Here is a 288,358-nt window from a genome sequence, read left to right on the forward strand (position 1 = left end):
GGGTAACTCGGGTTCAAGCAGGTTTTTATTTTCTGTTCTCCTTCTGTTCTCAGATACTTTCAGAGAAGTGTGACACTGAATATAATTAAAAAGAAACCTTTACAGAAGACCTAGTAAAATTGTAAAACTCTGAAAAATCTGTGAATAAACTGTTGCCATTTAGTTTCTTAGTTTGTTAATAGAGATAAATGAAGACATCTTTTGCATGTGCAAGAAGTAAATTTAAAAAAAAAAAAGCAAGAAAAATGACACCGTGTATGTTCAGACATTAGAATATGGTCCATTTTTACCATAGCTGCTAGATGTTAATCACTTCCCACCCGTCAATGAATTCCAAGTGACTATTTTTATTGTTCATTAAATAGTTACTGATGAATGCAAGAGCTGAATGTTTTCCTTCAAATGAAAGTATGTGAGAATGTTATTCTGTTGTCTTTCAGTTATACTAGGGTTTGCTATTTTACATGCCAGATCAGTTCAGTCCACACCAAACAGATCAGCCAGTCAGCTTGCTTCCTTCAGTAAATCCACTTTATGCCTGGATTCCCCTTTTTGAAATGGGAAGAATATCTAAGTGAAAAACACCAGCAGGCCTGCATGGATGTACAAGGAGCTCCTGGACAAAGTCAAACACAAAAAGGAATCCTACAGAGGGTGGAAGCAAGGACAGGTAGCCTGGGAGGAATACAGAGAAATTGTCGGAGCAGCCAGGGATCAGTTAGGAAAGCTAAAGCCCTGATAGACTTAAATCTGGCCAGGGATGTCAAGAGCAGCAAGAAAAAGCTTCTATAAGTATAATGGTGATAAAAGGAAGACTAGGGAAAATGTGGTCCCTCTCCAGAAGGAAATGGAGACTTGGTAACCTGGGATATTGAGGAGGCTGAGGTACTCAATAACTTTTTTGCCTTGGTCTTTACTGGAAAGTGCTCCAGTCACACTGCCCAAGTTGCAGAAGGCAAAGGCAGGGACTGGCAGAATGAAGATCTGCCTGCTGCAGAAAAAGGTCAGGTTTGAGAACATCTAAGGAACCTGAAGGTGCATGAGTCCATGGGATGTGATGAGATGCACCCGTGGGTCCTGAGGGAACTGGCGGATGAAGTGGCTAAGTTGCTATCCATCATATCTGAGAAGTCATGGCAGTCTGGTGAAGTTCCTACTGACTGGAAAAGGGGAAACATAAGACCTTTTTTAAAAAGTAAAATAAGGAAGACCCAGGAAACTACAGGCCAGTCAGTCTCACCTCTGTGCCTGGTAATATCATGGAGCAGATCCTCCTGGAAACTATGCTAAGGCACATGGAAAATAAGGTGATTGGTGACAGCAATTCACTAAGAGCAAATGATGACTGACAGATTTGGTGGCCTGCTATGGTGGGATTACAGTGTTGGTGGATGAGGAAAGAGTGACTGACATAACCTGGCTGGACTTGTGCAAAGAATTTGACACTGTCCTGCATGTCACCCTTGTCTCTAAACTGGAGAGATTTAATGGATGGACCACTTGGTGGATAAGGAATCAGCTGGATGGTCACACTCAAAAAGTTGCAGTCAAGGGCTCAATGTTCAGGTGGATGCCAGTGACAAGTGACATTCCTCAGGGGTTGGTATTGAAACCGGTACTGTGTAACATCTTTGTAGATGACACGGCCACTGAGATTGAGTGCACCCTCAGCAAATTTGCTGACGACACCAAGCTGTGTGATGAAGTCCACGTGCTGGAGGGAAGGGATGCCATCCAGAGGGACCCTGCCAGGCTTGAAAGGTGGGTGCAAGTGAACCTCATGAAGTTCAACAAGGCCAAGTGCAAGGTCCTGCACATGGGTTGGGGCAATCCCAAGCATAAACACAGGCTAGGCAGAGAACAGATTGAGAACAGCCCTGAGGAGAAAGACTTAGGGGTGTTGGTTGAAGAGAAGCTCAACATGACCCAGCAATCTGTGCTTGCTGCCCAGAAATCCAACTGTATCCTGGACTACATCAAAAGTAGTGTGACCAGCAGGTCAAGGGAGGTGATTCTCCCCCTCTACTCTGTTTTTTTGACACCCCCCCTGGAGTACTGTGTTGAGCTCTGGTACCCCCAACATAACAACATGGACCTGTTGGAGTGAGTCCAGAGAAGGACCATGAAGATCAGAGAGCTGGAGCACCTCTGCTATGAAATCAGGCTGAGAGAGTTGGGGTTGCTCAGCCTGGAGAAGAGAAGGCTCCAAGGAGACTTCATAGCAGCCTTCCAGTACCTAAAAAGGGCCTACAAGAAAGCTGGAGCAGGACTTTTTACAAGGGTATGTAGTGATAGCTTAAGGGATAATAGCTTTAACCTGAAAGAGGGCAGATTTAGATTAGATGTTAGGAATAAATTCTGTACTGTGAGGGTGGTGAGGCACTGGAACAGATTGTCCAGAGAGGCTGTGGGTGCCCCATCCCTGGAAGTGTTCAAGGCCAGGTTGGATGGGGCTTTGAGCAACCTGGTCTAGTGGAAGATGCCCCTGCTTGTGGTGGGGAGGGGTGGAACTAGGTGATCTCTAAGGTGCCTTCCAACCCAAACGATTCTATGATTAAGATTGATTTTTTTCCCAAAAAATTACTCAGAGAGAAATAAAAGCCCTTCTCTGCAGCTAAGCATACAAATATGTCAGGTTGCTGATCACCCAGCCAGAAGCCAATTTCACATTTAGGCTGCACAAATCTCCCCAGGTAAGCACAGTTCATCTGCTTGCAGCTCTGCAAACATTCAGATCCATTGCTGGAGCAACTCAGCTTCCTAGTCCCTTATCAGGCTGTCTCACAGGGCATGCACGAGTCGGCACATGCAGCATGGTTTGGCAGCGCTCACAGAGCATCAGTGCTGCCAGGGCATCCACCACCATTGCTCCCACTGCTGCTGCACTTCAGATCAGGAGATGCCTTGTACTGTGCTGGAGCCATTCCGGTGACACACTGATTTCCATACAAGCCACCTGCAGCTGACCACTTCAAAGCCACTTTTACTCAATCTTGGTGGCTGAGCTTTTTCTCAGCAGGAAAATCTGATAAAAATTGTTTTTCCTGTTACAGTGTAACATCTTTAAATACTTGTAATAATTACTCACATTCAAATAATAATAACAAATTTTGAGTTGGAATGCAAATGAATTTAATCATTCAAATGCACATACAATGCCTGGTACTTTACTCTCTATTTAGAGCAGATATACTAATCTAAAGACACACTTTAAAGTAGGTATACCCTAAATATCCCTGTTTCTTGTAAAAGAGTATTTTGATCTTATAATCACTCCTAATAGGAGTGTCAGAGTGTAAATTTGTCATAAAAGGTGGGTACAGGAAGAGCTGCAAAGTGATACAAGTGTGTTGCTCTCGTACACAGACAGTTGGACGAAAGGGACCACCTGTCCGGAGGGGACATCTACACTGTCTGCTTCTGGCATTCAGCCTGGGTGCTCTAACGGTGCCTCTTTTCCCTCTCCAGTGACCACAGAAGGAATGGGACTCCTAACTGAGCTCCTCTGGGTCACATGGAAGTTAAAAGTTTGAAATAGTTGTAACATAGGTGGGCGTGTGCATATGCGTGTGTGCGTGTGTGTGTATGTGAATTAGAGCTAGCCACCTTGATTGTGACAGATGAGGGCAAGAAGCTCTGCACCACTTGGGTGCCGTGGATGCCCCATCAGCACAGACCTCCCAGGCAAGTGGCACACCCCCTGCTCATCACGGGTGCCAGGCAAAGCAGATTTTGCTATTTCCTGAACTGCTGCTGCCCCATTGCAAGATTATCTCTTCTGTCATCAGCAAAAGCAGTGTTATCTGCTGGGAACTTGGAAGTAAAAGGCAATTAATAAAATATCCAGAATTATAAGTTATTCAAACTGTTATTCTCATACTTTGAAATGTTTTTATTAAATATTTTAAACATCTGCATGAGACAAATAATATTGGTGACTTTGTGCAACACAGTGGCATGTAAAGTAAAAACAATTTAATGTGCAAGAGAAGTCAGTATTCAGTTACCCTTCATGTTGGCCACCCAACCAGAATGATTGCACATGGAAGAGTCACTTATGGCCTGTCAAGTGCAGTGCATCTCCAAACAGAACTGCAAGCCAGTTTCAGACAAGCTGGCCTCAAAAACAGGAGGATGAATGATTTGGCCTGGTGCCCTAATCACTTGCAAATGTGGCTGTTTTGCTTCCAGAATCCAAGCCATTAACTCTTTACAGTGCATTGCACTATTACGTAAACATATGTTTACCTGGAAACAACACATAGTTATCCTTTTATGAAAATAAAATTAACTCTGGATTCTTAAAAAAAATATTTTTACTTGTCTCACTGACAAAGCATTCTTCCACATTTTTTAAAGTGGTTTATGTTGAACACTTTAAGTTTCCATTAACAGAAGTCTCAGATGTGGAGGTCATAAGGCCTGTACGATCATGTTTTTTCTGCCAGCAATTTCTGATGGCTTTATAGATGGCAAAGGCAGGGATGGCCAAACTAGGCACTCCGGAGAGGATTACAATAATAACATACACCCAACCGGGATATTCAGTCTTCTGTGTTTTGGGGAAGTTCTCCTGAAAGAGCAAACAATCAAGTTGCAGAAAGTCATGAGGAGCAAATACCTGGGAACATGCACACATTTGATAATTCAACAGATCAAAACCAGAGGCACAGCTAGCCACAATGGCACTATAATTTGCCTGCTCCGCAGCAGTTTCCAGTCCCAGCTGTTTTGGACTTATTTTTACTCAAAAGCGATGGGAAGAAGATGGTGTGAAAGAAGCAAAAGGCAGGAAGGGAGGCTGGTGGTGTTCCTGGCATGCTTCCCAGGCACAAAGGCGTGGGGGGTGGGGGGGGCTCACAGGCCACCAGGGCTTGGTGGCCAAACAGCCTTTGGGCAGGAGGGCTGAAGTCAAAGGGTGCAGGAGGGCTGAAACATTATTAAGAAGGAAGAGAGGTTGCCAAGGAAGAGAGAAGAAAGCAGTCCCATTTCCCTGCCTTCCTTTCCCTCCCTTTCTGCCTCTGTCTCATGAAAATAAAAAGCCATCTTTAGAAATTAAATGTGCTTGCAGGACTGTTTCTGCTTTAAGGGTGGCAGCTAGTATAAGGCAACAAACAAAAAGCAGAGCTAGACTGTCAGGGAAGAGATGGGGTGATGGAGAAAATTATGGGACCCACATTTTTTCTAACATGCCCTTCTCTGTACCACATACAGCTGTCTATTCTGCAAGGGGAGGAAAGGAAAAGTAGGTAACTCATTGCTGCAATTATAATTTAAATCATGCTAATACATTTGGAAGAGGAAACAAGAAATCTGACTATCAATATTAATTATTATCAATTTCTTCTGTTAGTGAAGCTCTCCAGCACTACTGCAGTTCTGTGATTTAAAATGCACACAGAAACAAGTGCAATATCAAAATGGCTTCACAGATTTGGTCCTTTGTCAACACAGAAAGGTTGCGACACTTCCAGCTCTTCTATAATTCCTGCTGGGGAACTGACATCTGTTTCAGTCTTGCCTGACAACTGGAATATGCTTTGGTTTTGTTCCAGTTCAGAAAAGTTACTCAGGTGTTGCTATATACCAGCTGCAGGCATCACAGCTGAATTTAGGACTTATTTTTTAAGTGTTTTGGTTTTTTTTATTACTTTATGTCTTGTAGTAAGCTTTCTACCAGAAAACTTTCAGGTGGGAGATGAATATGACTGGCTATGACTCTTAGATTAAAGAAGAATACATAAAATAAATCTAAATAAATATTTTGGTTCCATATACTTACATAGCTAGGATCCCAAATGCTGTAGAGCAGTTCTTCATTGACTTTCACCACAAAATAAAAGAAGAAGATAACTAACATAATGAGAGGACTGATAACTCTCCAGGTAACCTGCCAGAAAATATTGGGCTTGTGTCCAATCATGAATTCAATATCCTTGTTAAACCTAGAAACAAACCCAGGAAGTTAAGGACAGTAAAAACTCATCAAGATCAAAGGGTGCCTGCTCAAAGGGTGCTCTATCCCTAGCTGTGCTTCCCAGGACTGTGCTAATGTCAACGTGAGATGAGGGTTGATAGCAACATCAAACTACTAAAAGTAGTTCAAATTAAGGCAGCTATTGTAGCAAGACAGAAGAATTTTTTTTGGAAATGAACTTTCTTCAAGCAGTTTGTGAAGCGTATACAAAATAGTTTTGCCACAAAAGAGTCAGTGCTGGTGGACTTTCTCTATAACGAATTGCAGTATCGTTTCACAATTTTTTGGTAAGCAACTTAGAGTTGCATAAATTAAAAGGAATGAGACAGTATTAAAAAAGAGCAATAGCAAATGGAAGTAATTTAAAAAATTAGATTCTATGCATGTTGTTTGCTTCATTTGGATTTCTACCATTTTCCTCAGGTTGAGTACTGAAACAATATTTAACTTTACACATTATTAAGAACACCTAAAAAGGCGTTATTTGGGTTATTCATGGAACATGCCGTGGACAATGGGGCAAAAATGTCTCGGTAAGAAGAAACAATCCCCGCATTCAGAGTGATACTCTCTGCATCAGTCATGAACTAATTTATGACCTCTACATATGATGCAGCACCATGTACATACACTTCTTAAAAAATACTTATTTTTTGGAAGGTTGGGGCCTCTGTTGTTAGTCCTCTTGTCTGCCTTTCCTGCATATCCTATGGGGGTAGGTCTAAGGGGACTATTCAGTTGGTCCTACAGCTATGAACAACACACAGGATTAAGTTGAGTCTCAATTACTATGTAAATTTATTTTATTTTCACTCCTACATTCTAAGATCTAGGTATCATTCTTAAAATTATATGGAGCCTCATGTCCCAGCTGCAGAGCATGTCCAGGTGTAGTTCATGTGAGTGTCATGAATAACATGTGGGTTCTCCTTCAAGCAGGAGCACCATCTTTTTACAAATGACCCTTTCTCAGAAAAAGGTCACAGAGACTCATCTGGAGCAGATACCACCACCTTTGGGCAGGGGCTACAGCGATGTGTACTGGCCAGAAGCATGAAAGTTCAGTGTGAAGCTCTTTTCTGAATCAATTCCCACCCCTCTGTGGCCTCAGCCCATGTTTGTGTCCTGGGAATAATTTCAATTTGACTTTGTAAAGTGTTCTGAGATTTTAAAGGGAAGCAAAAGTGATCAACACAGACTTTTCTGTTCTTAACACATTAAAATAAGCTGCCTTTCTCTAGGGCACTCCCTCTGCTCATCTAATTTACCTAAATTGATTTGTGCCTCCTCAGGTAATATCAAACTTTAAGTATGGGAAGATGGGCCACAAGGGCATTCACCCCCTGTCCAGGAGCAGCACAGCTGGAGGGTCTGTAGGTTCAAGCAAAACCTATGGGTAATTGAAGTCCCCGTGCTTTTTTCATAGTCTTCATGTATTAATTATGAAGAGAAAGATGGCAAAATTTGATTTATTACATCCCTAGAAAGGTGCTAGGATAATTACTCACTGCTACAACTGATAAAGTCCTGAATCTATCAGATAAGAACGTATCTCGGTAGCCTTGGATTTGCATCCTGCTGTAAAACAGTATCTGCAGCCTGCCTGGAGATCCCTGCTTGGGACAATATCATTTAGCATTAACTTCAAACACTCCTGGGATATACCTCTGTTTTGAAGATTTATTGTAAATCTCACCGTATTTAAAATGTAAATGAGTTCTAGTGGCACTATGTAACTGCTGCAAATACGTATGTTCTGATGACTACTTTAAAAATAAATTATTTGCACTCATGTTATTATAGTCTAGGGCACTTGCTAATGCTTAATATTTTCTTGCAGTATCTTAGGGATGTGTTTATTTTAGCTGGTTGTTACAGAGCATTATCTACTATAATGTATTACTAAAGTGAAAACCTTTCATGTACAAATAAAAATCCCCACTGCACTCTTAGCAAGTATTTTCTCTTTTTGTTGAGAATCATTTTAGAAACCTAAGTCATATAAGCAACCCTAAACTACAGTTGCATAATTTCAGAGATTTCTGTAACAGAAATTCTATGCACTGATATGTAGCAAGATTGCAGCTATATAACTGATCAATTTATGCACTAGTTTCTAGTAATGTTTAACTTGTATTTCATACCTGTCTATTCCATAAATGTAGACGACTGAAAACATCTCAAAAAATGCAATTATTAACAAGGGAATAGAGCCAGCAAAACCGTCAAATAGAGCCAGCCAGTAATTACCAGACTTCAGCACAAAGATAAAAGCTAACAAGTAAGACCCCATACAAATGAGACCTGTGAAAAAAACAAAACAACAGCACATTTAGGCAAAGAAAGCAAAACAAAAATAAGTAAGATATTTTCCCAGTAGCTAGAAAGCTTTATAAGTAACTACTATATTTTTTGATGATATTCTGAGAAGGCCTGTTTTCATGCAGGTAAAATGTCAAAACTCTCCTAACATTGCACAGGTGGGAGATGTTGCAAACAAAATGGGAGAAGGCTGAGGAGACAGAACAGGTCTTCTTCCTCCTTGTCTGTGGGACAGTATTGCACCGAGGGAAATCCTGCCTGAGTGAAGGGCTTAGGTCCTTCAGCTTCCCAACAGAGGGGGTGATAATCATTGTGAGCAGGCTGACAGGCAAGTCATGGGTGAGCAGCTGTCTGCAGGCTCAGAGGGTACCTCACAGGAGCTGCTCTGTTGGGGGACATGAGAAAACCTTCAGTAGGTTATCTAGGAGCCTTAGGACCATGACAGATCTGAAAGTAGATGGGTGGTGCATTGATTTTTCAGCATACGAGTTATTCCCTGGGGAGGGGGAAGGTCACTTGTCTCTAAAAGAGCACTTACCAGTTACAAGTTCCTTAGGCACTTTAGGGGGTATAATTTTGAGATCTTGTAAAGGTACAAGCACACCTTCCATATTTCCAAACATAGATGACAAACCCAAGCAGAAGAGCATGATGAAGAAGAGAATGGACCACAAAGGTGAGACAGGCATTTTGGTGATAGCTTCAGTGAAGACAATAAAAGCTAGGCCAGTTCCTTCAACTCCCTGTGGAGGATTTCAGAAGCTCCAAAATTAGGCTCGGTAACATCATACAGCACCTAAATTTACATTTGTATTCACTAGACTTGGTGTATGCTACACCATACCACAATACTTGGGCTTTTTGCTTCCACAAAGACCTCCTAATGCAACAACATATTTACTGCAATTATAATACAAATTCTATTTCATGGAATTTCATGGACACACATTTTCATCTGTAATTCACCACCCTTTTAACCAAAAAAACCCAAGGTGCACCCATTTAATTCTTCTTTTAACTTTATTTCACCCCAGGGTCAAGGTCCATTCTTTCTGTGCTGTGACGCACTCATGCTGATCAGGACAGGACTTCCTGCTGCTTCCTCACACTGGGAGTCTCTCCCTGGTCACCTTGTCCTACCACAGCTGCAGCCAGTGAGTTCCAGAGAAATACCTGCTGCTATTTTGCCAGCTATGTGAGGCCAGCCTAGAACACTTGTGTGTTTTGTTGCTAGTCTGATAGATTGCCAATACTTTTCAGAGGAATTAAACAGTTTCTCTCTTCAATATCAAAGTAATTCTTCAGTCCAAGAGCATTCTAAGCCAAGTGTAACATCAGTGGAAATATATAAAAAAAAACAACAACCTTAGAAGAAAAAGCATTAAGAAATTAAAAAGTTGCCATACATTCCTACCATAATTATGGTATCAATATGAGTCAGGGTGTTAAACTCACATCATTCAGGAAGGTTTCCAGATTACAGGATTCAAACTTCAGGCTTGCAAAAATCATTGGATCAGTAATGTTACATAGCTGCTGCATTTGTTCAAAGTTATCTTGGGTTACATTACCTTCCGGCAAATCAAATGCATTCATCAGAGTAAGAATATTTCTGAAAAAATGAAATGCAAGTAATCTGAAATTATTTATTTGTAAGCATCCTCAAGATTCATTTTCATCGTCAAGTTATTAAGAGCACAATGTCAAGATCAGATTTTGAAACTGGGAAGTCCAGCAGTTTTGTGCATGTACAAATCTTCCTTTCTTCTTCCAAGATGGGACCAATACTGTCTTCCATAGCACAGACGACAGCTAAATGGGTGGACAGACAGCCTCGGGACCTGTGCAAAAGTTGGGTGCCCATCTTTGCACTACAGACCCGGCATCAGTTCCCAGACTGGGCAGCTTCTGGGAATGTGTAAGGTGTCTGCAAGTTATGTATCATGCATTTTTACAGCTGAATGTGGAGGAACTTGACTGGAACCCACAGGGTCTGGCAGCCCTGGTTAGGATGGAATCTGAATTTCTCTGGTGAAATTAGGTACCTCTGATGAGACCTAAGCATTTAAGTTCTCCAGGAGGCAACCTAAATACAGAGCTGACACAGGGACCAGGGAATATACATTCATTCCACATATCAGCTGAGTAGGCATTGATTATTGTGAATTCTGCATTGGGTATTTTTTGCAAAGTTTCTAAACAATTTTTCAGTGGTTGGTAGAGCTTCATCCAATGAATGAAAATGGGAAGAATTTAATGAATTAATTCAGGAGATTTCCCAACATAGCATGCAGAGTCACTAGCAGTACCTGAGATACCTACACTGTGATCCAGCTGTGGCCAGGACTCTCAGAACCCCCTGGTCATGGGGAGCTTTCTTAAAATGGGCAGTGCTTTCAGTGGCTCATTGCAAGTGATCTCCAAGGCAGAACTACATAGTTTGGCCAAGAACATCAGGAGACCTTTGAGGATTTGACATCAGCCATAGTAGACGTAGCAGCAGCCGCCTAATATCCTTTTCTGTTTTTTTAGAGTATGTGATGCAAGATCCAATTTTTCACAGAACTAGTTTTATTGAAACTTTTTCCCTATGCAGTGAAATAAATACATTTTTCAGAACATGGTGTTTCATACCCATTGTTGCAAATTAATTTTTCACATTTACCTCTAAAACTATATTCTAGCATATTTTAGTGAAACAAGATACCACAGACTGAATAAACCTTTGTGTAAATAGAAATTGTTACAACAAAAGCAGTTATATTCCAAATAACTGTTTCAAAAACCATTAAAATATGGAATATACTTTTCCTTATTACTTTTCAGAAAGATCGGGGAATAATGTAAAATACGGTTGCTTATGCAACATATATGTAGGAAATCAATTGGCTTAAACAATTATTACTTCCTAAGCAATTGACACCATGTGATTAGAATATTTTGAAGTAATGACTAGTCCAATACCATGTGGGTCAAGAGCTACAATTATTCAAATATGATAAATTTATTATCATCAGGCTAACAGAGCTGCCCCAGCCAAACACACCTGCATATTTTGTGGTTTTTTTCCCCAATAACTTACTTGTCAAAACAGTCATCATATCTTTCTGTGGCTCTGAATCCGATGATGGAATATATGACAGTTGCTGCATAGATGGATGTGAAACCATTGATCACTGAGATAATCAGAGCATCTTTTTCACAGTTATTGCTGTAATTCAAAGAAAAGAAACAACAGATTTCAAACACATTCCCAAAGTAAGTACTAAACACTAGCTACAAAGACTAACAAAAAACTAGTCTACAGATGCATAGGTACATCAGTATACTCTCTAAGAGCATACAAGTACAGCTATTAAAGATGGTTTTAGTGAATTAAAACTTGGTGCCTTAAGCAATTTAACATCTATGGTCTTGGTTTGGGTTGAGTTTTTCCCTTCAAACAACCCTATTCATAAGGAATAACCACCTGAGTTGTTTCCACATCTGGATCATGGAAAGTAGAACATGAGGGGCAGAAAAATATGTCTCCTCCTTATTGTTCCTGGCATATGTGTGTGCAGACACACATTGCCATAGGCTGTATTTTAGCTGCTGGGGTATTCTGCTACAAGGTGAAAGTTTTAGGTCTGGATTCAGACAGTCGGAAAGGAAAAGTGAATAAAAGTTTCCATAGCACTTCTGTATGGTGAAATTGCAGGAGCCAAGAGCACTTGGGAACAGATTTGTTTGACTATTGGCCAAAAGATAGTTCAAAATGTCCTCAAGTTTTGGAAATTTGATGGACCATTTTGCTAATAAGGCCAGACAGAGAAGCTGTCCCTTGTGAAAGGTACAGTGCTTTGTAGAGAATTCTCTGCTATGGGCACTTCTTGCCAGCATACCTGCGCTAAGATGAAAAAATTGCAGAGCCTGAAAGAGACATTCATCTGAGGGAGAAGATAAAGAATCAATATTAAATTAGTTAATGGTTTTATGAGAAGGCTGTAAAGCTGTTGATATCACAGTTCTCTTGAGCAAGAGAGGGCTATTGAGATTAAATGATGTTGTTATATTCAATTTTCTGACCTCTTTTGAGAGGGGAAGAAAGACAAACCTGCCCAGCCAAGACCTGTGACGCTGTGACCTTTCCTCATTTATAGCATTGCAAATAGGTCCCTGCTGGGCAGAGGGCACTGAATGGAAATTCCTTGCCATACTCTTGTGTATATGATTGTGTAAGATTCTCAATGATAGGCTTGATAAAAATACTCCTTCCTTTCAGAGAGCGTAAGATGCTCAAGCTCCTCCTTGTTACGAATGACTGAATCCCTGATGGCATTGAAGCCTCATGATATTTCCTGAGATATTTATACTTCAGATTAAACCATCTGAAAGCAGAGTGACTCACACCTGGTCCAGCTGGTGCTGGACTGCAGGTGGCCCAACATCAGTGTAACTGTGGAATTTCACACACAGACACACTTTTTTTTTTTCTTTTTATATCTCCATGGGAATTCCATGACTTTCTGCAGTTTCCTCCTGAAGTCATGAATGACTGAGCATTGAAGGAACATGGTCTGGTGCCACAGGCCTGTGTGTTGGAAAAGCAGGAGGACAATGCTCTTTTTCTTTATGTCTTTTGGAAAGATGCAGAACACTCTCATCCCTGCCCCCCCATGGTTATGGGACATTGACTTGGACCTGAAGCAGGGCTTTGTCACCTCACACCAAGACTCGCAGGCACCAAAAGTTACAGATGATCTTTTAAAAAACATCTGAAATCAGGAGTGGTGGCAAGGAACTACATCGGTGACTGAAATGTTGGTGTGGTGTGGCTGAATCTGAGCCATAACCGAAACACAGATTTCTGAATGCACAACCAAGCCAGATATCCAAAACTTAATTGGGAGACATTTATTGAAAATACTAGGTTCAGAGAATGACACACAGTTTGTCTTTCAAGAGGGCAGTGCTGAAGGGATGGCCAGCACCAAAGGCATTGGTGGTTGCTCCAGTATTTTGTGAGGGAGAGCATAGAATATAGCACTGCGCTGTAATTTGCAGACCAGGTCAGCCCCTGGGTGACAGGAGTTCACGCTCCATCTCTTCCCTGGCCCCAGTGCATATATAGAGAAAGGAACTGAATCTGAATTTCAAAACTCCTAGTTATATCTTCTCATCTCTAAGCTAAAGATTTAAACTGTGGTCTGCAAAATGTGTGTACCATCACCCAGCTCCAACAGTGCAAGAGATAAAGGGCATCACTGTGCATCAAGAGTTCCCACAAAGGAGGCTCCTGCTCATCAGCCGGTGGTGGGAGCTTGTCCCTTTCTTTCCAGCCTGCAACACATCTTTGTGCAGGAGGTCAGCCAGTGCTGGGACCTGAAATCTTGGCTCAGGAGAGCTAGGATCAGTCAGAGGAGATGTGCCTTACGTGGCTGAGGGGTTGGTGTCCCAATCCCAAGTAACATAGCAATAGGGAGAAAGTGGACATGTTTCATTTGAAAGAATGAAATATTCATATAAATTTGGCTTTTGACTGGCTACTCACTGAACAGAGTTGTAACTGGAGAATGAAATGAGGCCTCCAAAAGCCAGGGAGAAAGAGTAAAACACCTGAGCACCCGCATCCAGCCACGTCACTGGGTTAGCCAGCTCGGTAACCTGAGGCATCAGACATACAGCTTTCAGCATATGCAACATCGCTATTTAGACTGAATATAAGGGATTTAAAACAATAATTAAACCAAGAACACTAACCATGTAGAACTCACTATTTTTGAAGAATGTCAACAAATAGGTCAATACTTTTGTCAAACTTAGCAGTTCCCCCCCCCAAAAAAAACCCCCACCTAAAAAACCCTATATGCAGGTTTTATGCAAATAGTTTGAAAATTGATAAACCAGTTACTTTCCATAGCTGACAGCTGCCATGCCGGTTTCCAGAAAAGGAGGTTATTATTTAGCGTTAATAATGAACATTCTGAGAGCTTCTCATGGAAAATGAAACCCCTTTTTATTTTGTTTAAAAATTGTTGTATAGTTAAACTACTTGCTTAGGTCTTTTGTCCATATAGCTGTGCTGATTAGATGGGTTCTACTCCCAACTGCACAACTTGTGCTTTAAAGTCAGACTTGTCCTTAACTAGAATACAGGAAAAGAAAGCAAGTCCCCTTATGGCAACCCCATTGTATTGCTCTGTGATGATCTTTCCATTTTCTGTAACAGATTTTGGTGTGGTGCAGGGAGAGAGACAGAGAATGTCTGTGTACATGTCTACTTTTACACTGATGCAAAGGATTCACCTCCCAGAATCAAGATTTTAAAGGTGCCTGAGGGACAGTTAGAAAAGCACCAATGGAGGGCACTAATTTTCAGTCGGTTGTTAATTACAGAGTGTGCTACATTGTGTTTCACTAAGGGACAAACCATGCAGTGACTTACGTTAGGGGTGAAGAGATACACAATTCCATTGGTTGATCCCTTCAGTGTCAAGCCACGGATGAGAAAAATGGTAAGCACAAGGTACGGAAGAGTTGATGTTACATACACGGCCTGCACAAGAAACATGCAAATAAACCACTTAAGTAAAACAGAACACTTGAATAAAAACAGCACCACAGGGAAGAAAAGGGGGGAATAAACAAGGTACTGTGACTAACAATAATGACAGGTTTCAAGTGAGTCACAATTAACAGACTACAGAAAAACTATGTTCAAGAGGAACAGTATGTGCCGTTTGATAATAACCACTTTTACAGTTACAGTGCTCTATTTAAGACAAATTGTCATGGTTGAAATTTTACTCAGATAATTCAAAAGCAGCATAAAAGATAATGTACACCCTGAGATCAGGCTGATGCAAGGATGGGCTTTTAGGGCTTCGCTGGGCAGCCAAACATTGGTCACTCTTTCAGAGAGATGAGGGCTAGCACAAACCCTCTTAAATCTGTACATGTATGTTTTGAAGAGAATGACCATAGGAAAAAGACAGAGTCCCTTGATCCTGCATTAAAGATCAATATTAATGTTAAGGTGGTAATACCTAAGGAATGCTTTACTAGGACCTATAAGGACAAGGAAGCCAAATTGCTCACAATAATCTCCACATAAATCAAATCAAATTCCATTCATTCGGTTTCCATCTTCAAAAAGCAGGCCCCGTGATGACACACCAAGCTTTAGACGTGCTTTTTTACTCAAGAAACCGGCAGTTTCTACAGTAAGATTAAGTCTGTATCAATAAGGAATCACAACGTCATAATTTATATAATCTCATAAAACTCCCAAATAGAGTACCTTTCCTGTTGTTTCGATGCCTCTGATTGTGCACACGTACAGTACACCCCATGCGCATGTCAGACATAACAAAAGCCACCACTGTATAGTGCCTGATTCATCAATGGAAGTGGAGATGTTTAATGTTTCTCTGTACCAGAAATAGTCTACAGGAGAGCTCTTGGCACACTCTTCTATGTAACCTGTAACCACAAAATGTTTGTCACTTGGTATTTTAATTTAGTTGAAAAAAAGGAAGTTAAATAATAAAATCCAGTGTTCTAAATTATACCCCCTAATGCCAATGAATTTCTTGTTGGCTTATTTCAGATTCTTGGAGGCTGGTTTCATGCAGAAACAAGAGATTTGAAAGACAATTTTTTACCAGGGGTTTTAATACAGAATTTTTATTTATTTCTATGAATTCAACCATGCATATAAAATCTTTGAAGCTCACTCAGAGACCTTTCTGTCTCTATAATTTTTCTTTTTTTTTCCTCCAAAAATGTGAGATTAGAAGCTTCTTGTGCCAGAGAAAGTGCAGAGGGATTTCTGAGCATAAATGTATGTATATTGCATGGAACACTTTTTCTTTTTAGTAGAAGAAAAAATGGTAAGGCAGATGTTTTTCAATAATTGTACACTTCCTACCTCATCTTAAAAAAAAACAACCCAAACTCAAACAACATTGGGTTTTCCGCGTGCATCCTGCTCTTTCTTGCCTGATAGAGCCTGCAGCCAAGCAACTCTTTTCCTCCCACAATCAGCAATACTTTGTCTTCCTCTGTTGTGGGGCATCGTTCAAGGTCTTGCCAGCTGAGGTTGGATTCTCAGCTCCCTGCAATGTGCTGACCTGTGCAGTATTCTGCCCTGTCCTGCCCTTATATGGGGCTTTTAATACTTCTTCTGGGAGGTGAGGTGCAAAGCTCTCTGAAGAGCTGTTCACTGACCCATCAGAAAAACCTGCTTCATACAGTTTCACGCAGGACTGACTACGAAAAACAAAGCTGCTGTCACCAAGCAGTATCCAAGGAGCTATAGACTGTTGTCATATTGAAAGATACAGGTGTTTCCTATGGATTATGCTTTTCTCTTTTTTTTTCTTCCCCCCCCCCCCCCCCCCCCTTCCTTTTCAATATGCTAACAGAAGGCTGTTGGTGATGAGATGGATGAAACACATTGTCTAAATCTGGAAAATGTTAATGTTTATGCTAGATTTTCACTACAAAGTGCAGAGAATATTCTGTATGTGAACACATCTATCAAAATCAGCCCTGAAGTTTCATATAAAAGGTCAAAGTTTGTCTCAAAGATTAAGTGTTGATCACATTTTATATAATGTGAATTTTTACAAAACACAAGTATCAAAATAGCATAAAGTTCCTGAAAGGACTGCCATGCCTTACTGTTGTTTTACAGAAAGAGGCTCAATTAGGCCAATTGCTAGAAACAGAAGAATGTGCTGTGGAACAAAATACAATATTTCATAACGTATACCTGTTCTGTTGTCATTGAGAGGACAGCTGCTCCAAGGCAGGGGCTCTTGGAAAGAGTTGAAGAAATACCACATTACCCAGGCAATAATAGTATTATAATATAAACCCACCAGGAAGGATACAAACATTGCTGCTATGCCTGAAAAAAATAAAATCAGAACAATTCAATGTAAGTTTCAATACTTTCATCTTCAAGACATATCAAAATATATAAGTATGAGCCTCAACCTTTCCCCACTCTCCTCCTCACCTTAATTACAGGGATTATAGCCTTTCCCCTCTCCTCTATTTTGGATGTAGGTTAAATCACTGTAAATTTGTTACCTAAAGGTTGGCCAGCTGAGTCCTACATAGACTTACAGCCTAAAATTACTCTGGGACTGAAACTGAGACTCACATAGTAGACAACATTATGGGGGGACTAACTCCTTACAGACACCACACAATCCTGTTCACAGTCTTGCCAGATGATATCTGGGGAGTTTGGGATGCTGGGTACATGTAAATCTCAACTGACTTGGGATTTTGCCTAAATGAGACCCAGACTGTCTTCCTCTTCCACAATATCACTGCAGAGGTCAGCAGAGGTGGTGGTGTATAGGATGGATGGGTGCCAGGAGGCACAATCTGTGAAAAGGTGCAGGATTCAAGGTGGTATCTCTCCTTTGCTTGCTCCCAAGCAATCAACCTCTGGTGACTTCTCTGGTAGACAGTAAATGCTAATGATTAGCTCCTGAGGGCTCTTAGGTTCTGAAGAAGTTTGAAAAATACCAGATGCAATGAACAAGTATCTTCTGTAACTGATTTACAGACGCAGTGGATGTCAACAATAGTCCTAACTGGCTGCATTTATTCCCTTTCAAGTCTTTGGTTATCATAGAATCACAGCATAGCTGAGATTGGAAAGGTCCTCTGAAGGTCATCTGGGCAAACCCCCTGCTCAAAGAAGGCCACCTAAAGCCAGTTGCCCAAGACCATGTCCAGGCAGATTTTGAATATCTCTATGAATGGAGACTCCACAACCTCTCTGGGCAACCTGTGCCAGAGTTTCTTCACCCTCACAGTGTTTCCTCATGTTCGGATGGCACCTCCTGTCTTTCCAGTGTGGTATCTGTGGAGTTTTTCATGCTGTGTGCATAATGCTGCTTTTACTACATTGTTAGATGGAGTGTTTGGATGCTTGGAAGTCTAGTCCAGATGTGAAGAAGTATTCACTGCAAAATACTGCCTCCATGGCTTTTGGCATGGTAGCTCTCTCAGATGTAAGGAAGTAACATTACATGAAGCTGAAGTCTGGTAGACCAGCTTAGGGAAAGATTCAGCTATTTATCCACAGAACAGTCACAGAACAAATTTTTGGCACACTTAAACATTCAACTTAATGGTAAAACCAGCCAATATTGATAATACAGAAAATACCTCTGAAGCCCCAAACTGGTCTCAAATTAGAGGAAGGTTTTAGCTAGACCTACATGGGAATGTGGACACGATATTGTTGTAGTGCCTCATCATGATTAGTTTGACCTATCAATGGAGTGTTAGTGAGAAGGGAAAAGTAATATATCCTGGAATTTCTTATGGCACATCGGAATAAAATCCTGAAGATTTGCTCTTCAGATTATCAGTTCAGAAACTTGTGCTTTCTCAGGTGGCTTTTTGCATCCTCTTCAGACTTACCAACCCCTTTCAGGGTAGGGTGGATAGAGCTCCAGACACCCACGCTGCCTTTCCTCAGCCTTTGGCCAATGGCAAACTCAAGATGAAGCAGGGGGATACCCTCCAGGACTAGCAAAATCAGGAAAGGGATCATGAAGGCTCCTGAAATGGATAAGGAAAAAGACCATTTCCCATCAGTGAAGTACTACAATAAAGCATAAACATTAGATTTGTGGGCTTTTAACATAGTGAGTGACTTGTAGGCCTGCTTGTGGAAACCGTTCTCCGGTTTCTGATCAGTGTTTCTGCCTAATTGCCCAAGTATGTAACTTCATTACATATGTGGTTTCAGGCAGGGATTCTTATTCTTTCCAAGTGACAAACAAAAATACTCCCAAGGTTAAATTTTGAAGAAGCCACCTTGGTATTACAAGAGGAGGTAAGGTGAAGGAAAGTTAATTACTTTCCTGGAATGACTTCCTTTGCTTTTTCTGCAAAAGATTATGGCTTTATTATAATCGGGAATCATGCAAATTATATGAAGGAGTTGAATGAACTAAGCAACATGCCTTGAAACATCAGGCAGGAGCCTGGGGCTGTCTGCATAAAGTAACCAATAACTTCCTGGCAGCTGTGTTCAACAGCTTTTATGTTTGAGTAGATGAGATCTGAAGTTCAGGGTTCAAACCTTGTTAATTATGACAAAGCCGGTTAGTATAGGACAAGTTTTTAAAATTAATTTCTTCCTGAACAAAGTGTACCTGGGACGTGAGAGATAAGAGAGCACCACACTGGAATATCAAAGTGCAGAGTCAAATGCTTGAATATTGCTACATGTTATACATAATAACAATTATGGTTGTTGTTACAAAAAGTCTTTAACTTCCTAATGATAGGCAGTAAATAATCTTAGTGCATTAAAAAAGTGAAAAACAGTATGTGAATGGTTCAAGTTTGGGCATTTGCTGACTTTTTCCTCATGTACACAATGAAAATCAGATTGTGAGTGAAAGAAGAAATTTGAAGAATGGAAACTATAGTTTTGAAACCAAGGCAGTCAAATGTTTTTTCAAAAAGCTGAACTGCATGCTTGTCTGCTTCATGGGTATCTTCTTGATGTTGTCTACACCAGTTGTAGAAACTACCATTACTGCAAAATTTTCACTTTCTGTGCACTTCAATAAAGTCTGCTAAAAACAATATTGTTGTATCAAGTGGCCACTATTATAATGAAGTTAGCAAACTATACTTTTTGCTTTCCACTCCTATGGAATTTGTGTAATGCTAGTTACTCACCTGTCTTTCACTGACATTTTTAACATTTGCTAATCAAAATCAGTCATTTTGAATACATGAGATACTATTCAAAATGCTAAGCACTTTGAAAATGCACATGCCACACAGCAGGTTGAATGACTAATCACTGGTGCACCAGTAAATATATTTTTTGTTGACTGGCTGCTGAAATACAGCTACACCAGGAATGGTGATGTAATTCTCAGCTGCCTGTGCCCTGGCATCATTGTTGATGATGCAGAAGTCTTACCCAGCACTGGCAGAGGTTCTGGGCTTCATTGAAACTGCCTCACACTCAGTCACTGCAAGAAACTGACTCCCTCTGTCCTTTCAGTTCCTGGCATTTTTAAAGGTGTCTCCCATGTTGTCTGTATGGACTTGCTTAACTGTGCTGGAACATGGAGCGATGTGCACATAACGGCCCCTCTTCATCTGATTAGACATGCAGTGCATGCAGATTTGGCATCAAAGAATTTGTTCTTTACTGATATGACATCCTCTGTGAATAACACTTCTTTTAACTGTTTTATTCTTGCTTTCATAGAAAACAGGATTTTTGCAGTGTACATGATGCATGCCCCCTCGCTGTCGAGAGCTGTCCCCCTACTTCTGATGGCTTCCTCCCTACATGGGAGGGTCAGTGGGACAAGCTCCACACACAGGGCCTCTGGCCGTTCACAGAGACAGCTATGTGTCACTGCATGGAGCTGCAAGCAGACAGGAATATGTTGTGTGCTCCAACCTCGTGCCAGGCTGGCACAATTTCCCCCCTCGCACTCTGTCCAGGAGCTCTCATGAGGGTAAGATGAGATAAGGACAGGATAGTTGCGTTTATGCTAAAAAGTTTCAGTTCCAGAGCATTCTCTCTGTTTTAAGCCCAAGACAGCTCCTGAGTCTGAAACCTGGCCCTACGGAGTTTGTACAGCTGCTCTATCTGGAGCTTTTCTTTTTACCACCCCTTTGGGATGCCAGATAGGTCTCTTCTGTACCACAAACTCGTTTCTCTGTGGTAAAGCCCTTCCTCAGCAACGGTAGTAATTAAGTCCAGAAGATGAATCTGTACAGCTACGTGATCCAAATACTCTTAATTTTTGTGCTCAGGGTAAGTCCTTGTCACCCTTTGAAACTCAACTTGCAGTGATTTTAAATCATCTCTTGAAATTTAAGAATGGACTGGCAGTTAGTTATGCTAAGGTGCATTGCTTAACCGTCTTTGCTGCTAATGGAGACATGTAACTTTTTTTTTCATCAGGTCACAGTAAGATCACTTAGGGACATGATTAGGAATTCCTTCTCCCCCACCCCCCCCCGGTCAAAGATCTTGTTGCATAAAAAAATACACAGTCTTTATAGTCCTTTTGATCTATGACCACCTGTTTCTTAACATACCTGTCAAAGAAAATATTTTTTTTTTGGTAATTACCATCTCTGTTAGCAGAAGGGAGGGAAGATCAGGCTGTTTCCTATGAAGCATTAAAAGCATTTCCTTTAGAAAGCATTCAAAGGTAGTCTCAGCTTTTTGCCTTCAGTAGAAAGGAGTCTGATTGATATTCTGATTTGACTCCATTTTTTCTATACTTGAAACATCCTTGTAAACCTTAAATGTGCACCTCCACTCACACAGCTCTAGCAGCCTGGGTAGACATCATGCCTCAACCTCCAAAGACAGCGAGATTCAGCAACAGCACTGTCCCTACACCATAAGCCTTCCTGTTGCCAGCACAGTGCACCAAATTTTGCACCAAAGTGCAAAAAAGACTCTCAGAATTGAACCATCTTCTGTGGGGGACATGCCATGAGTGCTCTATCAACCTCAGAGTATTTCCTGAGGTTTCAAGATACTTTACAGAAGTCCCCTTATTAAGATGTCGCAAAAGAAGTCTTTCAGCACGCCACATCTTTGACAGAGCAGTCAGGTAAGGGGACTCCATGACCTTGTGCAGCCACAAAAAGGGGAAAGGATGATCTTCGTGGAGCCATCTATCACATGAAAATGGTGTGCTGCCCAACTGTGTGCTCACAGCTCCCTGGCTTCCTTGCTACCTTGGAATTACTGGGAAATAAATTTCAGGTTCTGGGATGGACACAAATGGGGAAGGTGGGTATCTGTTCACCCCTTTTGTCATCCCAGACATAAGTACATGGTGCGTGTACACACCTGCAGTACAGAATTTATATCCCTAAGCAAACAGATAAAACTAAAATCTCTAGTTTGAAGGGCTAGGTGTTATGGTAGCTCTGATGAGTTAAAAATGCAGGGTGTGCCATGTCAGAACTGGACAAATAAATAAAGCTACCAATATTTAGTTGTAGGAATATTTGTATATTTTCAAGAGAAATAAAACTGCAGTTCTCAAGTATGTATGTCACTTTTTGCTCTTTCTTGGGTTCTTCTCTTTCCAGGGTTCAATTGTAACAGCCAGCTCAGAAGTCTGACTCTGCTTTATTTTCCATTTCTCTCAATATCTCCCCAACCTTTCTGAAAGAAGCTACAAGTGATAACAACTCTGAAAAGCTGCTATATGGGACATTAAAAAAAATAAATCAATGCTTTTTAAGCTGTCACTATTTTATAAACCTAGCAAATAAGTCAATAATCTGAAAATAAATGCTGTATAGATGTATATAAACAACGAGTAATCTTCCAGTCTGAAAACCTTACAGCTGAGATACTAGATTCTTATCCCGTTTTGGTACTGTATTTCAAAACACGTAATTGATTTGGACACCTGTAGATATTACTCTCTCTTTAATCTAAGAGTTTCAAATGTGAAAATGAAAAAAAAAAAAAAAAAAAGGCTTTCAAATAACTCCTCATAAAGGGAAGACAGGTAGACTTCAGATGGAGATGTTTTTCTATACTGTCATATCCTTAGACCTCTACTGTAGTGAGGGTACCAGTACCAGCGAGGAACTGCTGATGTTTTACTGTCACTTCATTCAGTGTGGCACACACAGAAATAAAAAAGCTTTCTCTCACGCAGTGGCAAGGTTTACTGCAGACATACGCGAGCTGTAGACTTAGACTTTTTTTTTTAATCAGTGGTTTAAACATTAAATATATGTCCTCTTTTTTATAATACTCAACAGGGACGAAACAAAAATGTTTAACCATTGATTAAATGGGATATTGCTCAATAAAGATTAAACAAAATCTATGTGTAATGTCAGAGATAGCTATCAAATGAAAGGAAATTTCAATCTCATTAAACTGTTGAAAGCATGGAGGCAAACACCGTAGCTTTTACACTGTGTGTATATTGAAATCTTGTTCACCTGTGGTAATGATGTATTTTACAACTTCTAAGACATTAAAAAGGTAAAATGTGTTTTACTCCATTAAATTTTACTGGGGTAAATATTCAATTTTTAAAAATATAAAGTCACAGTCTATGACAACAAAATAAGTAAATTATGCAACCACCCATTTCTTTTTGTATATCACAATGTTAAAACACTATTGTCATGTTGTGTGTAGGAAGAAGCAGCTCTCATATAATTTTAGATTTAGGTTCAAAGATCTGAAAATCAGAGTTATCTATATACTCAGTATTCCTGACTACCTTCACCACAGTCTATTTGCAGAGGAAAAATCCACCTTCCTTGAAGTCCAAGTACTACAAGGGTAAATTTTATACTTCACAGTAGTCTGTTTATGTTTCATGAGGGATATAAAATGTGCAAGCACTGATTCACAAAGTAGGTGAACATCCAGCCTCATTTGGGAGCGCCCTTGCTGAAATACCTACACCCTTGCTACCAGACCTCACTCGTACTAAATGACTCCAAATGTTCATCCATATAATTCATATTTCAAAAAGAAAGAAGTTAAGATAGCAAGTCAGCCCTCAGAAATTAGAAATTATTTTCATAAGGTAGTCTATACAACCTTGATTCTGCATGCACCTTATGAGACAACCTCTAATTATATGATCACATAGGACTTTTTCTTATCCCCTGCAGATACCTGCTGTGTGGTAAATAGCTGCATTTTTGTCTATCTTTTAATGCATGGCCATAATCCACCACCTTATCCAAAGTGAGCTTTATGGGTCTATAAAATAATCATGCCAGGGACAGACTTAGGAGCAGCATAATCCCCATCTCCAATGAAAAAGAGCAGCAGCAGGGATTCCTGCTGCTCTGCATCCAGGATTCAGTGAAGACGTACCTTGAAGACACAAAGGGTGAAGGCATACATATTCCAGAGTAAAGGCACTGGACAGACCAAGCGAAAATGGAGCTTTGTCAGTGCACTCATGATTGTGGTGTATGCTTTGTGTTAGTTAACTTGGAAGAAGGTGCATGATGTTGCAGTTTGCCCCTACTCTGTTACAGAGGCACATCTGTGTCCCTGACCTGGTCACACAAAAGCAAAGATAAATGAATCATATTGGCCATCATGCTGAGTGGCAAAGAGTAAGGCAAAATGTGTCCAAAATATCTAGTAAATACGCATTTCCAACAGGAGGTAGCTCAAGCCAGACTTAAAAGCATTTGTGCAATCCAAAGCGATGCAGATTGCTGCATCTATTGGGCGTTTGCTGTGCTGTGAGCATGGCTGAATGGGAAACAGGGAAGCAGAAGCCAGAAAATTGCATGAGGTAGAAAATGTCTCGGCACCAAAATATCTTCAGAAATAGAACTTCAAGATCTGTTTTTACAATACAGATAGTCACATGTTCAAATTCAAAGCCATCCATCCAAACAACAGCCAGAGCCGTTTTTGTTTTCTAACTGAAGGGAGAAGCTGGAGAATAGGCACTGCATTGAGAGGATGGCAGTCGTGGCAGGAGATGGATTAAGCCCTACCAGAAGAGGCTGAGGTGCATGGTACAGCAGGGAAGGGAGAAGGATCAGACAACAGCTCTCCACCTTCACATGTGATGAAGTTGAGAAGTCTTTTCTAAGAAGCCATGGGAAGGCATTGCTGCCCACTTTTATGTATTGCCTCACAGCATTGCATAGGAACTGACAGAGAAAGTAGCAAGCCTGGCTACAGGGACACATATCTGTACAGTAGCTCTGAGCCCAGAGCCAGCCACCTAATTTCTTTACTATGTGCTGCCTTTCACCTTCTGCCTAAAATTTGACTGAGAGAGATTCTTGGGGAAGCATGGGGAAGCAAGAAGCCGGGGATAACTGGTGTTAGTGTTCCTGAGCAAGGACAAGCCACAAGCTGATAAGAAAGAAAAATAACTGCTGCCACAGGATAAATTAAAACAGTACTGACGAACACACAAAAGCAATTGATAATTCTTCACTGACATCAGTCAAAAAACCATGATCCATACTGAGTTCTTTGGATCTGTTGGATGTTTATTTTTCAGCTGCATTTCATATGGTTAGAACATGAGGGAAAGGAAAGATAGACAGAAAAGCAGGAAAGTGCCAATGAAACAACCCTGGGAAAGAAGGCATGTCCACTTTCTAAGTAGAAGAACCTGAAAAGCCAATGAGTACCATGAATTCTGGAGATATCCATCCACTTTTTCAAATTAAAATTGTTACACATGGAAAGGGGGTTAGTGCCTTGTAACTTTTTTTGTTGCAAGAGTTGGCTGTGCTGCAAATGACCTTCAATTTGAGCTGCAAACTCTAAACACCAGCCCATGTTAGAAAAATCTTAATGTTAAAGGTGTCTCTTCTTGTAACTGAGTCATCTGTTGTTCAACACCCCTGAGTTTGTACCAGCAGCTCCCCAGAGAGCCTTCCTTGGTCCCTACTCTAACTAGGTAGAGGAGTTTTTAACATCTTACTGTGTACATTTAATAAAAATTACTTTGAAATACTGTTTCTTAAGCCAAAAATTTTCTTTCAAGATCAAACATCACAAAGGAACAAACACTTTTTACACATATGGCAGAGTGAAATGCAGATAAAAAGTAGGCAGTGAGCAGAAAAGACTGTCAGAAAATGAGGAATGTATGTTGTCATATAATATTTAAACATTGGATCAGCTCAAGATCTTTAAAAACAAAATGCAAAACAATGAAAAATTTTTAGTGTGGTCCTGCAGTCCTAACCTGAACCCTAAGGAGTCACAGGAAATCATATGCTAAATAGCATACATTTGGATTTTAAATGACATAATAACACTAGCTTCTAAAAACATATTCTTAACATTAACTACTTTCACGTTATTACTCCTATTAATAATTACACATGCATGGATCCTACAGCTGATGCACAGTTTAGTCCAAAACCAATGAAAACCCTATAATGAAAAGATCATTTGGGATTGTGATCAGAATCACACTCCCAAGAAGTTTACGAATATTTTAAAATATACATTATATATATGTATGCATGCAAAGTAACATCAGTTTTAGATTGAGAAAATATGCTATGTACATGACAGTGCAAGACTGATTTGATCAGTCCCACATCCCGAAATGAAAACAGTCCCTTCCTTTTCTTCCATCACTAACATGACTTCAGTGGGTGCTCATAACCTGTGAAAAAACCTTCTCCGTTAAGACGGTCTTCTAGAGATGAACATCGCTATTCTTATAGGAACTGACCAGTTCTAAGCATATGCTATTATTTGTTTCCCAAAAGAGAGATTAAACTTAGTTTATAGCCAAAGTTAGTTAAGATATATTAAAGACATACCTCCTCCATGGCTCTGACAGAGATACGGAAACCGCCACACATTTCCTAAACCCACACAAAACCCTACACACGTCAGCATATACTGAGCCTTGTTATCCCATTTTGGTCTGGAGTCTGCCTCTTCTTTCTCAAGGACCTCAAGTTCTGCATGGGAAGGTATCCTGTCCTCCAGGCCAGGATTGGGCAACTGTAGCTTCACCATATTTTAGTTCCCGAGTGAAAACGCTGCCCCAGTGAGGAGATAACGAAACAGGCAGCTAGTTAGAAATCTGTGCAAAAAGAGATCATTTATTTGCTGTCTTCAGCTATATATAGTGAACCTTTGGCACTAAACTTGAAAGTGCAGGCTTGTGGTAAAAAGAAGTGTCAGCAAATCATTCGATTGACCAAGTCAGCTCTGACACTTATTAATGCTTTATCTGTCAAGGTTTTATGGAACAGTCTGTTCATCTAGTAGAAGACATTGATTTCAGCTAATGTAATTCAGGAGATAATTTGGCTATAAACTGTAATCGCCTATAAGGTTATGAAACACCCCTTGCCACTCCCCTGTTTAAACTCACTTAAATACATATATAGCCCTAGCAAATATGGAGTAAAAAGATTCCACTGGCCACAGACTGAATACAGAGGTTTCATACTATTTATCAGGAAGATAAACTGCTTGTGAATCACCATCACATTCAGTTTCCCATAGTGTATGCTTACAGAATTGCATGTTCCCTGTTAATTGCCAAAACATGTTCTTCCGTCTCTGTAAGAGATCCTACCCTACTAAATGCTCTGACAAAAAAGATGAAGAATGAAAGGGATTATAAAATCTGACCTTTAAAATCATAAGCATAATCTGCTTACCCTAACACCTCTAATCATTATAGAACAAGGTCTGAAGACTATAACAACTTTCTTGTAAACGGGCTTGAAATCAAAGGTCCCTTCATCTTTTCTATGACCCTATGATGCACTGGTCAAAAATAAAAAAGATACACTGGTTAACAAATATCACAGATACTACTCACATCCTCATTCTTTCAGTACAAATCATAACAAGACTGTGCCATCTGTATCTCAGTGTTATCAAAAGATAAGTACTCGCCACTGAAAACTAGAAATAAAATCTAACACAGTGTGTGTTGTAGGAAAGAATTTTGTCAGCTCATTGCATGCAATGATACAGGGTGGTCAAAACAAAGAATTAGAAGGGATCTTGTAAGTCTAGCCCCTGCAAAAGGTGAACCTATCACAGCATCCCTTTGCAACCTTATTGTGTCAATTCAAAATTGGGGTTTAGGTACTCCCTATTTCTAAAAGGCTAGTCTAGATTTTCAGTCCTCTTATACCCTGAGAAGGCTGTTCATTATCTTTTGAGTTGAAAAGTTGCAGAAGAAGTCTTCATCCTTGATGTGGACAACTGTATATTGTAGCCCAGGTGGATTTTCCCTGTGCCTTGTAATCAGGTATTAGTATTTCTCTAATTTGACTTGAAATATCTCTATCAGTTTGCCTAGTGATAGCACTTGCCTTTTTCATGTCCCTGTCAGTTCTATTGACGAGCTGTCTCCTAATTAACCACTGGATCAACACCTTTCCCCTCTTTTAGTGGTTACAACTAAGGATTTCCTGGCTTGCAGCAGAACTTCTTTCTGTAAGTTACCAAAAGCATGTTTTAAACTTCACCCAGTTTCTGATACTCCAGTATATTGAGCTACTCAGTTCTTCCAGGATGATACATGTTCAGCATTCACAGTACTTCGGAGATTGCATCATGAGTATTTCGCTAACATGCTACTACTTTTTGTCCTTGGTCATTAGTAGAAGAATGGCAAAAGACTGTTCCTAAACTGATCCTTGAGGAACTGCATTAGTAACCTCACCTTAGACATCATTTCTACTGTCAGCACAGCTTATCATCACCATCAGATCTTTACTTAGATTTTGTTCATGTTATATCTCCTATTTAGCTTGGCTAATACATCCAGTGGTGGACAAGCGGCCGCTGGTCTATGAGGGTCCAAAAAGACTATATTTACTGTACTTTCCTTATCTAGAAAAATCAGTTTTCACTTTTAAGTGGCAATAGAGAACTTCCAAATTGCGGCTCTTCGACTTCTAATTTAACAGAAAGACTTTGACCTATTGGTCAATAGCAAGAAACTGTACGGTCCAGGAGCTCACAACTAATCTGAGTTATTATTCTGCCTCCTGAACTGTAGGAAGATAATCCCAGTATTCATGCTGTAGGGAATATGAGGCAGTAGTAAAGACCAGACAGAAGACACAGAAGAAAACCCAACATCCTCCCCATAATATTTCTACATTCCCTGACTTGTAGGCTTTAGTTCTAAATCTTTGCGAAGTCATACGTACAACCTCTTTCAATAACTGAATCAGATTGTGATTACATACTGTCCACACAACATATCTTACAGCTACAATCTAATGTCTGTGTAGTCAGAAATCTTTGACAATCCAGATTCTGTGTAGAATTTATTGAACCTAAAATAGCATCTTTTTCTTTAAGCATAGTGCAAGCTGACATGGAAGGAATGAATGTAGCTTCCTTTAGGAATCAGATTGTATGAAGGCAAAATGAGAGGATATGAAATAAATTCACACTTGTATTAGGGTGATCTGAAAAATTCCAAGTTTCATGTGCAAGCAGTTTCTATCAAGATCCAAAAATACATTCCAGATAGCTTTCTACTGAATAAATCCGAAATGTCTTTCTGGAGAAGTTTCTCTTACTTCAGTAATGCCAGGTTCCAGTGGTTGTTATCTGTCAGTTGTTAAATATTTGCAGAAGCAAATATGCTGGTATAGCATCTAGCTCAAATTTCCTTATCGGTGTAATTGCATGGCTAATGATCTTGGGAGGCGTAGCGTCTTTTTCTGAAGGACCTGCGGTAGCCATGGCACCAGCTTGACCATGACCCACAGTCGCACGCAGGGGTTGTCTACATTGCCACCCTGTGGATTTGAACGCACAGGCTGGGGCTGCTCTGCGGTGGCCACAGTCACTTGCTTGTCCAACAGAGCCCCTTTCCTTCGCTCCGACGAGGTGAACTTCCCCTTCAAGTAACACAAGGCTTAGGTTTGGCACATCCCACAGGGTTTGGTAAAATTCATAAATCTGGATGAAATCAATCCTTTCACAATATAGGCTGCCAAACAAGACATGTTTTGCAAACCGCTAATTATAAATCACGGAGAAAATTGATCTTACATTTAGATTGCATTACTTGTGTTAAAGCATTTCGAATGACAAATCTGTCTTTTTGTCTGCTACCCCCATATTTTTAATGTATTGTTTTTTCAAAAAGTTAAAAGAGACCATACAAAAAAAGTAAGCCATCTTGTCCATATGCAACTCACAATTTTACAAAAACTTTATTCAAAAGGAAAAATATGCCTTTTAGAATGCATATATTTCACTGGAATACACACCTACACATTTGTGAAAGAATATGGGCATATTCCTTTTCTTATATGAGAATGTCTTTCATCTTGCAGGACAATGAAGATGTTAGGAAAGAGTATGAGAGGGGGTAGCAGTTAAGAAAAGACATGGCAGTAGGAGAATACTGGGGATGTAGATCAAGACAACAGCAAGGACGGAGCTGCTCGCTTCCCTCTGGGTGGCCAGGTCTGGCCCATGATGTGGTACCACCTGGGTGGAGGGGCTCCCGGCTACAGGCAGCCCCCAACATGTCTGTGGTAGCCTGGGCTCCACAGGGACTGTCCCTGGCTCGGAGACAAGCCATCCTTCCCTGAAGTGCAGGTGGGGCCTGACAACCTCTCCCAAAATGACCACCTAGCAGCTGCTCCTGCTTCTGACCCCTCAGGGGTCTCCCTTCACACCGGCACAGGCACTCCTGAGCCAGCACAGCTGACTTGCTTTGCAGGGAGCCACCCCTGTATGGAGGAGGACAGGTTCTTCTCTCCTGTGAACAAGCTGAGTTGACTGACCTGGCTGAAGCACCTGTTGTCTTCTGCCCTCCACCATGGGCTGGAGGGCACTGCACTCTTCTGGCTGCATCCTGTGAAGAGGAGGACAAAGACCAACCAGCAGGACAGCGGCCTGTTCTTCAAGAAACCCAGTTCCTTTCATTTGAAGCCATTAAGAAAAGCAGAGAGCAGTGTCAATATATGTGTTTCACCTCCAGTCATAGTTTCAGGAATGAGATACAGTATGGCCCTTTCCTTGTGATCCCATCATCCCTGGTATGACATAGGACAAGTCTGTAATTCTCCAAATATTTTCAGAATGACATTTACAGAGGATTGCAGCTAAAGGCAACTAACCGTGAACACCAAATTTGTTCTCAAATCTTGCCTTACAATATACCATGCTATTAGGATTAACTACATTATTTTCTGACTCTTTTTAGTACTGAAGAAAACACTGGTGTGAAAACTCTTACTCTAGTGATTCTAAGGCAATATCGCACCAGCATTAATCATACTTATTTTTTCAGTCAGCTTCTACTTTGTAGTCAAAGCAAAATATACAGTGATCACAATTACTCTCGGTTGTGTGACAAGCCTAAAACAAAAAAAGATGGAAATGTAAAGACAGTGGTAACTATACAGCCAAATGCCTAAAGCACAGGATCCTCTTTTGGAAAAGTAAAGTGGTAAGGATGTTTTAAAAGCAAAGACGAAGAAAAAGAAGAAAATTCAGAGGTTAAATGAAATGCTCTCGCTGGTGGCTTGTCCCTGGCAAAATCTGCTTGGACCATCTTTTAAAATATGTGGAGAAAAACCAAAATCCTTTTACAAGGTCCCAATGGGTAAAATCCTTGATGAGCTATGCAAAGAGGAAGCACTGAACCCCAGGCTCAGGATGAGACTCAAAATCCTCAGCCCAGGCAACGCTAATTATCATATTAGAACAGGAGATATGCAGGCAAAACGTTTCAGAGTTGCTTAGTTTTAAGGCCAATAATCAACGGCTGGTGGTTATGGTTTACATTGCCAAGAAATCTTCTTTAGATCTTTAACTTGATCTAAGTTTTATGCTCTGTTGTTCACAAACTCTCCCTGATAAGTAACCACAGCAGTTTAAGCAGGGAAGGCTTTGGAGAAGTCCAATAATCTTTGGGGGCTAAATCTCTTCCCATGCAACTAAACTTCAGCAGGTGGGAGAGAAGTCCTCTTGTACCAGCAAGTATCACTGCAGAGGAGAAACAGGACGTCACTGAACTGTCATTGAAACTGTCTCAGGCTACTGGGAACACAATAGAGGTAGGATGTCATATGCAGTAACTTCCCCACACATCCCATTCTGGAGTGTTTTTATGGTGTCAGGGAGTTTCCTTCAGCAATCTGACACACCTAGAAATTTCCAGTCTGTGTTTATTGGGGAAGTAGTAGTGTCCTTAGCCACAGACTAATTAAAGGGCACAAACTATGAATATCATGTCTGCTACAGTTCATCCACAACTGAGCTGACACTGATGCTCACAGCACTTTTCTCCCTTTTTATCCTCCAGAAATAGGCACAATCTTTATTTTTGTATATACTGGTAGTTTGCATAATACTTACCTCAGCTTTGTATATAAATATTTCACTGAAGTAATATCAGCTCCAGCAGCTTCATCCTTCTCTATTTTGTTGTTCTTGTTGACACCAGGGAGGGAGGATGTGCTGTCCTTAATATTGCACTGCATACTTTCAGAAGATCCCCAAAATACTGCTTTCATCTTTGAAGAAAACATTCAATCTTCAGAATCACTCTGGGGAGAATTACAGGCAAGGTGCATAGGTGCAGAAATGTTTCTGTGGACCACACCAAATTATCTGATCTCATGATGGCCAGGGTCACGCTAAATTTCTTAGCCAATAAAGTACTATTGCTTGGATCTTTCTCACCACACGCATCTCTTCTCTAGCAGGCAGCATAACATTGACAGTTGTAGGTTACTGCTTGCCATGTTCATTAAGCAACAAACAGGGCTCTTTAATCAAGGTTGTTACTGTTTCCGCTGCCTGTGCTGCAGTAGGCATGAGATGCTGACAGGCTGCTGAACTACATCCAACTCCTGCATGTCACCTTGGCATAGAGGTCTACTGCAATACCCACTTCGGTGGAGGCAAGTTCGTTCTGTCTTCATCTCTGAACACCACGGGTTTTCCTCATCTTTCTTGTTATTATGCTCTAGTTGTGTTTGGACCAGAGAGCTCTAACTGTGGAACATCAGAGATGCGCCCCAGAGGAGCTCATGGTCTTTTCTAACCTAAACGATGCTATGATTCTATGGGAACAGAGGGTGCTGCTGAGGCTGCTGGCTAGAAGAGCCGTTAGCCAGAAGGGGGAGGTAGCATTTAGCAAGAGGAAGCAGCTGAGGATTTCATTCTGACTGTGCAAGGGAAGTTTAGAGGTGAGGCGTCTCAGTAATGCAATCTTACAGGAGCAGTTATAAAGAGAAGGTTGAAAAAGCATTTTTCCAGCAGCTGGAGGGCTTGGGCTGGGATCAGCCTGGAGCACGGGGCTGTTGGGGGAACACAACAGTGAATGGCCTTCATGGCAGGTCGCAATTCCTCTTCAGACTCTTTCACAGATTGTTTCCAGAGGCATCATTTACTCTTAGTTGTTTGGTTGTTGCCATTAACATTATACACAGTAGCTAGCCAGTATTTTGTCAGTAATGTTCCACCTTTTCACTTTTTCCAGTGGCTATCTATAGCCTGTTTGCAATTAGTCTTTTTGCACAACTCCTTCCACAGTAATTTCTCAGACCGTGGTACCCTGCAAGCAGGATTATATGCTATGACTGCACTTGTCCATTTGAAATAAAGCTTGCCACACTGTGACTTGTCAGCCACCACCCTTAGTGTTGTTGTACTGTAAGCATGTACAAGCTGAAAGGGGTGGCTGTTTTCTGACAGTCCTTCTGATCTTAAGGTCCAAAATGCTCCCTTTGCGCCTACATGGTTTGCCAAGGATGTGAGTCTTGGTACCGCGTATGTCTCCAAAGTCTGCTGTAAAGGTTTTGACAGAGCTTTTCCCATGCTAGAAAACCAAGAATCAAATTTCAATATTCAGATTTAGATGTCTCTAACCAGAGGTAAATTTTCAACCTGGGGTATTTTTCAGAGACTCCTGAAGCAACTGTGTTCAGCTTATATTCAACACCTTCCAGTGGCTGCAGTTGATTGTGTCAGTGTCATGGCTGGAGCTGATGACAAAGCCATGACATTTCTCCCTCCTGCATTTTAGGTCAGTGCACATGCAAAAAGGTCACTAAAGGGGAGACAGTGATTTCCATCCCTTCCCACATGTTGCTTGGCAGGACCAAACCATCAACAAAGGCTGAGGTGACAATCTGGTTTGGCCACATTGTTGCATTTTCTCTGGTGGAATCCATAGCCATCTTTTTCTAGGCTGCAGAGTAATGGAATGATTTGGTGACACTGGAACCCCTTGTTTGACACTGACCTTGATGGCAATTGGCTCAGCATGATCCTTTTTCAGTTTCAGAAAAGTGATGGTATTTCCAGAACAAGCTTCATCTGTCCATGTTCTCAGATAGTTCTTTTAACTTCAGAACCAGAAGGTACATTCATGTACCACTGAGCCGGGGGCCCCAGCCGTTCTGAGAATACTGCCCACAAGGGCTGTGGGTTTTTCCTGGCATATCAAATGATTACTTGGAGTGACTGTACACTCTCAGAGAATCCAGGTTCAGCTATAAGGCCTATTTGCCACCCGTTGGCCATTAATAGGCCAAGCTTGTTATCCTGGTTGTCAGAATCCATGGTAGGAGTATTAAGATGGTTGATTAGATTGCGATAGGTCTCTCAGTTCTGCCAGAGAATTTGATTCCCATATCAAAATAGTTTGTGTTCCTTGAAACTACTCAGTATGCATGTTACCATCCATTGTCGCAGCACTATCAAAACTAGCCGGCTGCAACAAGGCTTTTACCATCCCATACCAGGTCAGCTTCAACAAGTAGCTCCCACACCTTGCCCCAGCACAGCCACCAAACCCCACAAGGTTTCAAAAGTCCATCTACTGTTTGTGCTATTTCTTCATCCTCTTTAAGCCAGTCCATCCTACTTCTTGCCTCTGCTACATCCAGAGTCTTCCCTCTTCTTGCTCCTCCCTCTCCTCTCTCAGTTTCTTCCAGGTCTCTCTTCATCCAGTGCTCCTCTTCCATACCTCTTAGAGCTATTTAACTGCTTAGCTGGAACCAGCCACAGCTGCACATTATCCAGGTCAGCCAACCCACTGCCCCTGAGGCAAGCCCACAGCTGTATATGATCAATGTTAATTAACCTGCCTTCATTACTCTATAATTCTTCTACAATTCCTGTACAATCCCTAAGTCAAAGTTCTACTAATACCAGTCCTTTGGGGGTCTGTCTGCATGAGGTCTTTTAAACTTACTTCATCTAGGTCAGGTGCTGAGGTTTTTCTTGTTTCTTTTTTCTCCTTCAAAATGTATTTAGGTGTTATCAGTTTAAAAGGCCAATTTGTCTGCTTTCTAAGACTTTGAATCTTTTCTGTGCTGGGAAATGGTTTCTCACTCTCCCACTTGGACTTTACTGACTGAACACATGGCTGCACACATTCACAGACAGAATGTTTATTATTTCTGTTGAGATATTTTGCATAGGGTAATGCTCACAGGGAGAAGCGAATCTCTTGACCAAGACAGCTGCGTGGATGCTGATGTTGCAAATATCTCTCCATGGTGTCTTCAGCTAGATGGACTGAGACTCCCCAAACTGTTGTTCCGGTGAATTCTAGCTGACCACTACAGTGGTCATTTGATGATTGATGATTTAAGATCAATTGATGATCTTAAACTATGTTAGAAACACATCTTAACTATGGACAAAAGACAGCCACACCTGCCCATCCTTTCATAGGCAGGAATGGTTTCCACTGACTATATAAAATTACACGTGGTTTGGTCAATTCCGTAATCAACAACAGAAACTCCTTGGGGAAATCCCTGGCTGTGCACTGGGTCCTTCACCCCAAGTAGTTAAGCAATATATCTAAACATTCCGATAGCATCTATCAGCTCGAGGAGCAGAACTCCCATCTATCAGCAGGAGCTCCCTGGGAAACTTCTGGCATGGCCCCAGCTGCTGGGAGAGCTCCTGCAGTGATCAGTTGATTTTGTTTTGAAGTGGCTAGCAGATCAGTTGATCTCCTCATTGCCAAGCTACCCTAAATTCAGTGTGTTACTTCTTTGCCGATCCATCTGTCTTCCCAGCTATGTAGTGACTAGCTGGAGACCTCCTGGAGTAGTCAGTCAATTAATGACTAATTGGCCTCAGCATGCACACAGGCACAGCCTTCATCCAGCTGCACCACGGTAACGATAGAGTAAACCTGAATTTCATCCTTTTATCACAGCAGTAACTCAAATTCCTTTGATATAGCCACAAAACCTGAACTGCTGACCACTGTTTTGACCTTGTATCCTCGCAAAGGAACACTCACTATTTTCTCATCCTCATATAGGAGTGCTCAAAAGCATGATTTAGAGCAAGAGGCAAAGGGTGGCTTCCTAAGACCCTTCTCTCCAGAGGGACTTGAAAAGAGCTGTCACTTCCAGAGCACAGCATCCCTTTGAGCAAGACATGTCATGTCAGTGTTCTTCTGACAGATCCTATTCAGGCAAAAGGAGTGAGAGAAGGCCAGATCCTCTGGGCTGCTCCTCTTTACCTGCCCCGCTTCAGGAGCATTTTCTAAGGAAGATTTCCCTTTTCTAGCACTCAGTTTAGTACTGAGTTTCTAGTTTCTGTGACGTCCAGAGTGTGTTTTGTGTTTCTCTTTGTGTTGCACGCACCCAGGACAGCAGCTGTGCTGCACAACAGACCAGGGAGAACATAGGGATTTCTGCTTTTATTGAAAGCACAAGACATCTCAGGGTGTTTCCTTACCCATGTCTAAATGTATAAAGTCATATGAACACAGCTACTGCCCTGAGGGGTATGGACTGGTGATAACTTGGCTGTGATAATGAGGGATGGGTAAACGCAAAGGATTGTGTCAAATACAGAGGTTAAGGATCTTTTATGAAGGGAAAACGGACTTCCAGAGCATCTGAGCACTGTCCCAGAGTGGCTGGATTGCAGTTCTTCACAGAGCAGGAAGACGAGAAAATCCACACAGGGAAACAAAAAGGAGCTGACATGCAGAATGAGATATCCAAGGGATTCTGGAGGAAGACAATACCCTACATAACAGACAGAATGAATTACCCCAGTCTTTCAGTGGGATGGTCATCTTTAATCACTCATCTTCAGTTGAAGTTGGTGTGCTCATCTGTTTAACGATGTTGTTCTTTCCTATGAAAGAACAAAACTTTCCAACATACTCTCTTCTCAGCACCAAAACTTTTTACATGCCAAATTAAAAATTGTCCAATTTGTAAAACCTTAAAATTGTGTGCTTGGAAAGCTGAAATAAAATAGCAAATTCCACTTCTCCTACACACCTTGCTCAAGTTACAAAACTGCAGAAATATGTAAGGGTTTTTATTAGTTCTTATTGTTTAACAGGTAAGTGACAATTATCATAACAAAAAAATTCATTAGGTCTTTTGAAAACAAATTATTCTTGCGTTCTACATATATTTGAACTTTCAACATAACAGCCTACAAAGGGGGAATATTTAAAAAACATGTAACAGACTGATAAACATGAGTTTTGGTAGAAACTAATAGGACCAGTGCTTCTAAAGCAGTTGCTTCTAAAAATTGTCCTCAGATAACTCTTCAGTCTTAATAGAATAATCTGCAAAGTGTCCATGAACAATAATTCAACAATTAGTTGTACAAATAATTGACACTTCTAAATAAGTGAAACTGAGTATCAAACCATTGCAATCCAACTCTATACAATTGAGCGTACGATGCCTCAACTTAATGCATTTATACCGAAAAAAGTATTTTACCCTCGATTACATTTTCTTTAAGCATTCCGAGTGGTGACAAACTATGAAAAAAATGAAAAAGCATAAAATGTTTGATCTTTTAATACTAGTAACTAATGAATATGTACAAATTCAAGGCATGAATCTCAAATGCACTGGCATTGATTCACTAGCTGCTGTTTGTCAGCTGCGTTGCTTAACTGCCTACACCTACATATCAAATACACCACAGCGGTGTGGTCACACACTTTTCACATCCTGAAGGAATTACACACAGATTAAGTTATTCAAACTAGTCTGTTCTACTGGGCAATTAGGGCATGTGCATATAGGTAGCTACAGCAGCTTGGCTCAGGCTGTCACACAAAGTAGTAACTCAGTTGCGTTCTCATCTCCCAGCCCACATATGCTTGGCATGCAGACAAATTTTGGCCTCTCAGGCATTTGTGATGGTTCCTCTTCCCCCCTCTCCCCCCTTCCCTGGTCTATCTACTACGACTTTATTTAAAAATAACACAACAAAACACAAAAGAAAATCAATGCATTAGAGACTAATAAATCAATTCAAAGTGAGCAAAATCACAACTGGAAAACAGAGTAGTTGGGAAACACATATTCTATTTAAGAATTTCTTTTCATGTTAAGATATTTTTGTTGAGTAACTGGATTAGGTCGCACACGTTGCTTCAAAAGATTTATCTGCTGTCTTCTGTGTCCAGACTGAAGTGAAACCAGGAGGAAATAAGAGAAAACCCTGCATCTGCTGGAGTCTCTTTTAAACTTGGATGGTCATTCACTTAGCTGAACTGCTTCTGAGCCATGCAGTAGCTCATAGCCTAAAGCAAACCTGTTTGTAATGTCCAGCCCTCAGTAAAGAACTTCTAATTAAGGAACTGACAAGCTACCAACACTAACCAAAGTCAAGTGACAAAGGCCAGATTTTATAAACAAAAGTGTGAACACTGCCCCTTTGTGGTCTAAGGCTGGATTAGAAAGAAGAAAAAGGTTAGTATCCCAGCTACCTGGCATATTTGAAAATGAAGGTGGTTCTTACTGCTACAAGGACCCGAAGACTACTCAGAGTTTTAAAGGATTTAAGCATGGAAATGCACTGGGGTTTTGTTTTGTTTTTTTCTGCTTGTTGGGTGTTGTGTGGGTTTGTTGGTTTTTTTTTAATATATGTAGATCTGTTTATTTTACCGTGCTAACTTTAAAGCTAATTTAAAAGCCCCCTTTCTTAAAAGTTTGCAAAGCCTGTGTATCTGTAGGCTTTCATGGTCATGTATACAAGAAGGGGTGAACCATAAGCTCAAAATTTAAGCTGTGGAAAAGTATACTTCCATTTTGGGAGAACTGAGACAATTGGAGAGGGAGGTAGGGGCTACCAGTGCATGTTGCATTTAGGTTCCTATCTGCAAATTACAAACAGGACCTGTCCAAGGAACGGATGCAGATGCAATGGCTGTAACCCACGGAGGTTCCTGCAGGCTAACCAGGTAGCAGCCAGTGCATTGCGATGTAGAGGCAGCAGCACGGTGACATCTATAATGGATGCAGACTGTTGGGTTACAACTGAAACCTTGACTGAGAAAAAAGCCTAAGTATTCTTAACATATCTCTAGTATGATGAGAATACAACTTTGAGTTTATACGCTCTCTAGTACTCAAGCATGGATCTCTAGCTCCAATGAGAATTTCATCAATCTGTTTCCTCTGTTATTTTAATTAGCATCTTTTGGATGTTTCATTCATAAAGTACTATTTGTGTATTAAATTGGAAGACAGCGCAACACTGATTAATTTGAAACATGATACTATTCTCCCCTCAGAATAATAATACATACACTTATACGCACATGCATATTTATACACATGTATATTTATATAAATGTATGTATATACATGTAGGATATATGTGGCAAGCAGCTTGCTCAAACACGGTGTCTTCCAAATATCTGCCTCAAAATCAGTCTTGTTTAAACAAAACCCCCTAACTTTAAAATAATAATAATTAAAAAAAAGGATAGCATTAGACACCATATAAAACATCAGGGATAAGGAACACAATGTGCTATGGCAGTTGTCACACTTCTCTGTTGATGGAGCATGACCACCAACTAGGTAAATCACTCTAAATAGAGTTCTGTCTTGCTGCTTCTTTTACCTATGGAAGCTGGCCTATCTCTATACTACGCTGCAGTCTGCAATACAAACACATTCACAGAGTTTAAGAGCATGCATAGCTCACTAGGGCATCTGTTGGTAGTGAAAGGAAAGGCACCAACACTGCACACGTCCCATGCAAACACAAGTGCAACAAAGAAGAGAAACTGAAACACAGTAGGAGAATTTAACAGCTTCAGACTACAACTGTGATTGTCCCTACTATGCACAGTGGATGACATGAAATCCCGATACTTCCTCTGCTTATCGTTTTCCTAACATGGCCTTTTCTGCCCTCTTGAACTTCTGTAGTTCAATAGCTAGTTCCCAGTATCTGAGATACAGCCACATAAGTCTTCCATTCTGACTTTTACTTCTGTTGAGTAGATTGCCACAGTAGTTATCATGTTTGAAAATATCTTTTAAGCCACTTTCCATATGTAGAGCCACAGCAACAGGATCAGTTGCTGCTTTAACTAGCAGATTTTTCTCTATTTCTAGTCTCTGGCTTCTGGGTACAACAAGACTGCAGTAGATGTCCTGTCTTTCTTTAAGTCCCTCTTCAAATTCTTTTAGTAAAATATTGGCTCTCTTTTGCCACTCTTCTTCCTTTGCCAGACAGCTTTGGTACAAGTTACCTTCTGCTCCTGAGTGCAAAAGGACTTGTTTTTCTCGCTCTAACTTCTGCTCCTGCTCTAGGATCCTTCTTTCTTCTACTAGTTTGCGAGACTGGGACACGAGGGCTTCACGGTAACTCAGGGTTCTGTTGCGTTCCTTTTCAAGCTCCAACTCCAAATGAGCAACCGTGCGGCGATTTTCTGTGATTATATCCCGATATTTGGCTTCCAGATTTTTTTGTAAAGATGAATGTTTTTTATAATATTCTTTTTTTTCTCTTTCTATTTCTTTTTGACATTCTCTGGTCCAGATCCAACCTGTCATATATGAAGGAGACTTCAGATATAACACATATAACATTGATGGGAATGATTAATTAACTATGCTTCTAAAGAAGCTATTAAGTGGTAAAAAACTTTCTTTCCTGCCCTCCCCAGTGATACTCACTTCTAGTCACATCCCACAAAATCTATTTCTGTGGGTCCATGTTCACAGTAAGTCACTTTAAATGGTCGTATTTCTTTTGAAGTAAAATCTCCCCGTGTCTTTTACTGCTAATACATACACTTCTTAGATTAAAGAGGAAAATAAAATTATGGGGAAACAAACTGGAGGCTTCTAATGCAGGAACTGCAGAGAACTTTCCAGGCCCAGGAAATAAACATACCTCTGCATCTCCTTGGGCTGTCACCAAGGTTAGGCTCTGTAGCACACCGTATGTCCGCTCTTCCGAGACAGGTTTGTAAATCAGAGGTTATTAAACATGGATTCGATTCCATGTGTGAAAAATGGCCGTTGCCTTAGTGCTGTGAACAGTGCTCCCTGGTTATAGCATTACAATCCGACCAGAGGAACCCTCCCCGGTGGGGTCCGGCGTTAGCCCCGCACCACCTCAGCTCGCCCTGTGGCTGGCGGGCGAGTGCCCGGGAGCGGCCACAAGCCCCGGCGCCCGCGGAGAGGCCCAGGCGCTACTTACGGAAGGCGGCCAGGCCCAGCATGGGCACCAGCAAGGCGTAGTTCCACCTGCTGCCTTCATCGCCGGGCTCCCGCCGGTTCGGCAGGATGTTCCAGTTGGGAGGGTCATTTAAATTATTCATGAAGGCACCTGAGATTTACAGCAGAGAAACACGGCGTGAGCAGCCGCCCTCCTGCGCGGCCCGCCGCCAGCTGCGGGACTGCCGTTTCTGCCCCAGGCCCTCACACGGCGGCCCCGCCAGCCGGGAGCTCACCGCGGGCGGGCCTCCGAGCAGCGCGACGCCGCCGGGCCGGCTCCCTGCCGGTCAGCCTCGCCGCCCCGGGGCTCGCCGCTGCTACCGCCCTCCCCTCCCCCGGCCGGCGGCACGGTAGCTGATGCTGCCGCCGTCCCGACGACCTCCAGGATCCTCCGCGCCGCAGGCCCCGGCCCCGCCGCTAGGCCAGCGCCGGCCCGAGGAGGGGCGCGGCCCCGACCGCCGCCCGCGGAGCGGGACCGCCACCTACCAGCCCGGGAGCGCGGGGCCGCGCCGGAGCCTTGTCGCTGTCACTTACCTGTGGGTCCCGCCCCCTCCCGGGGCGGCCCATTAGCCTCGAGAAGGAGGGGGGAAGCCGAGGGGGGCAAACCGACGGGCTTGCCCGGGTGCTGAGCGCTCCCGGCCGCCCGCTCGGGCGGCAGGGACGAGGGGAAGGTTGAGGAGGGGGGAGGACTCCGCACGCACGCGCTCAGGCCGTGGCTCCCCCCTTCCGACACACTTGGTCTCTCCCGCCGAGCCTCGGGGTAGTGGTGCTGGTAGCGGCGCTCTCGCGCGTGCGCCCTTGTCTGCGCCTCGGGCTCCGTGCGAAATGGCGGTGGCGGTAGCGGCTTCGCGGAGCTTGGCGAAGCGCTGGCTGCGGCCGGCGGTGCGGGCGGTGAGTGGCTGCTCTCGGCCCGCTCCGCGCTGCCCTGCCCGGCCGCCGGCGCCCCGGCGGAGGGGAAAGGGCCAGGCCGCGGGGCTGGTGCGGAGACGCCCGTTGGGGAGGGAGAGGGGCCTGGGGCCCCCGCGCGTCTCCTGCCCCCCCGGGGCCGCGGCGGGGTAACGCGCCTGGCCCCCTCCCGGCCCGCCCTCCCCCGCGGCGCGGCGTGCTGCGGCCCGTACTCGCTGTCTCCCCGGTGACCTTGGTGGCGAGCACCCGCCTGGCGCAGGGAGCCGCGGCTGGGCAGCGGCAGCGGCGCCGTGTGGGGCCGAGAGCCCCCTCGGCAGGCTCGGTGCCTCCGGTTCTTTTTTGGAAACGGGGCCGGCCCTGCTGCTGGGCCCCGGGGCAGGCAGCTGGGCGGTAACGGGCTGTGGGCACGGCCGGGCCGCGGGAAGCCAGCGCCGTAGCCTCAGGCCGTGAGCGGGCTCCCTGAGGGGCGGAGGGCGGCAGCGGGTGGCGGCGGTGCTGGGGCCAGGCAGGTGGAGCGCCTTGCAGCCCCGGCGTCGGGGCAGAAAGTTGGCTCCTTGTGGACCTGCGTGTGAAGCTGGTGTTACGTCTGCATGTGGCTCACATCTGGCTAGCAGCTGCTTCCAGCATGTGCGTCTTAAATGTGTGAAAGTGTTGTTTTAGCTGATCTGTAAGCAGTCCTTACTGAAGGCTTGGATTTTTCGCTGGTGAAGTGGGAGTTTCAGTTTCTTTCCACTGTTCTCGCGGTTTGTGTCCATAATGAGTTTGGGATTACAAACGATAAACGTGTGGAAAAAGGACCCTGTAAAATGCAGCTGTAGTTGTCCCTGTCTTACAAAGCAAGCACAGAAGAGATGAACTATTGAGAGGGAGAAAGGCTTAAAGTGTCATCATGTTGTAGATGGCAGTGAACAAGCCCTGACTGGACCTTAAATTTCTTGAGGGCTGTGATGTTCCTGGTAGCACAACAGTTCCGGATTAGTGTGATCGGTGTTTTCTCAAATCTAGTGTAACATTTTTTCTGCTTTGTGGACTTTTGTTCAGACTCATTCTGAACAAAATTTAGTGGCAGCAGAAATTCTTCCACATAGCTTTAACAAAAAAGCCTGTGTGGATGGGAATAGCTGTTCTGGAAACTGTTATGTGGAAGCTTAGATATTAAAAGAAAAACAATCTGCTAAACAGTGAGGTGGTGTGGGTTTGGGGTTTTTTTAGATTATTTCCAGAGTCCTGTGATGCAAAATATATTTGATAACTTTTTATAGCACCTTTGGAAAATAAGTTTTTTTAGACTGAAATTAGTTGCAGGGCATTGTGGTAGAATTGTGACTGGAGATTGCAGCAGCAGATTGACCTACTTTTTTCCTCCCCTCAGATTAAACAATTTCTTTTGGGGCTTTAGGGCATAACCACAGTTTATAGCTCTTGGGTTTTGGTCTTTTTGGTAGTGTTTTTTCCCCTCAGTCATTTACACTTTCTTTGAGCAATACTAAGTAGATACAAACCTGCTTGTTGTGTGCTGTCTTTACATACAGTAAAGATTTTCTTTGAATTGCTTTATGTAATAACCAAATGTATTGTTGCTCACCTACAAGAAAGAATTTGTTGCAGTAAAAAAGTGTATTGTTGCTGGAACATTTTGGAAATGAGCAGTGGCAGGTATGTGCTAGAGAATGCATGGCCACTATGTTTAAAGTGTGTAGTGTCGCCTGCCATGTCAATTAGAGTTCTGCTAGCCTAACTTCAGTTGCACTCAGGCCTGTGGAAGCAATTTGGGTAGAGGGGACACTATTTTAGCTTGAGCTGTGATTGTTGGAGTGCTGTTTTGCAGATAAATTGCATGTGGTACCTAGATTTCATCTGGCTGTCAGTGAGGTATCTGAGCTGATTCTGTATGTGAAATCCTAATGAACGGTGGTTAATACGGGAGTGAAGATGGGTGTGGAACTGCCCCAAAGTGTGGTAACACTGTAGGGTGGAAGGGGGAGAGTAATGCCTAGAGGAGGGTACTGGTGGAACTCCTTTATGAATAGGTGTTAAGACTGATCTTTATTTAAGGATGGCTGTAAAACCCAGAAGTGTGTTAGCAAATACGATGACGCATTAGGTTCACTGTTATGCAAGAAGATAATTTGGAGAAACTAGTATGAGAAATTACAAAGATAGGTTGAGGAAAGTGTACTGTAGTTCACTTCAGGGATGGGGCAAGAGATAGGAGGCATTTAGAAGTGGTAGGGAGGGAACACCTGTTTGTTAGCATATTATAGGATGATCAAAGCATGGATATAACAGTTGCTGGAAAAGGCAAGTATCTCTCCAGCGCATTTCAGGATATATTTCAAGTCAGGCACTGCTGATGTCACTGCATGTGTCACTAGGATGACTTTGTGTTGCTGCTCTCAGCAATCATACATGTGGAATTAGGTGTATTTTTCTGATTGGGGTGAAGAAGGAATACCAGGTTCTAAGACATTGGAGATTTATATGGCGGAGACTAAAATTCTGATTGTTTTAACCTGCCAGAGCAAGGACTGGATACTGGGTAGTTTTGGGTGCTGGGTTTTTTTGGTTTTGTTTTGAACATGCCAGGGAAGAGGAAATAACTTTACAGAACAGGAAAACTGTGCCATTGTGCTTCATTTAGGGATTAATAAATGGTTCTAAGTTGGTCACTAATTAATAGAGAATGAGAACAAGAGAAATATCTCTTGACTTGCAAAGCAATGATGAGCTGGAACAGATTTCCCTACCACCTAATTTTATCTTCATAATTCTTGACCACCTGAAGTAATTCAGTTTCTGAGGATTGCTTGACATGAGAGGCATTTTTCATTAATTCCTGTGGTTCCCATAAAGCTGTCTTCATCTTTGTTTACTTATGAAAAAAATATGCAAGACTACTACAGCATTAATTGCAAACATATTCTTCTGTCAGTGCAGCCTCAGATAGGTCTGAGAGACTAGTTAGTGCTAGTGAAGTAAATAATAGTCTGTTAGGCCATTCTCTCATCCAGTCAAAATTTTTTTGTCTTTTTTTTTTTAATATTATTTATTTTTATTCCCCTGGGTATGAATATAGGAAAGCCAGAACATCATTGCATGTAGCTCTGAAATATGTTGATAAAATATTCTTATATATCTGGTATCAGTGGGAATTAAAGGTTTGTTATAATTGTGGGGTAGCTGAGAATGCTGAGTCTCCTTTGTGGAAATATTTGTTCTACAGTAGTTGTCTTGACCTCTTTCCGTAGTGGCCAGCGGCATGCCAGACTCTTGCACGTAATTTACACTTCACAGTCTATGGAAAGAAAAATGCTTCTACGAAGGTTTCTGATTCGGTATGTTTGTACTTTTTTGTATCTTAAGTAACGCTAGATAATATACTTCATGCTTGAGAGACATGAAAGAACCAGGCTTTTAGTGCAATGTTGTATTCAAGTATGTAGGAGATTAAGTTGCTTGACTGCATGGGGGTTTTTAATCATAGAATCATTTAGATTAGAAAGGACCTTCAAGATCATGGAGTCCAGCTGTAATGAGAGATCATGGAGTCCAACTGTAATGATAGTTTCTACATAAGAGAGTAGGTAACAGACGCAGCCTTTGCTGCAAGAGTCTCTTAAGAATGTTAAACCTATGCTGCTTATGTCTCCATGAAAATTAAGTTTGACCTAGCTTGAAATGTTTGTGATCATAACCAACAGATTTATTTCTCCAGATTTCTACACAATATCCAGTAGTGGACCATGAATTTGATGCAGTTGTTGTGGGTGCAGGAGGAGCAGGTCTGCGGGCTGCATTTGGTTTGTCAGAAGCTGGATTTAATACAGCATGTGTTACAAAGCTGTTTCCCACCAGATCTCATACTGTTGCTGCACAGGTGAGAAATGAGGTAGAACAAATGTTTAAAAAATGCATGCTGTTCAAAAGCTGGTTTGGATATGCACATGATCATCATGTTTCAAGGCCAGTCTTCCTTTATAAATATTGCATATCTAGTCAAAACTATTTTGGAGGGCACTATATGTTTAGATTCTATTCAGTGCTTTTTCACTGCATTCAGTGTAACTTTGGAATTCATTGTGTTACACAAAACAGAAGAGCCATTGTGAAACTGATAAATTGCATGGGTTTTTCATAGCCATGTTAAATCTGACTTTACTGTATTTCTTGCACAGAGGCATAAAATAAATGGTATGTGATTTTTCAACAGAAATGAGGAAAACCTATTAAAACTGTACTTTAGTAGTATAATTCCAGGAAAATGGATTTTCACTTTCAGGGAGGGATCAACGCTGCTTTGGGAAACATGGAGGATGATAACTGGAGGTGGCATTTCTATGACACAGTGAAAGGGTCTGATTGGCTGGGTGACCAGGATGCCATACACTACATGACTGAGCAAGCCCCAGCTGCGGTGATAGAGGTGAGGCTCACTGGAATTGATGTCAGATGTTAAGTATTTATAACACGGGCTAGCTTCCAAAGAGATCTTCTTACTGGGAAGATAGTAAAATAACTTGTTGGATTGTTATGCACAAGAATTTCTAATGCTTGTATTTGGGGTCAACAGCTGGAAAATTATGGGATGCCGTTCAGCAGAACTGAAGAAGGAAAAATCTATCAGCGTGCATTTGGTGGACAGAGTCTTCAGTTTGGAAAAGGAGGACAGGCTCACAGATGCTGTTGTGTTGCAGACAGGACAGGACACTCACTGTTACATACTCTGTATGGCAGGGTAAGTAGCTGTGAGGTAAATTTGGTTTGGATTTGTATTTGCAACTAATGACGATTTTTTTTCTTCCCCCCCCTGGAGTTTGAGGGAGGGGGGAGAGGAAAACCACCACCCCACAGAAAAAAACCCCAAACACTCAACCAAACAAAACGCCAAAATACAAAATGTGTACCTGTTAACATATGAATGAGGAGTCCAGGGGAATGACTAATAACAGTTCTGGATTTCCTTCCTTCCTTCCTGAGGTATTGTACAAGGGTGTAGTCTAGGTGGTGCTTGTTTTTTATCAGGAGTACACAGAAACAGAATAAAGTGAAAGATTGTAAATATAATGGCTCTTGGGAAGACAATGGGTGTTTATTAGTATGCACTGTTAGCTTTGTGCTCTGGAGTAGTTTTTCACTGTTAATATCTTTGTGTCTGTTAACTAGACACAAAAAGAATTTATGTAAACCTCCCCCCACCCCCCCACCTTTTTTCAAAAAATCTGAGACAGCAGCATTGGGAAACTCTGAAAAGAGGAACAAGGCAGTTTTCTTTCACTCATCTTTGAACAGGGAGAAACTAGAGTTGTAAATGCGAGAAGGCCTACTGTGCATTTCTGAGCTTGCTGTATGGCAAGTAAGTGACTACTGCTTTAGCATCTTTCCTACCAATTCTACAAACGATAATTGAAGAAAGAATGGATTCTTTTAAATTGGTAGTAAGCTACTTGAAACCTGAAATGAAGTACCTAGTAGCTAATGGTTTTTTTATTTACATAGTAGCTAGCTAATTGCTCTCCTTCAGGTTCACATATATATGCTGTTGCAATGCAAATGCTTAGTGCTGCCAAACATTGGTCTGATCCTTGAGGGCATGAAAGAATGTTTGACTTGATGCCTGCTGTTTCTGCTGTATACTAGGCTCCTGGAGATGTATTCTGCTTCTCTGTGAGAGGTTAAGTAAAACATGCTTGTACATGTATCAAGTACCGTAGCTGACTAAAGTGTTGACAAGTGTATAAAAAAAAAACAAACAGGTCTTGCTGACTAGCTATGACTCCCCAGAATTAAGTGTAAGGTAACTTGTGTCTCTTTAAGCTAGAATGGATTTATTAGTGAATTTTAATGATCTGTGAGGAAACTGGCTTCCCTGAAAGTTGATGGGGGTGGTTTTTATCTTGATACAGTCCATCTCCTTTGACAGTTTTGAAGAGAGTTTACTTTGGTTTCCGGATTTTTCTTAAAAGTTCTTTCTTCTGTTTTTCTCCAGTCCCTAAGATACGATACAAGCTACTTTGTTGAATATTTTGCCTTGGACCTCCTTATGGAGAATGGAGAATGTCGTGGTGTTATTGCCCTTTGCATAGAAGATGGCACTATACATCGTTTCAGAGCAAAGAACACTGTCATTGCCACGGGGTAATGTAATGCTTGTGATGGACAGAAACTTGAGCATGCTACTAGTTGGAAGTCTATGGGGATGACATGTTGACATGAGAAACACAATTTATATGTTCACCCCCCTCCTTTGATCAAAAGCAACATAACTAAAATCAGTCTTTCCCTCTGAAAGAAGGCACATACTAATTTTGTGATGAAGTATAAATTTAGTATGAGGTTTAACTTTGTCATTGTTCTAGAATTCAAAGTTGGAATATGTAAGAATATATCCAAATGGTCTTAGATTTTTAAAATGTCCTGCGTAAAGCAGACATTGTTGCAATGCTACCAACGTGTGTATATCTGTAAGGTTCTGAGTGTCCTGTAGGAAACAGCCATTTTCAAAATTCTGGAGAATCTGTTACAATAAGATACCAACATTGTAGTCTAATTGTTGCAGGATGAAATTACCAAAAGATGAGTCTAACTTAGCATTACTTGGTTGCAAAAGTTTGTATATGTTAGAATACTACATGCATTAGTCTTTTGCTGCTCATGGCTGTCTTCTATCTGTTTCAGTATGCAAAATATCTGTAACATATCTGTCAAAGAAAAAATACTTTGTTTGGTTGCCTTGATGATTTGGCTTGATTAAAGCCAGGGCTGTTTTCATACTTGCATATTTTGAGGTGTATACAATATGTAAATTGATATTTCTTCTGAGAGTTTTTCCTGAAATTGGGAGTATTGGCGGTTCTCAATAACATTCAAAGTGAATCTAGTTGTTTTAGGCCTAAGAATTCATGTTTAATACCTGATTTTAGACAACTAAGTTTTGAAACCTAAGAATATAAAATTGGGGCCATACTGAGGATATAAATCACTGTTATAAGCTATTTTTGATAAAACTGTTGGTAATAGTTTGAAAGAAGTCTTAAGGTATTGAATTGAGAGAACTTTCTGGAGTAATTTTTTCAGGCAAAAAGGCTTCTCATACTAACTTAACTATGCTGCTTTGGAATTGTTACTCTCTTTCTTGCATCCTCTGTCACCAGCTGTTTTTCAAATGTGGTTGAGCATAAAAGGGGCAATACCTATTTTGTTTTATTTTGGTTTGACTTGGTACAGGACATGGCAAAACTTATGCATTTTGCTTATTAATGCTCTGGTCTATTTCCACTGTTGTGGAAACAGCATAGTTGAGTGGTATGTGACAGCGATGTGTTTATCATCATCATCATCATCATCCCTTCCTTGCTAATTCTGTTAACTTTTGTGTTCCATAGTGGGTACGGCCGCACTTACTTCAGTTGTACATCTGCTCATACTAGTACAGGTGATGGCACTGCTATGGTTACACGAGCTGGTCTTCCATGCCAGGACTTGGAATTTGTACAGTTTCACCCTACAGGTACAGAATATTAAATAATACAACATTATTTTTAATGAGTTGAACTGATTTTTTTTATTGTTTTAAAATCCACTCAAGTCAGTTTGCACTTTTCTGCAGCACTTCATTAGTTGCCTGTGACAGATGTTCAGACTTGTCTGCAACTGCAGGTGAATATAAATCTGAGAGTAGTACTTATAATTTGAGAAATCTCAGCTGTTCTAATTTAAAGACCATTAGTTAACTGTTTTGAGGTGCTGTCTTTACAATACTAACAGGTTTTATGAATTCCAAGCTGAAACCATTTCGCCTCTTAAAACTTATGTTTCCTTTTGTCTTTAAAACATTAAAGAGTTTGACATTAGATACAGGAGCAATGGGATAGTTGGAAATGTTAGGGAATGACTTCTGTGGAAGTGGGGTAGTTGAACTAAAGCTACATATTTAGGACTCTGGTTTTATAGCACAGGATCAGTATCTAAGCTGTGAACAATGGTCACAAACTAAAAAACTTCTTTAATTTAGGTAATTAAACCCTTAGTATTAACTTGTGATGAGCGATGAAAATTTTTCAATTGTTCACTTAATTTTACGATGTTATCACAGAGATCCAATGTTCATTTGACTTAACTAAGGTTTTTCCAGTCAAAGAAGCTTCACTGCTTGTGTGATAAATCTGTAGCTTTTAACATAAGGATCAAGTGCATGAGTTGGTTAGCATTTTTGTTTTCTATGATGACCAGTGCTTAAAGGCTAATAGGTAGGCCTTCATTCTCTAAAGGAAAAGAAAACTGAGTAAGCTTGGACATTCCACACAACTTGAAGCCATCCCGTACTGCCTTAACATAGCAGAAGAGGGAACAAAAATGAGCAAACTAGCTTTGAGATAATCAACTTCTGGTTTACTTCAAAATCTTGAACAAAGTAATTGCTGAAGGTCCACATAGTCTTTGTAAAATTCTCCTGACTTATTGATGGGTGCAGATCTCTTCCAGTTCTAATATCTTTAGATATTCTGGGTGTTCCAAATCAACTTGCTTACCTTTTGGAAAGAGTGAAAGGAATAACAGGACTTGTTTCTAAGCAGTCCTGGAGGGCAGTTCCTAGTGGTACGATTAAGGTGGAATAAAATCCACCTCTGTGACTGATTTGCATTATTTTAAGATGACCTTGTTTGTTTAATCCTGATCATTCTGAAGCTGTCTAGATAATTATCTCATTTGATGGTATTTTCTTTCTTGACAGGTATCTATGGGGCTGGCTGCCTTATAACGGAAGGATGTCGTGGAGAGGGAGGTATTCTAATTAACAGTCAAGGGGAAAGATTTATGGAGAGATACGCACCTGTTGCTAAGGATCTGGCTTCCAGGGATGTAGTGTCTCGTTCTATGACCATAGAAATCCGTGAAGGAAGGTTAGTTAAATACTCTTAATGAAGCTGCAGAATAAATAATTTATACTAGACTGTGTACAGTGCAATAGTTCATTTGATAAACACCTGACAATTCGTGGGAGTGAGCTTTAATAACTGTTAGCTGAATTCAGCATGCACGGCAGGGCAGAAATTTTCCTTGTAAATTTCTAATGATACTGAGGGAACACAAGATGTTAGGAGCCTCCTGTCTGAATTTGGTGCATTTAGACAGTTGCTCAAAGAAGCTTTAATGTATAAGCTCATACTGCAAACAATGGAGGTAACTTAGTGCTCTGTTCTCTTGACTAACTCTTTGATTTTTACATATTTCTGCAGAGATAGTGGGGTTTAAATACTGTGAATTATTGTGAAAAGAAAGGTGGGAGGTGAAAAATAAGCTTAAATGCTGCCAGCTTCAGCAGTCTTTTCAATATACTAGATGGTCATTTTTGTCAGATAACTTTTGAAAAAAATAGGGGTGTTTTCCTGACAAATGAAATAAATTGGATCAGAAATATTACTAGTGTTTGCAGAATTCCAGTTACGTATTTCAATTGGTGGATTGCTTTTTTTTTTTTTTTTTTTGGTAGGGGTTGTGGTCCTGAAAAAGACCATGTATACTTGCAGTTGCACCACCTACCACCACAGCAGCTAGCAACCCGTCTCCCAGGAATTTCGGAAACAGCTATGATATTTGCTGGAGTTGATGTCACTAAAGAGCCTATTCCTGTTCTGCCTACTGTGCATTATAATATGGGAGGTATTCCTACTAACTACAAAGGACAGGTAAGTAATATACGTAACTTCTCCTATTTCTTTATCATAATAATAGGAAAACATTTTCCAGATATAAAAGCATTAATGATGATTTTTATAAATGTGAGGATGATGAATAACAATAATAATATTAAATTAATGATTTCAGAGTACTTAAAGCACACAGTCTGATTTGTTTTTTTTAATAACTTGAAAACCATGTTCCAGTCCATCTGGAGATGGGAGTTCCAAGAAAATTCTAAAATGAAGTCACTATTGTGTCTGACAACAATTCTGTTATATCAAGTTTAGGATGATATAGTTGAACAAAGACTCTACTAAGTCTATAACTCAATGTATATTAACTCTCTGTGCCTCGTAATCTCTACACTGAAGCAGATTCCTCTAACTTATAATAGTTAAAGTCAATGTAATGGTGTCAGCTGTATTTTTCAGTATATCATACTTGTTATTTTTCTTAACGTAAAATTTTGCCTTAAAAATGCGCCCAGTTCAGACTTTCTCCCTGTGCTTTTTTGACTTGGTGCAAGTTGTGATAAAACAGAGCCATGTACTCCTCATAAGCATAGCTAAAGAAATCTTATGTTTTAAGGCCATCTGTATTTATGCAGTATTACTACTTACCCTTATAGAAGTAATGTATTCATGGGTTTAGAGTTGGAGAAAACTTTAAATTGCTTTGTGTCATCCTTACATGCACATGGTCTTGGCAGATAGAGGTTTGCAATATTATAAACTGTTTAAGAAATGAGTATTAATTGACTGTCTGAAATTATAGGTCATTACACATGTGAATGGTGAGGATAAAGTCGTACCTGGTTTATATGCTTGTGGGGAAGCAGCCTCTGCATCTGTCCATGGCGCAAATCGACTTGGAGCAAACTCACTTCTGGATTTAGTGGTTTTTGGTCGTGCTTGTGCCCTTACTATTGCAGAGACATGCAAGCCTGGTAAGTCTCGCTTTTTCAGAGACACTTGCCTTTATGATTTCATTTCCACTCAACAAAGAGTTGCTACCCGATTCAAATTCAGAATGCTAGACATAGACTCTTATTCATTAGAAAAGGCAGAAATCTGTGTTTATGCTTTTTATAGGCATGTTCTTTGCTATGCAAATGTTTGATATTAACATTTGCTTTGTGAGTTTAAAACTTTTTAAAACTAGAATTAGGTCAATGCTATTGACAAAAACAGTTGAGACTTTTCACAAACTAACAAAACAGAATATTGAATATGGAGACTTACTTCTCTACATCCTGCATGCATTTTCTACATTCAAAAGGTACTCTGTCTTACACTTCACATGTGTGTATGGTGGAATTTGCTGCCACCTTGTTGATTTATAAGGTAAACTGCAAATGTGAGTGATAAGTGATAGATATTAAAATCCTAACGTCTCATTCTATATATGTAGATTATCACTGCTGAATATTATTTTTAAATAATCTGGTTCAGAACAGTTACTGAGCTGAGAAAACAAAACAACCCCACCCAACCCCCTGACAAAATACTGTAAGGGGCAGTTATATTGCCAGAGCAGCTGAAGTCTATAGTAGTAATCTATTTTCTCATTGCTTAATGTCCAAATTAATAAGACTGTTTTATCAGTCTGCCTACACAAAGTGCACAGAGTGATGGTTCCTGATGGAATCAGTTTAGATCTAGCAGTTGCCTGTTGGCTCTGGCTTTGTGCAAACATATATTTGGATCTTTCTGTGGCTTCTTTGAGTTTGAAGTTGCAGGAGGGTTTTCATTAGTCTGAATGTGAAGTTACAAGTGAGATGCGGTGTGCTGGTAAGATGTTGTGTTTGATTTGTTATCCGTTAACAGATGGGTTCCAGTATTAGAGGTAAGATGCAGAGCTCGCATGTAACTGCCAAGCTTATCAACTGGTCCCTTAACAGATCCAAGAAAGGGCGGGAGGTTTGGAGCTGAGGAAGCAACGAAAGTACAGGAGAAAGTGGTAGGAAGGCACAGGCTTATTCCGTAGTTTAGAAGAATTTGCATCAAGTACTGTTTTTAAGGAATTAACAGTAGAATTTAGCCAGACTATTAAGTTTCCTGTGAACTGTCACAGGAAAGAATGCAAGTCATATATTCCATTAAGAACTCTATAACATTTAAGTGTATGGATACTATCGGTGGGAGTTCAGGGAAGTTTTATAGTTAACCTGTAAGTCAGAGGAAGAAAACTGATTGTTTTAGTCAAGTCTGACTTTTACTAGTTGCTAGTCTATGAACGTGCCAGAAACCAAACCCAAACCCAACCTACTAAACTTACTGAAACTTTCTTACTAGGAGAGCCAGTTCCCTCCATTAAACCAAATGCTGGTGAAGAGTCAGTTGCTAATCTTGACAAATTAAGATTTGCTAATGGAACCATAAGAACTTCAGAAGTGCGACTTAACATGCAGAAGGTAAGCCTGGTGAAGCTCTCAAGTGTGAGGTGAGAGAAGCTGAAAGCAACAGGGGTTTTGGTCACTTTGTGAAGTACACTTCAAGATTTGCCTTGCAGAAGTAAAAGCAGCGTGAGAAGACTGCTCAGCAAAGGCTGTACCAGTTTCATTAGTTTCTTTTTCCTGTCGTGGTTATTCCTCTTGGGTAGTTTACCTACTGTATAATAGAGTGGGATTTTCTCTGTTTGAGGTGAGCAGGAGGTTTTTTCCTCAGGCTGCAAACTTATTTGAAGTCAAAACAGCTCTACATCAAGCTCTGCTGGAACTAATGAAGTTACATTGGATGTTACGCATGTGCAGTACATGAAACTGATTTTGTTTTACTGTCTTGCAGGCAATGCAAAACCATGCTGCTGTATTTCGTACTGGTTCTGTACTCCAAGAAGGCTGTGAAAAACTTAGCCAAATTTATAGTGATCTGGCTCATCTAAAGACATTTGACAGAGGTAATTTGATAGCAAAGAATACATCTTGGCCAGAGTACTTGCTGAGAAAAAGTGTTGTGGTTTGGGGTTTTTTTTCTTTCTTTTTTCTTCTGTAAACCTTTTTAAACTTTGGCTAAAGACTGACCATTTTGAATCTCTCAAAATATTTTTTAGAGCCCGACTAAACATTGTAATTTGCAAAGTACTTGGTCTTACCGGTCACTTTTTGCTAGCATACTCTTTAAAGACGCAGAGACTGAAATCGGATTTAACTGTATAAGGTACTAACTGCTGTTCTCTCAGAACATAATCCAAAGTTGTTCCTATACCAAGATAAACTTTGTTAGTATCTTCTGAAAAGGCCAGGGAGTTGCAAAAAGGCAGCCAGACTATTCATAGGCTGAGCACTCAGTTCTTGTTCTTTAGCTGAGCAGATAGCACTGCACACAGATATTGCCATGCTTTGCAGTGTATCTTAGGAGAACTTGGTTAATTAAGTACAGCTGATTATGTACCTTTTTTCTACTTGCATTGTTTATTTCTCTCCAACTACTGCTATTGGATGTATCCTAATGCTGAAGGTAGAGCTGGCTTTCTGGGACAGCTGTCACCAAGCATCAAGAAAAGTGTTACAGTAGCTTAAGAGTGTAGGGAATCAAAAAGAAGATACATTCATGCAGGTGAACTTGGGTCCACCTTAGAGATACTTAAATGAAGAACTACCTTGTATAACTAGCAGGTTTGGTTTTCTCTCTCAGGGTGGGTTGGAAAGGATCTGCTAAGGATCTACTTAAAAGAGCTACCATCTAGCCCAGATCTTGTAATCTGAAACAAGGTATGGTGACTGAATTGTAGCTATAATATAAAGCAGGTGAGAATCTATGGTGTAATTTTATCTCAGTAGTACACATGCAACATCTGGTAGACATGGTAGACAACACAGAGACATCTGGTAGAACTACTGAATTTGTCTAAGATTCGTTATGATTTTTGGGGTATAGGAATTGTTACTGAGCGTTGCAGGCAATAGTAATTCAGTATTGCAGAGTACTGTGACTGCGGTAGGGTAGAGTATTGGCTAGTTCGAATCTTAAGTTTCAGCAATAGGACAGAAGTAAATTGAGGAATAATTTGTTTGTAGAACAACTTCCATAGTGTTTTAATATTTTACTAGGTATTGTGTGGAACACTGACTTGGTGGAGACCCTTGAACTGCAAAACCTGATGCTTTGTGCTCTACAAACCATTTATGGTGCGGAGGCTCGCAAAGAATCCCGGGGTGCTCATGCCAGAGAGGACTATAAGGTATAAATATTTTCTGTGACATGGATGTAGGATTGAATTTCCTTGTTATGTGTCCTCAGATGGATTACTTAAAAAGTTTTAATTTCTTCAGAGTATAGCCTTCAGAATCTTGAGTTAAGATTAGTGTAGTATTTGTTTGGGGTCCCATCTGCTCTGTCCTCGTTTGTTATATATAAAATGATCAATACATACAACATTGCATAACAGTCTTGAGAGAAGAGTTCCATGTGTGTATCTGATTAAAGAGGTCTAAACTAGGACTATAGTAATAATAAGGTCGTGAATACGTAAACAGGACTTCAAGCGGAATGGTTGTCCTATGCAGGGAGCAATACCTTAAAGTCCTTGCTAAGCCTCAGTATTTAAAATTTGACTTAGGTAGTGTTAAGATAAAACTTGCTGGCTATTAGGAAACGCATTGTGTTACAGCTGTAATTGGAACACAACTAATAATGTGGTTGTAAAGTGAGTTGCAGATGTAATTTTTGGTCTATACTAACCTAATTTTTCCTTAGTTACGGATAGATGAGTTTGACTATTCTAAGCCACTCCAAGGCCAACAGCGGAAGCCATTTGAAGAGCACTGGAGAAAGCACACCCTTTCATATGTGGATATACAATCTGGGAAGGTACGTTGAGCCTGATGCTTGTGAGTCTTTCTCACTGTCAACAGACAGCTGGTGTCATAGACTGCTCTTGATACTATGACAATAGTGCAAATGATTGTCGCTGTCTGAGGTACTTCATATAGTTCAGTGTACCTAGAGCAAAAAATTGAATGTTTATTCTGTTGTTGAGCAGCAGGCATAACTGGGAGAAGTTGCTGCTGATCTTTGGGAAGTGACTGATTTGAGTTGGAATTGTTTTTCCCCTTGTTATCAGGCTAGTTCAAAGCTTTTTCTTCTCCTCTGATGATTGTAGAACCTGTTGTTGGTGTTTAGCACAAAGTTTTTATGGTATTTCAAAGATAGAACTGAAGTCAGACCCTATAAAAATCTTGAGTGTTGTGTATTTTATCCCATTCTTTGAATCCTTTTTGTTTCCTCTTCTCCATTCTCCAGCTTCCTTGAATCTAGTTTGGGGACAAGTGAGAACACTTCTTCGTGAATAGCTGCTGAGGACAGGAAGATAGGGTGACTCAGTTCAGTCTCCTGACTGATACATTGGGTTCTCTATCTCCAAGACTTTCCTAACTTAAAGAACTAGGAGCTAGCAACCTTAGCCATAACTTTATTTTTGTCAAAAAGGCCTTTTTCAAGTACTGGTCTTCTGATACTACTTCTGGTCAGGCTTTGCATTTAAGGAACTCAGTCAGTGGTAACTTGGTGGAACTTAAATGTTTCTTGTGTTGTGGGGTTTTTTTTTTCCATTTTTCTATGGAAGGAGAAGAATAATGGAGAAATTAATGTAACATCAATGAAGTCATTCAGTTGTTTGATCATTCTGGTTAGCTAGGCTGTCTTGTTTAGATACAAAAGTTTTGTTTGTATTAAAGTTCTTTGTTACCTTTTACTTTAGGTTACCCTGAAATACAGACCTGTGATCGACAGAACGTTGAATGAAGAAGACTGCTCAACTGTCCCACCTGCTATTCGCTCATACTAGTGTTTTATGTTTAACTAGCAGCCCTCTCCGGGAGGGGGTTAGTGTACATAAGCATAGCACAAGCAAATCACAATAATGTTGTCACTATCAGTTAATGGAATATGTTGACTAAATGCTTCTCTAGCTTGTATTCTGCGCTGGTTTACTGTACAATTATGAAAATGGAATGCAAGACAGCTTATGCTCTTTCACCCATCTGTCAAAACTGACAGGGAAAACACAAAATGTGTCTAAATAAAGTGATCAGAAGTCTTGTATTTGTAATTGAATATGCTGTTATGTATATAATCAGTGCCTTTATTTTGAATGTATAGTTCCATATTTAAGAACTAGAAATGCAGTAGCTTTAGACAAGACTGAGATGCTGAATTTTACGAAAATGTGCTAGTAACTTTTTTCCTAAAGCTAAAATTGTAAAAATGTCATACTGTTGTTTTATTGGAGGAAACAAGATAATTCTACTCCAGCTACTTCCTCCAAAATATACCATAAACAGTATATAATCTTAATAGCTAATATCGCTGGAACTTCTGCAGCCTTTTTTGTGGCATGTTCTGTGTTTAATTCCTAGACTGTCTTTTCTCTCAGAGGAACCAAGGGGCAGTTTTGCAGAAAACTTTGAAAACTTGAACTTGGTGTGCTTTAGTGCCAAGATGTAACTTGCAAGGCATCAGCTGAGCGGTTTCTAGCAGCATTTCTGTGAACAGCTCCCAGTTCTTGGGCGACTGAAGTGTACCTGCAGATTGCAATTGCATGAAGCACTTTGTAATTTTTGGTAATTCTTGTTTTCTAACCTGCTGAATGTTGGCTGTTGCTGGAAAAACGGAGAAGATGGAATGTTGCCAGTGAAGGCTGGAAGGATTGAATACACCATATTTACTCTTGCAGTATTTCTTTACCTTACAGTAGGGTGTTGGGATGGGTCTGGGGGAAAGTAGCACATCGAAGCGCTACTCTTGCACGTGCAGAAAGGGGAAAAAGGGATTGTATCTTGACTTTGCCTTTTTATGGGAAAAGCCGCGAGTAATGTTTCATACGCCTTTAAAAAGAGTACAGTAATAAGCTAACACCATCTTTCCCTTGCCTGGCAGCAGCCGTTTCCGTGCCTTCCCCGCAGCCGTTCGCGCAGAGGCGCCGGTTCTCCTCAGGCGGGCGCGGGAAGGGCGTCCCGCTGCGCAGGCCCCGCCCCCTGGGCCTGGCAGGCCCCGCCCCGCAGCAGCGCCGGGCGCAGCCTCTGCGACGGCGGGTGCCTCTGCCACCTCGACGCTGGTCCGGGGCGGTCCCGCCGGCTCTCCCCTCCCCGCGGCCGGCCCCCGGCGCTGCTCCCCGCCGCCGTCACCATGCACCGCTCACTCCGCGCCTGCCGCCGCCTCGGCTGCTCCGCCGGCCTCCTCGCGCGCCCGCCGCCCCCGCGCGCCGCCGCCGCCCGCTGGGCCCCGCCGCCGCGCGCCGCCATGGTGAGCACGGGCCGGGGGGGGCGGGGGCGCGGTGACCTCTAACTGCCGCTGGCGGCCCCCGCCGCCGTGACTCCTCCCCCGGCGCCCGCCGGCGCGCGCGACCCTCCGGCGGCCCCGTCGCCCGTCGCCGCCCGGGAGGGGGGAGCGGGCGCGCGCGCCGCCCGAGGGAACGGCGGCAAGGCCGGTCCCGGCAGCGGGGCTTCAATCCGGCGGGGAAGATGTTGCCGCCGCGCCCTGCCAGGCTCGTCCCTCTTCCGCCGGGGGGGCCTGCGGGGCCCGTCCGCGTCCGGCGCCGTGCCGGGGCCCGGCTCGCCAGCCCCGAGGCGGGAGTTACCCCGGGGGGCCGGTCCGTGCGGCGCGCAGCCGTTCGGGTGCGCTGCCCGGGGCAGGTCCGTGCCGTGAGCCGTCCTGGCCGTCGGCGGGCCGGGCGGTGCGGCAGGGCCCGCGGCGGCAGAGCGGCGGCGTGCAGCGGCTTCTTCCGCAGGGATTTCTGGCCTGTTCTGGGAGCTGTGGAGGTGCAAGTGAGAAAAGGCCGTGTCCTTCCACACACGGGCTGCTCGGGGAAAGCGTCGCGGTGGGGCTGCCTGAAAACGGGCGCTTTCAGCCGAGCCTGCCCGAGGCCTCGAGCAGGGATCCCCAGTTACGGGGCAGGTACGGTCAGGCCACTGCCGGGCCGAAAGGCGACTGGGGCTGGTTTACTGCACCTGGTTCAATGTAGACACAAAAGTGTAAATCCGGCTGCGGAACTTCAAATCTCAGTACAGCAGCTAGGGTGGCACGCGGACACCTGAGGCTCAGGTGCATCTCTGTAAGTTTAGTCCCTAAAGCAAAGAGGTAACTTAGACTGTCAGAAGAATAAGTGGGGTGTTTAGGTTTTTATTAATTAATTGGTTTATTAAATTAGTTAATAAATTTCGACTAGAACGTTAATTTCCAATCTGTGATGTTGATTAAGGTGTAGAAAATGGCATTTAAAAGAACAAGCTTCCCAATGAGCAAATGAGCTGCATGGTGAATGAAACGTATACTGGTATAAGAAAACTATATATAAAAAGATATATAAAAAAACCTCAGAGCAGACTAACTCAAACTATTGGCCTGTCACATGGTTCCATTTTTTATTTTTCTGTTTAGATCATGTCCTTCATTTACTCGTTGAAGATCTAGTACTTATGAAAGGCTGCAATCTTACAAGGAACATGTGGTTTGATCTTTGCCGGTTAGAAATATGACCTGTCCTGTAAACATGTATTATTTATTGCTTGGGTTTAAATAACGGCAGTAGTTAGAGCAAAATGTCCCTCAAGTGAATTTGGAACTCGAGCAGCTGTTGAATTCTTACAGGAAAACTTTGTATGTTTTTATTTCCAATAGGAACACCAAAAAATATACCAACTGGTATTTAAATCTGAAAATAAACAAAAAAACCCACCACATTTTTATGTTTGTAGAGATTTTTCGGCAGCAAGAGTTGTTTCGGAATATTTTGTGTAGACACAACCAAACGTACGTGCTGTCCTGCGGTGTGACTATTCTGTTGCCTTAGCTTGGCGCTAAATTGCACAAGATGTTTTAAATGCAGTTGTGGTCGCAATGGTCCTTATTCAGCTGAATGTTTTAAAATACTTGATTTTGGTTTCTAAAGAGTAAATTTCAGAATTTGTGACTATTCCAGAGGAGAAATGACATTTAAAGATGGAAACATTCTTCATCTACTTAAGGAGAGCAGTTGAGCACAAATTCTGTTTTCTGCTGGCCTTGAAAGGTTGGTTTTGACATGCTAGAAATGATGATTCTTTTGCACTGAAATATCCAGAATTGCTGCATCTATAAATCAGAATGTAATTTTCCACAGGAAGCGTTACTGCTGCAGCTCTGCCATCTGAGTATCTCCAGTGCAATCTATGGTGCAATCGTTTCTAGCTGATTAGTTCCCTGCGACAAGGCAAAAGTGCAGTAATATTTGCTTAACTGTGTAAGCTTTGCTGTATGGCAACTTGTGATTTTGGAGGGCAGAGCACACCTTGTCGGGGCTCTTAAAAAAAAAATAAAAAATGCTTGTTTTGTAAAGGTGAGGAAGAGTAGTTCTGAGCTGAGACTTGCTGTAGCTTTGACAGAGATTAAGTAGTCATAGGAGTTTGCCTTGGCTTGTGGCAGGGTTGCTGGGTCTCCTGGGTTCCCCTGCGGCGCAGTGGTGGGGGAAGAGAGGGCTCTCACCAGTGTGCTGCCATTGCACCATTTTACAGCAGGTTCCCTAGGTCAGGGAGTGACTACGGAAACTGCTTCAGATACGGGAACTGGGACCTTCAGCTCATAAAGCCAGTCAAGAGGGTGAATTCTAAGGAGTGAGGGAAGCAGGCTTTTAACATAAAATTTCAGACAGTGATTTCTGCAGGCTGCTATGTTAGTCTGAAGGTAATGCTGAAGTTTAGTTACTTTAGTGTGTATGAAAAATACCACTTTTCTATTTTACCTAATGTCACCTGTTACTTTATTAATCAGCAAATGACATTCAGCTTAAAGTACCTTACCCTGTTAACTTCCTTGGAGTTTGTGAATGTGTATAACATAGAACTGGCTAGGGAAGTAATTTTTTTAATAACGGGATTTCGTTGTTAAAAGGTACTTGTACGAGGAGGTTATAAGAACATAGGAATGGCTGATCCTTTTTATCTTTGTTTCATCATTGTTGACGGAATTACATAAGTTTGAGGAATCAATGGTGCAGCTGCTAGCTTTTTTGTCTAAAAGGTTGCAGGTAGTTTAACTATTATATCTTGTTTGAGTATGGATACTTTCGGTGATTGAACCACTGATGACATCAAGAGCAGGGCTTGGAGCCAAATTGGTTCTGCTTATTCAGCTCTAGGGAAAGCCTGACATTGTCTGCTTACACAAGGTGTGCAAATATCAAAAGTAGGGATTTTGGAGACCGTGTGTTAGTGGTCCCTGCTGTTGGAATATTCGTTTATGCATGTGTACAGTAAGACCCACAAGCATCCCTATTAAAAATTTTTGGTAGTGAGATACTAAAGAAGTATCGACTGTGTTCTGTTTCTTGTTAGCATGTAAATGAATGCTAAGTGACTAAAATAGGATAAAGAGGATTAAAGAACATGGGAATGGCATACTGGTCCACACTAAGCTTTGTATTCTTCTGGGGTCAGCATCTGGGAGAGCATGAGCTGAAACACAAGGTGTGGGGAACAAGACGGCAATTCTAGAGCTAACCTTTACTGTTTGTGGGCTTGGTCGCAGTTTCTTTTGGGTCACGTGCACCACCTGCCCTGCAAGAGTGCTCCAAGCAAGTGTCTGGTGCCTCTGGTATGTGACTGTTGGAGTACCTGATGGCAGATCATCTCCATCTGGTTGGAACGCTGCTTAGGACAGTAAAAAGGCTGATACACCCCCCTGCATTGCTACTGCCTGCAGCTTGTTGTGCGTGGTGATGCGGGCCTGGGTAGGCTGCTGCAAAGTCAGTGCTGCTGGACAGGGTGCTCTGACCAATACCCAGATGTGCTTCTGTCCAAGAAGACTGAGACCCACCAAGCAAGGAGCAAGTAAAACAGACCAAGAAAAGAGGGGTACAGACTGACTTCAGAAGTGGACACCTAGGGAACAGTAAGAACTGTGCAAATGTATACAATGCTTTCCTCGTGTTCTGACCCAGTCTTCACTTTCACATCAGGGCATTTCCTGAGTCTGGGGTTTGTCTGTATAATGACCCAATTTATATCTTTCTTCTGAGTATTTATCTTCCCTAAACTTGTGCGGAGTTCTTGCATCCATAGCCTCAGCTGGCAAGGAGTTTTGTCTGTCTGCTACTTGTGTGAAGAGCTGCTTCCCTTTCCTTGCTTTGAACCTGGTTCTTACTAGCCTAATGTTACGGCTCCCTTTCTTGTATTGGAAGAGACAGTGAGCAGCTAATGCCCATCACCATTCTACCAATGCTTTTATTGACCTCAGTTTTCCTTCAATCCTCAAGATGTCTCTTTTCTGAACAGAAAAGTCAGTTGTTTTAAGAAAGTTCTGTTCCCTGCCTTTCATCAACTTTATTGCCTTTCTTTGAACTATTTCCACTTTTTGGAGATGGAAGAACCAAATCTGCACAAAGACTTCAGAGTATAAATGAGTGATGGTGGCACAACAATGTTTCTTTCTGTATCCTCTGCTTTTTCTCATAGTTCTTAACATCTGATTTTCTTCTTTCTCTGCACTGCAACTGTGACTTGATGCTGTGATAGAGCTTTCCCAAGGACTCACCCTTGAGGGTCATGGTTAGGTATATGTATATACCCTACCTATGGAGTTGGGATTGTTTTATCTATGATTAAGATTTAAAAAAATACTTATTTCCCTTCCTGAACACTTTGCAAGAAGGTAGTCTGTTCTCGGGAAGGATGAACACCTTCCTCACAGAAATGTGGGACTTTACTGACCAAGGCCTGGGGAGAGGAAGAGTAAACTGCTCTTTCCTGTCCAGCCTGGTAATCTTTGTAGAGCTGCATCTGAATGTGATCACATCATCACAAATGAATTAATTGTTTCAACAAAAAGTAAAAAATTACTTTTTAGTTGGTGTATGTCAATGAAAATTAATTTACCTCTTGCTGTGTTAGATAATAATTCATGTATATACCAATGCAGGTTATACCTGATACAGAAATATTGCCTTACATAAATATTGCACAAAAAATACCTAGATGCAGTTTCTTTGTGTTGCACATCTAGGACAACTGTGTTACTGGATTGTTAGGCTTAAGAAGGTGATTGTCAGTAACTTGTTACTGAATTAGTCAGTTCCTCCCTTTCAGTATATTTCTTAAGTCTAATGGGCAGTGTGGATTTCAAATAGGGATTGTGTTACGTGTATGTTGACGGGTGGATGCTACCCGAAGTCTTAAGTCTTGCAGTGCTGCCTGTCAGCAGTGGGTCTGCTAGATTACACAATGTTAGTAGTTGTGACTTTTACTGAGACAGGTGCTCAAACTAGAAAAATGTCTTAACTTTGAAAATACAATTAGAAGAATACCTATGACTAGCTAAGTGTCTTTGTTTTGTGTTTTTCACCCTTGAACGCTTTTTCTTACCTGTACCTGCTTTCAAAAAGGATGTGCTGTTTGCCAGTGTTTGAAATGTTTTTGTTTTTCCTTTGCCACAGTCCACTCAAGAGGCTTTTAGGATAGAATATGATACCTTTGGTGAACTGAAGGTCCCAAGTGACAAATATTATGGTGCCCAGACTGTAAGATCTACAATGAACTTCAAGATTGGAGGTGTTTCAGAAAGGATGCCAGTAAGTAATTCAAATCTATGTTGATTTCTTTTCTTTAAGTTACATTTGGGTTGTGATAGTGAATACCTTCTTCTTAGACTTTTGCTGGGAATATGAGCAACTTTGAATTTTAATTAAAATTAGAAATTCCATGGCAAGATAACTGTTCTGTGGTAGAAATATTTTTTGTTGCATTTAAATAAATTGAATGTTGCTTTTGAATAATTATGCTATTGCGTTGCTTAATTTTTTTGATAACCAGGATTAACAGAAATCTTTTCTCTAATTTTTCTGAAAACAAACTGAATGGAATGATTTGTTTGCTGTAGTGTTATATAGCTTGTTACTGAAGATGTTTAGTGTAGCATGAGTTGATATGAAGTTACTTTTTCATGTGTAATTTTTCCATACAGCATTAGTGTGCATGTGCTTTGTCATATACTGGACTTCCATGTGTTGAAACATCAGGTCAGTTTGCCCTTGAAAAGGTTATTTTAGAAATTAAATCAGTTCTCCTTTTCTGTTCATTTTAATGCATGTAATCTTTTTTGATATGCAAAGCATACCTGGACTTAAGCTGTGTACTGGTATCTGGACTGCTTGGATAAATGTTACTGTTAATAGAAGCATAGGTCATGTGACCTGATGGCTCTTTGGTTTGGTTGAGGACTACTGCTGGATTTAAGTCCAGAAGGAGTTTGGTTTAGAGCTAGACCTTCACTATAAGTTCCTGAAATGTCCTTTTGGGGAAAAAAAAAACATGTTTAAACTTACTCTTGTGTCTCAGGTTCAAGTTATAAGGGCTTTTGGCATCCTGAAGAGAGCCGCTGCTGAAGTAAATCAAGATTACGGTCTTGACCCAAAGATTGCTAATGCTATTATAAAGGCGGCAAATGAGGTAGGAACAAACTGTTCACAATACTAGATCTGTCATTGTATTTTTGTTAAGCTTTTCACGGAAGATTTGAAGGCTAGGGGAAGACCTCTTGGATTTCTCAAATTGTTAGAGGAAGGCATTTAGTGTTAGTAAATTTTGTGTTTCATGTTGAGGTATCATTTACTTAATGTTTTACTATTTTAATTCTGACATTTATAGAAATGGAAATGACTGATTAAATGCTTTTTGATACTTACGGTATAAAGATAATTTCCCCCATCTATTACGACTGCTCATTACTTGCACAGTGTTGACTCTTATCAGACGAACAGTATAAAAAAAAAAAACAGGAGAGGAATAGAATCTAGTTTCATTCCGCTAACGTGGTCTGACATGCCAAGGAAAGCTTTTTTGTTTTTGTTAAGCAATTGGATCTTAGAAATGTGAGAACCACCTGCAGTCTCAATAGTGTCTCTGTTACTAGTCTATTCCTTCTTCAGACTTAAGTTTATTAATAAATCTGTGCTTTTTAAGTATCACTTTTATAGCTAAAGAGGACATGATGTGACAAACAGAGGCATCTCCTCTTTCTCAGGATATAAGTGCCACCCAAGTGCAGAGTTGTGGAGGTATGGTAATACCAGGTGTGTTGCTTTCTGTAAAGCAACAGATACATTTATTTAGAAGCATTGTTTTACAGAGCTCGCTTGTTTGACTAGCTTAAAATATTTAAGTACTTGCAGAAGCCTTATCCTCTTTCTATCAGCTGTAGCACCGTAAGCCCCAAGACTCAAGAGCTTTGGAGAACTCCAGAATAGTCCAGGCTGTTTTTGTGGTTTCTAGGGTTCTTCTAGTTAAAGGTGGATCAGAAGTTTTGGTAGCTAAAGGCTACTTACAGATTCATGAGTTCTGAAAGTTGTTCGGGGCTGCTTTGTTGTGTTTTAAAAACACTCCTGCAGTGATACCCTTTCCCTTACCTCCAAAATAATAGAACTGAAAAAGAAAGAGATACAGTGATAAATCAAGTTACTCTTGGAGATGGGAACTTTGCCCCTGTATAAGATGGGAAATGCATAAGATCCTTTCCTGAAAAGCATGATTCCAGGAGGATTAATGTGTCCTGATAATCTGGAGATAGTTATCTAGCCTTAGAGTTCTGACAACAGGTCCATTGCTTTGCATTTTCAACTTTTCTGAAGCTACTATGTACAGGGGTGATAATTCTCAGCACAGATGTTGATACTATCACAAACACACATTTAGAAAAATCTCTAAATGCTTATCAGGTTCAACAGCCTCCAAAAAATGGAGATTGAACAGGAGAGTGTACCTGTTCCGTTTTGATTTGAGATGGTAGTTGTTACAGCCTACCTACTGAAGATGTCAGTTGGTATAGCCATCTTTGGCCGATCAGGACCTTGTTCCCATGGGTAATCAGCAAGTCAATACATAGGAATCTTTTTACGTCCATGTGGTTCTCTCACTTGTTTATATGTGCAACATTTTCAGTTACAGTTGAGGTACAGTAAAGACAGTCATGAGTCTCTTTTAGGTACCTCTCAATTTACAGCCATGTAGGTCCAGGGCAGTACTAGGGAAAGCATGCCTTACAGGAAGAAGGTGTTTGATACCAGCATCCATCTGCTGGCTCATTTTATTGATGCAAAATCTAATGTCTGTAGGTGTAAGAGGTCTGGAACTTCCCTGTATGAAATTTATTTCTGAAGAAATTTCAGAGTCCAGTTATACAAATAATTACTGTGTGTGCATGACAGATGATCTTTGGCAAAAGCACATCTTCTAGATTTCTGAATGCCTCTAATTCAAATGGTTGTGTAGCTGTGATCAGTGTTCATGATGAAACTGCGCAGCTGTTGAGCTTGATTTCCTAGGAGAAAGCAGTGCACCTATGATGATGAGAAATTTGTAAACAGGTAAGCACCATCTGAAAACTGATTTCTGACACTCAGAGGATGGTCTTAAGGAGGCACAACACTGAATCAGTACCCTGAAGCACGTTACATGCTCTGATTGAGAAACTACTTAAGTAATTTCCCTTGCCTGAGAGACCGAACTAACCTGAGCAAATAACTCCGGAATGGAGAACCAGCATGTACTACTTCTAGTTCCAGGAGGATTAGAATCCAGATTTCTTTAAAGATTGGGAAGGGGACGATGTTTTTGGACTTAAAAAAATTATCTGCATTGTTTGGGAAAGAGAAGTTGTAAGCTAAATGAACTTTTAAAAAGCTTTTCTTTCTGTGACTGTAGAACATGAAATCAAATTATCTGTTTCTCTGTTTCAGCACTCAGCATCTTCAGAAAGCATGGCACAAGTTTTTTGCTCCTTTAGTATCTGGTATTACATCACACTTAATTATTCTGGTATCAATTCACAATTGCTACATGTAGATTTACAAATATAATGGAGAACATTATTTCAGTTATAGCTAGAAAATTCCCAGGTTTATGCTTTTTAACTTTTTTTGTTCCAGTAGAACAACTTTTCTCTCTTTTTCCATTATAGGTAGCTGAAGGAAAATTAAATGATCACTTTCCATTGGTGGTGTGGCAGACTGGGTCTGGAACTCAAACCAATATGAATGTCAATGAAGTCATCAGCAACAGAGCCATTGAGATAATGGGGGGTAAACTGGGGAGCAAAACCCCAGTACATCCAAATGATCATGTTAACAAAAGCCAGGTCCTTATACTTGTATTATACTTCTTTTAATGTCAAAAGCTTTTTTTTAATTGTCAATTTTGAATTCTCTTGTTATTTATAGATTTTTAAAAAAGAAGTTTTGTGTACAGCTTTGTCAACAATTTTCCAAGTTTTTCAGTTTAAATGAACTTTAAAATGTTTGTCAGTGACAGTATGACGTTTTAGATTAAAAACTTTGAACTCACTCATGACAGATAAATTCACACATAATGTAGTGGCCAGAGGTGCCTTGTGACAACCACTTCTAGTCTTGAAAGAAGTTAAATATGGATCCAGTTTCTCAAAGTTGGGTACTTGTGACTGTTAATCTCCATAATAGTTGTATAAAGCACATAGAAAGAATGATAAAAATGGCTGAAGTCCTGTAATTAGTAAATGAAATAACTTTTTTTTTTTTTCCTTCTTCTTCCCAGGGACCATGGTAGACATTTTTAGTGTATTTCACTCTTGATACTTCAGATTAGCTGAAGTTTTAAGCTACTGACTTGCTTATATCACTTCCTGGTCTTTTGTGCCTACTCAATATCCTGTGAGCTATGAGTTTAACATTATCAAAGCAACATGTAATAGATGTTCTAGTCACCTACAATTCCTTTAAAACCATTCATCCATTTGTTCCTCTTCTCTCATAACTACTACAGTGATTCTTTTTCTGGGTTTTTTTTGTCCCAATGTTGTTTTGAACAATCTACTCAATTTAGCTTTCTGTGGGCATAATCATTAAAAGTTGATTTTATTAATAAGGTGCTGGACTGGAATTTGAAAGATTTGGTTATTTCTGCAGATTGACTTGTGGAACACTCCTAAATTGCTTACTCTTAGTTTAGTTTCTTCTTGTTTGTAAAGTAAAGAGAATAAACCTGTACACATACATCTTACAACAATAATGGTGAGAAAAGCTTGTAAATACATTTCTTGAATTTCCTTCACAGAGTTCAAATGACACTTTCCCAACAGCAATGCATATTGCTGCTGCCCAGGAGGTTAATGAGGTATTGTTACCTGGACTAAAGAAGCTACAGAATGCTCTTGAAGGAAAATCCAAAGAGTTTTCCCAAATCATAAAAATAGGACGCACTCATACACAAGATGCTGTTCCACTTACGCTTGGACAGGTAAAAACCCCAAATTATGCATTTGTTTGGAAAATTCTTGTAAATGCATAGGAGGAAACCCAGATAAATTTGAGGACACCTACATTAAGTTGATTGTTTAAGAGAAATTATAGGAAATTAGCTAATTCTCAGTCTGAGTATTTTCATCTTTATTGGAGTTCGTTGGATGCTGTACTCTAATAACTGCATCACAGATTTTCTTGATTTTTTTCATATGTGTTATACTTATAACAGTAGTAAGATATAAATAATTTTTAAATTTTCTTCCATTACCAAATAACACAACATGGTATTTCTGTTACACTGACATTGCAAGGAAGAAGATAGTTTGTAATCTGTAAACTTATATGAACAAGGTTTTGCCAACACATAAACCTACTATTTGGAATGAAAATCTTTGATACGTGACTTATTTTTATATATATATATGTATTACAAAGATAGCAAATCTTTGTTATCATAAACTGAATTGATAAAAATCCATGTAAGGTTTGTGGATTTTTTCCAAGAATGTACGGGTGGGGTTTTTTAGTGACTAGAAGTAAGGTAACAAAGCCCAAGATCCATTTCTCTGTTTGTACCTTGAGAACATTAGTTTAGTCCGAGAGGTGATTTACCGTGGATTCAGATCTTACTTAAGTACACAACTGAGATAAAAGGCAAGAGAAGGATGGGTCGTGTATACATTTTTATGTATGCAGATTGGTTTTATGTGTAATTGTTTCTGGTGTGAGAGCAGTCTTCTAATATATGTAAACTTTCCCTCTTAATGAGAACATGCTATGTTTTAGCATCTGGGTGAAGTTCAATGCCTTCATGATTTTAAAGAAATTAGTCTAATCTTGTTAAAAATGTAAATGTTTGTTCTTGATCGTTGTTGTTGCTTCCCCCTCTCCTTTCTTTCAAAGGAATTTAGTGGCTATGTGCAACAAATTAAATATGGCGTGGCTAGGATTGAGTCAACCATGCCAAGAGTGTATCAGCTGGCAGCTGGTGGGACTGCAGTTGGTACGGGATTGAACACAAGAATTGGCTTTGCTGAGAAAGTTGCTGCTAAAGTGGCAGAGCTGACAGGTGAGGAATGATATTGAAATGAGTTATCAATAAAGCAGTATATGTAACATACAGTCAAATTAAAACTAAATCTTTCAGTTTCCATACTTGTCATAAGCTCAGATTGTATTTATATTTTAACATGAAATTTTCTGTTAATGCTGTATGTTACATGCCTTATACTTCTAATGTAATGTATTTTTATAATTATACTCAGTGCATTGAAAGTGACTGCAATTACCATGTTTTTCTGAGCAAGGCTTATTGGAGACGGATACAGTTTCAGGCTTCTGTTATTAGCTCAGCTGTAATGCTTCTGTCTTGATCTTTGCTCCTCTGGCTCTTAATCACTAACCTGGCACAAAAGAAGGAAAAACACCCCCCCCAAAGTGTTTTTTCATGTGAAGGAGTAAAAGTTAGCTGTCTGATTTTTTTGGTGCTGTCATTATAGATCCTAAAGCTTAATTTACAGAGCCATTGAGTTTTTGGATCTGTAAACCAGATCTTCTGTGTCACAGTATCAGGTTTTAAAATACCCTCAAATAAATGTGTACATCTGTCAAATTTGCTGTAAAATCTGAAACTGCTTATCAACAGTATTTTTGTTTTATTGCATCTGTTATTCACTGCCTTGTAGAGGGTCAAGACTTTCTTGTACCCAGAGAGGGAAGAAGTAACTTGTCATAAACAACTGCTGAGAAGCAGTACAGGGCTTGTTTTGGTGCTTGAAGAAGCCATCGGTGGTGTCAGGGAGCTCTCCCATCTTAATGCTTGTTAGGTGTACTATATGGACAGGTTGTACAAATTTAAAACAAGTAGGGCAGGCTCTTGGAAGTTCCACATGTTCTTATAGGGGAAGTTTGGAATGAACTCTGCATCTGAGAAAGCAGCTATGCAATTCAGAAGCCCATGCAAACTGGGTAGGATTTGGTATTTGGTGGGAACTGGAAAACACAAGGAATAATGGTGGTTATGCTGCTCTTTGAACTGGTAATGTAAACTCAGACCAGTAGTTTTGCAGGGCAGAAGTTCAGCTCACATTTGGTCCTTAGTCATGTCCTTTACCACTAATAACATACTGCTGAGAGTTTTCTTTTAGGGCAAAGCTCTGAAGAAAAGTTTTTTCATTACGGACCCTAGCCTTAAATCTCAGGCATTTAATTAATGTAAACAGAGCTGTTACTTCCATTGCTCCTGTGCCCTTGGTGTTGGCAGCAGTTTCAAGCATCCTCCTAACTCTGAATCAGCTTTCAGATGTTCTGTCTGGTTTGCGGTTCTCTCCCAGTGCTGATAACAATGTGGCTGCATCTTTTCTTCTTTAATTAGCTAATTCCATCGTGATTACTTTTTATTTCTCCTAATGTCTGCACTGTACTGCAAAACCCTCTATTTTCATAACTGAAAGAAGGCATCACAGCAATTGATAATCTAAGGAATCTTAACAATTTAATGTAAGAAATACGTAAGTTTGGGCTAAGCTGTAGGAGATCATTGACATTCACGAAATATTGTGGTGCAAAAGCAGTAATTAGTATGCAACACAGTATGAAAGCTTGAAATGTGTACCTTTGTTATGGGTAAATGCTCAAATTTCATGTTTCTTCTGTGTTTTAGTGACTTCTATTGTGTCTTGAATTTAATCTGTTTAAGAAATACATTTGTGAGAAAAGGTCTAGAGAAGAGAGGGGATCTTCATATTACTAGGTGTTGGGGTTTTTTTATTGAGCTAATTATGTGTTTGATTGTCTGTTTTATGTCTGCAAGGAAGTGCCTCACTGGTTTAATATTTCACCCACCTCCCTGTAGGTTTGCCTTTTGTCACTGCTCCAAATAAGTTTGAAGCTCTTGCTGCTCATGATGCTCTAGTTGAACTCAGTGGAGCTATGAACACAGTGGCATGTAGCCTGATGAAAATAGCTAATGATATTCGTTTCCTGGGTTCTGGGCCACGGTCTGGACTAGGAGAACTCATTCTGCCTGAAAATGAACCAGGAAGCAGCATCATGCCAGGTACAGAGAAAACATACAGCAAGAAATTGCCTGTTTCTTTTGTTTCAGACCGCTAATTCTTAACAGATACTTGCCAAACACCACCACAAATGTCAGTAAGTCCATGATTCAACACTTCTGTCAGTTTTTATGTTCTGCCACTTTTTGCCAAACTTGGTGGCCATAAAAATACTTTCTTGTACAGCTGTGTTGGCAAATAATGTGGGGGAGAGTAGAATCTGTAAATGTATGACTTATTAATGAAGTATACTTCTCAAAACTTTCTTTTAGAATTGCAAGACCTCTAAAATTTTTAGGTAAAGGCTTTTCTGAAACAAGCTTTAAATGATCTAATCTATGACATTGTAGCAATATCATGATGTAAATTGACTTCTGTCTTTACTTCCTAGCATGGTTAGTGTTACGTACTCACATTTTCCCTTCTGCAATGATCCTATTGCTATTGTATGGGAGGATACGAAAGGAAGGAATAATATTAGTAATATTCCTTGCCTCTCTCCTAAAAATTTATGTATATATTAATGGTGTACATCCAAAAATATTCTAGGCATGTTCTTCCTGTATGATAAATTGTAAAAGAAACAGGCCGTGAGCATATGGCTTTAAAAAAAGCAGATAATTAATGTTAATAGGATTATTTCTAGGAATGAAATTAACCATGAAACTTCCTTTCTAATACCTTTTTTTCCCTAGCAAAGTAAGCATAGTGTACTAATTTTATTACAAGTAAATCTTAACAAATTTGGTCAACTTTTTAAAAGTACTACTAGATTTGGTAATGATTTACCAGAAATGCCTACTTGCATGAGTAAAGACAGGTTATAATCTCCTGACTATTAAAAACAGTGGTAATTAACAGCTGTTTGGCTCACGCACATTTGATCCAGCTCTCAAAGGCTTGGTAGATTGCTGAAGCAGCCATAGCTGTTTTAAAAATCCTAGCTGAATTACTGGACTAGTACAGTCAATATCATTTATGAAAATTATTTTTTTTGTGTTGCACAGATGCAGGTAAGACATGTTACCTCCTACAAAACATCTTCTGTTGGATATAATTTGGTAGATGAAATTAGTGATTTTTGGTTGGTGTTTTTTGGGTTTGGGGTGGTGTGGATTTTTTTTTTCCTTCCTCTTCCTTCTTCGGTAACCTTTTTCCCTTCCTTCTGCAACCAGGGAAAGTGAACCCTACCCAGTGTGAAGCTGTAACCATGGTGGCAGCCCAAGTTATGGGAAACCATGTTGCGGTTACTGTAGGAGGTAGCAATGGACATTTTGAACTGAATGTATTTAAACCCATGATGGTAAGTTCATAAAGTTTTGAATATTTAGGACTTTTTAGATTGTTGTTTGTACAATCAGTTAACTCATTGGAAGAATACTCAGTGAATATTTGCTCAATACAAGCACTAGAGAAGCTAATAAATTGTAAGAACTAATTTTATTCTTTTGTATGTTAAGTGCTTGTTATTTTGACAGGGAAATGGCAATCTTTTTTACGTGAAACTATCTTATGTAGAAAAGCTTTTATCTTAACGGTGTATGCTTATCATCAGTCTAAGGAAGCAGGGAGAGAGGAACAACTGAGGCAAAATATTGTCAATGTCAAAGCAAATTTGGCATTTTAGCTAAAAATAAGATATTTTTTTTCTTTAGCAGCTATCTGTTACTAATTTCTGTTACTGCTGAATACCAAAGGTTTGCATGCTTTTGGCAAGTGAGTCATGCAAAATTGCAAATGATTAGTCATAGACTTCAGTTTTTTAAATTTTAGCTCCCTTTGACAGTGTGAGCAGGATACACCGAGATAGATACAGCTGCTTCTGTCTATTTAATCAAAAAAGTCAAATGGAGTGTTATAAATCACCTTGTACTGAAATTTGGATGTTTGACACCAAGTCGTAATTCTCATTTTCTTCTTTGGGCTGTCTACTTTTTATTTTTCCCCATAAAACCAAGAAGGAAAAAAAGAGGAAAAGAATATTAACAACAGCATCAAATCAGAAGATGGAGAACCGTGTGTAAGATGTTGAAGGAATAGCATAGAGGTTAGGGCAGGAATGATAGTTTAAGAAGAATTGAGGTGACTCGCAGAAAAGATCCTAATACTAATAGAAATTAAAGGAAAGTTTTTGAGTTTTTGTTGTCTTGTTAGAAATAAGAAGCACAAAGGAAGCAGCATGTAATATGCTGTTTTTCTGCACAGCCTATACTGACTGATACTGCTTTTTATTATGCTAGTTAGAAATGACTGAACGAACACTGAAATTTTACAATAAAATCTGTGTTTGTCTCTTCCTTACTGTGTCTGCTTTGGTAATGTATTTTTCCTGTGGATTTGAACATATTTCTTCTAAGAAGAAAAAGTTTTGAAGAGGGGAAAACCCCCAGTAATCCTATTGAACAGCCAGGCGATGTACCTAGCAGAAGATAAATTTGATAGAAACAGACACCTCTCCAAATAAGAGAGTGGCATGTTATGGATTGTCGAAGTACATGACTAATGCCAGACATTATTGTATTTTATATTTTTAGATGTCTTCTCTTGATTGGTACCTGAGGGGGAAAATGACAATGAATCAGATGCCTCCATGTATTTTTTACTTGGTTATTTGTGAATTATTACAACAAAATTATTATGCATACTTTGGTTGTCTTTATGCAAGAGTTCTGCTGTTGAATGCTTCTCACAAATTCCATTAAATAGGAGTGGCTGAGCTTACCTTGCAAAAGGAGGAGGGTGTACTATTTACTGTACTCCTTTTCTGCAAATTTTCTGTAATTTCTGCAAATACACTGTTAAAGAAGTGGATATTGCAGGGGGTGCACTGGTTATGAACAACGGTGCCAGACTGTGCAGCTATTAATATCTGAATGTAGTAGTTGGTATTTCGTTTCTTTTTTTTGTTAGATTAAAAACGTTTTAAACTCTGCAAGACTTCTTGGAGATGTTTGTGTTTCTTTCACTGACAACTGTGTGGTTGGAATCCAAGCCAATACAGACAGGATTAACAAACTAATGAGTGAATCGCTGATGTTGGTAACAGCACTGAACCCGCATATAGGTAGGTTTAAGGCTCAGAAATTTCTCAAAACAGTATACCAAAATATTTTGTGCTAATGTTGTTTTGCATACATTATTCATGTTGTCACAGTGTTTAGGAAACCAAGTCATGGCTCAGGCCAAAAGTTAATTTACTTTAACATAAATAACTGCCTTTGCTGTTGAAAAAGATGTGTCCTCCTTGCCATGGCCATACCGGTGCATTATAAAAGTAATGCTGACTGGAGTAGAAAAAAGGAGATGGGGCGAATTTGTGTACCTGTCATCCTGATTTGACTGCCAATAATAATGAAAAGTGAAAGACTGTAACATGAGATTCTATTTTTAAAGGAGAAGGTCATATAAAACTTTGATCTAAATCCATGAAGACCAGAATAACATAATTGGGAGTTGGTGTAAATACTTTGTGCACATTTACTGCAAACTGAGTTAAGTGGTTACAGCAGTATCTAGCAAATTAATTCTCCAAAGGCAAAGTGTCCCATTTTTTCCTCACCTCTGAGAAACCGTCTGAAACTGCAAATGGCTCTCGTTTGCTTATTTTGTTACAGGGTACGATAAAGCAGCCAAGATTGCCAAAACGGCGCACAAAGAAGGGACGACGTTAAAAGAAGCTGCTTTGAAGCTCGGATTCCTTACATCAGACCAGTTTGATCAGTGGGTGAAGCCCAAAGATATGTTGGGTCCTCAGTAACTTCGGTAAAAAAAATAAAAGCATTCTTAACATAAAAAATAAATAAAATAAAACAAACAGCTTATGCTTTTGTTTCACAGGTTTTCATGGTATTGCTTTTTTAACACATCAGATGAACTGATCTGATGGGGAAGGTTCTACAGAGATATATTTTTTTATTAAAAAAAAAAACCACACAACAGAATGTCAGTGCAGATATAACTTGAAAGGTATTTTTTTAGGAGGCGACAGCAGTTCCGGACGGGTGCTGCCCGCCCCGCAGCGTACGCGTAGGTGGCACCCTACGTGCGGAGGGAGGAAACGTCTTCGGCTGCGGCGCAGCTGTCTGTCATGCCGGCCGCCCCACACGGCCAATCACAGCCGCCGCCGTCGGCAGGAGGGCGGGAGTTCCGGGGTGCGCCGCCGTGGGAGCGCTTCCGCCTTCGCGGCTCCGCCCTGGGGGCGGGGCGGGCCCGTCGGTGGGTTTCCGGGTCGGCGGGGAGCGCCGCTGCTGTTGCCGGGACCGGGACCGAGGCACCGCCGCCGCCATGAACCGCTTCTTCGGCAAAGCGAAGCCAAAGGCGCCTCCGCCCAGCCTCACCGACTGCATCGGGACGGTCAGTACCCTCCCCGGCGGGCCCTGCCGCCGCCTCGGGAGGGGCAGGGCAGCGGCGGGGTGGCCGCAGGGCCGGCAGGGCCAGCCGGGCTGTGGGCGGGCCCGGGGCTGAGGGGTGCCTCGCCGGCCGTGCCTCCGCTGGCGTGCTGCAGGTGAGAGTGTCGGTGGCCCGCCCGTGGGCGGGATGCGGGTGCCCGCACCGGCCCGGAGGCGCGGGGCTTGGAGCCGTGCGTCCGTGTGCGCCCGCGTACCTGAGCGCGGGTGCGTAGCTGTGTGTGGGCACAGTGTGCGTCTGTCTACATAGACACATGCCCGTGCTTTGGTGGAGCGTGTTTGTACATATGTATACATATACTTGTGTGTTTTAGTGTGCAGCTGTGCAGGAGCGTACATGTGCGCTGGTACCGGCATTTGAACGAGTATTTGTTTGCTGTGCCTGGGAACTCATCCCGTGTGTGGATGCACGTCATGTGCACGTAAGGCCTGGCTCTCCTTACATCCTCATGGATATTTGCAGTATTTCTATCTGAGGACTGCACAACTGCTGCTGATTGCAGTAGTGAACTCCTGCCACACCAGTTTGTGGTAAGGCAGGGACGGGAGCAAGGAAACCAGTGCCTCTGTCCAGTAGAGAAGGTGGGAGGGCAAATGTCTACTACCAGGGGCTTGCCGTAGGGACGGTGGTGAAGATGTGTACCTATGGACAGTTATGAAGCCCAGAGCAAGTAAGGAACGCTGAGGGGACACATGGTAGAACACTTTATAGCTGTTTTAAGGTTGGCCTGCCTGAAAAGAAGGTTGAGGAAGAGCTTTAAAATGGTTAATCTTGTGATTCCATAGTATTTTTTTGGCTTTTAAGTTTGTGAAGAAAACTGTGGTGTGTTTTTATAGCTCCTTCTGTCGTAAACTAATTTTAGAAGGTGGAGAAAGCATACAGAGGTCTTGAGTATTTGTCTTAGCGGTTAACGAAGTCAGTGAAAGGTCATTAATGGCTGTGGTGTAAGTGGAGGTTTACTAAGGCTAAGTAAATGTTGTCTCAGGAATCTGACAACAAAAAATTTCTGTGGAAAATCATGATTTTCCTCCCAGAAAATTTATTTTGCTATCTGGTGAAGAGACTCCCTGAGTTAAATGCCTGATATTTGGTATGTGCTACCTACATATAGCCATGCACATCAGTCTCTGGCATACGTCAGTGGCTGGGGCAGGGAGAAGTGGTGATAGTGTTTTTCCCAGTAGGTTATTTTATTGGTGAAGAACCTGTATTGGTTTTTAGCTGTATTAAGCCCAAACATAGCTCTAAGTATGTTTAGTTAGAACAGTGAATAAAGCATGTGCTCAAAAATTAGGGGTACCTTTCCCATTGTTACCAGTAAATGCTTCAGTGGATGACTAGAACTCTAAAATCTGATATACTGTTATAAACTTAAATTTTATAAATTATAACTTAAGTATTATAAATACTTAAATCTTAAATTGCCGTTTTGGCAGCGTAAGCTGAAGGCCAGGAAACGTTTCCCTTATAACACTAATTCTTTATTAGTCTGTTAGATTTTTCAGGGGTGATTTTGCCATTTCCAAGTTAATGTCTGTTTTCTAATGTTGAAGCAAACGAAGACAAAATTTAGATATGCCAGCAGTCTTTATTCTACTAAGAGCTTGTTCAATTCCAGTGTTTTTGTGGGGTACATAAAAGTGTAATTTAAACAGCTGCTTTGATTGGCAACACGAGGAATTTAGGATGTTTTCCAAAAAAAGAGAGTCATCAGTACCGCCCACAGGAGCTGCATGCAGTTTTGATTCTCTGTTAGTTGTTTGTAATTACATTCTCTGAAAATTTGGCAATACATGACAGCAGGTTAACTGAAAAGTAGTTGTGCCGGTCAGCTGTTGGGAGATGAAGGGCTGGCTCCAAGCACTGCTCTTTGGTATGAGGAAGTGTACAAACTGCTGTTACTGTTACTGAGCTCCATGTTAGCTTTTGCCGTTTTGACATCTTGCAATTCCAACTAAAATTTAAGACAATTCTGGTTTACTAGTAAGTGTGGGGAGAAACCTAGTTCCTTTTACAAGTTTGAAGTTTATGAATTAACTTTTTGTGCCGATTTACACAAAGTAATCTATATGGTTTGTGAAAGACTTGCTGTATTTTTCAGTTAATTTCCGATAGTTAAGTCTCTAGTATAGATCCTGCTAAAAGACTAGAGATATCATTAGATTTTCTTCTTAAATTGCATGTGAATTATTATTAAAGAGAGTTGTGTGAGATACTAAAAAAGCTTGCCCTGTTTCTTTACCGGGTTAAAATCAGGAGTTTGGAGACTTAAGTAATGTCACTTCTGTGTTGTTTTCAATCTTAGGCACATTTCATTGTATTTCTTGAAAGAGTCAAACTGCTTTGTAAAATATCTTACCATGTTAATTCAGTGGTAATTACCCATTAAATGCAGTTAGGAATTACTATATTTGGCAAGCAATGCTTAATGTTCATTATGCCTGTGTTTTGGATGTTCTTTCCTGTGTATGCAGAAGTAGTATGACTGAACCCAGTAAGATCAGCATACAACATGCTTTTTTTTTTTTTTTTTTTTCGTGTTGCAAGATAACAAGCATCACCTTAAGTATCTAAACAATTCAAGATTTTTGCTGTTAAAGACCTGGTTCTGTGGGATCACTAATCTGAAGTGTTTACTGAAGGCCAGGAAACACTTTTCCCTACTTTTCTGTGATGGCTGGTTACTAATGAGCTTGCTGGCTGGCTGTGTGATGTCCTCCTGTCTCCTCACTTACCACCCCATGGGTATGTTCCCACTCTTTCTTGCAGTTTCTGCTTGCTTTTTTGCCGTGCTTGCCTTGACATTGCACTGTGTGGCAGGTTTTTTTAATCCTTTCTGGCTGAGCGCAGTCAGATGACTCAAAGCTGTCATGAGGTTGGTAGGAGGAAGGATGCATCAGGAACTGAGGCACTGGTATTGTTTTTACTTTTTCTTCTTTGAAAAAACACTCCAAATCTGTGTTTTTTTTCAGAGTAGTAAGTAGGAAACATAGGAACAAAAGGCTAATTAATAATTGTGACAACAACGTTAAAATTCAGTCTTATACTTGATGTTCTTATTATTTTTTTTAAATTGAAATAAGCTGCAGTTTTGCTTAATAGGGATTTGGGATACCATGATCACTTTCTTTTGTTTAGATGGGGCCCTTCTGTAGCAATGAAACGTATCTTGGTATGCCTTATTTGTGAATAGAAAACAGCTCTTCAAGTCCTAATACAGTCTAGTTTTCTTTTGGATAAATTAGATCTGTTGTCGCTTCTGTCCATTCTTATTTTTAAAAGCTGAGGTCTTGTGTAGTGTAATGTCTGTGTGACATTTTTATGTAGTTAATCAATGTAGGAGGATCTTTCTCCATTTCCTGCTAGTACTGCTTAAAGATTAATTATATAACTAAACCAAATAACTGATTCTCCCTTGTGAAGGCAGCTCACCTCAAACATGCATTTAGCTGATGAAGATCTTGAGGAGGTGCTACCTTTGAACCTCCAAGAGTTTTAAAATATCTATTTTTCTTGCTGTTAGTAAAATATTTGGCATAACAGAAAGCTTAATACAATTTTTCCAATGCCAGCTGTGTCCAGGCACTTTAGTGTCTTGTGTGGAGTGTTCATATCAAATTTTTAGCTCAGGATGCCTCTGGCAAATGTATGTTGATGTCATAAAGCAAAGATTTAAAAGGGTCACTGAGACACCAGAATAAAAATCTGCATAATTATACACGTTTAGCCACACTGTTAACAAGTCAGAATTGTAAATTTTCACTGATTGGTATCACACTATAATTGGAATGTCATTGTATTCTAATCCCTAGAGAGGCACTTTGGAATGAGAAGTTAATAAGCTTTATTTTGTTGTTTCCAGAGAAGTGCTGTCATAGTCGGTTCATGTTAAGGAGTCTTTCTTTGGGCTTTTAATGAGTTTGTATAAGCTGTTAGCATGATCTGTACCCATGCTTGGTTGCCTAATTTTCGTCTTTAACCCTCTTATGAGGAAGGGTTAAAATATTTCCGTAATGACAGCTCTGTGATATGCTTTGCACTAGGGCTGTTGCAGTTGACTGCTGAAGGCCTCTTCCTGAGCTATGCAGCTGCTATTGGGATTTGGAGCAAAAGTACAGTAAGAATTCAGACTAGCTACCAGGTGGAACTGCTGTGTCCTGGTTCCCTTTGTGGAAAGTGATGGGAAAAGTGTCTCTCTGACAAAGAAGTCAGGCACCTTTGAAAAAATGGTTAAGTCTGGGCTTCTTAAACATAACCAGTATTCCAGGTATTATTGTGAAGGATTAATGTTCTCTGGCCACCATAAATAAACCTCTAGCCCTGCTGAACACATCCCTGTCCCTTTTGCATTGCCCCCTTATCTGCCAGCATGGTGTACTTCTGTTTTTCTTTGTCTGTTCCAGTTTAGTCCCTGGCACTGTATGTTATCAGGAAATCCTGAATAGACACCATGACTTGAGTGGGTGTACAAGGGAGCATCTCAAAATGATGAAAACGTTACAATGGCAGAGCTTCCTGCAACCTCAGAAAGTTTCTTGTGCTCCTTGTAGAAGTTGTTTCATTTGATTCTGATTTTAGATTCTCTACAAACTTTAAACTGTTTGTAAAACCACTGAGTGAAGAAACAATGCACTTAGAAGCATAATAAAACTGAGGCTGTTCATTTTAAAGTCCAATACCTGAATAAAATCTTAATGAATTTTTTTTGTTTGTTTTCCCTTTTGTGTATTAAAGGTGGATAGCAGAGCTGAGTCAATTGACAAGAAAATCGCTAGGCTTGATGCAGAACTAGTGAAGTATAAGGATCAAATGAAGAAGATGAGGGAGGGACCTGCAAAGGTAAGAATCTTCTGTGGGATTTAAGCATGAGAGGATGTGACTTATGCTTCTTGTCATGTAGGGGTGATTTAGCCAGTTCGTCAGGTTCTTAGGATTGTATCTTGCCCCACTGATGACACACAAGATACTGCCAGGATTATTTTTATTCTGAAGCATCTCTTAGACATGCATCTTTGAACAGTGTTTGCATTGGGTTTTTATTGTTTCCAAAGTGTAATGTAATTCCTCAGAAGTAACTTGCTTTCCTTCTTCCTTCTGTTACCTGAATTAAGTCTGGAGGAGAGGCTGTTTTGTTCATCAGCCAAAATAAAAAGTCTGCACTATGCAGAAAGGGAGTAAGAAACCCCATTTTTGAAAGGGAATGAACACATAATATCTAATAATAAATACGTATAAACAGTATTATTAACATACCTTTTGCAGTATTATTTGATGCCTACCATTAAAATATGTTGATGAAAGATGGTTCTGATGGAGTAAGTTTGACTTTGTGTTCTGCTTATAAAAAGAAATAAAAAAATTAAAAGTCAGAAATTTTGGAAGTATTTTCTACTAGAAGCTTTACATACAGGCTTAATTGGTTAATCGTTAGGGCAGAACAAACACTGAAAGTGACTATTGTTAAACTCTTTGTAGTAGTAACTGAGGAAAATATTGGAAAATACAGTTCTATTCATTAGGTTTAAACAGTATAATCAAGTATAAAGTAAAATACTTTTCCTAATGTAACAATATTGTGTCTTTCAGAATACAGTAAAGCAGAAAGCACTGAGAGTGTTAAAGCAGAAGCGAATGTAAGTTTACACCTTTCTCAGTTTGGGATTAATGAAAGCCTGTTTTTAAGGGGAGTGGCACACTTCTCATTTTGCTTTCCAGTACTCTTGCTTCTGAACATTCTTTAAAGAAAAATGCTGACCAAGCTAGCCAGCTTTTCAGAAGCATCTTGTTACAGAGTCAGCATATTTGTGCCTTATTTGTATGTGAGTATATGAATTTGGATTGGGACAAGCTGACCTAAATCTGCTCATTATTAAAGCTGTGCTTGGCTCCTAAACTTTCTGAGGGAGTGCCTCATTTTATATTATTAATTGATTACTATAACTATTGTACTTGATGATCTTGGTGTGGTTTACTACACGTTTACCTGTTCTCTGTGGACACCCCTTAGGACTTGTGCACACGTACTGCAGGTAATTGTGTCTCTACAAAAAACCCAGAATGGACAGGATAGATGATCCTGTGTCTGGTCTAGTCTAGTATACTCTCTTGAAAAGTGTCCAGCAACAAATACAAAGGAAAGAATGTCAGAACATGCTAAGTGTTCGGTGGAGTAGCTTAGTCCCTGAACTGCAATTTTCTTAGATGCTATCTGAGCCAAAGCTCATATTATCTTGTATTTTATATCTCTCAGATGAATTATACTTCTGCAGACTTGCTCAATTACTTGTTAAGTATTTGTGATCTCTTGCCATCCAAAATACCCTATGGTAAGGAATACAGTAGTTAGATGTTGTGAGGAAGACTGCTTGGTTTTGTTTTTTCTTCTGGTTTTTGACTATGCTGCTTGCTAATCTTACTTGATAGTTGTTCCCTGTTGACAGTCACTGGGCCCCTCATAAAAGGGGAGCATAAAAGATGTGATGTCATAAAAGACATCATACCCCTCAGTCATCTCGTTTCCATTTTGCTGAACAGTAACACATTTAGTCGTTCATTCCTTGTCCAGAATTTTGTATTTGGATCATCCTTGTCTTGCAGACCTCTGCCTTGGATGTGTGAAGAAGAACTCATAGTTTGGTTTTATGCCTTTGTTTTTACGATTAACTTGACATAATTTACATTCTTGATTGGCTACAAGTTTATCTTTGAGAAGGATGATTTCTTGATTTTTTTTAAAGTCATCTTTTTCTTTTTGGTTAGCCTCGATGGTTTCTTTTTGCTACCCTATCCTCTCCCCCTCTTCCCTGCTCTGCAAAGCTCCAGTGCAGAATCATTGAGGTTTGGATAACCTGCATCTCTTCCATTCTGCTTACAGCATTAGTGAGCAATGGCATGTATCTCTAGCTGATAGTAATTAAAACTCTTGCTATATCCTCACCTACAGTGTATGCCTATGCAAATACGATATTGGTAGTTAAAACAGAAGCTTAGTTCAGGAATAGCTTTGTCAGTTTTAAATACACAGAAATGTATAACAGCCACATTTTTATGAAGCTGTTTATTCTGCAATTGTTCGTAATAAATTTTTAAACCCCATATCTGTTCCTGTCTTTAGGCTACTGCTGATGACTTTCCAATTCTTTAAAAAGTTAAGAATGTTTGTGGCAATAAATAGTGTGGTGTGTTAAAACCATTATTTGCATTGTTTCTAACAGGTATGAACAACAGAGGGATAATCTGTCACAGCAGTCTTTTAATATGGAACAAGCGAATTACACTATTCAGGCACTGAAGGATACAAAGACAACGGTACCAGTATATTAATCTCACATTTGCTTAATTTGTGTATGCTACATCAGCTGCAAGCATGTTGTTTGACTCTATTCTAGGTGGATGCAATGAAACTGGGGGTGAAAGAAATGAAGAAAGCCTACAAGCAAGTCAAAATTGATCAAATTGAGGTGAGCTATAGTTCAAATTATTAAAGAACAGAAACAATATGCTGAAGTAGTGATGAGTGGACTGTGTAACTCAAAGGTAAGCTGATTGTTTTAGTTCATGTGAGTTTGCCTGCCTTTTTTATGGGACCACCATCGTAATTCCTTCCTGGTTTCTCTGGTACTACACAATCAGTTGTTGGCCTTACTGCACTGATTATTGTTTCCTTGCTGAGCTAATCTTTAATCTCTCCCTTCCTTCCCTCTGCACTTCAGCATAAATGTTGGTGAATACTTCCTGCTATGGCTTTTTTGTCTCTCTTCTGTTTGGTTTTCCCCCCCATGTTAGCAACTTGCAGATTAGTGCTTTGCTTCCCTAGTTCAAGGAAAACAAAATCCAAAACAAAAAAAGAAACTGCCCCCTCCCTGCCCCTGCCAAAAAAAACCCAAGCCACAAAGGAACACCAAAAACCAAACAAAAAAAAATAATTTCAAGAGGTCTGTAAGGCCTGGCCCTCTCTTCATAAAATGCCTAAAAAGGACCCTGCAAGTTCTGTAAATATAAAGTATGCTGCACTTCAGCACTGGCATTTGGTAAGAGTTTGATTCCTTTACATTCTCTTTCCTATGCTGTTTTTTTACATGGCCTACATTGTAAACCTTCAGGTAAGTGTCTCCTTACTTGTACCCAAGCACAGTGCCAGTAGGTGTGCTGAAGTATCTTCTAAATTTTGCTCAGGCATAACTCAGGTTCGTGCTTATTCTTCAGATGGTAGATAGAATTTCTCTAGATTTCATACTTCCCTGCTTTTCAAGGTAATGCTGGACTCTGTAATTTATTAGAGCTTTTCAATTTACTCTGAAGAATACTTAAAAGGATTTTGCAGAGATGTTGTTTCAAGGTTCCTCTTTTTCTACCTCATACATTTACTACAATTTTAATAATAAAGGCCATAATATAGTACTGAATGCATGTGTCTTGATTTGTATTAATGCTGCTTCAAAACATGGGTTATGCATCAAAAAATGTGAGTGTCGTGTACGTTGGAATTATTAAACTGAATTTGATTAAGCTCTGATAAATGTAACTAAAACTATTTAAATATAGACCAGTTGAAATTGTTTCGTGCTGCAGGACATACAAGACCAGTTAGAGGATATGATGGAAGAAGCCAATGAAGTCCAGGAGGCACTGAGTCGTAGCTATGGAACACCAGAGATTGATGAAGATGACTTGGAAGCAGGTTAGGAAGGCGGAGGATGATTTTTACATTACTGAATGTAAAAATCATCATACAGTCATACAGTGATTTTAAATTTCATTAGTCAAATATTTTAAGTGTGTTCAAAAAAAAAAAAAGTTTTAACACTTTTTAAACCATAAAAGCTGGTTTAACACTTTCCTTTAAGACTAGCAACAAGAGCGTGAGACAAACATGAGATACATGCTAACAGAATGCTACAGATGAAGGAAGAAAGGTTCTCTCTCTTTTGTGTGTGTGTGTGTGTGCTTATTCCCAACTGATAACTCAAGTAATGCTAAATGAGTATGAATGTAAGCATTCAGTATGAATCCTGTTTCTCTGTAAGAGGACCTTTTCTTATGCAAAAGGAGTTCGTTGCATAGTTTTTTAACCAGTGTAATTCAATTTCAGAACTGGATGCGTTAGGTGATGAGCTTTTAGCTGATGAAGACAATTCCTACTTGGATGAAGCCGCATCTGCTCCAGCAATCCCAGAGGTCACTCCTACCGATACGAAAAACAAAGTGAGTCCTTTCCTCTTTAAAAGCAAAATACTTTTTTGTTTTGTTTTGTTTTGGACTGATCACATTTGTGTTTGTTGCTTCATATTTGGAATCCTTAATATTTTGGATAAAAAAATGCTTAACATTTTTATGTGTTTTGGATGCTATATATGAGAATACAGTGTACTAAATGCTCTTTATTATATTCTAAGGACGTAAAATGGCTTTTTGCAACTCCTGTCTAACGTTGTCAGACTGCATGTACCATTACAGCTCCTAGAATAGTTATTCTTAAAAATGTAAATCTCATCTGCATGTTTGCTTTTGGGGCTTTAATATAGCTTCATATAACGCTGATGCTCTTGTTTTCTTATTAAATTACTATATATAATATATTATTCTTTCTTATTTTGTCCCCACAGTGACAAGTACACATATATTGCTTTATAGAAATCGTAAGGGAACGTCTGTGAAATGTTCGGGTTGGTGGAGAGTTGTTAACCTGTTGCTGCTTCTTCTTTCTTATAGGATGGCGTATTGGTGGATGAATTTGGATTGCCAAAGATCCCTGCAACATAAATGTTTCAAAAGCACAATGAATATAATGAACTGTACTTTATAAATCAAATTAAGTATTTTTTTTTTTAATTCTGGAAAACTTGTTCTTCCAGTGTAACCTTAATATCACTACATCCAGGAATGCAATATGAATGGCTAGTGGTGTTCTTTCTTTGAAGGAAGTTCTTCTACTACTGACTTTTCTGTTAATGGAAGATTTGGCACAATTCTCTTCGGTGGAAGCAGTCAGTCCAATAGGTTTTGATTTCTGTGCGTTATGGACAAAGTAATACATGAAGAGTAGTGGTGGCTGTTGATAGCTAAGGTTTATTTTGACTTCGTATTACGTTTCTCTTTCTTGGAACTAAGACTGTACGTTGCTGCTTACTCTGTAAAATAGCTCCCTTATTACTATACTTATTTGATAAAATAATTGAAAGCAATTTTTAAACTACTGCAGTCTTGAGACTTTTATGCTGTTGTACTTGTAACCTCCTTGAAAGCTGTAACAAATAGGGTTATTGTTAACTTTGTGTTCTATGGAGACATAAAATAACGTAGATTAGCAAATCCTTTTGTGTGGTTTCTGGTAATTAATTTGGCCTTAGCCTGCCCCCAGTTCTTACCAGCGCTCTGTGCTGCTGGAGCACAGGCTTTGCAGAGGTGGAGCCCGGCTCTGATCCCAAAGGCAGGCACACACCGGGCGTGCCCCGGCCCGGTCCCCTGCCCCTGGTTTGCCCGGAGCAGCAGTACAGGCCAGGGGACAGAAGGGCCCCACAACAACCGGCCGGAGGAACCTGCGAGATACACCTGACCAGCCGGCCGGGGGCGGAGGGTAACGGGGGAAGCGGCCGTCTCTGCTCCTGGGTCTGAGGCGCTTAATTGTTTCCTCTCGTTAATTACAAAGAGGGCGGCTGTCGCCGCCGGTGAGGCCGGCAAACGGCCCCGCCCCGCCCGCGGGCGTCACGCTCCCCTTGCCCCACCCCTTCCCGTCTGGCGGGGCGGGGCCTAAGGCGGAAGTGATGCGCTACCGGCGCGCCCCGGGAAGCGCCGGCAGAACCGTTTCCTTGTGGCGGGGTGAGATGGCGGCGCCAGGAGCCCCGGTTACCGTCACCGTCACTTACAGTAAGAGCCGCCTGGGGGAGGGCACCTCCAGCCGCTGCCGAGGCGAGCGCGGCCCGCTACATCTCACCAGGTGTCTCGGCCGCCGGCGGGGCTGTGCGGGTTTGGCCCCGGGGCTCGCCCGTCCCTGCCGGCCGCGCTCCCCGTGAGCCTGGGTCCGGCCGTTGGCGGTAGCTCGGCGCTGCAGGGCGGGCGGGCCCGTGGCTGCCGCTGGTGCCGGGGTAAGCGGGAAACGCGCGGACGGCGGCGGCCCGAAGTGGTGGGGCAGGTGGGCGTGTGGCGGCCTTTGGTGCCGGGGCGCCCGCGGCTGCAGCTCCGCAAGGCCTCGAGGAGACAGCAAATGGCGGGGCCGGGGCTGTCGGTTGGGTGGCGGCAGCGTCCCGGGCCTTGCTGGGCCAGCGGCCCGGCCTGCCTCGGCCTCAGCGGGTCACGGCTCGTCCTCCGCTTTGCCTGGTCTCGATCCCGGCTGCTACCGTAACGTTACACGTGTTCTGGCCACGTGTCGCCGCCTCCCTCAAGCTGGATCACTTAAGCGGTTCCAACAGAAGGAAAAAAGAAAAAAAAGCTTTTTCTGTATCAACAAGATGATTAAACGGGGGTAGATCTGCTGTAAGGAGATGATGGGAACAGTTAACAAGGCTGTCCATGCCAGAGAGCATGGAGCAGAAGTCACTCTTTTGGTAGTAATCCTCATTTAGATGAAATATATCACTAAAGTCGGCACTGTAGGCTAAAAGCATGTGCTACCCAGTGGGCTGCCTTCTTGCTTGTTGAATAAGCTTGAATGTTTGTCGCTGGTGAGATGCCAGCTTGCAAGGGGTACTGGTGGTTTCTTCAGTATGACAGTTGAATGCTGACCTGATGAAACTGGTTATTCAAAGGCCAGCTGGTATGGTTGATCTTTTTTTCCTCGGGAAGAGAAATAGGAGGAGGGAGAAGAAGGTGGAAGGGAAGATGTGGTTAAATCTGCAAATAAATAGAAGAAGTTACTGCAAAGAGGTAAGAATAGCCTGGACTCCGTAGTTTTTAAAAATAAGATGGGAAATAACGTTATTAAATTTTGATGAAGTGGATCTAGGTGAGGTAGTAGGAGTAATGAGGATAGTAAGGTATTAAATCGGGAAGATATTAATCAGCTGATTTTTGTTAACAAAGCTTGTTAATTTTTAACGATTATTTTTAAAATTATTCAATAATAAATTCTGCTCCTCTTCCTTTTGCACTATGTTGGTGACATTCTTTCCATCTTTAGAGCTTGTTTATTTCTGCTTGCTCGTTTGTGCTTTCAAACTGTTATATTATTTTGTGAAAATGTTTCCTTTATCACCTGGCAGCTTTATCTAAGAGTATTTGGTAGGAACTTTATGGAATAATCTGTTTGTATCTTCATGACTTGTGCTCATTGATGCCCTCAGAAAGCTCTATTTGATTTGAGGGGTTTTCGTTTGCAAAGATGACAATAGCTTAACGATACTAAAATATTTATAATTCCAACATCTTGCTGTTTGCCAAGAGTCTTCTTATGTGAGAATATTTTTATCTTTCCAGTTATTTTCTTGTCTGGTAATTACTTTGACATCAATAAATAGCGAATAAAAGGCATTGCTCATCTTGGACTTAAGCTGTCCAATTTTTATCTGTTGTCAGATGCTAGTTGACTACTTAGCGCAAACATTTTATTAAAATTTTGCATGCATGAGTGAAAGTGGGGAAAGATGCTAATAAGGGTTAAGAAAGAGAATAGTAGCAGACCCACATATATTACCTGACAATCTGCAAGAAATTGTATAGACCTGTTTTTTATAAGTGTTTAGGCTTTTTGTTTTTTTAAATATTTTGGAATTTCGTACTGGTGGTTGCTTTAAATTAGTATTGTTATTTACTGAAGCAAACTGATAATACCAGTTCTAATCCATGAGATATATTTCATGGTGATTTCACTCTGCTGTGAATTTACACTAATATTTTATTACAGTCTGCCCAAAGTGGTACTCTTAATTTGGAATTAAAACTGTTTCTATTGCTAGGCAAACTTCAGCTGTTCTCTTTCTCATTAGCTGTTCGTTTCTTTTTTCTTTCTAACTGCTGACAGGCACAGCCTTTACACAAAGCAGTTATATATATCAAAACAGCCTTTTGAAATATATTGAGGTTAGGACTTAACACCCCAGCCCCAAAACAAACAAACAAACAGAGAAACCACAGATTGGGAAGAAAGTCCGTTTATGGAAATTGCTTGGGGGAGAGTTTGTATGATGTGATTTTGAGCATAAAATAATTTTGGAATTAAGAAATATTGTTGGAGCTTGCAAGTTTGTCATGTGACTCTAGGCAGCTGGAACATTTTAAAATTTATATTTCTAGTGCTCTTCTTCGTAAAAGATACACACACTTAATGATAATAGTTTTATTTCTGGTGTTTGTTAAGGACTTCTCTCTTCTTGCACAGTAAAAATGCCTGTCTTGATTTCCCTTGAGCCAGTGGTGGCTGGTTCCTGTGGGTGCTTTCAGATTGACAAGCCTTAAGTGTGTGGGAGCAGAAGGTTATAGAAAAGGGTCTATTGTAAAGCAGTTTCACAGACATACTCCTTTTTTCTAAAAACTTCCTGCTGTTTGAATGCAAGTATTCACAGGGACTTTGAATAGGATGTCCCATAAGTGAAAGGTGTCATAGAGGCTGAGGCTTCTTAAAGTGGTTCAGGCTGCATATGTATTATGGGGAGAAATAATAATTTTTGGATTGTGAGAATTCTCTTGGGTGGCTGGTGGAGGGGAGAGAGGTTAGGCATTGATACCTTGCTTCTCATTTATGAGGAGTAGGAAGCAAAGGAAGTGATAAATTGTCTCAGATTCCCCAAGACTTGTGCCATTTAAAGTTCCTTCAAGTGGGAAATGGAATACATCAGAAAGGTGTGACTTTCATGCTTTAGCTCGTGGGATGTCGACACCATCTACACTCTTAAAAGGTGGGGAATAATACTTAGCAGGAGCATTATGCCAGTAGAATTCACCTGATTAAACATTTCGGGTTATTAGAATGTAAATTTTTAGCTGAGGTAAGTCACTTCAAGAGGAAAGACATGCAATAGAATCCTTTGATTGGTAATTATTATTGTATGTGAGAATCAGTGATTTGAGAACTTCTGCAGAAATAAATATTAAAAACAGATTCCCTGTAATATTTTCTAGGTAAAAATAAGTATTACTGTTACTCTGTTTCTTCTTAGGTAATGAAAAACACAGTATTCGGGTTGCTTCTCAACAGGAAGATAGTGAACCTACACTACAAGACATGGCTGTACTTATTGAACAAGTCACTGGGGTTCCAGTTCCTTTTCAGAAACTGATATACAAAGGTAATGTATAAATCTATCAATGATTGATGATGATACCTTTACTTTTAGTCACTTTCATGTGTCCATGCTTTCAATGTCTTCAAAAAGACACTTAGGCTGCTAACTATATTTTAACTGTTTTTTTTCCTCTTCCATTTAGGGAAGTCTCTGAAAGAACTGGAACAACCATTGTCGGCACTTGGTATTAAAAATGGTTGCAAAGTCATGTTGATTGGGAAAAGGGTAAGTGTTGCCTTTGACCGTTTTTTTCCCCCCCCTTAAATTATTGTAATTTCTGTCAGTGCTTCAGCTACTGAACACAGAAACAAGTTACAGCATAAATCTAATCTTGTATACCTACCCACAGAGTTGAGTTCAGTCTCATGTTGTGGTGTGAATAACTTGGCAGCTTGTACATTTCTGAAATTCCATTATTGACTGACTTCTGCCTTACATTATTGACAAATTTCTGCCTAATCTGTTGCTTGTCAGTACTCATGAACCTTCTGTGCACTGATGACCTTATCTGCTCATCTTATTTTTCTAGTTTAAAAGAAAAATAAAAATATCTGTAGCTACTGAGTCTGCTGGGTAATTTCTGGTGAAATGACTTGTGGCTGCTTTTGCCAAGTAGAGGACAAGGTAGTATCTCATGATATAAATTGTTACCCTTACTTTAAAGGTGATAAGTTAACAAAAAGAAGTTCGCACTTTTCCTTTTTCCTTTCAAATTTGTATCATTTAATGTGTTTATATATGTTGCTGCTTTGATTATATTTGTAATTAAACTTTGGAAGAAGCTTATTTGATAGGTATTAAAATATGGAAAGAAAACAAGGTTAATACATATTTTTAATCAGCAGAAGCTTTATGACTATTAGCACTGTTGCTGCTTTTTAGCTGCATAGTGTCTCTGTTTGTTCCATAGTTGTGAATGTTGTAATTTTGAATACACAGAATAGTCCAGAAGAAGAGGCTGAAGTAAAGAAGTTAAAAGATTTGGAGAAGTCAGTGGAGCAAATAGCTAATAAGTTAGAGGAAGTTAATAAAGAGTTCACAAGTATCCAGAAGGTATGCTGGTTTTGTATCATTTTATATCTTTGTGAAACAATTTTGTAGGTATAAGTATTTTTAAAAAGTACTGTGTAAAGCTTTTGAGCAGTCCATAATAGGCTGCCCCTCCTAACTGTCCAAAGGTCCTGTAAAATTCTTACTGAATTTCAAATGCTGCTTGTGAGTTTGCTAGATAGAGACATGGCACTGTTTGGAAAAAGATAAATATTGTTGCATATTGGATAAATTAACATTTAGATCTGGAAAAGCATAAAGAGTTCTCTCAAAGTCTAATGTCTGTTTAATCTTTTAAGTAAACCTAGCAGAGCTTATATTTAGCATTTCAAGGAATGATAGATTACAGATTGAGACTAGTCCCTATCATATTTGAAACTACAGAAATAGTAGAAGGTGTTTCCTGCTGTGGTGCATTGATGCATTTTCTTAGCTGGATATTCTATAAGTTATGGAATAATTTTGATTTTCCTTCCCTCTGTTTTTCCTCCTCAGGGATTTTTAGCAAAGGATCTCCAAGTAGAAGCACTAAAACAGCTGGACAAGAGGATAAAAGGAACTGCAGAGCAGTTCATGAAGATCCTGGAACAGATTGATGCTATGGTAAGTAAATAACCTCAGAAGACTGTCAAATTGCAATAGAGACCAAACCTACTGTTAAGAATGTACTTGCTTGTAATTTATTTGATATTTTAAAATACTAAAAAAATTGTTTTAGCTTTGAAAATTAGTTAATTGGTTTGCTCATTTTTTCTTTAATATCCAGCTCTTGCCCCTGTATGTCTCCAAAAGACTACTTGGCAGCATCTATTTCTAAATGGTGACATTAATGCCTGTGTATGCTTCCCCATTCCACAGAAGAGCTTCATTTTGGGGCAGCAGCTTGTTAAGACTACATGAAATGGGTATCCTTTACTCAAGTTTTACCCTTTTAGTTTGTCTTGGCAAACTTTCATGTTAAACTTCATGGTAACAATAAAGGTCTGAAAAAAACACCCCAAAACAACAGATACACTTTGTATTCTATATCACGTAGGAACAAGGAGGTCCCGAAGACTGAAGAATTTTCTGGTCAGTCGTATGTGGACTGACAGTACTTTTACTTGAGATGCTTGCAGATTGAGGACTGGATTCTTTCATTGGAATGTACTGGGGTATATCCAAGTGCTTCACAGTCATTAATGGATCATAACCTTGCAGCGTATTTCCAGAGTGCAATATATATCTTCCTATATCATGTAGTAGCTGAAAGCTAGGTGAGGATAAGGGACTTTGTGTAGAGATAGAAGATTGTGGCAACTAGGGTATGTCCTTATTCTGTTTCTCTGCTGGTTATTCTCTGTAAACTTTTGTTATGTAATTAGGTCATAATATCCTGCTCTGAAGGAAAAATGCTGCTTTTCTGTGGTAGTGATGTCTTTGGGTCTACTCCTTTGTACAGTGACCCTTTGTGGGATTGTTTCAGAAATATTTCATGCAAATGCCTGTAATTGGTAAACCAAATGTAGTTTACTTGATGGACACTTTGAAGTTCAGCTGCAGACTAAATCAAAGAGGAATAATTTGAATTGGCCATCGTCAGATGCTATATGATACGGATGTGTTCCTAAGAATGGTGGAAGCTCATTAACTTATTTTTCCTCCTTTCATATTGTACACCTTTAATGGTAAACTAGCCTTTGCTGTTTGTTATAGCCAACAGTTCTTAAAATACTATTTTTAATTGTAATATGCTAAGTATTTTGAAGTCTCAAAAATTCTCTTTCCTTTTCTGCCTCACATAGAGGAAAATACTTTGCTGACAGTTCTTGAATCCTGTTAGACATACAGACTTTGTATAACTGATTTCCTGTTTGAAGTGGCAGATTTACAATCTGTTGCCATGAAAATAGCAGAGGTGACAACTGTTTAAATTGGATGGGATTAAAGCTTATTTCTGATCCCTTCAATTTCTGAATCTGTCCTATTGAGAAAAAAGTCAGTACTTGAAAAACCCTTTCACTGCTTCCTAATTAATCCAAACTGAATTTCCCAAGTTAACTTGATTCTGGTACTTTTTGCATGGCTTAAACAGAAAATGTGCTATTATCTACCTCCTTATCCAAAATACTCTAAATAGTACTGGACAAAGGACTTTCAGATTTAGTACAAGATTTTAGAAGGCTTATAGCCTAGTGACTTCACGTTTAGATTTAGGAAATAATGGATTCCCTGTGTCTCAGTTTTGTCTCTTCTGGAACTGGAGCTGCCAAAGCTAAAAGTAATTATAATTAGTATATTTTAATATTTTTAATAGTTTTTTACTTTGTTGTATAAGAGCCTATGACATGGACAAGCCTCAGTTCATTTTTTTTTTAGCAAGAAATAAGTGAGGATTTGTATTACGAATGATTGAAATTGTTACACATACCAAAGTCCATATTTATTTGTGTTAATATACAAAGGTGGCTGTGGATTTTGTCATAAAAACTGAACTTCTGTGAGATTTCTGTGAAATCTTGCAGATGAAATACATGTAGTTGAGTGGAATCTAGCTGTTCAGTGTCTTGGTATTACACCAGATCAGATGAACAGGCCACCAACTTCCTGAGGTACTACATAGCTGTACTGTAGTTGTGCAATACATAGAGGTAGCAACACAGAAGAGTAATGAGGTATGTATATGCACATTAAATGGGTTCCACTGAAGTAAAAAAAGGTAAATAGAAATGCAAAGCAGGAAAGCATAAAGCTTCCAGAGAGTATTTTATCTGTATCTCAGAACTGTTTTATACAGTATTTAGTATTCTTTTTTGTTAGCCAAGTAAAAGGCAAGTTCTGACAAATCTCTTAAACGCTGTTAACCATATAGATATGCTGTTGATTCAACCAAAAGAATGTTAAAAAGAGATAAGGGGGGGGGGGGGGGGGGCGCGGAACTGAGCGAGCCAGAGACAGAATGGATGCACTGTAAAAGTGAAACTGGCAAACTCACACTATAAATGTTCCAGTTTGTTTCTTTGGCGGAATGGTTGTGAAAACTCTTTAAGGTGTCTTGGCTGTCATACATTGTTTGGTTCAATCAAAAACATCTGGCTTGATCCAAAATGAGATTTGTATGGTTATAGAGAGCTAAGGGTGACGAAGCCTGCATGTTGTTTTCTATCTGTTCTAGGGGTGTCACCCTCTTACTGTTACCAGACAAGCTCGTTAATTAGAGGAGCTGAGTTTGGAACTAATACTCATTTTTACTAGACTGTGTTCAACAACTGTGTATTTAAAAGAAGTCATTTGGGAAATGGAGAAGTAGCTTGGTAGTCATGCAGTGTTGGGGTGGGAGAAAAAAATGCAGTGTTGTCACTGCCAGAGGTGTGAAAGGAATGTCTTGAAGGGATGAGTTTGGGTAGAGTTAACTGTAACTTAAACATTTTAACGTTAAATGTGTTTAAGTAGCTACTGCTTCCACAGCAGGAAGGGTGGAGGGATCTTACGAGCATCTTACAGATTTTTGAATGCTATGACGCAGCTGGACATTCCCATAAGCCACAGACCTTTGAAGTTTCCTTCAGGAGAGATACAGATTTGGTCTTGTTGAGCATTCGAAGATTTGTCTGTGTGCATCACCAGAAATGCCATTTATTTCAGCAATTAAACCATTTGGTCCAGGAGTCAAAGTACATTATTTGTTACAAATCTCAGTGAGCAGAACAGAGAAGATCCTTGACTTGATCAACTGGCATAATTTTGTAAATAACTGAAGGGTTTTTCAAGAAAAAAGAAGTAAAGCTTTTCTGAGATCAGTAGGAAATTTAAATTCACAGTCATGACACTACTTATTGTGAGCCTGCTTTAATTTACATGAAGTCTGTCACCAGTATTGCAGTCTGAGAGGTTACTTTGTTCTCATAATGATTTCTTATTAAACGGCATGCTTGTAATCTAGGAAGACAATATTGCGGAGAACAGATTGTACGAACAACTGAAAGAAACCCTTTGTCTTCTGAGATACCAGTCATTGATTTTGTTTATATAGACTCATGAAAAAAACATCTGTCAAATTGCATGTATCAGTACTGAGGACACTGATAACATGACTGACTCATAATTAAGTTCTGATGGCCCATCTTCCTTTCTTGTGGGGTTTTTTTTTGGTTATAATTCTCTGTAAAAGTTATTTAAATTACTATACTGTTCGGATGAAGCTTTTTTCACTGTCTCCTTGCCCCTGCTATACTTGTCATCTGGTAAGTCCATACCAAATTAACATTTCAAGGATTACAGTAATTATTATGGAAAAAAAACACCTTACTGTGTCTGTAACAAACATTTCCCAGGCTTCTGGGAAGTTTTGCTACTTAGAATAACATGAGAACTTACTACTAAACCTTTTGAATTTACCTGGATAAATAAGCATTCGATAAGCATTTGTTAATTGTGATTCTTACATCACATCTTAAATATGAATCATAACCATGAAGTCAAAGTTTTGGGGGAAAATTTTTCTAAAGCACATGGAGCACAAAAATGCTGTCATACCTCAGTGAGAGTAGAATGCTTAGTTACAGCTTCTGCATTCAGAAAAGCCGTTGACAAATGCTGCTGTTTAATAGCTGCTTTTAAAGAAACTGCTCAGTTGTCTACTTAGGTGAAGAAGACTCAGTGTCAATGTAATGTGCTTACCTAATTTACCAATTTATTTAACAATAAGTTTAAAAAAAGTGAAGGGCTGATAGTCAGTAAAACTGCACACAAAAATACTATATTTTCTTGATTTATAAAAGAAAATAATGAAAAATTGTCTTGTTAGATGGATGGAGTACCACCAAAAAATACTTTTTTCAACCCATTAGCATTGGTGGCATGTGTGTAGCAGAGTCATTTTTATTTTAAGTAATTTGATAACAAACTACGAATTTTTCTAGCTATTATTGCTAGTGACTGCTAGTATAGGAGATTGTCTCTTTTAAATATGATGTCCCTTTGGTTCTGATAAAATAGTCATAATTAATTTGGCTAGCATTTGTTTTGTTTATTAACTAACTACACTGCTATAAAGTGGATTCAGGCATCAGATACTACCTATTGGGGTCTATGGTTTAGGAAATAACCAGAGGAGAACAAAGATGTGGTGGGAACCCTAAGCTTAAAAATTGTTATTGGAACCACTTCCAAAACACATGAAGCTTGAGAAGAGCTGGAGGTGATGTTCTATGGCAGAGGGAGGCGGGTTTATTAGGAGATCAGCTGGGAGATGGGAAGAAATGCAAGAGAGTCTGTATTTCATAAGCAGTGATCAGGAGAGAGGGGTGCTGGGTTTGTAGTTGAAAGAACACTCAAGAATAGAGAGGATCTAGAGGCAGGAAAATACACAAATTTATCACTGTGTAAACAGCGATTGCTTTTAAGGAATTCTTGTATAAAGTATGAGTGTTGTGGATACAAAAGAACATCTGTGTATCTGCAGGGTGAGAACTCTTCAAGAGATACGGTTAAGCAACTCTGAGTTTGGGGTTGTGGGGTGGGATATAGCCACTGGTAACAGGAAGACTTGGGCTCTGTTTCTGGGTGGATGGCGGGAGGATAAGGAACCTGTGCCCAGGAGTTCTACAGGAGTTGCTGGGGTGAAGCCAGCACTGCAGTCATTTCTGACAGTTTAAGACCATATAGACCAATGACTGTGAGACTTGAGCAGGGGTTGGTCACAGAGGAAGTGCAATGCAAAGAGGAGACCTGCTATAAATGTAAGAATATGCTGTGCAGTAGAAAGCCATATACTAATCCAAATACTGCTCTGCAAGCAGTGCTAGCACCAAAATGTAGATTTGGCAAGAATTTTGCATAAGCACTGCTTAGGCTTAAGCTACTCCTTCTTTAATTACCTGTGATTTTCATTAAATTTGGAAATGTTATTGTGACTTAAGGTTTATTGCCAGCTTCACCTGTTAAACCCTGAATAGTTGGACAACGTATTCCTGGAGAGGAGACGTAAGCTGACTAAGGTAAAACAGAGACTGTGAGATTTAATTTTATGTTAAGATTTGTGAACATTACTAATTTGATTGCAAAACATCTTTTAAGCAGCTTGGTAAGTTAGTATATTTAGGCCTTCCAACTCTATGTCTCTGTCAAGGGGATTACAAGGTGTGATTTAAAAAAACCCGCAGTTACGAGGGTGTGCAAGCAAACAGGAGTTTTTATGCACAGATGTAATTATAAAGAACAGTTTTGAAAAATGTTGTCAAAATTAGAAATAGTCTGAACTCAGATTTCAAAGTTTAGTCCAGTTACCAATATCTGTTTTAGAAGCAGACTGTGTATGGTAAGCCTAGCTGGAGTTCCCAGTCTGCTATTGAAAGTTAATTTAGGCCTATTCTGACAATAAAAAACTGTTAATTTGCTGTTTCGGATTGGTAGGAATACTTGTGTAGGTGAGAATGTCTTTCAGAAAATACAGTGTGAAATAAGCAAAGGGAGATGCGCAGTGTAACTGAGCTAGTACATAATTTCATTTTTAATTTGATTATTAAGAAATTCCAAGTCATGGAAAACTTCAAGGCATAGAAGAATTTCCTTGACAGTGAGATAACATTTTCATTTTCTGGTGAGAATCAGCCATTAATAATTAGACCTAACTGATCTTTGTTCGTTCAGGCTATTACATATGTGGAGTCAAAATAGTATGCATCAAATACTCTTTATGTTAAACATTTCTTGTCATATTTTGTTCATTTTAAAAAGTGAATTGTGTTGTTAAAAATCCAAGGGAAAACCGGGAATGTTTTCTGATGTGGTTACAGGGTCCTATGTCTAAGCTCTCTTACAGCAGTTCATATAACTTTATAATATTTTTTAAACTTTTTCCCTGTGAAAACTAAATACTTTCAAGACTGCCATTTTTATTTGTGGACTAGAGCTGGTGTTTGAAGAGAATTCACCCACAGCTTTAAACTAGCTTCTCAATTGTTTTGTTATATATTTGGACAGAAAAACACACAACAACGTTTTCAGTGTCCTACTTCCTGGGAGGAGACAGGCATGCTACCGTGAGCAAGAGCTTATTGCAGTCCATGGTACTGTAAAATACGCTTCATAAAGAGCAAAGTAGCTTCCAAATGGACAGTTTTAAAAAGCTGTGCTTTGGAAAATGGACACCTAGGTTTTTAGGCAGACCATCGCTGAAAAAGTAGTAACAGCTTCTGAACCTGTCCTGTGCTGTAAATCCATGGAAGTAAGGTGACGTTACATAAATGAATGAAGTGACTAGTGTAGAACAGGCTCCTGTAGGAGAATTTGCATTGTGCCTGACGGATTCCTGGCATTAACCTGGTAACTTCCTTTCAGAGCTCCTCCTCTTTTTCACAAAATAAGAGAATTTGGAAAGGATAGTTAGGTGGTGGAGTGCATCTTAGTACCAACTGAAGAGTTCCTTAATCTGCGTACTGACCTCTCTTGTGTCCCTCATGGTGATGGTGATTTTTCCACCTGAAAGAAATACGTCCAGTTTCTGGTTCTGTTTCAGGAGGTGCAGTCTGACATAAAAGTGCTCTGCAAGGGAAATACCTTTTCTGGTCTGGAAGAGAAGGGATAAAAGTTTATATGAGTTTTATCCAGCTTAACAATGCTGGCCTTTGGGAATACTGGTACTGGAGCAACAGAAATGGAATCTGGAACTACAGGAACAGAAGTTTCTTTCTCTTAACCCATCTTCCAAAGCAAACTAACAAACTGAAAAACCTGACTCTGGGAAGAGGTTAGTGTGGTAGTAGTTACTCCCACTTCCAGCTTCCATACAGTCCTAGGAGACGAGAAGCAGCGTTGTACATTCCTTCTTCCAGCTGAGTCTAAGAGTGAGAGGGATTTAAAATCTGAAACAGCCTGTAGCCATCAATAGCTGCATGTCAGTCATAGAATTTGTCCCACCAAGTTTCAGTAATGACAACTAGGTCATAGCTTTCTAGCAGCATGGTGGCTTCCAACTCCTGCTGTTGCCCGTGCTGTGTGCATTGGTGCAGAGGCACTTCAGCTGGGCTGTTGGCTGTGTCACGTGTTTAGAGGAACACACCTTAATTCCTTTGAGGTATTTCACTGGTGTTCCCTTTTGGCTCCTCTTTCGTCAGGAGCCCCTCGCTCATCTCCATAAGACTTGAGGTGTGCTCCAGTGTATCCAGCATGTCTCAGAGCAGCAGGGTGAGGGCCCTTGCTAGCATCCATCCCTCTGACCTTGGCATGCTGTCCCACAGCTTGTCAGGCACAAGCTTGATATTATCTCCCTCCTGCTTCAAGTCTAGTTTAAAGCTCTGTCAATGAGCCCCACTAGCTGCAGATTCCCTTGCCAACCATCCCCAGGCCCTGAAGCCTCTTTTGATTGCCTTTAGAAATGTAAGAATGTGTTCTAGCTGACTCTGGAATGTGCTCATTTTCTCCTCACCCATGGTTCTGGAAAAGCATGCTAAGCCTGGTGATTATTTTTTTGTTATCACTTACAGTGTGCTGATTACTGCACAAATACTGGAGCTGTGTGATCCCTGAACTTACTGGGATCTTGATCTCAGTGATGCCTATAGTTTCACTTTCCATGATGGGCTGCTGCTTTGGTGTGAAGGCTTATATATTTCTGTCTCCTGTATTAGGTTATATACAAAACCTGTGTTTGGCTGGACACTAAAAGAAAAGAGCACCTTTATTTTTCAATTGTTGTAAGAGATTATATATCTAAATCTCCCAGTGAGGCTTTGCATTTTAGTTGAAACAGAGTATTATAGGGAAACCACTATTCTTGATATGGAGTTAGGGTGGAAAATAAAAGCTATACCAGTGAGAAACTCCCAAGATTTTTCTGCATCTTCAGCAGTGAGAGCACAGTGTTTCTAAGAATACTTGCATAAACTTTATATAATAATAGTCATCTGTACAGGTGTTTTACCTGTTTCAAAAAAACATCATAAACCTGAGCACTATTCCCCACCGACACCTGGATTTCACATAGCTCACAAAGGACAAAGCATATAACGTTTGCTGAGATAACTTACATGAATATGTTGGGTTGTAGGAGTACAGAAAATGATGCAGTTTGAATTAAATGAAAAGCTGTCAGCATGTGACACTTAACACGTGTTGTATTCCATGAGTAGATTGCAGAGAAGATGAGATGTACAGCTCAGACTGGCAATGCCTGCATTACTGATGATACATCCTAATGATGGCAGGTGATTGAGTTAATGTGTTCATGTAAAATATTTAATCTTACAGTTGCTGAAAAAAACCCTAAAGTGCAGCAGAACAATTGATGTACACCACAGCAGACAAAAGCAGTGTATGTAGTCTATTGCTGTATGTTACCTAAAGACCATGGTAAATTTGCTAGCTCAGTTCTTTGCAATCAGCATGCCGCATCCCTGACTTTGTGAATTTATGACTTTTTCTTTTAAATTCTTTCTCATGTAATCATCCTTACTGAGAAGGCATGGCATTTTCATGATGCCTGTTCAGAGGATTCTTTGATACATTCAGTTTTTGCTGTAATTTAATATAATTTCAACATTAAGCTGCATCAACTTGTTTGTTTATTTTACTGCAGAATCTGCCAGAGAATTTCAGTGATTGCAAACTGAAAAAGAAAGGGTTGGTGAAAAGAGTTCAGGTGAGTTTGGGGTTATTTTTGTTTCCCGTTGACGCTGAGCGCTTGTGTAGCAAGGGTTTGTGAAAATGAGGATATTTGGAGCTTAGATTTTGCTAGTGTTTGCTCTTACATTGGTATATCTTATGACCTCTCTTTGGGAGGTATTTGATAGCTTTATAAAACAGCATACAAAAATACAGATTTTTGTGGTTCATGCTATTTTCAGATGTTTGTAATTTATACTAGCATTTGGCCTTATGGCTGCCTGAAGTTGTAATTCTGCTCACTTGCAAAGAAAACAGGATCATTCCTCTTTTCCTGTATCTTGGAGGACTGGGATAAAGAATGAGGTCTGGGCACAAGGATGCATTCAACTGACTCCTGCTGGATCTTGCTAGAGGTGTTCTTTGGGAAATTTTAGCTTCCATTGCAATGTACCAATTTTCTACAGAGAGTAAGTCTCTGAAGTAAAATCTGTACAGGAGAGCAGTTGTACTGAGGGGTAGGTTTTTTAATTGCTTTGCTATTGTATGATGCTTCTAAATTCCTAGGCATTGTTTCCTTAGAGACCTTGAGCTGAAGGTTTGTTAATAAATATTGGAACTCATCCTGTGTTGGCATTGTCCCCCCCCACGTCAAACTTCCATAAATGAATGGTAATGCTACTCATATTACTGGGTTTATTTGTATTATGCTAGCTTCAGTCGCAGGTTAGACTCTATCTGAAAATTGTTTGTGAAAGTACGTTGCATTCATGTTTAGAGTTGAAAGGTTTTGTCTTTTACTGTGACCCTATTAAAAACTTTCTGTTACCATTACCCAAATTTTTTGAAATAGCCATCTATTTTAGAGGAAGCCCTACCAAGAAGTACTTCATAGTAGAAATGGTTTGTGTTACAGCTTTAGGGACAAAGCACTTATACTCAGTTATAGAGGTAAGTTCAGATAATGCAAATTGAAATAAAGACGCTTGCTGGCATAGCTATGTGGTGTGGAGCTCTGAACATGCTCTTGATTCCACGTGTCTAACCAAAGCAGCAAAACTCTTTAATAGAGGTATGGCTATAAACCTCATGGCAAGGTACTAGAGCTGCACTCTTGGGTGAAGTTATTGCGTAAATAGGGGCTTTGTATAAGAACTGCTGTTAAAGCATAAAACAGTTTCTGTGGAGCAGAATCAGAGTTATTGATGTGCTTTTATAGGCACAGTGTTCTGCAACTGTAGGTTATGAACCTGTAGAGGACTGCAGAAAAATCTTAAGGGGTTTTAGAGCAATTAACAACAATTTGTTTTTCCAGAGCAAGAAAATGATGGCAAGTTATGCTTATTGCTCCTAAGTATCCATGAAAGTGAGCGGGAGCCATTAACTGCCTTCTGTTGCTGGCAGTCATGTATTTTCCAGAATGGGGAGACAGACATGAAACACTTGCAGCCAGCAACTGCAGTTGTTACCACCTTTGACTTTTTCATCCCTCAAGTCCTTACAGAAGTGATGATGGCTTAAGGCAGGGGTCCTCAAACTACAGCCTGCGGGCTGGATACAGCCCCGCAGGGTCCTCAATCCGGCCCCTGGTATTTACAGACACCCCCCCGCCGGGGGTTGGGGGGGAAACCAAGCAGCCGCAGATGGCTGCCTGCCACTGCATCTGTGTGCCGGCCCCCTGATTAAACAGTTTGAGGACCCCTGGCTTAAGGGATTGGTTGAAGACAGGTGATTGAAAAAACTGTGATGGTTAAGAAATATTCACTTGGCACAACAGTATGTTGCTCTAGAGGGAAGGAGATTTCTTAATGTAATTTTAACATTAAATACCTGGTTTGACTGTTAAAGTCTAGCACAGACATAGCAAAACTTGAGTGCAAGCCATAAATAGGTAGTGGGAGAGTCTTCTCAGAAACTACAGTGTACTCACATATGTTGGAATTGGCCTAAAACTATTTATTGGCTTAATGTGCTGGTGCTTTGTGCCGTGTACAGCACAAGCAAAGTGACGAGTGGCCGCTGGCTCTTAATTGCTTTGTGTGGATTGCTGTACTTGTAAGAACTCATGGGCAAGTTCTAAGAAAGCTCATGGTGCTGTGGACTGTCCCTTTTAGAAAGGAGCCTTCTGTCTTTTGAGGCACACCAGCTACTTACTGATAAAGGTGAGGGTTTGTGTTGGCCTGTAGTCCTGAGAAATAGAGGAGGCCTTGGTTTAACGAAAGCTTGTTTTAGATTTGGTTGATTAGGTTTGTCACTTGCGCCCTCAGCTACAGAAGTAGTATGTGTGTTAGAAAGGAGTTTAAAAGACATGTTCCAAACTCAAGCACTAACTTGTCTGAACCTTTATGATCCTTACTGTCGTTTATAAATTTTGGATCAACTCAAAGTACTGCAGCAGCAGAACCAGTGAGGATGGGCAACCATGTTATTGCCTTACCAAATATCATGTTTCTGTTGGATTCTGGGTAAACAAAATTATCAATAAGCTGTTATAAAACTGAACTGGAAGGTGGTGGTTGAGTTGGCTTCTTCAAATTCATGATGGAAACTGCAGTTTCTGTTCTTATGGAAGCATCTGCCATTGCTATAATTGCATCCCCAGTAACATTCGTTTATTTCTTATTCTCAGGTTTTTCTTGCCCAGTGTGATACCATTGAAGGAAATATTGGTCAAGAAATGGACAAGCTACAGTCAAAGAATTTGGCACTGGCAGAATAAGGCATTGCCCTACATAATTAGGAAACATAATTGCTCTATGAGCAAGAAGAAAAGTTTGCTCTTTGTTTTGGAGCACGTATTCAGCCTTTGTTTGTTTTGTTTTGTTTTTTTAAAGCCCAGTCTGTTAGACTGGTACCAGTCAGTCATTTCTTGCTGATTGTCTTGTTAGCCGCTTGGTTATATCTATTATTTTGAAAAGAAAATCCTTCCAGAAGAATGGCAGAAATAATCTTTGTGGTGAATTGTTACGTATCTTATGGACAAATGTTTAGTTAACTAAGTTATAAAGTTTGCAGTGATGGGCAGTTTTGTCTGATATGTCTTTGCATTTATTTACAGCTCAAATCAAAGAAGGTTTATAATCGTACAAGTGCCATAACTTGCAATAGTAAGAGGACTTCAGCTTGATTGAAAAAGGCAAACTGAGATGACATCTGGGATAGTCGAACATTCTAGTAGACAGTTCAGAGCAATAAAAAAATACGCATTTGTATCTACTTAATGTTTGTATGCATTTATAAATATAAGAAAGCTTGACTATAAGGGAGTCGTACCTATTTTAGCCTTAAATTGTCATAATAAATGGAATGTACTGTAACATGTATGGTACCTAATTTTGAGTGGTGCTTTAAGTTGTTACTGAGCTCCTTGATACAGACCTATGTTTTTTACATAGATTTCTGATGTACTGTGTTTTTTATAGATTATTCTTATTTTTATTGTTTGTGTTCTGTCTTGAGTTACAGTGGGAAATGAAACGAGATTACTCATGCTGCTTATATACCAAGGGTTCAGTTCAAGCAAAGTATAACTAGGGAGCTATTTCAAAAGGGCTTTTGTACTTTTTTTTTTTTCTGATTTAACTGAGTTCATGATGCTATATTTAATGGAAAATTGCAGTGATTATTTCTAGTCTGTTAAGGTAATCAGTGAATTTTTATAACATGTTACAAAGTGACACAATTTTATTTTAGCAATGCTGTGCGTCTGAGGGTTATGACTGATTCTTGCAGTCATATATGTGCCATGCTTTAGCCTTCTCGGTTAGCTGAAAAAAAGCTTTTGCAGGAGATGGTGACTGTCAGCAGGTGCAGCCAACTTTGCAGTTGTTGGTCAGAGCCCATAGCTAATGTACCTGTAGTGGGAGTTGCTTTTTCACTAATGCTTCCGATCAGTAGGTTAGCTGTCTATGCAGTGGCAAGGAACCTGTTTCTGGGGGAGGAAAACACCCCCTCTTTCTCCTCAAATGAGTCAGGCTGAGGATGTTTAGAAATGTCCCTTAGGTAGTGAGCCTTTATCCATATGTGACTGTTTTAAGATTAGCTTGCCTTTGAAGATAAAAATAGGAAATGTGTGCAAAAAGATGTTAACTTCTAATAAATTATAAACCTTAAATAATATCTAAAGTATTATTATTAAAGTATTATCTTTGATGTTTGTAATTGGGGGAGCATTTCTTCAGTGAAAAATGCCATTGAACAAATGAAGTGATAGCCCTGCATTAGAAAGAGTCACTTTTATTCTAAACATGCCTTTTGACTATACCAAAATTGGAGTTGCCGTATTTTTTACCATTAACCTGTTTCTTCAAGGTTGTATTTTTTCCATATGTAACTTGCTTCTCAGCATCTGTGGAGGATTTCAAGGTCTCAACTAAGAAGCTTGTCTATCACATTAGGAAATGGTACGTTTGCTGGGACTGTGGATATTTTTTCCTAGGCTACTAGACTGGTCATGCTGCATTTCCCCAGCATGTCAAGATTAGGAGGAGGAAGAGTTGGTTGTAGCTATTTTTGTGAAACCCTACCTAGCTTGGTGCTGCTTCTAGACCAGATTCATCTGACTCTTAAACCACCAGCAACATTGTTGCTTAATTCAGGGAATGCAAAATTACCTGCTTTCCTGTAATGGAAAGGATCCTCACCCTCTCAAATGTAAGTCCTCTAATGTACTGAACTTTCACAGGTGCATGTCTGTTAAGTATCATCTTGTGTCCATGAAGAGAATTGGGAGCTGTGGTCATGGCTAAGACTGTGTCTGTTTCTGCTGCTCCTTTGCATTTTTCTCTCTTGGATGAGAACACTAAGGCTATAGGCAGACATCGTCTTCCCAGCACACCTTCCCAGAAACTGCTGCTTCTTGAGATGTGCTTGTGTGAGTAAATCCTCAGCCTGTCTCAAAGCCAGGTGGATTAACTTTCCTATGTTCCACAGCAGATCTTTTGATAATCAGGTACTTTGAGGCAAAGAGAATGATGATGAACCTCGCCCACCAGCACATCTGGATTCAGCAAAGGGTGGGTGTCCTCAGCTGAAGTTACCTTATGGTGGTAACTCACGGTATCGGAATATTTGGTTTCTAGGACATAAGTCTGTATATTGAAAACAAGCTTTTGGAATATAAAATTTTCTGTCTTCCAAATACAAAAATGTGTTGATTCACTTTGGAAAATGGATGGTTGCGTTTAGAGTTATCTAAGACCTGGAGTTGATTGACTTTTATACTTGGTTTGGAAAGGGGGGTCCTACACTTCATTTTTTCATGATAGCCTTAAATTTCAGTAAAAGCAAACTCCTGTGCTTTTCGAAATTGCAGCAGACCACAGCTGTGGGAGAAAGGGGAAGGAAGAAGAGATTTAACATATTATCCAGTATTTGTAAACGTTAATACAGCTTAAGATTGAGATCTGCATTCTCACTGATGCTGTATTCTAGATGTACTGTGATACTTTGCGACTGAATCATTTCCTCACCCCAGCCGCTTGCCCTGCTCATGTCAAAGGCGCTCATGGCTGCACTTACCCCATCGTTTTCCTCCAGCTGCTGTGTTGCTCTGGCTGCGTTTACACCCACCCCCACCCCCCCACCTCTGCTTTGCCTTCTGGCCATTTGACGAACGTGGAAGTGGAATTAGACGCTTCCTTGCCCCGTTTGCTCCCGCAGCTCCTGCAGGCTGGTGGGAGACGAACTAAATCCGCCGTTCAGGGAGCCGCGGGGCCTGGAGCCGCGGGACAGCTTGCTTTCTGGGAACAGCGGAAAACACAGCCTGGTTGTAGCCGTGTCGCCTGTGACCGGGTCCTCCTGAAGGCAGTGTCCCTGTAAACCTGGAGTAACGCTTCTTTGACTTGTAATGGGCACTTGTCGTTTGGAGTGGAGTTTTAACACCGTGGAACTTGGGGCTGGAGGGTTTTTTTTAGTTATATTATTGTACTCTCATAAATGAAAAAGCAAAAATAAAATGCGGAGCGTTCCCTGCTGTCCGTGGCCGCGGTGCGGGTGCGGTGCGGGCTGTTCCAGCGGGGGGACCGCCAGGGCGGGAGGGGGGGGTGGCGCCTGCGGTGTCACCCTGACTGGCCGTGAGCTGAAGCTTCAAGAAAAGCCGTTTCTGTTTTTGTTTTTTAGAAGCACTTTTCCCGGTTGGGACGTACGGGGTGTACTGGGTTTCTTGTTTATTTTTTACTTATTTTGGGGGGTGGCTTTTGCGGCACTTTTAAGGGCATTTATTCAGAGACGCGGCCCGCAGCTGCAGTACCATGCCTGGCTAGTTCCGACGGTGCTCCAGAGGCTTTAACTACTGAAGACCCTGATCAAGCCCAAGGTTTTTTTCCGCTTCTCTGCTGCCATCACCTTACTTTTGCTCCTGCGCCTCCCCCGCGGGCTGGGGAGAGGGGGGGGGGCGGGCGGGCCGGGCTCCGCTTCCCGCGCCCCCAGCCGAAGCTCCGCCCACCAGGAGCCCCGCCCATCCGGTGTCCGTCGCGGGGCGGGGCCGCAGCGTCACTCGGGTCCCGGCCCCGCCCCGCCGCTCTGCTCGCCGGGGGAAGATGGCGGCGGCCGGGGTGGGCGCGGGGCGGAAGCAGGTGCGGCAGGAGGAGCTGCGGCGCCTCATGCGGGAGAAGCAGCGGCAGAACGCGGGAAAGAAGCGGATCGACTCGCCCTTCGCCAAATATCCTCGGCACTGGGCGCTCTAGCCCTCTCCTCGGGCGCGGGCGCTGGCCCGGCCCGGCCCGGCCCGGCCCGGCGGGTGGGAGGGGGTGGCCGTTGCGGGGCGGTGGGGGGCGGGCGGGGGTCCGTGCCGCAGCGCCCTGCTTCCCTTAACGGCGGCCGGTACGTACAACAGCCTGGGGCACCTGAGCTGCACGCTGTGCAACGCGCCCGTCAAGAGCGAGCTGCTGTGGCAGACCCACGCCCTGGGCAAGCAGCACCGTGAGGTGAGCGGCCGGGGGCTTCCCGCCCGGGCGGCGCGGGCGGCTCGGCGCTGGGGGGGGTCGGGGGGGAGCGGGGCGGCTCCAGGGCACCCGCTTTGCGGGGTGCGCGCTGACAGGTAACCGCTGAGCATCTGTCAGGAGAGAGTCGTGTCAGAACTAGCCTGAATGTCGGAGCTGCCTTTTCTTCTTGAAACCTGTGTACCCGTTGAAAGGGCAGCACTTGAGAGAACGGTCCGTGTCTAAGGGGCGTGCTCTGAAGTAAAGCTATTTCCACGTTAGCGACAACTTTCAACTGTCACTTGTCTGCGACCCCGACTTGTAAACCCTCCTTGGGATTGCTTTTTCACCTGTATGTTATCAAGTGGCAGCTTACACATGGTTAAGAAAATGTGTTACTTTTTCTTTATAAATTAGCAGTAAAAATAAAGAATTTGTGAAGCAATTTCAGGGAGCTTGTAACTTGTTTGCAACCTTAAATCAGATTTTTTTTATCCCTTTAAATTCTGCTGCCGCTTCTTAGTGGAAACTGAGAGACAAGTAATGAGGAAAAGACCAAAAGAACAGAGGGGTTCCTAGTTCATTGCTGCATACTGAGTAGATGGTTGTTGCAAGGCACAGTGACTTTAATGTCTTTAATACTACAGCTGTGTTTTAAGATGCTTAATATTCCAGGATCTTAGGATAGGTCCAGTTTTCCTGATCCTTCCTACAGTGTCTTACTGCTGTAAGTGTCGCTGATCTTAGTCTCCTTTCTCACTCATATAGCCTCCCTTGTGCAAGTGTCAATTCCTCTGCCCCCATGTCACGTCATTCAAGAAGAGGTTGACAGGAACATTGGTCTTTGTTTTGGTATCCGTGATGTCTATTTCAGTGCTCTTGTTGTAGAAAGATATTGACTTGCTTTAAGAAACTGTTCTAAAAGCACTGTATTTTAAGCTGCAATCCAGAAGTTCCTGCTAGGACAGTTTGCTGGATTTTGTACTTCCCTACAGAGAGTTGCGGAATTAAAAGGTACAAAGCAGACAGCAACTGGTTCTGCTGCTAGCACATCATCTCATCCTGTCAAGAGAAAAACTGTTGATACAGACAACACAGAGTTAAAGAGAATAAAAGGTAAGGAGAGAAAAATACTTACCAAGCACTTGCCAGAATCTAGCCACTTTACATCTTGAATGTTTTTGGTTTGTTTTTTTCTCATGGAAGTGAGTGTGGATGCGTGAGACTTGAGTTAGTATCAGCCTGTTGCTACTGAAAAGGGAAAAAGTCTGCCTTGCTCTTTCTCTGTGAGTTCACAGGTCAAGAAAAACCTGCATTTTTGGTAGCTTACCTAGTTTTCATCTGGGTTATTGGGTTAAGTTAGGTCATGGAGCTGTGGGCGTGGTCCAAACAACCAGAAAGATTGTAAATTAAACAGCAGAAGCGGTTGCCCAGAAGTGGTGTTACTCCTTTTCAGTGGGATCAAGCTACTGGTTTACTTCAAACCAGGTATGAAAGTTCATGCTACAGGAAAGATAGTTAATTTTTTTCCCTTGATGCTACTAATCGTGTAAATATATGAAATCTTATCTATCTGGGTGTGCATTTGTGAACTTGCTGCTATAGTAGGAGTCTGTCTGAGGGATATTTCTTTTAAAAGCACCGATTGTAAGAAGTGACTCTTGGTTTTATACAGGTACAGATGAAAAGCCACATACATCTACATCTGGGTAAGTAGGTCTTACTACATGAGAGTTTCTTATTATGTACCAGCTGCTGCATTCTCACCCTATTCTTCCTTGTTTCTCCTTCCTAGCCAAGGGTAAAGGTTTAGATCAGGATTAGCAGATCCCTGTTAATTTTCTAATGTGTATGTTCCTGAACATGGCAGCATCTTCCTCAGTGCAGATGAGAAAATCTGGTATTAACTATAGTGTTTCTGACAAAACAGGAATTCTTTTACTGTCGCTATCGGACCTTTAAGGATTAATACGTGGTGGCATTACACAGTTTCTTAGAGTGAAAATAACTAGCTTGTGGCATGCAGTCTAATGCTAGCATACTGCAGAAGAGATGGTAGTTTGAAATTAAGACAAATTTAGAATGTATATTGAATTGTACATTTGAATGATGCTCACAAAAACCACCAAAAAATGTCATCAACATATCTTTATAAAGATTTTTTTTTTGTTACTGAAAATTCCTGTAAATGCATATCATGCAGTTGAACTCTCGCAAATATAAATGACTTCAAGAGATTGGGTTAAACATCTTACTGCCACTAAAGATTTCTGAAGGGATTTGGACATCTTTATGTGGTTGTTAGGTATCACATGAGGCCTGCAGGTTTCCTGTACACTTCTTCACAGGATAAAGTGTTACTGTCTTGCACAGATACTATGTGTTGTTACCTTGTAAAACTTCTGAGTATGTGCACAAAATTAACAGTTGAGAGGTTTGTTTGTTCATTATTAAACTGATCAGTATGATTATTTTAAAATATAACCTGGAAAAATGTTTGGCTTGGAGGCCTGCAGCTATTCTAAGCAAATCTGGGTTTTCTCATTGCTGAGCCTGTGTGTCTCTTCTAAGCTGCAGTTATGAGCAGTAGTAGGTATCCAAAACAAGTAGTTGTGTTATACATGAAGGTTATCAAGGTTTACATGACATTAGTGTGGCCGTTGAACTATGAATTTTGTATTTAATGTGTTCACAGTAGGTATACTGATGCAAATGACTTTGCGGACATAGAATTACCTAAGCTGCCATTCCTCCCAATGTGCTTTGTTATGGGATATTTTTATTAATGTTTCTGATATTCAGTATTTAGATACAGAAATGGAACTGAAGTGTGTTCTCAGAATTAACCTGAGCGTTTCTGGGAAACTTCAAATGAAAGCAGCAAGTATGTGCTGCCTTCAGAGAGTGGTTACATCGGTAGCTGTGTGGTTTAGGGTGTTGCACACTATCCAAAAAATCATATTGCTCACAGATTGAATAGGCTTCGTATGGTAGACTGTAACTGATCTGTGTGAAGTTTGAAATAGTTATGTTGTGTGTTCTTTACTAGGCTACCAGCAGATTTTTTTGATGAAATGGAGCAGGATAGTGCAAATGAAAAGCTTTCAAAGGATCCAGGTCCCAGTTTATTGTCAGGAAATTATGATGATGATGATGATGATGAAGAGGAAGAACAAGATCAATCAGACAAATCTTCTGCTACGCATAACGCTGAAATTACACCTCCAAGTCAAGAAGTGGTAGCTAATTCTCTGCCTGCAGGTAACGCTGACTGAAATAGTGATTCAGTAAGGAGAAGCTGTGTTGTGATGATGGAGTGGTTTTCATGTATTTTTCTAATTATTGCTGTTAGCTGGTTAGGGTGTGTAACGTTGGAAGCAGAGAAAGGAGGTTCTTTGATGGCTTGTTACTGCGTGGTGTTTTCTTGGCATGCTTACTGATTTATGTTCTAATTGTTTGAGGTTGTCATGTGAAATAATGTCTGGCTGTTCTTCCCTTGATTCTATAAGGTGTTATTTGAAATTCCTGTCTAGTCAGAATTTTATGAAGAAGCTTGAACAGTTGTTCTTTCTGTTCATAGGCTTCTGTCCTTTCTTACAGACTTCTTTGACAGCAAAACTACAGCCGCTCCTATAGTTTCCCATTCAGGATCCATACAGAAAGCAGAGATACAGGAGAAGATAGTGGAAAGGTAAGCAGTCAAATCAAATACTGATGGATTTGGGAATTGTAAATAAACATTACTCTTCCAGGAAATACAGACAGTGATCACTTAGAAATATGTCATGTTGTCAACTTGTATTCTGCATAGTTTGTGTGTGTGTAGCATCTAGCATTATTTCAGACAGGTGTTTCATACAATAGGGGTAGGATAAGAGATGGAGCAATGCCATACAGTGTCAGACATCTCTATTTGGAAATTTTAACGCAAGATACTTTGGAAGCTTAATGGCAACCTCTGCTTTAACAGTTTAAAGAAAACCATTTGCTTGTTCTATAGTAATGGTTCACTTCACTTGAGCACTTTTTAGACAGTGGTTTAGGTTTTCAAAAGTACAGACTGTGCTGTTAAAATGTTTGGGTACTCAGTGCACTGGAAAGAATAGTTTAAGAAACCTAAGCTCCTGTTGTGACAGTGAGATTTAGACCTGTCTGTGTAGTTTCTCTTAAGTTAGGAAAGACCATGCTGAAGAAGAAAGTTTTGATGGTTGTAGGTAATACTCGGGGCATAAAGAACTGGCTCTGTTTCTGGGTCCTTTTCTACAAGATTATGGATTTTATTCTCGACTATTTTTAACTCTACAATAAAGCAGGTTGTAAAGTGTTAACTTGGGATAATAGTAGTCAATCATTTCAGGAAAGAAAACACGGCTGAAGCTTTGCCAGAAGGTTTCTTTGATGATCCTGAAGTGGATGCAAAAGTAAGTCATATGATCTTTTTGTGCTTCTGGATTTATTTCTGCCAGTTGTAATGCTTTCTGAGGAGTAGGGATGCTTTTCCAGGTAATAGTCATATCAGAATGTAAGAAAATGAACTATTTAGAATAGAATAGGCTGTTTCAGTTGGAAGGGACCTATAGCGATCATCTAGTCCCGCTGCCTGACTAGTTCAGGGCTGACCAAAAGTTAAAGCATGTTGTTAATGGGCGTTGTCCAAATGCCTCTTAAACACCGACAGGCATGGGGCATAAACCTCCTCTCTAGGAAGCCTGGTCCAGTGTTTGACCACCCTCTTGGTACAGAAATGCTTCCGAATGTCCAGTCTAAACCTGCCTTGTCACAGCTTTGAACCGTTCATTCTGTATTAATTAGAAAATACAAAAAGGGATGGGGGTGGGTGGGAAAAGCTTGTTAAACTCTCGGAAGATACTTTTGATTGTGGTTCCTTTGTGGCTCTTAAAGAAGACTGAAGAAGTGTTATTTGTTGATTGAAATGCTGGACTGAGATTTGAACAGTCCACCTGTTACTTTTATTTCTTTTGAGTCACCCCAGGAAAAGCATTTCACCTAATTTGTGTATCCAGTTCTGCTTTGGAATTAAGGATGTAACAATAGTTCTGTAATGTCCTTTGAAAGATCCTGTTGAAAAGTGTTCTATGTGACTGATGCTATACATCCTGTTAAGAGTGAAAATAGCTAGATTGTGGCATACGCTGTAATCTCTAGTACTGGCATATTACAACACTGAACTTGGTCTTCAGCCCTCTTGTCTTCTACCACTGTGGATTTTTTTGGTGCTCGGAAAAGAAATGCATGCATTCAACATGCATCTCAAAAAAACACAACTAAAAATCTTGACGTTTGGATCAGAATCATTCATACTACTTGCACAGTAGCAAATGATGACCAAAATAAATACTGATATTTGAATTAGAAACCCTTTTTGTTGCTGTTGGGGCTTTTTCGTTTGTTTGTTTTGTAAAATTTCCCACAGATTTGATGGCTTTCCTGCTCTGTTTATTGAAATAATAGTGTTGTAGGCTCAAAGTCTTTTCTATTTTCCTGGAGTATTTTCCATATTGTTCACACTGTAGAAGGCTGCTGGTGTATTTAAATTGGATTGTGAGGCTGAGCCATGAATTCTGATTTGAACACCTTCCAAATAATGCTGCTTTATGTTCTGTTAGTCCCACTGTCCCAATTACAAGCTTTTGGTATCTCTTGCTCTGGCAAGGTTCTTTAGGCACCACTCATGCCCACGTGCTGGCATATGTGAATAGTTTTGAATAGTGACATTCTGAACATTGAAATATGTAGCTGAAAAAGCCACACTTTTTCTTTTGCATATGACTAACTGGAGTGTTAAATTTTTCAAATAATTAGTTTCACCATGAGCTCGGAAGCTTGTACAAAGCAGGATTGCCTAGCAGACAAAGGAGAATCTGCTTATATCTCTGAGAACATGGGTTAGTGATTTTTTGTTCTGGTCATCGCCTTGGCTACTAAAATCTACAAGTGGATACATTTTCCAACAAGCTCTTCCTTGAATTGCTTGCAGGTGCTCTTTCTTTTTAATCAGCCCTTTCTAAATTTAGCTAATATGCAGGGGAAGGAAAATATTCGTGACATTGCTTATACTGAGATGACTGCAGTGATTCTTTGCTGGACTCATACACAAAATAATTATTTTCAGAATTAACAGTGAGCCTTTGGAAGGGATATTGTGGGTGTGAAAAACATTAATTCTTTACATTAGTAATTTGTAAAGCATATAAATTCTGGATTAGATAAATATTTCAAGGAAAAATAATATCTTTAGTGTTTAAATTTATTGTAAGAAATACAAATAATTATGAATTACAAAAGACAACCACAATGCGTAATAACACAGTACATACACATATGATAGAAATAATCACAGAACAGAAAATGAAATGATGACTATTACTTCCCAGTATGTAGTTTGCTTGGAAGCTTCTAATTTATTCTACAAACTTAATTCATACTACTGGATTTTGTATAATCATTCAGGAATAAAATGTACCAAACTGTTGTCTTTACCATCATGATGACTGATGTGTTACCAAAAGAGAGGAACAAATAAAGAAAAAACAAAACTAATGCAAAAAGATGGTGTCATGAATTACTCTGTTGAAACTGCTTAGTTTCCACCCAGTCCAGAGCCAGGCATAATCTGTCATCTAACACATGTTATGTACCACATCTTCCAGTCTTGAATTGTGGAAGTTTTGGTCACACAGGTAGATTATCTTGTTTATTTGCTTGTTTTTAACAGAGTTTTGATTACCTTAGTTGTAGATCTTAAGTGAATTCTTACAGCTACTACTTTTTCAGTCTTCTCTTAGTAATTAATGCCACCTACCACAGAAGAATAAGCTTTGCATGTTGTTAAAAATTGGTATGTAGCTGTACTATTTCTTCTGTTAGCCAACAAAATTAGACTAGATCTGAAATATAGTCAGACTGTCTTAACACTAGTCATACTAGCGACAAATATCATTTGATATTTTATGTTATGCCAAAGGCAAATAATCCACTGCTTTTTGGCTTGTGAGATGGCTACTATATATGATTGAACAGGCAGTTTACAGAAGAATTTAAAGGTTATCACCTGACATAGTGAAATTGCAGACCATCAAATTAACAGACTTAGTCACTTCTGTGACTCCAAACATTCCACACCATCCATTCTTAGTCAATTATTCTTTAATGCTGCAGTCAAGGATGTTGTTTTAATCCAGGATTAGAGTCAGATTTTTCCACCAAAATCATTGTGCAGCTGCACTCTCTTATTCATATACATTAGCTAAACTGAAGCATGCTGACCTGACTTTTCTGAGAACACAGCGTAATTTGTCCGATTTCTCAGGTGTCTTACAGTGCCCCAAAGAGTTACTAGACATAAACTTTTAATAAGCTTGTTTTTTCATGTTCCTTAGGTGCGAAAAGTTGATGCCCCAAAGGATCAGATGGACAAAGAATGGGATGAATTTCAAAAGGCAATGCGACAGGTCAACACAGTAAGTAATGGAATCTATTTTTATTGATTCTAAATACTATACACAGTAAGGAAAACAACAGTTTCATGCAGCTCTGCAGCAGAATGACTGAAATCTGCATTTCTCAGCTGTTTGTTGCAATGCAGTTTGTGGTTAAATGCACTTTATAAATGAGCAAAGGGTTCCTTCTGTTTTCCACTTAAGGGAAATTAAGTTGAAAAAGCTTTTGGTCAGGATCCAGTCATCGATATATATCTAGTTACATTAGTTAAATTGTATTTAAATAAGATAGCATATATCTCAGATCAGTGTCCTGTATCCAAAGAGGACATAATTGTGGGCTCATCAGATGAGATATATTCATATTCAACTTTGAAAAACACAGAACGAACTACCACTCATATAAAGTATAGGTAACCTGGGTTTTATGATTAATTTACATGTTCTGGAAAGGAACCCCAAAATTTGGGAAAGTGACAAAAGATTTTGTGCATGTGACACAGAAGTTGGTCACAATTTTTTTGTACTTCCATTTTTTACTGTTTAGCATTGCATGGAAAGTCTTCCCGAAACAGGTTTTTATCTGCCCTTTTGTATAATATCAAACTGTCACTAAAGATACCTGGTGTTCTCAATCTTCCTTTAGAGTATTTGCTAGTTTTTAAATTTTAATTGTAAATAATTGCTTATATGTCAGCTGCTAAGAAAAGTGGTGCAAAAAAATTTATTGTTGCTCATTTTAAAGCGGTCAGCACTATAAACAGAGCGAATGTTCATACAAAAGCGGTGGTGGATACATTTTGCTAGCATTAGCCATTCAGATAATTCTTCAGCTTAGAAGGAATCTTCTCAGTTATGCGTGGACCATTGATTGCATAGCATCTCCCAGACATTCAGATTTGAGAAAGTATATGCTGAAAAAAATAACAGATTAGAAACACTTCGGGATCTAGTGGGAATATTTAACCAATACTTTCAATAAGCATGTGTAGTTAAGTTCCAGGCATTGGGGTATAGTCCTATTTCAACCTCAGACTTTGGATGCATGTAGTTTGTTTATGCTTAGTTTCAAATAGTAGTATATTGAAAAATTTGAAAGGTTAACCCCAAAGCAGCCAAACTGCTTTTAGTTTTAAGAAAAAACATTTCTACTTCAAATTAAACCAGATCAGATTTTTTCTGTATTTGCCTCCAGAGTCTTTTGTGAAGGTGAGAGTATACGTATAGGAGACGGACATTGACTGGAGGTAGAGGGGAGGAAGGAAAGACACAGAGATCAAAAAGGAACAACAGTGGAATTGAGGATGAAGGTGAATTTTCTTAGTGCTTTTCTGGTTTAGATTTCAGAAGCGATAGTGGCAGAAGATGATGAGGAGGGACGACTAGATCGTCAGATTGGAGAAATTGATGAGCAGATGTAAGTAGATCAATTTTTCCTCCAACTTTCTGTTCTCCAGCAGTAATGTGTCACTATTTGACTAGAGTGCTAAAAACATTTTTAATGTTACTCTTCTGTGATATTACCTGTCATTAATCACTAAATATTTGAAGGACAGACTCCTTCAAATTACAGAGTGATACCTAATAAATGCATGAATTCTGGTGCAAAGTTACGTAATTATTTGCAAAGAGAGGATGCACTGGAATCACTGAAAGTACAGCAAGCAGGCATGGGCAAAGTAAAGCAATAGTAGGCAAATTCTTTTAACAAACTGTCCCTATTCCCTCTCTCAAATGTCTTCCTTTGTATTTCTCTGTGAATTCTGATTGATATAGAATTTATGTGAACACTTCTAAAAAACAAAGTCTGATATTCTGTACTGCAATTAAAATTTTAATAACAAGATTTGTGTTTTCACCACTGATTTGCTGGACTGAAAATTTCCTGTTCTGTGACTAACTCTCCTTGTTTCTAATAAAAGTGTACTTAAAGGTTTTCTTGAATGTTGCACTTCATTGCATGAACTGGGGCTTTTTTGTTCATTTTGTTGAAATAGTAGCTGTAGCGGTTGGATAAGCATTAGTTTAAACTCTTAAGTAACCTGAAATACAGCTTAGTGGAACAGATTATCACCATCTTTATGTAGCTTAACATTTGATTAACAGTGATTATAGCAATGGTAGTGACTGAAAAGAAAAAAATGAATTCTGATTTTAATGAACCTTGCAACAAAAAGGAGACACTAAAAATTAAAGGAACACTTAAACCATCTGGACAGATTTATGTGCTACAGATAATTAGCATATAGTAACAACAGCATTGGATTCAAACTGAGCTTTGGTGGTACAGGAATGTCTTTTAACAGTGCTCATGTGATTTTGGAGAGGGCTTGAGCTAAGCCCGGCTGTCTTTGAGCGTTCATTTTCCCCAGTAGCTTAGGATGCTGTAGAACATAGAACCAAATTCAGAAATTTGTAGAGAATTTCAAGTTTGTTACCACAATTATTTTTCCCCAGAAGAAAAGTTCCAAATTGTTAAATACTCCTTTTGTAGCTTTGTCCTCTGAGTGTATTTAAGTGCAGGCTACTTCAAATTAAATTCAAAATCAAATTAATTTCAGTAACATTCATGTTTTCCTTAGCCTTCAAATACTCAGCTGTGACTGCCTGTAAGTAATCCTATTGCAGAAACACAAGGGGAAATAGGATCTAGATAATAGTTTTTCCTTGTTGACTTTTCCTAGCAAATAGAAATGAAGGAAGGAAAGATATATTCAAATCAGGCTGATATTACTTAGCATTTTCAACAAAATACCCTGTTAAAATGGCTAGAATAATTGTTATAAAACATATTTCAAGGACAGAACTTGTTAAGTAAATGGAAAACGGAAACTTGTGGATTGTGTTCACTTAAAATGTTTTGTAACAGCACACAGTAAGCACATAAAGAATCTGAACACTTGTGCTGATTTTCGATTTTCAGAGATGCCACCACTAAGTTATCAAATTGATAGCTGATTGATATCTCATCTTTTTATGAAAACCGTAAGTGGAGCAAAGAATGGCATCTCTTCCAGTGTAGAAGTGGATATTGATTCAGTGTGTTTTTTTAAAAATTATTTGTGGTGGTATTGCAGTTGTTAAATGTTTGAATTAGATCTCATTGTTAAGAGAACTGACCACACCTCTCTGCACTGGTCTGTTTCCACTTGATTAACACAGAGAAAGTACGCTAGCGTATTGAAAGCTTATTTTTTAATTGATGGGAAACTGTGGAGCTTGCTTCATCCAAAGTCGGAGAAGCAAAATCCAGCACTGTAGAAATTATAGTTAATGTGGAAAGGCCACAAGTGTTAATAGGTGGTTTACTTTTCAACAGTGAATGTTATCGCCGTGTTGAGCTTTTGCGTAACCGCCAGGATCTGATGAAGGAGAAGTTAAAGGAAGCCATGAGATTAAGAGCAACACAAGAGAAAGAGGATGAAGCTATTGGTAGCGAAGACGAAGAAGAATTGCAGGATTTGCTGTCTCAAGACTGGCGGGTGAAAGGGGCTTTGTTGTAGCATTTCTGCATCATGGTTGATAATATCTTCCCGTGATGTTACTTCCATTGTTAGAAGTGAAATGCTTTTGTTAAATATTTATTTAAAGAGGATCATGTGGTGGTAAAGAGCCAAGTGTATTAAAAAAAATCTTTATAGATCTACAGTGGTGTATTACTTGCTGTAAAAACTGTATATTTCAAATGTTTTACAATATTGAATGCATCTTTCCTATTAAAATTATTTGTTTCCTACCAGAGGTATTTTAATAGAATTAATAAGTAACTGAAGAATCTCTAAGGTTTTGGAAGATTAGATATATCTTATCTGGTCATTTTGAGACTTGGGTTATTGTATATAGAAGTAAATTACTTGCAAAAGTGATAGCTTATAGAGTTTTCTGAGATTGGGGGGGTTAGGGAAAGGAAAATATTACACATATATGTTATCTTAAAATTTCTAAGTGCTCTTCCATCTGTTGCCCCAGCTCCCAATAAAATATGTACCTTTTTTTTCAGGATCTGTTACAGTTTCTCTGTGTAAGGACCAAGCTCAGAAACGTTGAGCTACAGCTTCTCCACAGTGTATATACACTGTGATGTGCCATAGGCAGTTCTAAGTATTTTTCTTCATAGTATTTTGTTTTGTTTAGCGCAGCCATAGTGTAGCATACCTCACTTTTCTTGAACCAGAGGGATGAAAACACAATGTTTACATATTTGCCTAGCTACATTAAAGGGTGACAGAATGCTAGAGAGGGAGGTACTGCACTGGAAACTGATGAGGTAAAATCATTTCTCTAGCTGTAAATACTAGAAGTTTTCTTAAGATATCTTAGGCACAGAGCATCTAAAATTGATTTCTGTTCTGATAAACACAGATGAAGTAAAATCAAGAACTGATGGACTTGACAAGGCTAGGACATAGAAAGCAGAACTACCTTGAGCTTTGGTAAGTGTCTTTTCCTCCCCCTCCCCCAGCCAGAGTGTATTTTTTTACTTTTGCCAATCTTAAAACATTTCAAATTTGCTGAGGACTTCTGAAAAAATAGGAAAAGTGTGTGGTTTGATTTTTCCATGATCCTTGGATTCAGCTCTTTATATTTATAAAGCTGTCAAAATTCAAGCAGTTTGGTGCATCCATTTATTCCTGCTCACATATGCTGGTTTACAGCCGTTGGTGTTTTGGTTGATTCAATAACCATGAGTGTAAGTAGCTGTTATTGCTAAAATGTTTGACATAACACTGCAGTCTTAGATGCATTAGTATTGTTGTTGAGATAGCAACGTTCAGAGAGTGTTGAAATACAGAAATGTTCAGAGAGTATTGAAACAAATAATTAAAGTTTTGGTAAGTTGGAGAAAATTTAATTGGGCCAGACCTGGAAATGTCTTCCTATAGCGTGAAACATTTGAATATTAATGTATAAGGTACCTGTCATGCTGTAGTTAAAGAGCTCTAGATGCATTTATCGCTATCAAGAGAACTTTCAGCTGAGAGTGTGGTACAATATTAACAGATGGACTGTTTTTTGGGGTTTGTTTTTTTTTAAAAAAAAACAAACCAAAAGACAGTCCTCCCAAATTCACTCTGAGAAGAACTAAGCTAAATTTCTAATAGTTCTGCTTATCTTTGCTTTTCACCAAACTCACTCACCAACACATACTAGCTTGTTAAAACTGAACTTTAGAACCACTCTCTGCATTGGGCTTCAATGTCAGAGAAACAGGTGGTTAAACTGAGATTTTACTGATAGTCATGGACATACGTGTTTTTACAATATAAAAATATTAACCTCTGAGTTTATAACTTACACTTCCATTTTGTGCATATATCTGTAACTTTAGTTTCACTTTGCACATCAGTCTGCAAATCACGGTTTCAGCTGCTGATAAATAGGAAAGGAACTGAGCATTAAAACAGTTTAGCTGTTTTCATTCACTTGCCCTCTTTAGAGATACCTCGTGGTTAGAAGCTAAAGGCAGTGAGTTTAGCTACAGTGCAGGGAGCTTCTTCATTCAAATCCAAAACCAGTGCAGCCCATTGTTTTAATTAGTAGGAATAGATGGCAAGAGTAAACACCAGATCACTCATCACGCTATTCATTATCCTTCCATGACTTCCGTTGAGAGAGTAAAGATGGTGGACAAGCCAATGTGTGTATGTATTGCTGAGGAAGTAACTGCCAGCATTGGTCCCTCTTGGTTGGTTAGGAGTTGGTGCTTTTTTCTTTGGAGGAACCTCACAGATGCACAAATAGTGTTGTATACAAGTTTTATACAGCTTATTGTGTGCAACTGTATGTTTCTTCAGCATCCGAAACAAAGCTTTTAGAGAGCTTTGTGAAGAGATAGGAGTGACTTTGCTATTTGCCTCATACATTACATTGACGTGCATGTGCTGTTGTGTCAAGAAGTCAATAAATCATCCTGCTTTTTAGCAGTGGTTGTAGCATGGCTGTAAAGGGGAAGAGGGAATTATCCCAACTTTACTGAATGGTGAAGCTAATTTATCAAGGTAAATGTGTCTTAAAAACATAGGCATAATTAATTCATATTTAAATCTGTGGTCAGTTTTAGAAAACAATTTTATGGGTTTCTGATGAGGTATTCAGCTAGAAGATTAACTAGAGGAAATAATTGTTTTTAAAAAATTGTAATTCCTTAATTTCTAACTTCTCAATTTTCTGGAATTCTGTTTTTAAACAATAAAGATGAAAGTAGTCCTAATAACTAGCTCTGTCCATAGCCATTATTAAAACCAAAATTTTAATCTCTGGCACAGTGGAATTGAGAAGAATATTGTAATTCTCTGATCTCCAGGGTTTCCAGAAAACACAATCAGAATTTAGGGGGAAAACTTAGCATTTGTAATCCTTATTTATTGATAGAATAATTGAGTTTTGCCCAAATTTAAGAACTGTGGATCTCCTGCCACCAAAAAACTGTTGTGATTCCCCAGCTCAGTGGTTGTGAAACTGGTGACTTCCAGGACCAAAATGTGTGTGTGCGTGCATGTTTGCAATGGAGTTTTAACTAGCAGCTCTGCAGGGAGCAGCAAACTGCAGCTGCCTGTTGTTGGTAGCTAGCTGTTCTCTGGCAAGTGCAGTCAATCACAGACGATAATCTGTGTGCTAACTTCTCTCCTACCATGGAAGAAATAAGCTGCTGCGGTCATGACTTAGAAGTAGATATGGAAAAAGGGCTGTATTTGGTACAGAGGAGCCCAAAAGTGATTGCGCAGAAACAACCAAACCAAAATAGCAACAACAAACAAAACATTGTTCTGATTTGCTAACATGATTGTTTGTCATTCCTCCACTAAAGCATATAAACTTAAAATTTTGCTTCAGAATTACAAATATCAATTAAAAAGAACATTAATATTAGCTTTGGTCAGGCCCCTTGCCAATAAATTCAGTTTGAGGAGAGAAAAATTTTGCTGATTGCATGCCACTGTAATTCTCTGCATTTCATCATCTTAAAAGACACTGAGCTAGAAATAGTTCTAATGAGGACTGTTCTAATACTGGAGTATTTTCAGCACTTATAAAGACTTTTTTTTTTTTTCTTATAATCAGGAAAGTTTGCACTAGGAATTGGACATACAGCCAAGAGGAATCATGCTATAGGTGTCATTAGAAGCTACATTGTGAGTATATAATGTTTCAGAATTTCCGATTGTTAGGTACCATCAGGTGAATTTGACACTTCTCTTTCATTTCAGCTACTGTCTTGAGACACATGCCAGTTGGAGAGTGACAGGACACATGCATTGATGCAGAAACTGAGTTAATCAACATTACTGCATTCCTTCCTGGAAACAAGCAGGAGGTACACTTCAGTAGCAAGAAAGGCAGTATGTACTTGTTTCCCTAGAAAGCGTTGCTCAGAACAAGACACTGAAATTTTCTGGTGTGAAGCAGTTTCTCAGTATCTGCCTTCATTTGATCTTCAAATGAAGGTTCATCACTTCACGTAGAACTATCCTGGCCTGTTAGCTGTGGAAAGAAATGCAAGCAATTTCCTTATGCAGACGTCTAAACCAGGTCTTTCCTCCAAAAACATAGCAGAGGGACTAATACCTTGCATAATTGGTGATTACAGCAGTTACAGAGGATATAAGAGATCTTTGTTCAAATCCCTCCTCTCTATGCTGTCCCCTTTGAACATGCAGTTCCAGTGATCTAGTTGAGCAGCCTAAAAATTTCAGTCTTTCCTGTAGAAGCTGTGCCACTGTAAAATGATTGAATTAGTATGCATATGTGACTTTCTTGTTCAATAATCATGGCACTTGCCCAAGAAGGGGAAGGTCCTGTTCCGAGTACATAAATAGTGCTGAAATACATTCAGCTGAGACTGAGGCTCTGGAAGAAACTGGATTTTGGTATCTCTCCCATCTCAGACAAGCACTCTTGTTTTCAATACTCTTTGATACTTAAAAATGCAAAAACTAGGCATGCTTCTGTTTCTGCGAGTTTGGGTGGGGAAGGTTCGGCGCATGCTTTAAGACTGTCTTGTGAAATCTCAAGAGAAACTCCCTGCCCATGCAGCCTGGTGAGGCCGAGGCACTTGCCAGGTGCCTACATTCATGGAACCAGTGAGGTTTATGCTGTTAGCTTCCTAGGAGCCTTGACTGGCACAAACACGCAGTTCGGGGCCCATAGATGCCTTCTGGCTGTGTCTGAGAACAGAAAACACATTGCTAATAGCAATGGACTAGGTTATGTGGTTGAATACCTCTGTTGGTTTTCCTTCTGGTTGAATATTCCAGCCAGCATTCGTACTTTCTGTTTGTTTCATTTGAGAAACACAACAGAGCTGCTTGAATTTGAGATGTTTGCCAGAACTCTGATACCGATTTCATGATGTGAAAGCTGCAGAACTTCTGTTATCTTTCATTTGGAAACTCACAGTTGTGTGGGCAGTGACCTTTTCATATCAAGTGCATGCTTTCTCTTAGCTATCTTTGGGCATGGGTGGTTTAGTTTTCTATCTTGGATAACATTATTTTTTACTTTTCTTTTTTCTCCCTCCAGATGTACCTTCTTGTATTTTGTTTGCCCATTTTGTATATTAAAAGTATCCAGGAACTTTTTCTTCTCATTCAGAAATATTTTCCAACTAAAATAATTAAATTAAAATGAGTCTTCAGCCTAGATTTTACCGCATTCCTGCCTGTATTTTTTGCAAAAGCCCTCTCACAAGAGACTTCGGTTTTTCCTTCCTTTGTCCATGTGTCTTTATTTTATCTCTCCTTATTCCATACACAGATGTGCCCCTGCACTAGTTTCGTTAAATCCTAGTCTTTTCTAGCCAATTCTGCAAGGCATATGGGAATTGTTAATGTGAAAGATGCTCTTATGTGACAGAGCTGCTGCTGCCCTTTGCCTAGCAGCTTTACTAGGAGAGCAAAGCCTTGACCTACTTACTGCTGAGCTGCAATAATGTTGGTTTTTTGTTGGCATTGTTGTTGCTGTTGTTTTTTCATTTACACTAGCCAAAGAAATCGCTTTTGCTGTTGAGGAAATTTAGAGTCTGCATTTAGGAAATGAAAGAGTATGCAGGTCTCTGCTGTGAAAGCAGCTTCAGCTCTCCTTTAAAGACTCAGAAGTTAAAATGTATTTTAAGTCATATAAATGTATTCTAAGTAATAATAACAAAGAATTTTGTCAAGGTTAGTACTACAGACTATAGTTCTTCTAACCTAATGGTTGGAATAGCTAATTCAACATTGGGTAAAGCTTCCTGAGTGCTGGGATGCAGTGATGCATTCTGTCATCTTCCTTGGCAGCCTTTATTGTCAAGAGTTGTGTGGCTGCATCTGTATTGAAGAAGCTGTTGACTTCTACAGATTGCCACGTCTTGGTCATATCATAGTTCCAGGCTCAGTCTCATGACCCAGACACACAGGAGCTCGCTGTACCCTAGAGTCAATGGAAAAAAAATATCGATATGCCCCGTGAGTACTTGGCCAGAGCAGTAAGGGGAACTGGGAACCCAAGCTAAATACCCGGAGACAAGTATAGACCTTAGCAGAGTAGGGATGGAGGTTGTAGAATTAGTTTCACGTCGTTAAAGATGCTACTCGCTTGCACTGCCAAAACCTCATGCTTTCTCATGAGGATAAAGCAATAAACATGAAAAGTATTGCCAATGCCCTACGAGGAGAGGGGGCCAGAGCACAGCCAGAAGCGCTGTATGCAGCAACACCTCAGGGCCAGCCCCTTTCTTTCACTTTTGTGTGAAGAGATAACTTTGGCAGATGGAAAGGAGGAGCTGAATGGCTCAAGCAGAGTGTCAGGGCAGGATGAAACACTTCTCTGGGCCAGCTCTCCATTCACCCTTTTTAATGCAAATTGTCATCATCCTCCCAGCTGGGCTAGTTTCCTGGAGGGGTGAAAGATGCTGTCTAGAAGCCTCTCTGAACGGTGCTGCTGGGAATGGGAGAATAGGAGGGGTCTGAGCAGTAATGTACTTGGTACCCAAGTTTGTTCTTTTGTTCTTGCTTTTCTTTCCCCAGTGTCTGATCTTACAGTCAGTATGGGAAAACAAGAGAGATACAAACCAGTGGCTTCTTTGAGCAAGAAGCCATGTTCTCTTTTCTATGCAGTGCAAGAAGTTCTCCAAGAGCAACTTTGTTAAAAAATGAACAAGGTTTTGCAGAAATGCTTATTCTACTAATTACACAGTCTGGCTTTATCTAATCCTGAAAAGACTTATCATCCCTGACAATGGGTTAATGTACTTTCTAACGTTGCTAGTATTGCACAGTTGTTACACTCTTTCCCAATGAGCACTGGGACCTTAAACATGATAATATGAAACCTTTAATTGTTAATGAAAACAAGCAGTTTGTCTATGATCTTAGTTTGACAATCCATAAAATAGTGTTTCTCAAATGACAAATTAGCAACTTGGTTACAAAGAACAAAGTTTAAACAACACAACAGTTGTATGCACAAAGCTACCACGTCTTTTTTTTAAATCAGGAAAAAAATTTATTTATAAAAACGTCTCATTTAATTTACTGTCAAGTCTCTAGCTGAATACAGTGGTTTAGAACACTAACGGCCCATGCTTTTATACAGATTAGCCAAAGCATGAACATCAATGAAAATTAACCCCCAAAAATAAGTTTTCTTTGCTTTATGTTATGAGCCACAACAGTGTTAAAACTGGAACAGTAATGAAAGCAACACAAGAGTTAGGAAGCACAGTTGCTTAAAGAGTAAAGGAAGTATTTTCTTTTGATGTCTCAGAATAATAAGAAAGTTAGAAATGGCAGAAACTCCTCTGTAGATTAGTCCATAGAAAGCATTGTCTCATGGGGCTTTGGAAAAGTCCTGTCTGGTGGCTAATGCACTAGGGCATGATGAGATACATTACAGAGCCCCCAGGCCAGTAACTTCTGAAGACAGCCTAAAATGTAGGAACAAAAATGAGGAAAAGAAAAAAAAAAAAAAAGGCAAAGAGAAAAAAAAAAAGAAAAAAAAAATCTTCTCACTATTAAAAAAATAACACTTGAGTACAACCAGCATAGAACAGCATTTCAATGCAGGCAAGTTTTCTCACACAGAGATTGGTGGTTTGTTTTTTTTTAAAGTGTCAGTTATTGAAACAGTTACAATAGTCCAGAACAATTTTACAGCAGTTTTCTAGAGCTTTAAAATAGCTGAGGTACCTTGCATTATTTCCAGTTTTTCCTTCATTATATACAAACAAACAAACAAACAAAAAAAAAGCCCAAAACAAACCAACCAAAAAAAAAAAAACCCAACAAAACCAACCAAAACCCCCTTCTGGATAAGTGCAAACTGTAACAATGGCAGTTCTACAAATGGTTACAGTGACAAAACTTAGTGCAAAGGTACTAAGGTGAGGAAAAGCCCACAGAATACAGAAATGACACAAAATACTGAGATAGTACTTAGCCCTATACAATAATAATAACACACTTTGAAATACCATGTTTTAAAAAGTATTGCATTTGCATTGTGTTTTTAGTTTATATTAAAATGCACTGAATACAGTTCAATTGTTAAAGCTTTGTGTCCAAGGAGTGCAAAGTGGATGAGCATGGCGGGCTAATGGGATTCTGGATTTGGAAGTGGTGAGGAAAATATTGCATTACTGAGTTATGCAACAGAAATTAAAAAGAAGGCGGATGGACAAACAGAAAATGCAGTTAAAAACTAGTTCCAACAGCTAGCAACCAGCCATTACATCACCCAGCTGTCTTTGGTTTGGCTGCAACTAGATTTCTGGTTTTAGTTAATCTGAACATTGTTAAGTTCTTGTTAAAGGGATGCTATCTGTTCAGCTAGCAACCTTTGAATGCATGATTAGCAGTGAGTTACATAGGGATGTATTTTATACAGAAACCTAACAAAGAATGTTCATTTTGGCTGAACAAAGTATATGTGGGAGGGCGTACCAGAGTAGAGACTGTACATGTCTGATTTGTACCTACTACTAAGTACTTACAGAAGTAAGTACTTTGTCAGTATATATGAGAGTAAAATGTCGAGTGTAAAAGGTGAAGCCTACTCTCCCTCCCTAAAGTGGCGTTCTTAAAATCATGTTTTTCCAAACCAGAGGAAAATTGTTGCACCCTTTAAAAGAATGAAGTGCAAAGGCACAGGTGCCTGGTATTTTTTTATTGTTGTCTTCCAATAATTATAATTTAGCTGGTCAGACCAGAAAGCTTCATTTGTTGTACGCAGAAGTACCTGAGGTTCTGGTATTTTGTAGCCCCTATATCCTGCTTGCAGGCAGGTGTTGGGGCAGGGAAGACAGGAGTCTTCAGGCCTATTGAGAGCAGCAGAATGACCAAGGGGGCCAGCACGTTACGTGGGATTTCAGGGGCACTAACAATCATCAGAAGCGGCAGATTTGCAGGTTCTAGCCATATAGAAATTCATCAGAGGTGCCAGTTTGCCATAGAAAAATGTTCTGTAGTTGGAGGGATCCCTTCAAATGGATTTAAGTATATTTATATGCCAGGCAGCACTGCTGGAGTAACCAGCTGTCAAAATTTTGCCTCGTTTATGTTTTTCTTCCTCTCCAGGTGTCTCCTTGCTGGGGTGGGGGCAACCCTGCGGGGCTGCTGGAGGGCCGGCCCTGGCGGAGGGATGGCACTGGTGGGGCGAAGGCCCCAGGCCGGCGCCTGCCCACTGTTGGAACTAGTTGGTAGGTGGTGCCCGGGTGTTAGTCGTTATGGAGAGCGGAAGACGACTTGAGTCGGCAACAGTTAACACTAGCAATTTAACAGAAAATAAAAGATGCCGTATTGTTTCCTTGGTAACTAGGATCTACCACAGACTCTTGGTAGAGCTGGCAAAGCTTGCATTGTGTCTCATCCCTTCAATATGGAGCAAACTTCTGGCGGTCAGATTTCTTAACCCCGCTCGTCGAAGGAATTTTGGCAGTGTAAGCGGACAAACTCCCCGTGGCCCCCGCGGCGGCCGCGGCATTTAGTGCCAGGAGTGGGACAGTTTTCATGCCAAGCAGACTGGAGACAGGAACGGCATAGTGGGTGGTTGGCAGAGTTGGTAGGGGAGGGGGGGGTACTGACGGTAACGGCGGAGGCGGCCGCCAGCACGGCCATGGAGGTGGGGGTGGAGGTAGGGGTGGCAGACTGAGAGAGGTTCATGTTGAGGTCAACAGGGGTCGTGACGGAAGCGGTCTGGGTGCTGACTTTAGCCATCTCTAAGCTGCAAACGAAGAGAGGAAGAGGAACAAACAGGTTGGGAGGGTCCAGCCAGGGTGGTGGGGCCAGGAGGAGGAGGAGGAGGAAGGGATGAAGGGAGGGAGGACAGCAACCACAAAAGGGCAGGATTAGATCAGTGGACGAGGGGGACAGACGAGTGGGAGGGAGAGGGAGGAGAGAGAAAAAAAGGGAAAATGAGGGTCAAAGGAGGAACATGTTATGTGTTAAAGAAGAGAAATAACAAAAGGGTTTTTCATGATTTGATGGTGAAAACATTACTGAGACTCTACAGTTCTTTCAAAAAAAAAAAAAGGTTGCGGGGGTTGCTAGTTCATTTTACACATGAAAAAAAGAAATTAAGGAATGTGGGTAATGGCAAAAAGATGGAAAAAATGAAACTGAAAAGAAAACTTAAAATAACTATGAATTTTACTCCCCAGCACTGGTATGGTGAATTTTGCTTTTCAAAATTAACGTTTTTTTTGAAAGGGGGACGCGGGGGGTTTTGCTGATTTTTTCAATTGGTCAATTTTGTGACATGAGTAGTACCCTTTGTCATTTTGCTAGGATGAGAGGAGACTGAGCAATGATTTGCTGCTTCCATCTAAGGCATAAATTTTTGGTGTTTTTTTTTTTTTAAGAAAGTTAGTTTTTCATTTTGTTCACTGAGATCAATGTGCATTTTTCATATAAAACAAACCTGATTAGCCAGTGTGTTCACTTCAGTTTGTACTTTTCCCAGACTTTTTTTCTTTTTTTTTTTAAATCACAACAAAATATTTATGCAATCTGATTATAAGGAAATTAGTAAAAAGGTAAACTGAAATACACCCCGGCTTCCACAGCAGTGGCATCCTTTCTGAGCTTGTGGCAGTGGTTACAGTGAACATAGAAGAGCTTGCCAGCTAACAGACAAGGTACTGCATGGATACAACACACACATTGTCAGACAGGCCCCGCCAGCACAAGGAAGTTCAGATTAGCCCAACCTCTGAGCCCAAGGCAATGACAGGCTCCTTGGAGGATGTAGGTATCAAACCACCTTCATTTTAATCTAACCACCCATCGGCACGTGAGGTGAGTTTGGCCCGTGCACTTGGACTTTTCTCTACATTTTTAGACGTTAAAATACAGTCATTCCAAAAATACGGGGTTTTTTTCAGATGGCAAAATGTTTACCTAGAGCAGGGGTCCTCAAACTGTTTAACCAGGGGGCCGGCGCGCGGATGCAGTGGCAGGCAGCCATCTGCGGCTGCTGGGTTCCCCCCCCAACCCCTGGCCAGGGGGGTCTGTAAATACCGGGGGGCGGATTGAGGATCCTGGGGGGCCGTATCCAGCCCACGGGCCGTAGTTTGAGGACCCCTGACCTAGGTAATTCCTCCCCTTGCCATCTGTTGCAGCTTGTACGCTGGCTTTTGGGTCAGCGGACAACCTAAATACTAATTTCAAGGGTGCATTTCACGTGTGACCAGCTGGGAGACAGGGAAGCCTATCAAACAAATAGGACTACGGGTGAGAAAATCTTTGCTAGCTGCAGTCACATGTGCATTAATTCTAAGTTTGGGGTTTTTTTCAGTAATTACTTGCCAGGCTCCTGAGCTTTCTGTGGGAGTGAGCTGAGGAGCTGCTCCAGCTTCTCCCTCCCAGCGTGGCGTGCCAGTGAGCAGCCGGCCGGCCATGCAGAGGACCTGTCTGGCAGAGGACCTACCACTTTCTCACAAATCCCATCAGGCCTGGGGAAGCTTCCCAGCACAGCATTTGTGCTGGTCGCTGTTGGTGCCAGGGGCTGGGTGTGCAGACTTAAGAGAGCAGCTGTAGCCAGGCTAGAGGTTGGGAGGGGAGCATGGTCGCCCTACTCTGGGCTTGGAAGAGCCTTACTTTTCCTCAACTTAGACTTACATGCAGTTTTGAGAGTAACAGCCTCTGGTCTATTATTTATGGCCAGAGAAAGGCAAGGGCCAGAAGGCCTGGCTGCATTGCGCAAGGGCAAGGATGCAAGTGCTTGACCAGTGCTATATAGGGGATGGGGACGCTAGATTAAAGCCTCCCAAAGCAGTGCTGCTGATGGTGAGTCTAAAGGATACCTGAAGTGCGTCTGAGCTTGGGAGGAACACTTGAGCAGCAGGTCCTCTCTTCCCCACAAAAGAAAGAGGGCTTTTGGAGTATTAACTCCTTGGTGGCTTTTGCTGGGAAGTTAGAAGGCGCACATCTTCTCTGAGGACGTGGGAGGGGAGGAGGGTGAGTGCATGAAATGCAGACCCGTTTGTGGGAGGTAAAGCTTTGGTTTTCCTACCCTGTGGTGTTCATCTGTCCCCATGGATGAGCAGTTCAGAATTTTTCTAACCTCACAGCTGAGTAGTTCTTTGCAGAGGGAAGAGCATCCTTGTGCTGTTAGCTGTGCTACTTGCTACTTGCAATGTACTTGCGCAGCGGGGTTTACGTCAATAATACTGAATCAGTGAATGCAACTCCAGGGTATATCCTCGACTTGGCGTGTTGGAGTTGCATGGTGATACCTTAGTAGGTTTTGAGAAATTCAGTTTATGCAGATTATATTACTGGATTTTTTTTGTATTTCTAAATCAGTATTATTCTGGGAGGGAGGCATATAGAAAGATAATGTAGGACTTGGTGTTTTGGTGACTCTGAATTTGCCTGCCTTGCATTTAACAAGAACAAAAAAATCCTTACTGACACAGGGGGTATTCAAGTGTGAGCTTTTTCCTGCACTAGCAGGGAGAATAGATCCCACAGGTTAAACACTGGTGTTGGTAGCAGCCACTCAAACTCCCTGGTGCTCTGATGTACTCACACAGGTACAATTAAAGCAATAATTTGCCCTGCTTCACGTTTATTACTGATGGTAACACATAAGGTAAAAGTATGTCAGGTTAGCTGTCGGCTGCCCTGTGACAACGGCAGTTTCCCAAACCAATTGTAGATGCAACAAAGTTGGATATGAAAGTGGATGAGGCAGCCTTCATGCAAAATTTTCATGGTGCCAATTTTACACTGTCCCTTTGAAGACCTACACTAGATGAATATACACACCAAAGGCCCCATCCTGCATTACCCCAAACTAGTGAAAGAAATAAAGCTCAAGTGTGGCTTGGTGGTGCTGTTAGCTCGGTGAATGAACCTCTTGTCAAAAAGGCGGTAAAGAAATACCTTTGGGAAACTGCTCTTCAACAAGGAGCAAGTGCTTCTGGCTACAATTCATTTATAATCCAAAGTCCCATATTACACAGGAAACCTAAACTGCAGTTCATTCTTAATGAAAGCTAGAAGGTGGAATTGGATAATGAAAATCCAGTTACTACAGTGAAGACAAGTTAAGAGACAGAAGATTTTACAGGAAAAAAAAAAAAAAGACACTTCTACTGCAAACAAGCTAGGACACATTCTACTCATACAGAGGTCAGCACTCAGGTAATCAATACAGAATTAAAACAATACTTTAGAAAGATTTAAATCTGTCTTATTGTATCAATGTATTTATATATCTATGATTTAGAGTATGTTATGTACATATTTGACACCAGATTACAATAAAAGTCTTAAAACAATTTGATAAATTATTCTATAGATGGCAGCTTTGGTTGGAGGCTAGTTTAAAGATACACACAGAACGTTTCAGGACACTGGACAGGTACTATTTTTTACATCCTATGCTGCTTTTAGACATTGATTTATGCAGAAATACTGGCCCTGGAAACCAAATTCATGAGAATGACGTATTTTGTGGGGGAGAGGGAAAAAGTTCACCTTACCCTGAATGCTTATATGGCTTTTATTTATTATAATTATTTTGACATACCAGACTATAGTCTAGGCACTGTACTCCGCTCTTCCCCAACACTGTTTATTTCATGCCAACATCTATAAAAGAGACAGCAGTACTTGTGGCAGATTTAGGACTGACAGACACTGAAATTGGTTCCAGTGTGCGCAGGCAGCAGCAGCCTAGCTCTGCCTCTCAGAAACCTGCCTGAGCACCTTAACCCCAGCTACAGCAGACCTCCCTGGTGGCTGAAAGTTTCTCAGTTCTTCCTCCAGTGTGACTGCGAACTAGCACTGCTGCTGTGTTGGCACCTAACTGGACAGGAGTTTCTCTTGTGAAAGAAGAAATCAGGAACAGTGTCACTTCTTAAAATGAAAAAGTCACCTTAATGTCCTATGTTACCTTAGAGCTTAATTTATTATACATTACTTTAAGAGTCTTCATTTACAAATGAAGTCACTTCATCTAAACACAGTTTCAACACATGGTACATAATAATATATGATGGTTTATTGTAGATGATGGTAACAAATGACTTCTATCTAGAAATTCAACAGGAAGAAAGTATTTTGTTTCTGGTTTCACAGGGTATAGATAAGAGTATCCATGGTATATGCTGAGAAGTTTTCTTCTTTGCAAAGGTATGTTAAAAGACCTCAGATATATATCCCATTCCATCAAAAGAATCATTAAACAGCAATAAACAGAAGTGTAAGAGTTCACAGGCTTTTCTAGTGAGTCAAACAGAGGTTTGTTCACTAGAGTTTCTGTCTCTGGTGAGCAGCTCACTGCAACTCCATTAATAAGTGCATTAATTTATTTGCATGCTTTAGCTGTCTTGAAGATCTTAAATTGTTATCTTCTGAGATCCAGATGCATGCCATATGGTGTTTGTGCAACTAAAAATGAAGGGGTCTATTCTCCTCTCGATGTGTGGGGAATCCCTGAACACCAAGAGAAGAACATATCCTTAAGGGTTAAAGGAGGGAACACATTTTTATTTGATTACAGGGCTTATGGAAGTGACTTATATTTGCTACAAAGAATATTAAACAGAAGAGCTGTAGGTTGTTTTAGGATTCTGGAAATGGCTTATCTTAGGCTTCACAATGCCACCCCTCAATATATTTGTCCCTAGGCAACTACTTTCAAACTGAACTATAAAAAGGAGTATTTTTGTTTGCTGTAACACAGAGCTGCACGAACGTCCTTCTCCCCCGTTAAGGCATTTACAGTGGCTTGCAGTGGTGCACTACAGAACTGGGCTGGAGAGGAGGCTGGATCATAGGAAGCTGTAAACCTACTATGACTACAGCCCTCTGTATAAATCACATACTTTCTACTACCTTAACAGCAAACACAGTTAAACACAAAGCTTGATTCATATCATGGTGGTTTTTGGTTTGGGTTTGTTTTTTTGTTTTTTTGTTTTTGGGGGGGGGGTGTGGGGGAGTGGGGAGTGGAAGAAAAAGGAAAACAAAAAAAGCAATAAAACCCATATATACTCCCCTTCCCCACAGTATATTGCCTTGGTCCACCATTTACAAGCACATCTATGAGACAGCAATACATCCATTGCACTTTCTTCTCAGGGTAATTGCAAGTAAAGGCAGTATCAATTTTAACAGTTTTCTAAATAATCATATCAAAACTGATAGAGACTTAAGCCATCACAATGGCTTAGCTAAACAGCCAGTGCTTTCATTAACTCTGTCACTGGGAAGCAGAGAAGCAGATAGTCTCATCCTGTCTCATTAGGGAATGTTTTTTACACATATGTGATGCTGTCTCCGAAAAAATAAATCCCGTGCCTCTTTAGCAACCAAACGTCAGTTTAATATCAACTCCGAGTGGCAATTTCCAGTTAGTAAATCAAGTCTGTTTTGCAATGTTTTACTATATTTGCCATCTAGGACAGTAAAATGGGTCTGTGAAAAGTATTTTCTTCTAAAGAATTTATGATTGTCATTTCATTTGATTTATCTGCCTATATTTTAGGTGGATGCTAATGTGAGTATTCAGATTTTTCAGCTTGTGTCATTCATTGTGTACCTGGAATTGCACCAGATTAAGCTCCTTTCCATATAAACCAACAGCAAACACAGGTTCTAATGATACAGGCTTTACAGATCATTAGGAATTGAATAATACTATGCAAAATGGACACTGCGAAGCAACTTTCTGGATCTATCTAGGACAGACATTTGCTGAAGAGCAGACAGAGCAATCTCACAGAAGCATTATCACTTACAAAGCAAACTTACCTTGCATTAATGAGGTACTGTGCTAAGCTGATGTTTGCTGGGGATCCTGTGATTGTAACTTGTCGTTCTGCGGAGCCTTCTGTGGCATTAGCAATCTTGATCTGCGCTCCTGACATCTGCCTGATTTCATTTATCTTACTGCCTTGTCTGCCAATAATGCAGCCTATTAACTGGAGCGGGACAAAGACTGAGATTAGTGCCACAGACACAAGCAAAACCCACTTAACTGCAATTTGTAGTACTGCTAAAAACACGGCTATGAAAAGCTCGCTATCAAAACAAAAGATTTTTGCTGTGCCGTTTGGAAGGAATAACTAGCGCAGTCTATTGGCTTTATGATCGCACATCTCTAAATTAAGTTTCACTACTTCATAGTTATCAACTCGGCATCAGATTATTTCACTGTCTTGCGTGGCAGAAAATGACAGCATGGCATGGTGCTGACAAATACAAAACACAGCCCAGCCTGACCCGCCAGCGGCCGCAGCAAGCCAAGAGCGGCAGTGGCAGCCAGGCTGGCCCCCGGCAGCTGCCGCTGTGCGGCTCCGCACCGTCCCCTGCGCTGCTGGCCTAGGCTGCCCTGGGCATACGTGGGCCGCCCCGGCCAGGTGCTGCACTATTAAAGTCAGTGGGATTTACAGATCTGCAACTGCAGGCAGAAGCAGCCATAGGAAGAGACTGAAATTTGTCTGCGTTCCTTTACAGAAATTTACCAGACCCCTTGTTTAGTGAATAAAACTGAGCCTGAGGCAGGGGTGTGTGGATGTGCCTGTGTTCCTAGATTCCCTCCGTTTTTTTGGTAAAATTGCGTTGTCATCTTCAATTAACAGTGTTTTAGAGGTTGTTTAAATGCTCTTGGTGGAGTTACAAGCTTTCGGAAGCTGTGTGCAAGACCTCGAGAAGGTGTTTAGCAGCGCAGGTAACTGCTGCAGCTGGGTAAGGCAGTGTGACAGCTGTGCTGGGGTGCTGCTCATCCAGCACCTGGAGCCCCAGGAGCAAGTGGGCACCAAGCCAGCAGCAGAGGCTGAGATGTTTTGGATTCTTTAAGGATGATGAGGAGGACTTTTGTTTCGTGTTAAGGAAGGATGAATGCTGAGAAGCTTAGCAATGGCCAGAACGGGTAGAAAATGGAAACTTTGCTCTACAGGTCTGTTGACACTGGGATGGTGCTGCCAGTCTGACAGAAGGCCATGGCAAGATGCAGAGACTGCCTTCTGCTCCCACCCTTCCTGCTGCTACAGGCCCTGATGTCTTACCCTTCCTGGTGCTGTAGCACTTGGGAGTATCTTGCCAGAAAGAGATCCACATTGTCCATTTCGTCAAAAGAAGAAACCCCTTGCCCGCCCTGTAATCCTTGTTTCATGGTCAGGGACAAGCAGAAAGCCAAAGCGGGTACATGGGTAGCCAAAACAGAGACCAAGCACAGGAGGAGCACCCACCGTGGGGTTTCAGGAAATGTACACAGGATTTCCCATTCTGTTCAGACAGGAGGGCCTTGAGCTCCCTGGCCTTATCCCAAGGTCCTGGCTTAGTGTGTGGCTGCACATGCCAGCGCAGACAACCTATGTGAACCTCACCAAGAAGCCTCCAGCCTGTCTCTGTGCACACATGAACAGGCCTGCATGTATGGCAGATAGCAGGACAGAGATCCCGAAGCATCTGCTCCCTACGCCTCTCTGCCCTCCATGGTCTGCAGGTAGTGAAGGTGGGGCAGCCCAGAGCACTGGTGGAGAAAGCACTTGTGGGGCACTCAGGAGGCTGCCACTTATATGTGCTGGGGGTCCTCCAACAAGGTTTGTAGCCCAGGTGCATCAGTACAAAGCATTTGCAGTCTCCTAGCTGACTTTGAGTTAGGTAGCGAGGATTCAGTCCAGACTGGTCAAGGATATTGCAAGAGGTTCAGTAACCTTTGGTCTGAAGCTCTTCAAAGTCATCCATTTTTGCCATCACAATGGGCTGCTTGAAGATGCTCTGCAAGCTGTGACACAGTCCATAGCTCACACAGTACACCCTTCTCCATTCGTGACACAACCTACAGCTCACACAGAATACACTTCTCCATTTGCTATGCAGGAAGGACAGTAGTGCTGGGGTGCTTAGGCTGTCTCTGCGGTGCCTTTCCCATTATGCATACTTACGCTGAAATTCGTGCAGTATCTGAATATTTAAGAGCTGATGGGTTCTGGAAGAAGCTCAAGGGACTGGTTTTCATCTACAAAGCTTTGGTCAGTCAGGCCATGGACATTTGCTTTTACATAAAACACTTGCCCTGCCTTGCTTTGACATGAATATCATGTCAAACTGCACCCAAACACATATCTCTTTTCAAGACTGAACTTTCTAATGCTGTCAGCTGCCCCCCCATCATTCTGTAGCTGGCTGTTTCACATGATTTGGCAGGCTATGCATAATTTAGTCCCACGGAAGTCCCTCACCACAAAAGCAAGCTTCCCCAGACTTTGAACGGTGCTACCTTGCATGCAATGCTGTTTCATTTCACAGATACGAATTCGCTGCTTTTCCAAGCTCAGCAGATGGAGCTAAGGAATGTGGAGACGGTAAATATATAGCTGTCTTCAAGAACTTTAGGTGCTGCATTATTTTTGATGCTCACCTGCTTGCTCAAAACACAGTGAGCCTTAATCTCACTTACGGATTAAATCAAGAGGAAGTTCTCCAGAAAACAAGTGATAAAGCTGGCCCATGTGAGAGAGGAGCCAAGCATACTATAGACTATACCAAGCCTACTACGTGCTATAGTATAATACATATACTGTAAATATATATGCGTATAATATACACATACGCACATATACACACATAATATGTGTGTATATGCATACATATTTTAACTCTTTCAAGACTTGAGCAGAACAGCTCAGATCAGATGCGCACCTAGCCCAGCAGCCTGTCTCTGACTGCAGCAGTAGCATACACTTAGAAAAACAAGGATAAAACCCGTGTGAAGTATAAAACAGTTTCCACTGGTATCCCAGATTTCCACCTAAGGCTTACAGACTACCCGAGCAGCAGCTGGTATCTCTGCCTTTAAGCTCAATAGTCCATGTGTCTGACAATTTCTTTTTGAGCTCATTTCTCTTGCTGCCGCTCAAGAAGGGCCACAGCAGTGACCTGCGGAGCTTGCCTTTGTGCTGTGTGTAAGCATCACCATTTGTCCGGACATCTCGAAATATCAGCTGATGTCCCCTCCTTTTTGGACTGTGACCACCAGGGAAAAACTGTTCCCTTTTCACTTTCTCTACGCTGCTTCTGATGTGCCTTGCCTTACCTCAGTGCACGTCATTTCTCCTCATGCCAAAAACCCACCCAAACTAACCCTAAAACATGGATTCTGCTTTTTGCTCTTTTCTAGGTTTACCCTGTCCTTCAGTAAAGTTCTGGTGGTACTAGTGTAAACAAGACTGAATCAGAAGTCTGGACTCCTAAAGGGTGGGACTGGAAGGTCCACTGTGATTCCTCCTGCCCCAAACTCTTGATGATGATAGTTTCTCCCAATATACTATCCCACATCTGGCTCAGGTCCCTCTCTCCCTTTTTTTTTTTTATTTCCCCATAATGCTAAAAATATATATATATATATACTTCCCACAATGCTAAAGTCACTGACAGCTAAATAATAACAGCTTTCTGCTGGGTTTTTCCTCCAGATTTGTTCCTCCATGTCCATCACATTGCATTATTTCCGTGCAGCAATCAGACTTTCAGTTTTTGCTTTATTATACAAGTCCAATGCTGCAGAGTATTGCTTGTCACGGAGGTGGCATGGAGCTTACGTTCTTTTTAAATACTGGTTAAAAAGTCAGATTGTTTTCTTACAATGAATGTAGTGCTGGTAAAAAGGGCCAAGGAAGTAGCCTCTGCAACTTGGTATCTGCTGCCTGGGGCAGAGGGGTTGACCATACCTGTCCACAAGTATACGTGGTTCCTCTTGGTTCCCTGCTGCCAACCCAGAGTAAGTCCATTGGCTCTGCAAAGCCTCTGCATTAGCTGAGCAAGCAGGTGCTCATCGTGAAAGAGGCTCTTTTCACAAAGACACAAGCTTTCTTAGTTCCAGGTTTGGGCTGGGGTTTTTTTGGTATTTTTTATTTAGAAGTGCTGAGGAAGAGTACTCTATAGGGAGAAATAATGTCCTGAGGTATGATTACAGTTCTTTACAGACTTACTGCAGGGCCTGGAAAAAGATGCATAAATACGCTGTGCCTCAATACTACTACTACTACTACTACTACTACTACAACAACCTCCTTCATTTCCCTTGCCAGGATAATACAAAATCTGGACTATAATGGTTTCACAGGCCTTGCAAGAAGGCATGTAGAAAAATAAGAAAACATGTTCAGAAATGAGCTGCCTTATTACTTGTTTTGTAACCCCCTGCAGATTTGTGTGTATTTCAGTTTATTGAGGACCCAACATCAGTTCCCATCCTGTTCCCTAAAGTGAGCAGTAGGTAGTTCTGGGGGGGAATTACTTTTAATGATAAATAGTACCTTGTCCCACAAATGGTCTCACTTTGCTTCTGATGAATATTAACTCTGCAAAATTTTTCTACTGATTCTGGAGCTCATCTGGACAAGTCTACTGGAGGAATCAAATGCCATTTTCTTGGATTAAGGGGAGACAAAAATCAGGCCATGTGCAAACATAAAAAAAAAAGGGGGGTTTTTTTGATAACACATCCCCTTAAACATTGTAATTGACAGGATCTGGTTAATTCTGTATTTTTGCTCTGGGCATTATTTCTCTATCACATGGGAGGCTCTCAGCAGTAAGGTAAATTTATTGAGCTTGAATCCACAGGTCCCTTGCCTTCAGTAGAAGTGCTTTGATTTACACTACTGCAGGACCTTTTCTAGCATGTCTTGTGTGGATTATGAAAACGTCACCTAACCATTGCTTTTAAACCCTCTCATACAACTGGAAAGCTTCTGAGCCGGGATGGACCTAGCCAGCAGCTTAGTTTTATAAGAGAATGGCACTTGTTCTCAGGACTTTTCTGGAAAAGGGCTGTAGGGAGGGTGAGGTGCACTTTTCCTGTTAACATGTAGGTGGCGGGTGGCCTTGCTGGAAGTCACAGCCAGCGTTGGACACCACCCTTGTATTCCCCTTAAGGGCTTGTATCAATTCTCCCCATCTCAGGTGATGGATTGGGGACCTCCAAAGATGAGACTCAGTCACCACAGTCACTGCTTGTGGAAGAGGCAGTGCCACGCAGATGTCCTTGGAGCATCACATGGAGCTGACACTGGATTTCACTGCGGGCTGCTCCAAGAGTATTTTGCACATGTGGGCCCCTCTCCATCATTTGCAGGGAAGTACTTCTGGCTCCATGGGGAAATAAAGGCAGTTCTTCAGTAGGCCATTTCCAACTTGGATGGATCGACATTTCTGTTTCCATGGAGTATGGATCAGATTTATAGCTTTCTCAAAATGTTCCTGGTGATTTCTGAGGGGTAATTGTTTTCCTGTTACTTGCCTCTGCCTGTCTCTCCCATGTATGTGCAAAATATGCATATTTTCATTAAGGATTATTATTATTACTACTAATACTGCTACTACTATTATTATTAATTATTCACTCTCAATGGGAATTTTTAGGGATTGGAGCATCAAATCTTAAGAAATCTGATCTCTGTGCCCATCTAGCCACATGCAGGAATACCATCCTGTCCGGGCCCTTGAGGACGTGCCACTGTTAACACCACTTTATTCCGGGATTTATGTGAAAGACATGTATACTGTGTAACTTAGGCAGCAGAAGAAGGCCAGACAAGATCCCAGCAAGGAAAGAAAGGCAACCAAATGCCCCATAAAAGGTTTTGATGAGGAAAAGGAGCTACTAGATAAAAACCAAAGTGACTTCTGAGAGGGATCTGGAGAAATGTTCTTTCTGCTCGCTCACCCAGAAGTTATGAGAAAACCCAGAAAGGCAAACCTTCTGAACTCATTATTTGGAGAGGAAGTCTCGGCTTTTAGCATGGGGAAAACAACTTTCTGTAAAACACATTTCTTTGTTCTCTTGTATCTCTTTTTTATTGAGCAACAGGTTACTTGCAATTATCATCATACTGTATGAAGAAAGCAGCATGAAGTTGCTACAAGAATTATTAATAACAGGGAAAAAAATTTTTTTCACTGACTTTATACCAAAGGGAGTGAAGAAAATTTATTTTAATACGAGGCTATGCAAATTGTAAACGGCTATTAATATCTACTTTCTGTAGACTAGGCTAAAGTCTGAGCTCCTTATTCTCTTCATATCTGATTTTGCCCCCTCAGATTCTTACTGAGCTTTCAGCTTTATGCGCTTATCATTACCTTGGTTTTAAAAAACAAGTGTAGCACATGTAGGTATACACTGGTAGCTGCAGAGCATGCAGATATTTGCAAGTTTCATGCTCTTCTCATGAGTGCTGGACTTTTGCATGTGTAAGCATGTACGATAGTAAAGCCGGGGGACTCAGGCAGCACAGGGGATGATCCCTGGAGTCGGGGCAGGCAGGGGATGGCACCTTCCTTCACCTTCAACCAGATAAATAATTGCCATGCCACAATGACTGCCTGTCAAAACCAGGACCAGAGGATGCTTATTGGAAAGTGCAGTCAAATTACCCATGCAGGCTTTGCTGCACAGCTGCTCTTGCCTCTCCTGCCCTGACCACCCTCTGTGCACAGCACCTGACTTACAGCACACACAAACGTGGGTGCCAGTGCCTCCTCACCTGACTCCTTCTCTGCCCCGGGTCTCTCTGTCTCCCTCATCTCCTCATTTTTGGCACTGAGTTGCCTGGAGCGCAGCCTTGCTGCAGCAGTGATGGGGCCACAGGACACTAGTATGCATGGTTACACTGGGAGACCCCAGGGACGGTACCCTCTTGCTACTGCAACCCAAGGACAGCCTGGCAGGGCACTGCTGACAGCCCAGTGCACAGACAATGAATGCCATGGGAAATTCACGGGGAAACTGTTTTTCCCCCTGCAAAATTCCCAAGCAGGCCCGGACGCCCGACAGGACATGAGAGCCCTTCCACCCCTCTGTGCCAGCGCTACAGCCCTGGGTGTGACAGCCCCCTCCGCGCCCCCCCCCCCCCCCCCCCCCAATGCCTTTTGTTCCTTTAATATACACCTTGACACCTTATGAACACCAGAACTCCCTTTCACCATCTGTAGAGCCCCTGCAGGCTGTTTCTTGCCTAAACCCATTTTGGCCTCATTTCCACTCCTTTAGCAACAACGGCAAGACATGTGTTGTGTAGCCAGGAAAATCTATTAGAAACAATGCATGGATGTGTGTTTGCTTTTCAGAGGACAGTGCTGAACTGGAGCATTTCACACCTCCTGGATGAAAAACTGTTGGGTTTTTTTAATTTTCTATTGCACTACAGGGCACAAGGCCAACTTGCTCCCCATCTTGCTCTGCTATGAACTCCAAAAGAAGTGAAGTCAGAAGATTGACCTTGGATTTATATCACTGATGGCAAGAACAACATCTGCCTGAAAGTGAGATTAAAAAACTTGCACTGTAGGGATAAACACGGTGCTCCTATAAAATTCTCAATAAACAATAAATTGGGTTGTAAAGCAGGTACTCAAACATCAGCAGGGCATCTTACGAAATCACAGCACTCACACCTTCACTTCTTTGTATTATTCTGTATTTTTTTCTTACTGTAAATCATTGCCACTGAGTTTAATGGGGCTTACACAATATTGTAAATATTCCTTAAGTAATATAATTGCTATTTGTGATCTCACTCATGCTTGAAAGCTTTCTTTACTGGAGGGGAAATCTTACATTTTCCAAGTGACTCATTTGAAATGAAAACTGAAAAAAAACCCCGTTTGCAATGAAAGTGAATAAAACCAGAAGGCATTTTTATATGACATGTGCTGTATCAGTTGGGCAATTTGAGTAGCTGTTTTAAGATTCAGCGCCACATTGCCCATGGAGACGGGGTCTGTCAATCACAGCTGGTCCAGAGTTGCTGGAGCAGCAATGTTTTCTGCCCTTGTTTTTCAAATAAACCCTTATATTGCACCTTTATGTAACCGGTAGCTTTTTTTCTTGGGAAAAATGCTGTCTCAGGTAAGTGCAGGGTGCAGCGGAGATGAGCATGGCAGAAGCTGTTGCCGTGCAAACCTTCCATGCCTTGGCACGGAGGACACCAGCCCAACACAGGGCATACAGGGCTGCCCATTTTCCACCTGCTACAGTCTTTGTGCTGAGACCATCTGTGCTTGTGCCATCCGAGAGATGAATTTTGATAACTCATCTAAGACCACTGTAAGCAGCAGGCACCCAGGCTTTAATGAAGCTGGTGAAGCACTGCAGCACTGGCACCGTCACACAACTAAACCAGCATCGCTGGAGACCTGACACGAGAGGGCACAGCCACTTCTGCTGCTTCTGTCCACCATGTCACTAACCCCTAATCCCCCCTCCCCAGCAGACTAAATGCTGTACAGTTTATTCTGGGAATTAGTGTTTATAAATCAGGCAAAACCGAGAGGTTTCCCCTCCAGTGGCAGAGGAGCGAGAGAAGAGAAAGTTATACTGACTATTGGTCCACTTACATCATTGGGAATAGTAAGTTCATGGGAACTGGTTGGAGTAGTGGCATCCAGTCCTATTCAGGGGACAGAGGGAGAATGTTACGCCAGTTGTTTGCAAGAAGGGCAAGACACAACAAATGATATTTTAAAGAAGGAAAGATACAGAAAGAAGGGGGAAAAAAAAAAGAAGAGAGTAGCAAAGAAAAACAGAGAACTGCTAGTGAAACAGAAAAGAAAGCAAGAGATGCAAAACTCAGAGGGCTGGACTAATTTTAAATTAGTCTTATTTTAATTAACCTTTAACCCACCAAAGCAACAAATGTCACATGAGATTTCACAAGGTCATAAAAAGCTTCTAGAAAATGAAGGGTTTCCCCTAAAAATAGTCTCTGAAGTTTTTTTAAACACATCAATTGAGCAATTAATGGATAGCTGAAATTTGACCTGTCTGCCAGGAGTTCTAGAATACAGAAAATGAAAGTGGAAGTCAAATGAACAACTAGCAAAATACATCGATATGAAACAGAAAAATTAATATATTAAAATAAGGATGAGGAAATTAACCTAGGAAAATTTGGAAATTATATGGGGGATTAGTTGCTGAAGAAATGTTGGGAAGGGTAATATTTGAAGGGAAATGTACAAAATACTCTAAGCCGCATACATTTGTTTGTAAATTGGGTGGACAAAAGGAAAATGCTCAGGAAAAATGGAATTACTGCTCTAACTCACAGTAACATTGCAGAAACGTACATCTTGCAAATATAAACAGGAAAAAATTAAGGAGCAGCATGTTAATGACAACAATAAGGAAAATAAAAAGCTAGGAAAGGCAATTTAGTATTACTCGTAGACATTTTATCAGATACATCATGAAGAAACAAAAGTGTGTTTTGGACATCATGCCTCTTTCTCTCCTTTTCTCTTTTTTTTGGTGTTTATTATTATTATTATTATCTGTAAAGATGTGCCAAAAATAGTCATTTCCAACTAGAAAAGATGGAAAAGAAATGCACTTACAAAGAAGTTACTCACCTTTTACTTATGTTTACATTCAGAGTTGCATATGCTTATTTTACATTGAATATAAAGCTATCAAGTTGCTCACAGAATTTGATGTATGTGATAAAACGTTATTTGCCATAGAAAGCATGTACCAGTACTTTATTTGCCATAGAAAGCATGTACCAAACTTTACGAAGTTTTGAGATGCCAAGCGTGTATGTAGTGAAGTACAGTAAAAATGAGTTATCGCAGGGTTAAAGGACTTCTCACTCTTGAATCAGGAATTTAACTTCGGCTTTAACAGGTATGGACCAAAATCACGGTTCCTAATTTAGCTAAATTTCCATTGCATTTTGTAGCTGTATCTGCACATCTAGTAGGAAGAGAGGCACTTGTCCCAGCAGTGACAATCACAGATGCTCTTAAGACATGTAGGTCTGCAAGGAATTTGAGTTTCAGTGTGCCGTAATGTTTTTAAACAGTATTTCTGTGCCATGATAACATACTGTTTTCCTATGTTTGCTTCTTTCTGAACCACGTTATCAAACTGGCAATGTGACAAGATGCGCTCCCAAGTACTTCACTCGAGACCAACTGGTACATACTGTATGGTCCATAATAACTTTACAAGGACTGAACAAAAGAAATTCAGGGCTTTTAGCCAGTGGCACAAATGAAGCGGTTTTGATTAATAAATGTAACAAACAAAGCATGTTTTAGTAATGAAAGGAATGGTAACAGAGGTATGGGGGGGGAGAAGAGAGATTAATATATAAAAACAGAAGGATTGCTGGTCATTGACCACATTTATTATTAAAATGATGTAATGACCATGGGAAACAAAGCTGTTAAGAAGAAGGACATCCCCAGGGGGTCATGGGTACGTACCAGGGAAACCAGGGGTGGTCTGCCCAAGGGGAGTAAAGGGGGGATGCTGCATAGCCAACTGGTGAAGCTTGGTCAACTGCAGGGCAGGATGGGAAATTAGAACTAACCAATCAAATGGAATTATTTCAGAGCAGAGAAACCATCTTACATGTTCTAAAACTGGATTAATTAAAATTATATTGGAAAAAAAAAAAAAAGGTTTAATCGTTCATTCTAATCTACCGTAGAGAAAATCAAAAAACCTAAACTGGTTATAAATGACATCTCTACTGTTATTACATGTAATGGCTATTGTTAATATTTACTAATTACTGTAGAATTACATATTAAAAGAACTCAAATATATCACATGCAAAAAAGACCAAGATAACTGTCATTTGTTCCTGGGCCATTGTACTTTCTAGCAATTATTATGCAAGGCAAGAGATGCAGCTGAGCTAACTTGGCTACACAGTATGTTGTTCAGGAAAGGTGTCCTTAGGCCGTGTCTTTATTGTTAACTGTAGAAAGCAAATGTTGCCCGGAACAAATAAGAGGGAGAGGAAGAAAAAGGGAGTAATTTACATGTGCTGGACTCACGTCTGGATGAGGGATGGCATACTGCCCCTGAATCGTGAATGCCTGGAAACAACAAGCACAGTTGAGACACAGGTCAGTCAGGTGGGACAAGAAATGTTTCTGTTCTCATCAGAAAAGCTCCTCCTGGCTCCTTGGGTAAATACTGAGAGAAGCTTAATTGTCTTGTGCTTCTTGATAATGCTTGGTATGGTATGGAAATGTCCGTCAGGCTGCCCATGCACCTCTTGCAAGCAGGGGATGCCAAGTGCCGCTGCCTGAGCTCTGATGACCTGCCGGGAGCAGAGCTGGGGACACTGCACGGGTTGAGGAGGATACATGCCAGCCGGCTCTGAGCCACCTCGTCTGGCTACCAGCAGCCACAGATGTTAAATGCCAGCAAACATGTACACCCCGCGGGGCTGGTGCCCCAGGCTGCCATGCCAGCAGGTACATGAGCACATGTGCTGGACGGCAGCCTGTCCTGCAGTGCCTGGGCACGGGCCCAGGATGCCAGTTTGGAGATAGGAGCATGATGGAGACCCCCGGCGTGGTGGTCTTATCTTCCACAAGAAGCCAAATAGCCTCCCTCCAAATCTAGCCTCTGCGCCACCAGAGCAACGCAAGGGGTACAGTTTCTGGTATCTCTTCTAGCAGTACCGGGGGTAGGTGGGAGAGGCAAAAGAAGCACATGAGCAAGAAGGGATATGGTGGCGTGCCTGGCACCAGTGAGCACAGCCTGGCTCTGTTCAACTCTCTGTAATGGCCTACAAAAAAAACCTACCGAGAATTTATGATTTTCTATTATATTCTGTAGGGCTTTTCTGAAAGTAACGGCATGTCAGAAAAATATTAATGTGTTTGTGCTTAGGCAGGAAAGCAGAAGGAGAAATTATAAAGTATAAATATTTGTAGTGTGAGAATTATAAACAGGAACAGGGCTGATTAGCTTAGTTTGCAAAATGCTTATTTGACAAAAGGCCTCTTAGAAAGTAATGAATCCTGCAAATGATAAAACAATTAATTTAATGGAGTTCAGATATTAAAACCTTTAATGCCTCAACTGCTTGATGCACATTTCTGCAGCAGAATTTCCCTTCTGGAGAAGAAACATTTCATTTACTTTTTAAATTAGTTACAAAGCAAGGCCACAGTCAGGCAAACATGCACAAGAGCAGTTTTCAGGCAGAAGTACGTGTGACTAGGCTCAATAGGATGCTCATGGGCAAACATACGCACGTGCATCTTGTGGGGGATGGCTATTGCTGATAGTTTGTAAATGACAAAAAAAGGTTCCAGACCACCAAACCAGGTGATCACTGCCATCAGTGGGTCTTAAGCAAGCACATAATCAATCAAGCAAACCGTGTGTTTAAGTGTTTTACTAAATGAGGACAACCTTAAGGAGATGTTACACTGCTTTGCTGAATGGGGGCTCTGTGTGTAGCCAGGCACAGGAGCAGCCTCAGAGAGGTTATAGCTGGAAACGGTGCTGAGCAGGGGCTTAGGTGAGCAAACTGGGTTTGGAAACCATGCTTTGGTCTCTGACTCTCGTGCTGGAACACGAGTGTCCTTTCTGATCTTGGCTTTACTTCAAACCCAGCTGAGGGAACATCTTAAGACATCGTGGACAAGATGGGTCTTAAATTTTCTTTCCCAGTAAAAAAAAAAAAAGCTCTTCATTTTTTAGGCTCCCAAAAAGTCATTCAATTGATTAGGTTGAGAAAAACTGTCTTTGACTGCTTTACCCCTTGGCAGAGGAACCGTGTCCTTCTGTGGCTGAAGCATAGCAAGCACAAGCCTGGTAGAGGCTACTGAGACATCTGTACTGTAACATTTCACTAAGAACATGAGCTATGGGTCAGCTTTCATCAAAGTCAAGGGCAACTTTCCTACTGACATAAGTAACAGCAGGAATGATCTGGTCTACAAATCTTCCTCACTTTAAACCACAAAACTGATATAAGACATAAAGCAAAGCTGTACCCTGTGAGTACCCACCTAGACAGCAATGTAGCACAGTGGGTAGAAATGTCCAATTTGTTTCTACCAGGCAGGAATACTGTATTTATTATTTTTTTTAACCACTGCATATGCTAAATGTAGGTAAGGGGCAGAGCAGGGCAAGGCAATGTTCATCTTCCTTTCAGTTGTGAGATGCAATACAGTATCGAAGAAGCACAAGAGAATTAAAAGTAATACTTAAAGCAGAACTCCCCCAACTTGTTAAGGAAAACACGAAATTTGAGTTTGCTAGTGTTGCTTGATATGCAAGCATTAAACAAACCAAAACCTTTAAAGATGGCCATGCTGCAATTTAGAATGGAAAAATAATTTATGATAACATAGCCAAAAGGCTGGATGGAATTAACACTGCTGACTGAATTTTATTTTCAGTATTAATTTCTACTTATGAAACTTGGTTAAAGTGTCTTTCTATACTGACGTCCAAACACACCTTAAGCTTTTTCTTAAAAAGTCTGCTTAGTCAAGAACAGAAATTCAAAGCACACAGAAAGTGCCTGACACACTTTCTCACATCAACAAGGTTGCATTAGAAAAGTGAGAATGTTTTTTTAACTGATAAAACTGAAGATGACAAAGAGCTATTAGGCCTTAAAATAGGACACTTTCAATTATTTACACAAACTGCTCAGAGCACTCTAGCAAACAGTTTCAATACTTTTGAGTAATCTTATACAGAGACAGTCTTTGAAAGCAATGGCAATTACAATACTCGTAACATGGGCTGCCTCATATATACACACATATTTCTTAAAGGAAAGCACTGCAGTGTAAACTTATATATGTGTGGAGTAAATTATTCTGAACTTTCAGCCATAGACCAATTTCTGGCAAATTATTTTAAATTTCAATTCAGCTTTGGTCACTAAGGAAGCACGTTTCTTGTTTTAAGACAACTAAGGGGGGTAGGCTTACCAGGAACTGAAAGCTACTACATCCAGACTATGAAAATCTGCATATACATCCCAACATATTGTTTCAGAGTAGAAGGTAAAACTCTGAGACAAAAATTCAGAGAGAGGTCATTACAAGGGCCTGTCGGACACAACTGCTGTTTGATCATCTCTAAAAACTGACAAAACTGCTCACACTGCTAGTGGAGCTGCAAGTTAAGAGTGAAAAAAAACCCCAACCTCTACAATAAGCAGTTTCGTCCCACTCAGGGAGCACTTGATTTGGATACCTCTCAGTTTGGGCAAACTTTTCTTAATTACAGAAGTTAATTTTAAATCTCGGTAAAATACCAGTCATCACAATTTTACATCAAGTTTGCAATGCAGTGTTCTTTCCTGCAAACTGTAAGCACACAGAGTAGACAAAGCACATCAATACTATACCAGGCAAAAAGAGTAAAAGTTGAAAACTAACAGGCGCTGGCTGAGGTTGGGCCAAGACGGTGTGGTTTCCAGCTGAAGCCAAAATGGTGTCTGCTCTTACCTGGCCACCTGCAAAAATGATAGGTGCAGAGGCAGGTTTGGGACGGTAGGGGATGGTGGCACCTTTGGGTGGGGACTGCAGACAAAAACACAAAGCGATCAAAATGCAGAATGAAGCACAGCTCACATTAAAAAAATCACTCCTTATCTTGGTCACCTCAGACAACAAGGCATGCAGGTGACCCAGCCCAGCCCAGCCTGCCCTCCACCCCATCAGCCCAAAAGCAGGGCAGAGGCCAGCTGTCCAGGCTTTCAGGGGAAGAGCCAAGGTCCTGGCTGCACAGCTGAAACAGGCAGCGCTGGCACTTGTGGCTTCTTTACCGCCATCATTGGATGAAGCTATGAAGCCTCATTAAGCATGTCAAGGCATTTCGGGAAACACAGACAAAATTTTGAGATTTGTTGATGCTTTGGAAGCGTCTGGCCTGTGGTCACACTTTAACACATAGCACATCTCCCGCTTATCAGTCTTTCCTACGCTGCTACACACATCGAGGTTTCTTGTTTTACCAACTCAATTAAGTCAGCTGTTCAATTGCAAATTACCAGCCTGATCCTGCCTTTCTTCTGACTCAGCTGTAAGGATGGAGACAAAATCCTCCTGGCTTCAGCAGGAGCGTAACTATGGCTTTCATAATGCATGACAAGGGAGCTTGTTTCCTGTAGCCCAAGGCAAGGACCCAAAGGGAAAACCCCTAACGGGTGTGGGGGGGTGGGGGGTGGGGGGGGGGGGTGTTAACTTTCTCCTTGTAAATAAAGGAGCAGCATGTGTCTGTAAAAAAGGCTTCAAGCTGTCTGTGCAACACCTGGCAGAATTGTGCTCTGATTTCAGTGCATTAACTACAACTAAAGAAGGTAATGACAATATCACCTCCATTAACTAATATCCTACAATTGGCTATTTTGTGTCAATGAAAGTGTTGGTTCCCAAATTAAATATATGCTGCAAATTAGAGCACATTCATTTTCTTAAATGAAGCAGCAAACCATAGTTACGCCAGTGTCATCTGGGTGCTGCTTGTGATTTGCCTAATGCTAAAATTAAGTATTTCTTATGTCAAAATTGGTTATTTGAAAAGTGGCTCTACCTGTGGGAAAATGGGACTTTCTCTCTCTAGTTTTGGGAAGTGGCTTCTCTCGTCTTCTTTAGCAAATAACTATTTATTCCACAAATGTCACTTGGACAACAGACTATGCTGTGTATTTACAAAGCTGATAACTACTGCCATCATGTACTCCATCTTTAACAAACTAAAATGATTTTTTAATATTATCTTTCTGTTCTCTTGCATTTTTATAAAGAAATTTCTTCTTTACAGTAGTCCAGCAAGAACTGAGGCAACAGTCACTTTTTGCCGGTAAAATACCGTGGATTTTTAGTTTTTATGCTTTTATTTGCACTAGGCTGTATGACATTTTGGTGCAAAGGCTGTATGCAGCCTGGTGCACTGCATACTTCTGAACAGCCAACAGCTGTAGTGCTGTCTCAAACACTCTACTGTTTCTCTCCTCTTTAAAGAACAGTAGGGTGTCAGAGATCATCATGAGACAGCCCTTGACTAGACTTAGGTAAAATACCAAACTAAAAAAAAAAAACCCACAGAAAATTTCCAGCAGAAAAAGTGATAGAAACAGATATGTTTCATGTTCCTTGTCAAAAATTATGGTTATTAGGTCAAAATATTTAATTTTGATTTGCCAAAATATTTTTTTTTTCAAACTTCTACTCAACTTAATCGGTTGAGAAATGTACTTGCACAAAATTATGGGCATTTTCAGCAAGGGTTAAAATGCACAGATTGTTATATAAATTAATTTTGTATCATTTCATCTAAGGGCTGAAAAACTGCTGTCAAAAGGAAACATTCTGGCCTTATGCAATGACCTGACCCTAAGGAATCAAAGTGTCCTGGTAAATCTATGCCAGGCAGAATTATTTCTGTTTAAAACAACACCTCGATCTTTTCTGTCCTGTTCTGCACCAGAATCAGAAGGGGCTGCAGCTCCATGCTGGATCTGGTTTGTTGTTTGACAGCATCATGACAGCCCTAGTCTTTGATTGCTAAACCCTGAGAGGCTCTCAGACACGAGGAAGGGTACGGTCTAACAGAGTCCTTTTGAAATCCCTGGCATGGGGAGGGCAGGCAGCATCCCTGGGGGACCCAGGGCAATCGAAAATTAATAATGTGTTTGAGCATCTCCCGAGTGAGAGGTGATATGCCAAGTGCTCACTTACCTCCAGCATAACCACGCATATTTGTTTCACACACTGGATAATGGCGTCAGGAGTGCCTGATATAGTCACTGCGCGCTCCGTGGAGTTTGGCAACATGTCCCCTGCTACCTGCACCTGGGCTCCTGTGGACTTGAGCAGAGACCAAGCAAAGAGAGCGTCACCGTCACCGTGGAGCAGACAATGGCACCTCTCAAAAGCCAGTGATTGACTGATGTGATTGATAGAGGTGATGCACCTCTAAACTTTTTGTCTTGTCTTTGCTTGATATGTGGTAGAGCATGTATGTAAATCCAGGCCCAGACAGGGTAACTGGGGTCTGGCAGGACATGGATTTGGCTGTTCAAGCCAATTTGCAAACACTCCCATCCTAGGAAGATTAACAGAAGCTGTTAATGAATCAAACTGTGACCTGAATTTCAGGACAAGTCTTTTAACCCTCTCAAAAACAGACAGTTGCAATGCTGACTAAAAACCAAAAAAGCTGAAATGAAGTACTTTTCAATAATAAAAAAAAAAAGAGAAAGGAAAAAAATACTGAAAACTGAAGAACATCTGCTAATGAAACATGTTGCAGATAAATGGCTCTTTAATCTACTGACGGCTGACTCGTGTCTCTGGATGAAATTTTGGGCTGGCTTATGCTCTGGAATATCTCAGGATGGTACAGAAGCACTTCTAAATTGTAATTAGTGTTGATTAAATATATGCACATCATCAACTTTTAGCTCATTAATGAACCCAAGGAGGTAAATGAGCAAGTTTTGTGGGGTTTTTTTGGTTGTGGTTTTTTTTTTTTTTTAATTTGATCTTGGCACTAGTGTATCTTAGCTAACTGAAAAAAACCCATACCCAAAGAAAGAACAAAATACATGAGGTCAAAACAGTCCCTAGCATTATTTCACAAACATCCTGGAAGACCTGCTCAATCAACAGAGAAAAACCCAGGCATTTCACATTGAGTTATCATTTTCACTTATTACAAACAAAATATATTCCTGACTGTTATTGCAATGCAATAGTCTGGGCTTTTTTTTTTAAAAAAAAGTATTTTCAGTAACCATTGACTTTGTGTCAGTCAGCAAGGAGTTAATTTGTTTTCTTGCTAGTTACATACAAAGTGTTATTCTTCTTTCCAAAGACTGATTAAATTACTGATTGCGTTTTCTGTTCAGTAGCGCTGTTTAAGGCCAGAATATCAATTCCTTGCTCTATAATAGGCTTTGGAATTTTGCCATCATTTGATCAATCAGTCATGCTTTGCTTTGGTTTTTTTTGTAATCTTATCTTGAAAACAGTACTGCAACCCTACATGTTGTTCCTTAGCATATGACTGAACACAAAAGACCATCCCTTGTGCAATTGACGCTCAGTGTGTTGTGTGATGATGAAATTAGACCGTATCTCAAGATGGATGCTCCTTTTTTTTTTCTTTTGATCATATTTGCTGTTTAATGTACAGTTCTGGGTATCTGTACATCTAGAACAAAATACTCTGCCAAATAATGCAGTCATTTATGCATTTGCTTCCAGTGCTTCCAGTGTTGCTTTTTGTTTATTTTTTGACTTTGCTCATATGCCAGCAACAAAAAATCAAGTAATGTTTTGTCCATTACCTTTATGCTTAAGAAAGTGTGCAGTGTGACTTCTTGCTTATCAGCCTTATCAAAACACCTATTTGGCCAAACACTATCCTTTTACTTCTTTGTACTAGATTAATAGGTGATGCTTATGAAACTGCTCACCAGAACAATCACTTCAGTGATTTAATGTATGCAGACCAACAGACCCATCTCACCTTTAAAAACCTATGTCCTAAACCCACTCACTCCGTGCTTTAGATGAGGTTACCAATATTTAAAATGAAATCCAAAGTATTAGCAGCTGTAAAACCTAGAGCTAAGCACTCACCAGCACACGCTTCACACTCATGCCTGCTCCTATTTTAACACAACTAAGAAATCAGCTGGATTCCCGCTGCCTGACAGTTCTCCTGGACACCTAACAGATCTGGAGGACCATGAGAAATCACGTCTCGTGGCTGAGGTTGCCTCCGAATGTGTGCTCTGACAGTAGCTTTGCCTTCTCCAGTGGCAACACTTTAGCCTGGCTTCCCCTGCTGCCTGCCAGGGTGAGTGTGCAGCTGCTTGGCAGGCTTTCTGGCTGACCCAGACACCAACTGCTGCAAACACCAACAGTTCATTGGCTGTCCAGCCTCTGAGACAGAAATGTGCCCTGCATCAGGCAAACTGAGCACCTTCCTTCCACCCAGCAATGCACTTCAACACACAAGTATCTTCTCCCACCTATATAAAGTTCTCTGACAAAGCTTTTTTGGGATTAAAGAAAAAAAAAAGAGAAGGTTCCCCTATGACCCTAGCATCTGCACAGAAATATTGTTTTCTTCCCCTTAGCATCAACAAGTGACTCCTTTCTGCCACATGTCAAAAGCTGGTTTGACAATAAGGACTGCTGACAGGCACAGCTCCCAGACTCTGATAAAAAAAATAAAGTAACAGCATTCCAAGAAAAAAAGAATCCAATTTGTAATTGCCTTTTATTTGTAGGTCTCAGGAAGCACAGAGACCCCTTCAAACGGCAGGGCTCTGAAATGTTCTGCGAGTTTACAGCAGACAACCTATGTATGTTTTCATGAACACAGTTTACAAAGCAAGAGGCACGTGGAGGAGCAACATGTTGTTTGCTTGGCAACAAAACCTCTGAAACAGCTTTTGGCAGCTGTTGGCTATTGGAAGCAGCATGCGCTGCTATTACGTCCCTGTATGCAAAGGACAGAAAAGACCCTTTCAGTAGTGGCCAAATCCTGAAAGGTGAAGATAAGCTTTGAGAAGGAACTTTGTTAAAAAAAAATCCTGGGACAATAAAATTTGAATCCCAATGAAATAATTTGGAAGAACTTGAAAATCAACTGGAATCACACCCCTAACTGTCCTCTATGATCACCTTTCCTTCCAAGGCTACCATAAACTAACATTTCATAGCAAATACTGGACATACTATTTTGATCAAAGCATTTTCCACTCCTTCCTGACATTTGATCAAATTTTCTTTGACAGAAAAATATCTGGTAACATTTTTTACATTTGAAATGACACTTGAAAGCTCAATAAAGCCTACTGTCTTGGATTTACATTTTAGATAAAAAAGGGAAGTTTCAGTTTGGTAGAGCCTGTCAAAAGCTTTTGTTTTGACAGTCAAATATAAAAATGGATCAGCATATTATTTTGATATTCAACACCTCATTCTGTGTTGGAATAAAAACAAATTTAGGAGTACTGTCACTTTCTCCAGAACAAAAATCCATTTTTCTGAAATGTCCTATTCAGATTTTCTCCACGTAACCATGTAGGTACCTAATTTTCTTGCCTGACTGATTAGAAACGCTGGATCCTGGGCTTGGCATGTGCTATGTTGTTGCAGTCATACATGGAAGAATTAAAACTGGCACCATGTGATAATTTTTTGCATTTTTTGGTTAGAGGAAAAAGTGGCTGCTAGCACAGCACATTGAATGAACACCTTCAGATACAGTCTGGATTAAAAAAAAATATGTTTGGAATACATGAAATCAGGTCACCTGTGGCACAGTGAGATTAGGGAGAAACAGGAAAGGAGCACGAAAATCAAATACCTATACAAAGTAGATCAAGTGTTTGACCTACTAACCTGGACTCCCCAGTGCTACTTGGGCCTTTCCCTGGCTGCAAGGGTGGTAACTGCTATGGGAATGGCTGCAGCACTCCGGCCTGGGATCACCTGAGTATTGCTGGGGAGGGGGCTGCGCCCAAAGAGAAACCTGAAGAGCCATTTTCTGTCATTAAACTGTTGTTTGCTAAATTGTGCATCAAAGACCAACACATTGTAAAGCTCTTTTTTTATTTCACACGTGGTCTTCAGCTTTGAGGAAAATACAAGGGTGCAGCTGTGCTGGAGCCCTGCTCCCCCCAGGGCAAGGCTTTTCACTCAGCACATGCTCATGTTCATGCAATGAGCAAAGTGCAGTGGATGATGCTGGCAAGGCATGCTGTGGTAGAACTGAGCTAGCCTGTGTCCCCAGCAGACATCCCAAGACTTACCTCCCTGATTTCTTTGATTTTGGAACCTCCTTTTCCTATAAGGGATCCACACTGACTTGCCGGGACGACGAGCCGCAGTGTTACAGGTGGTTTGCTTGTCACCGTGCTGTTTGTCATTGAAGCGTTTATGTCCTGCAATCACAACGTCAGTGAGAGTTAGCAGAGGATTTGTCATTCCTGGTAAGCACTGAAGGTCTCAGAGCAAATGCCCAGGCTGTTCGCGGAGACCTGGGGAGCATGCAACCAGTCGTAGTTTGTTTCTGTTGCAGGAAAGCTGCTGGCTCTGCCGGTGGTGCACCATAAGCACGAGCCGCACAAGCGGCTTGTGCCAGAGGAACCCTTTTGCTGTCTGGCATTGCAGGTCTGTGCTGCAGGACCAGAGGACAGTCTCTAAGGCAAGACTTGGAGGAGGAGGTGGTATCTCAGATTAGATCAGCTGAAGCAGATGGAAAAGGCAGAGGCTTTTGAGTTCACAGGCCACCAAATCCTGATTTGGATTCTTTTCCACCATCTCAATGAGAAACATTTCCACCATACATGTCTTTACATTTCATGCAACGCCTTGTCAGATTTGATACAGAGAAAAACGGTTAAGAAGGGAATGACAAAAGAATCTATAAATAATCTAAAGCAAAGAAAATCAGATTATTTTGATAAATAGTTTGCTGCACCCCAGGTTTAAGTCCTCTTTTGTAGCAGATCCATAAGTATTTGTAGTGCTACATAATTTCTAATATTTTTTCCCATCACAGCTATGTATAACCGGAGTACAAAGAGCTCAGCAGAACAGCAATTACCTGTATCCAGATAACGTAACCTATATCCATGTATCTCATTATCCAACGAGACTACACTATATGGTCTCATGAGCATTTCAATATACTACTTGTTGCAAGGTGTACATTGTTTTAAATGTATTTTGTTTGTTCAAAATCTTCTAGGCAAGAGAAAACAATCCCTCTAAAGTCTTCATCATGAAGGAAAAGATAAAGTATATCCTCCCACTGATCGATGGGATGCTGTTGAGAGCACTTAGAATCACAAAAAAAGCCACGAGCTGCATGGCACTTGTCCAACAACTTAGGAGAATCTCAGTATGGTTTGCTAACACTAGCTGTGTGCTGAAAAGACCATCTCATCAATCAGTGAGGTGCCATGGCACAGATATTACACCCTTCACAGAAACTCTATCCGAAAGATTAGGACAGAAAACATGCATTTCATATTCATCCAACTCATTTATGATGCAACAAGAGTTCCAGTAGACAGAACTGATAGCATTCCCTACATTCTTGCTTATGAAGACTACCACTTGTTAAAAAAAAGAAAGAAAAAAAAAAAAAAAAAAAGCAGCCTGTACTGCGTGATCGGGACCCCAAAATAAAAAATAAAAAAAAAAGAAAAGAAAAAGTACTTCAAAGAACTCTGCACACCTCATTGAACCAGTGTGGAAGCTCACTGAACCAGCACTGATTCCTATAGCACCTCCACATTTGTGACGGCAGCATTCTGTCCAATAAATGGCTTGGTGTGACCTTGCTCAGCTTAAAAGGAAGAAAAAAGTCTTGAACAGAATGAGGTATTGCTGCATGCCACAAGACAGCTATCAAATCATTCCTCTGCCAGCCAGTAACGCACATTTTGTTTAGTGCCCCTGTCAGTGAGGGATTGCAATCCAAAATAAAGCAAGCACGATAACAGAATTTTGCAGCACCCAAGTATCTGAAATAAATCCCAAGTCATGCTGATTTTTCAGCTGAAAGATGCCAGCTCACTACATCACGTTTGTGTCAGGTGGAGGCACAGGATCATCCAGATGCAGGTAAACAACCCTCTTCAGCTACACAGCACCACCCTGATAATGTCTCCCATTTCCCTATGTGGCCTGGCCTCAAAGCCTTCACTGCACTTACTGTCTTCAAAAGCACTTCACAAAAATTGAAAGCTGCTATTCTCTTTATTTTTCTCCTCGTCATTTAAAAAGAGTGAAACCTAAACATGCAGGCTTAGCAGTATGGAGTGCATAAAGGAATCAGTCCACCTTAAAAACATAACAAAAGAGAAATGAGCAGAAAAAAATCCCCTCCAGAGCTGCAGGTTCCCAGGTAGGGCTGGCTGGAGACTTTTGTCTTTCAAACTGGGAGATTCCCATTTCTTTAACCTTCAACTTTCTGTGGCACTGCATCCATTTCCTCAGGGCTCTGGCAGGCACGGGAGCCAGACCTTGCATGGCTTTCTGCCTGCTTGCCTGGGCTGCTCCTCAGCCAGGACAGGCTGACTGGGAGCCTGGAAGTGGTGTGGGAGAGCCAGCTCCCACTGTTGGAGCCCTGCGGCATCCCCAGCTCTTGGCATCCCAGAGTCACAGTGTCTAAGGCTTCCCAAGGCAAGCAAGCCTGGCAGCTCAGAAAAGCTCTACCAAGCTGCTGATGAAAAAAATCAAAATTCTTCTTTACTGGTTTTTAAATGAAATGTTAAACCTTCCAATTTTCACAGCAAGTATGAGGCTGTGAGGTGGGTCCTTACTTGTTAATGACCACCACAGGATTTACCATTAACAAGAGTTAATGTCTGTCAAAAAGAGATCTCAATTGCTTTTATCACCTTCCTTTTCTCTCCTCCTTCTTCCTAGAGCTGAGCAAATTCTTCATAAATGTTTGCAGATGAACAAGGATTCTGCCAAACTTTTTTTCATTTGTTTGGAGAAGGTCTGACCACTGAGCCCTGCCTGCTGGTTATTCCAGCGCTTAACTACCATGTGCTTCCAGTGGATTATGCAGACCTACACCCAAAGCTAGAGCTGCCCCACTCACCGGTGAACGTACAGCTGATTTCTTGGGTCTCAACCTCCAGTCTGGAAGTCACTGCTCTAAAATGTCCTCTCCTGCAATGTCAGTGGTCTGCCTGGGTTGGTGCCATTTTTTAATAACACTTTTTCCTTTACAGTGAATTTTAGTTGTTTATGTAATTACCTGCCTAGCCTGTAAATTCATCATCAGGCTGCTAGAAAATCAACTTTTATTAGGAAGGTTGTCAAAGCAGAGTGATATAAGGCTGCACAGAGCAACCACACAGAGAATACTCCTCCAGGTTTTTCCTTTTTTCTACCTATCTGACACATTTTGAGTTTTTTTTCTAACATTAGAAAAACATTCCAGGGCTCCCGTGTCTTCCTAGATCTGTTTATCCCCAGCTATACAGCTGTAGGGTTGAAATTAAGGATTCAAGGGCTTCATGTCGAATTGCTTCACGTGGGCATGCACAGCAAATACCAAAAAAAATCTCTCAAAGTAGCAGTCTCACACATGCATCTTTTTTGTTCTGTTTGAAGGTAGCTGGGCCAGGCACTGTCTGCTCTGGGATTTTCAATTTTTTAAATGACTGAAGAAATCTCCAACAAAAACACATGCATGAAAAATCACATTTGGCAGCTAGCTCATTTGTATTTTCTGAAACAGTACTTTATTTTGCCACCAAAGTGTTACAGTTACCTTATTTTATTGACAGGAATAACTATAGGAAACCTAACTGATTATGAGAGGCATATTTCTTTGCCATTGTTCTTTTAAATATATCAGAAGCCAATTTTATTAAAACTAAATACAGATATTTCAGAATATATAACCTCAGTACCGGATCTGCAGGGAGCACCAATAACCCTTTGCTAATACCCACATGAAGGGTCCAGACTAGCCACTAAAATCTACATGGGTAAATACGCCTAAAATCCAGTCAGATGGCAGCATTTCAGGTTTCTTTGCCTGTTACTAGCTACAGCACTTTCAAAGACTATGTCGTGTTGGGTGGTGGAGTGGGGATCTGATGATGTACAGCGTTCCATGTTTTTATGAGCAGCGCAGTGTTATTTCCACCGGGTACTTGTTTTGGTGGGAACTGGCAGGGATTCTCTCCGTTAATGATTCCCTCAGCATTTTTCAGGATAAGGCCCTAAGCAGAATGCTTTCTGTGTAGAGAGCAGAGAGACTGCTCTCTCCAGGTTTCCATGGACTGAAGGGTATGGTACCATACGTGACGCTGCCTCTTAGGCCACAAGAAACAGAGACTGGTACAAGATGAGTAAGAGATAAGGCTGAGAAAGAGATGACGAGGTGCTTTTAAAATTGGACTGGACAGAATGCGGTTCTGCAGGATTTAGCCTCAAAATCATTACCTCATTAATATTGGTAAGGGAAAAAAAAAAAAAGCATTCTTACAAAATGTACCACGCCACAACATTAAGGTACTTTATCAACATATTGAAAGATTGGAATATCTGGGAGGATATTCCAATATCCTCCTGGGAAAACAGGAAGATCTGAAAATCCATGAAGGATTGGAGAAATATAAATGGGATTAACATCTGCAGTATAAAAAAAAAGGGTCATTTGTCTAGGGGCTGCCAGGAATGTCTGTCCAAACCAAAGAGGCTCTCACTGAGAACACCTGAGCAGGAGCTAGGGACACCTGCCAGGCACAGCACAGCTGTGTGCAAAACACTACACTAGTAGGAAGTGGTAGGGATTTGTTAGCCTGATAACACCCCTCTAGTTCAACCACTGATGGAGAGAGACAGCCCCTTTCTCCTGCTTCAGGTGATTCAGTCTACCTGTCTGAAGGCTCTTCCTTTAGGAGAAGCTGAATCACCTTCTCTGTGTTGGTGGTCAATTTGCCTCTGTCTCTCCAGAGATAACACAAGAGATGTCTGGATTAGAAGTGTGATTTTCAAAAGTAGAGGGAGTTAAATCCTGTCCTGAGTGACCAAGGTTCATGTTCTGTAGTGTGCTGAACTATCTGTGAGGTTTCCCATTGAAGTGCTGACCATATCTAATAGTAGTTGGTCCATGAAACTTGGGGAGATCCCAGCGCTTTAGGAACATATCTGCACAGAACGCTTATTCTACAGTAAATCGAGCTCTTGCCTCACTTACTCTTAGTGTCTTTATTTTAATTAATTTTAAAAGCCAAGCTTTAAATATGGTAATTGGTAATTGGTAATCATATAGTTTGTTTTCAAAATAAAAATTTTCTAGTTAAATAAGTTATATATTCATTTTGACATACATAAAATTTACAACAATACCAAATGGAATCATAGAAAAACAAAGCTAAAAGTTAGGCAATTACTTGTTTCAAATCAAACCCGCTTTGGGACCAGAAATTTCCAAGACATTTTTCCTACCATTAGTGCACATTACTAAAAGCAATTGCTTTTCCCCGAAGCCTCCAAAAAGCAAAAGAAATGATCAAACAGCTTGTAAATTGACCCATTATTTTTCTTCAGTGTTACTGCCAAAAGCATTTATAAAAATACAAGCACTTTCACTGCTATTAAATAGAACATTAAACAAATCATATTTAACATTAAAGCAAACATGAGAAAATTCAAACAGTGTTTTTATTTCAACTTGAAGAAAGAAAAAAACATATTTTATTTGCTTACCTCTTCAAATTTTAGTGCAATCATAGAAAAAGCTTTAAAAATTGCATCTGTTGGGCCTGTTATTGTCACAATTCTCTCTGGACATGAGCCTTCTGAAATATTGATTCGAGCACCACTCTGTCAAAAAAAGAACACATATTTTACAAATTTATATCTCCCAGGGAGCAAACTAAGTAGGATTAGGTATATAGTTTGGGAAGGAGTATCTTGAGGCATCTAATTCCCTCCCCAACAATTGCACCCCCAACATCATATAATTTCAGTATAAACTGATCACACTCCAAAAATCCATCAAACTGCGGGAAGCTGGATTCTGTCTGAATAAATACTTATACAGCCACCTTCGCAGTATGCAAACAGCATCTCTGTAATTCAAAGCTGCAAATAATTGCGTAATCAAGTCTTCTCCCTTCCCTCTTGCAGGGTTAACTGTAAGTAGGACCAGAGCTGCAAAATTTCAGACAATGTTGTTGTCTCCAGGGAGCCCTGACATCTCCTAGGAAAGAGGCACCTCTCTGGTTTGGATACCCAAAGGCGGTGCTCGATCTGTCTAGCTGGGGCATTGCGTTGCACTGTGGAGAAGCTTTCTTATAGACGTGTCTCATGTGAAGGCAGTCAATTAATATGTACTGAACAACCCTTTAAAGGGGTAGCGGTAGGACAAGCAGCAGTAACGGTGTTATCTCCTTAAGGCAGGGAGCCCGCTGGAAGGAGTTAGAAAACTGTAAGACTTGGAGACAAGCCAGGCTGGCTCTCAGGGATACTTAGTCCCCTTCATGCCACTACGGCAGCACGAAGAAAACACCTCAACTAGATGCAAATATATTTAAGAGGATCTTAATGCAGATAATGATCAAATCCAGTTCAGGTAAGACCCACCCTACACTTCCCCTGAGGTTTCAAGCACAGAAATGTGTTAGGGCAGCCTAACAAGCCACTGAAGCCTCAACTCACTCACAAGCACTGACCTTCTTGAGGATCTGGGCTTGTAGAAAATGTGAGATAATCAGGGTTAATTTGGCCCTTTGCCTTCAGGGTTACCATGAACCAACCCATGTGTTGTGTGCCTGAGCCCTTATCCATGTGCATACTGCTGCTCAACAGTGAGATACCGTATTTCCCCAGTACAGAGCAAGACAGAGTTGCATTTCATTCCATAAAGATGGCATGCAACTTGCCACATCTGTCAGGGAAGTAAAAATAAAGTTGCATTTTGCTTTTAAAGAAGTACTGAAGAAGGCAGTCATTTAAAGGAGGACCAAATTACCATGTGGAGACACAGACTCTTAGTTCTGTGTTGATATAAAGATGCATATAATTTCTTTATTTTAAAAAAACAACCAAACAACTAAAGCCTCCTGTGACCACATGTACATGACAGTAGGTTTTCAGGACTACAGGAAGAACATTTGATGCGTATCTTGAAAAACTAACCAGGGCTCATAACTCTTCTCTAAGATGTTTAACTCAGAAGTCAGGAGCATTCTACAATGATGGTTTCCCTTTTGTGCATGCAGTTTATCTCCAAAGATATCTGCCCATAGTCATACTTAATAATTAAACTAAAAAGTGTTTAATCAACTGGCAGGATTACCTAGTATATTGGAAACATTTTTCTTGTATTCTTTTTAAAGTCTTAGTAAATGTACTTACGTGTGAAAACATGGGTGAAAGCTCTTAACAAAAAAGGTGCTCTGAACTCAGCCTGACAATGAACTCCCTATTGTGTATATTTAAAGGTGGATCTCAGCAATTTTCTTTCAAATACTTTGAGATTTCTCTGCCACAGACCTTCTATCAGCGTATAAAACAACAAAGCAGCTGACACAGTAATGTTCTGCAGATTTACCAGAACCAAACTGATCTTTCTTGAGGCATCCTCTATACAGTATGCACTCCTAAAATTTTAAAGAGTAGGATTTGTCTTTTGACTTATGCTTTTAGCACTGGCTTCAAAGAAGGAAAATTACATGGTAAGATGTGCTGCCTTGCTGGACAAGTGTGCGTCTGCCTTGCCTGAGCACAATCCTCTGAAGACAGTGCCGCTTGCTCTGCAGCAGGGAAAGAAGCCTGTGGACACTGGGGAAACTGAGGTTTACGCACTACCCTGTTTTAGTTAGCTATTTTGTGTTTGCAGCCTTTTCAAAGGATGTGAATAGCAGGCATGCAGGTCTACCCTGACCACATCCTACCCACAGCAGCAAAATGATGAAAAGTTAAGGTTTTGCCAAGACATAGCAGAGGGATACTTTGCGTTATCAAGCCTGGCTCCAGCTCTGCTGGAGCTTGTGTCTGCCCTCAAACACAAGCATCATTCTAATACTTGGTTTCAGATTTTGGAAACACTATCAGAGGCCAAGCCACATGCAGGACAGATGTTGGTATGCTAAATAAAGATACAGTGGTTTTAATGCAAAGAATCATGCTGGCTAAGCTGTTCCTGAGATAAGACAGCAGCAGGCCGATTGCCATGGGAATGGAAGACTCCAGACTGCTGTGGCGATAAGGAGGTTACATTAACAACAATGTTTAATTCAGGCCAGCACGCTTATATACAAATTGCAAAGAATGGTGATGTTAAAGTAACTGCCCACTTGATGGCAGTGTCGGTTTGCACACGCTGAATTTCCCCGTTCTCTGAACTGGAAAGAAAAGCAAGTGAAGACATCAAGGCTTGTCTTACCTCCTCCCTCATCTTCTTTACTGTCTCACCTTTCTGTTAAAGAAACAGAAAAAAAGTTAGCCTGGGCCGATGAAGTCAACTGATACACAATATTTTGACATGAAAATAGAGAAAGTAATTTCCTGACCTTTCCGATAATGCTTCCAACCTCCTGAAACAGAAAAAAAGAGACAGTGAATGATATGATTCGCTACAGAAAATAATTTGCTCTGCTCCTAAGCTATTTCACTATCACTTATTTCAAACCTGCGGTGTGAAGCAGAGCCCTCTTCCGTTGCTGCTGTATATAAATATACTGTGTTAGATACAGAGAGGCAGACTAAAAATGTGTCTTTGCAGCTTACTGATCATGCAAGAAAACTACCCTTAACAGAAACTGATTTTGTGGTTACAGATCAATCCTGCTACTATAAACACAGATAAACCCCGTATCAGGCAACGAAAAGTTCAAAAAGAATAGAACTGCACAACCTACTAGAGAAAATGGGATATAATACAAGCACCAAAATAATTGCTGATCTCTCTGAGGGAAGGCATTTACCCTCTTTACACCATGTAATAGCTAGAGCTGAATTTGCATGCTACCGAGTGTTATTGTGTAAACACCTGGTGGCCTGTCTTAATCTCCCTATTAAGCACTTACAGAACAATAACTGCTAATCACTTTTTAGGGATTTGGGAATTGCTATTTAGTTTCTACAATCTTCCATGAAGGGACAGAAAACACTTAGAAATGTGACTGTGAACATACAATAGGGGAACAATACAGCAGTTCTGGCAACATCCCAAGGGTTAAAAGCTTGGTGAATAAAATGAACAGGTAGCAAAAATGAAGGTAACTCTAAAATGAATAATCTGAATGCATTACAGAAATCACCCAGGTGTGACATCAGACTGGAAATCATCTGATTGAGAGGAGACCAGCTAAAGGAAAAAAAGAAAAAACTTTCCTCTCCTATACTCGGATCATGAAGTCTACTTCGATGGTTAAGACTGTCTCACGTGGCTGACCTGTCCCACACATATGATGTACAGTCCACTCCCTCCACTTCCTCCCATCTATATACTTAAGTCTGACCCGTCCTGAAAAAGTCCAAAGAATAAGATTTAGGAAATTGTCCTGCATTTCTCTATCCAGTGAGAGACCCATGATAAAGTGGTACTAACTTCACTCTGCAGTAGAGAACTACCTGCAGTGACCTTGAGAAAGCTATTTTTCACCAGTTATTTATAAGCTCATAATATGAAGCTGTTTGTGCTTGCAACTCTTCACATCCTTCTCACAAGATGTAAAGACTTTTCAGGGAGAAGAACATGTATCTCAATGAAGAACTTTGGCATGTGGTTCCTTTGCGCTCTCTGCAAGCCTGCACATAATGCCAGACAGGGGAGAACAGTCAATACACTGCTGGACAAGGCTGCTATTTGGAGTGACTTAGCCAGGTTGGAGAAAAGGGCTGAGTGAAACCTTAGGGAGCAGAACAAAGTCAAATGAAAAGTTCCATGTCTGGGATGGAACAAGTCCATGCAACAGGACAAGCTGGGCAAAAATTTCCTACATGCAAGCTGGCTTTGCAGAAAAAGTCCTGAGGGTCCCACTGCACAACTCCAATATGAGTACGTGCATGCACCGTGAGTACATTTCTGATCAAACAGATGCTGAGTGGTATTAGCAAGAGCATAGCCAGCAGGCTGGGGCAAATGATTCTTGCTTTCTCCTTGTGTCTGTGAGACCATGACTGAAGGATTGTGCCCTGTTTTGGGCTCCTAGTACAAGACACACAAAAGGACACATGGAAGTGAATCCAGTGCAGGGCCACCAAGACAGGGGGCTGGAGCACAGGACACATGAGGAGAGGCTGAGAGAACTGCATTTGTTTGTTCTTAGGAAGAGAAGACTTGGGGGGGGGGGGAGAATCTTATTGTGGTGTATGATAAAGAAAGCAAGTTGCAACATCAAATGCCATGGAGAGCAAGACTCTCCATGATGATAAGCCTTGGAGACTCCTCATGTCTCACAGTTCCTATCTGCCCACTCAGCACATTCAGAAGTTTTACCTTGAAAACTTTTTCCATTCTTCTCAGTCACAGCTTTCAGAAATAATTTCTTTTGTAAAACAGATACTAAGGAGGTAGAAGGACCTTTTTCTATGGGTGAGCATACTGTATTTCCGTTGCTATGGGTAAGCAATCATATTTCAGTTTGTGGCATAATTTCCATTTTTGTATATCTGAAGTTTCATTAGAAGCTGTAGGCCTGGTCTCAAACCTGTAAGGCTTTGCAAGTATGCACTTAGTATGAAAACTGTCCCAATCCATTTGATCATCATCCTGGGTCTTCATGACAGATGCTGTTCTTTCAGAAATGTGTGGATAATGGCTAATAAGTACAAAGATATCTTTGGAAATACAAAAAGATACTTTTGCTTTGGAAACAGAAAAGCAATGTACTGTTTGTAGCCCTAGTGAAAAAGATGGTCCATTTCAAACAAGGAAATTGGGAATATTTAAACAAGCAGAGTAGGGCATAAAATGTTGCAGCTCTCAAGCTGCTTGTTCCACAGAACTCTGTGGGAGTTTTGCTATTGATTTCAGTGGGGACAGGAATTTTACCTGACTGATCATCACCTTGCTATCACCAAAGAGCACCTGCCAAAGAACTGAGGAATGAACAGTGTGAATCCCACTGAGGAAAAGTATTTCAGTGAGACTGGTGACCAATTCCTTGGAACATGCTAGCAAATGTCACTGTAATGCTGTGGAGTACTTCAAACCTTCCCTTCCTCAAAGAGTGAATTTAAAGCTTATTCTGTAAGGAGGCAGTTTCAAAACATTCAAGCGAATGCCACCTCTTCCCCTGCACTGGGAGCTGGGATTCTGCTTGGAAATGTGAAGGAAGGGCAGAGGGGGAGAGAGAAACATTAACTTACCATACAAATTACTACAAAAAATAGGAAAATCTAGAATGGTTCTAAATGGGTCCCTTTAGACTTTTCTGAGGCCTTAGTTGTTACTAGAAAGGTCCCGTAAATACTGGTGAAAACAGATCATGTCTTTAATTATGATGAGAAACCTACTTCAGCCACAGATTAAATCAGAAGATTCTTTACACCTCGTTCTCCAAACTACTCATGCTACTTCATCAAACCTTTAATGTTCTTCATACAGTCCCATGTTTGTTTCATATAGATTCTTCGATCACCCTCAATTACGTTTAGTGCTTAATGAGATACATAACATAATTTTTATGACACTTAAGTTACTGATATTTCTAGCCAAGGTTACTTTGAGGGCTCTATTTTCTTTGGAAAATGTTTCCAAATCTGCCAGACACCAAACTGTGCTGTAGTTAACTGCATAAGACTGAAGGAATGGGATGCCTGTCACCTACATCAGTTCATTAAAAGTTAGGAGTCCAGCGTAAGCCAGGCACACAGCCTCCTCTGTAGTCCAAGGAGAGGGGCAATGGACGATGTTTTGTTCCTAAAAGAGGAGGGTTTTGTCCTAAAAGAGGAGGGTTTTGTCCTTCTCCATCTGCAGTAGAAGAAGCCTAGACTGATACTAACAAACCTGAAGTTTGGTGAGAGGAATCCTACAGCTGTTGTCAAATTCAGCCTCAGCATAGGTCAGACAGGATTTTGATTTAGCTGTCCTAGCAAATCAGTGCCTGCTAGAATATACTAATAACTCTTGAACTATTTGCTGTTTTACAGTGCTCAGCAGTGTAAGCTAAAGGTAAGTATTCATGAACAGTTTGATTGATTTATTGACTAACCATCTGCATGTAAACACAGTGAGGAAAATAAGTTATATGATAACAATTACTTGGTTTCATATGATCAAATTTCAACAGCTGATCGAAAAACAGTGAACAAAAAAAAAGAGGTTACAAATGGGGGAACTAAAGCTCAGATGAAGAAAGATGAGTCTAAGGCAACCCAGTCAGAGCTGAAAGTACTGCCCAGGCTCCTTGGTCTCAACATATGAACACCCACCTGTTAGAAGCAGATACGCCACAGCAACCATGCTGGGTGAATAGGATGCCTCCAAAAAGCTGCAAGTGTCCATGTGCCTACATCCACTGACACGTACGCATCACACACAAATTTATATATTTGTGTGTGAAGTCAGTGTTATACATACAGGCACTAAATAGATAGATACCAACTTTCCTTCAAGAAATGACAGCAGTTTGGGGTGCCTAACCTGAGACTCATCAACAGGGCCTGACTTTCAGATTATGCTGAGTACCAACCCAGGTAATGCCTTCCAAAGGGCGCATCTCCAGGTGACAGTATCTCTCTCACACTTGGGCTCCAACAGCAGTACTTTGGAAATGTCCAGGAGAATTTGAAATATACGTGCTGATTTCAGATAGCCCAAAAATAATTCTCAAGCCAGGGGTGGGGTGGGGTGTTGAGTTGATTTATGACTATGATTTTCTTTAGTATGCCATTTCTATTAAAATAGATAAAATGACAAGAGCTGAACCTCTCCAAGACCGGAAGACTCTCAGTATCAATAAAGTATTTTTCTAGCCAACAACCCAATTCATCACAGAGACCTTGAGGAAAAGCAATGGTAAAAACAGGGAATGCTTTCTTTCATGCTGAAATGCAGCATGTAATATTATTTGCACATCTTATTTACATGAATGGGATGAGTTTTGCTCTTAACAAACACTTGGGGAGCGGTGGGCCCATCAAAGAGCAGAAAGCTATTTCTGCAGTTTTTGCATCACCTGTGGTGAGAGCAGGGCAGCACCAGCAGAGCAAAAGGTGGCAGCAGAGAAGTATGGGAGCCAAGGCTTTCACAGGGCTCTTGATGGTGCAAATGACTAAACAGAGATGTAAAACAGGCTGTAGGAGAAAGCTATTTCCTAATCACCAACCTGGTGTGCCTTTTGAACAACAACAGAAAGAAATTAGTCATGTTAAGAAAACAAGAAGCTTAAAAAATAGTAACAAACCTTGGTTTAAAGATTAACCTTTGATCTGTAAACATAATGAGTGAAATTCCATCATTTTTCTAAGTGTGAGACTAGATTAATAATTACTGTCTCCCAGGAAATCAAAACAAAACAGGTTGCTATTCCAGGACCACAAAAAAGCACAGGCCTTGCTCTATTACTGTGGGGCATACAGCTTCTACTACCAGTGCTATAGGGTGAATGGAACACTAACCTCACAGGAGTCCCGAGAGAAAGCCACATCTAGAAGTAAAATGTGTAATAAATAAAATAAGAATATATACTTTCACCCCAAAGCATCTGACAAAGCATAGGCCACATCCTAAAGCCTGCAATTCATTCAGCCAATGTTTTGATTGCATACATTCCCAGCCTTCTACAAACAAGAATAAGAAAGAAGCAGTAGTACTGGACCCTACAGAAAAGCCTGCTAGAAAAGCATTGAAAGGAAAGAAAGAAATACAGCCTTCCATGGTGGGGAAGCACATCTGCCATGACACAAGGAGGGATTCTGCCAACAGAAAACAACATATACAACATCTACACTGATAAAGTTTTCTAGGCCATCACCTGCTGTCTTTCTTCCATCCATAAAGAGGCATAACAACCCAGCTCTCTCTCTACACCTTGTTCTGAGGATGGATTTGCCAATACTGTATAAACTCATGAATACCCTTGCATGGAAGACCCCAGGAATATGTTTGACAAGATGTTCTGAACAATGTGTTTGCAGGGAGCACACGGGGCATCAGCATTTGCCAAAGACTGGCAGAAAAGTCAGTTTTGGAAAACATGATGTAACATGTCTACCTCAGGGAGCAAATGGCTGCCTTTGATAAACTGAGAGTCTGATTTGTGTTCTGGGATTATGTGGGATTAGCCTCACTGACACAGGAGATCTCACATTCCTAGGTGATGCTTCAGTAGTCACTGTCTGATGCTCACAGCCCTAATTTAGTAAAGCATTGCAGTCCAGGCCTTTACTGAGACAGCTCTCATGCTAACAAATGTGGTAGTTTATGAGGAAACCTTCAAATTATGGTATTTCTGATGGAGATGCCAGTAAAGAATCTTCCACAGGTCCATGTACCCTTTTTGGGGCAGCTGTTCCAATGGGTCTTTCTCATTTGCTTTTTAATAGCAGGTGGGTAACCAATTTACATTCCATTTCACATCAAACCTCCTAGCCTCCTCCCCAAAAAACAAACCCAAACCAGGTTCTGTCCCTTTGCTTGTTCCTCTGCCTGTGATGCTGAAGCAGCAGCACTGACTAGGGTGTATGCCTTCTGCAATCTCAGGTCATTACAGATGTAGGGCAGCAAGGAGATTCCGTTTGACAGAAGTGGGAAAATTCAGCTATGCAGATTATCTCTGGGGACATACAGTGTCCAGGGATTGGGGCAAAAGACCTTTGTCCTTTCTGTTGATTTTTTAGACTAGCGAGAAACTCTCAGCTGTAACTACAAACACACTAAGAGGATATCCATCTTGTGTTGTGTATTTGAATGCATAGTTTTGTTCCATGACTAGAGCTCTTAGGTACCACAGTAATGCAAACAAACAAAACAAGATCTATTATAGCAATAGGCAGGACAGTCAATCCTCATAATACCCTGACAGTGTTCATGGAAACTAGAAAGAACAGAACAATCACTGGCTTGGTTTGCATTTAATAGTTTGGATTAAATTACTGACAAGGTGATTCTTAAAGCTACTTTGTATTCCATATTTTAGTAAGTAAAAAATAAAAGAAAAAAAAACGGAGAAGGGAATTACCTTCAAGATGGGGAAAAATTATTTCTGTGATTCCTTTACAGTCTTTCAGGGGACAATTAATCAGGCACAAAAAAGTGGTCACTAAAAGAAATCCCTGATGGCAAAACTATATTATCTATACTGGTGAAACCAGCAATTTTCTCCATGATTTTATTCTGTCTATATTTGTGCTGTTAAATGTGAGAAATCACCTTAATAAGTCTAAATTTTCTTTCTTTTTCTTGTAAAAAATTCTACATATAGCATCATAAAATGATCACCAATGTGTCTGAAAGACACCACCGATGCTGGATGGAAGTCCACTGTAACTAGTCCTTCCAGCACCACAAGGCACCCACTAATCCTGCTGAAACCATTGGGAGGCAGATTTCCTCAGGGCATCTAAGATTATAATGGAGTTTTAATGCCTAAAACCTGAGACAATCATAGGGTTTTGTCCAAAACTGAACATTTGACAGCAGATACATTTTTATAATTCACTACTGCTGAAACAATGAGAGACTATCACTGAGCAAATGATATCAGGGAAGGAAAAGCTCCACTTAGTTATCATCTCTTTCCTCCATCAATGTAGATAATATTGTCTACATAGTATGTGTGCTGCTCTTCCCCAGACACATTTGAAGTCTGCTTAGGAGACTTCCAGAACCTCATAAAAATCTCAATACCAGGAATTTGACTTGGGATTTCCTTATTAGGATTTATTTTTAAAAATATATTTTACTCCATTATTTCCAGCCCCAAGCACTTGTATCATTCAAAATAATGATACTCCATTACACTTGTATTTATTCTCTCCAGGTGTTTATGAAAATGTCTGAAGAAAGCTAGACACAGTCTCCTCAGCCTCCTAAAATGTTGCTATTTTTGTGCAAATTCCCCCTCTGCTCAGTCTTCAGCATCACTCAACAAGTGGCATCTGCTGCTGAGCATGGAACTGCAGATGTGGTTTCGCCAGAAGAACAGCGAGGGAATTACCATCTCTTAGCTCCACGACGCACCAATGCTATACACCCAAAACTGCATATACTTTTGCTGCAATAGCTTTCCTCTCCAACTCGGCATATCCCAAACGTGCTGCTCTCTAGACACTGCCACAACTGATACTTTCAGCCTCTTATGCATTCCAGATTTCCTTCTCTCACTGAATGTGTATCTTCTAAATTACCTTCTCCAGTTAATTGCCTCAACTTTCCAATTTACACCTCTCGGTATCTGGCAAGAGTCCCACTTCCCTGCTGCTTTTCCCTTCCCTCCTTCACCCTACCTGTAAATTATTTCCTTGTTCTTCCTAACCACCTGACTTTATTAATCCATTTTTTCTATTTCTGAACTCCTGTACCCTTTCTCTAAAAGATTTCTCAGACTCAATATATGAATATATTCTGTGTTGGTTTCTTGCAGACTTCATTGCACCCGATATGGTTTCATCAACACACACCTTCATACAGTGCCTTTGGAAATGATACATTTTTGCCTCTGCAGGTTTGTACCAGAGGGAGGAAGCAGAGACTCCTGCGGCACCATTACGAGATGGAGACCAAAGTGGATATGTGACCCTGCTGCCCTTTCCATGCTGGCACATTTGAACACATTCTCCTGTTCCACCTCATGGACCTGGCTTTTAAATCTCCATTAAGCTGCTTTCCTGAAATTTAACATCTTTATACCGGCACAGTCTCTTTACCATCCACATCTAAAATTAACCATTAATGGTGAGTCTCTAGGGTCTGAATCAGCCTGTTAATGCTGTCTGTGTACAAATCCAAATCATCCAAAATCATGTCATCATCATCTAGTATAGTCAAAGTAGGCACTTTTCAAGAGTTATTTACTTCTGGGCATGAACTGACCAAAAATAGAAAAGAGCACTGTAGAAGTCAAGTACTACGGTATGTTGGCAGATACCTGTGGGCAAGGCCACAATTCTCCACAATCTTCTGACCTCATTACATGTGGCAGTAAGCAAAAAACCCACACCCAGCCACAAGTCATGGGAATAAAAGATTCAGCAAAAGGTAAGCAAGGAATGATAAGAAAGAAACACTGAGCTCCATCAAAGACCCCACAACATGCAGAGAGCCAACAGAAGTTTGATTTTGACAAACATTAAAAAAGAAGAAAAAGTGAAAGGCACATTTATTTTGGAGCCTGAGCTCTGCCTTACTTTAGAGGGCTCTGACAGCTGGGGACTGTTTGCCCAGGAATACAGACACACTCAATTTGTGTTCCTTAAGCCCTTCAAAAATGTTGATCTGATCTGGGTAAATGCTGCCACTTTTGCCTTTGCTGGAAGCAGAAATCTTGCAATCCCTGCAATATTCTAATCCTGCCCAGAAATTATACTTTTAAGGAAGACAAAGGTAATAAAATATCTGTACCCATTCATGTCTCTGCCCTACACAATGATTTTTTTTATTTTACTTCAAGAAACAGAAGGATTTAGATGAAAAATCAAAAGTAGGGCAATGTAAACAGCCGCCCCAGCCCATATTCCCTATTTTTCTCTACTGAAATGCATGAAACAGCTTTATTCCTTAATATGGTGCATCTTTCTCATTAATAAAAGATGAAAATGCATCTCTATTATTTAATATACTCTATATATCCAACTCCTGCACATGCTTCAAAAGGCTTTTCTGTTCCTCCTCTCTCCAGAGCAGCATTCAGGTAACTCAGTCAAAAAGGTCCTGAGCAGCAGAGGCTGCAGTGCCATGGCAGCTTTATGGGATGTACTCATTTTTGCCTAACTTGTCCTTAAAAACCTCCAGTGACAGACAGTGCAGCATGCCTGGGCAGCCTCTTCCTCTACTCACATATCTGCAAAACAAGTCTTTCCTAATTTTGCTTTTAAAATTTCCCGCAAACAGACTGTTGCTTCTCTGTGGATGTGACGAACATCTGGGCACTGCCCTTGTAGTGTACTCCCTAACACCTGCCCTCTAATTCATCGCAAGAATGTATGACAAATGTTTTGTGTTGCTCCCCATTTCTCTTCAGGGCTGTCACGCTATCATAACATTTTACTGACATAACACGGCACAAGATGAAAATTGGGCCCTTCATCTTACACCATCACACACTCTCTGAAGTCCTGGCTCAGGAGGACACCTTTCATACCAGGCCCTGGAAACATTTACCTTGAGGTAAATAACCTTTTATACCTTATAGTGGCTGGCTTTTTGCTGGGCCTGCACAAGCCTTTTTGCTGCTTCCACAGATAAAATTGCTGGCCTCCCTTAACCTCCCATTTTCTGCCCTGAGAAAATCAAGGCTATGCCTTGCCCAATTGCCAGCCAGTGGCTCCCAAATCTTGCTACGCTGCGGAAGGGTGTCTGAGCTGGTCCCCCAGGTGGCCATCCCAGCCTCTTCAGTAGGAGGCTGCACCAAGCCCTGCAGGAGCTCAGCTGGACGTACAGCTCCTTCTTTCCTCAAAGCAAGATAAAGCAAAGACTGATGAGAGGTGTCCTACCTGTGGGAAACCACTGGCCCAGGGTTCTCCTGGAGCTCAGGACTGTTCCCATCTGTTTCCCTTTCACCAGACACTAATGTTGTCTTTTATTTTTGCTACTTCTTTTGCTTGTGGTTGTTAAAGATGCTTTTTTATCCCCTATCTTCTTGCAGAGGTCTGTCCATTCATACAAATCCTGATTTTTCTGTCTTCAGGTACAGAATTTAGCTTAATTATGTCATTAATATGTCCATCCTTGACTTAAAGCCCCTATCACATGAAAGGTACAGGCTAAAAAATTCCTAAGTCTTCAGAATTTACAGCCGAGATAACTAAGTGCAGTAGCACAAGTTATGGACTTTCAATCAGAATGAATGCAAACATCACAAAGCACACAGACCTTCCCTACGCAAAGGTACGCTGGTAATAAAGGTTTAGAGATAGAGTTAAGGTTAGTGGGGATTGACCCTCATATTTCCATGAAACACACTAAGAAATAAATAACTTCAAAATGCTCTTTAAAATTTTCTAACTGAATCCAGTTTGCTACTTTTTTTTTAAAACAACCTTTTAATTCCCCTCTTTTCTTTCAAGTTATGGACACTTATTTATAGCCCAAGCTCTGCTTTAGTTAATTGTTTTGTCTAGAAATACTAATTAGAGATCAGCAATTTCCATTGATGTCATTACCACAATAAATCCTAAGGAAGAGCCTAGAAACATGTTCTTCTTCAGAGGCACATACAGCTTTCAGAGTGACCTTCTCACACTGAGTTCATACTGACTCAGACATCCTTCATTCTTCTATATTCTAATTTCTGAATCACAAAAATGACATCAAAGAAACCGTAAGGGCCTGACTTTTATCACCAAAATAAATTATGATTTAAGGTATTCTTTGCAATACTTAGGCACAATAGGATACATGATTAGAGCATAGTAGAGTTAACAGTATACCCTTCGTGCCTTGTTAACTGAGGATGCACGGTATAGCCCCATCTAAAATGTTAACTTTACAGCTTTTATGGGTTTAATTTAGACCCTTGGGGCTACATATGCATTGAAGACTGGAGATATAACATCCATTATTGTTAAAAGTGGTTGCACACACAATCATTGATGTTTAACACAGAAAATTAGCTTTTTCTAATTTCATTTCTGATTTAATTTTTTTTTTGTTTGTTTCAATTCTTAGCCTACAGTTTAACTTAAATGTCCTGAAACTTACAAGATTCTTGGATTTTGCTTTAAAGGCATGATTCTGAAAGAAGCAGAGATGTCTGACAGTGGTTAAAAAAAGCACACCTAAGCACAGGGGAATTTGACTGAAACCAGTAGGGCTACTTACACCCACCAGGATAAGGACATGTTCAAATTCTTTTCTGGATTAGGAGCAGAACCTGGTAGAATCAACCCCTAAGACCTAATTTTGAGTGCAGACATTTGTACAGATTTTAGGTGGGTTTGGTAAGAGATACTGTTATTAAATTTGTTTGACAAATCCCTACTTAAAATGCAGCTCTTACACACCTGATGCCTGCCTGAAGCCGAGTATTTCAGGTGGAAAAAAAATCAAACAAAATGATTATATCGTTTCTGAGAAAATACATTACTTGATCTAACATAAACGAATTTCTGAGTTTTTAATTTGGAAACTTACAAGTGTAACCCCTCATACTTCTTGGCAGCTTCGTAAGTAAAATACAGAGGGAAATACCTCCGTCTCCTATTTGTGCTCTGGGTATATCATATGTATGTTCATGCCACACAGGTTGAAAGCATGCACTATTTTAAAATGTAAATGTATTGCCAGTTATTAAATTACATTCTAGGAGTAAAAATACTTTTTAGATTTATATATACAAATTTGATCTCCAGAATAATATATATATACATAAATTCCTTGTCCCTTGCTAAGAAAGAGCAAAACCCACCTCCTTTTATATAATATTTATTCACTAAGCCTAAAAAATGCCTGGTGTTGCCTGATGCAAATAATACAAACCAACCTATGAAATGTGTTTTTTAATTAAAAGCCTATTTTGCGATCTGGCAATGTGAAACAAATGGCGATCAGACTGTTAAGTCTGACAATACTGAATTGGCACTTTGTCTATGGCACAGATTTCACACTTATCTGCATGCTCAAGTGCTGCACTGGACAGAAATGAGATGACAGTCAGCCTTCCAAGACAAACCCACAGGGGACTTGGACAAACGCTTGGTATATCAGGGGGTTCAATCTAATAAGATGCTACATCAGAATAACGAAGAATATTCTGTCTGCATTCAACAGAAACAGACAATAATTCTGTGGCAATTTTTCCACACAATTCAATGTTCTGGTATTTCAAAAAGACCTGCAAAATCCAGCAAATGATGGGAAAGGCGAGCCGTATGCAGGTCAGCCCTACGCAAGGCTCTGCCTAATTTGGCTAACTATCAACGAAAGAACTCTTTTTTTTTTTTGCCACCAGATCTGCTCAAAATGGATTTGTTACAGGCAGGGCTTGTTCCAATGAATTTCGGCTGCAGTGCAAACTTAAATATGGTGCCTTGAAAGGCAGTGGGTGATTTTTCAGTCATGGCAATGACGCTTTTGACTCAAGATGGAGAAGGAGGAGTAGACCCTCTGTCAATGTCACTGTCAGGCTCTGATGGTAACTGCACACACTCACTCAATACACAGGCAACTACTGTGGCGACAGTAAATGCTTCACCTTGCCATGCATGAGAAGGCGTATGGTAAGCGTGACATTGAGACCTCCTTCAGTCACTTTTGTGTCCTTCGTGTTCATCCTGGCCTTGTATCTTCAATACTTGAAAGCAGCTTCGTTTTTCTTTTTTTTTTTTTTTTCTATTCACTTAATCAACCTAAAAAGAGAGAGAGAGGAAAAAAAAAGTACCATTGAGTGGCTGAAGCTACGCTGAACTGAGAATATCATGTTATACAAACCAATTAACATTCCTCCCTTTGATTTTCTGGACTACAGTTTAGAGCTGAAAAGGCTCCTTTGATTACTATCCCTCCCCAACCAACTCTTTAGTCCCTCACCAATTACAAGATAAACCCCTTTTGAAACCTTAAAAATTCTCTTAACTTCCTGTATTTTGAAGCTGAAAGTACACAGCACAACAAAAAGAGTGAAATACAGTGTTTTCTTCTAACAGAGAGAAAGTGCCGTTCAAACTTTGTGGTGTGTATATGAGAGATATATACATACACACACACACGCACATTTTTACACACGCCTGGTGCTGTTTTCATTTATCTCCCTGTTACTACCTCCTCTTCTTTTTGCTCTTGCAGAAGAGATATTTTTGTTTTCTCTCCAGCTAGAGAGAAATTAATTCTGAGCCTAACCACTGATGCCTGCCAGCAACAGCAGATGACACATTATCAAAGACATCTGAGTAACTAAGAGCCACTTGCTGCTGTAAATCTGGGCACTGTCTGACTCTGGTTTTGTCTAGCAGGCCCAGAGGTGGCTTGGTCCCTCAAAGGCCAAAGCTGAGGTTCAGCCCTAAGTAGAAGGAAGATTTTTCTTAATTTGTAATGACGAATTTCAGATTTTCAGTCATTTACAAAGCCATAAATATCCTAAAATGCTAATGAAAGCTGCAAGGGCTAGCTTTGAAGGGGTAAACAAGATGCATTATGAGTTTATTAATGCAAGGACATATATCAGTACAAACAGAAATGGGGGCAGGAAGGAATATTACCAAGGGCAGGCAAATCGTACAGTAGAAAAGAGACTCTTATTTGGTTTTGACCTTTTAAAACCTATCTTATAGAGAATAAAACCCTTAAACAGCATCACGCCCCTCAGTAACCATCTCTTATTAATGACAACCTTATTAGCTTTGCATCTTTGAGTTTCCCAAAAATTTGGCTGGGCTGGTCTCTGGCTAATGAGCACCCCCAGGGATGACCATCTGGGGGCTCAGAGCGTACAGCGGTGTCTCACTGGGGTGGCAGGCTATCGTCCCCTTTGCTGAGACTGCTCAGGCAGGAGACCAAACTATTGGAGGGACCTATGAGATCATTCCCCTAAAAATGCTGGATGTAATATTATGCAGACTGTTTCATCAACTGATTAAGCTCCATCTTAAGAGCCACTAAGCAGTGACATACTAGACCAAAGTAAAGCCCATCTTAGCTCAGCATGCTATGTGTGCAAGAAGTCAACAGTAATGCTTAAAGAAAGAGCACAAGAAACATGTACGGAGTCATCCCTGATAGACTTGCTGAGCTGCCAGCAACCAGCAGTTCAGGGTCTTTTGGGAGACTGCATCCAGACCAGCATTTTCAATAGGACCATTCCTCAATGAATTTGCCTAATCCCTTCTTGAATACATACATCTGGCCTCCAAAAGTTCTGGTCTCACAGATTGATTATTAGTGTGGGACAAAGTGCTCGACTTTATCTGGCTTAAATCTGCTGAATGTCATTTCCCCTTGTTACACATTTGCCCTATGTGTATTATCTGAAGACCATCCCAGAAAGTCATTCTGGGACAGATGGCCGATGCTTCTCGCTTCAGCCTGAGCCCGCGAGTGGCTGAGCCACTCCGGTTGGTTGGTTTTGCCACTGGGAAATACACTGGAAGAAGCAGAATCTTCTCTCAGGTCTCTGCAGAAGTACTTAGGACCACAGAGAGCTGCTGTGCCTTTAGTGACTGCAAGCGTAAGAGACAGACATGCTTGAGGAGAGGTGAAAAGAAAGAGGGAGAAAGAACAACTTAAAATCCTCCTTCCTAAAAGTAAATTTGTAAGTCACTACTACAGAGCAGCTCCTGCCTAGGGCTGATGATAACCCAGCATCGACTCTGTATTTCATACCATATGCTCCACCACCCAGACCACAGCCACTGAAATAAGTCCCATTTATTCCACATTTCTAGGCTTACCTAGAATTACATTACCTATCACGTACCGAGATGGAGAAAAAAAGAAGAGAAGCAAGGTGCCTGGGTGAGAAGGTAGAAAACAGAAGCAGCCTGGCCATGCCCCTGATGCATCATGCATGCAAGAGGGTGAGAGGAAAATGCCCCTAGGCAGTCGGTAGGGAATGACAGAGAAAGATACTGGGCTGCATTCTGCTTCTTTAAGGCTAAACCAAGACTCACAGTAAAATCTGCAAGTGGGTGACCATGGCAGTCACTTCCGACAAGTGCGGAGGGGGAAACAGAGGAGGACACTGTGGTTGTTCCCAGACTAAGGAAGGGGATGGTCCCACGGTGCTCACCTGCTCCTTGCTGCTTGCTGAGGGAAATGCTCTGGCTCTGACAGTGCAAGCATTTTCTGCTCAGCTCTGTCAAAAAACAAACCAAAACCCCCAACCCCAAAACACCAAACAGGAGCACTTTGGTACATAAACAGTAGAATACATCTTGGTATTCTGGACTTTATGGGAGCAATACTGGCTGTCTGAGATACCTGGAAACCTCTGTTTGCTTAGGGCATGCTTAGGAAATTTCACATAACAGATGTGTTTCAAGTAGAAGCAAGGTATTTAAGACCTTCTGTGGACGAAAATTTAGTAATGAAGGTACAGCTATGTTTCTAATATATTTCCACATGGGAAATAGAATCCCAGACTAGGTACAGGTTTACTGTTGCCATGGCCTTTTACTGCTGTAATGCTACAGCAGTATGCTCACTTGGGAAAAAAAAAAAAAATTGAGGAAAGCCTTTTCCCAGACAACAAACCAACTCCCACCCAAGCCTGACCTTTCCCAGATGAAACCTGAAATAATCTCTATTTTTAGCTAATGCCTTTTGGGTTTTTTTAAATTAAAACAGAAGTTAAAAATTAAATTCTACCACAAATGCTGTTAAGAATATCACTGCTGTCTAATCTTTTGAAGGGTTTTGTCTTTGTCCCTCCTCAAAACAAGCTCAAACTCTGGCACCTGGTACTGAGAAGCAGAACAGATGTCTGGGGGAGGGCCGAGAGTCTGTATGTGCCTGCAAGGAGTTAGGCAGCTGTGTGAGATACAAAGGGAATGAAATCAAAAAGGCAACCTCACATGATAAGGAAGAATACGTAAACCCTGTACAAATACCAAGAAGAAATAAGAGTTTTTACTATGCCAGGTCAGTTACAACCGCCCCGGTTGTTCTGAGAGTCCAAGTATTCTAATAAAATGTTTACAGCTTTATAAAGTAAACCTACAGGACAGTTCATTACCTGAGTATTTCAGTTTTAAAGACAGATTAAAATGCATTGTTGTGCTTTATTATTTTAATACTAATGAAAGGAAATTTTTCCATAGGCATCATTGCAAACATGTGCTGGTCTAGATCTCTATGTGCATGGAGATGTCAGATCACGGCAAAAGGAAGATAATAGTTTCCTTTATAAAGCCTCCTACCAGCCAGCAATACATCCATGTATTTATAAGCTTAATGCTGTAATATACAAGCACATCATGAATATTTAATCAGCAAAATAATTTCCCTCTCTTTCACTAAATCAGCATTTTGAACAATTTACTATGTTCCTGGCTTTCGCATGCCTCTCTGTGTGAGCAAACAGCGGGCTGAATATACAAGTCTTTTGTTTCTCAAGTTCTGTGTGATGAGGTCCCATGGCTACTTGGGGGGCTGGGAGAGTTGAGTCTCAGGCTATGAAAAAAATCAGTGTGTCACACTTTTCCTGATGCCAGAGGAAAGTCACTGGACTCCACAGGTGAGCAGAGAGTATTGCACAGGCAGATACCATCAATGGCATGGCTGAATGTTAAAAGTGAGGGTTTATGCATTTTATCCTGTTTTCATCAGAGAGTTGGCAACAGCAGGAGGACAGCTGGACAACATCCTCCTCCTGACCTTGGGACTCTTGGACCAGAATCCACAAAATGCATGATCCAGGGCTCTGCAGCTCCAGGTAACAAGTGAAAAAAACAATGCCCAGGGAACAAAGGAAAGCAGATCACATCAGATAGTTCCCAGCAAACAGCAGATCTTTGCCTCCTGTGGGGCACAGCATGAATTTTTGAGGACATTTCCACTGCTGTTTATCACGTAAAAAGTGAAAACTTCTCTTTAGGTAGATAAAAGGCATCCAGATGCATTAAAAAAACCCAACCCCCTTTTGAAAACTCCAATGAAATGGACATGTAGTCTTATGCAAATGCCTTTTATCGGTATGTGTTTCTATAAATTTTCAATATTAGCTATCCCAAGCTGGCATAAAATGGCATGCTCTATATGCTCACTATTCATTACACAAGGACCATCAATTTTCCAACATGCCTTTTCATAATTATTGGTAGATTAAGCGACTAAAGCAACAAACAGCTAAGCCATGTGTTCATTAGACTATTACAAAGAACAACACAGTTCTTCAAGGATTTCACTGATTTAATAAAAGGCTAGAGGATGAACTATACAGCTGAAGGGCAGTGCATGGAGGTTAGGAATCCATGTGGCCAAAGGAATAGTGTGAGATGGCTGCCTGAAAACTGCGACATGGAAAGTCAACCTCATGACCCCCTTTCTTCCTACCCCTCAAGCCTACTAATCCCCTCCCAAGAAAATAAGCAGACCATTGCAGAGAATATGGCTGCACCGCACTGAAAAAAAATTATATATGTTTTAAATCTCTAAGGCGACCACTTCTCGCATGCAGGATAAGAAAGCCTTTGACTCCACAGCAGGCAGGGATGCCAAAGATGAATAAAATCAACATAGTACCAAGGTAGACATCAGGCAATTGATCTCTGAGTTTAAAGTCACAATAAATTATTTGACATCCATGAATCTGCCAAGAAAGCTACTCATCTGGAAGATCCAGAGGAATGAGAGGGAGGAGGGAGAGTCTGCACAGGGTGAAATGTGTTGGTGCTGCACAGTCACAGAGGTGTGCTGGAAAGGTAAAAGATGCAGAGAGGAGAGAGGTAGAAAGAGAGAGATGAAGCTTCAAATGGCTGATACAGAGAATAATGTGAGAAAAATCAATGTGCAAGTAAGAATCACCTGAAAACATTCAAGGAGAGAGCCTGCTCCGGTATGTGAAATCTTGATCGCATGGCTGTTAAATCTGAGTGCCTATCAGGAAAGATGAAACTGGTCAGAACACCCAGCACAGCATTCCCTGTGCCTGAGCCTCAAAACTGTGGAACCTAATTATGGTGCTTCATTACCATCAACAGAAAGATGTAATTATGAAGAAAGCAAGAAAGAATCTATAGATGAAATTCAAAAGAGCAATTTCCAGTTCTTCCACTGGAAGAAAAGTATTTTTATAACAAGGCAAAAAGAATTGGGGAAACTACAGTGACACGCCGCAGAAGCCATGTCTAATTTAAATGAGGACACTTAAACTCAGTCATCTAGTTTCCAAGCATCTGTAGGTTTAGAAAAAAAAAAACAACTTCAGTAAGAGAAACATAAGAACATCCGGTTTCTCACAGTAAATCTGTTGTTTCCATAATATATGGAAACATCCCAAAGGAGGGGTAGCTAAGCAGCTGATGAAGCCATAGGGATGGGGTGGGAAAAGATGGGCTGAACAAGGAGACTAAGACATGAGCAGAGTAACCTGAAGACAAAGAGAATTATCATGAATTATGAAGAACTGGAAGTTGTATAGTAACACACTGATGTTATGCAGAAATAGTTCAGAGTTTGTTTTATTTAGCAAGAACTCTTAGGGAAAAAAAGTGTTATTACCAAGAAAAAGAAAGAAACATGTAGTAAGAATGAACAAAAAAGAACAGTGAAACATGGGAAGCCATGAAAAGGCTGTAGCTAAGTCCTCTTGATCAGAAGTCTCCAGGTGGAGCGAGACCTCCTGGGAACGGGAAGAAGCACATTGCCAAGGATCATGAGAAGAGAGGACTGGTGCTTTCAGCAGAGCAGAGTTCTTCAGGGACAGATTTATGCTGCTTACATGATTTAAGTCTTTCATTTAAACTGGAGGGAATACAGGAAAGAGAAGGAGATTGAAAAGAACATAAGAAAATTACTATGAGTATTGATGACATTATCAATAGAAATTGACATATTCAGCCATGTATGTAAGGTCTAAAATGAAAAATAAGCTGTCTGCCACAGAAAGGTTTATGCTATCAAATGAAGAAATAACTACTTTGCTTTGGAGTTCTTTGATAAGCTAAGCAGTTATTATCACAGCTTTTCACTTGAAAGTAACATCTCTGGATGTCAAAGGACTAAACAGTGTAATTATACAGGAAAACACTAGCAGGAGTTAAAAAAGAAAACACAACCCAAAGTGAAATAAAAGCAAAACCAGCTCCAGTTGTATTATGTTCTTTCAAGGGACTTATTTTCAGAAGTGGTGAGAAGTGATAACAATCAGCAGCTATTTATGGTCTCAGCTGAAGCAAAAGAAGATGACCAGACATTTGCTAAACATACACTTCTTCAGTTTCTGAGTCAATGGAAGGATGAAGGCAACTACTAAACCATATCATTGTGAGGTTACTAAGAACAAAAAGCTCACAAGATGCCCACAATAATATAACAGTAATAATAACAACAACTCTTCAAAGGATTTCTCTCCCAGTAATAATTACTTGGAAAAGGAGAGAGAAAGCACACTTTGAAGCCCTCCATTTTTATACAGAAGCCTCACCAGGAGAATCTGATTAATGAACAATAGCTAAGAAAGCAGGTGCAGGATTAACCTTTCTACTTTACCAGTTCCATCTCCCAAATTACTAGAGAGGACTGTACACAAAGGAATGAGATTATACATTTCATTCACATCCTTATCATTTATATCCCAAAATAGATTTAATGTTAATCTTTAACTCTTTAATGAAATGAACAAGATCTGCAGAACCTGGCTCTATTAAATTGTTGTATCATGGCCCAATTTAAGTAAGTTGATAGTTGGGATGGATTAAAAAAATCCAGAAATGAGAAAATTAATTCTTTGTGTTAGCAGAACAGAGCATGTGTGTGTGTCAGTTGGCAAAATGGCTTTTCACTAAAAAGATAATATAAGGCAAAGAAATAACTCAAGAATGAAATTGAAACAAACGCTAGGGACCACAAGGTTTTAGGAAATTCATAAATCACGTGCTCAAAGACATATAAATAACAACTAATAAGCTGAATATGGGCCACTGAAAGAGCAGCAATTGAATACACAAATATACAAAATATCTGTTTTACAAAAGAAGTGGTAAAATATTAGCTAAAAAGTCGAAGGGGGATTAAAGGGGAGCACATTATTCCACCAGTTAACAGCTACTGACATATTAGCAAGCCATGTGGTCCTTTTACTAAAATACCTGTATCTCTGATATGCTAAGCTCTGTAGTTACTACACATATCTGCAAGTAGCAGGTTTGCCAAAGATGTGAAACTGATAAGGAAATCACAGACTGAAAAAATAGCGGAACAACTTTTAAAGGTAATAGCAAGTATAAAAACTGCCAAGACTCCAGGAGCGCTGCCTTTCAAATGCAATTTTATGAAGTACGTCAAGCGGTACTAGTTTTTCCTTGAGAGATATGTTTAATGTTATTTTGCCAAAGGAAGAACCTGTCCTATCTATAGAAGAACCTGTCTTTGTGTCCTCCCTGAGAATTCCCTTACCCTATACAACTAACAACTAATTTGCTGAAAATCACTAGGTGTCAAATAATCTTTGAAGAGAACAGCAAAAGATTAGAGATATTTTTCCTATCCTCAGCTGATGGATGCTTAGCTGCTGAACTTGATGTATGTGAGCCCCATTTAAATGGACCACTTTTCTTCATGCTGGTCAAAAATCATATGCTTCAGCCAACGGCACTGGTTGTTCCCTTTTTGATTTATTAAAGGAAATGAAGAGCAACATATTTATTGACTCTTCTACTTATAACATTTTCTGTAAAGCCTTCTGAGTAAACAATAAGACATCATGAATTTATTACAGGAAGAAAACTCACAGAAACACAATAAAGACTCTGTCTCATTGTTCACAAAACTATTTGTTAATATCAACATTTAATGATAATTACTTATCTAATATAAATTAATATAAAAATATTATGCTATGTGTGAATAGACAGCTACACACTTTGCCAAAATATAGAAAGTTATCCCTCCAGAAAACATCACACATCAAAAAGGTAATAAATGCTATCAAACGCCTGGAAATCAAATCTCAGGAAATCTAGAAAAGCTGTATAATGGCCTTCAGCAAATGCCAAACAGATCATGAGGGAAGTAAGTAATTTTCAGGCTACAGAAAACACAGTGATTCTTTTGCCAACGATATCTTCCATCTAAGTCTTTCTTTTTTTTTTTTTTTTTTTTCCTTTCTGTAATTATTCCAGAAAGAATTACCTTGGCAGGAATTCAAAGAACATCTTCACAGTTTGCCATGAACTAAAAAAAAGCACCAGAGTGTGCATGTCTTTATTTTGTACAGGTCCACCAGCCAACTAGCTCTTCCATATACATGAAAAAGCCAGGCAGCTAGAAGCTCTTGTAGATGGAAGCTGCCATGTTAGACCAATGAAACATAAACCCCTCCAGAAATAAGAAACTTGTGGCAGCCCACCATAAATTACTCCATACAAATATTCTCCAGGAGGATTCAACAATGAGTTCAGGATGGACCAGAAGATGCTTTCTTTCCTTTCCTAATGGCACGCAATGCAATTAACTGTAAGCTTTATTGTGGACCTGGCAGTTCACAAGATCAGGGAAGACAATATACGCATATGGTACACCAGCTATTTACCAAAGAATAACTTCTAATCATAGCTTGGAGCACAAAATCAGCTTTACTTGCCACTTTATCCTGTGGCTCCAAAACCCTCAAGTTATGCATAATGCGTTTCAAATCTTTGTTTGCTTTCATGTTGCTCAAGTTTTAAATAAAAATTTTGCTTTACTTGCTTATGTTCAAGTAAGAAACGGACACTCCAACTAACTTGCATTAATCATTCTGTATGGCCTGAGATACTAAATCTAATAAAGAAATGTACATATGAGTCACAGAGAACGTGGGGAAAAAATTGAACAGACCACCAACAGTATCAGAGTTGTGTCTCTGCATCTCTGTGCTTACAAGATTACATGCTTACAAGAATGCCCTACCATATGAGAACAGCTTTTCAGTCCACACCTGTTTCTGAAAAAAAATAGACTGAAAACCTAAATATTGTGAATGGGTGTTGCATTTGTTACATTATCTCTGCCCCCAGAAGTCAAATGCATGACTTTGACATTTTATCAATTAAATATTTTTATTATGAAATGTTTCAATTGTAAATTTACCATAATTTAATTCAAAGCAAACACAACAACTAAAAATGTTCTGTGGCATACAAACTTTGCATGTTGATTTCAAAATAAATGCATTTGCACCAAATGAAAGAGACTCGAGCCTAAACAGATGTTCTTTTTTCCATTATTTAAAATATATCAGAGAATACAGAAATCATTCACATGATCTATTTCCAAGATATTTAGGGTAAGCCAAGATTTATATACACATATAAAATTATATGTTTTAAGACAGTATGCATATATGCATAGAACATGCTTAAATGCTGGAAAATAAGCATTTACATTATTTTTTTACATGACAGATGTGGACAGATGTTAAAAGATTGCTGTGGCATAACCTAAAAAGCAAATATTAAGAATAGCATGGTTCTTTAATGACATTTTTATCGTTAGTAAAAAAGTCTCACAGACTTAAAGAAGAATTCCAATTTTCTTTGCAGTACAAGAGTACAGAGAGCTTCTTATTGATCAAAGCAAAAAAATGCCCCAAACCAGTAGAAGAGTCCAAGAAATATGGAAGCTTCTTTTATCAGAAACATTAACCTATCAAGTATGTTCCCACTGGGCAAAGAATAAACAGATATTTAAATATATTTCTATTTCTGTAATTCCATCAACGTTTCAATGATATCTGCCCTAGAATATATATTTTTCCAACCTATTTGTAAATTAAATGTTTTGTAGACAAATCCAGTTCAATGAACATGAGTCAGTTGTTTCACTCAATCCAGCATAAAACATGGTTGTTGGTTAGGGAAAAGAGGCTAATGGTAATAACACATTTCACCTTATTAAACAGAAAAATATTATATATTGATATAATTGAATTGCTGACTCAAACAAGGAAAAATATCACTTTTGTAATCACCTTAATTATGCTGTTTTCAAGGCTGTGATTTCAAAGTCCATTCAAGCTCCCTAGATAAATAAAAATGAATACTCATTTAAAAAAAAAGGAAATTCATACAGCATCTAAGGGAGGAAAGAAGATGAGCTCCCATCCTTCTGTTGCAAGGGGATTGGTACCAGCCTCTGGAATGCGAGTCACAGGCTCCATTCTGGGACACCACACTGTGCTCACTTGAGGCAAGAATGGATTGGGAATTGCCTGAGAAAGAAACTGGTCCAACAAGAGCACAGCCATAACAGCTGTAAACATGGCTGAGCACTTCCATCATTCACAGAGATAAAAGGGAAAACAAAACGCAGTGTTGCAACGTCCCGCCAGGTCGCTGGAATTGTTGCCTTCAGAAGTCACACTCACAAGACAAATACTTAGCTCTCGATCACTGGTGGTTAGTCAAAACATATAGCATTATAAGAATTTCACTGTGAAACTCAGGTCTATGTAGTGGGTAAAAACACCCAGGAAGTTCCCAGATCTTAATTTGAAACTAGATTTAACAAAACAACACAAAATGGAAAAAAAAAAAAAAACCCAAACCAAAAAACCCCACCAAAAATCCGCACCAACAAAGATTCCCCAATAAATGACTCTTTATGGACAGTCAATACTCAGAGTAAAGTGCCAAACACATGCCAAGATTTAAGCCACTTAAATCAATATTTTTGTCACTGATTTAAACCAGAAGAATCTTTACAACCCAAAACAAGTCTAATTGATGAAGTATTCAAAAAGAAAGAAAAATCAAATTATTTACTCATGACTTCAAAGTGCCAGCTGTAAAGTGAATCACTGCGTCTTGCTCTAGCACTGGGGGAAAAAACAGCACTAAGGCTCTCCATTTGCTACTTCTGTGCAACCTTTACAAAGGAAAGACCCTAATTTTGCATAAAGAACTAATTTGTTTCACAGTTACTCATTTGAAACAGCACCTCATGAAGTATCTGTCCTTTTGTCTGTCCTTCAGTCCCTCTTCTTACGAATACATGCATACATACATACCTACCTACATATATGTATGTATATATAAGCTTCTGAACCAGTTTTAACGTTTTGAGGAGATACAGGGATGTCCGATGTTTCAAGTTCACACAAGTTTCACGGAAGCACAACATAACCAGAGGTACAAGGCTGCGGTTCCACTGCAGGAAGAGCTTTGATAGTGACCGACCCACAGCCAGGCTGGCCGCAGCAGGTGGGCCAGCAGGTGCACAGAGGTCACCTAGCAGCTCACAGCCAGCCATGCCTTGCGCTTGCCTCTTCTCACAGTGACCATCACAAGAGAGCAGAGGGAGGGGGCTCTGGAATTGAACTAATACGAGCACTAAAAAAGCCCCCAGGTTCAGAGGAAATCCCTACCGAAGGTGCTGTAAGCAGACATAGGGTACACATCACATTTATTTTTCCCTAGCTGCTCCAGTAGCTTTGTTGCTCCTAGGAAGCCCCATTGCCTTTAACAGAGTTTCACAGATGTAACCAGATGTGGAATTTGGTCCTACATTCTTTTTGTAAACAGGACAGGACCTGTGCTAATGTGAAGGATTTGATCCTGCCCTTACCTTCCCACCTTTGGCCTGGGACCATGAAGTGGCTTATCTGCTCATTTAAAACAAAGAAGGTAAAGATCAAGAGAAGGTAATTGCTGACTTATTGCAGAGACTCCAGAGACATACCGAGGAATAGGTTACCGTTAAATAAAAGTAAAAATAAAATAAATTATAAATGCATTGATGAAGTTTTGGTAGTACCTATACCAATAACTAGAAGAGGGCATTAGCAGCATATTAATGACAGTAAACTGGAAGGAATGCAGACATTATAAAAGAGAGGAGCTCAAATATGAGCAGGAAGATAACAAACCCAAAAGAAACAGTGAAAAAATGTACAGCAATACATTTATGATACAAGTAATACAGTTACATTACATTTACAATACAAATACAACACCTACGGAAAACCAGTTCTTAATAACGAGTCAAATATTTAAGGCACTAGTGATACAATAGACCTGGGGATGGCATAAGGCTGCAAATCAGAGATAGAAAACTTGTACTTTGGAACAGGAAAAGAAGGAGCAATCATGTTCACATAACCATATCCTGTTTCATATTTGGATCTGGATCTGGACACACCATAACCACAGGAAAAAAGCAAGAATAAGAAGTGTGAATTCACTGAGACTGGAAGAAACTATTAATAGAAAATTTTACAAAGATGGAGGTGGATCTTGGCTAGCAACAAATGAGGCAGTATTCAAAAAAAGCTACTGATATTAAAGGTGACCAAAGAAAAGGAAACTAGGATGCTGCAAGTGTGGCTGGCTGATGCAAGGATGACTTTACTAACCAAAAAGGAAGAAATTAAAGCTAAATTTCTTGTTTGGGACATCTCCAGTATTGAAAGACATTCTCCAGAAGTGGCAGTGACTCTGTCATTTCCATGCAGAAAGGCTGCATAAAGCTTCCCAGAAGCCTTATAAGCAGTACACTGCAGTCAGCCGAGACACTCAGCGCTGGGAAAGCCAGATCAGGTTGTAAACAGAATTTAGACATCAACTATGCATTTTACAGGAAATCCCACCTTGCAAACTTTGCTTTCATTACAAATTGAATCAAAATGTCAAATTTTGAAACAATTTAGTGTGTGAGTATATGTATTTCTGTATGTTTAAATATTTTTTGTTGATTCAAATAAGTTATTTTTCTACAGACTTCAATTTGCTGATTTTATATTCTATTTTGTGTAATATATCTTAAAGTAGAAGAAATATATCTTTGCAATGGAAAACCAAAATGGCAAAATCATACAATTTTGAAAAAGCAGTATGGACAGTCATTATCAAAGTCTTTTATTTATTTTTTTAATAAGGAAATCAACATACTCCTACAGAATATTTAGATATTGACAATCTGAAAAGAAAAAAAAAAGAAAAAAATATTCTATCCGCTTTTCTACAGGATCACTTTATAATGGAAAGGAAACAGAGTCAAATGAACTTGTGGGGTCTTTTTAATCTCCAGTTTCCAAGTCTTTGTAGTTTTTCTGTCTCTTTTCCATTTTTACAAGAGCCCTGGTGTTATCTTTATTTAAGTTAGGGAAAGGAGGAATGTTTCAGAGATCTTTTTACTATTTTGTAGTCAATAAGTAAGTTAACTTGGTAAGAGAAAAAGGAGGTCATATAATATTCAGAAAGATACAATACTTGTTTTCTTTTTTCCCCTCCAGTGCTCTGTATTGAAATCTGAAAAGCCCTGTTTCAGATTCTGCACTTTGCTATTGCACACGTAATAATAGGACACACTGGCCTTTGATACAATTCTCTTCAGGGAACAAAAGCTTCCTTTGGCACAACTACAGCCACTGCTTGTTGTAGGTTACACATGTCTTTCCAGTCAAGCATGATTAATAACTGTTAAAAAAAATGCTCATGACCCATGGCAAGTATTCTTTCAACTATAATACCAGCATTATGGGCTCTGAATCTCAGTAATTTTAAAATGTGCTTCTACAATGGAACTATAATTTAATTACTTTTTCTGCAGCCTGTTCCATTTTGTTTCATCACTTTGATTGCACCATGCGCTTGGCAGCTTATGGAAGACTACATCTGCCTCCAGGATTATTTCACTGGGCTCTTTCGACATCTGTTTCTGAAAATGACTTTATTTGCAGTGGCATAAAGAATAATCAGAGACTTGTTTAATCCAGATAAATTGGAAAAGAGAGAGAGAGAGAGAGAGTTGGAGGCAGTGAAGAGACAGGGGGAAAAGAGAAAGCAAATCTATGCTGCATGCTGCAGAAGACATCAGAATAATCTGACCTGTTCCTGTGCTTCTGAAAATGCTGTTAGCTGATGGATGATATGATACATGAAAAGATGTGTCACTAAGTCAATTCCTTCTAATATTTGGGTGGAGTTCATAGACGCAATACATAAGACATTCTAGCTAAAGCTTCATGTAGTACATGATCAGCTTAATATAATTTTCATGAACTACATTTGCAACTTAATCCCTTGAGAATCAACAAAGCAGTCTGAAATGATCTGTAGCAGCTGACAAAAGTCCTTACAATAAACGAGCTAAACTCAGGCATCAGCATGACCTGACATCCTTCTAAATGCGGCTATAGCCAACGCCTGTTGCACAGTGCCACAGCATGGACCACCAAGCACAGAGTTTAGCAGGCACCCTGATGGATAACTTCCCAAATATTAGCAGATGTGAACTGGGTCACCCATGTATCAGATGAGCAAGTGCAAGGCATCTATAACATGCCCGTGCCTGTATCAGCTTGTATTCATCACAATGGAAATCACCATTGGTGACAGCCATTTATTTTTGTGTTATGGGTGGGTTTGTTAACTCGCAAACCATCATAAGCATTTAAAGAAGTTCTCTCTATCAGATCACAGATGTTGGTCAGGTTTTGTTTTGTTCTTTATTCTTTTTATTTTTTGCAGGCAGTGAACAGGTATTTGCCAGGCAGCATCCACTGCCTCAATAAGGAAGCGCTGCAGGAAGGCACCTCTGGCAATAGAAGAATAATGACCGAACAAGCCATACAAAGTGGCTTTAGGGACCAGGACCACTGAAATACAAAGCACCAGTGTGGGCAGACCGTAACGATAACAAGAAAAACAATCCCTGACATGCTAGCACTTCTAAGAATTTAAAATCTTGCCTGTCTTGTTGCTCCTTTCCTTTTGGAGACTTTTTCCTGTGCTATTTGCTGGTCTTCTGGGCTCTATTGGGGTAGCAAGCACGTCAGGAATAGTCACACTGAAGAGATTATCCAGCTGGTTTAGACATATGTATTTTGCTAGGAATAACTTAAAGACAATCCAAAAGTAGGCCATACAAATCTCAGAATAATAATGAAGAAAAATCATTGTCCCTGAAAGTAGTAGGTATCATGCAAACACACAATAGCTGAACCTAAATAACTTGGTAACAGCCTGATTCCCGTAGTCATTTAGCCTTAATTAACTGTCACAATCATTTGTGCTTTCCTTTCCCATATGGCCAGACTGACTCCTGCCCCAGTCAGAAGCAGTCCCAGCTTCCTTCTGGGACTTCATCCATCCAGGGCATGCAACTCCCTGCACCCCCAAAGACATGCTTTTAAGAGGTGCCCTTGCACTATGCTGCTGTCCCCATGGGAAGGTCATGAAAAGGAAAGACAAAAAAATCCTCCTCTTTTCTATTTCACTGCCTCACCTTTCCTCAGCAAAATACAGCAGGTGAGCTGAGGACGCTGAAAAGCTCAAAGCTTCCACATTGCTGATCTGCTTACAGGAAACACGAGAAGCAAAACTCCTCTGGCAACTTGTGTGTCTAGTAACTTGGCAAGCCTGACAGACTGCATTTGGAAGCCTGGTTATTTTCATAAGAGACATAATCCCAAAAGCAAACATCTCAAACTTTTGGAAGGAAACACTGAGCAAAAAGAAAATACAGAGCTAACAAAAAGGAAAAGAGCCATCAGTGCAGAGTATTTTGCTGAAGAACTATCTGAAACCCAGGAGAACAAGGTTCTCTCCACTCCATTCTAACCAACCCCCCAACATCTCACAGATGTCTGAAGAAGAGGTGAAAATTTGATAGAAGATACCACCTATTCACAGAAGGTTTCTATTTGGCTGAAATAGGTGGGGAAGTTACCCTAAAGAGAGATACGTTCCAGTAGCAGGACATGCCTGTGAAAATCCTGTTAACAGAGACTATTAATAATTACTTTCTTTTTTTCTTTCTTTTTTTTTTTTTTGTTTTGTTTGTTTGGTTTTTGTTTTTACATTTAGATAAATTCACTTCCCTCAGTTTCCACCTCGCAAGCATGAGCTGTGAAAGAGCAGCTGTGCAGGGCCAACAGCCATACAAAGAAATTACTCATTGATTTTCTAGACCTTCAGAGTAAACTGTGCACAGCATAAGACATGCAGAGGGTTATTAAAATTTGACAAGGCTTTGCTGTCTTGCCAGTATTACCACAGAACAAAACCTATCATGCTTAATCAGAAATTCTCCCTGAAGAATTTATAAGAATTTATTGCTCGACAGCCAAGGTGAAAATAGCTTTGCCTCTGAAGTACCAACTAGTGACCACTATTGGACAATGAGTAGATGCCTGTGCCGTACTGCTGGTCTGATTTGTCTCAGTAGCACTTTGGTCCCCAGGCTATTTCATAAAAAGTGTCCTTAAAGACAGGTTAAGTGTTTGAACACAAAGCTGTTTACCTTAGCTTGGTCACATGAACTTGGGATGAAGCTTGCAGACTGTTGCTAGCAACTGAAGAGACAGAAGACAATGTAATCCTTTAAACACTGATAATAAAAGCACTTTGTAAGGTCAAAGTCAAGTCAGGACAGGGCAGCACGGGGTAGGTCTCTCTTTACTCAGGTTAGTTAAGAGAGCAACACAGTTATAAGGTGATTGTTTGTGCTGATGCCAGTTTGGATGCTTGCTAGCACCTGCTCAGATCGATGGTCAGCACAGGGGGAGGACCACGCTATAGTGTATTAACTGTTCCTCCTCCCTTTCCCCCTGACATGCTCCATACAAATTAACCATTTTTCATGCAGCATTTAAGCAAATCTACTTATAAATTGCTTTCTAATGCTCCATTTCCCAACTCTGTAATTGATTTTCATCTACAGCTTTTATATACATCCTTAAAGGGAAGTCAATTAAGAGCGGCTGAAATTAAAACGGACCCTATTTGTAATGGGCAGATCTAGTTCCTGTCTGTAGCTATTCTCCACCCCAACAAGGAAAGTAATAAAATACAGAAGGAAAATCTGTGCAGGAGGCTTCACTGTGCTCTGCTTAATTAGCCGCTATTCAATATGTGGAACACACAGCAGTGTGCACATTCATGTCTACACATGTTCTTACATAAAAAAACAATGTGCGCTGGTAAGATATATTTTCTGTAAACTGGGATATGACACCAAAATATTGTCAAAAGGAACTAGTCTGCCTTAATTTACAAAGCAAGTAAAGATTTTCCCAGACTGCAACAGCTCTGAGCCTGTTTAATACTGAGATCGTTAACAGGATCTTTTTCTTCAGGATCTAAGTCTTCAATTGCTATCATAAAGATGAAGCTCTGTCTCTGCAACAGCATTCAGTCAAGCTATCTAGACCCTTCCCAACCTGTGCTGTAATATAAAATCAAGATAATTGAGAGACCAGTCATGCAATACACATATACATATATATTTTTTCATTCTGATGGAGTCCTACATGCATAAAACTGCCTGTTTTAGCCCCAATGCTCCCTCAGCACTCAGACATAATATTCTGATCACATAAAATGCAGCAGCAACCACTGTTTTATAACACAGTCATTCTATACACAAATGTCAGATTATGTGCTTTTCTTGCCAATGCAAATGTCAGTTTAGATCGTTCATAGGCTACAGACGTGGCCCAGGTTACCCTGGATCCCCTGTGGAGCTGAGGGATGAATTCTCAGCACCTTGCAGAATGAAAAGCCTTTGTCGCAGTGATAGGCAAGGGTACACTGGTCCTGCCTTTCTGGCTTGAAGAAGACCCCAAAAATGCAGCATCAAACAGAAGCAGGGCAGGAGAACTGTGGGTATATAAAACTGATGATCCTACTTCTCTGATCTGTGAGCATAGATGAATGGGGAGTGGAAAGTCACAGTTTGGGGCTCTTCTGGGCACAAGCTGGACCTTTAAGGAGGGGTGTCAGCCTTCTAAAATCATGGAAAAGAGAACAGCACAACATTTGGTGGGTGACTTCTACAGATAACCATTCCTTTACTGTTTCTACAGCAACCTGTTGAGTGGAAAAGGCTGCTGGTGGATGTCTATAAGATGACAGTGAAAAACAGGGCATTTTAGGGAAAGGAAATATCAGGCATGCATAGTGTGTTAAATGTTTCCCTCTGTTTCCCTTGACTTCCCTGTGCTCTAAATAGGGAAGGTGGTGAACCACTCTGAAGGATTTCCTGGGCTTTATCAATAACCTCTAAATGGCTCTACTTCACAATTTCTCATCATGACAGGTTTGGTTAATGGTAATTTTGAAGGAAAAAGATGTAGACAGTCTGAAAATGTTGTACCTCATCATTTTGTGTAGGGGTTTTTTTGTGTGTTAAAATCTGAGAACCATCAATTCTGTTGAAGTATTAGGACCTTGGAGAAGAATTACACAGGTAATTTGTTATTATGGCTAGCTGAATAAAAACCCCAAACCCCTCCAACAACACATCATTGCCTCCCAGAGTATTTCTTCAAAGATGAAGTTCCAAATGCTACGTAAAGCCTAAGGCATCATGTTTTAGACGAGGTGTGTATGTGCTAACAGAGGGATATCCATGATGATATCCTCCAGGCCTAGGCAAACCGACAGTGCCTCTCCTCCACCCAGCCACGCTGCCTGCCTCCTCTTCATCAGGTCTACAGCCAGCTAGTTCAAGAGACTCAAACCCAAATATTCTGAATTTCTGCAAGCTGTTTTGTTAAGAATTCCTAAATGAGAAACTAGTCTAAAAGTCCTATTCCTGCTACCTAAACATTTTTCAAGTATCATCCATTCCCAGACATTTCTGCTATTAAAAACCAGTGGAAGCCAGCTCTCCCAGGAGTATAGGGAACTGAGTTAACGACAGTGCTGAAATGTTACTGTACCCTAATGGTGCTTCAGAAGACTAGCAAAAATAATAGCAAAAGAACAAAAGAGTTGTAAGTATGAAATGCAAAGATTAATAAATACTTAAGCAGTACCTTTCAGGTCATACAAATACATAACCCAAGTCATTCCCTTTTTATTCCATGAATCTCAGAAGCACAGAAGCTGATGTAAAGGAACAGTTACAGCTACCCATTCTCTTCCCCTGCAGTGCTCCCCCACCACCGCCTGCCCCCAAGCTGCTGACATCCGTAGCACTGCTGAAAATGACTGTTTTGCCATGCAGCTTTTGGAAATACGTAATACAAAACTCAGTGGGTCTTACCTCCTCCTTACCAATGAACTATGAACACAACCTGGCTTGACTTTACAGGCAGACTGAATATACTAGCAGCTGTACTCTTCCATAAAACAAGATACAGAATTACTAATTTTCCCACCAAAATCATCAGACCAGAGTTTCTTACACATGGCCATAAAGTTCCTTCCAGATGACATACTTAAAAAAAAAAAAAAAGAAGAAACTAAGACTCCATGGAGGAGAAGATAAAATAATTCATATATTTTAGCAAAACATAGGCTTATGACTCTGAGACATGTAGGTTTGGCAGGAAGCAAATTTGTACACAGCCCATTACAAAAGGCATCTTGTTGGTCTCTCCCACAAACGCATAAGTAACTGACAGGGTACTTGAAAAACATTAATGAAAACAGCTTTTTCATGGAAAACTGAGTTGTTCTGTTGTTGTGTGGTGGGGTTTTTTTGTTGTTGTTGTTGTTTGGTTTTGTTTTTTTTTTTTAAATTAAACAAAGAGTCTTATTTTTTGCATGAAGGACATTCCAAATTCCATCTTCCAACTTTAATCACAAAATATGTTTGCAGCATATATTAGAACAATGGCTCGCCTTTGCTGGATGGACTTGCAGATAGCAGATACCATGTTGTTATCCTAAACCTTGGTTCCTCACCTGGTGTGCAAAAGCAGATCCACCCACAGAGCCAAGATACGTGTTTATTGCATGCCTGCACAGAGACGGGTGCTAGGTGGTAAATCCACAAAGCTAGCTCACCCCTTAACACATGCTAACATTTTATATACTTTGAACAACTGTTCACAATTATGTTTAGTCACACTTATTGGTTCTTATAAGCCTTGTCTCCATTTAAAGGTACAGTGTTCTTTCACTGTGCATGTTCCTAGTGGAGGGGGCTTTGTTAGTAGGGGTCTCTCTTTGCTCCAGGGTGGATCTTTTAGTGTGCTAATTAGGATAGTTCACACATAGTTCAAGTAATTTTCTGTTTGGTTTCATTAACCATTTGGTTCTCCTTGAGCTTATCTTGTTATCGGCTTGATGTATTTATGGTGTCTATTCCCTCTCACAAGGCCATGCCTTGTTAACTGTTTGTCAGGATTAATTGACATCCTCTGTTTTTCAAGTTCTTTCTTGTTTTTTCATTGTAGATATTTACATATTTCTTTAAAATACATAATTCTTGTGTCAACATAGCTGCTAAAATACCAAAGTGTGAACCCACTGGCCAGGCTCTCTCCCTTTCTCCTTTTCAGATCTTGCCCAAAGCAGTTGCAGTCTGAGCTTTGAGAGAAAACTGTCTGTTCTCATCCTGTTCTCACTTGCTTGAACACGAATGCACTTCTCTGGACTATGACCAGGAACAAGGATTTCTGTCTCGGTGTGGAAGAGGGACACTCTGCTGTCCCCTGTCCGTCCACTCCACAGAGGGCAGCTCACCATGAGCAATGAAACACAAGTATGGAAGAATGGCTGCAGCAAAAATGCTAGCAATGACAAAAGTTAGGCACGAAGCCCTACACTGACAGCACATGCACTACAGAAAACGGTAGTGTCACCCTGAAGTCCAGGTTGAGATGGATGAAAGTGCATGTGCCCAGTATTTGCTATTGAGTAGGTGCAGACAGAATATACAGAAACTGAGTCCAAGGTCTCAGGTACAGTTGAAGACATCCAAATCCAACCACCTGTGCCATTTTCTACACTGCAGCTGTTTTCCCAGCTCCTGCAGGAATTCTGGCCAAGCACAACCTTGCTATTTAAATGTATACATCCTACGATTGTAACCTCAAGACTCACAAACTTATAGCACTGCTCTCAATGTCAAAAATGGTGCTGCAAATTCTGCAGATATTTAAGACAGCAACATCCCATAGACTATCTGTGGACTTACCTAGCTCAGAGCAAGGGGACAAAAGCCCTCCCCACTCATTGCAGGTAGGCAATAACTATAAAAGCTACACAGAACCAAAGCAAATGGAAACAACGTGTAGCTCTATACGTGGGCTTAACTGTAAGAGCATTAGGCTGCACAACAGGCTTTCTAGTAAGGGCTAACTAGATCTCTACTAAAAGTTTCTGCCAGCACGGACTATCAAGGGACAAGATGACATAATTTTTGGCTGCTAACGCTCTGCTGATACAGCCTTCCAGGCCAATATATGGTCAAACCCATGCACATATCAGAAGTAGTTTACTGTGCTTGGAGATTGTGTACAAGCTGTAATATGTTCACTCGCTAGTCCAAGCTGGAATCATACAAGGGGTGCACCGGTGGTATGGCACTGTGAGTTTACAAAGCCGTTCTACTGTTTATATCACCTGAGCACATGCCCTTAATTTCACTGAGACTACTCAAATGATTGAACGTATATGGGACTGGGCCTTACCCTTGTGCTGGTAACATTACCTTGAACTCTCAAGGTGAACGGCCATTTACATCTTTAGTAGATTAAAAGTGTTGGCTTCATTTGAGTTTGCTTCTCAAACAAATTCAATTTGGAGGATTTTGTGTCCCTTTTGTTCCTGGTATGTAAAAAGCTAATCCACTTATTCTGGTACACAACCCTACTTTAAGATGCTTTATGACTGCATACTTTTTGTGATAGAGTTACAATTTATCATATGCTGGCACTGAAGGAGATTAAATCCAAATTCTTGCAATACTGTGGCAGTTAAGTGATCACTGTGAACACTAGAGCTAGTTCAACTGCTGCTTGTCAACAGTTTGATAAATACAATGTTTTTATTCTGCTGGTAAATTGTCTGTAAAGAAAATAAAGTTTTTATAAGTGCGTTTGTCATTCTCAGGTGTACTGGGATTGATTTATCTGGCTACAGGTTTATCCTGAAATGTTCACAGTGAATAACAAGTTGACTGGGCACCATATGGCATTTGGTATTTAAGCACAGTTGTGCGTGCAACAAACCTGGTTTATTCCATCACAGGGCAATCTGGCTCAAATTAGTATCATAAAATAATATTATTCAATTTAATACAACCTGGTTTTTAAGTACCTTCAAAAGCAACTGATAGATCTGCATAAAACCAGCTTCTAATCTAACAGTTTGTTTAGAGGTCATTTCTGATTCTGGTTTCAAGCACAATGTAACTAGCCTTTCTAAACACTGACAGCTTGTTAAATGTGTGCATGCAGCTGAAACAAAATTTCCATGGATAAGGAATAAAAAATAATTTCAAATTAATAACTCTCCCTCTATTTATGTACATATGTATTTAAGAACTGTAAGTGACCCTAAGGCAGTTCATCTCAGACTCCCAAGCTCCTGGTATGACAGCAGGCAAGTCCACATGCACATTGCACGTCCTTATTTCCCATATAACATGCTAGTACATTCACATCTTTAGTAGCCCCCTAGGTAACCTGACAGATAATGAGGAATATTTCATTAGAAGATGTTGAAACTTCTTTGTTTCCATAAATTATTTGAATTGTGGCAGATAATGCTATTTCTGACAATTCTCCTTTTTCTTTCATTGTGAAACTCCCAAGAAGGTGCTGCCACATCAGAACAGTGGCACCACATACCCTTACCCTGTAAAAATGAAGGCAGAGTTACAGAAACATTTCATGTGATGACAAATGTATTTTAAGAAGTCTCCATCCTTTTCTTTCCTTCACTACTCTATCCTCTCGGCCATGCTGATGCAGCTGTAAATGGAAGAAAACTGTACTGAAGGTATTTGACTTGAAAACCAAACTAAACCAGAAAAATAAACCCTAAATCTGGAGCTGGTTAATAGCACAACCCTATAAATAATCAACTGGCACAACGTGGAAGTGGGTGAACAACAGTGCAGGAATGGTAACTGATTAAACTGGCTTTGCTGACTGAGAAAATGTTTGTGTAACCATACCTGGCTATACAACATGAATGGTACTGAAAAGCCAGATGTGACATTTTTTCCCTAGCAGTTTTGCCCATTTTTAGTTGGCCAGGGTTTAAATTTTCTGCTGTTTCTCAGGAACCACAAGACAACTTGGTATCTGTCTATAATTCCTTGCTGTTTCTCAATCATGCTGTCTCAGTTCCAGAAAGGAACATGTTTGTGAAGCTCAATTTCTCAGCAATGTGCAATGTAACTCTCTCTGTGTTAGCAAAACAAGAGGAGTGGTAATTTCTTATTATTGTTGCCTTCATCAGTCTTAAAGCTGCAGTGTTGGTTGTTAACCAAATTGGAAAGATGTGTCAAATCGGGAGGCCAAATTAACCTGCAAATTTTCTTCAACAATTTACACATCAAATCACAGGTGTGATCTTTTCCTTTTCAAAAGAGCAGCACACATGGTTTTCCAGTTAGCTGTGACAGCTATATGCTCAATACAGACCGAAAAGTCAAAAAAAGAGAAAGGTATTTATTGTGCTTTCTTATATATTAATTATAACTTTTTAAGAAAATGAAAGCTTTGTTGCAAACACATTTTGATCGTGGAATGAAAATGTTCCTTCACATTTCTGAAATGTTTTGAGATCCCCAGAGAGAAGATAATGTGTAAGCCTTATTGTTAAAACTACCACCTCCTCATCCTTAGAGAAACAGTATGCAAAATGCTTATGGTGAATTTTAATGCAGCAGAAATGCAGACACTATTTCTCCATGACAATTTATCTTCCTTTTCCCCATTTTAGAAAAGTATTTGGGCCCAGATGTTATCAGGTGAAGTTCAACAGCAGATGTCCTGTTGTCAAAGGCACGCCAAACAGTGAATTTATTTTAGTGATCTCCTGGCACTCCGGTATAAATGGCTCAGTGCTATCACTAGAATTCTTCCTGCTCACCTAAAGTGGATTTAAACTAAATAGTTTAAATAAAAAGTGTCCTGGCAGGTCTTTTTATCATCATCTTGTTTTGACAATTTTTTTCATGTGATGTTTAGAGATGGGTTGTAAATGCCAAACTCTGAAGTGACACTTCCTAACTCTACTCACAAGTACAAGTATTTCCGCCAAGCCCCAACAGACAGATCTAAGCTTCAAAACTGGGCCTTAACTGTCTCCGCTCCCCCCCCCAATATAATTCCATGCATTATGTTTTAATAATCACCAGTGTCTTGCCCAATGAAAATAAGGCTCTGCGATATATCTGCAGTTCCTCATTAAGCCTCTCTAGATCAAGAAAGGATTATTGCTTCTGGTTAGCTGGAGAGCATGTGCCAGTGACCACAATATCACAAAGGTCTAAGCAGCTAAGGACTGCATGCTCCTAACATCTCCCCAGAGGTCCTGCTGTCTTTAGTAACTCATGGGTTCAAGCTCATGACCCATGTCCTGCCCACCCAACACCTGCTCTGACACTTGTGCCTGGCTCTTGGCTCCAAACTTTCCTTTGCTGTCTTCTGCACCTGCCAACACTATCTTTGGACCAACTTGGATTTTTCTAAATCTTCAAACCTGGACAGATACCTCCTCTCCCTGCATAACAAACTACTTCTCACCATTAGCTTACACCCTCCAGACTTGGAATGACAACATGTCCAAAGCTCAGGCTGTCCCACAGCTGGGCCCCACCGCTGGTATCGCTGTTGCTCACAATGTGTTTGGAACCTTGGGGAGCAGATCAACCTGGCTTGCCCATGGCCAGCAGCCAAGAGGAAAGGATAAGCCTGTCTGGACTTCTCCCTTCCCACACTGCTCAGAGCCAGTTCCTAATCCCAAAGCCTCCCTTCTCCCTGCCACCCTGGGGTGGTGCCAGCAGCAAAGTCTCCTGCCTCAAGTTCATCTGATTTAAACACAAGATCGTCATTTCCTTCCCTGAAGTCATCCTCCCTCTTCACCACACAATTGTCAATTCCTAGATTAACTTCTTCGACAACATCCTCATTCATTACACCAAACCGATTCATGCCCTGAACACTGCTCATCTCATGCCCAAAGGGAATGCTGCTCCTCTGGAAAAACAGCTGCAATGATGTCATCCATGACTGTAACACAATATGTATGTATAACAAAGCCAAATTGAAGGCACAGAAGAAACCACACATCTGGCTTCCAAGAGCTTGTTTCTGCCACTTTAAAGTTCTTTTCATGTTGTTTCTCAGTGCAATGCTATATACTCTTTGTTAAGCACTGACAGTAGGGTTAGCACCGCAGTGGAAACGGATATAAAGAGAGTCTCTGTCTTGATGAATATCCTTTCAAGCAAAAAAGATGCATAAAGGAAAGAGTGTGAACCCTTTTGCCCTCACAGAACTCACCTCCCACTGCCAGCAAAGTGAAACCTACAGGCATAGCAGTCCTGCACCACTACTAGGGGATGCACGGGAATTCCTTCAGATGGAGTTGGGTTTTTTTGAACAAACAGCTTGCACTTCAAGCCTCCTCAGTATGGAGGCTATACCTTAACAATTACTTCATTAAACTTCATTGTTCTAATCAATATCACATCCACTTTTGTTCTGCTTTACAGTTAGCATCACATAACGCACAAGTTATCACACACTGTGATTTTTTCAAACAGCAGTCAAAGCTGTGCTGCATGCAAGTGACCAACACCAAGAAAAAGCAGCACTGCCTTTGGTTCTGCCCTCTCCCTTGCAAGCCAGAGTCCTCTCCTTGCTATGTTCAGTCTCTTTCCATTTCTAAAAAGTGCAATTTTAATATGCCGAGAATTTTAGGCACTCCAACAATCTGTAGACACATTTGAGCTTCTGAATATAAAGGGTAACTCTATGCTAAATTAAAAAGGACTGAATAATCATTTATTTTAAACAAAGACTTTTTTGTTCCCTGAAGTTGTTGCTATGCACATTGATGCAGGAATATAACTTGATCACAGGAAACAAGAAAGCTTTGTAGTTTGCATTTTTTTGGCTTACAAATGCAGTCCTGTTCACAGTGGTCACAAAGACATCACTTGATTTTTCACCAGTATTAATCATGAAACAATCTTTTCTCGCTAAGTTTTACTGCTACACAATTAATACACAACTGTAATATATGACTGGTCTTTATGGGTTTGGGGGCTTGAAAGCCTGTTTTTTGCACAGTGTTTCTTACTGTTTCAGACACTGAATGGTACCAGTGATGGGCAATGGCTTGCCATCAGTCCAGCCATGCCTCTTCATAGCCAGTTCACACAGTGCAAACCAGATTCCAGACCTGCTCATGCTGTCCACTGTGGCCTTTTGCTTTCCATTTTAGACATGCCATGAGGTACTCTGTAGCATAAGGTAAGGCTGCCCCAGAGAAACAATCATCTAGGGGCAGATTTGCACCAGGAGTGATAAAGTTGGAGGCAGAAAAGACCTACCAAAACCCTGGAAACCATCACTGTCTGCTGCTGCTGTGCAGTTGTGAGCATGGACAGGTGGTCAAAGGAGCTCTCTGGCCTCAGACCACACCTGGGACAGCTCTGGGCATTTCAACAGCATGGGGTATTTTCATTTGCAGTGATGTAGGTTTAAGTGCTCAATTGTAAACGAACCTTAAGCTAAGGAAAATTAGCTTACAAAGCATATTGCAATTAAGAACAAATGAAACAGAGCCATGGATATGTGAAATGGCTTTGGGAGGCAAGGCAAAACCACCACCCCCCAACTTATCTTGCTATTGAGTTGGTCTTCAGTAAGACACTCAAAGTCTGGGAACAATATTCTCTCTTCTTTGACCACAACAAACTGCATCTTCACTAACCCTAGGATCAGAGAAAAATCAGCTATCTTTGCCCTTCTCCAGTTACAGCTGAATCACTCTTGGCTTAGCAAGCAGGGCAAGGATGGGAACTTGAGGCTGGAGAACCAGGAAAACTTCCTTGATCCTCTTCCCAAAAAGTGAGCTGTGCTAAAAGTCTGTTTTAAGACTGCCAGGTATTGTCTTGTTAGCTGCCGGAGCATGAGCATGCATGATGTGAGGCACCAAGTGGCTTAGCAACTCAGGAACAGCAACCAATGCACAACATTTCACAAAGCAGCACATAAGGAGACAGTCTTTTTGCCACTGTACGATATCAATAACAATTTAGACAGAGCAGTTTTTATCTGTCACTGATCCGTAATTCACTTTTTGCCACACTGAGTTATCATAACATCTTACGCTGAATGTAACTTCATTCATCAGTTATCCTCATCTGACAAGGGGAAACTGTAATATTATTGCATTTCACATGAAAGAAAATAGAGCATCAGTTAAAGAATTGGAATAGACTGCCCATCTTAAAGACTTTTCTAATAAAATGAGTTAGATGTGCTTTTTTTTTTTGGCATTGCTAATACTAATTTTCACTGAGTGTATGTATTTAGTGATGTTCCTTATCAAGAGACGTCAGAAATCACCTAATCTGTTCACAACAATTCTGCAAAACAATTAAAACAGGCAGACTGCAGTAACCTTCATTGGTTCAGTGGCAAAATTGCATCCACTCACTTTAACCTGAAGAATGCTTCCAAGTGAGTCATGGACACGATGTTAGGTGTGCAAATCACACACAGATTTGCTTAGGCTGTGGGATTAGTGCAGGACAAGAGAGAACACTTTGTTGCCTTAACATGATGTCTTTACCCTAGGGAGACTCCTTCCTTCTTTTCTGTAACGAAAATCGAGCTGTCAAGTGTCAGTCTGAACTCTAGTCAGTCAGACTAAAACGTTGATAAGATTTCAACTACATAAAACTGCCTTGTCCATTTCTGAGCTTTGCAACAACTAGAAATAATCTCAGAAAAATAAAAGTACCTACTTATAACATATGGAATCTTGAATTAAAATCAACACTTCACAATTTTCTGCCCCCTACCTTAACGTGTGGGGACTAGAATAATGTATAAAGTCAAATTCTCAGGATGTAAAAAACCCCACCAACAACAGAGCTCTTGCTTGCCTGTTTTTTGGCTCTTCAATTTGGTTCTGCTCTGTTAAGCCAGGATGAAATCACAGCAAACACTACACTAACTCTTCTGTTAATTAACAACCTGCTTTGCAACTGCACTTTTCATTCCCACAAAAAGTGCTGCATTTTCACAAAGTATCGCTTGTAGTAAGGCATTCAAACATGCTAATCGCAGCTTTGCCTCCCAGGGAGATGTATGGGCTTACTTTGCATTAGTTAAAGGCTTCTGAGTTGTTTTCCTTTTATTACTATTATTATAACTATTTGAAAAAATAGAATTTGTTTTATTTTTGCAAACTTGCACAAATCCAGCTCAAGAACAGGTAAAATGATACTCCGATACGCTTTATGAAGTGACACAAAACCCAGTCAGGTTTCCAAGAGTGGCACAGAAATGCAGATAGAATGGGGCTGGGAGGGAAAATTCATCAGACATCTCTTTTCTGCCACATAGGCTGCTCTGCGTTGGCTATGGCAGGAATGAGACAGAGAAATGACTGCAGACTCTGCAAAGCAGATGTGATTGTAAATTGCAACATATGCAAATAGTTCAGCATAGCTGCCTATACATATTGCATATTCATTTTTTAAATGGTCTTCACTTGTATTGTTATTAAGTATTTAAGGCTTTATCCCTCTATTTTTATCCAGTTGCTGGGTAGCAATAACAAAGATTGAAAAGTTTAGTCACAAGACAACAGGATCCAGCACTTGATTATTGCAAATTCCTGTTTACTGCAAACACTGACATAAGCGAATGAAGAATCTGGGTTAAAAACGCACACAGAGGATGCTACCTGTCTTTGTACTGACTAGCAGGCAGCTGGGAAATTGGCAAGCTTTAGCACAAAACCAGTAGGAAACTACTTCAATGAGATGATTTATTTTATTATAAGGGCATTTAAAATGTTCAGTGAAAGTAAGGAAAGCTGGTGTTTCCTGTTGAATTAATTCTTCACTTTCCAATAGATCTAGGCCTCTGTGGCTCCTATTTTCATACCCGTGCAGCAGTAAAATTCATCTTGCTAGGAACGGTGGTGCTGATTGCACTGCTAAACAAATGAGCAGAGGACTGGACCCGTGGGTCTGGGAAGAAGCACCCTTTGGAATAGTTGCCCACTGCTGGATAAGAGAAAGAGAGAAGAGATGCCTTGGAGAACACATTATTAGGAAACTGCCCAGGAAGAGAAGCCCCAGGGATCCTGCTCTATTCTGAAAGCAGTTGCTACACTGCTAACATATGATAATCTGCCTGGAAGATTCTAGGGTAATGTTATAACAAGAATAAAATTGATGATGCAATTTTTTACCATGTTAGTGGTGGGAGATTGTACAATACTACGAAAAAGACAAAAAACCAGGCCACTGCATAAAAAGAATGTCTGGAGTGCATAAGAAGTTAACAGGGCACAGAGAAATGAACACAATGGAGCCAGAGCACCCCAGACCAATTTACAGTGAGTCATGACTCTCAAAAATAATAAATCAGCACGGACACAAATCCAGTCATCATCCAAACAGCACGGCATGTTCTGAACCAGATCTTGAAAAACAGTAATTTGTCCCTTGAAACTGAGCATTAGGATGAGCCTTTTTTTCAATGAAATGTGCAACTAATAACTTTCTTTTTAAAAAAATAAGAGACAATCATATTTGACTGTGTAGATGTTACTTATTGAAGGTGTAGCCCTATTTGAAAATGTATTTTCAATTGTGCATTGAGAGCTGAAGGCTTTTCAGAAGTTCACAGATACAGGACGCATTATGTGCTGTTAGTCGTCTAGTTGTATTTGTACACAAACTTGGTCAAACAAAGCTAGCGGAATTTTTTAAAAAATCTTTTTTTCTGAAAATATATATGCAAATCACACATACAAAGCCTTTACTACCTCAGTCTCACGCGATGTTGTTTTCAGTGGGACTAATAAAAGTCTAGAGTAAATTAATTTGGCTTATTGGTATTACTGCATAGAGAAGGGCAAGGCAGATTAGGCTCCAATCTACAGTGCTAAAAATACTCAGATACACTTGCTGTAGGATTTTTAAACATTGGACCTTATTTTAAAAGAAAAGAAATAAAAATACTTTAAAAATAATTAAAAGTCGAGGACTCCTCTTGTGGAAACCACCAGGAGCTCTGCCACAGGAATAAATGGCAGCCACATCAATGGCAATGGAAATGGTAGATAAATTGTCTACAAGCATACCTTTATTTTAAAAAAGCCCAAAACACAAGCATGAGATTAATTTGTTACAATGTAGGTGGTAGGTGTTAAAGAGTCAATTAGTGAAATGAAAAGTTAGCGTAAATCCATCACTGTCAGTTAAGATGTATTAAAGATAACAGATATAAAGTCTCTTTGCTGTTCTTAGACATGTAAAGGCATTTACCCTTAGGCTATTGTTATTCAGCTCCTGTACTTGAACATTAGTCTGTGTCTTCATGATGCTCAAGAATATATACACTTTATTGGGCTATTTTCTTCATTTAAAGATGAACTGCCAAGCAAAAAGACTACATCCCTACTACTGCTTTAGGATGTATTAAAGAACTCAGTAGCAGGACTGAGCATTTTTGCTTAAACATTATGCGCTAACATCTTTTGTCTTGCTTTCTCTTTCTGCCCCATCTTCAGTGAGGGGTTCTGAGCACTGCAGCATCTTGTGTTTTATCATTTGCTTCTTTTGAAAAGCACAAGTTGTTTTATCTTTAGCTTTGAGAAGATATTGAATGTATACATTGTCTAGATCTGGATGTTTCTTCCAGCTCCCAAAAAGGAGCAGTAAGTTTTGGGAACTTGCAGAAAGCCTGGATGCCTGTTGGCTTCCACTCTCACACACCTTGAAGAGGGGGAGCAGAAGCCTAGGCTGCTCAGTGAACCACTGCACTGTTGCACTTGAAGGCATGTGCAACGTGCCGGTTTAGGAGGAAGAGGGAAGGCCTGGGGCCACCTTGCAAACTGAAGGCGTGCTGGGTCCCATTTCCACGAAGGGGTTGCACCGAGGGTAGTTGGCTCAGATGGGGCATGCTGACAGCCCAGCATAAAGTGGGACCTTGCCTGCTGTTGGGTTTGATATACTTTTGAAAGTCCCTAAAATTTCTTTAGATTACTTTGGTCATTTATTTTCCTCAAGAATCCCACTCCTTAACCTACATTGACAGGCAGACCGTTCCCAACGTGTGATTAAATAGATACAGGAGCAGAAAGTAAAGAACAAGAACCCATGTATTCCCTTTGGAAACCAGGCTCCATTATCAATAGTAGCAGTGATACAGACTAACACTTTATTGAATGGTTAAAACATTTGAGATGAATGACAGGGCCCAGTCTTCCAAGAAGACACCCCACAAAAAGTGTCAGTTCCTTGACTGGGCACTTCTTTGTTCAGATAAAACCTTTGAACTAAGCTCTTCCCCGGTACGTTCCAAGAAGCTTTAAACTGCACTGCATTTACACAGACTGGTAGCCCTGGCTGGGCTGGGTAAAATCTAAGAGTAAAGGTGTCCTTTGCCTCTCTGTAATGAAATGAGGAGCGACACCCTGCAAAGACCAAGCTTTGTTCTTTGCAGGCATGGCAGAAGGGCTGCAGAGGCATTAGCATCATAGAAGACAGGTGAAAAAAACAGTTGTCAATCTCTCATGCCTTGCCTGTTGTATAAAATGCACTAGGTTAGAACTAAATTGCACTGCTAATGAAATCATATTGTTAAATGAAGCCATTTAACATGGACAAGCATTAATCAAAATTAATTCATCTTCAAACACTGTCTGTGTTAAAAATGGAAGATCATTGAACTCTTTCTATGTTAAGAAAGCACAATTAACACAAGACAGTACTCCCACGCCGATTATAAGCATCACCAAGCTTACATGAGGAAAGACAACTGAGGCTGTGGAGAAAAATATTTTCCTCCAAATGCCACCCTGCTGTTCTCTCCCATCCCTGCCCAACAGCTTTGAAGAGGGCAAGATACAGCTCTCTGTTGATTCACCAGGCACAGTTTCAGCTATCTCAATGAATGAATCTGAAGGTAGAAACAAAAGAATCATAACATTTTGTTCTACATACTGAACCTCAAAGGTCCTGATCTTGAAATGTCACTGGTCAGAGAAGTCCAAAAAATATGCTTCAGCAAGAATTGTAACATTTAATAAAAAGGTGCAAGTACTTTCTAAGGATATAGGTCTTCAGCACAAATATGATGTATAGAAATAAAAACAAACCAAATACCACAGCTGGTCTTTAATGACACCTAATTTGCATAATAAAACCAGAAACGCGTGTTTATGGAACTGTCAAAAGCTTGAGGAGATGGTTTTATCTTCAAACTGCTACTAAAAAAAGCCTCCATTTCCACAGACGCTTCCCAATGCACTGCATTACCTTGTCAGCAATGAGTGCTAGGAGATCTAAGCACCTAGAGACAGGTGCTTACTGAAATACAAATCCACAGCCAGGTGCTCCTTCAGACACCAAAATTCACCTCAAAGAAATTTCCTTTTGCAGAGGACCGGCAAGCTTTAAGTCCCTCTTAAATTTTCAAACTAGGGTTTTAATAAGACTTAGGTAGAGTTGTTACGCTGACCACCTGTCCGAACACTTAACTTGGGTGTAAAGTAGATCATACAGCACATGAGTCAACAAGCCTTGTGATCAATGGTGTCAAAGGCTGACAAAATAAAGAACAGCACAGGCACCTCCACATTCAGCATTCATTACTAGAAGTCAATTATCCACCACCTGTGCAAGTGCATTTGAAGTCCTTGTGTTACTTGAAAATAAAATTATACCAGGTCAGGTCAGTTTAAGTGGCTGGGTTTCTTGTTGGCTGAAGTCCACATCTCTGTTTTTTGCTGTACTTCAATGCCAGCTGCAAACTTCTAGTAAGGCTGCAGTATTGTGTTTGTTTGTTTATTCATTTATTAAAATGAAGCCTCATATTAACACTAACAATCCAAGCTAGCATTCACAGAGCTCAAAACTCCTTGGGACCAGTCTGCTTTACTTAGGTTTGGCACCAGTGACTCTATCCAACCTTTCTCTTCTTCAGCAAAAAGAAACCATATTTTTACCTCATCAGCCCAAGCTCAAGCTTTTAAGAGCAACTGCTCAAGTCCTCTGCTACAGCCCTTGTTTGCAGACTGCTGAGGTTTGCCATTAATGTAAGATGGGAAGTCCAGGACACCCAACACCTGAGCTCCAAAACAGGGAGCACTGAGTTACTCTAGAGGTACTTTCAGCAGGCTGTCATCCAGCTTTCTACTCATCTCTTCACTTTCAGTATCCTCATTCTGATATAAACTCCACATTATTTTGCTGCTTTTCTCTTAACCATTTAGATCACAAAACTGGCTTTTCCTTTCAACTGCTTATATGCTGACCTGTTACATCACTGCCAAAAATTAATAGCCCACATAGCAAATTGCCACAATTACTAACTAGTTTTAATATTTCTATGATGCAAAAACCACAAGAATCACTTTGTTAAGACAAAACCAACACTACTATTTACAGGTGTGTCTGTGCAAGGGGCAATTTTCTGACAGACACCCTATTTTATTCAGTGAGCTGAAAAGAATCTCCCTGCCCAAGATATGCTTAAGAAAATGCATACAATAATTTAATTAGGTATTGCAATTTTGTGTAGTCCATGTAAGATTTTCTGTAGAAATCCCCCAGTTTATGGGATTTCACTGGAAAGACTTGGTGAGTTCACGTCACGCTGCACAAGAATGTTTCCACCTCACGTTATTATTTGAAAATGTATCCTCTCCTGACAACATACTCTTGCAGCACTGTTTGTGGTTAACATGGGAGGCACTGGTGGCCCAAATATTTGGTGTAAATAACTGTATGTGGAGACAATGGTGTGGATTTATTCTGCCATCCTGGATTCTGACTGAATGCCTCTAAACCAGAGCCTCTTACATGAACTTCGTGTCAGCTCACACAGTATCTGCTGCCAGGTAAGGCTATCTATTTAGCACAGTAACAAAAAAAAAAAAATTATCAATAAACACAGAAGTTAAAAACATCTACCTGTTTAGACTACCCTGGAAATATCTTCAGGTAAGTAATCATTCCACCAGGAGTGGAGACTGTTGTCAATCAAATAAAGAAACTGTAGCTGAGTACTGGTATTCTGTCGATGAACATGGAGGTACGTGCGCAATCCATGTAATGTGTTGAAGAAAATGTGGTATCAGAAAGGGGCAGGATGGCCAGCTGAAGAGAAACTGGTGCAAGTTCCTACCCTGCCACAGATCTGCTGGGTCATCTTGAGTGACCACTGCTTGGCATCCCCTCCTGTAAGCACAGCTAACAGTGCTGATGCTTTTCTGTTCAAGGCACTGAGAAGTCTCTTGGGGAAACATACTAAAAGATGAGCTACAGTATAGCTAGAGATGTCTCATTGAAGAGCCCGAAAGAACTGAAATGCTCAGAAACCTCTAGGAGCCTATCCATAACATCAGGTGATGTCCTGCTCTGCTGTTTGGGTAAGGCCATTTTGCTAAGAGTAGCTGAAAAGCAGTTATGTCAATACCTTTGAAATTCAGTAGTAAATTCTGGTTTGATCATCTTTTCTCCATTCCTTCCAGGGAGGCAAAAGTTCAATCAAGGATAAAACTTAGAGGTATCTTACATTATTCCTCCTTGTCCCCCAAGAAAGTTTAGGACTGATTCTTAGATGGGTGGATGTTGGTTCAGCCATTGGTACATTTGTATTGAAAAACAAAGGCAACCCTACATTTACAGTTAGGAAAGTTACTCCAGGAAGCTGTGAGAGAGTAAAACAATAAGACATCATTGGGGAGCTCATTTTAGAGAAAGCACAGCAGGATGCACAACCACAGAAAAACAATATTCAAAAAATCTGACCTAGATAACAGTATTTCCTAGTGACTAGAATTCATTAAAAACAACCGATTAAAAATGTACTGCACAGGATTCTTTGAAGTCTGAGTGTCACATTCAGTTTAAATAACCCAACCCAACTTAAAAATAAAAGCAAGTTTATTTTTTTCCCTTACCAAAAAATAACAACAAAGCAAGCTGAGAGTTCTGCTATTAAGAACAGGCTCATAATAAGTTAGTATGAAACAGAGCTCTGACTTTGTAGGTTTTATATGAGCAAATGCTTTCTTTGGCTATGAGTGAAGCTGGTAAGCTTGCAGACCTGAGTGCTGGGTTCAAAGAGATTCCAAATGCAAAAGCAAAACTCAGCAGAAAGTCTCAAAGTTTCCATATTATAAAACTAAAGCATTTTCACATCATTTTAGTGGAAAATCATGATGATTAAATTATGCTGTCTCATGGTAGCAGTGTGTTAGCACATGTTAGGAGGTCTCCTTCCAGCCTTTCCTACTTCCCTGCTTCTCCGTGAGTGTTACAGTGAAACTCCTTCTTAAAAAATGAGGCTCAGTTGTGTCCCTCACAGAGAGGAAGAAGGGAGAATCAAACCCTTTCCTCCTTGAGGTGGCTTTTGAATTACGTTGAATAGAGCCCCAGGTTACCTCTTCATTTCAAGAAGCTACTCCCATGCCTTTATACTCAGTTAAGCATGTGGTTAAGCACTATACCAATGTCAAAGTGCCTTTCCGCGTCAAGCCTATATTAACCTTACAAGTAGATATGGTTTACTTTCAAAGCTTACTGTCATGTAAGCATGAATAAAGGGATGAAATACATGGACTTGTCCGTCTTTTCCTGTAAAAATAACATGATGCATCACAAAACATTCTCTAGTGTTAATTCAAAACTTTAGATCCCTGCAGAAGGTCCTCTGGACATCTCCATGTCTGAAAAAGACACTCTCCCCATCCAAAAAAAAGCAGACTCTAATCTCGAGTTTAAAACTTGCTAAAAGAGAAGAATCACAGAACTGCAACCAACATAAATGCACCATTCTTATCACACTGAATGAGTTTGACAGTTTCTTAAAAATGACTCCAGAAGCAGCTTTGAATTGTACAACTGCTTTATACCTACTGACTGCGTGGTTAGGCGTTTGTCACTTGATAGTATTTATTTGTGCCCTGAAACAGTTACAGGAGCCAAACTAAGCTCTTATCTCTCAGAAAACACTAAGCTAATGTAGGTAGGTGCGTGTGCTCCATTCTAGTCATTATTTACTCACTTGTATTTGATATTCAATTCCTATACATCAAGTCTTTTCCAAGCAAACTCATTAAAGGTCAATTAGAAGATGACTACAGTTGCTGGCTAATACAGGGCCTGTTCATCCCCTGAACATACCAAAATACTGATCAACCATGCTGCAGGAAGGAAAAGGTTCATTGCAACTTCTGCAACGTGGACAGTAAGCACACTGCAAAACAATCCCTCCTGGATTTAACAGCAGTGACTGAAGAGTTCGCCTGTCCTCCCACCCTCTTCCCACACCACTTCATTGCCAGTTAAATCTGGTTAGTCAGTGACTCAGAGTCCCCAGCCACCTCAGCTCATGTGCTTCTTCAGTGCCAAAGAAAACCTGAAGGTGGATTACACTGCCCTTGGGCTGGGAGCTGCAGTGGCTGGAGAGCAGGCACACTACTTTTTGCTGGTTTATCTCAAGGATAAGGAGTTCCAACAGAGGCAGGGCAAAGTGATTGGCAGTAACTTCTCAAACTGCCTTGACCTGAATCAACAGAGGTCTTCAATCACAGCCCACAGAGCAAAATCCAGCCCTGCTCGCCATTGGCTCCACGTAAGGTACCCACAAAAGGATTTGCTAAAGTATATTGCAATTCACATTCTTTTGTTGCCCCAACCACTGATAAATCTCTGGAATGAGACTTGTTATAACTCATTTCACCAAGCAGATGAAATTTCTTCTTAGACCAGCAGTTCTGCCTGTGTGGCTTTGGATCTTCAGGCAAGTTTGCAGACCTACCAGAATGAAACCTGAGCAAAACAGCCTTGTGTGTTTTAACTGATTGTAACTCTTGCATTTTAGAGTTACTAGTTTTAGGCCTCACCAGGCCGAGATCTTCTCCTTGTGGGGCCAGTAACTAGAAGATAACTTGGTATCTTGGAGTCAGTGCACTTCCACCTGAGATTTTTGCAGGTCATCTCAGAAGTCCCAACACAACTGGCACCTGTCCAAGTGTCTCTAGTGACAGTGACTGACTGGTAGTCATTTACAAGACTTCCCTAGTATTTTCTTTCTTTCAAGAACAACACATCACTGTATTCAGACTTTAAGCCTATCTATAATGCAAAACTCCTACAAGGTGCTCCTGTTGCTTTGAAGATCTCCAGCAGCAGCCTTTTGCTGGATGTTCGTTTACTTGATTTGGTATCTAGCTGTTCTGCATCAGTTTCTATCATCTCAAAGTTCAGAACACGGTTACAGGCTGCACAGCTAACACAGGCTATGCTGCTCTCCCACTGTCAGAGTGCACGCTGCCTTCACCCCTCTGCCCAAGAACCGACAGGTAAGGTTGCTCCCAGTTTTTACCTCATTCCTTCTTACTTGAGAAGCTTTGAAAAAAGAGGTTCCAAATTATTTTGCTATTTTATTGTTCCATCAGAATCATGATGCTTTTTTCTTGTAACTGGATGGAAGTTTCTCCTTTGGAGGACACTACTTCCGTTGAATAGTGCACAGCCAAATAATCCTTCCTCCCTACCTGATGTTCCAAATGACTGATTTGGGACTCTACACTAACCTTGGCAGCTAAAATTGTCTAAACTGTTTAATGCTGAAGTAGGGAGTTTCTCCTGGCATGCACAAATTCCTATTTCAGCCCCCCAAACTCCAGAAAAGTGAACAGCTCTCTGTTCCTTTTTATTTATTTACTTCATTGTATTTGAGCCCCTTCTTGTGAAGAACATTTCAGTACGAATTTGGATCTTAAGAATTAAATTCTAGGAGAAGCTGGCAAGAACAGCGGGAGATGGACAACCACAATGTGCCATGACACTCAAAGCAAAGGGACTTAGGCCAGGTAGGGGTAGTACCACTTAAGCTCTGAAACAGGAGCTCATTCTGTGGGGATGTGTATCTGATCTCTATTACACTAGGGTAAAATGAGGAGCAACTTCAGGACACTGACTGGATTTACATCAACAATAGAGGAGGAGATAACTAGTTTTACAGAATGTGAATGTACTTCAAAAAGTTGAAGTGTAATTCAGGGACACACACACACACCCCCACCCACCCCACCCCAGTCTTACCTGCTTCTTTTTTCCAATATATTGTTCTGGTCCTAACAAATACTCCATTTGCACACTAAGGCCAACAAACAGTTAACCAAGCATCTGCTGTATTTCCTTGAATAGTCCTTTATTTTCTCTATAGGGAAATACTGGAAAGTCTGTCCTTATGGAAGGCCACTTAGGCTGTGACTAAGCATTGCTTTGGATCAGTCACGTCCCAAATTCAGTAAAACAGTTAAATCTATGCTTAGGTTTGTTTCTGCTGAGCTAAAGGCTTGCCTGTATGTGTAAGTCTCACCAAAATCAAAAGGATTAAAACACATACTTAGATTTACACAAGGGAGATGGATTTAAGCATAATGTTCAACTGCTCTATAGAGGTGGGACTTAAGCAAGTCAAGGCAAGTAACAGATTAATTTTTAAAGAGTACTGCTCTGTGGTGCTGTGATATTACAATAATTAAGATGTGACTGTGGAAGTGGCAAATATCACTCCATACCTCTAACCTTCTTCGCAAAGAATATATTTACAAATGAATGTAATTAAGGTGTTTTAGATGCATCATTGGTTGTACCATGTTCTTGCTCCTTTTGCGATTACTATCTGTCTGGTTTACTTCACCAGGAATAGGAGATTCCCAATATCCACATGAAGACTTGCTCCCATCATTGGGAGGTAACATATTTTCAAGTTCCAATAAGGTAAAATTAATGTGCCAAAATAAAGGTAAGTCACCTGAGGATGACCCCCCTCAGAGCAATGTCATAAATTATTATTATTATTCCAATTCCTGCTCCAGAGACATTGGAAGAGTCTGTGGCTTAAGACATTATCTAAAATACTATTTTGGTGACTGTGAAAATCAGGTTTTTTTACAATCAGACTGTAAAAGTCAGATCCACAAGCACAAATCCAAATTATCCAAAATGATTGACAGTTATACTGTTCTCCAAAGTCTTAATATGTCTCAAAAAAGTCGATGTATGTAGGATTTACCACCAGAAATAACTTCTAAAAAACCCGAAAAAAATCTAATTGTAGATGGATACAAGTAAATGACTTTTAAATCATTTTAGAAAAGGTCTTCTGCATTTACCAAAGCAATGAACTTTAAGTCCCACATCTCAGGCTTGAAAACCCAGAAGCAGCTGTTCAGCAAGGTAGAGTAGCAAGCGGAGATCCAGTAAGCAACTGACATATTTATAACATAAATCCGTGATGATCATCACATTATGATCTTCATGTACATGTATATACATACATTTTAAACTGCATAGCCTATATACTTTATAAGGGCATTAACAATGCATACACAGATTATGTGTAAGAATATTAAAACTGCACCAGGGTGTATATTAAATTAATGGAATTTCCAATTATACAAATCTTAGTATTTCTTCAAAAAAAGTAGCAAAAAGGAACTATCTCTTCCTTTTAATCTTATCGTTTAAATCGAAAAGATACTAAAATTTACATTAATCAAAACACAAGAAAGCACCAGTTTTACTGGTGATTTTATAAAAATATTCTCTGCATTGCTTGTGGTTGTGCTCCTCAGACTTATTACTGCAATTCTCTTGCAGTTCGGTTAAATGTCAATGCTCCAATTACTTTAATAGTCAAACTGTGTGCTATTTTCACCACACAGTCATTCAGGCTTGTCATGTTTGACAAATCCAGTAATTGAGATGAACTCTTGGAGTAAACTGACATGTAACCAGTCATTTTCTACTGCAAAACATTGACCTCTGCAGCGTAAACCACAGAGGATTTATTCAGCAGTGTGAAAAAACAAACAGGCTTGTTAAGTGTAAGACCATCGTTTCATACATCTCCACTCATTTCCTTGTTTATTCACTTTATGTTCCATTGGGGTGGAAATTAAAACATTAGGAGGACTTTGAATAACTGCGGAAAAAGGACTAGAGCAATTATTCTGAAACACTATTGTAAATTAAAAATCACCTAACATTACTAGAGACCAAGTGTACAGTTAAACAGCTTCAAACCCCTGGTTGATCCTCCCTTGCCCCCAAGCAGCTGCACCCCTCCCCAGCTTCAGCTCATTAACAAAAAAAGGTATTACACAAATTACAAAGTGTTTGAACATGTTTTTTTCAGTCAGTCATTACAGTACATTAACCCTTGCTGGGCCTTTTTATTTCTACCATTCTTCCACCACGATGCCCTGCAGCCGATAGGTAGGCAACACACTGAAACCTCATGACTACCCCCATTTACCTCCGATTCACTGAACCGAGCACAAGCGCTGCTTAAACTGCCTTGTGTGTACTTGCTGGGCTGGCAGGTCCTTGGGTGATGCCTTTGGGACAACTATCAGTATTTGACAGGTCTGGACAGCTACAAGCCCATTGCATTTGTATTAAAAACCAAATATTTTGCAACGCCAACTTGTTACAAAGAGAAAATGCAACAAAGGTTTGGGATAAGGATGCAACCTAATTCAAATGCAATTCTGAAGCTCCCCTATGATTTACATCAACAGGGACCTGATGCTACTTTTGTTATAGTTATGAAAGTTACCATTGACCTTTCTACAAGAATTTAGGCCTTCTTTGGATTAAGTGCTGACATTTCATATAAAGAATAATAATAAAATAATAAAAAAAGTTGTGATCAAGAGCAAATGGTGAATAAAAATATAAAGAAGAAATAATCCACACAGACAATACCAACTTCGAAGACATGACCTTTGCAGATGCCAAAATTAAACATCCCCTTGCATGTTTCTGACTGCCTTTATCAGAGACTGGCTGGTCTAGGATACGTTACCAAACTAGGCTAAAAGAGACCTTTGCTTCATGTCCCCTCTCCCAGACTTTTTGCTTGATCTTGGGCAAGAGAATTATTTTTTTTATTTTACAAGCTGATTGACTGTTCCTTCTTGGAGTCTTTGAAAGAAATGTGTTAACTATTACAGGTCACTCAGATTCTGCAGGGGATAAAGACCTCTTAAGTACCAAAGGCAGCCTGTCCGTATAATTTTTTAATACATACCAATTTAGAACCAAGTGTGTAACAACCACCAAGGCTGAAAGGGCAACAGAAATCTTCTGAGAAGGCAGAACTAAGAACAAAAGACTTTTGTAGTAAAAGAAGAGATAGAAATTAGTTGTGCCAAATTCTATTTCCAGGAAAAAGAAGCAGTTCAAATACCTAATAGAAGGGAAGAGTTAATAACTAAACAGCTGCACTCTGATTAAATACTGCTTCCTTTCTAAGACAGGCATTGCCCACCTGAAAGACAGAGACCAGAAACCTATGATGCTACTTGGAGCATCTAGTAGCGTACAAAGCATAAGAGCTGGTTGAGTGTGAACAACACCCTCTCTCACTGTTGAGGTCACCTAATCAAGGAGGAAGGCAGTAACTGTCCTTTCAGCTGGAGGCTCCAGATTCCAGTGTTTTCCATGGGAAAACACAAGTTCTTAATGAATGACGGTGCTTAGGTACTCATATGTCATGCATTCAAACAGAAATTAGCCTGCGGTACAGCGTGTGGCTGACTGAAGCAATTCGCTACATTTGTCTTGAGGAGTCCGACTCAAAGAGGAACAGAATACTGACCCTAAATCACAGTCCTTTTCACAGTCTCACAACCCTTAGTATCTCCACTGGTCACGTACACTGTGTGTACGCCCTTACCAAGTAGGGCATCTGCAGAGATCATGAATTAACTGCCTGCCTTTTCACATGACACAAACCCGGTTGAGTCTTGAATGAGGAACTACCAGTAGCAAGAAGGTCATGAGGAAAATGCTCTCCTAAGGTACTGCAAGCCGTATAGCAGTGTTCCCTGAAGGCAGCACAGTCTCTGGCACCACCTGCGTGAGACTGCAGCTGCTGAAGGAGTTTGTGTCAGGGCACTACACAGTCCCAATCCACAGAGCATCTGTAGGCATCACCACAATGCAGAGAGGACAGCTCCTTGGGTTTAGCTATGAACACCCATGCCCTAACGCGCATTAGGAAGGAGGACGGTTATTACCTCTCCAACCCAGAGCCACAAAGCCTGAAGAACTGCACACACCCAAGACAGTGGTCAGTGCTCTGCCCTCCTGCCCATCGTACAGCAGCCCCCTGCTGTAAGAGTCCCAGTCTTCCCAAGGGAGGGAAAGCAGATGATGCCCCACCTGCCACCGTGTTGCTGGATCAATTTTTTTTTCTTCTTTTTTTTCTCACTGACCTGCTGTAGATGATCATAGTACATTAGTCACCCATGCAACACACCACATGCACCTGAGCAGGAGAAGAACCTTTTCCACCCGGAGACACCAGCTTTGCTACTCACCCTCCATGGCTTAACCTCCTGTAACAGCAGGGCTCTGGCAGAAAGCCTTTGCTTTTCTGTTAATGAGTAGCAAAGCAACGTGCTAACTGAGCATGCCTAGTGCTTTCAGGTCTGCATTGGGCTGCCTACTACTCAGCAGCTAGAGTTTGACTTTGACGTGCTGGTTATCATGTGTGAAGCATCAGACAACTGCTCAAACCAGCTTTGGGAAAAGGGGGAAAAAGCATTTTCCTGCCACAAGACACAATAAATCCAAACCTGTGAACACCCAAAACATCATCCCCCGCCCATCCCCAGGAAATCCAAGCCTGGTCTGATGTATCCAAGCCACTGTTCCTCTCCTCTCTCCCTCCACCTTCTTATCATAACTGCAGAGTGGATTCTCACTATTATAGAAAAAAAAAAAAAAAAAAAAAAGATTGCAACTCTAGTACACTTCACAAGGGCAACAAACTGTAGACCACAGCAGGGAGAAAAATCTTCAAAAAAACTGGAACATGATGACCTTCAGGGTATGATTAAGAAAAGCCAATCCTTATGTCAGCGGGTCTGCACTAGATGACCTTTTAAGGTGCCTTCTAGCACTTTCCTATGACTATGTTTGCAAAGCACCATTTATTAGACTGCATTTGTGTCAAAGGCAGAGCTTGTGTTCCTAGGTGGTACATACAATAATATTTGCCTGCTAACTTAATTTGTTACCTATGTAAGGTTATCTTATGTTATCTAGTCACTAACACAATTCAGATTACTTGCCAAAAGTATTTAAAATTTAATTCACTAAATCACACCCAAAAAATGACACTATTATTAGCCACTGACTAATAACTAAGGAAGTGTCTGTCTGAGAGATTGCTTTCCAACATTTCACTTTTGCTGCCATACAAAGCAACCTACTCTACAAAAGATGGTTGCTAATGATTATATGAGAAATAATCATGCCTCAAAACTCCAGATTTTCCTGACTTTTTTTTCTGCATAAAAATCCAGGGAAACGTGTGTTCTCAATATATCTGCTCCTGATAATTGGAGGGGGAGCTGCTTCATGAAGTTAATATTTTCTTTTAATAATCAGTCATTGGTATTTCTCAGGGAACATTTTCAGGCCCCAGAGGCTGTCAATGCCAGCCATATCTCTTTTGACAATCTGAAAAGAGATTCTCACATCCTGTGGTGGTTTATTTTTTTCAGGCCACATCCTTATTTCGTAATCAAACTCCCACCCAGCCAGACATCTATGCTGAAAAAAAGACTTTGCTCTTGCAGAAAGAAGCAACAAGGAGGGAAGAGAAAAGGAGCAGGAAGAAAGCATTATTTATGGCTCAAAGTTGGGAAGATGGGCAACTGAGAGGAGCAAAAAAGCATGAGGATTAACTAGGAGGACTGTGGCTTATGCCTTCCAAAGATGCTACTTTGCAGGGTGGCCTGCAAGCCAGGCGAGTGGGTGCCTTGACTTCCAGGAGACTCTAGGATATAAGGAGAAAGAGAAATTATATGGGGCACTTCAATATATGTTTAAGGATATATGTTTAAACTTGTAACTCTTCAGTGGCTAAATACAGGACAGACACCTTGCTGCTTGGTGGAAGAACAGGGATTGTGTTAGAGTATTTGCCCAGAGCTGTAACAATTTAAGGAAGTATCAACAGCTTTTCATCAATAATTATATCACCAAGGGGCAGGGAAAAGCAAGTTTATTAACAGACCTGAAAATATATGTATGTTTATGGGGTATTGGTCATACTCAAATGTTTAACCACAGTGATTGGTGCCCAGGTACAAAATTAATAAACATTCCTTTCCTTAAACATACACTTGTGTTTTTCTCAGAACATTATTTCAGGTTACTTCATGGATTTTTTTGGCTCACAGACAGCTTACTTCATGCTGACTTATGAAAAAAAAAAAATCAGAGCCCAAATTACTTTCTAGATGTTAAAATGGCACTGCCTTGTGAGAGAACACGCTGCCCACAATAATCTCCATTCATGTCTCCAAGCTCTTGAATTACTCAAATCTAACTGTAAATCACCCTGACATATTCTAAGTGGAATGGTTTCATGTATGAAGAACATTTTAAATTGGTGTTAATAATACATAATAAAGGACTTATTAACATATCTGGAATGGAGGGGCCAAAGGGCTTGATGTCCCACAAACAACCACATAGTCTTTTGAAATCAGAGTAACCATTTCAATCTTGGAAGCAATTAGTTTTGGTTATATACTGAGTACATTGCTAAAGCTAATATGAGTGATCTGGAATATTCCTTACATTTAGATTGCCAACAACTGTACCAGGCAAAAGATGGTAACAGAGCAAAAGATGGAATCCTGTGCCTTGTCAGGCTTATAGTCTTTAAAGATGAGAAGAGTGAGTGGAAAGACAGCAGGAAAGAAGCAGGTTAGTATGCGCCTCCCAAGCTATAGGTTACTAAACGTTGTACATACTTTACTAAACACATTTGCATACAATGCAATTACTGGAGTGCATTTTCTTGAAGAGCCACTCACAGCCTCACATGCGGGAAGGTCCATTCATGTCAGTGCTGCATCCCATGAGTTACAGGAAAAAGGGAAGATCCTTTAGGGATGGTCCTAACAGGATACAAAGGGCTCCATGAGTAATTATCATCTCTCATAACCATGGAAAACCAAGATAAAACACACTCATTTAGTCATAATGCTGCTCACATAAAATTACTGATGTAGAAGAGACAAAAAAAGAAAAAAAAAGAAAGAAAAAAAAGACAACAAAAGAACAGAAACTAGTCAGGGCTTTACCTGATGCTAAACTAGACCTCCTTTAATCAAGTTTGCTTCATATGGCTCTGGGGCCTGTGATGCTTTTGGAAAAATCTTGTTTGAGTTGCTGAAGAATAATCTTACAGCCCAGATTAAGCTTTTTCATTTATTCTGAGAACTGAAACCATTTTAGCCATTCTAAGACAATACATTCTGTGGCACCTCTATTTTCTGTCATTAATTCTGTGCATATTAAATAGAATTTTTAACATGTATACATTTATAGATAGATGTAACATGCAGTCTACTTTTTTATATGTATACTTGCATATAACTTCTATAGCATGTAATACATGTTATGTGTATATATTATATGTAGTATATTGTACTATGTCCTTTCCCTTAATACATTGCAAAACTCCTTGCACTGCCTAAACAACAAACAACAATAGAGGATGTTTGTTATGCATAGTGGGCTTGATACATAACTATGTTTTTACCCTTTTACATCTATTTAATTAAATTGAAATGAGAGTGCCACACAATTCTAAAACTGGAATACTCGAATAATGAACTGTACCAATAGCTGTACTGTACCATGACACTCTAACACCTAACCTCAATATCTTAAAAGCACTTTACAGACTTGATCTGCATATTTATCCATTTCCCTTTCAATCTGGAAAAGTGGAGTAGCTGTTGAAAATTTTTTGTTAATTGCCCTCAAACATCTGTTGAATAACTCTGAGAAAACGCAAAATCAAAAGGGTATCTTTAATAGACTTTTTTTCTTTATGACTTTCATATATACGTTCCTAGGCATATACTAATATATCAACCCCTAAAAACCAATAGAAAGCTTCAAATTACTTTGAGCAGAAACTGAATTTTATTCCTCAAAGCACAAACTTGCAGATGCCCAACTTTACTGCCTACATTGAAAATGAGACTAATATAAGTTTCCAAATGAGAAGGAAAAAGAAAAAAAAAAAAAAAAAACCTCTTCGCACAATAAAAATATGTAAGATGCAAGAACACACAGATACACAAATACACACAGAGGAAGCCTGTCTTGGTGCTACAGTGAGGAACCATTTGAACTTACATTTCTGGTTGGCTTTCATTCCACCAGAACCCTATCAACAAAATGATAACCATGTATTACAGGCTGCCTACTTACTGTTAAAACACTCTTAATCCTGCCAACGCTGGTTCTACAGAAAACATTATCAGTGTGCAACCATAAATGAACAAAATTACCATCTGCACATTGAAGAACAGAATTGCAAACATAATTATATCTCTTACAAGTTGTAAGTACACAGTTGTTTCAAATTTGGACTTATAACCTGTTTTTCAACTAACAGCTTCAGTCTGCTTCCAAGTCACCAAGGTAATGGCTGTAATAAGTAGCTATACCTCCTAATCAGTGAATGTCACAATAAGCATAGTGCATCTATCTATCTAATCTTTTTGGCCACGTTATTATGGTTTATGAGTAGTTTTACCACCCATATGTTATGCTGTCATGTTCTTCTAAAAGCTAGTTATTAGGATTAACTGGAGAAAGTGAAATATGAACGTCTGCTTAAATTGCAGAGATAAATGCTGCTAGAAGCAAGGTGTCCTAGGTCAGAGAAAGAGGTGTTATGCATTGCAGGGCATGCCACTTATTTTGGTAGGAAACCCACAGAATTTGCTTTGGCCTCTGCAAGGCTTTCTGACTCGTTGCCACAGTTGACTTCATGTGGAAAACAACAGCTGACCCTCATTTATTTCTGCTCTACTAATAGGTACCACGGACATCTGTACAAAACAGTAGAATCAATCCTTCTTCTCACTAACTTTAAAGCCAGATGCTGTAATGCCTGTGTTATTCATCACATTAAGATCACTGTACCTTATGAAGAATTATTGATACCCCTTTCTGACCTTAACAATACACCAATATTCAGAGGACTACTTTCATTAGGACAAAAAGTTCACTATGAAATCAGATGTCCTTAGATGCCAACACCCTCATTTTTGGTACAAAATACAAGAGGTACACAATGGAGTATAACTAGCAAACAAAAAGAAACCTCAAAACCACAAAACCCCCTGGGGATCTGCAACCCACCACAAATTAAGACTTGCATAAGAACCAATACTGTAAGGCTATTTGAGGCAGGGGGGAGACAAATCTCATTCTGTGATATATTAGCAGAAGTGCCACATGCAAAAGACAGGAGGCAATTATTGTCCTCTGCTCAGCACTGAGGAGGCCACACCTGGTGTTTAGGGCACTGCACTTCCAGGAAGCATGAAGAAACTGGAAAGAATATAGAAGAAAGCAACATATTTAGGAGAGTTCCTAAAGCTCTGACTAGGAGGGAGAGACTGAAAGGTGGGGTTTCCTAGTCTTAGTGAAAAATGAGAGTTTTCTGAGAGGAAAATGTTCTTATAAATGAGGACAGTGCTGGTTTTCTCCATTTCTGGACAAAAAGTTACTGGTTTAACTTACAATAAAAAAAAAAAAGAATTGTTCTGTGATTCTAATTAGTAAGAGCACAGACCTAACAAAGAACAGCGAAGCAGAGAGGCAGATTACTGCACGCAGCCCCCTTCACTGCAGATTTTTAAGAAAAAAATCCTGTGAAGGATAATATAATTATACATAATTCTCCATCCTATTGCAACTAGGTGACCTTTAGAGATGCCTTCAGCAGAAACAGTGTAAGAGCTGTGGTGGTCCACACAACAAAGGGTAAGAGATGACCCCCTTCCTGCTATAGCACAGCATCCCATCTCTGTTGAAGAAGGGCTGGAAGGGCCTGGTGCTCCTACCCAATGGCCTAGAGCAGGGGTCTTCAAACTATGGCCCGCGGGCTGGATACAGCCCCGCAGGGTCCTCAATCTGGCCCCGGTACTTACAGAACCCCCCACCGGGGGTTGGGGGGGGAAACCAAGCAGCCGCAGATGGCTGCCTGCCACTGCATCCGCGCGCCGGCCCCCTGGTTAAACAGTTTGAGGAGCCCTGGCCTAGAGGAGTCACCCTCATAGCTTCTCTGCCCTCCAGTCTTGTATTTCTCAGATGGAGAAAACTGGGCCAAATTATGACATTTCCATCTTCCTACATGCACGGGTCATCAAACAAACTTTCTTCCTAAGTCCCTCCATCAGCACGTTGTGCAAGAGCCCTCTGCTCTTTCCTAAAGCCATCTTCCTGGTGTTTCTGTAGCTACCTCTGGCCCTCCCTGCTGCCTTTCCCCCAACCCTCTACTCTGGCCTTCCCACCCTTCTCAAACCTTTGCATGGCCAACAGCTCCCTTTGGACTGCGGGGAGCAGTTTGCTGTTTTGTAGGAACCAGGCTACATAAAGAAGCTAAATGACCTCTTGGTGCCTATCCTGACAGCAAGGCTGAGACCTGCCCACAGTACACTATGATGCATCAGTAAAAGACTACCTAAGACATTTATGTGACATCTCTTGCTACATTATTAGAACAGCAGTTTCAGTATTGGAAGTTCACACACTTCTCCAGGGTGGACTCCTCTCTGTTCCAAGTTCAGTATCCTTCCTTTCTGACATACGCATCTTTAAATGTCTCTTCTGTTACTGTAGGATTCCTTCAAAAGAACATGAAGCTTATATATTGAGATGACATCTATTTGTAGCTGCCTCTGAGACTCAGAAAAAGGTCTTTAGCCAAAATTGCCTGTGTCCAGCACCAGGGATTTTTATTTGGCATGTGATCAGCAGCACTGTACTGAAGACATGAAGCTGGTGTGGCAAGCTGTAGACAGAACAGCATCCATACTAGTACTTTGATGATGTTATACACTGAGTGAGCCCACAGTTTGTGGCTAGAGCACATGGGATACCAGCTGATGAAACACAGCACAGGCGCTGTGTGTTTGCAGCGCTGTCCCTACTAATGAGGTAGGCTGCTGCGCTCTGCAATAGCTGAAGTTTCTATGGAGCTTTTATCTTCAGCTTCAGTGAGTTACAATAATCCAGCCTGGTTGTGCAGAACGTGATCATCACTACTGCTAGATCCACACCAAAGAAAAGGAAGCATAGCTTCTTGAACAGCCAGAAGTAGAATAATTAATTTCTGACTATTTCTAGCATCTTGGTATTGAAGTATTATCTAGAGTAGAATGCTGTACAGAACTCATAATGCTCTGAGAAATAAAGGTCAAGTGCCTTCCAAGAGAAAAGGGGTCACTGCCTCTTCCAGTTCCGTCAGATCACTCTAGATAAATTTCTATGCTGTGGCTTGGATACAGCCTGAGCCAGTTACTCTTCATGAGTAATTTAACAGTATCATATGATCTACATGTCAAAAACAGTAGGAAGATCAAGTATGGATGTTAATATGATTTAAAAGGTACTTTGCTGTAGCAACAGCTAGAGACACAATTAGGTCTCTGTCTTTGCTAGTCATGGAAACATAATGAAAGATCAGTATAAGTAACTACGTTACAGTGGTCAAAATAAAAGAGCTAAGCAGTATATTCTCTTTGGTGCCTCATTTGCTTATTTGAGGCAGTCGTTCCTTAACATCTTAGCCATGATAATATACCGTGAAGGCTGTATTGCAGATGTACCTTTAGCATTCTATTTGCTTCTAATGAAACATAAATAAAGGCAGCACAAAATGGTACTTTGCAATATATCTTGGAATAAACACTTCTCTGATACACAACAGCTAAGCATTACAGTGTAGGTGCATGGGAAGATGGGCAATGTTCGGTACTCTGCATTAGAAGCTCCCTTGTTAGTACTAACACTTTTGAGCAAAGGGAGGTTTGGCAGCAGCCAGAGGTAGCTGCTGGCTTTTCACCCCAAAGCGGGGGGAAGGACTGCCTTTTCCCACTCACAGAACTGGAATATGGGCTGAAGAATCTAAAGGGCACATGTTCACAGTGTTAATGACAAAAAGGGATTACCCAATGAAAAAGACAGAGTTGCACATTAAGCAAGATAAACATCTGACCCTCCTGGAAGCCCCAAGACCTGCAGTACTTTCTGCAACAAATAATACATTGTAATGCAAAGACCTTGCGTCAGTGAATCTGACTGGTGGGCACATCTAGGACACCATACCCATACAGCCAGACATTATCAGAGCGTGAGAACTTTCAACCTGAGCAATGTGCCAAAGGGTGCCTCTGCCTTACCCATTCATGCTTTGCTGGGATAAAAAGGACTTGCCTCACAACAACACAAGTTTTGTATTCAGAGAAGAGACATGACCTTTTGATTTCTGCATCTATTGTGCTTTGTTGCTTTCTATTACCAGCCATAACTGCACAGCTGGTAGGAAGCTACAAGGAGGTTGGCAAGGTAAATACCCTGCAGAAGATGACTGGACAAATGTGAGCAGGTACATGATTTGCAGCCACCTGCAGGCACAGCCATTGGCACAGAAGCCCCCAAGGAACAATCTCATTTTAGAGATCCCAGGCATGTCAGGAGAGCACACTTTCTTTTACGGCCCTTGGGTCTGCCACACACAGTGGTGGGATGCACACCTAGTCTCTAGGAATACCCTTCTCCTCATTAGGGGCTTACAAATGAGCTCAGCACAATCCAGTCCTGCTGGTGATGGTCCACTGCCAAAGAGTTTAATTTGCTTCCTCAACCCGCAAATATTATGTAGTATCACCACCAAGTAGTACTCAGTAAATCCTCAGCTGCTGCTATGAAATAAAATGACTGATAAGCACTATTTTTAAACACATAATGTGTTATTCATTATGCAATATACACTTCTGTCATTCTCTGAGGGAAAAATGCCTAATTGCTTACATTATAGCTCACTAGAAATATAACAAAGAAAACAAGACAGGCTATTGAAGGATGAAAATAACCACCATGGCAACGTGGTACAGGGCCTGACCCTAAGAAAGAGGTATTTATTCTGAAGGCATGTAAAAATTATAACAGGAGTTTTGAGAAAAGCACTGCCAATTAAGGAAATTGTCTGAGTTACATGAAAGAAGTCACGTTTACCTAAATACTATTTCTTAAGCTTAACCCGTATTGTTCTGTTCTTGTGTGCAGGGGTGAAGAACAGTGGCATACAAGATTGATGGAATTCTGACTCTCCCCCTTTCTGCTGCTCTTTGGGACTATAACTCAGTGTAATACAGACAAGTAGTTTTTTGAAAAATTATAGTGGCTGTCACTTATCTTTGAACATACGGTCAGTTTGACAAAATGTCTAGCAGCCTTACGGCTTAATACCTGCATACATATATATGTTAGTTTTGCCTCAACAAGCAATGGCATAAACCCGTATCTTTTTTCCTTCCTGCTGACTGCCCATCACTCACACACATTTACACAAAGAGGAGTATAATACAAAAGAGTGAACAAATAATAGTAATAAAGTGACATTACATTTCTGCAAACACAATGGGTAGCCATTTCTCAGGAATCCTGTATGTCCTCTACACACAAAACCTGCAGACCTCCAGAACAGCTGCTACTTATTAGCAGTCTATAAATCTGCACACCCATAAATGCATCGGATTTGCTTGGTTATCTATCAGATATGCAGAAAGGTAATGGTGTGGCACACATTAGAATTCATGAATGCACTTTTTGTAGTGCTTTTTTCCCCAGAGGTACATTCAGGCCAAATCAATGGCCTCCAGAAAGTGGTGATGATGCAGCGCACAGCTTGGAAATCCATTCACGAGGGAGGGTGACATGAAAGATTAATTAGATGTTTGTACTTTCTGAGGCCACAGTTGTTATTTTTGTGGAAAGGCACCTGTTACATGCAGGTATTTACCAGGTTTGACAAAATGGGGCATAACTGGACACGAAGCCTTAAAAATTCATTGCAATTGAAAAGAGTAAATGTTTAAAGCACACTATAGCCATCGTTCTACACATGGTGTGCCACGTGTTAGAATGGTGATGCACTAACATTACTGTTAAAAGGTTCATAGCAAGAACTACATGCTAAATACAATATAATTAGTGAATACTTCCCTGTGAATTAAATGCAAATACTTTGATATGTGACCAAGTGACCACATTTAGTTACTATTGGCACGTTAAATACAATTTTAACCCCATTGTCAAGCACCTGAATTTTCTCCTAAAATGGCAGTCAGGCAGAATACAGTATTTCCACACCAGGGACAGGAGAGGAACTGGAAAGCTTGGTGAGCCATGAAAAATTGAATTTCAGCGAGGCAATGGAAAGGACATTGTTGGGCAATTACAGCACTCCAGTGTTTGCAGTCCGCGAAGGCTGCAATCATCTGCAGCGACAGCATGGTGTACGACTCCCCCAAGGCAGTGCACTCTAGTTAAATCAATTTGTCAGAAGCAGGGCTGCTTCCTCCCTTCTGCAGAGGAGGCCCACCGGAGCGGAGGACAGCTGGGGCGCACAGCTGTCTCTCTGCAGCAGATCAATTAGAACATCAAAATTCATCTGCTAATTAGCAAGCGTGTACAGAGGGGAAAGAAACCTCCCTTAAATGAATCATTTCCATGTATTAATGAATTCAGTGACATCCCAAATTTAAAGCCTAGCCCAACGAGAAGAGACATAGCCACGTGAGGTGCTGGCTAACACGATCAGACAATTTCATTATCATAAAAGTTGTATCTGCTGCTGAGGTGAAAATAAAACTCTCTAAAACTAAAAATTTGCACTTCCAGTATCGGCGTAAGAAGACTCACATCTAGTAGAGCTACTAATGTCTGATCACCCTGTGAACAATGATTGCTGTAATGTGGCATTAAGAGTAAATGGGTGGGACCAGGAAAAATGCTAATCCTGGTCAGCCTGACATACGGCTTGCTTTGAAACACACTGAAAAGTCCCTTGACTTCTGTGATTGAAGACTGGGCCTGAGGTCAGCAATTTTTATCCTTGCTTTTATTTATTTTTATATTCGACCTTTGCGTTGTTGTTAGAATGACACTTATTGTTTATTCACATGTTGCAATGTTGCCAAGGGGTGTTTTTACAAGAGAACTTGGCAAAAGTCAGCTGCTGATCCAATGCCGTTTCAAGTCTTAGCAGGACAAGGTCACTAATTTCTTTTTCTGACACTTTTAGCCTGCTTAGCAGAGACAAAAAAAACCCCCACAACCAACCAACCAAACCCCCCACATACTATTTTTGCATCAAAGCTCACAGTGTGGCTGTTAATTCTTGCATGTGCAGTTCCTAGCCCAAAGACAAGCCAGGCACACTGAATATATCACAGAAAATTAATTTCTCCAGCTGCAAAGTGTACCACCAACCTCCCTAGTTACTTCCAGTGCCTCTGCCATCACCACCTAATCATAATGGACTTGAACAGCTCTTCTTTGGATACAAGCACAAATCTTTTGTTCTTGGAAGTTTGTCTGAGAACCCTCGTACAATGGGTATCTCGTCAGAAATGCTTAAGGAAAAGAGAACATCAGTGTAGAGAAGACTGCGACAAAACGACCTCCCAGAAACTATAGCATAGTAGAGGAAACTCTAAAACTGTCATCTGCAATGATCCTACTGCACGTTTAAAGCAGTTGATTCGCTAGAATTCAATCAATTTTCCCAAGGTGTCTATTTCGTAAGGGCTCTGTTTTCTTACAACTGTATGTAGATGGGATTTTTAAGCCATTTGGCATCAAATGAGCAACTGCAAATCATTATTTTAAAATACATTTTTATAACCTACAGCATAGAGACCACAACACACTATACCTACTTGGAAACTGTATTCTTTAACCTGACAGATTGGTTACCTTGTTCTTAGGCACTTAGCGGCCTCACCAACATTTTCCCTTTTTTGTTCTTTTTAAAACCAAAACTACATTCGACGGCTGAAAACACAAAGCCCCACAACAATGCCAGTACAGGAGGAGCCGAATCCTCTAGGGAATGGCTATGAAATATTATCGCTAGCTCTGCTGCAGTCAAACAACCTGCCACAGAGAGCCACGTCCATTCTCATCTATTGAAGGCGATGAGCTGAAAATAAGTCACAGAGGAGGTCAACCAAGATAACACAGTGCCCCAACTTGCCTTCCAATAATGAAGGGCATGTATGAAAGTCCTTTAATAATATGAGGAAATTTTATCACCACCCTTACTTCTTTTTAAATCCTGCATGGGACTTTCATCTTGCATTGATTTCCACTACACCCAATGAGGCTTATGCATAAGCAGAAAGAGAGTGACACATGAAGTTTTACAGCTCTAAGCTGTCATTTAGTTCTGAATTTCTTTCTTAAGTGGGGACTGCTGATTACGGCAAGCACTGAGCTGTAATATATACTCCATTAAAAGCAATCCAGAGAATGTGACATTCTTCTTATCATATTATCTCAGTTACTGGCAGAATAATATAATTATGATTCACATTGAAGTGGCCTAGAGAATGAATTTAATCAAATTTTAATATAAAATATGGCCACTGAGAGCATATTCCATTCAACAGCTTGCTCAGTCAAGATGCTGGGGGGGGAGTCCACATTTGTCATTCCCAGTAACAAAACAACAATCTCTTTTAAGTCAAATATGGCATCAGGATGTTTAAGCAGACATTAGAGGATGCATTGTGTCACTGCTGTTGTGCTGTAGTCTGCATACAATTTGGCATGGATGACTACTGTGCCACTTTCAGTCCCTTATGCTTACAACACGAAGGCATGGAGATCCTTAGCATTTGAGTGCTCCTAGCAAGGAATAAGTAATTCATTCACTGAGGAAAAACTCTTCTACCTAGACTCATGCAGACCAAATGGCTGGGTTCTGTTCTGAAGGACACGAGTGCAAATTCAGAGCACAGTCAAAAGCACACCAGCTGTTGCAATTCCACACTGTTCTGACTGAGCTGATATCTACTGATTTGATTATAACTAGATGACTTGAAAATTGAGTGTGACCTGGTGATGAGATCCTAAGTAACTACCAAATGCAAGGAGATATGTGTTAAGCTTGTAAAATTCTCACCACAGAGAGAGTTTTCCAGTGAGTTCACTCTGGAACTATGGTTGCAAGTGTTCAGGTATGAAACTAAATGCAGAAAAGATACAAAAGATACTAGATATAAAAGGCATTTGTGCAAGAGTTAAAGTTCATTACTGTGCACATCTTCTGCAACATATAAACTTTGGTTTGCTGCTTTTCAGTTTTAAGGCTCTAGCAGGGCCCTTGCACTCTGGTAACGCAGGAAGAGCCGTGCTGAGTCAAAAATTAATTGCAAAGCTTCCCTTTAGTTTACAGCATCTGAGGGTCCAGACATATGGTTTACAACTATTTACAACTTATTAGCTCATTAGTTGACTATAATTTCCTAGCTGGTTATGAGATTTTTCTTGAAGGTGGATTAAGTCCATGAATTCCTTGGATGTCATTCATGGGTTTTGTTGTTCTTTTATTTTGTTGGGATTTGTTTGGGTTTTTTTTGTTTTGGGGTTTTGTTTTGGTTTTTGTTTTTGTTTTTGTTTTTTTAAAATACCCTGTCCATTTGCTAGTGTGCTAGGGCTCTTGCCACACCCCTTCCTGCATCATAGCATCTGCCTCCTTTATCCTTTCAATTCATTAACTCCAGTTGCTGTTTTCCCTTTGCTTTCTTCTGTTATTTTAACTTCTTTTTGGTTGCTATCTGCTATGTCTAACCATCTTCATTTGCTTACTCTCTCTCCATTTCCCCTTCACAGCAGCCCTATGATCCCACATCCTCACTGCCCTACCTCTGGTGACACACTCCCCCAGGAGTAACCTTCTAGCCATGTCCACCTTCTACTTCCCACCCCAGTTCTGGTGCTACCTCCAGGTCTTTAGTAACATTATTCCTACCTGCACAACTCATCTCTCAGCCTTTTACTTTCACTCTGTCTCTGCTTATATTTTCTCTGAGACTCTGCAATCAAAACTACCATAACCAGCCACAGCTTCCTTATAATTCCCCTTTCCATTATTCCCTCAGAGTCAAATGATTTCTTCTGAAATTACTTCTTAATTGTACTTCCTGAGTGATTTCTCCTTTTCCCTACCACTCTCCCTACCTCTGCTCTGATGGTCATGGGGATATTGGACTCCCCTAGTAACCTCTTCCAAATGCTCTTCAGTCTGGACTTTTGTTCAATTATTTTATTTTAGTTTTATTTAATGTCATGCCCAGTTCTACTTGTGTCTCCCTATATGTTGCTGTCACCTACAATCCACCAACTCCTTCCACCCGTTCTGCACAACTAACTGAACTAATTTTTAATTACTGGTTTCTTCCACTTCTTCAGTTAGATACTTTATCACCTTCCTATCTTTGTTCAGCCAAGAGCACTGATTCAAGTCTTCCACCCTGTCAGACTAACATTTAATTTTACTTTGTTCCAACTAAGCAACAACATGTTCACTTTTGCTACCATCATAGCCTTCTCTATCTTCTGGTCTCTGCCAAAAGAGAGCATCAACCCTTCCTCCTCTCTCCCTGTCACCAGAAGTCCCCGTGTTTTTCAGGTCATGAATGCTGATGACTTTCTACCTACTCTCAGTTTACTCTTGCGTTTGGCTTTCTCTGCCCTTGTGCACGTGGCTGCAAATCATATCCCCTCTTCACTGTCTTCATCCTCGACTCACTTTTCTTCTGCCTCATTACAAAGCATGGGAACTGTTTGGATATCCCACTTCCTACAAGCATTTTTACAAATAGTGTTTGAAACTCTATTTCCATTTATGACCTCTTGCAGTCTGGCTTCCACTTCTTGTACAGATTCCTGCCTTCATTGAAGGCTTTAGAATCTTCTTTTTGGTCAGGTTTTTTAATCAGTATGCTGGCCATCCAACTGACTTCTGCAAAGTAAGTCAGAAGCTTCTTCTCCAAGAATTTGAATGCTTTTTTTCCTATCCTTCAATTACTACTTAAGACAACAAACCTGCCCACCCCCAGTCCTCTTTTTCAGAAAAGATCTGACACGGGCATGTCTTGTCTTATTTTACCTTCTGCATCTTATTCCCCAAGTAACCTCATCATGAAACTGGACTACTATGCTGATATTATTGATTCACATCTCCCATGCATAATCATCTCCTTTTCTCCAGTCTGTATTTTGATCTTTCATTCTGACATCTCCTGTAAGGATTAACAAGTTCAAGAACAGGGATAAAACACAGTAAACCTTCCTGCTCTCTCCTTCCTTTTGGCTCTACCATCTTGCCAATCTCGCAATCCTCTAACAGGATGCCCCCTTCAAGTCTACCCTCAGTGTGACTTCTCTAGCTATGGCCTAATCTTGCAAATGGGCCAGAGATACGACCTTTTCTATTTATCCTCATTGCAAAAACGCGCATGCTGTGTTCTTTTTCCTATATTTGACAGCTCTTCATGCTTCTCAGTTCATGCAGGAATTCAAGAATTTTAATCTTCTCATGGTTATGGTAGGCAACATCTGATGCATTTACTGTCAGAAAAACTTGTTCAGATCTTTCAGGTTTTACTCCCTATCCCTAATGAAGGGGTGAAAGAGGCAGGCAGGTGAACAGGGAGAGCAGATTCATACACACCTGGAGCATGGGACTTAATGTCTTGTATCTGTCTAGGAAACTGACACATGAAGGGAAAAAATAGAAAGGCAAAAATAAGGAAGATGTGGAAATAAAGAAAAGGACATACAATCAAAGAAATGAGAGCAAAGTTAGAAAGACAAGAATGAATGAATGGGAGAAGTCTTCAATACTTAAAAAAGGATATTCCACCTAGATCCCACCTATTGTGAATGGAATGAATGGGTGTCAAAACCAAATGAGTACGTATGTAAAGATGTTGTGTAACCTCTCACGAAAACTGTATAAAATACCTAATTTTTCACTGAAAACTTTGGAGCTAGTTTGTCTGCTGCGAATCGGCTAGCTCCCCAACGTTGCACGAAATAAATACCTTTGCTGCTTAAAAGACAAAATTTGTCTCCGAGCAGTTACTCTGTGCCGTTTTGGCATCAATGCCAAGAGATGTGCTGTGGTTTCACCGCTTTGCAATAGCACAGCTACTTGATGTACTTGTTACCGTGCACGCAAGTCATAGTAGATCCTTACTTGTTTTAGGATTATTTACCAGTAAATTTAAACTCATAACAGCTTTTTAAACATATCAGTATCTTAAATAAAAATAAGTGTTTTCCCCTCAGAGCTGCGCAAATAGGTTAGAAAGACCTGTTTTGTTTAAAATCATGTATCTTACCTCTAAACAGAAGGGTTTTTTCCCCCCAGATTATTAAAAAAAATTTTCCACTATATTTTAACCGAACAGTGGCTTCAAAAACAAACTCAAAACTACTATACTCTAAACAAAATATGACCCGTTGAACTGAATTCTACACATTGATTAAAATTATGCTTAATTGTGTCTAAACATACTATTTATAATTAAGATAGATCATTAAACACTGTGATTGTTGTCAGAAATACTAAAAACCCCAACAGATATGTATGTACAAAATTAAAATACTACATAGGTCACCTTCAACGTTAACGCAGGCTATTCTATTCTCAAGATCACTCTTTTCCAAGTGAAAAGATTAATTTTTATTTGCTTCCTAATCTACAAATTTTTAAATAATCTATGGTGTAAATATGGTACTTCATCTGTTCCAGAAACATCCCCTTTCAGAACTACCTTTTCATTTATTGAGACCATGATGAATATAAAATCAAACCTATCATAAATTATCACAATCAAGCCATTGAATATATTAGAAGTTGAGTAAAGAAAGATGCTGAAATAATTTGTCTTGCCAAGTGAAATAATGGAAAATGTAGCAGTGCAGAGGGCAATGTTATGCATGGAAGAAAAATAAATGGAAGGGTCTTCGTTTCGCTGGCTGCTCAGTATATTTTTCTGTCCAGTTCTCTCCAGTAGGTTAATAGCTGGGCTGTCTTAACCATGATAGGCTTGATGACTACACTGACAAGAAATCATGATCTACGGCAGATCTGTTTTTATGAAATGGCTGGATGAGCCCTTCCATTAACAATACTAATCAGATAAAGTATTGCTAATGGACAACCCTGCATCTGTTTAGCATGAACTGTTCTGTTTAGTATGTATATGCTGTATTTCTCATGCAAGATCAAGATGTCACTGCTATAAATTTATACATTATGTTTGGAAAATTATTTATAATTTATTCTCTACATCTGCTGCAACTTTGAAAAACAGAGCTGGTTCTTTGTTTTGTCATTAAATCAGATTATTCTCGTGCACTGCTAAAGGTTTCAATGACCCAAGCAACAAACAAGGGACCAACATTTAAAGACACACTGGGAATTTATATATTCACTTTTGCCTCCCGGTGTAAAGGAGTCATTTATAAGTAGTGTGTCCTGACAATCACATTTCTAGGTAAAGCATATTATGAAACTGGAAGTATAACAGCCATTTGACAGATATGCTGCATAAAACCTGAGCACCAATCCCCTCATGGAACTATAAAATATTTAAAGTACACACTGTTTACATGCAGTTAATAGATGACAGTAATAAATCCCTTTCAGAAAAAAAATTGGTCCTGCGAGCTTTATAGAAATCTGAAAAGGTGCAGCATCCACGAAATTCACATGCCAAGAGATACCCATGTTCTTCTCCATGAAAAGAATGGCATCTATGCCAAAGCGTGTATGAAAATTGTCTTCCTTCAGTCCTGTGATGGGTTTCACAAAAGCTTTTACAGCACTTATCTTCAGTCAGTGAAGATCTCCCTCACTGGCATCCAAGAAAACAAAAGAACTTGGTTGGCTTTGTTCCCTTTTGTAATATAGCATGCAAAAAGAGAGAAAAACATCACCAGTTTGTAACAGCAACATTTTATACCTATCTGGCTGTCAGTGCAAAGTCAGTTATAGTCTGGACATCAGCAAGAAATTAGAACTGAAGTCACTTACGTTGTTTTGATCCTTCCAACTTTAACATTTGTTTACAGAAGAGTGTTGCAGTCCCTGAACACAGGTTGTGACTGGCTTTCATTTTAAAGCAAAACTTAGGACTCTTCCAATTTGGCCCAGAAAACTGATTTTTGCTTCAAGATTGCCAGGTTTGCAGCAAAGATAGAGACAGGTCTTTGTAAAGGATAATACAAAAATTATCGGAAGTTGCAAACTGCTAAAAGGACCTATTCAATTTGATTTTATTACCTCACCCCTAAAAGTTTATTTATTTTTCCTCTACATCAAAAATCACTTGCTACTGTACTAGGTCAAGCTAGCAAGATCCTCTTGAAAAGCCAGCTTACAGAGAAAAGCTTAATAGGGCTCCTAAATGTCTATGCCTAAGCAAATCCCAGTTACAAGTTTCTTGTTAATGAGGACCTTGGGCAAAGAGGGACCGTTTCTTACCAGCAAGGGGCTTGGGAGGTCAAAAGCTCCCCCCCGCCCACAGATGTCTTGTTTGTTAAGAGCTACTGTGATGCTTCAAACATTTATGAAAACACGAACTGTGCCGCAAACTTCTATTCCTTTGATATTAAAAACTTGAATTGCATGAACTAGGAAGCAAATGGGCATTTAGAATATTAGTGATTTTTTTAAACACATTTTGCTTTGGCCCCCCAAATTGCTGGAAGTTAAATGGCTTAAACCCAGCAGTACTAGCAATGCTGCATGGCTAACTCATACTGCAGACTTGTCAACTCAAGTGTCATACAAAGAAGCTAAAAGATCAGGTTACTAATAATCACCCTACAAAAAAGAACAGAAAATGCAATTTCATCCTTTAAAAGTGGCTTTTGCCAGCCTACAAGCCTAAATTTTCAATTTCAATCAATGCAAACCTCCATTTTTTCCAAAGTTATCACCCTTCCCCCCAAAGGAATAATGTGCCAAAGCTATTACAAGGGTTACTTGATTTATTTATTTATTTTAAGGTACGATAAGGTTTGGATGCCCTTTCAGCTTTAAAGCTTTGATCTAGATATTGTCATGCCCCATGTAATTTTGATGTAGTCTAGTGCCACACAGAAACAATGCCTGGGGTTATTTCTGTGACTCTTATTGCCAAGTTATGCAGCCTTCCACTTGCGGATGGAAACAGATGCCAGATACTATCAACTGTAAGTGAACTCTTATATCTCTTCTCTGTAATTCATCTGTTTTTCCTTAAACTTTAACCTCTACTGCTGCTGAGTCTGGATTCCTTCAGTGCTGCTGTTGTGCCTGCAGTGAGGTTTGCTCAGCTTGCTCAATCTTCTAACACCTGCCAACTTACCATTGTGCTTTACATGCTTTCCTTAACCCAATCACTTTTTTCCTTAAATCAGAATGAAAATCAGTGTCTAAATCCTCAACTATGAGTTTTACAGTATCCAGCCCTACAGGCCTATGCCAGGAAGTACAATAATAAAAAAAAAATAATCTTAACACAGTCTTGTCGGCTCCTTTGAGGCCTGGGACAGATCCAGACAGTACAAGTGTTTGCCCTTAACCTGCAAACTTTCCAGCCCCACAACAGGAGGGTGGTTAAAGCAAGAAAGAGGAGAGTTTTGGTAAAAGGAGGATTTGAGCTGCCAATTCCTACAGTTTTCAGAGTTTTAAGGATTTTTTTCCTCCCTGAAATGTATGTAACAAAGCAGCAAACCCTTTATAAATGAGCCGAGTTTCTCTTCCCTAACTTTATAAGGAGCATCAAAAAGCACAGACTGCAGGAAAGCCGAAGGGCAGCTGCAGCTTGGCAGCAGCTCAGAAATTCTTACCTGGGTTTCTGCCTGAGCACTGAGCCCAGAAGGACCACATTGCAGAGGACCAGGCAGTCCAGAGTTTGTACAGAGTGATAGACAGAATTAGCCCCGACATGCAAACTGTTGCAACTATTCCCTTCAACACTGAGGTCATATGCATGGAAAAATTTTTCATATGTTTTGGGGGTCATATCAACACTGCATATGCTTTTGTAATAGACAGGAAGGTACACAGTTGAAAAAGAACCTCTCACAACCCACAGGTATCTTTTGGCCAGTGCTTAAAGCTCTTCATTAAAGAGCTGAAAGCAGCCTTTGTTTCAATAAATTCACGGGTGTAATTTGCCAGGAAACCCCGTGGCTATTCTTACTATTAAGATGGCATTGCGGTGTTACCAAGCTGCTACTGAAGGTTTAATAGGTCTGTGACTTAACTGCAAGGAATTCTCGGCACAGACCGTGCTGCTCTCGTGGTGTCATAATGCACCCCCGAGTTCAATTACTCAGCTAAAATGCAACAGTTGCATTATACAACATAATGTAAGAAAAATGTGCCTTTTCACAAAGGAACTCATCTATCAATATACTTTCAGGGTGGACTTTAATTTGTCACTTATTTGTCCTTCAGTTTAATTAGACCTGTTTGCTGTGTTAACAATTGCAAGAAGATCTGAGGTTGGGTTCCCCCCCTCCGCCCCCCAGGAAAAAACCAGTAGCTTGGTGGTGGTACTCGCGGGGGGTGAAAGGATCTTCAGGAAAGGGAGACAGTTTGTTGTTTTGCTTCCAGGGTGAAAAGTTATTTGGGTAACCCAGTGGCTTCAGGCAGCATCACAAAATAAAACAATATGGTCTCAAATAAAGGAAAGGAGGAATGCCATAAATATCACAGCAGTGCTCCAGTAAAATGCAGTACAATTAATTCCATAAGCTGCAGCTTCCCTACCTGCATTATGAGCGGTCTGCAACAAATACAAGCCTCAATCGCCTGAACTGACAGAACGTTTTCCTGCTCAAGACTCCTGCCAAAGGCTATGATCAGACATGAGCATATTTTATGAAGCTGACAGTTACTTCGAGGGAAACAAAGTCTGGGCTGATGTCCACCCCAGGCAACCCTAGTGATTTCAGTGCATAATTCAGTGCAAAACCAGCAACCTCCTACATGTTCCATGCTGAAAAAAAATAAAGGGAGAGGGGATCCCAAATACCCAAAAACCAATGCCACATCCCTTAAAACATCACGTTCTGTCAGAATGAAGTCCAGTTCCAACCTAAATATCTTTTAGGGGTAACCTCTTCCTACAAACCTCCGAACAAAAATACCACATCTATAATTAAATAAAGAACTATAATGCAAGTATATATGAATGAGCTCTGACCTTTACTTCTGGCTTGCCCATATGACTAAAATAACGACATCTGCTTAAGGTCAGAGGTCTGTAATATATGAATGCCATGCCTGTAGTACATGTGTTCCAAAGGCAGGCTGCACTGTCATGGATAATTATCATATCTAGTGTAGACACATCTGTTTCATTTATAGTAGTCAAATTTTGGGGTTTTTTAAAAGCATATGTAGAAATAACCCTTGATCCAGAACTAAGACATCTTCATTATAATGGGAGACCTCTCTGGCAAGACTGACCATTGAAAATTAAGTGAAAAATATGACTTTTTTCAAACTAACTTTTCATTTGCATTTAAATTTGCAGTACATCAGATAATTGTACAAGCAGTCTAGGAAAGCCCTGTGCTGATGTTTCAACACAAAAAGATCTCATTAGAAAAGATTTTGACCATAAAAAATGAAAGGCTATATTCTAGCGACAAACCATGTGATCCATTAGTAGGATGGGGGGTAGGGGAGAAAGGCATCAGCATCACCATAGAGATATGTTCTGCTAACTCAGTCTTGCTGGTTTTCTGAAAACAAGGGAATATATTTTCAGGTCAGTGATTTCCAACTGCTTTCAATTCACAGATCCCTAAATATTTTCCAGTGGAGATGCAGACCTTTGAATAGCAAAACTAAGCCCAAGGCAAAGTGCTTGCTTTTCATCTTTACCTGCCATGGGTTTCTGAGATATGGTTCACAGACCATAGGCTGAAAACATTTTTAAAAAGATATCTTTTTATCACAATTTAGCTGTTTTGCTTAGAAGACTGCTATCCTAGCTTCCACCAAAAGGAAGAGGGAAGAGACACACTACCCATGCTCTGTGGGCAACATTTTTTGAACTGAAATCATGGATGCTTATGTTTTCAGGACCCTTCCTTCTAGATATGTTTAGGTACAAATTGCATTGCAATCGCTCTTTCTGTAGTTTATTAGCATTCAATTACACAGGAAACCACTCAGGTCTAACTACCTGAGACTCATCTTCAGGATGAGGGATCTGCGCCTGGTCCTGGTTCAGAGCCAGAACCACAGACTCGATATACAGCACAGTGAAATGCCAATATACTACCTGGGGCCCAGGGATGTGCATACCTGCTACCCTGGAGAAGTCCTGTGTGTCACCTCGATTTGCCCATGAATCACCAGACATGGGACAAACTTATAAATGCCTTTCTTTGTTTTTAAATATCTTTATTCTAGTTGCCTGCAGAATTCATTCCCTCCCCTCAGTTCCACTGGAGCGAGGTGAAGGCCCATTGCTCTGACAGATTTATACTACATATAGTCCTCTCCATATTTCCTTTGGGAGCACCTCATGCATCCATTTAGCAACAGATATGATTCACCCAAAGGACCCAGCCCAGCATTACGTGGCCTATATAAAAAGTCCTCTAGGTGACAGATATCCCCTCAGGCACAAACTTGGAAACAAAAACATCTTTGTGCCCACTGATCATTGAAGCCCCTGGAGCTTCTTTCAATCCATGTTTTGTACACATGTTGGTTTTGAAGACACGCATCCCTTCTGCTCCTTACAGAGCGTTCTCAGTGCAGGCATTTAAAAGAAATATTGATTTGAACTGGGTTCTTCCTGGATGCGTACTTTCTCTTCCCCAATCCCATTCCAAATTCTGACTAAAGGTTTGAGCACTAAGCGCCAGCTCTAACTCTGCTGTTTGGCAACAGCACAACACGGCTTCTGGTGATACACAGTATTACAGCGAGGAAAGAACAACACAGTCACCATGCACTGGCTGAGACCCAATCTAGATGACGATGCAGGCTCTTTCCAATAATAGCATCTCCTCCTCTCCATAATTTATACAGGAAATTATGATTTAAAAAAATCCTCAAACTAATTTGTATGTAGGGAATGTGCCAGTTGATAGAAAACATGACAAAACCTTGATAGAATCACCAGAAAAATTCTTATTAATATAGATGCTGCAGGCAACAATCTATTTTTTTTTTTTTTTTTTACACAGTGGTTTTGATGAACTTATTCCCACATCCACAGTGTGTTAGCAGTCTTTTCCCCTACTAACACACTGTAGAAATCCATTTTCTTCCAAACATCATCATCAAGTGGACAATTTTCCGGAGAAAATTGGCTCAAATTCAAGATTCTTTGGTAGGATCAAAGATGGATAAAAAAAGGGGGAAGGGAATGCATGAACACATCAACCAGAAAGTTTGCATGCATCTACTCTTGCACTTGCTTAAAAAAAAAATATTTTTTTTCCTTTAATCTCTGCATGACCATTTAATATTGAGGTGGAATTTACCTCCGATTTGCAATTGGGAGCAACTTTGCTTTCAGAAAGATCCAGATCGGGTACATTAAATATAAACAAGGATCAGTTAAGACCAGAAATCTTCACTGTGGAACACAAGATGCAGAACAGGGACTTACACACTTTTTTCCCCAAAAACAAGTGATACACAACATCCTGACAGAGCCAACGTTCATACCATAAAACTGCAAAAGATTCCACTTTAATAAAATCTTGATTTTGATGAGCTAGAAATCAGTGGTTTATAATGATTACATCAGAAAAATCTTTCAGATATTTTTATGAAAAAGACATAAGACTTTCCTTTATGTGGCCATGAAAGCTTACTGAATATCTTTGTTACATCACACAACAGCAATCAGGCTGCTTAATTACAGAAAATTCAAAATCATGTTAAGAAATTATTTTTAAAAGTGCTAAATGAAAGAACCATGTTGTTGAAAATTGCACTGAAATTTATTACCCTTTGTTCATAAGATATGAAAACTGAAAGTGAATTTCAAATACAAAATTTGAACTTCTCTTTGCAAATACTGCCAAACATAAGAGTAAAATAACTCAGCTTACATGAGAAAGGGCTTCCTTACTGCTGATAACTGCCTGACCAGTGGACACAGAGAAGGAATTGACAGTTAACCCAAGTGACTCAATCCTACCTCATATTGCTACATTCTGCCCAAGCCCTCCCAGCATTATCAACTAATACACTTCCCATTGCCTTAAAGTATGATTGTTTAATAGCACTTTGCGCCTTAACTCTCGTGAACTGATCTCTAAATGGGTGGGTGTGTCAAGAGCACAGAGTGATTGCTACACCGATTTGTGTGTTGCATTTTCTTTGTCAGACAAGTCAAAAAGGCAGGAAAGAAAAAAAGAAAAAGGAGGGATAGCAGAAGGGATAGCAGAATGGTTTCTGCCTCTGTAAGCATCCCCCCTGTGCCATTCCAATTTAAAGACAGTCCTTAAGACAAATACCACGGTGGTCATGTTTATTACAAGCCAAAGAACAAAGCAATTAAGGACAAGGCACAAAAAGCACTTAGAAGACAGCATCTGTAAGCCCATAGTGGTGGTATGGCATCTTCTGATGTTCTCACTTCCCACAAAATAGTCCTTTCCCGTCACCAATTCTCTATAAATGTAAAGATGGATTAACGCACTGCCAGGGGGGCCTGGCTGCCTGACTCCCAGCCCAGTGCCAGCAACGTTTGGTGACTTCATGTGCCAAACACAGCTGGGTCCCAGCTTGTCCTGAGATGTGTGCCACAGCCCGGGAGGGCAGGAGGCATGGCCTCAGCTGAGGGAACAGGAAGGGGAGCATTACATGCAGTGGTCACTCATGGCTTATGACCACCTCACCTCTGGCTCTTCTAATAGCTACAGACTTTCTTCCCCTGATACACTAGGAAACTGTATGAATATGAGCCAATTTTCCTATTTAACCTTGCAAGGATAGTTCATTTCAATGCAAGTGGATTTAGTACAAGATACTGCTCAGACCTTGGAAACCTAGCTCATTTGCAAAGGGATCCCCCCCTGAAACACAGACACACACGCAACTGCTGGCTCAGGAGTAGCTGTAGGTGCATTTCCAGTGTCTATGAGATGAAGCTGTTTAGCAGCTATTTCTTCTTATCCCAGAAGGTACACAGACACTCAGACAGCAACTAGGTTTTGCAAGACAATTGTCTGCACCTGACAGACTAGTTAACATGGCTGGCTTAGATTAAAAAAAAAAACAAAACAAAACAAACCAAAAAAACCCCACCAAACAAACCAACAAGACCCCTGAAACCACCCAACCCCAAAAAATTCCCAAATACACATCTATTGTCTCTTGCTGACAACATGACCACAAGTAGTGTGACCGCACACTCCCTGCCCCTGCCTTGCCTACCAACAGTGCTGTAAGCGCCTATAAATACCACGGGGACACACACTCATGGTGCGGAGCCCACTCACACTCTCTTTCCATTCTCTGGCCTCATTGCCAGATGCCAGACAGTTCTGCAGGGCTGCAAGGGCACTCCCAGGCTTTTGTAGCTGACCGGAGTAACATGGCAGCATCATTTGTTTCGGAAACAAAACAATATAGAAAGCTTCAGCTGTATAAGTAGGAACCAAATGGTTTCTTTTAATCTCGAGAACCTGTTATCTATACGTATCCATCTTCCACCACGCATTTTTCTTTTGCTATTTATGCACTACAACACAACCCCCTGAACTATTAACCTAAAATGATGCCAAGTAACATAAATAAATAAATAACCCCTCTGATACCCTAACCTCAGGTGCTCGTGGCACACACCTCCATCGGCCCCTCACCACCCGTCAGCAAACAGCCATGTCAAGGGCATTCAAGCAACCTGCTCTGAGCGGGGTGGGGAGGCAAACCAGGAACAAGCACCCCAAACTCCTCTTCTCCCAGCGCAGCACGGCAAGATGAACTCCACATCTAATAGCCTGAGACAGACATTAGGAAGTCATTTACCAAGGAGATGGCAATCAAAGCTGTGTCTCTGCAGATTTGGTGGCAGTGAAGTGCAAGACAAGATTCCAGCTCCAGGGCTAGAAAGATGCCTTCAAATGACTTCAGTTTTCTCCCTTAATCCCATTATATTCTAATTCTGGTTCAATTTTTGCAGCTAGCCCCCTTTCCTTGGGCTTCCCTTGGGACAGTAGGACTGTGTTTCGAATTTTCAGGACTAACACTGGTCTCCCAGATCTCAGTGACTGCTAACTTCAAAAGGGAACATTAGATTACTTAATGACATCCATTTTGGCCCTAATCATAAAACACTTAATGCATTCAAAACTTTTTGGTGTTTGGTTTGTTTGTTTTAAATAACCAGTATAACCTAGGAGTCAGAATGGATTTGCCAACAATTGGCAAGGACTTTCATCATATGAGGAAGCAGGCACATTTCAAAGACAGCTTTTCTTATTCAACTTTTACTTTTTTATGATAAATTATGATAAAGCATCATCCAGAGCCATGCGTCAAAATATTTCATACAATATTACAGGGACACAAATCTTTTCCAACTGAAGACTACGAAACAAATTGATCTCTGGCACAGGCTAGTATAGAAACAAATAAGAAATGTGGACACTTATGCCAAGGATAAATCTGGATGGGAAGAGTAAGAAACCACCAATGGTGATACAATCAGCACAAAATCTTTAAGTGTTTACATCTGGATGAGTAGAAGAATTTGATAATCAGGAAACAAACCACTTTCTCACTAATTCTGAAATTCCAGCATTCAATCAGGCAAGAACAGTACAAGATGCCAGTAGCTTGAGCTATTTCACACAAATAAGCAATTCTGGAAGGAAGCAAGAGGTGCTAAATGTTGCTCAAGGGAGGAGAAACAGCAGCAGAGAAAGAATTAGATACGTAGGGTAAACTTAGCAGAAAAAGACTACTGACTTGGAAAATGCACATTACAAGAAAATTGCAGAAAGTTAAAGATTTTTTAAAAAATTATAAAACTTATCACAGGGTTCTATTAATGACATCTGTAGTATTTCTGTGTAATTTGATTTATAAATGTAATACATTGTTGGATCACAATAAAAATGAATGCATCTTGAAATCAAGACAGATAAACGGACACAGTCCAGAGGTTTGATGTATGGGGTGGGGCAGGGGGGGTGGAGAACAAAACAGCCGATCCTGTAAAAATTTAGAGGCCTCTCAAACACAGGAACTGCAGTTGGTTTTATGACACTTCTAGTATATCCAGTAGCTGGTCTTACACGCAGCTGGTTTCTCTCTGTTTTAGAACTATGACTTTATTGCTGCCTTGGATTCAGAAATGGTAAATACACATGAAAATTAATCAAAACCCAAATACAGATTGAGTAAAAATGAATTATTTTTAATTTTTTTAGAAGTCCATAAGCATTAAGTTCTTGTACTTTAGAGGCAATATTTTGCATCCTCAAATCCTTTGATTTGCCTTTGTCTACAACGCTACAGAGGACAGCAATCTACAAACATTTGAAATGTTCTGACGCAGAAAACAAGGCAATATTTAGTCACAATAAAGCAAGCTACTCCTGCTTTAGGCTGCAATATAAGCAGCATTGGCAAAAACTGTAATTGACGAAAAGCATCGAGTGTGATGGCATCTGCAAGTAGGGTCAATATTTGATTTGAGATCAAAGATTATTTGGCAAGTTTGATCTGTTTGCAGGAGAAGCAACCTCTGGTCTTCAATATGTACATATCCCCTATAAATCCAAGGAGGTGATAATTCTACAGTACAAAGCCATGACGTGACCACAAATGGAATATCTCATGCAGCTTTTATGTCAACGGATTGCAAAAAAAGATATAAAATAACTAGGCATATAAAAAGAAGGGAACTTAAATGATGTAGGAATTGGAGGATAAGATACTGAATATGAAGACAGACTAAGGAAGCTAAAGTTATATAATCCAGAAAAGAGGATTGAGCAGAACATGATCATAGTCTATAAATAACTTACAGGTAACAACACAGATGAAAGAAAAGAATTATTATAGAGTCCTGGTAGAGGATAAGATGAGAAGCAATTTCCTTTAGCTAAAGAAGGAAAAACTCAACAGAAGAATGTAGGCCAAACATCTGCAAAACCTAACACCTCACAGCAGTATGCATGGGACTGCATTTTAATCCAGGTGGAGCCATTTCATGCACGTGGCAGTTCCAACTAAAACAGGTAAGTCCTGCACCCACCAGGACACAGCCCAACCCTACGGTCACCTGCCAACAGAATGCACTGTGGTTTGTTTTGCGGTATGGGTACCCAACAGCAAGAAGAATTCAGAGACATCCGTTGAGTATAGCTTTAGAGTTAGAAGACAGGCTGTCCAAAGGAAGCATTTTTCTTTCCCCCTGCAAGTTATGGGAGACAGGTTGTTAATAGTAACTACAGACAGGAAAAATAGCATTAACATGGCAAATAACCTGTTGTAACAGTTATAGATGGACATACAGTGAGTACCCAGGGTGCCTCAAACAGCAAAAGAAGACTTGCTTCTCAATCCAGCTTGAAAATTTTCAAGTCATGTTAACATAAGCAATACCTGCTTGTAGCAAACAAATTGTAATGAGTAAGTAGAGATTTACCTCAAAGACTGAAAAACGTGGTTTGACTTTCCAGATATATTCCACAGAGCAGCAGGAGTCTACAAAAGATGACAGGAAGCTGGCCTTTAGGTGAATATGAGATCCAAAAGGCACCGAGGCACAGCACCAAGGACTGAGCTAAGCTGAGAGGAATTATTTCCTTGGGCACTGTTCAGGCAGTGTAGCCATAATCACACAGACGTAGAGCACAACCTGCAAAACCATGTTTGGATGCTGGTAAAAGCTCAGGCTCTTGCCTCTTTTTGTGCTGCTGTGGCTACATCACTCTGACCACACAGGCAAACCACTTAACGATAGTTTTAAAATATCTGCGGGAGGACTGACGTGATGACCCAGTCTGCACTGCAGGCAGCCAGATATCCAAGTGGACTTACGTTCAGCAGTTAACTTCAGCCTAGCAAGGCTTCCCAATAGCCAGGGGAAGAAAGATGTCTCTCAGAAGAGAAACACTGCAGTAATTAAAATTGTAACTGGAGCTACAGATTGCCCCTCACTGCAACAGAGGTGGATTTCTATTTGTTTATTTTACACATCATGCACTTGTGTCTACAGTACTAACACAGTACACTAGATAATACACTCGTGTTTACTCAGGAGGATTGGTCAACAACCAGCCAAAACCTACCTGTTCTGTCCCATTAACAGCCACGGCGACACGCACAACTTCACACAGAGGTTTCAGATGTGCTGGATGTCATGCAAGACCGTTTGCTCACATGCCACTGCAATACTTTCTTGTAAGTATTTATTCCCATTTCAGCTGGTATCAGAAATACTGGGACTGAGATAGTTTTGAATGGGGAAAAAACCCCATAAAAATCCACCTGTGCCTAGAATATAATCTTTTAGGTTATTTCACTCCTGAATGTTCCAAGTGGTTGAAATGAAAATGCACAAGTTTTGGAAAGTTCATATTCCTACTGAAGTGGTGATGGACACAATACAATACTAACCACTAGATCTTTCAGATGTCATTAAAAATAGTATCTCCTCTTAGGGATATGGAAAAAAATCCACATACAAAGGTAAACATTTTCTACCCAAACACATTGTAAAGACTTTCACTCTCCATTTCTAATCTCATGGACATAACACTCTCCCTCTCCCTTTCCACTGGTCCTATGACTGAAACAAGGTATCTTTGCAAACCCATTTCTTTCTTCTTTACCCCAACAGAAGGTGCCATCTAGTCTTAAAACTCAGAAGACCTTCTGAAGAGGGGAAAGAAATTCAGGATAAGTGGATGGGAGAAGAACGAAGAGCCTGTGAAAACAGTTTCCATGGGTCTTAGAATCATAGAATCATTTAGGTTGGAAAAGAGCTTTAAAATCAAGTCCAACCATTAACTCAGCGCTGCTAAATCCACCAGTAAACCATGTCCCCAAGCACCACATCTACACATCTTTTAAATACCTCCAGGGATGGTGATTTTATCACTTCCCTGGGCAGCCTATTCCAAAGCTTGATAACCCTTTCATTGAATAAATGTTTCATAATATCCAATCTAAATTTCCTCTGACACAACTTGAAGCCACTGTCCTATCACTTGTTACTGGGGAAAAAGCTTCTGTCTTACTCAGATTATGAGCTGGAGCAGTATCACTCATCACTTTCACAATGAGATGCCATCTTGTAGCCCAAGTCAACAGAAGTGGCTGGTAACATCTTTGTGTGTCACAAAGATGGATGTTCCTGGGATGTAGGAGCACAGAGGATCCCAGAAGCCCTCAAGGAATAGAGAAAAACCTGTTCTCATCCTAATGCTCCAACAGAATAATGGAGAAGAAATTCTGTCAGGGGTTCTGTGTACATGTCCTCCTCAACACCTTCCTTGTACGTTACAACAGGACAAGGCTACCTCCATCTCAGCCTTTTATCACATTTGATCTTCCACATGTATGTTAGAATTAAGGACAACCTTCAGTCCGCCCCAAAGGATTAAGGCAGCAAATGAGTGGAATACATAGAAATAGCTGTTTCAATCTGGGAAAACTAACCATGTAAACTGTATTAAAATATGGCTTGAGTTGCAAAACTAAAATCATCATTGGCTAAGATTGCAGATCAGTAGCACTTCACATTGTGACAAAAATGGTATTAGAGGGGATTCTGAGCCATAAATACCTTCTTCTGTTCCTGATTTTTTGGCAAAGTCACCATATGCATATACAAGCTACAAATAGGTACATAAATTAGGTACTCAGTGCTTACACAAAACTGCTGACCTTAGAAATATTAAGTGAACAACATTAGGTTAAAAATAATACAGATGAACTCCATACTTTGTTGGTTACACATCATAGATTAAAAATTTGAACAAATACAGTTCAATGTCTTTCTCATTAATGATAAATGTGAGGGCAAGAGAGACTGTTACAAGCAGCACAGTACTCAAAGCTGCAGACACAAAAGCTAGTCTCACAACATGAGCTATAAACCTGAAACATGAGCTATTTTATTTTGTTTACTACTATAGCCTACCCATTTGATGTCTACCCTAATAAACGGTTCTCAATGAAAACCATGCAAGTACACACCATTTTCTCTGGCTTTCCCCAGAGTATTGAAGATCATATAACAGATCATTGGCTTTCTGCAAGAGTCGCCTGCACAGTTTACAAGTTTTGACTAATAATCTCTTGAAATTAGGTCTGCAGCAGAAGACATGCTGAGCCAAAGTATTCTGAATCTGTGAAGATGTGATTTGTGAAGACAACCTTGCCCTGAGCTTTAGACATATTCGCAGGTCCAAAGTGGTGTTTTTTTTCTGTGAATATCCCCCCCACCCAAAAAATTGCAATTACTATCAAGAAAATAGAAGTACCAATCCAGAACTACTTCAGCTGAGATGTTTCTGTGACTATTCCCAGTAACACGCTTGTTTCTAAGAATTTTCTCAGAAAGCAGAAATAACAGTGCAAATTACTTTCCTTTTAAACCTGGGCAAATATGTGTACAAACCTTACATGATATACCCAGATTCTACAAACAAAAGCATGTAATAAATTTAACATAGTAAAAGCACAATAATTTTCTTCAGAAAGTTGCCAGCCATGGTTTAAAATTTTAGTTGAGTACCCAGTTAAGTGTTTCAAGTGAGTAAGAATTAGTATCTTTGAAATCAACACAGCCAAGAAAGGATTTTGCTAAATCTGCTAAGCTTCACATACGATAATCCCCCAGTATAAAAATATACGTATCTGAATTGCATTAGCAGCATATAAACATAGGCATGAAACAATCCACAATCTTTTACACTTGTCCAGTGTATTTTAAGGCTATTACTTAGAAATACATTTCTTTATCTGTCAACTTACCCATGTTCTCATTGTGAGCATCACATTCTGATGTATTTTAAAGTATGATCTCAGAGGCATACAGAGCTAAAATGCAGGTGACGTTTTATTAGTAGCTGCAGGCAACCCTAGTTCTGGCTACTTTCATTATTATTTATTTCTCAATATATATATGATCTGCCGCTTTTAACTTTATTGACTAATAATAATATTCACTGGAGACTTGGGTCTTTCCTGTCTAGTGATGGGAAAGAAGAAAGGTCACAAGGTAAAAGCAAACTCCATTTTCATAGGCACTTTAATGCATTGCTCCTAAGGGAATTCAAGTTGCTTTAGAAAGGTTTAGATATATATTGGTGGGCCCTTTACTCCCGAGCCAGCTAAAAGCCCATCCATCCGTGCACAGCCCAATGTAATAAAAGCACAGTAAAAAAGGATAGTTTCTATACACTTTTTTTGTAAAGCCTTGCTTGCATTTTATTGCCAACTCCACAGTAACTTCACACACCCGCTCAAAGTAAGAACAGAGTTGCTTCTTAATGAGAGATACAACAGGCAAGAAAAGGTCACAGTGCTGTGAGATTTCCTTTCAGACAATTAGGATTAGAAGTCAGCAGATTACCCTAAAACAACACCCAGGGATGACAAGGCAAAGCCCATGGTCCAAATCGTGTGTCAGCAATCTCCTCCCAGCACGTCTGAGGTCAAGGAGTGGCTACCAAAGAAACTGTCATATATATATTTACACATACACACACATATGTAATCCACTACAGGTGCTGTTGACACATTTGCCAAGTCAAATAACAAAGTAAACAAACAAAACTCTGTAAAAGTTTAGCAAATCCAAAAGTTAGGACTACCTTTGTCAGAAGAAAACCAGTATCGGAAAACATGAAACTATCAAGTTAGGTTGCCTAAACAGTTCTAACCCTGCCTTTTATCATCTTTGAATTGAAACTAAAAACCAAGAATAGGAAGAATGTTTCTGAGAAATCAAAAAGCATCATCCAACCACATCTAAGTCTGTTCACACAACTGCAAGGAGACTGTATCACCCACTGGCTATGAAGTGCCACTCATCTATCACTCATCAGCTGACACTCAGTAACTGGTCATGGATGTGATCCTACGTGGGAGCAACACAAAGCAGAACAGGTGAGCTTGCTACGTTCAGTCATGACAGTCTTAATAGCTGCAGAAGGAAATTATTTGCATTTCAAGCATTTAAGCTCATGCATTCTGCTCCACAGCCAGGAACAGGTATCCCTTAAGTTACTGTGCCACAGCTGTAGATCGGTATCTTCTTAAAGCATGCTTTTTAAGACATGGGTAAAATTACTCACAAACACTAACTAGCTGCCAACGAGAGGTTGAATACTATAATGTCACATATTAACTTACAGCAGAATATGACGACAGATTAATCAGTACTGAAGCTCCCAGAGATAAATAGGCAAATATGGTTCCTAGCAGACAGGAGGCCAACAGCAATGCTGGTTTAGAGTGTGGGAAGGAGTCACACCCAGCATGTGATGGTCACAACAGACAGCCCCAGCTGCAGATGAATTTCTGTCAGTGTTGGGGGATGCCTGGGGAGCTGCTCTAGTTAGTCATGGGAAAGTACAGCTTCAGGAGGCTCCATCACCATGGGTCACATTAGAGGCTTTTGTCAGAGATGTATCCTTCCTGCACAAACAACAGAAGCCTCCAAAATTTCAGCAGCAATTTGAGGAACAGGGTCAGATTCAGAGTATCTTACTTGTCTACACTATAAACACTGATGGGGACATCAGACTGTGTTACAAGCAAAGTTTAAGAGCTCTTACAATTTTTATTCAGCATCCTTCACTCCACCCCAGTCCACAGTAAGCATCGTGCAACGCTCACGATACTTAATTAACAGCAACAATCTTTCTGCTACCTGCCAGGCATCTGTATTTGTGCAGCGTGAACACCGACAGGGGAAGAAGGGAGGGGGAAACAAAGTGTATCTCTCTCTTGGTGTCTGCCCAGAGCAATCTAATGGTGTAACTTCTGATGTTCCCTACTACTCGATCAAAATCCAGTGATTTAAACATCTCTGAATTGAAAGGAGTTGACACTCCAAACTTGATTCTTATCACTGCAAATGAGAACTCTGAACTTGCATATTGGAACAATTATAGAACGCTCACATTTTCCTATTTGAAGAAGCAAACAATTTTATTTTCATTTACTCCCATAGGTATAACATACAATAATAGAAAAGGCAAACAATCTTTTTAATCACTTTGATCATGTGTAAGCAAATCTCCACCAGATCCAGGCAGCTCAGGGACTTTCAGTATTTAATCCAGTCCTATATAGTAATTATTGAGCGGATTTACAGCATTTACAAAGGTTGAGTCTGCTCCCAATGTTTTTACAGCCTTTTCATTTAAAGTCTCTGCCATTGTTCTATAGAATGTTTAATGTTACAAAACAGCCAGCAAAATTTCCATTAGCTCTTCCTAGATGCTGGCACACAGCCACAATCATGCTAATGAGATCCTCGAGGTACACACACAGTTATAATTGAATGAAGTTACAGAAAAGTCATTTTATGGTCTTCAAAGCTCAGATTCTGTCTTTCTATTTGTAAAAATCAGGGTCAAATGCTGAATGTGTGCTTTACTGCCCACTGATGAGAAAATACAAGCCAACGGGGGTAAATAGACCACCATAAATAGAGAACTAGACAGCATGAACATTACACCAAGCACTTCATTGCCATGTTGCTACATCTAAAAGTATTCTTTTCTTGGGACATGTACCCCTCTTTGCTTTCTGTGAAGTGCTCTGCATCTAGGATGGTATTCTGCTTCCCTTGTTGCTACCAAGAGAACCAGACTGTTCAGATTTCATTTCAGTAAATCCTCAGATTAGCGCTAATATCTTATCCATATTTGCTTACCAACAAACGCATACCTATTTGTATATAAAAGATGACAGGAGTCTTTTTCTAGAGCTCCACATGCTCTCCATGCAGCTGCCCAGAGTCCTGCTGCGTGCCTGGGACTGCAGCTCTGACACAGCCATCCCCATTTTCCAAGATGTAGCCGAACATTGATAAACCTGGCTTTAAGCATCACAGTCAAGTGCTTCTGTCTGATGGTTGTTTTTTTTTTTTTTAAACTTTAGTTAAATTATTCTTTGTTTCTTATTACAGACATGTCCCTAACCTAGTCTATAAGCACAGCCAAAAGTTTTTCAGGGGACATACTGTGAATCTGACAGAAATAAAACAGTACAGAACAAGACAGAGAAGCACAAATGTGGTTTTTTTAAAAAAAAAGCAATGGAAATGTTTAGAAAGTTTTGAAAATATTTGTCTTAAACTGTTTGTGAGGTCAAAAAGAAACAAACCCAAAAATTACACATTCAGGTTTTCCTCTGAACCATTTTGTAGACTTTACCAGGTTTCACTGCAATAAATTCTACCAAGAAATGTTGTTGCGTCCTCCTCACATGCTTGTAACAAGCCATAGGCTGTCTGAGCAACTAGATCATGCTGAGAACAACAGGTATGTGGACTCTTTTTACTCATTTTGAAAGTCTGCTCCTTACATATTCCATACTGCTACAATCAAATCCTGCCACTAATGCCCACATGCTCCTCAGAAGGGAAGTTTGTTGAGGTCACTGGGCTGAGTCTGGACAGTCCTAATCACCATTCAATGACTCCCAGCAGCGTCTAGCTACAACAGTCAAGCACGGACCTCTGAGGGGTGGGCAGAATAAGAAAGTTCGTCTCATTAGAAAGGGTCTAAATAACCATTACAGCTTTGGGAAAAACAAGATCTGATTCAAGTGGGAGCCTGGTCTGTAGAGAAACAGAATTGGGGAAAAAAAACCCTGAACCAAATCAAAACATACATTAACCCTTCTGGAAAAAAGATCCATTTATGTTGGTTTGTGGGGTTTTTTTGTTTGTTTTGTTTTCCTTTTTTTTTTTTTAAGTATAGATAACTTTTTATCTTTTAAACAACAAGGATTTTCTATGTCAATTGTTTTTTGTGTCTCCGTGCTGAAGGCTTTCAGGGCTCAGAAAGCAAGTCAAGATGCTGAACAGCATGTGTGTACACAAGATGACAGTCTTTGGCAGGGGACACAAAAGCTTCAGAATATGGGTGAGCATGGCAAAGGGCCACCATGTATGTCAGGGATGATGGGGCTGTCTGCTAGAAATCTGGCATACTGTTCAAGTGGGAGTTTGTTAACCTGAACTTGATTTCTGTGCCTGATTGATAAATGTTAACATACGACTGCACTTGATGAATATTTTCATGGCTTTATTACCACTTTATAGGTGCTTGGACATATTATCATCTCCCTCTTCCCTCCTAGCCAATGGACACTACACTCCATAAAAACATACACCCTTAGAACTAGGTGGATGTCTCTCACAAAGACTTTCTGCTCGATTTCAATGAAAGAGAGCTCGCATTGAGCTGGTGTTTTTTAATTAAACCTCCTTCGCTTAGTTCTTTTTTGTCTTGTGGAGCATCTCTCAATCAGGAGTCACCACAGGATGCACCCGATGGCAGGAGGCTATTTCATCCCCTCCCCCAGCCCAACACTGACTTTTCCCACCCAACACCCCCCCCAAGCCCTGCCAACTTCATTAACTAAATGCACTGAATAAACCTTAACATCCCAGCTAAATCCTATTGGCCCTGGATTTGCTGCTTAATGCTAAAACCCAAGCGACCCATTTTTCTCCTGTTGATACTTCTATTGCTGATGGCAGCCAGCAGAGAAAAATATCCAACCTCAAAATATTTTAATGTAAGGAAAAAAACTAGAGAATTCATCAGTCACTCTTTCTGCTGCTGCTGCTTATGAACTTCACGTAAGCTCTACTTGGTTTGCCTAAGCCTCCCTTGCTCTTGTGCTTCATAGGCAATGCAGTAAGTCTGTTGCTTAGCAAATGAATGTGACAAAGCGCATCTGTTGTTAAAAGTGCAACAAGGTCTCTTTTAAAGAAAATAATCTTCCAAAGTATTTGAAAAGAAATTTCTGTGCATTCTACAATCTCCCGCCGTGACCTTGTTATAAATGTGAGAAGATGGAGACCCCACTAACTGAAAATCTTTGGGAAACACTAACAACAGACAAACATTTTCAGTACTACAGTTTAATTTTGAGTTCCTATCTTTATGCTTTGCTTTAAAACATAATAGTTTGTCTTCACTATTTCACATATGCAACAGAAAAGGCTAAGAATTATTCACCATCTCCCTGCCACCTGGCTGCCAGCCCTCCTGCTGCACCCCAGTTATAATTGCTGTACCTAACCTCACCTTCGGTCAGCTGCCCAGTGCTTTCTCCTCAGTCCGTGATGACGAGCAGGAATCCTGATGGTCACCTCCCAGCTCTTGTCTCTTTATTCTCAAAGCACCCAAACCAGATGATTCATCTAGCTGCAAAGTCTCCCTGCGGTAGCATTCAGAGCTTTGGCTCCTGACCGCTCCTGGGGCCACCAGCCTGCCTTTACTCCTTGCTCCATCAGACCTCTAACCTGTCTGCTCCCATCAAAGTATCACTGCCATGGCCACCATGTGTTTTGCCACAGCATCCGTCACTCCAAAACCCTTCCCCCCTGCAAATACCGCTTTCACACCTCTGCCACACGCAGCTGTGGCTGCAGCAATGTCCTCCAGTAGCTTTGCAAGCTTCACCACAACCTCCTACTGCAGCGAAACACCCTTGCCCTATTGCAGGGCTCCTTTGCAGTTGTCCCTGCCCAGCATGCTTGGCACCAGCCCCCCTGAAGCAGGAGGGCCAGGTCACCCTCGGTTCCTCTGCATCCTGTCCTGCTTCCCCCAGCATGGAGCACCATGAGGGGCGCAAACCACTGTGCTTTGGCTAGGACAGCCTCTTGCTTTGCGATGGCTCCATAGCAAGTGGCTTCATGCAAGAAAACCGAGTGCTCCCCTCGCAGCTTGCAAAAGTCGCTCACTGCATTTTCAGTAATCTGTCAAAGAAAGCTATTCCAGCTTGCTCCTGGGTATCTGACCGACACAGCAGTCTTCGGATTGGACTTATATTTTTAATACCACATTTCACTTTACATTAATATCAGACCTCAATGCCCTACAATACCAAGGCTGGTTTCTGAAAAGAAGGGCTGCATCCTGAAATGTCTACCCATGCATGCACACTCAGTCCTTCGCCCGGCAAATTCCTGTGGCATTCAGAGGCTACAAAGCCTGCAAAGAAACAACGAGCCTGGACATCCGGTAGAATTTCAGTTATCCTGAATAAAATGTGTATTTACAAAGAACTTAAAAGCAAACCTGATCTAACACTGAAGATGTGCAGCACAGGTTACACATTAAGATTATTAGTACCATATCCATTATGAGAAGGCTTTCAAATAAAAGCACTTTATTACTAATCATGCACTTGTGTTAATGTTTTTCTTACCAATACCACTAATGGAGTGTTCATCATGTTTCTAGCTTCTCTTAAGTAACAAGAAAAATATATCAAGCCATGTAAGAATAAAATGGATATACTCATGTCGCTATGCATTATTATACTGCACACACTCTACAGATGTGTTTAAATATGGTCCTTGAAGGAAATAATGGCAAGTGACTTCAATATTACAGAAATACTCAAACCAACATAAATTGGAGACCAAGAATGATAAGGAATAGAACTGGTAAAAAAAACAGTTACATTCTAGAGGACTTGTTTTTGCACCATAGACAGAAAAAGAAAGCAAGGGAGCAAGTTTTGGGGTTTGTTTTTTTTGACAGAAAGCAGCTAGTCCAGACTGTAAGGAAAGTAAAAATATTTTTGTGCACCTGGTTATAGATTTAGAAGGCACAAAGTAATGATCCATCAAGTTTTTCCTTTTCTTGAATATGGGTGGACTTCTAGATAGATGACTTAAGAGCTTTATGAGTAGGCAAGTCTCAGCTTTTCAGTTTATTTTCTTTTTATAAACTCTTGCCTGATTTTAGTATGGCCAATTCCTGAATTCCATTTTGAACCATCTTTAGTGATACTTCATGAACTTTGCACCAGGAATCTTTGTAGGGATAAGGAGTGGACAAATGGATTACCAGCTGCTCAACTCCATTTATTTATTTTTTTTTCCTTCTTACTATTGTTCTACTTCTAAAACCATATACAAAAAAAATAATCATGACCTACAGCTAGGCTGAATGGTACACATATTTCTAACAGCAAATTATTTACTTTTTTTTTTTAACATTTGAAAATAGACACACACAGCAGTTTCCAGCTATGACTGCATTTTGCTGTCTATAATCAACCCAAGAGCTGTTAAATTATCATTAGGTAATATGTGTTAATTAAGTGTTTATTTTCCCAGTAGGTAAGGGTTATCTATCAACTAGTAGGTTTATCAGAAACACAAACAGAAGTTGTACACTAAACAAAATCATATCCAGTGTAACTGGACATTCTAGCAGATGTATTGAAGAGATTAAAACACAGCTTTTGGCACATACTAAAAAAACTTCCTGCATCTTTAAAAACAGTAATAACAACAACAACAAAGCATGAATTCCAGTCTTCTCTTACTACTGTTATCATAAGGCTACCATGTATTTCCTAATTTTTCTTTACAAAATCCACACTGCGAAGCTGACTTTTCCCTCATCGCACACCAGGCAGACCGACAACACGATTGTTTACTCGGGCTGTTTACATTAGCAGTTCAAACACCCCAAAAAGCCTCCGCAAACGCCAACAACTAAATGAAAGGCGATAACTTCCAACGCTAATACCCCCAAAAAACGGGACAACGCTCCAGCTCAGCAGCTTTCAGACAGAGATGCGGGTTTACGGAACGTGAGAAACTTCTGAGCCTCTGCCTTTCTGATCCCTCCGCGGTGGTTTTCCTTAGCCTCTCCCCATTTCACGTTAAACTTGCAGGGAGCTACTAATGGGACACACACCCCACCCCCCCGATGGTGTGACCGCACTCGGCGGCGGGGCTGCCGCCCGGGCAGGGTTACTCACCGCGGGGCAGCCCGCGCCTGCCAAGGGACGGTCCCCAACAGGTATTTCCGCGCAGGTCACTTGCGCGGACCATAAACCAGCCCCATCTCCACACAGATCCCTTCTACAGCAACTTGTTGGTTTCAGTCTTTGATCGACTTTGCCCATCGCAGCCTGTCCCGAGTAGGCTGAGAGGCGAAACTCATCCCCAACACCACCCGCAAAAGCAGCGCGCCCGGCTCCCGCAAGCTCAAAACAAAGCAAAGCCCCCAGACCCACCCCCCCGCACACAGCACCCCCTCCCCGGCCGCGCTACAACGCCAGCAAGCAGGAGGGGGTCCCGCTTGCCCGCCCCCTGCCCGGGGCAGAAGCACCCACCTGCAGCGCGGCCCCACCGGCCGCCCCCCGCCCGTCCGCCGTCCGCCGGGGGCTGCGGCCCGGCCCCTCCGTGCCGCCGGCTCCTCCGTGCCGCCCGGGCGCGGGCAGATGGCCGGGAGCCCTCAGCTCTGCCAGCGTCAGCCAAAGCGCAGCTTTTTTTTTTTTTTTTTTTCCTCTTTTCCTTTTTTCCCTCCCTTTATTATTTTTTTTCCTTTCCTTACCCTCTTCCCCGCCTCCCCTTTCCCCGTTTTTCCTCCCTTCCTCCCCCAGCAGATAAGCCCGAGTCAGCCGGAGCGTGCTCACAACACCCCCTCCACCAATCATTTCAATTAGTGCCACATGAGAGGAGCTTCTACCCAAAATCTGCTTAAGAAAGGGCCAGAGGGCAGGGCAATCTCCTTTGCTCAACAATGACCAGAAGCTGCTATAAATACCCAAACAAAAGTACTGCCAAGGCCAGGAATGTTACATCCTAACGTGAAAAAAATCGTCAAGATCAGATGTATACCAGAAGTACAATGAAGGAAAAAATAATTTTAAAAAAGAGAGAGAGATTCAAAGCAGCTGCCACCTTCCTAACCTCTCTCCCCAATACATAACCTTGTAATATGTTATCAAAACTGTATATTTCTGGGTGCCAAGCTATTACGTTTTTGAGGTCCTGAGCAGCTTGCTCACAATCCCTTTGTGACAGCTGCAAGCTAATATTTATAGGTACCCAAGTCTATGCATCTTATATAACCAAGTACAGTGGCCAGGGCTGGTCAGAGGTGGCCTCTAACCTCACAGATGCATTGCATCACACAAATAGTATAAGCAATTACTTCTCTAAGTTAACACATCAAGAAGTTCCCAATACGTCAATAAGTACATCAATACATTAGTACACGCTCGTGCACATTTGTATCAAAACTGGGGGATTTAATCTAATTTGATTCAGACACATTTTATACCAGCATAGTCCAGCACTGTGAAGAGAAACTCCAGCCTGATGTTTCTAGCTGTATAGTGAATTAGAGCTCAAAACTAACACACACACCCACAACACCCTTGGTCGAGCAGAGTGCCTCCACCAGCAGTGCCTGGATCTAGAGCTTGTACACCACTTCGCAAATCTCTGGTTTGCACTGTACAAGTAGCTGGATGCTGACTGCTGCATCAGGGGGAGGGCAGGCCAGGGTGGGAGAAGAGAGTGGTTTTGGTCCCATTTGACTGCTTGTAAACTCTGCAATGCCTTGGAGATAATAATTTCCAGTCTGTTGATGGCAGGATGACAACAGCTAGGTTCATCTGAGGGGAAACCAATAGTCACTGTCACCTAATTCCCCCCACAGACGTCCCTGAATGCAATCATTGCAGAAGGAGGGCACTCAGCTGATGTCCCTCCAACTCTCGTGTCTGAGTGTTTATGTACAAATCTATGTAAAAGTAGTTAATCCTATTGACTAACCTCATGCTCTTTTAGAACTGAGGTAAGAGCCATCTGGAATTATCCCCGTGTTTTCCCTGTTTGGTTTCCACCAACTCAACAATAAACTTCTCTTCTACTACAAATAAATGTTATTTTTTCCATTTCATTCCCATGCCCTCCTCTGATCATACTTGTTTGTCCTGCTGCAGTGAACACTGCTTTCTCATACTAAATCCATTCATATACAGGCTTATCCTCAAAGCGCCCTTATCCTCAAAGGATGTCCAGAGATGGTTTTTGCTGCTTTATTAATTCTCTGAATTTAAGCATGTGCCCTACATAACAAAGGGTGTACTTTTAGAGGACCATTTGAAGAAATATGTTTTAAAGAGAGAGTATTTAAGTGAATCTCATACAAAACCCTAGTCCAAAAAATCACGTGCACAGGCTTGCAAGAAGAAAACTGCCAGCAAGATTTCCAGACTTCCTAGTTTTTGCAGGGATAGAAATATTCTTTATTGCAACAAAGAGCTTTCAGTAACCCAGAGTGCACAGATGCAGAACAATAACACTAACAAAAACAATACAGACTAAGCATTGTCGGGCCAAAGCTGGCAGCCTGCGGGCTGACAAAGCCCTCCCTAAGGACAGGGGAGAGCAAAGTGGACGCTCCCATTCTGGCACAGGCAGGGAGCAGGTCCATGCAGCCCAGCCCAGCAGCTGGAGATATGGCAGGACGTCCAGCTGTATCTGCAAGGTATTGCAATATAGCTAACAAACCCTGCCAGTTCCACTGGCTGATCTTTACGTAGGGTCCTGCTTTGACTTCAAGCAGGGCCAAGCTGGGTGCCCACTGCAGCAGTACAGACGTGCTTTGCATTGCAAAGGAGTGGACAGAACCTTCGCTGAAGGAAAGAAAAGTGATCCTCAACAACAAAACCCCCTCCAGGTAAGCAGTAAAAGAGTTTTAGAATAATAAGCCTACCTGGGAAAAACATGACCTATGACTTAAATAGCTGCATAGCTGTAACTGAGTAACAAGACAGCAAAAATAAGTCAGTAATGGATGACTGCAATGGAATAAGTCACTAATGGAAATGCAAGATTGTGTGCATGGTATAAATATCCAGCCAGCCAGGCAGATGGATAAATTGGTGAGACTGAGCCACTGATGACAGAAATAGAAGAAAAATATCCTTCTTTCTGAATTTTGGGTGGGTTTTGTATCTTTCACTTGCTGGATCATCCATCTTTACAGAGTTCCAAGAGAAAAAAAAAAAAAAAGAAAAAAAAGAGACTATTTTCTCATTTTTCAAAAGGCCCTATTTGAGTTGTTGTGTCTTGATCTGGTCCTCATTGTTTTGCATACTGCTTTCCTACACCAGCTTTTCCAACCTCTGGATAGAAATGGTGGAGGAATCTTGCAACCTCCCTTAGGGATGCTGAAAATGTAATGTGGGGAAAACTGCATGTATGGAAATACGCCTCACAGAGAGGTATTCAGAAGGGCTCTCCTTTGTAAGCTTGAAAGTATTCAAAATGCCATTTGCTTTACAGATCAAAATGCTGTATTTGATGACAAATCTAAGAGACAGATGACAGAAATCTCCATGAAGTGTTGCAAAAATAAAATCTATAAAGAAAAGGTACTATTTTATTAAAAAAATAGTATATATTTACAACTTTAAACTGTTTATAAAATATTCCACCAATAGATCAGGGTAAGAATTCTCGTTTTATAGAAAATTATGACTATTACCTGGAAGAGCTTTAAGTTAACTCATTATGGAAATGGAAACCTGGATCAGACACATTGGGTGCTTGCCTTTGACATAATTTCCTGGAGAAGCAAGCCTATATATGGAAACTTATCCTCCAGCATTGGTTGAAGTTTTCCCTTAAACACTGTTTTGTTTGATAAGTGAAAAATGACAACACTACCAAATCATCTAGTGTTAGCGTTCTTTTCTTTTACATGTCCCCGCCCTTGGGAAAAAAAAAAAAGAAAAAGATTATACTGTTTCTTTGTCTGAATAAAATGTTGCAGTTCAGGAGATAAAGATGTATTCAGCTGAGCAATTAAATAGCTAAATAAATGAATCAGCAGAGCAGAAGTGACAGATTTAATTACTGCTTAGAGCTAGGAAGGGGAACTAATTATGGGGTTCATGAACCACATGCCATTCTTCTCCTTAAGCATGTGCTTCGATTCTTCTGGATCAAGCTCTGCAAATGCAGCAGCACCATGCATCAGGCTTCAAAAAAAGAAAAAAATAAAAAAGAAAAAGCTATCCAAAATTTTGAAATAGAATTTAATCTTTGAAAAAAAAATAGTCAATACTCTGTTTTAAAAGCCCATGTTCACTTGACTCGCTACCATGAGTGAGTTAGAGGAAATTTCTTTTAAATAGATAAGCACTAAAAATTCAGTTCTCCAAAAAATGAAAGCACAATGAAGTTCACTGGATGCGAATAAACCAAAGATTGCAACAGAAAGCTGTGGTAATTGAGGCATAAAGCATACAGCTATATCAAGTGATTACGAACCCTATTCATCAGAAGGTATCTGTAGCTGGGAAGCCTGAGAAAGCTGTTGATCTTTTCTGCTCTCTTCTGCTCTGGCCCGTCCACCACAGCAAGCAATACTGTTCAAAAAGATGCTTTTGTGGCCACCAACTGCAAAGCCACCAGCAGTGGAAAAACCTGTTCCTCAGTTTCTGCCTTCTGTCCCATTTCTCTACTTTACATTTACTTTACCATTGTAATTTTATTCTTGTTTGATAAGACTGTCAATGACAATTATTTGAGCTTCACATTAAAATTATGAGGCTTGAGGTATAATCCCACAAACACGGAACTCTTCCCCTTGTAGGAGGGAGAAAGAGAAAAAAACCCCACATACTGCATTTGAATCACATCATTCAATGAATTGTATAATTTTGGCAATGGATGGAAACTGATGAAAAGAGACAGGTATCATTTCAGGGAAAAAAAAAGAAAAGAAGAAAAAGCACTAGGTATATTTTTTTTAACAAAATGAATTAGTAGAGGTAAGAGAGAAGTTTTTCATTTGTAGTCAGTGGTTTTCAAAAATTAAAATGTCAATGTGTTGTGATGTCTGTTTCAGCATGATTTTAAAAATCAACACGTTTTCTTCTTTTCCTAAAAGTACTGCGAAGAAAAAAAAAAAAAAGCCACACAGCTGACCTCATACACCATACTAAAAAACAACGAGACCTCCTACCACACTGACTTTGAAAATTTTTAAAAAATAGAACACAATGCAAACAATAAAACATCTTATGGCTGGGAAAGATCTAAATCCACTCAGCTATAGCCATGTTCTCCTTCCACACCACCAGTAATTTTGTCAGAATGAAAATAATTGTATCCAAACCCAGCGACGTAGGCTGCTCCCTGAGAAAGCTCACTGGACAATCACAAATGCCACCATCATCCAAGATTACAACATCACCTCTGCTTGGCTGAAATTCCATTCTCCGAAGGCAGCCAAAACCAAGGCCTATTGCATCAATAAAGTCCAAAATGAACTCTATCTTGAAAATCAGTGTCTGGACTTCTCTATCAAGGTAAACTGTACCTGCAGGGAACCAGAAACACTGTAGATCCAAGATAAGGTAAAAGCAGGGTTATAATTTTTTTTTTTTTAAATGGAATTATGGTATAGCTTTATAGGAGGGACATCCCTTGCCTGCAATTCCAGTGCAGTTAGATCAGAAGAAAATACACTCTACCTAGACACACAGCAAAACAGGGAAGAGCTGATCTTCAAAAAAGACTCAGTATCTGCAACATTATGTGCAAGTTGCATTAGCACTCATACCGTATGAATTTTACAGCATCTGTTATCCATGTTAATGAAGTGTGATGTCTATAGAAAGTCACTAAGGTACCAGTGGTTGTGAACCTTGCAAAACACATGCACAACTGATATCTCATAATAGAGTTATTATGATTGTATAAATAACCTCAGTGGAGCGTGAGGAGTTGAAAAGGATCCCATGGGCAGGGGCAGCTAGTCAACAGATTGCCGAAAGGCAAAGCAAGAATATACTCTTAGTGCGCAAGACTTCTGATCTCAGGAGGCATAATCAACTGTCTTTATCTAACAGTCCCTGCCAGGATCACATGGAAATGACCATTTAAGTAGTCTGAGGTATCCCTCTCCAGACAGGACAGGATCAGTATTTGCATTTGCATTCAAAAGCACAGCCCCAGAGGAATACAGGGCATTTAGAAGTGGATGTCATGCAGAAGTGAGCTCAGCACCTGGGAGGAAGGCTGATTCTACAAATCCACCATCTTCTGCTGTCACTGCAGGGCAATGCAAAAGAAATCCCTTATGCAACACTTGAAACAGGAGTCATGGTTAAGTATAGATCAGAAGTGTATTTGTCATTTTTTTATTTATACCCTTTTGTTCTCAGTCTTGCACTTGGATGTCCACCTTTAAGTCTTGCTTAACATCATTTTGCAGTGTTTCACCACCCAGCCGATCTAGTGCAGTAGATGAAACAGAGTGAAAGCAGTAGGTTCTCAGTAGAAACCAAAACCAAAACAGGGTGCACAGGGTGTCTTGAGACATGAATGTCTCCTCCGGCAGCATCATAGAAACCCAAAGCTGGCAAGTATTCCCTTCCTATTTTCAAAGGGTCACTGAGGGATGGCCAGGAAGGGAGGACTTTACTAGCAGGGAAAGGATTAGCCCTAACAGGCATGAACTAATTTCTCTCCTGCAAGAAGCAGATGGCAAAGCAACATTCCACAGTTCTGGGTGAGCCCTGGGTTTTCAAACAGGCTCTGACTCTGTGTTTCGTTGTTACAGGGAAGGTAGCAGGTCATTTTTCACTGCCATGGGGAGCATGCCAGTTTATCAAAGCTGCCCTTGGGGAAGTTTGCTTGTGAAGATTTACAAAGGAGGTGACTAAGTACGCTAGTGGGTGTAAAAGGAGTTGCTCTTCTTTTACAAAGGAGTACAAAGTAGTTTGTACTTAGTACAAAGGAGAAATTTCTGTGTTTTTTATATAAAGTCTAAATAACATTTATACACCACTAATCACAGAGCTAAAAATAATTTAAAATCACCCACAATTTTCTTCTTTGAAAACTCAAAGCAGTGATTTTTTATTATTTTTTTTTTGGAGTGCCCTATTGCATTTTCCTCATAGTTCATCAAAGATTGGAAGCAAACATCCAGTCTTCACTGAAGGACTAATATAAAAACCAATCAAGCTCCTTGACAATAATGACAACTGAAATAAGAGGAGCCACTGTCCAAACCAAAAGCTGAAGTAGGCATCCAGCCATGATGCCGAAAGGGTTTTCACTGAGAAGGGCAAGGATGCCTGCATACAAACGTCAGAGCTTGCTTACTGTTGGAATAAGTTGTATCTGAGAAAAAACAAATATATGCCAGAAACAGGAGCAGCAAGGAAGCATGTGAACTGGCTAGAGGGCAGCCTTTGAAGACTGAGGATGACCAAAACTCAGAGAAAGTTCCTCCTTTCTCCTAGTGCAGTGGTATCCCAAAGAGGGAGAAGCCATAAGGAGTATGAAATAAGGAGTAAGAAAACTGATCCTCACAAGCCTCACAATACAGCTCTTGACCTAATACAGATGACAAAAAGGGGATTATAATACAGCTCACTGTGACACTTTTGAACAATTAGAATAAAAAGCTGTCTGGATCTGTAAAACCAGAGAAGCAGTTACGTTGTAAAATTCTGACACTTTGAAAATCACTGGCTGCAAGACAAGGGAATAGTACAAGCACAGGATGAACCCAGAGAGCAATTCACAGATCTAAAGAAATAGTTCAATTCCATCACTTAAGGTCTGAGGTTTGCCAGCTTGAAGGAACAAAGCTCCAGGGCACAAAAATCAGTCAGTTGTGGAACAGACTTGGGAAGTTCCACTTCTAGACTCTGAATTTGGCTACTAAATTTGTAGTCTTTGGAAATTCCCATGGCAGAAAGTGTAGAAATTACCAAGCCCAAAATCCCCAAAACACAGGGAAGCTGGAAAGTCAAAGCTGAACCACCTTTGTGGTTCAAATCTCAAATGCAGAAAGTGATGGCAGGACATCCATCCAGACATCCTGAATGAAAATTGTTCGTAACACTAACCTGTTGAATTTACAACAAAGTACCTGGGGTAGAAAAATGAGAAACTCAGATAGCCAGGAGTGGAGAATGAAATGCTGATAATGTCATATGCATTTTGGAATGAGTAACATGGTACAGACAACACTGAGACCAAGGATGTTCCCTGAATTTCTAAATATAAGTAATGCCATGATTATTCCTCATTTAAGACTATAAACATTTTGCATGACTTTTATTCTAGAGCCAGCACAAGACTTTTCAACAGCTCAGGCAAAACTGACAGCCAGTCCTCCTAAAATAACAGATGGGACAGGGCCACCCCTGCCTGCTGCAGAAAAGCCGGGAATTGCAATGGAGAGATCTAGAGGATCCATGCTGCTAATCTGGCTGTCTCCCGGGACTGATACCAGTCAGCTATCACAGCTGCTGGCACTGGGCATTCTACCAATAGTTTCCACTCCTACTTTAGGGACAGCAACAGTTTCAGACAACCTGTTTTTCCCTGTCCTAATGTGGACAAAATTAGGGGGGGGGGGGGGGGGGGGGGGCGCGGATGTTAAGGGACATGCACTTTGTCTTCCCAGCAGCCTGCTACCTTAGGCAATTTCTGCTTTGCCTGTGCTCACAGCCAGCCCAGTTTGCTGCTGGAAGGTGAGGACCTAATTTCACTTTGCTGCTTCTGCATTCTCAGAAGATTCAGTAAAGACTATGTTCACCAGTGTCATCCTATAATTCTTCTGAGAGACGGGGGCCTTGACCCTAAATGTACAAAACCCGCCTGTGTCAGTCTTAATTCCATCCCCAGGGACATCAGTATAATATCATTCTCAAAAATGCAAATAGTTCATCTCTAATGATCAAGAATGTTTTAATATGCTGTCCATATTGTGCTTTTCAAGCTCCTTATGAAAGAGTTTGAGTGCACTGAAGTTCCTGATGTAGAAGGCTACCATTAGATATTTCAATATGCTGGTGCAACAGAAGAGTTATCAGTATGCCAGGGCAGAGCCCGACTAGTCTGATCAGGAAACTACTGAAGAGCCGCAGAGTAAATAACAGATTTTAAAATGGGAACAGCTTTGAAGTGGCTATTGGCAGTTTCTCATTGGACACTACCATCAGAACATGCGTTGCATCAATGTTGGCACATAACACTCAGATTTCAGTAAATATTAGTGCTTTGAGCTAGAGTTATTAAGGCCTTATGCAGGTATATTTGTCACAACTTTTCTGACAGATTGTAGTGTTGTTGGCCAAGACCACTAGCGTAGCAACAACAGGAAAAAAAATGCAGAACAGTAATTTTTTTCAACATAAAATCCTTGCCATACCATAATGACTTCTTATATCCAACTTCATATCCTACTTTGTTCCACTATTTTTTTAAATGTTTGGAACTTTACTGAGGGAGAAATACTTCAGTAATCCTCACCAAGTCCAGACCCCCTCTCCACCTACAGATTTCCACTGTGCCCTCTTGAGATTCACTTTGGCTTTTGGTGCCTTTGCTCCATGGACATAAAGTAATAAATTTGTCCTACCTTGCATAGCTGCTATTAGCACGACCCATTTAGATCCTGGAGTGTTACAGCATTAGGGAAGAAAACTGGCTTATCCAATGTACCATTTTGTGTGTACATTTCCTACTGAGTTTTTAAAAAAAAAATCTAAATTTTTTTTCTTGAACATTTGTTTTTTCATTTTCTTTTCTAACTTCCATGATCTTGTTTCACTTTGTACCATGTTGCGTCTCCTGATACAGCTGTCTTCCTCCTTCAGTCACTTTTCTGTGTCATATAACTGCGATGAGGTTTCTCTCCATGCTTATTTTATCCATCATTGCATTCTTCTTATTTCTCCTATATTGCCAGGCTCTCTAGGTTGAGAAGAGGTAATTATTCCCAAACTTATTCACATCTTTGTATCTCCTTTCTTATTGCTCTGAGCCTTTCCTTTCTTTTTTGTGCACCATCCTGCTTCCCCTCCCAAAAGAATTTTCTCCCTTCAGGGGGGCAAAGGAGAGCCCTGCACCAGCAAGCATTCATGGATGAGGAGGCAGGGAAATTAGAAAGAGTGACTATCAGAGAGCTTTTATTCTGGATACATGTAGGCCTTTAGCTATGTGTAAAACACCTGAGATAATGAGTGCTTCAGGGCAGGGACGGTATCTGCCTGAAATAAGCATTTCTTCAGTGCTCAGCGCAAAAAAGCTGCTAACCTTGCAGAGGCCTTAGAGTTGCTACAGCTCAAACCTCAGGTGGCTTTACATGTTAAATCTTACATGTTGTACCCAACTGGGAAACAATATCAAAGCTGCTGCACACTACAAAACACGTGGTTTAGGGGCTGATCAAAGCCCAGGTGCTGGTGGTTCCCAGATGCTTATTCCCTTGTCCTCTGCAGTGGACTTTCAAAAAGTCCAAGCCAGGAGCAACCAATGCTGTCATTTACCTTGATTTCAGTCATTTGGAGAATCTAGATCTGTCCTCAGAAAAAGAAGTTAAAAGTCTCATTGTTAAGCCTCGTTACAAGATGATGCTTATGACTGCAACTGTAACTTGGCATTTCAAAGAAGAACTCAGAATCCAGCAGAACTCTTACAGTAAGAATAGAATTATTTGTTTTATGTATAGTGATATTAATTTTTATATTTACTTCCCTTTCAGGGGTGGCAAGTGCATTTTTAAAGTCTGGTAACTGCTTGGTTCCAGAAGGTGAGAGTCTCCTCCCTGCACACCTAGATAAAAGTTAAAGTTGGCAATACATCGCTTGTATTGAGCCTTACCTTGTTAGGGCTCAAAACAGACACCCACTGGTTTTGTGCAGAGCAGCAGCTTCAGGGAGAAATGAGCACCTCTCCTTCTGGAGTGATTCGTGACCAAAAGCTCGCAGGACTCAATCCTGCAAGGCGCTGACATAACCTGGTACCATGCTTTGCTGCTTCAGGGTGCAGTGCTCAGCCACTGCCAGGATATACCCAGGAGTGATGTCTGTATGCACCTGTGTGTTTACAAGAGGTGGAACCTGCCATTTGATGTCTGCTGATGAGTGAGGAAATCCAGGCAGCTGCCCAAAGATGAAATTTGCCTCTCATTTGGGGTATCTGCTTGCTATTCAAATCCCATCAAAGTATCTGGAAGCTTTGCTGCCTCAGTCTTCCTCACTTTTGAGGCAGGACATACACTCACATGTGTATGTCCATATCTAAATATGTGTCTGGCTTATCTGGGTATAATTTTCAGAGAACACAGAGAAAACACAGTTTCATAATTTCAGAATATTCCTAGGACTCATCCACTGAACTGTAGTGCAAGCTGCACCAGAACCTTTAATATTTCAGAGGTGATTATTTTGGTATGATCACTTTTTCATTTGTCTGTGTGCATTTTCCCAACTGTTCATTCTTCTTTCTACTCCTTCTCGCTCATCCATGCATGCATCCTTGCACCAACCCTTCCTTTCTCTACTCATTTTTGCAAATGGTTTCCCTTTGATTTTTTTCCCCATGGTTTGAATTTTATGAGCGTTGCCTTCATGTTTTAGTGTATTTTCCGAGAGGACACAAAAGAGAGAGAAAGCAATACAGAAAAAGAACAACAATTACTTTATAACTTTCACTACATACCTAATGTCAGGCCATTTTTACAGGGAAGGCAGGGAACACAGAAAGAGAAACTCCCCAGAGTTCTCTTTTTTTCTAGACTATTTCAATACACAGCCCAGTAAAGAAGATTACTAGAAGTTCTTCTGAAAGTGCAAGTCATTTCCCAACCAGAAAAACAGAAAAGAATATCAACTCTGGCAAGTTAAATTTAATAAGCCTGTCCAAAAAAGATTTTGAAGAGCAATTTGCTGAAGGCATAAAACCAATAATAAAATGTTTTTTAAGCACATCAGAAACAGGAAGTCTGCCAGAAAGTCTGTAGGGCTTATAAGTGACTGGCGTATGAAAGGGGAGCTCAAATGAGATCAGACTGTACAGCAGCAAAGTGAAAAGAATTCTTTACACAGGTGTTCACTGTGGAAGAGACTTGGGAGGTTCCCAGGCCAAACCCTTCCTTTACAGGGAACAAGCCCCTTAAACGTGGTTAACCAATAGCAAACACATAGTAGAAGTAAATTATCAGTCTTCACAATGTGGAGAGATTTCTAGTGGATCAGTGCAGGGAAATGCGCTGTTCAACATAGTCGTTAGTAATTTGGATAAGGCTGAATAGTGAGATGACAGCTAATCACGCTAGATTATTTAGGGTAGTAAAACCCAAGGGTGATTGAAAATCTGCAGAAAGATTTCAATTCTGTGTGATTGGTGATAAAAGTATGAATGAAATGTAATGCTGATAAATATTGAATCTGGAAGAAAACCAGAGTCCTAACCATACACACTCAGTGATGAGCTTCAAGTTAGCTGTTACCACTCTGAAATATGAGTACTGTAACTGGAGTACTATTCTCTGCAAACATCAGCCTAAAGAAAAGGGAATATTATGAATTATTATTATTAGGAAAATGAAATAAAAGAGAGCAATCTCACTACCACAGAGAGAATGTGCCTTATCTTTTGAGTCCCGAGGGACTCACCTGAAGCAGAAAACTTACAAACAAGGATGATAAGTAAGATAATTGATGCTAAGGGACAGTATCTGTGTGATGAACAACAAGGAGGTTGAGACAACTCAGTCTGTAAAATAGAAAACTCAGAAAAAAACATGTCAAACCACTAATGTCATGTGCCATATTGAGAAGTGTAAAACAGGAGAGGTTATTCACCCCTACTAGTAACACAAGAAGGAAAGAGAAGCAGAAGAAATGTTGGGAGTGTCAGATTAAAGCCTAGAAAAGAAAAAACTTCTTTACAGCATGAATAAGTTATAGAACAAAGCATTAGAAGATATTGCAGATGTTAAAATCCTGCATAAATTCAAAACCCGACGAGACAAATTCATGGGTCATCCCTCTCCCCTGCCCAAAATTTATTAGAAATAAAAGTATGATTTCTGGCCAAGTACCTAAACTTCAGAAAGGCTGGGAAACGTACTTAAAAACGTATCCCCTTAAAGCTGCCATCCTACACTCTTGAAATATATGTTATCATCTATGTTTAGAAAAATATACCAGGCCTACCAGTTTGGCCCAGCGGAGACATTTTTCTGTTCTTACCACTGGGAGAGCTGTGCTCTGAGCAGAAGACCTGCACACTTCAGCACATAGGTGCAGGGCTGCTCAACCAACCACTCATGACAAGTATCAGGACAGCAAAAGAGGGGCAGAGGGTTTCTCAGCTAGTGCAGGGAGCTCTACAGCATCTGTACTAAGAGCCTAAGGGCTCTCCAAACCTGGGTATTCACCTGGTATAGTCAGAAGCTCTGACCACCACTCCGTGGTGTCACCAAAGCTAGGTGATTATTTCAGTCATCAATGTAGGTGTTCCTCGGAGGACTTCTGGGACCATAAGAAGAAGGATAAAATCTTGTCTTCTTGAGAAAAATCCCTTCTGCTCACAGATTCATTGGACAGTGCAGTCCCTTGTTGTAAGGTAGGTCTTGATACACAGCTAGTGAAAGATTTTTGAAAGAGAAATCATTGCCCATCTTCTGGAATGAAAAATCCCAATCAAAGTCCACACTTTCTTCCCTTCATTTCCCCAACCCATAAGGCCTATCAGATCGATTCTTTAAGCAGAAGAATATTTGCAAAGATTGACAAAAATGATGAAGTGGTTTGCATTTTAAGCAGAAGAAATAAGCAAGACAGAAAAATATTAAAATAGATTTAAGTTGAATTTGTCCAGGTTAGTAAATCACCCAAACCGACCTATTTTTACCTTGTGCTTGTTTGCAAAGTCTGCAGAACTCTTCATTGGTAGGGATTAAACATGCTTCACTGACTTTTGTTGTTCTATTTAACAAAACCCCACAATCTGTTCTGGCAGCCCAGTATACATGACCACTCCTACAGTATTTCCTAGCAGCAATGAATTACATTTTGGTAATAATAATGATTTGCATTTTCACTGTTCTTTTTCTTCAAAATACAAAGTGCCTCAGGAATATTATTTAAATTCTTAAAGCAGCCATTTCAGTAAGTAAAAACAAATTCTGGTGTAATTATCAGGTCGGAAGCTATCTTGGGGACTCATTGGGTCCACTCAAACAAGATCAACTTTGTAGTTACATCTGAGTTCAAAGGTTGTTACAGGGACTTGCAGTCACCTTTGTCATATCTCCAAGAATGGAGATGTCACGGGCTCTCCGAGTATCTGTGCCAGTATCTGACCACCCTACCCATGCCACCAAGGCAGAAAAGATTTTTCTGATAGTTAGACAAAACTTCCCATGTTGCAACTTGTGTCTGTTGCCTCGTGCTGTTACGATGCACTGCTTAGAAGAGTCTGGCTTCATCTTCTTTGTACATCACCAGTAGGTAGTTTAAAATAATTTCATACCCCCCTTATTCTCATCTTCAGGCTGAACAAACCAGTTCTGTCAGCTTCTCCTTATATATCCTGTGCTCCAGCCACATAGTGCCGCAAGCGAGATGTCAATGTCCATCTTGTACAGGGAAACTGAAAGCAAGAGACAGTCCTCCAGGCAGGGTCTTACAAGTGCCAAGCAGGGGGCAAGCAAGAATCACTTCCTTCAGCCTGCTGGCTACTCTCTTGCCAGTACAGCCCAGGATGCAGTTGACTTCCAGGATGCACTGATTTGTGTTGGAGTTGTTGTCTGCTGGGACCCCTAGGACTTTTTAGGCAAAGCTGCTTTGTAGCCTGTTGGTGCCCAGCCTGCCCTGCTGTGTGGGCTTGTCCTGCCTCAGGTTCAGGAATTTGCTTTTGTCTGTGCTGGTTTCTTAAACTTCCAAAGGTTTATGCCAGATTACTTCTCCAGCTTGTTGAGAGTCCTCTGAATGGCAGCCTGTGCCCTGGCATATCGTTTTCTCCTCTAATTAGGTATCGTCTGTGAACTTGCTGAGGGCATGCTTTGTCCCAGTGCTTACATTTCTGGTGAAGGCATGAAGGAATGTCAGCACTGGCATTGACTCCTGATAGATATTACTAGAAACAGCTCATCAATTGGACTCTGTACAACCGTTCAAAACTCTTGGAGCCTCATGATATGGCCAGTGGTACATTCACCTTGTAGTCCACTTCCCAAGTTCATGTCTCATGAGTTTGGCTGCAGGAATATCATGTCACAGGCCTTGTCGAAGTCAAGGCAAATAACCACTGCTCTGTCTTCACCCACCATACCAGCCATCTCCTCAGAGCAAGCTCTCAGACTGATCAGCCACAATTTGCCATTTGTGAATCCTCGTTGGCTGTTCCCAATTGCCTTCTTGTCTTTCATGTGCCTTGACATGGTTTTCAGAAGGGTTTTCTCCAAGGTCTTTGAGGAGTCTGAAGGGAGCTTTATGAGCAGATAGCTCCCCAGATCTGCTTTCCTGCTCAGATGGATGTAACGCTTGCATTTTCCTAGTCCTCAGAAACTTTTCCTGTTCCCTAGGTATCTTTTAAAGAAGATAGAAAGCAGCCTTTGCAGTGACCTCAGCCACCTTTCTGCACATCCTTGGGTACATTCTTTCTTGTCCCATGGACTTGTGTGTGTCCAGTTTGCTTATTTGGTCACTAACTTGATCTTCCCAGACCCTGCCTGTGAGATCTGAGGACAGAACTTGCCAGTAAAGACCAAAGCAAAGATGTTGAGCTGTTCAGCCTTTTCTGCGTGCATTGTTACCAAGTTCACGGCCTTGTTTCACAGCCCCACATCTTCCTTAGGCATCCTTTTGATTCTGCCTCTGGATGCTGTTCTTGTTGCCATTCCCATTCCTCACCAGTTTTGAATCCAGCTGAGCTCTGGCTTCCCTAATTCCCTGCATACATGGATAGACAATGGTCTGCACTGCTCCCGAGTAGCCCTCTTTGGCCTCTCTGCCCTCTCTTTTTGCACTGGAGACTGGGCTGGAGCTTCCTGCCAGTCTGTTTTGCCTGTGTGACTGCCTGGGCAGTGGGCCTGGCTGAGACCATGTTTGGGGAGGCTGTCCTCAGGGAGGAGCGTTGTCCCCAGGTCCCCTTGTCCTTCAGGGCACTCTCCCATGGAACCTGCCAAACAATTCCCAGAATGACCTGTTGAACCCTCTATTTTTATTTGCTCTTACCATTCTGAAAACTTCCCATTCTTGCTCAAAATATTTGTTCATGTCAAACAAAAGATCTGCAAAAAAGGAAGTTTAAGTGTAAAAGGAAAAGAAATTAAAATTAAACTTTTTTCTCTATCAAAGTCAATTTAGATGCATCTGAAGTTTTACAGGGAGCCACAGTCACTGAATTGTGCTCACTGACTAGGCTGAAATAAAAAGTAATGGAGTAGTGATGCTTAATGATTATTGACTAAAAATAACATAAATTATTTGTAATTTTAAATATTAATTTGTAAATAATGATCCACAGCTAAGCCTGACAATATGACGGGAAAATAAAATCAAGAGAGATTACGAAAAGACCTCCCAACTCAGCTTCTCACAAATTTTGCTTGCTACCTGTCAACATCTGTTTCGCTTTTCAGCAACCTAGTCTCACCTTCTTTGCAACTCACAGCACTACCTAATTTAAACATTCTGTAACCATGTTTTTCAGTCCTATATCATAAGCCTGTGAGATGTCCAATTACTGCTTCTTTCATTTTATCCACAAAAGACAAGCAAAAGGGAGAATACTGGTTTTTACTCCCACCTGTTATGTTAAGAGAAGCTGAACTAGTGTTTGACAGGTAAAAATATAAATAATGAACCCTCAAATTAAAACAGTATTGGAATTAAATTCACATACATTTGTGAGAATTTGGGGAAGTTCCAGAAACTGTCAGCATTTTGCTTTTTCTTTGACATGTATACTATGCTCAAAAAGCCTCCATTAAAATGCCATGTAATTAACTTAGGATACAGGGGATAAAATCGTGAAGAGAACAACAAAGATAATTTGTCATCAGGATTTTCATTAAACCCCCCTAGTATTATAGGAATTAATTTCAGCAGTGCTTTGCCCTGATTACTGCCTGTCAGGCAGCATACAGGGACCCAACGGGATATTTGAATGGGGAGCGTTTGCAGAATCTCATCCTACATCAGCATTATGAAGGTAAGTGGTTTATCTACACTGACTGTAATTCATCATCTGTATTTTAATACTGCAAAACTTGAGAACTGCTCTGATTTTAACTTCCCCTAGCATTACTATTTTCCAGTAAATGTTACATTGGTAATAGCTTTTCCTGACACACATTGCTGTCTCCATCTTGGACAGGGAGAAAGATCAATGCGCTTCAAAATCACCATAAGTCATTAATTTGTTACTTTTGTTCCCCAGACCTTACATTTACTACATAGCATTAGTCACACAGGCACACAGACCTTAATGGCCATGGAAAGGAGAGAACCAACCCTAATCTTGGATTCTGAATTGTCCTACCGTCTCTATAGGAGCATCTAGGCAGTGTTATTACCCAGCCTTCAATTTTTTATTTTTTCAGAATCTTTCCCTTGAAAAGCAGACCACTTTGGAATCTGCAACACATTTTAAAGTAATGACTAGACACTAATCCACTAATGTATTAAAGTGGCACTTGCGAATTCAGCCATATTACTTTAAATAATCTCTTAGCCTACTGATGTCTCTGTTAGTATCCTGTGTTTCCACACGTAGTTGAGGAATAAAATTATTTGAACTAATATGTGCCTATACTTCATTTCACACAGTATTTCTTGCATGAAAAGCAAATGATGCAACATGTATGCCTTTACAGTAAGGAAATCTGTAATGCAACATGTAGTCACAATTTCAGTTTCTATAACATTTTTTCTTTCAAGTTACCTAAAAGTCGTTTTATAAACAATTTTACCTTTAATCTGAGAGTGCCATTGGGGATTGTATTACAGAAATTACTTTGGTCACTTTTGGCCAAAGCAATGCAGTTCAGTGTCACACATGGGGGTGGGGAGGGGGTAGCAGATGGAGAAATCAAATTCACCCCAATATAATACACAGATACAAGATGTTACCGAAAAACAAAAAGCTGCAGTGTTGTACAGTGTCTTATAAAATCATGTTAAGTGAGCACAGAGGTAATTGGAAATTGTCTTAAAATCTTTTTGCCCATTGGCAGGAATTTATGATTTATTCTTTGTAAAAACTTGACCAAATAATGTCTGTGCTGCACACAGCTGCCTATAAGGCATGTAGGCAAAGTATTTTTTATGGCTTAAAAATTATTAGGGAATCAAGATTCACCTAGATCCTTGAGCTGAAATGTGGCTAAACCCAAAGGACTAAGCTTTTGATTCTCCTTCTTTGAGCGGCAAAAATGAAGGTCGGGGTGTGTCCTGATTCTTAAGCAGAATTTCAGACAAAAAAGCAGCATTCTCTAGCACTGTGCTTTAGAAGCTGTGCTGGTTCATTGCTTTTCCATCAGTTCCCAGCTTTCCTAAGAGCTGGCCCAATATAATACAGGTACTGGGTTCAAACCTGCTTTGCTTGCATCTTCTGTCATAATCACATTATGAGATGACACATACATTCATTTGGCTGTAAGGGAACGCTTAAAGAATTCAGGTTAGGAAGATGACTCAGTTGCCTTATTTATATGAAAAGTTCTTCTGAGCATCTGGCACATCAAGCCATTCATTAAATAACAAAACGTGCCATCAGTCTTTCTTCTCTCTGTTCTTGTTTTTCCATTCCGTTTCATGGTCCTTCTATCATTGCATGTTTCCCTTCTCCCAGTCTGTTGATTTCCTTTCTCCTCTTTGCTATTCCTTTACTTGCTCTTCCTCCTGTTCCTCTTCATTCTTCCCATACTCACTGCTATCCTACTTCTACGTAATGCTGCCAGTCATTCCCAGCTTCTCCTTTCATTCACATCCAGCCTCCTTCTGTTTATGCTGTTCCTTTTCATGGAGCATATATACAAGGCAGGAAACCAGCAGCTTTCTCATTTTCCAATACTTCATGCAGGGAAAATCTGTGTCATTACACAGAACCTAAACCCAGTCTACAGCAATGCCCCATTCACCAGGTGCCCCAGAATCAAAAGGCCACCACTTCTTTTGCATGTCCTACAGCCTACAGAGCTGTTCTGGCCAAGAACAGGTCATGTAAGTGACAGGCATGACAGTGGCTCCACAGTACACAGTAAGTCTTGCTCTTCCCTGAAACTCTTCAAAACTGCTGGATGTGTAAAACAAGTTATGTTTGGTCAAACTTCAAAAAAAGTGTTTTTCTCCTCCTCTCCCAGTGCTAAATTTGCCTTTTGAATTATTAAAGCTACTCATCAGAGCTAGTTCTACCGGGCAAGACCTGTGGCTTCTGAATACAATGATGTCACAGACATGAAAGAATTTCTTTTCTGCCACAATGGAGCCATTGAATGGAACCTAAAATAAAAAATAGAAAATCTAGAGACAGAACATTAGATTTTTCTTTTTGATATTTTTTCCTTAGATGTAAAATCGATTAAATAGGCCAGTATGTAGGCAACCTCTTATTTCACTAGAATTACGGCAATTACATCCACTCCACATGGATGCATAGTGAGTAGTAATGGCTAATTATTTCAATGGGCTTTTTTCTCAATCAATAATTATAACTCTCAGATATTGATTATAACCCATATCTTTAAAATTATCAACAATTCTTGCTTAAAGACTGAGTAGTTGCTTATAGCAGAAACCACAGACATTAGAAGAGAAGAATTACTCAAAATTATATTCATTCTGCAACACAGAAAATCTGTTAGCACACACGAATTAGCAAGCTACTTTGTGTTTCCAGTGAGGGCAGTGTGATAGCCTGTGACTGGTAATCTAGAGCACAAAGCTGTGAATTTGGTATGCCTAAGTGCCACCACTGATATTCCTACATTTACTGTGACTTGTATAAATGAACTAGTCCAAGAGGAAGGTGGCTGGATGATGCTTACTTACATTCAGATATTGTCCTTTATGTACCAACTATAAACCATTGTCACCAGGGCCTATATAGGACACTAATTTCTGTGCCTAATTCTTTCAGCTTAGTCAGCTCTAAAACTTTAGGTAACATCTGACAGTGGAACTTACATGGAAATTAGGCCATCTGAATATGACTTTATCCCCTAAACCTGTTTTCTCAGCTTCTCCTCAAAGCCAAGCAATGGGATAGGTTATAAGGATAACAAGGTTGCCAAGCATGTCCAAAAATACATCTAATGCATAAAGAACAGTGAGAAGGACTTCTTGCAAATTCATCTCCCATTTTCAATATAGACACACCAGTTTTTCATGCAGGGTAACACCATGGCTGCAGGGACATAGCTTGCTGAAATTACTTTATTGTGCTTTCTCTCACCCTTCTTTATGGATGCTGCTGATACCAGTCAAAGATGACTCTGAAATCCCATTCTTGGAAAAGGCACAGAGGAGGACTCATACAACACACTTTTGGAACCAGTCTGTCTTGCTAGATTCTGGTTTATAATAAACCTGAAGCAATTTCTTTATGTAAAACTAGGGCAACAGAAAAATGATTGTTAGCCATGTGAGAAAAAACATTGAAACCTCTGGCAATTAATGGAAAGAACTAGTTCCTTATTGCAGTACTGCCTCCATACAAGTTCACAAGTTTCACCAAGTCCTATTTTCCACTGGCTTCAGTGGGAACTGGTCATGTAAATCAAATGCAGTCCTGGTACACCTGGATGTAATTCTGCCTTTGCTGCCTCTATGCTGACAGACTTCTCAGCACCTAAAGTCATCTGAGCAACAGGGAGGCTTTGTTAACTCCATGAAAACCTGCGGGTAACTTGAGGGTTATTTTATCTTTCCTTTTTTTTTTTTTTTCCTTTCTTTTTTTTTTTCTTCTTCTTGCAATCACTGCAATTTCCAGGAATTAGAGTGCATGGGCTAGAATAACACTGACATGCTTTTCTATAAATCTAATGGTAATCAGGATAGGAATGTCACACAGTTGTGGGCTCTCCTTTCCCAGCAGGAATGTGAGGAAACTACAAAATATTGTAATATACAACAGTCACTGTGAGTAGAATTTAACCCATGAGACATTATTTTATCTGAAAAATCAATAAATGTCAAACAATTATAATACGAGTAACTTTTCCCATCACAGCCTGTTACAAAATTGTGCTTTAGACAGAAGGCTAATGCAAGCCATATTTTAGCCATGTGTTTGAGTTAGCAAAAGGCAGAAATCTCCAGAATTATCCACTATCACCATGGCATAATCTGAAATTTTATTTTTTTTCTGTCTTCCAGATACATTTTCAGTTATTCTTTTTTTTATTTACTTATTTTAATTCTTGCCACATTCTCTGAATAGGGTTCAGTTTAAAACACTTCTCTGTTTTGGTTTACAACGCAAGCCCAATAAATACTTATATGCTTCCAAGCATGAAATATTAGTCTTCTAAAATATACACTGGTGCTTTGAACTATCACAGAACTGATAGTCAACATGTTCAGAGCTTGTCTGAACCTGACCTACCCAAGACTGGGTCCTACTGCTTTACTCAAGACAAATGTTCCAGAGGAACAGGAAGATAGCATATTTATACCACTTAGTACACATGTGTGTCTGTGTTTATACACAAACATACATTTGCTACAGATATATACATACACAATCTGTATGCATATATATATACATATCTGTAAACATGTTTTACATAAACATGTAAACATAAACCTGTTCATACCTGTAAACATAATTTTATTATGATTAACCTAATGATTAACTAATTTGATCACACTTTCTTTTTTGACTTGAATCTGAGATATCTCCCTTCTGTTAGTACTTGATAATGAGCTGCAACTTTTCTTGCTCTTAGAAAGAAGGGCAGGTAATTAAGAATTGTTATTTCACTTGGCACTGCTCATCTGGAGTGGAAAAGTAAATCCTCAAGGCTTGTGGATATGCTTGGTACAGTAATTATGAGAATGAAAAGAACAGCAATTTGCTCTAAGTTTCAGAATCAATTCAGCCTGATAACATCTGAAATCAGGAAAGCAGAACTGACCAGGGTACAGCAATGAGAAAAAATCACCTCTGTCTGACCCTAAGAAAGGTATGCAAAGCCCGTGCTGCCTACAACAGGTGATATCCATTGTCTGGATGGTGAAAATAGTACAGTCCTCCTCTTTCAAGAAAGCAAAGCTGTGCAAATCACTACCCCCTGGCTCTGAAGGGAGACGAAAGCAAGGGATTGACCTTTAAAAGGAAGAAGGAAAACTATTTGCTGAGAAGATGCAGAAATACACACCCCTGTTGCCTGACACAGGAAAGAAGAACACATGCTGAATGCATATTTGCACATACATCCTTCTATTTGCAGCGCTACCCACAGCCAAAAGAAAACAACCGTCTCAAGAGAAACAGTGAGGAAAGCGATGGAAAGTAAAATATAGCCAGTCAATGCAATGCAAAAAAAGATGAGACAGATTTTTAAAGTTCAGCGCCCATGATAAGTGTTCTGTCCTGCTAACAGGTCTCCTGAGCTGCTAGGAGTGGTGGGGGATAGAAAAGGAACAGGAGAATGTTTTTGAAAGCTTAATGCTGGTGGACCACCTTACACTGCACCCTAATGCAGTGTCTCAGCCTTTGTACTGGGTGCCTGAGAAACACACTTGGTTTTCAGTGTCTCATGTTCAGTATTTATGTAATTCACCAGACTTTCTGGGCAATTCACAAGGAACTTTCCTACTTCATGTCCATGCATATTTTGTGACTATGCATGGAGACACAGACATGATCTATTTCACTGTGTTTATAGGTCCACAGCACAAGAGGCTTGGGCTGGACACCCTTATTATTGTATGACGCCATGTGAAGCACTTCATAGGGTAACACAGCATACTGTAAATTTAAGGGATTACAATTTATGGTATCCATCCCTGGGCACTGTGAGTCCTGAACTGGGTTGCTGTGACGCTGACCTGAGCCCTAGGGCACAGGCAGGGCTGAGCGGTATGGACACTCATTCTCTGGCTTAGCTAATTGGGTTCTTCCAAGTAGAGCATTGAGTCCATAGATCTCTACAGAGAAGACATGCTCAGTGGGAGATGCAGCAGCTGGCAAACAGTGGAATGGGAACACCCCACAGAGCGGCTAGTGCGTCTACGTGCAGCCATATGTGGGCATGGCAGGGTAAAGCCAGCATCACCTCCTGCCACAGGCTATAGTAGCAACTGTGTTGGAATCCTTTGCTCCAGAAAAAAATGCTAAATTTCCCAGTTCAAAATATATATAAGCAAACATTACATAGAGGTGCACTCATAACATTAATGCAGGGTGGGTGTTTTCAATAGTATGCCTTGGCATTTCATAATGTTATCTGACCACTTTCCAAAAAGAAGAATAACAACACACAGGAATAAGTGGTTTTGTTTAAGGTACAGTGATTGTAAAGGAAAGAAAGCATAAAATCCAGATGCATAACCATTGCTGGGGTGTTTCCTGACCTAAATTGCAACTCTCCTTATGTCTAATATCCTGGAAGCAGAAGACAATTAATGATGATCATAAAATAAAATACTGAAATGATTATTCAATTCCTATTCTCTGGCAGAGATTATGTTGGTTATTACTGGCCTTTTGTGCTTCAATAAAAGCCTTTAAAATATCACCTCTGACTTTACTGATGTGCTTTTGAAGTAGTTTCTTGAATCAGAATACCTCCACTATAAGTGTACTTCAGAGTTCCTGGCTTTTGTATTAACAGCTTTTCTTTCTTAATGTTTTCTTCTCTCCTGTGGTCAAGGTTTGGACATGCTACTCTATGCACAAAGTTCCTCTCAATGACTTTGTTCAAGCTCCCTTATTTAAGAAGACAATCAGTGGGATTAATTAATTCTCATATATGGCTTCCAGGCTGAGAAACTACATGTCTTTCCCTACTACTTCTGTTAATTCCACTAATAAAGCTTATTGCCATTTACTAGTAGAGAATTTAAACAGTAATTTTGTTGATGATAGGCTTTGCAGCAGAGAATGGATCTTCCTTTCCCATCGTGACAATGGTGCTGCTGTCCTTTCGCAGTACATACACAGTTAGGCAGATGATCCACTTGGATATTACAGCAACAGGCTTCTGTCTCCAGAGGACAAAACAAGACTAATCAATCCTGTTCAGCATTTAGGCTCCTCCTCAGGTGTCCAGGCCATGTTATCTTCTCCATATACTTATTTTTTCTTCTGGAGGAATCATCAGGGATTCCCTAGTAAATTACCAAACTGAACTCTTCAAACTCCTTAGGCCTTTCCATAGCTGGGATTATGGAGAATTAGTTAGCTACTGCCAGGTTAAGCTCTGTGAACTGCTGAGACCACCTCCTAACCAACTCTTATGTTTCTAATTGGTTGATTTAGAGACTAAGTTGTAATCTAAAATAAACTTTTGTTTCCTGTGTAGCAAAGGTTTGATTCATCCTCATTGGTCTCTATTTACTTAAATAAATTAACAACAATTAATGTGAAGTAAAAGCAAACCAACCTCAAAATATTAGCATAGGCCAGCTTGAGTTTTTAGAAGAGGGAAAAAGGTGAATGAATGTTTAGATAACAAAGTAAATGAAAAAAAATTGCATATGAATTTACATATTGCTGCATGCTTAGCACCATACCTGAATGCAAGTCTGATGAACACAACCACACTACAGCCATTTCTGCTCTTTTGTTTAAAGTGCTTAAGACTTGGGGAATAGCAAACACTCACTTTGCACACGATATTGCACTGGTTTCACAACATTACTCTTCCCTGTTTTCCACACTCTTCCCCATAGCTGCGCCAGTAGAGGGGTTTGTGTGAACACTCTCTAAAATGCTGGAGGCAAAAAGGGGCAGTTTATTTTAAGTGGTGTGAACTATGGATCAGGACCAGCTTGGCTTAGTTTGCAAGTTTTAGTCTAAGGAGCAATTATGCGTGAGCCACTCTGCTAGCAAAACCATAGGGGCAGCACTGCCAGCTGGTGGGTGGCAATGACAGTAGAAAGCAGGAACGTCTTTAAGCAGAACAGCTGGAGCCTGGAAGATGCTATCCCTCTGCAGCTGTAAAATATCTGCCTCGATGTCCCTTAGGCGTGGGAAAGACCAAACCAAAAGAAAACAGATGTAACAGGGAAAGTTTCTGTTAGCATTTGGAAAAAAAAAAATTACAATATCTTACTTCTATCCACTTGGTATAAGCTACTTGACAAAAACCCCAAACCAGCTAGTAAATCAGCAAACTCTCATAAGTGTAGAAAGTAAAAATTTCTTATACTTGATCCTCAAACAAACAAACTACATTTTACTGTGCTTTAAGTGCACCAATTTATTTTTTCTAGCTTTTGGCATTAAACAACCTCCAAACTCATAAAATGTTCAAATATTAATAGCTAAATCCATCCCCAAATGTTGTTCCTGTACTGGCTAAAGTTTCTAGCAAAGATTTGGTTTGCAAAAAACACCATTACTAGTACTTAACCTTAAGTAAACTCTACATTTCTATGCAGACTTTATAGGCTAAAGTTTCAAGAAAATTGCATAAAATAAGTGTCTTAAAATTCAATAGCAGTTTGATGGACACTTTTATCTGGCCTGACTGAACTGAAGCTGTTCCCTTCCCTATGATGCATGTTCAGTTGCGCGGGAGCAATCTACACTGCAAGCCAGATGAGCACATTGCTCTGCTTTATAAAGGACCTTGAGAGAAAGGGAAAGGAGATGGGTAATTTTCCAAGGCTGCTAACCCAGTTCAGTGTTCAGTCCTTCAAAAAACTATGTCAGCACAATGGGAAGAAAAGAGGAAGATAGGTGGAAGGCTGTGGACAGGAGCGGGAGCTGCTTAAGGTCAACTTTGCCACCAAAAAAACCCCAAACCCATGGAAGTCTATGTTAGTGTTAAGCCTGAGTTCTGAGCCTCACTCAGAACTATCAATTATCACGCATCAATTTATATTAATAGTAATATACACATAAATTCAATACTGTTAAGTTAAATATTAAACATCCTAAATAAATAGTATTATAAACCTTGATTTAATAGTCCTTTAAAACTGTAATCAAATAAAACTAAAATTCATGCATATACAATGTTATTTGTATTTTAACACCTTTAAAGAACTTCATCTAAAAATTATAGTAAGAATTATTATGCAGGAAAACAGTCACTTGTGATTCAGTGGGATTTGTCTGTTGCATTTGGAAGGAACTGTGGGATGGCATCATGGATGTGTTTTTTCTTCTCATTCTATTAGACACACAATAAAGCTTTCAGAATATTTTTAAGTGTCATAATAGAACCTCTTTAGGAAGAAAAAAATCGCTGAAAATCACAGAAGTCTACTTTCTAAGGCTTGCCTCTGACCCCAGGCACAACCATCAGCACATAAACTGCACTTATCTTACAGATATGGAATATGGACTTCATGCAATGGCTGCCAAGACACACATTTAATGATGATAAAGGAACAGAGCGCTGGAGAATATCAGCTAGTAAACTTCTCAGGATTATTCATGGAAGGTATCATCCTTTTGTGTAAACACACAAACACATAGTGCCAGCCAAAAGCCATGTTAAGCTAACATTGAATTAAAGGCGGCTTTAATTTCTGAACTTCGCATCATGGGCTGAGGGTAGCTTTCCCTGCTCTCAGTGCTACATCAGAGCTTGGAGCAGGGGCCAGATTAGGAACACCTGGAGCTTCCTAGGCTGCACCACAGCTTGGCTTTGTATATTAAAAGTATATGGCACCACTTCTTAGGGGGTGTGTGGCATATTAGGGAATCAAGGTCAGGAGAGGAACTGAGAGCAATTGCCCCAAGGGCCAGCCCCCCCCCAAAGGTGACACAGCGTCGTGAGAAATGGTGTTCTAAAGGATGATCAATATCATCTGCATAATGCCTGCTGTAGGCATAGCGATCATGGCTGCAGTGCTTTAAATGGGATTGTTTAAAGACACCAAAGTCTGACCCAAAGAAGGACTTACATGCCTGAAACTTGCCTGTTTCTCCCAGCTATTCTGGTCAGCACAAGAAAGCACAATGCCCCTCTGCTACAAAGCCACCTCTCCTATCTCACATGCATTTGAAATTGAAAGCAGCAGTTTGAAGCCAAGAAAAATCTGTTTGCGTATAAAAGGAAAAATTACACACAAACTGATTCAAGACATTGAATTATAAGTGGATATAAGAAAACTATGAATTGTAATAAAAGTTGCATCTCTTTATTTTCCACAGCAATACATAAATTACTTGAGTGGTTGTATTTAGTTCTTTAAGCAAAGCTGTGGGACTGGGTCTTTAGGTCTCAGCTTTAATCATAGAAACATTAAATTCTGCAAGTGTTTAAAGTTATCTGAAGTTGCTGTTACATGGCACAACTACTGATCTGGCTTGACTTTTAAAAGGAGTGATTGGCAGTACAGGTGGAACAGACCAAGGTACTTTTGCCACGCCGTGGGCAGTATTGAAGAACAGTGCAGAAAATGGGGTGGGTTCCAGTCAACTGCAGAGGAGCCGTGGTACTCATTTTATAGACTAATAAGACATTTGGATAAAGGTTTTAACAACAGAAGCAGTCACTGAAACAGTAGCAGGCACTATTACCTATGAGAATACATTGTGGAAATCTTTGTAGCTTTTTTTAAATCAAACAACAGTTTAACAAAGAAGTTTTGTAATTTTTCATTTTGTTCCCAAGTATTTACTGACAAGCACAGCTCCAGAAGATCTCTCTTATCCTTCTGGACTCTGATTTCTCATGCAGAATGAGTGTATCGAGGTTGTAATATTAAATAGTTTACTCACAGCACTTTCATTCAGACTCACGCTAGCTCTCCTCCTTCGTAAAAAGGTACATTTGGACACGTGGCTGAAGAGCCAACCCACGGAGTTGCCTTCCGAATGCAGCAGCTGAGTGCGACGCACAATCCCAGAGTTATCCCTCTCGGTACGTTCAGAGGAACGCATGGGTAACAATCTGCACCTCGTTCTGAGCATAATGGGAAATGCCATCCGTGCCAGCAAGGCTGGAAAAACCTTTTTCCTGATTGGCTGCTCATCCCAAACTGCCTGGCAGAGGTTTGAAATATGCAATGCAGGGAAGTGATATTCTGTGGCATTCATTCAATTTACCTGCACTACACTCCAGGGAACCATGCTATTAAACAACAGCTCCAGCGGGTCAATAAAGTTAACTTAATTAAATTGCTTTCCCTCCCACTCTTCCAACTAGCAAGATTTAGGGCACAGGGACACAGCACTGCTTGTAAATAAAAGGATGATTTAGCTAATCATTTGCTGAAGAAAGATATATTTTTGTCAATAATTCTATACACAAAGCAGACAGCTAGTTTAAATTAAAACAATCATGTAGGATAAGGGGAGAGACAATACCTACTAATGAATGGCCATTAATATTTTTCAAGCAGTGTCGATTAAATCCACTACTTAAAAGTTAAATCTCAGAGATTGCACTTTTTGCTCCATAAAACTGAAATTACAATTGCTTGGGTGTAATGTTATAAAACATACTATCATTATTACAGGCATAATGAATACACATTTGCAATTTTCTGGGGACCGATCTGGTCCCTTTCTGGTCATTTTGATATGTACACTCTCAATGCCTTACTTTTTAGGAGTCTCTAGTCTGTCCTTTTCTATGGCAGTACACAGAAAATAACACCAATAACTAAGGATAAAAAACATTACAGTTAAGGCAAAGTTTACAGATTATTTGCCACCTTATCATACTTTCAAATCCTCAGTTTGAAATTTCTGAGTCTGCTTGTTTATTTGAGGGTAGCTGTTCTGAAAGGCTACAATTAAAATGACGTAGCTGTTTTGCAAAATGATATTTAGCTATTCTTACTCCCTATTCCTCAGAAATTCTACTACTTGCTCACTTGGAATACAGACCTGCATTTTGGCAGGAGTTTCCCTGATGTTACATGTGCATCCTCTGCTCTCTCTTGAGTATTTCCATCTTTGCCTCAAATCTCCCTTTGCATATGCTGGGCAAAAGTATGCAAACACTGGGCAGCTAGGCTCTCTAAAGATTTCTTCTGTGCTGTTTATGATGTATTCCCACTGAGCTTCTACCTGCAAGTAAATGGGTCTTTTTTGGTTTCTTTTCTTCAAATATCTTTACTGTTTCCTATGAGTAGTGACATCTTGGAGCTGGTCTCAGTTCTTACAAGCAAGTGAAGACAGAGGGATGCTTGTAAAGGCACATA

At 40.4% G+C, this 288,358-nt stretch overlaps 8 protein-coding genes across 23 annotated transcripts; 5 read left to right on the forward strand and 3 right to left on the reverse strand.

The window, feature by feature from the left end:
* Positions 1-3,904: 3,904 nt before the first annotated feature.
* SLC6A19 (solute carrier family 6 member 19) lies at positions 3,905-29,985 on the reverse strand. The gene is made up of 12 exons (XM_005443790.4): positions 26,624-29,985; positions 18,734-18,874; positions 17,058-17,195; positions 15,582-15,763; positions 14,727-14,837; positions 13,833-13,945; positions 11,382-11,510; positions 9,755-9,911; positions 8,838-9,042; positions 8,122-8,281; positions 5,783-5,945; positions 3,905-4,573 (listed from the first exon to the last, which is right to left on the reverse strand). Exons 1-12 carry the CDS (start codon positions 26,823-26,825, stop codon positions 4,364-4,366), a joined length of 1,911 nt encoding a protein of 636 aa, XP_005443847.1. The 5' UTR covers positions 26,826-29,985; the 3' UTR covers positions 3,905-4,363.
* Positions 29,986-37,103: 7,118 nt separating this feature from the next.
* On the reverse strand, positions 37,104-41,970 carry CCDC127 (coiled-coil domain containing 127). Of its 4 annotated transcripts, none has more exons than XM_055704434.1 (3): positions 41,831-41,970; positions 41,280-41,408; positions 38,124-40,620 (listed from the first exon to the last, which is right to left on the reverse strand). In XM_055704434.1, exons 2-3 carry the CDS (start codon positions 41,398-41,400, stop codon positions 39,950-39,952), a joined length of 792 nt encoding a protein of 263 aa, XP_055560409.1. In that variant the 5' UTR covers positions 41,401-41,408; positions 41,831-41,970; the 3' UTR covers positions 38,124-39,949. The 4 variants fall into 4 exon arrangements, with proteins under 4 accessions (XP_014139239.2, XP_055560409.1, XP_055560410.1 ...); XM_055704435.1 differs by lacking the exon at positions 41,831-41,970 and adding an exon at positions 41,533-41,822; XM_055704436.1 differs by lacking the exon at positions 41,831-41,970 and adding an exon at positions 41,783-41,821.
* Positions 41,971-42,017: 47 nt separating this feature from the next.
* On the forward strand, positions 42,018-57,927 carry SDHA (succinate dehydrogenase complex flavoprotein subunit A). The gene is made up of 15 exons (XM_055704433.1): positions 42,018-42,187; positions 45,451-45,537; positions 45,918-46,079; positions 46,482-46,625; positions 46,773-46,937; positions 48,189-48,337; positions 49,585-49,709; positions 50,934-51,102; positions 51,693-51,888; positions 52,658-52,829; positions 54,178-54,296; positions 54,670-54,781; positions 55,935-56,065; positions 56,581-56,694; positions 57,584-57,927. Exons 1-15 carry the CDS (start codon positions 42,122-42,124, stop codon positions 57,668-57,670), a joined length of 1,998 nt encoding a protein of 665 aa, XP_055560408.1. The 5' UTR covers positions 42,018-42,121; the 3' UTR covers positions 57,671-57,927.
* A 990-nt stretch (positions 57,928-58,917) lies between these two features.
* On the forward strand, positions 58,918-76,014 carry FH (fumarate hydratase). Of its 2 annotated transcripts, none has more exons than XM_055704425.1 (10): positions 58,918-59,127; positions 64,289-64,423; positions 65,190-65,300; positions 67,807-67,983; positions 68,937-69,119; positions 70,028-70,193; positions 71,979-72,182; positions 73,356-73,483; positions 75,091-75,244; positions 75,795-76,014. In XM_055704425.1, the coding sequence occupies exons 1-10, from the start codon at positions 59,011-59,013 to the stop codon at positions 75,935-75,937; spliced, it is 1,518 nt and encodes a 505-aa protein (XP_055560400.1). In that variant the 5' UTR covers positions 58,918-59,010; the 3' UTR covers positions 75,938-76,014. The 2 variants fall into 2 exon arrangements, with proteins under 2 accessions (XP_055560400.1, XP_055560401.1); XM_055704426.1 differs by lacking the exon at positions 58,918-59,127 and adding an exon at positions 62,606-62,748.
* A 353-nt stretch (positions 76,015-76,367) lies between these two features.
* Positions 76,368-86,898, forward strand: CHMP5 (charged multivesicular body protein 5). Its single transcript, XM_055704427.1, has 8 exons — positions 76,368-76,533; positions 81,322-81,426; positions 82,174-82,220; positions 83,802-83,895; positions 83,976-84,047; positions 85,159-85,267; positions 85,679-85,791; positions 86,299-86,898. The coding sequence occupies exons 1-8, from the start codon at positions 76,465-76,467 to the stop codon at positions 86,347-86,349; spliced, it is 660 nt and encodes a 219-aa protein (XP_055560402.1). The 5' UTR covers positions 76,368-76,464; the 3' UTR covers positions 86,350-86,898.
* A 437-nt stretch (positions 86,899-87,335) lies between these two features.
* BAG1 (BAG cochaperone 1) lies at positions 87,336-104,756 on the forward strand. Of its 5 annotated transcripts, none has more exons than XR_008731382.1 (8): positions 87,336-87,453; positions 90,678-90,806; positions 90,946-91,028; positions 91,743-91,856; positions 92,349-92,456; positions 97,754-97,831; positions 101,410-101,472; positions 104,065-104,132. XR_008731382.1 is itself a non-coding variant. In XM_055704963.1 (7 exons), the coding sequence occupies exons 1-7, from the start codon at positions 87,351-87,353 to the stop codon at positions 104,152-104,154; spliced, it is 690 nt and encodes a 229-aa protein (XP_055560938.1). In that variant the 5' UTR covers positions 87,336-87,350; the 3' UTR covers positions 104,155-104,756. The 5 variants fall into 5 exon arrangements, 3 of the variants coding, with proteins under 3 accessions (XP_055560938.1, XP_055560939.1, XP_055560940.1); XR_008731381.1 differs by lacking the exon at positions 104,065-104,132 and adding an exon at positions 92,620-92,758 and having other exon boundaries at positions 97,766-97,831; positions 101,410-101,473; XM_055704963.1 differs by lacking the exon at positions 97,754-97,831 and having other exon boundaries at positions 104,065-104,756.
* A 3,179-nt stretch (positions 104,757-107,935) lies between these two features.
* Positions 107,936-119,551, forward strand: ZNF830 (zinc finger protein 830). The gene is made up of 10 exons (XM_055703961.1): positions 107,936-108,096; positions 108,262-108,361; positions 109,351-109,471; positions 110,031-110,064; positions 111,405-111,616; positions 111,956-112,046; positions 112,713-112,776; positions 115,756-115,836; positions 117,156-117,232; positions 119,135-119,551. The coding sequence occupies exons 1-10, from the start codon at positions 107,975-107,977 to the stop codon at positions 119,316-119,318; spliced, it is 1,086 nt and encodes a 361-aa protein (XP_055559936.1). The 5' UTR covers positions 107,936-107,974; the 3' UTR covers positions 119,319-119,551.
* On the reverse strand, positions 114,603-182,244 carry LOC102046099 (poly(rC)-binding protein 3-like). Of its 8 annotated transcripts, none has more exons than XM_055703957.1 (13): positions 182,167-182,244; positions 176,903-177,056; positions 164,114-164,137; positions 163,987-164,019; positions 161,304-161,420; positions 155,867-155,998; positions 151,773-151,901; positions 149,469-149,612; positions 146,085-146,141; positions 145,521-145,596; positions 143,649-143,701; positions 135,054-135,223; positions 114,603-116,729 (listed from the first exon to the last, which is right to left on the reverse strand). In XM_055703957.1, the coding sequence occupies exons 2-13, from the start codon at positions 176,978-176,980 to the stop codon at positions 116,669-116,671; spliced, it is 1,074 nt and encodes a 357-aa protein (XP_055559932.1). In that variant the 5' UTR covers positions 176,981-177,056; positions 182,167-182,244; the 3' UTR covers positions 114,603-116,668. The 8 variants fall into 8 exon arrangements, with proteins under 8 accessions (XP_055559932.1, XP_055559934.1, XP_055559933.1 ...); XM_027811998.2 differs by lacking the exon at positions 114,603-116,729 and adding an exon at positions 123,503-126,718 and having other exon boundaries at positions 146,100-146,141; XM_027811997.2 differs by lacking the exon at positions 114,603-116,729 and adding an exon at positions 123,503-126,718.
* Positions 182,245-288,358: the final 106,114 nt, after the last annotated feature.

The sequence above is a fragment of the Falco cherrug genome, chromosome 3 (genome assembly GCF_023634085.1).
Source record: "Falco cherrug isolate bFalChe1 chromosome 3, bFalChe1.pri, whole genome shotgun sequence".
Lineage (NCBI taxonomy): Eukaryota > Metazoa > Chordata > Aves > Falconiformes > Falconidae > Falco > Falco cherrug.

Excerpts from the sequence above, each read along its gene's own strand:
- SLC6A19 (XM_005443790.4), bottom strand. The coding sequence starts at position 26,825 with ATGGTGAAGCTACAGTTGCCCAATCCTGGCCTGGAGGACAGGATACCT. Across the intron at positions 9,043-9,754 it reads TGGAAACCTTCCTGAATGAT|GGAGTTGAAGGAACTGGCCT; the intron begins GTGAGTTTAACA and ends AATCCTCCACAG. Across the intron at positions 4,574-5,782 it reads GCATTTGGGATCCTAGCTAT|GAGAACTTCCCCAAAACACA; the intron begins GTAAGTATATGG and ends TTGCTCTTTCAG.
- SDHA (XM_055704433.1), top strand. The coding sequence starts at position 42,122 with ATGGCGGTGGCGGTAGCGGCTTCGCGGAGCTTGGCGAAGCGCTGGCTG. Across the intron at positions 46,080-46,481 it reads CTCATACTGTTGCTGCACAG|GGAGGGATCAACGCTGCTTT; the intron begins GTGAGAAATGAG and ends TTTCACTTTCAG. Across the intron at positions 46,626-46,772 it reads CCCCAGCTGCGGTGATAGAG|CTGGAAAATTATGGGATGCC; the intron begins GTGAGGCTCACT and ends TGGGGTCAACAG.
- FH (XM_055704425.1), top strand. The coding sequence starts at position 59,011 with ATGCACCGCTCACTCCGCGCCTGCCGCCGCCTCGGCTGCTCCGCCGGC. Across the intron at positions 64,424-65,189 it reads GTGTTTCAGAAAGGATGCCA|GTTCAAGTTATAAGGGCTTT; the intron begins GTAAGTAATTCA and ends CTTGTGTCTCAG. Across the intron at positions 69,120-70,027 it reads TTCCACTTACGCTTGGACAG|GAATTTAGTGGCTATGTGCA; the intron begins GTAAAAACCCCA and ends TTTCTTTCAAAG.
- LOC102046099 (XM_027811992.2), bottom strand. The coding sequence starts at position 176,980 with ATGAACACGAAGGACACAAAAGTGACTGAAGGAGGTCTCAATGTCACG. Across the intron at positions 164,138-176,902 it reads GCCTTCTCATGCATGGCAAG|GAGGTTGGAAGCATTATCGG; the intron begins GTGAAGCATTTA and ends TTTCTGTTTCAG. Across the intron at positions 164,020-164,113 it reads TTGGAAGCATTATCGGAAAG|AAAGGTGAGACAGTAAAGAA; the intron begins GTCAGGAAATTA and ends TTTCTTTAACAG.
- CCDC127 (XM_055704434.1), bottom strand. The coding sequence starts at position 41,400 with ATGAATAATTTAAATGACCCTCCCAACTGGAACATCCTGCCGAACCGG. Across the intron at positions 40,621-41,279 it reads GCTGGGCCTGGCCGCCTTCC|GTTGGATCTGGACCAGAGAA; the intron begins GTAAGTAGCGCC and ends CATATATGACAG.
- ZNF830 (XM_055703961.1), top strand. The coding sequence starts at position 107,975 with ATGGCGGCGGCCGGGGTGGGCGCGGGGCGGAAGCAGGTGCGGCAGGAG. Across the intron at positions 108,097-108,261 it reads ATCGACTCGCCCTTCGCCAA|GTACAACAGCCTGGGGCACC; the intron begins ATATCCTCGGCA and ends GGCGGCCGGTAC. Across the intron at positions 112,777-115,755 it reads ATCCTGAAGTGGATGCAAAA|GTGCGAAAAGTTGATGCCCC; the intron begins GTAAGTCATATG and ends CATGTTCCTTAG.
- BAG1 (XM_055704963.1), top strand. The coding sequence starts at position 87,351 with ATGCGCTACCGGCGCGCCCCGGGAAGCGCCGGCAGAACCGTTTCCTTG. Across the intron at positions 91,857-92,348 it reads AGTTCACAAGTATCCAGAAG|GGATTTTTAGCAAAGGATCT; the intron begins GTATGCTGGTTT and ends TTTCCTCCTCAG. Across the intron at positions 101,473-104,064 it reads GGTTGGTGAAAAGAGTTCAG|GTTTTTCTTGCCCAGTGTGA; the intron begins GTGAGTTTGGGG and ends TCTTATTCTCAG.
- CHMP5 (XM_055704427.1), top strand. The coding sequence starts at position 76,465 with ATGAACCGCTTCTTCGGCAAAGCGAAGCCAAAGGCGCCTCCGCCCAGC. Across the intron at positions 81,427-82,173 it reads TGAGGGAGGGACCTGCAAAG|AATACAGTAAAGCAGAAAGC; the intron begins GTAAGAATCTTC and ends TGTGTCTTTCAG. Across the intron at positions 82,221-83,801 it reads GTGTTAAAGCAGAAGCGAAT|GTATGAACAACAGAGGGATA; the intron begins GTAAGTTTACAC and ends TGTTTCTAACAG.